Source organism: Rana temporaria, chromosome 2 (genome assembly GCF_905171775.1).
Source record: "Rana temporaria chromosome 2, aRanTem1.1, whole genome shotgun sequence".
NCBI lineage: Eukaryota > Metazoa > Chordata > Amphibia > Anura > Ranidae > Rana > Rana temporaria.
The window spans coordinates 93970150-94213942 of record NC_053490.1 but is presented as its reverse complement, the minus strand read 5'-3'; the positions used below and the strand labels follow the sequence as shown (position 1 = coordinate 94213942).

The 243793-nt window shown below is 44.8% G+C and overlaps 1 protein-coding gene across 1 annotated transcript; it reads left to right on the top strand.

Annotated features, from left to right (window-relative positions):
- Nucleotides 1-210: 210 nt before the first annotated feature.
- Nucleotides 211-144856, top strand: ZMYM2 (zinc finger MYM-type containing 2). The gene is made up of 23 exons (XM_040339328.1): nt 211-315; nt 36103-36942; nt 38503-38788; nt 46705-46867; nt 56440-56652; nt 67445-67655; nt 70624-70739; nt 72794-72907; nt 76179-76329; nt 79316-79488; nt 88445-88610; nt 92857-92891; nt 99208-99331; nt 104228-104344; nt 114291-115784; nt 115867-115974; nt 122095-122189; nt 123402-123540; nt 123628-123773; nt 138525-138639; nt 141439-141684; nt 141770-141890; nt 143890-144856. Exons 2-23 carry the CDS (start codon nt 36180-36182, stop codon nt 144080-144082), a joined length of 5289 nt encoding a protein of 1762 aa, XP_040195262.1. The 5' UTR covers nt 211-315; nt 36103-36179; the 3' UTR covers nt 144083-144856.
- Nucleotides 144857-243793: the final 98937 nt, after the last annotated feature.

The following is a 243793-nucleotide window of genomic DNA, read 5'->3' as shown; positions in this document are numbered from 1 at the left end:
GCCTCCGTCAGCTTTGCCAACAAGCACCGCCCCTTCACCCTCACAATCCAAGGGAGGAGGGGCGGCACGCTCGATGATGGACGCGCTCCTTAGCCAATCGCCTTCCTCTCCTCGTCTCCAGTCCAACAGCCAATCGCTGCCGCCGGGTGGGAGGGACCTGTGCTAGCCGAGGCCACGCCTTCTCCCCAGCTTGCGGCTTTGGCTCCGCCCCTTATGCTCCGGGACTGGACGGGGAGAGTTCGGCTACGGGGGAAGGATTGCTGTACGGGGGTTCGCGGACGGGGCACTGTCCTTCACTACCTCCTCGAGCTGCCGGTAAGTGACCGGCTTATGAACAGAAGGGGGCGAAGTACGGGACCCCGCGAGTCTCGTGGCGATGCCCTCACGTGAGAGGGCGCTCTGGTACGCCCCCTGGCGGCCGTGTCTGTTATTTGCCCCCCCCTTTTGTGTCAGCCGGTGGTGTTCCCGCCGCCTCCTCGGCCGCTGCCTGTGTGAGCAGCGGAGGAGCGTTGTGGGCGTACAGGAGCGGCATTGTGCTCCCTCTGTGCCGGTCTGCCCCGGGGGAGAAGGAGGAGGAGCGGGGGGGGGTCACCTCAGGGTGTACGAGGCCCGGCTCCCCCCTCTCCGCCGCTGTATTGTTCAGTCAGCGCGCTAATGGCGGACGGGGGAGGCAGCGCCACCGAGTGTGCGATGTGAAAATAGCAGCGCCGGGGTAGATAAATACCCAGAGGGCAGTACAGGCCCCCCTCCTCAGCCTACCAGCAGGCCTGACCGCCCTCCATACACAAAGGAGGGGGAGAGGACGGGCTCCCTCTAGCGGGGGCCACTGGTGTGTGTCAGGGTAGCTGCCTCCAACTAAGGGGGGACATTCCCTGCTCCACTCCCCCCTCCTCCCTTCACTGAAATCAAATCCTGTTTATATAAGAGCTGCTGGGGAACCACAAGTCCCAGAATGGTGGGAGGACCCAGGATCACTTGTACATGGAAAGTCCCCACACACCTATTGTTGTGTGCTGGGCCCTGTGTGTGAGAGGGAGAGTTTCCAGGGGAGCCAAGAAAAAGGAGCGCAGCCTCCGTTACCAGGAGCAACCAATCTCCTCGCTCTCTCTCCCGGGGGGAAGGAAAACAGCAGGGAACACATCCACTTTCTACGCTCTGAGATCAGACACTAAAAATATCAATAAAAGGGTTCTTGTGATGTACAGAGCCTTGTAGCAGGCCTGTCCTACCCTACACTCCCATACATGTGTGCCAGGAGAGGGAAATCCTTGTATTTTATGTAGGTGAGTGTGTGTGGGGGGATTGAACACTCTCTGGTAATGTGGGAGGGGGCAGTCAGAGGAATACTTCATGCAGTAATCACTCCAGCCACTGGGATACCCTCCTTTTTTTTTTTGCATGCACTTACAATGCAGTGCAAGTGGTAGAATACAAACCTCAATGCAGCATTGTGGCTCTGAGAACAATCTTTTCACTGCTGTATTGATTGCTATACTGCATTTTGTGTATGTGTTATATATGCAACAGTTTGCACAGCACTTTGCAAAATAAAGGTTCTCTGTACAATTTGATTCAGAAAGGTTTGGATTGCCCTGTTTATGAAAGCTTAACCACTTCAGCCCCGGACCATTTTGCTAGTCAAAGACCAGGCCACTTTTTGCGATTCGGAGCTGCGTCGCTTTAACTGACAGTTGCGCGGTCGTGCAACGTGGCTCACAAACAAAATTGACGTCTTTTTTTTTTCCCCCACATATAGACCTTTCTTTTGGTGGTGTTTTTTTTTTTTTTTTTTTTTGGCGCTATAAACAAAAAGAGTGACTATTTTGAAATAAATGCAATATCTTTAATTTTTAACTTTTTGCTATATAAAACCCCAAAATATATATAAAAACATTTTTTTTCCCTCAGTTTAGGCTGATATGTATTCTACACATTTTTGGTAAAAAAAATCGCAATGAGCGTATATTAATTGGTTTGCGTAAAAGTTATAGGGTCTACAAAATAGGGGATAGAATTATGGCATTTTTATTATCTTTTTACTAGTAATGGCGGTGTGCTTTTTTCTATTTCTTTATCGTGACTGCGACTTTATGGCGGACACATCAGACACTATTGGCACATTTTTGGGACCATTGTCATTTTTACAGCGATCAGTGCTATAAAAATGCACTGATTACTGTGAAAATTACGCTGGCAGTGAAAGGGTTAAACACTAGGTGGTGCTGAAGGGGTTAAGTGTGCCCTAGGGATGTGTTCTAACTGGTGGGGGGGATGGGCTATGTGTGCACGACAGTGATCACCGCTTCCGATTACAGGAAGCTGTGTACACTGTCCTGTCACTAGGAAGACTGGGAAAATGCTTGTTTACATCAGCATTTCCCCCTTCTTCCTCACCGTGACACAATCGCGGGTATGCCTGTGGACATAAAGTTTGCCGGACCCGCGGTCGGAGTCACGGAGCTCGCGGGGGGCACGCACTAGTCCACAATGCTGGCTTCTTAAAGGGGACGTATATATGTCTTTCTGTCTGTCCGTGCCATGCTGCAGACGTATTTCGTTGTGCGCTGGTCGGCAAGCAGTTAGAAGTATAGCCAAAGCTTGGCTCACAGGAGTGCAGTTTGTTTTGCACTCCCTGTGACCTGTTTTCAGCAGAGAGTGGGCTGAAGTCTGCTCTAGACTGATGTCACCAATATCACTCCGACCACGGAGTCTGGATCCGCCAGAACTGAACTGACACCCGGCTCAGCCTCTCAGCGAGCAATGTGCAAAAAATAAAATAAAAATTCCTTTACTTCTTTTAAAGTGATTTTAAAGTCCTTCTTTTTTAGAAACATGTTCTATTTCCTTACCCTGTTGTAGTTTATTTGCACAGGGCAGGCAGATCCTCTTATTTTCTGGTCCCTCCTCGCTGCTCCTGGCACCTCCCTCCTGTCCAGTGCCCCCACAGCAAGCGGCTTACTATGGGGGCACCATTTAGACACCGAGCTGCAGTTCTGCCCTGCCCCTCTTCTCTTCTGATTCGCTAACTGACTTTGACAGCTGCAGGAGCCAATGGCGCCCCTGCTGTGTCTCAGCCAATCAGGAAAGAGAGTCCTGGACGGCTGAGGGACTTGTAGTCATCGCAGGATAGAGATTGGGCTCAGGTAAGTATTAGGGGGGATGCTGCGCACAGGTTTTTTTTATTCTTAAAGGAGTTATAAATTCTCTAGGTTTTTCACCTTAATGCATTCTATGCTTTAAGGTGAAAAACCTCACGTGCTGCAGCAGCCCCTCTTTTTCTTACCTGAACCCAATCATTCCAGCGTCAGACGAGCCCAGCAGTTCCAGCGGCTGTCTCGAGTTCTCATTGGATAGATTGATAGCAGCAGCTGTCAATCAAATCCAGTGACACAGGGCCGAGTCCTGCTGTCTGTGTCAATGGACGCAGCAGCAGGACACGGGAGTGCAGCCACACGAGTGGAGTGCCCCTATGGAAAGCGGCTTTCCGTGGGGGCACCCAATGACGAGGAGGAGCCAGGAGCGCTGCTGAGGGACCGCAGAATAGGAGGATCAGGCCGCTCTGTGCAAAACCCTTGCACAGAGCAGGCAAGTATGACAAGTTTGTTATTTAAAAATAAAAAAAATGGCGTGCGTGTGTGTGTACACTTATTAGCCAAGTTGTTTTTTTGACAGTTCATTTCATTATTGAACAACTACTACACTGTCAATCTAAAATGTCAAACCATGATATTTAAGAAAGGAAAAAGTGAGGTTTTTAGCTTTCCTAAAAATATATGTACACTATATTGCCCAAAGTATTGGGACTAGAGGTGCGCATCTTCACTGGTCTCACGATTCGATTAAGATTATCTGGTCAACGATTTTATTCTGCGATGCATCACGATTACTGACAAGCTTTCACTTCCGCTTGGGCCGCCTAGGGGGCTCTTCTTCCCTGCAATCTTCTGGTACGCATCACAGGTCCCAGAAGATTGTTCGGCTATACAGGACAGCTCAGTGCGACATGCAAACCCGGCTGTGAAGCTGCAAGCTGTTACAGCTGGATGCCCACAATAGTATTGCCAGCACCGTGGACAGGCGGGGGGAGAGAATAGAGGGTTCGGGTGGCCACGTCGCTGGATTGTGGGACAGGTGAGCATCTTTTTGCGCACACTCGTGGAATGGCGTCAAACTACGGTACCTAAAAATCTCCATAGGCAACGCATTAAAAAAAATTAACGGTTACAAGGTTAGTCACAGAGGAGGTCTAGTTATTTCTCTCCCGCTGACGATCACACGATACCTCACATGTGTGATATGAACAACATTTACATATGTGGGCGCGACTTGTGTATGCGTTTTCTTTGCTGCGCGAGCTTGCGGGCACAAGGCGCTTAAAAAAAAATGTTTTTCTTTTTTTTTTTCATTGTGTTTAAAAAAAAAATGTGATTACGTTCGTTGTGACAGCAATAAAAGAACACCTCCCTTGTGACAGTAATAGGTGGTGACAGGTACTCTTTATGGAGGGATGGGAGGTCTAAATGACCCCTCTTCCCCCCTTCAAAGTATCCAGAATGCCAAAAACGATTCTGAACACTATTTTTTTTTTTTTTTTTTAAACTGGCACAATTGGCAGCTGAGTAAACCGGAAGCGGCGTTGTGACGTCTCTTCCGTGTTTACATACAGGAGACTGGAACAAAGCAGTTTCCGGCTTCGTGCCAGTCTGTCTCTAACCGCCATAAGTAGCGGATCGGGTCTCTCGGTGGGACAGGAGGCCCGGTAAGAATGGTGGAAGGGGAATGTATAACAGCCGAGCGCGGTCCACCCGCTCTAAAAACCGGTACCAGGAAGATGTCTGCAGCTGCGGGCATCGTCCCAGTCGTGATGACGTCACCCGAATCGCCTGCCTTTACACGCACACACAAACTTTGATGGCATCCCAGTCTTAGCCTGTAGGGTTTATTATTGAGTCGCCCCCCCCCCTTTGCAGCTATAACAACTTTAACTCTTCTAGGAAGGCTGTCCACAAGGTTTAGGAGTATGTCTATGGGAATGTTTGACCATTCTTCAAGCCCAACTCCTGAAAAACAACCCCACACCATAATCCCCCCTCCATCAAATAAGGACCAGTGCACAAAGCAAGGTCCATAAAGACATGGATGTGAGCGTTTTGGGGTGGAGGAACTTGACTGGCCTGCACAGAGTCCTTACCGCAACCCAATAAAACTCCTTTGGGATGAATTTGAGCGGAGATGGCGAGCCGGGCCTTCTCGCCCAACATCGGTATCTGACTTCTCAAATGTGCTTCTAGAAGAATGGTCAAATATTCCCATAGACACTCCTAAACCTTGTGCACAGCCTTCCCAGAAGAGTTGAAGCTGTTACAGCTGCTAAGGGTGGGCCAGCTCAATATTAAATCTACAGACTAAATCTACAGACTAAAGCCTCGTACACATGATCAGATTTTACAGACAAAACGTCAGACTTGTCCGAAGGGCGTTGCCCAGAAACTTGTCTTGCATACAAACGGCACACAATTGTCAGCCAACAAACACGAACGTAGTGACATACTACGTGAAATTTCAGCTCTTGGGAGCCACCCTTTGGTGTTTGTGTGCGTAAAGGCAGGCGTCCCAGTACTATTGACAATATGGTGTATGTACAGAATTATCATATAACTAAATGGAAAAACAAACTTTTCCCATCCCACTTGTTTATTTTCATCAGTTAAAGTGAGAATAATAAATAAACAACTCAAAATGTACAAATAATTTCTGACATTTAAAAAAATAAATACAAATTATGACCAATGTAGCCACCCTTCTTTTCAATAGGTGCGCCATTCCTGGAGGCTGTCGGTGTCTAGATCTGTTGACGGTCAAGTTTTTGTGCAGCAGCAACCACAGCCTCCCAGACATTGTTCAGAGAGGTGTTCTGTTTTCCTTCACCATAAATCTCCCATTTAATAAGGACCCACAAGTTCTCCATGAGGTTTGGGTCTAGTGAGGAAGGAGGCCATGTCATTATTCTTTCTAAGGCCTTTACTGGCTAGCCACACAATGGAGTACTTGGATGCATGCGATGGAGCATTGTCCTGCATAAATTTCATGCTCTTCTTGAAAGATGCTGACTTTTTCCTGTACCACTGCTTTAACCACTTCCATACCAGGTACTTACGCAGCTTCCCGCCCAAGCCAGCTTTCAGCACTGTCACACTTTGAATGGCAATTGCGCGGTCATGCTACACTGTACCCAAACAAAATTGGCGTCCTTTTTTCCCCACAAATAGAGCTTTCTTTTGGTGGTATTCGATCACCTCTGCGATTTTTTTTTTTTGCGCAACAACTAAAAAAAGGCTGAAAATTTGGAAAAAAAAATACGTTTTTATTTTTTTCTGTTAATTTTTTTGTAAATAAGTTTTCTCTTTCAATTACGGGCACTGATATGGCGGCACTAATGGTCACCGATGAAATGGCACTGATGGACATCGATGAGGTAGTACTGACGGGCACAGATGAGGTGGCACTGATTGGCGGCGCTGGTATGCGGCACTGATGGGCACACATAGGCGCACTGATGGGCACACATAGGCGGCACTGATGGGCACACATAGGCGGCACAGATGGGCACACATAGGCGGCACAGATGGGCACTCATGGGCGGCACTGATGGATACTCATGGGCGGCACTGATGGATACTTATGGGTGGCACAGATGGGCACTGATAGGTGGGCACTGTGGGGTGGCGCTGATGGACACTGGGGTGGCGCTGATGGACACTGGGGTGGCGCTGATGGACACTGGGGTGGCGCTGATGGACACTGGGGTGGCAGCACTGATTTTTGCCAGGTTGCCAGTCAGTGCCCATTTGTGGGCACTGACTGGCATCTTTTTTCTTTATGCTTTTTTTTTTATTTATTTTTTAGACTTTTTTTTTTTTTTTTTATTTCTGGCATTTTTTTTTTTTTTGCCCACCCTGGTGCTCCAGGGTGGGCATCCCTGGTGGTCCAGTGTGGCGATCCGAGGGGGGGGCTAACCCCCCCTGTCAGGAGAGCCGCTGATCGGCTATCCTCTACTAGCGTCTGTCAGACGCGAGTGAGGAAGAGCCAATGACGGCTCTTCCTGTTTACATCGTGATCAGCCGTGGTTGGACACGGCTGATCACGTGGTAAAGAGTCTCCGCCGGAGGCTCTTTACCGAGATCGGAGATGCAGGGTGTCAGACTGACACCCCGCATCACCGATCGCCGCGATGCGCGCCCCCACGGGCGCGCGCGGCATGAAATCCTGCAGGACGTTCTAGAACGTCCTGTCAGGATTTCATAACCACTTCCCGGACGTAAATCGTCCATAGGCCGGGCGGGAAGTGGTTAAAGAAAGTGTCTTCTAAAAACTGGCAGTAGCTTTGGGAGTTGATTTTGAGTCCATCTTCAACCCGAAAAGGTCCAACTAGCTCATCTTTAATAATACCAGCCCATACCAGCACCCCACGTCCACCTTGCTGACATCTGAGTCAAAGTAGAGCTCTGTAGCTGATCCAGCCACAGGCCCATCCATCTGGGCCAGGGATATGCAATTAGCGGACCTCCAGCTGTTGCAAAACTACAAGTCCCATCATGCCTCTGCCTCTGGGTGCCATGCTTGTGGCTGTCAGAGTCTTGCTATGCCTCATGGGAATTGTAGTTCTGCAACAGCTGGAGGTCCGCTAATTGCATATCCCTGATCTGGGCCATCAAGAGTCACTCATCAATCCATAAAACCTTTGAAAAATCTCTCTTCAGATATGTCTTGATGTTCCAACTTACAGTAAAACCTTGGATTGCGAGCATAATTTGTTCCAGAAGCATGCTTGTAATCCAAAGCACTTGTATATCAAATCACATTTTCCCATAAGAAAATACAAACATTTATTCATAAGTTATTCAGTTTATAGTCCATATAAAAAGATTATAGCGGTGTGATAAATTGTGTAACTTAAAATGTCCATCCACAAATGGAAGCCTCCCCAAGGGAATTAGAAGCAAAATCCATCAGGAGCTACAGAGAATACAAGAGGAGAGGAGCCTCTAAGTGTAGCAATATGGTTACATTTAACCACTTAAGCCCCGGACCATATTGCTGCCTAAAGACCCAAGGGGTTTTTACAGTTCGGGACTGTGTCGCTTTAACAGACAATTGCGCGGTCGTGCGACGTGGCTCCCAAACAAAATTGGCGTCCTTTTTTCCCCACAAATAGAGCTTTCTTTTGGTGGTATTTGATCACCTCTGCGGTTTTTATTTTTTGCGCTATAAACAAAAATAGAGCGACAATTTTGAAAAAAATGCAATATTTTTTACTTTTTGCTGTAATAAATATCCCCCAAAAACATATATAAAAACATTTTTTTTCCTCAGTTTAGGCCGATACGTATTCTTCTACCTATTTTTAGTAAAAAAAATCGCAATAAGCGTTTATCGATTGGTTTGCGCAAAATTTATAGCGTTTACAAAATAGGGGATAGTTTTATTGCATTTTTATTAATTTTTTTTTTTTTTTACTACTAATGGCGGCGATCAGCGATTTTTTTCGTGACTGCGACATTATGGCGGACACTTCGGACAATTTTGACACATTTTTGGGACCATTGTCATTTTCACAGCAAAAAATGCATTTAAATTGCATTCTTTATTGTGAAAATGACAGTTGCAGTTTGGGAGTTAACCACAGGGGGCGCTGTAGGAGTTAGGGTGCACCTAGTGTGTGTTTACAACTGTTGGGGGGTGTGGCTGTAGGAATGACGTCATCGATCGTGTCTTCCCTATAAAGGGAATGACGCGATCGATGCGCAGACACAGTGAAGCACGGGGAAGCCGTGTTTACACACGGTTCTCCCCGTTCTTCAGCTCCGGGGAGCGATCGCGACGGAGCGGCTATAAACAAATAGCCGCGCCGTGGTCCCGGATCGCTCCCCGAGCGGACCCGACCTCCGCATGTAGCGGGGGGGGTCCCGATCGGACCCCCCACCCGCTAATAGGCGAGGACGTACCTGTACGCCCATGTGCCTGTACGTGCCATATTGTGGACGTATATGTACATGCGGGGGTCGGGAACTGGTTAATGAAGGTACAACATTTAGCAACTCACATGGTTGATGATTAAGAGGCGCATCTAGTATGCAGGCATCCGGGGGTAAAGAGATCCACATAGACCGTCGTCCTCAACGCTGTCGGTCTGCAATCGTGACTGGGAAGACTACCCTGCAGTAGAGCGATCTGAAAACGAGGCTTGAACCGCTCGTGGAGTGCAGTGTGGAAGGGACTACATTAATGGTGGTGTATGGTCTATGTGGACAGCTTTGCCCTTGATGCCTGCATACTTATATGTGCCTATTTTAATCATCAACTTTACAACTTTTGATTTTTCAGAGTCGGTTATTGCCCCATTTTGCCCCTAGAAAAGAAGCTGCCTAATAATTATGAACACCTTGATTTAGGGTATTGATCTCCATGCTCATGCATGTAGGATAGTATGCTTAGCTGAGAAAACCTCTGCTCCTGAAAACTCCTGGGATATGACGCCATTTGCCTAGACAAGAAACCAGGAAGTATCTGAAGAAATGTGTGAAAAAAAAAAAAAAAGTTTAAAAGCAAATATGACATACTTTCCTATGTATTTTACTAATGCTAGCAGCATGAGAATTTAAAATAATGCTGATTGAGAGAGTGAAGTTCCAATTTAAACTGATAACAAACCAACAATTCTACTTTCTCATGTCTATTGAACACACCTATTAACCACTTAAAGACCGTCTACTGCGGCAGGGCAGCTCTATTGCGTCAAACATACCTGTACTTAATTTTGTACAATAAATCCTGTGGGGACGCACACGCAGCCGCCTCAGAGGGGCAGACAATCGGCGGACCCGATGTGACATGGCAGATACCCGTTCTGACAGGAAAGTACTGATCCTGTTCTTCCTATCAGTCCATCCCCCACACAGACCCCTTTTACACTGGGGTGGTGGGGCGTCGGCGGTAAAGCGCTGCTACATATTGGCCTAAATTGATGATATATATATATATTTTTTTTACTTTTTATTATTATAGCATGAAGCTAAATATTTTATTTTTTATATTTTTTTCAAAATTGTCGGCTTTTTTTGTTTATAGCGTAAAAAATAAAAGCTGCAGAGGTGATCAAATACCACCAAAAGAAAGCTCTATTTGTGGGGGGGAAAAAAAAGGATATCCATTTTATTTGGGTTGCACGACCACGCAATTGTCAGTTAAAATAACGCAGCGCTGTATTTCAAAAAATGGCCTGGTCATTAAGGGGCTAAAACCTTCCGGGGCTGAAAAGGTTAAAGGGGTAGGTAACACTTTTTTAATATAAATATATATTATGTGTGTGTTTACATGTTATGCCTATATATAATAAGGCTTACCTGAAGGAATATCTCCTAAATATGCACTGTTTAGGAGATATTCTTCAGCTGGTGATGTCCCTGGAGAATGCACGCTGCGTCGTTTTAACTGACAATTGCGTGGTCATGTAACGCTTTACCCAAACAAAATTGATGTCCTCCACCCCCCCCCCCCCCCACAAATAGAGCTTTCTTTTGGTGGTGTTTTGATCACCTCTGTGGTTTTAATTTTTTTATTTCCCCCAAAAATATATAAAAAAAACTTTTTCTCTTATAGTCCATGGACGGACACAGCTCCTTAAATCTTGACAAGTGGGTTATGTTCCCTGTTTACAGGAGAGGACTAGGCAGAAACATGTTAAATAGTTAAATACATGTTACATTAACAGAGTTGAACAGCCCCGCCCAGGGGGCTGTCCCTCCAGACATAACCCTCCTCACTGCAGCTTGCAGCCTCAGTTTCGTTCTGCCTAGCAAAGGAGAAGGACGTATGGCTCCCTTTGGGCCCAGCGCCCTGAGGAGAAATTTTATTTTATTTTATTTTATTTTATTTTATTTTATTTTACTTTTTCTTGAAGAATCTTCTTTCAACTGTTGGCTGAGAGACAGGCTGGATAATATAGATCCTTGTAGTCTACTCAGTCCGACCAGCAAGCGTGGGCACACCTTTGCAAAGAGGCTTGGTCTGCCACGCCATACCCCATGACTCCTGAGGTGGCCGGTGAGCTTTGCTCCGAGGTCCACATATGACTGGGCTGTGGTGTTGTCTCACTCACAGTGGACCGGGCCGACAGCTACCTCCATTGCGGTTGTAGTTCTGTCAGGAATGCGTCAGCGAGTCCTCGCTTGGACGGGTAAGTACAGTCCCTCCTGCTTCGGTGGGTTGGTACGGCTGGGCATTCCTGGGGTTCGGGGGTCCCTTCCCCTTACTTCCCTGCTCCTTTCCCTTGCTGCATTGCTAACATTGCCACTGTCAGGGGGGAGGGGGCCTTCCTGAGGGGACTGTGTTATCTGGCCTGTGTTTTTTCTTTTTTTGTATTGGGCTTTCCTGTGGTAAAAAGCCCTGTGATGAGCACAGATGTTTATGATTATACTTCAGCAGACGCTGACTGATTGGTGACACCTGTAACGGTTTTGCTTTTTATGCTGTATCTGTGTCTTATCCTTACATAAAACAGCCCTAGGAGGCTTTTCCTGTTTAAACACGGGTCCCTGCAAAAGTTACCTCACGGTTCTTTTCCTCACAGTCAGCGCTGGGCAGTCTCCTCCTGAGGGAGTCCCCTGGTTACCCCTGGTCAGCGCAGCAAGTGGGTGAGAGGCCCTGAATAGGGCTCTAGGAGCTTTTGTCTATTTGTATGGACAGGTGTGCATATTATAATACACACTATATGTAAATATTGGAGTCAGTATCTGGGTCCTTCCCCACATGCTGGTGGTGGCAGCAGGTGTTAGCACCTGGGATTACCATAGAGTTTTTATTGTTAGTCCTGGACACAGTTTGTGCCAGGGTGGGGGTGGACTGCGGGCGGGCGGTAAAAGAGTGCCCCCTTCCCCCGTTATCCCCTGGGGAATGCTCTGTTATGGAGCCATGGACCAGGTACCTAGTTAAAAAAAAAAAAAAAGGCAGAATAAGGCATTTATGGGTGCGCTTTTTACTGCTGCAAGGGACTCTCCTAAGCTACATAGTGCTGCTGGGTTTCCGCTAAGGGCTCGGTCTTTTTTGGATCACACAAATCAGACCGCTGTGTAGGTTTTTTCCTTCTGTGCCCTTCTTTGATAATTTCTGAGATGCGGAATGAGAAAAGCCGCTGAGGGCTTTTGTAGTCCCTCACCGCCGGGCGGGAACCCCCGCTTGTATGGATCTGACTGATAGAAGATCCGAAGTACTGACCCGTTCCATGTTTACCATGCTGGGGTCTGGCTTGCGGGCCTATTGTGGCCACTACACTGGGGTCTCGGTCGACGCTTGCGCCATTTTTTGGGAGGTTTTTCAATTACATTGAAAACGCCCATTGGCGCCCATTTTGTCGTAGCCGCGCTATGGCACAGCTTACATTGTGCCGGCCATTTTCCTGTGGCCTAGTTCTGAACGCTCGGCGGCCATCCTGGAGTAGTCCTGACCCCTAGTGCTGTATACAACTCACAGAGTGAGCATTTTGCACCAGACAGTGGAGGAGCACCTACTCTCTCCTGAGGTTATTAGCCTAGCGGACCAGCTGGTCCAGGGCCTCATATAGGTCTGTGATGCTTCATTGAATGCTGCGCCCTTGTTATCCAGGGCGTCTGTTTCAGAATGGTTTTATGCACACGGTGGTGTAGTGCTTAACTCCATTACTTGGCAGCAAAAGAGTCATTGGTTCGAATCCGCACACTGACGCCAATCTGCCTGGAGCTTGCATTGTCGCTCCCTGTGTCTGCGTGGGTTTCCTCCGGGTACTCCGGTTTCCTCCAAAGACATGTGTGCATACACCTACATAATATACATACACACTATGTGTGTGTATTATTCAGGGGCAACCCTCCCAGGCCGTCAAAGGCCCAGCTGGGGGACTAATCTGTCCCTGGGTGCATAAGCCGATCACACCGGCACCCAAATCTTGCCAATGTATATAGCCTTCCCTCCCTGTCTCTAGGTGGGAGGGGCGGCTTGCAGGTTCACAATTCAGTGAAACCTCCCTGCTCTCCCACTAGTGGGACTGCGAGGTGGTCTCTTCGGAGTACTAGATAGGGTTTCCTCCTATCCACAGAACAAAGTTCTGTCCTTGTGTCTTCCTCTCCCGGCCCATCGGTCTGCCTTGGGCAGTGTGGGATTTGCTAAGCTGCAAGGTAATTTTACCTTTCCTGCAGGATGAGAGTTTTGGGGTTTTCTATGGGCCTCAGGCCCTAAATACCTTTTGTGAATGTCGGGTAGTTCCGCATGGAATCCATTTGTTCGGTGGTAGCTGCGCTTCATCCGGGGGATGTCCTGACGTCCTCGGACATCAGGGACGCATACATGCATGTCCCGTTTTGCACATGTCACAGTGTTTTTTTCTGTGCTTCGTGATGAGAGAAGGGTCTCTGTCAGCCTGTGGCCCTCCCTTTTGATCTGGCGTCAGCACCATGGGTTTTCAGCTAGGAGCTCACACTTATTTGAATTTTGTTGCGACAGCGAGGCTTTGCCTCATTGGCTACTTTGACGACTTTCTTCTGAGAGCAGCTTCTGTCTCCGACCTAGTGGATGGGTTATTCCCATTCAGACCCTCCGAAGATTCGGGTGGACGTTAAACGTTTAGGCCAGAAAGTGTAGCTCAGTGGCAGCAAGCCTGCCCTCCATGTGTGCGACCCAGGGTTCAAATCATGGGCATGCTAGGTTCCGACTCAGCATTGGAGTATCTAGTGTTGACCCAGACCCCTCAGTGGCAAAGGTCCTTCTTCCCCTGGAGAAATTGCAGACTCTTCAGTCTGCGGTGAAGGTATTGGCATCACGCAATCGGTCTTCTCTCCGGGGTTCGGGGTCTGTGGGTAGCCTCCTTCAAGGCGGTACTGTACGCCCAGTTCCACACCCTGGTTTTCCAGGGGAACTACTGTCCAGGTGGTAAAAATCTCTTGTCTCTGAAATCATTAGATTCCTGTGCGCCACCTAGTCAGAGTCTCTCTGAGTTGGTGACAGAGATTCCCGACTCTTCGGTCCGGGAAGTTGTTTCTTCCTTCCAGTGGTCGGTGTTTACGACGGATGCCAGCTCACGGGTTGTGAACCTGGGGGTTCACAAAACTGGGGGGTCCAGTCGACCCTGAGTCGCTGGACTTGCGTGGACCTATGACCACACCTCCTTGAATGTGTCTGGTCTCGGTAGCTACCCAGGGTCGGGCCTGGCTAGTGCCTGGTGGGAGACCGCCTGGGATTACCAGGTGCTGTCTACTGTTCATTGTCCTACTATTTTAGGCGATCAGGCTATGCTTCTCCTTGTGGTCGACCGATCTGGTTTCAGCCAGACAACGCCACGGCCGTGGCTTCAGTCTACCATCAGGTATGCCGGCAGGCGGACTACTGGAGTCGCCAGATGCTGGACCAGGGCGACTGATCTTTGTGCTTGGGGTGTTTCGGCTCCCTTGCAGGAAGTGAGCCTCACATGGCATTGATCTCCTGGCAGCTTGTCTCCGCCGCAAGGGTGTCAAAGTTAGTGGCCAGGTCTAGTGATCTTGTACAGATGCGTCAGTCGCGCTGGTGGCCCTGTGTTGTCTGTATCGGTGATTTTTTGCCATTCCTCCATGGTAGTTGCTTCCTCGGCCGCTCCACAGAGTGGATGCTGAGGAGATCCCGATGATTCTAATCGCTACAGATTGACCTCGGCGTCCTTGGTACGCTGATATCGGGCCCCTGATAGCGGAGGCACCCTGGCGGTTGCCAGGGCAGGAGGTTCCTGTCTCAAGGTCCCATACTTCCTCCTGTTGTACAGTCACTGACTTGCTCAACATGGTTATTGGAAGCCAGACTTTAGGTGACCAGGGTCTGTCTGACTCGGTCATCTCAACAGGGCACCGTAGTCTTCTTCCGGAGGATCTACCGTCTACCTCTCTTGGTGCGAAGGGATGGAGTGACGTCCACGGGCGTACTCTCGGTGTCCAGGGTCCTGCTGTTTTTAAAGCTTGGATTGGATCTAAAAATTGCTTAAAGCACCGTTTGGGGGCAGATTTCAGCCTTGGCTGTGTTCTTTTAGTGGTCTTTTTGCGGCCCGTTCCCTGGTGGGTCCCCTTTTTTTTGTGTGCAAGGGGTTTGTCATATACTTTCCCCCTTTGGCCCATCTCTTCCCCCATGAGTTTTGACTCTGGTGCTCTCGGTTCTTCAGGAACCTTCCTTTTGGAAACATCAGAGAGATTTTCTCTTGACACTATCTCAGAAGGTGGCCCCTTTAGTGGCCTTTACCTCTGTTAGAGGGGTTTCTGAGTTGGCGGTCTTGTCTTGCAAGCCGCCATGCTTGATCCCCCATAAGGATTAGGTGATGGTGCACCCGCGACCTTCCCTTCTTCCGAAGGAGGTTTCGGCCTTTCATACTTTAGGCGTGGTAAGCGCTTTGCGGGTATACCAGCCTACTACGGCTCCATTTCGGAGCTTTTGACTCTCTTTTGTGTCGGTTTCTGGTCCACAAAAGGGCCTGGCGGTCTCGTCGACCACCATTTCTCGGTGGATCAGGCAGGCCGTCATACAGGCCTATGCTCCTAAGGGGCGGGCCCCCCTTTCCGGTCACGGCACTTTCGACCAGGGCAATTGGTGCTTCCTGGTTTTTTTTTTTTTTTTCGACATCATGCGTCGGTCTCACAGGTGTGCGAGGCGGCGATTTGCTCGTCCGTTCACGCTTTTTCCAGAATTTACATGGTTGCTGTGAGTGCATCTTATGATGTTTTTTTCAGCCGCTAGTTTTTGCCGACGGCTGTTTAAAGTTGCACCTCCTCCGTTGAGGAGCTCTGCTTGTTTTGGGGTGAAGTTAAAATTGTTTTTACTGATATATTTCCCACCCCTCGTTTTTTGACACTGCTTGGGGACGTCCCACTTGTCAAGATTTAAGGAGCTGTGTCCGTCCATGGACTATAAGAGAAAATAGGATTTTTTGTACTCACCGTAAAATCCTTTTCTCTGAAGTCCATGGACGGACACAGCTCCCACCCCTCCTTTTTAGGTTTGTACTGCTTGTTACGAACTGAGGCTGCAAGCTGCAGTGAGGAGGGTTATGTCTGGAGGGACAGCCCCCTGGGCGGGGCTGTTCAACTCTGTTAATGTAACATGTATTTAACTATTTAACATGTTTCTGCCTAGTCCTCTCCTGTAAACAGGGAACATAACCCACTTGTCAAGATTTAAGGAGCTGTGTCCGTCCATGGACTTCAGAGAAAAGGATTTTACGGTGAGTACAAAAAATCCTATTTTTCCCTCAGTTTAGGCCGATACGTATTCTTCTACCTATTTTTGGTTAAAAAAAAAATCGCAATAAACGTTTATTGATTGGTTTGCGCAAAATGTATAGCGTTTACAAAATAGGGGATCGTTTTATTGCATTTTTATTAATATTTTATTTTTTACTACTAATGGCGGCGATCAGCATTTTCTTTCCGTGACTGCCACATTATGGCGGACACTTCGGACAATTTTGACACATTTTTGGCACCATTGTAATTTTCACAGCAAAAAATGCATTTAAATTGCATTGTTTATTGTGAAAATGACAGTTGCAGTTTGGGAGTTAACCACAGGGGGCGCTGTAGGAGTTAGGGTTCACCTAGTGTGTGTTTACAACTGTAGGCGGGTGTGGCTGTAGGTCTGACGTCATCGATCGAGTCTCCCTATAAAAGGGATCACTCGATTGATGCAGCCACCACAGTGAAGCACGGGGAAGCTGTGTTTACATACGTCTCTCCCCATTCTTGAGCTCCGGGGAGCGATCACGAGGGGGCGGGTAGAAACGAATAGCCGTGCCATTGTCCCACATCGCTCCCCGCGGGTTACCGATCGGACCCACGGAAAAGCGGGGACGTACATGTACGCCCATATGCCTGTACGTGCCATTCTGTGGACGTACATATACATGCGGCGGGCGTTAACCGGTTAAAGGGCCATTTTTATTTATTACAAATGACAAAAAGTTGCATTTTAGTGTAAATATGAGATCTGAGGTAGGGCTGGGGGAAAAATCGATTTAACCACTTACATCCCCTTCATGCCCAGGCCATTTTTCAGCTTTCAACGATGTCACATTTTGAATGACAATTGCAGTGTCAAGCAACACTGTGCCCAAATGAAATTTTTATAATTTTCCCCCCACAAATAGAGCTTTCTATTGGTGGTATTTGATCACCTCTGCGGTTTTTATTTATTGCGCTATAAACAAAGGAAAGGGACAAGTTTGAAAAAAAAACGCAATATTTTTTACTTTTTGCTATAATAAATATCAATTTTTTTTTCAATTATTTTTTTTTCTCAGTTTAGGCTGATACGTATTCTTTTACATATTTTTGGTAAAAAAAATCACAATCGTTTATTGATTGATTTGCGCAAAAGTTATAGGGTCTACAAAATAGGGGATAGATTTTTTTTTTTTACTAGTAATGGCAATCAGCAATTTTCTTATTGTGGCGGACATATCGGACACTTAACACATTTTTGGGACCATTCACATTTATACAGCGATCCCTGCTATAAAAATTGATTACTGTATAAATGTCACTGGCAGGGAAGGGTTAACACTAGGGGGCGAGGAAGGGTTAATGTATTACCTAATAAGTGATTCTTACTGTGGGGGAGGGGAGTGACTGGGGGAGGTGACCGATGGTTGTCCCTATGTACAAGGGACACACCATCGGTCCCCTCTCTCTGACAGTACGTGGATCGGTTTGTTTACACACACTGATCCACAGTCCTGTTCGGTTACTGGGCAATCGCAGGTTCCCGGCAGCCATCGCGGCCGCTGGGCACGCGCATCGGATCCCCAGTGACGCGGCGGGGGCGTGCGCCCCCTAGTGGCTTAAAAGGGCGCAACGTCATATGACGTCCACCCAGAACAATGAAGTCTGCCTCCTGCCGTCATTTGACGACGGGCGGTAGATAGGTGGTTAAAATCTGAATTGAGTTGCAAGGGCAAATTGATTCAGATTTTGACTGAATCGATTTTTATTTTTTTTATTTTAATTTTTTTTCATAGGACCGGTGCTCCGCGGAATAGGCCGAGGCCTCGCCTAAAAAAAATCCTGCCCACAGTTCGCCGCGATCCTGGGAAAAGGGCACGAGGCCGGACGCCGCTGACTAGGCCGAAGCCGCTGCCTTTTCCCAGGTTTGCTGCGGGCAAGATTTTTTAGGCGAGTCCGCGGCTTCGGCCTAGTCCGCGGCCTTTTCCCAGGATCGCGGCTTACTAGGCCGAAGCTGCGGCCTCGCCTAAAAACTCCTGCTGGTGCGTTGTGTCCATCAGGATTTTTTTTTTTATTTAAATCAAGTTTTTTTTTTTTTTCTAATCTGAGGTATTTTTGACCCCAGATCTCATCTTTAAGAGGACCTGTCATGCTTTTTTCTATTAGAAGGGATGTTTTGAAGAAAGGTGACAGATTTTTTTCCCTTTTTTTAAAAGTAAAAAATAAAAGGTAAAATAAATAAGAAAAAAAAGAGAGATTTGTTTTTTTAAATGTGCACCGTCCCGCCGAGTTCCCGCACAGAAGCGACCGCATACGAGAGCAGCACCCGCATATGAAAACCACACATGAGGTATCACCACGATAAGTAGAGCGAGAGCAATAATTCTAGCCCTAAACCTCTCTGTAACTCAAAACATGTAACCAATAAAAAAAATTCAAGCGTTGCCTATGGGGATTTTTAAGTAACTAAGTTTGGCGCCATTCCACGAGCGTGTGCAATTTTGTAGTGTAACATGTTGGGTATCTATTTACTTAAGGGGTCGATAATATCCGGGCGCCAGGTCGCATTTGCGACAAAGAAATTGTGACCTGGCGCCCACCAGTAATTGAGGCCGCGGCCTCAATTACCAGACGCCGCGATTGCGCGGAGGGGGAGGTGGGGGCGCACTGAGGCACAGGATTCTGTGTCTCCGTGCGCTCCTGCCGCGGGTCCGCTCCTGCCGGTAATTGAGGCCGCGGCCTTGTATAGTCCCAAGCTCTTCGGAAGCTTCTGTGAGCTGGCGCCATCTGGTGGTGGCCGTTGGCATTGCAGCAATTATAATGTGTGTAATTTTTCACTATTTTCACTACCATCTCATTCCCTCTAATTAGAACCCCCAAACATTATATATATTTTTTATTCTAACACCCTAGAGAATAAAATGGCGATTGTTGCAATACTTTCTGTCACACCGTATTTGCGCAGCGGTCTTACAAGCGCACTTTTTTGGGAAAAAAATACACTTTTTTAAATTAAAAAATAAGACAACAGTAAAGTTACCCCAATTTTTTTTTATATTGTGAAAGATAATGTTACGCTGAGTAAATTGATACCCAACATGTCACTCTTCAAAATTGCGTCCGCTCGTGGAATGCCGACAAACTTTTACCCTTTAAAACAGGGCTGTGGAGTCGGTAGATAAATGTTCCGACTCCTCAGTTTTATGTACTTCCGACTCCCCGACTCCTCTGTATTAATATGCAAATGTATTTTATACATTCCTTGAGGGAAAGAAACGCAACCTACCACAGGACTACTGGCTGGGAAGCCAACAGTCTACTGCAGGGATAAGCAATTAGCGGACCTCCAGATGTTGCCAAACTACAAGTCCCATGAGGCATAGCGAGACTCTGAAAGCATCAAGCATGACACCCAGAGGCAGAGGCATGATGGGACTTGTAGTTTGGCAACAGCTGGAGGTCCGCTAATTGCTTATCCCTGGTCTACTGTATTGCACAGTTTAAGCAAAAGACAAACACAATGAAAACAATCAAGTGACTGGATAGTAGCAGCAGGCATAAACATCAGGAACAGGATCTTTACCAGTTCAAAAATACAAACCACATTATTTGGTTGTTTTAGAACAAAAACAAAGCTTATCTATAATGAACCAAAAACAAAATCTGTAAAACCTAGAAATGGTTTATATTAATCTTGAAATGTAGTTATAGGCTTAGCAAATGCAAATCAATTCAATGTATTGTTCTAAGGAAGAGAATTGCCTCTGCCAGATCCTCTTTCATAGAGGCTCTTAAGTCAGACTTTATTATTTTTAGGGCTGAAAATAATCTTTCGACACTGACTTGGGTGGGTGGCATTGCAGTAACTATTCTGGCCACATTACTAACGATCTCTGGATAAACAAGGATGGCTTCTTCAACAGTAAGTTTTGATGAGCGATCATACTTTTCAACTTCTTTTAGTGCTTTATAAAACTCCTGTTGGAATTTTTTTATTTGGACACTTACTGGTTCTTTAACATGCGTTCCCTGTAAAAGCAGAACACAACACTATGGAAAGTATAAGTATTGCAGCTCCTAATTGTGCGTTGCGTGCCATATAGTGAAGCACATGAAAAGCATGCTTCTTCACGGTCACTTAACGTGTTCGTTTTGCGGTTACGTGAGGCACTGCATGCATTGGTCTTTATTCTTACAGTAGAGAAGTCATTAATTATAACTTTTTGTGAATTGGGACATTTAAACTTGCTTTTTTTTTTATTCCAATTCCAATCTAAATTTAGTAGGAGTCGGTGCATTGTTTGCCGACTCCAGGTACCCAAAATTTCCCCCGACTCCTCGACTCTGACTCCGACTCCACAGCCCTGCTTTAAAATCTTCATAGGCGACGTTTAAAAAAAATCTACAGGTTGCATGTTTTGAGTTACAGAGGAGGACTAGGGCTAGAATTATTGCTCTCGCTCTACTAATCACGGCGATACCTCACGTGTGGTTTGAACACCGTTTACATATGCCGGCGCTGCTCACGTATGTGTTCGCTTCTGTGCGCGAGCTCGTCGGGACGGTGCGCATTTTCTGGCTCCTAACTTTTTTAGCTGGCTCCTAGATTCCAAGCAAATTTGTCAAACCCTGATTTACTTGGTGTAACTTCATCTAAAAAAAATTAGGCTAACTTGACTGTTTTTTTTTTTTTTAAGCATGAAAAACGTGTTGGAAAATTGCTGCGCAAATACCGTGCGAGATAAAAAGTTGCAATGACCGCCATTGTATTCTCTAGGGTCTCTGCTAAAAAAACATATATAGTGTTTGGGGGTTCTATGTAATTTTCTAGCAAAGAAAAAAAAAATGTTTTACATGTAGGAGAGAAGGGCAGAATTGGCCTGGGCTTTGAAGTGGCTAGGGTGTTAGAATTTTTTTTTATAATGTTTGGGGGTTCTAAGTAATTTTCTAGCAAAAAAAATTGTTTTTAACTTGTAAACAACAAATCTCAAAAAGAGGCTCGGTCCTTAAGTGGTTAAAGATGATCTTCAGGCTGCAAATACTATAGCTGATGACTTTATAAAAGGGTACTTGCCTGTCCAGGGATCCAGTGATGTTTTTGCCATGGGCTGGTTGTTCGCCAGTCCCTGGCATGTTTACTAAAAGAAGGCAATTGTGACTCCATGTGGCCTCCCACTGTGAATGCGCAAGCCGCGCTGCGTTTTGTGAATGTTCCCGTATCCTTTAAAACATCTGTGGTACTATCAAGGCTAGGTTCACGCTTAAATGTGGTTCAGGAAACTTGTGCTCTATGTTCATTTACCACACCACATTCAAAACACACTGCAGTTGCGATCTGCATTGGGTGAAAATGCTAAGTTAATGACGCCCCAAGCGCAGGTCTCAAATGCAGTGTTTGCCTGCACCAGATCGCATTGTATAAAAGCGCCATGTTATCTGGTTGCAGTGCATTTCCAAACAAAGTACATGCAGTATTTTGGTGCAGTGCAATTTGAGCCTGTCCAAAATGAATGGGCTCAAATTGCACCACACTGGATTGCATGTGAATCGCACAGGAATGCGGAATGTGTGTACTGGGGCTAATTGTAAAACACTGCTCTGACATCACACAGCTGAAGAACCTTTCATTTAAATGACATGCAAGAACCTTTTTGTAGTTAGAAGAAGCCATTTTAATTGTACCATTGTCATTAAAGTACTGTGAAGACTTAGATGTTGGGTTTATGTAGCTATCGTTGCAGTTGAATTGCAGTTATAATTTTGGTTTTATGAGTTTTAGGGCTTCTATGTATTCTTTATGCTAGCTGCCATAATGGAACTTCACATAAAATAGTGGAAAACTCCAAGTTTTGGTGAACCAGGCTGGCCCATACAAACTACTTGCTTCATGAACTCTGCTACATACAAGTATACAGGGCTGTGTTCTTCTGGCAGTGACATGGGGACTTCTGTATTGCTCCTGGAACAAAAGTGCATTCTTAGCCATTCAAAGGAAGCTTTGTAGTCTATGAATGAATACAAGATTTCACTGATTGGCTGAGGTGAAGAGACGAGTGATTAATGTATTGATTATCAACTCAGCCAATCAGAGAAAGCCTTGCATTCATTCAGAAAGTACAAAGTTTTCTGCGAATGGCTGAGCAGTGCGCAGCCTGTATAAATTTTGTTTTGTGAGCGAGGCAGGAAGTCCCCATCCTCTGACAGAACACAGTGCTGTGTACTATATGTAGCCAGTGTTGCATACAGTTTGTACAGCGCATGCAGCAGCTGCATGTGTTACTGAAGGAAATGGTTCATTAGAACCAGCTGCAGCTTGACTTGAAGCACAAGCAAGGCTTGCACGTTTGAAGATTTAAAGGCAAGGTTTGCCTTAAAGTGTAAGTTCACCTTTTCACAGAAAAATCTGTAAGGTGAACTTGCACTGTCAACCAACATTCAGCTCAGGGGATTTCTAACCCCCGGACTGCTGGCGTGGACATATCTGGGCTTAGAACCTGAGATTGCCGCGGTTCAGGTTAGCGGGACTGGGGGTGGCGAGGAGAGGGACCTGTGTAAGTTCACCATACTGATTTTTCTGTAAAGGTGAAATTTCCCTTTAACAATAAAACCGCCTGTGAAGGTTGGGGCTCCTATAGATTAATACAAATTGTGTAGTTTTGACCCAAAAATATGTCAGTAGCTACAAATACTGTAGCTGCTGACTTTTAATATTGGGACGCTTGTCTGTCCACTAATCCAGTGGTGTCTTCACCCGAGCCATTTTTTTCAATCGGCTCTCGGGTGCTGCCCCTGCCATCTCGGCTAAGAGGAACTGGCAGTGAAGACTTGTAGCTTCAAAGCCAGCTCCCTACTGTGCATGCGTGAAGCGCGCTGCACTTTGCGAATGGTCCAGTGGCGGGGAAAAGAGGGGGGCCGAAGTTTGCCGCGGCAAAGTCAGCTGGAAGTGGGAGCGGGTACCTGTCAAAACCAGGGGGAGGAGGCAAATAAGCAGAGCTTCCCTTTTGGATGGATTGCCGCTTTAAATAATACCTTTGCTATAGGTGTAGGCCATATATGTACTTCTTGAAGCCTGGCTGAAAAACGTTCAGAGATCTACTCATGCCCTGCTGCCTTGTTGCTAGGAGACTCCTTGGCTATTACTGGTCACCTCTGCATTTGCACGTGCTATTCTGATTCCAACCCCCTCACATACACTTTGTCTCCCTTGATGGAGTAGCTCCAAGCTCAGTATTTGAGAGCTTACACAGTTGGCTTTCATCTACAGGAGCCCCTTACCTGCATTGGCTTTTTTTTTTTTATTTGAAAGGTGAACTATGCATTCAAAGTGGAACTAAACTGCATCTGAGATCCACAAACCTAAAACACCATCATTGATTGAGCCTAGGTTCACACTGCTGCGAATTCAAAATCGCGGTCAAATGCGCGATTTCGCGGCCGTGATTTTGCCACGATTTCGGCCGCAATTTAATGTAAATCGCGGCCCGAAATCTCAAAAAGTAGTACAGGAACTACTTTTTGAAATCGCAGATGCGGCGTCGCACTGATTAGGACAGTGCCATTGCCGACAATTGGCGCCGATTTGAGATGCGATTTGACATGTCAAATCGCATCTCAAATCGTTCCAAATCGTACCCAGTGTGAACCAGGGCTCAACCATGAATTCTGAGCTCTATCAGAAAATCCTTAAGGAGAATGTCCAGCCATCAGTTTGTGACCTCTAGTGCACTTGGGTTATGCAGCAGGGCAATGATCCGAAACACAACAGCAAGTCCATCTCCAAATGTTTCAAACAAAGCAAAATTTAGGTTTTGGAGTGGCCTAGTGAAAGTCGGGACTTAAATCCAATTGAGATGTATCATGACCTTACACAGGCTGTTCATGCTGGAAAACCCTCCAATGTGGCTGAATTAAAACAATTCTGCAAAGAATAGTGGGCCAAAATTGCTCCACAGCAATGTGAAAGACTCATTTCCAGTTATCACAAACGTTTAATTGCAGTTGTTGCCGGGTGGCACAACCAGTTATTAGGTTTAGGGGGCAATTACTTTTTCACACAAAGCCAGGCAGGTTTGGACAGCTTTTTTGCCTTAATAAATTAAACCATCATTTAATGCTGCATTTTGTATTTATTTGCGTTATCTTTGTATAATGATAACATTTGTTTGATCTGAGTTCAAGTGTGACAAATTGGCAAAAAAAATCAGAAAGGGGGCAAATACTTTTTCACAGCATTGTATGTCAACCGACTCCTTTTAGAGCCGGTCACACTTGCATGTCATGCAAATTGGATGCGGAGAAATACGCATCCAATTCACACATCTGAACCCAGCATCCATGTTTTTCCTTTAAACTGGTTGTAAACCCTTACATATACAGTGCCTTGCAAAAGTATATACCCCCTGGCATTTTTCATGTTTTGTTGCCTAGAAACCTTAAAGTGGAGGTTCCACCTATCTAACAACTTAAAGCGGTAGTTCACCCCCCCGACACATTTTACCATCGAGACAGGCATTGTAGCGCGAGCTACAGTATGCCTGTCCCGATTTTTTTAACCCCGGACTCACCTTGTAATCCGACATCGTAGATTTCGGCTCCCGCGGGGAATGGGCGTGCCTATGGAGAGGGAGGATGATTGACGGCCGGCCCTGGCACGTCACTCTCCCCGAAGACAGCCGGAGTAGGTCTCGGCTCTTCACGGCGCCTGCGCACAGGCTATGCGCACGCGTCGTGAAGACCAAGCCTATTTCGGCTATTTCCGGAGAAGCGTGACGCGCCAGAGCCGGCCGTCAATCATCCTCCGTCTCCATAGGCACGCCCATTCCCCGGTATCTTTGATGGACGACTACAAGGTGAGTACGGGGGTAAAAAATTCGGGACAGGCATACTGTAGCTCGCGCTACAATGCCTGATTTTAAGGTAAAAGAAAAAAAATTTTTTTTTTTGGTTGATAGGGTGAACCCCCGCTTTAACCTTAAACACAAGGGCATAGTTAGCCTAAAAACCGTTCGCCAAACAAACATTTTTAAAACGTTTGTTTACCTTTCTTTATGGTCTGTGAAGCAGGCACTTCCTGGTCTGTCTGAGTGGGGCTGGGTGTGTTTATTTCTTTCCAGCATAGGGCTTCAGAATGCCAGGAGCTAAGATGGAAACGTCCATTGCTGTATTTTATAAAGTTTACTTTCTGATGAATTAAGAATGCTGGCGCCTAGATTCCTGGGACGGGTGAGTACATTATTGTACATGTACTAAGCGGGAGAAAGGATTTAAAAAAAAAAAAAATGAATTTCGGGGGAACCACCCCTTTAAATTAACATGGATTGTTTGAGGATTTGCTTCATTTAATTTACAGAACATGCCCACAACTTTTAAGATAGTTTGTTGTTTTCTTCACAATAAAAAAAGAAAAATTCAATGTGCATAACTATTCACCCTCTAAAGCCAATACTTTGTAGAGCCACCTTTTTCAGCTATCACAGTAGAGCTGCATGATTAATCGTCAATCGTTATCGCGATCTTTTTCCCGTTGCGATTCTTGACACAGGGTTTCATGATCTTTGACATGAAAATAATTTTCTCTCTGCACTTTGCTATGCAAAGAATTTCCTGTCTGCTCTCAGCCAAAAGTCAAAGTCTGGGAAATCTGCCAAGTCTGGGCAGCCTGCCAAGTTTTGAAAACATTCTTTATCAGTGGAAAGTGAAGTCTAAACATTGTATCACATCAAAGGAATAAACTTCTGTATGTAAATTAGGGAACGTTTAACCACCTAAACACCAAACCTTTTTCTGACAGCTCTTTTCAAGTTAAAATCATTATTTTTTTTGCTAGAAAATTACTTGGAACCCCCAAACATTATATATTTTTTTAGTAGAGATCCTAGATCAGGGGTGCCCAACCAGTGGCCCGCGGAGCCCTCTGATGTGGCCCACGACCTCCTGCTCTGGGATGGAATAAAATACTGTTATTAAAGGTCAGTTTATTACTAAAATCACAGTGTATATATGGGCATATGTGTTCTGCAGTGGTTACTGGGCTGCTTTGAAACTGACCCAAAGATGCAGAGCAGCGCACCTGCGGGTTACCTGCCATACACATTCTGAAAATGCACCCAACATGCAGAATATAATAGAAGTCTATTGCAAAGTATAGGAAAGCCAAAGGTACACTGCGTCGGTAAATCACAGCACATCAGTGTAAAAGCAGCCTTGGGCCCCTTTTACACAGTCAATCCGACCCAATTGTACCCTCCATTCACCTCTAAGGAGTGGTAAATGTAAACCGACTTGTGTCCTACCTCCAATCCGATCCGCTAAAAAAGAGAATAGTGGGCTGTGTCTGTGTCCGCTCTGCATATGCAGAGCAAACATGGACCTGCCATCTGCCTGCTCTGTTTATTGTGGCCCGTGACCAGTTACCAAGTCGCTTAACTGGCCCTCGGGCTACAAAAGATTGGGCACCCCTGCCCTAGAGAATAAAATGGTGGTTGTTGCAATATTTTATGTTGCACTGTATTTGCGCAGCAGTCTTTTTAAATGCAATTTTTTTGGGAAAAATTACTTTAATGAATTAAAAAAAAAAATAGCCAGTAAAGTTAGCCCATTTTTTTTTTGTATAAATGTAAAAGATTTTACGCCGTGAGAATCGTGATCTTCATTCTAAGCAAAAAAATTGTGATTCTCATTTTGGCCAGAATCGTGCAGCTCTATCTCGCAGCTACAAGTAACTTTGGATAAGTCTCTATGAGCTTGCCACATCTTACCACTGGGATTTTTGCCCATTCCTCCTTGCAAAACTGCTCCAGCTTCTTCAAGTTGGATGGTTTGCGCTTGTGAATAGCAATCTTTAAGTCTAACTAAAATTTTTTATTTTATTTTACAAAGGTTTATTTAGAGAAAAGTAAATACAACAAATAAGTACAACAATATGATGGTTACATCAGACATAAAATGGAGAAAAGGATACCAACAAAGAGATGCTGTATCCACAGTGTAAAATTTGTTAGAATAATAAGAAAATAAGAAGGGGAAACAACAGTAGCGGTGCGCCACAATAAAAGGCAATCAATGTCCCAAATTATGTTGATTGATGGGCACAAATGTAAAGAAAATAATAACAAGAGAAAAGGCAACATAAAGGGGTGCATACATTCTAGTATCAACTGTATATTGAATGTGGAATAAAAATCAAAAGATAAACAAAATAATGTAAAGTTCTTTGTTACGATTTTTCCCCCATCGTTCAGACTTTTATTTGGTTTATTCCATATCACTGCAACCATCGTTATTCATTATTAGGCCGACTCCTTGATATCAGGAGTCACGAGAAGAATACTCAGGAAAATATAATGAGTAAACTGCAGAGGAAAGGGGGGGGGGGAGCATGAGAGAGAAAGGAAAAAGAGGGAGGAAGAGGAGGGGGAAGAAAGGGAAGAGTACACGGGGGGGGGGGGGGGTGCATTTAGAGGCCTTTAGGCTTATAGAAGTTGGTTGTTGAACCTGGAGGGATGATCGTAGGATATCCAGGGTTGCCAAACCCTGAGAAATTTATTGTGCTTGTCAGAAGCAAGGGACATCAGTTTTTCATTAATCATAATATCGTTCATACGATTTTTTCACTGTATCAAAGCTAAGTGCAGGGGTTTTCCAAGCCCTCACAATGGTCAGCTTGGTTGCATTGAAAAGGTGTTGGGCTAATTGGCGTTCTGGGCGGAGGAGTTCAAGGATAGGTTTGCATAGAAGTGCTTTCCTAGGGGTCTCTTTTAAGGTTCAAATGGAGCATATTACGCAGAATGGTGTAGACCCTGACCCACAATCGACATACTTTTGGACACGTCCACCAAATGTGGGCCATCGTACCTTCCAGTGAACAGCCCCGGAAACCATGAGAGTAGGAGGGGATAAAACGAGCTAGCCTAGCAGGCGTGTAGTACCATCTATAGAACACCTTGTATGCATTCCCTAGAATAAGAACATTTCTTGAGCTCTTTGTAAGGGCTATTGTCATGATCTGCCAGTCCTCCGGATCCAACTGTTTACCCAGGTCCTTTTCCCATTGGAGATGATATGAGCTCACTGGGGGTTTCCTAATGGAAATGATTGAGGAGTAAAGTAAGGATATTACTCCCGGGGAGTGAGGTGTATGGGGTAGATTGGGTCCTCATGAGCTGTTGAAGGAAAAGTTGGAGGTAGCTATAATCTTCCACGAAGGGGTACATCATAGGAAGATCTAAGCATTTCAAATGTGACTATTCTCGTGGGGGCGAACAGAGAATGGACATCAGTGAATCCATTCTCCGTCCACCACAAGAATTGTTTAGGGTTCTCCCAGCTGGGGGGAAATAATGGGCAATAAGTAAGGCGCAGTAGAGGTAGGTTGGGGGCACAATAGTCCAGCCGAATATTTGACAGAGTGCCATTGGCGCAGAGTGTGAGCCATACATGGCCCAAACCTGTGTGGGCGTTTTCTGGGGGGGGGGGGGGGGGTTGGTCAGGGTACAGAGGAAATTGGTATAGGGTGTGAGTCGACCAGGTCCAGAGTGACCCTCATTGATCCGCCAAGCGCATAAGGTCAATTTATTTGGGGTCCCACTCGACCCTGAATTAAAGTGGAGTTCCACCCATAAATATAACATTACATCAGTAGTTTTAAAAAAATGTCAGTCCCTTAAGATTTTTTTTTTTTTTAGATGCCTTTAAAGTGTTGTTGCTAGGCAGAATAGTTAATCTTCCCTCTTCCTGCACCTAGGTGCTTAACCTACACCGCACAGACTCCTGGGAATGTAGTGGGTGTAACTTTCCAGGAGTCTGTGCACTCCCCAGTCTCAAAGAATCATGTGACTTGGACAGTACAGGTGCTGAAACCTGATCTGAAACCTATTACATTGCTTGTGCAGCACTGAGCATGTGCGAGATCTGCAAGGCTGAAATCCAGGAAGTCATACAGTCTGGCTTCATGATGCCCACACTTAAGATGGCCCCAGTCAATTTCTATTTTATAAAGTGTCTAAATGCTGTAACAACCTAACAAAACGGACCTTAGTTTACAGACTAACTTTACTAGAATACATTAAGCTTGTGTATTACAGGGGTATTTATATTTAAAAAGTGAAATTGTGTCCGGAACTCCGCTTTAAAAAAAAGCAAAAGTTTGCGTTGATGTTGATGCAGTACTCAGGGGGGCGGGGGGGGGAATACAACAATTTTGGAAGGTAGGTCATGCGCACCGCAGAAATCCTGCCAAACCAGGAGAGCAGAAGGTGGGACCAGGAGGATAGCATGTCAGTAAGCTTCCTAAAGAGAGGAGAAAAATTGGCCTGATATAACCCCTTATATTTAGGAGTAAGGCGTATGCCTAAGTAGGGCAGCGAGGGGAGCCATTGAAACGGGAAGTTTTCTTTTAAAGAGGTCAATTCTAAGGGGAGAGGTTTACAGACATTGCCTTAGATTTAGTAGGGTTAACATGTAGACCCAAGAGAGACGCAAAGGTCTTCAAAAGGGAGAGCAGGTTAGGTAATGAGATTCTGGGTGATGTCATTGACAATAGAATGCCATCTGAGTGAGTGAGTGAAAAACTTATATAGCGCAACACATGCGAACTGAATCGCCTCTGGGCGCTGTATCCATTCTGTGAGTGAAACCCCTTGGCCTCAGAAGAGATGGGTTTTAATCTTTCTCCTGAAGGCCAAGTGGTCCGACTCCAATCGAGTGGTGGTAGGCAGAGCGTTCCACAGTCGTGGTCCCTGGACTGCAAACTTTCAATCTCCCTTGGACTTGTATCTGGCTTTGGGTATCTGGACAAGGTTTTGATTGGTGGATTGTAGAATACGATTGGGGTTGTGAGCTTTTATTTTTTTGCATAGGTATTGGGGGGCGTTTCCATGAATGCACTTATGCATTAGACAGAGTGCCTTGAAAGTGATTCTATCTTTTACTGGCAGCCAATGAAGGGATCTCAGTGAAGGTGAGATTGATTCCCATGTTTTTTTGCCAGTCACTAGTCGAGCGGCCGTATTTTCAACGACTTGCAGACGAGCGATTTGGTATTTGGGGAGTCCGAGATAGAGGGCGTTTGCATAGTCCAGTCTGGAAACAGAGATCTTGTGAGCAGAGCCCGCCACTTCAATACCCTTTATATCTGGATGCGAATGGATCGCCTCTGCTAGCGGTTCCATAGCCAGGACAAACAAGAGGTGAAAGCGGACTGCCCTGCCGAATGCCCCTCTGGATAGGGAAGATGGGGGATTCAAACCCGTAATATTTTTAGCCTGAGGGGCATCGTACAGCGCTGCCAGCCAACGCAGAAACCAAGTACCAAACCCATAGTAGCGGAATACCGTCATGAGATATGGCCAAGATAAAGTGTCGAAGGCCTTGTTCACATCCAGTGACAAAAGCATAGTTTCCAAGGAACGGTTGTGGGCGAGATGCTGCAGTTGAATAATTCTCCGAATGGCATCCCCTGCCTGTCTCTGGGGCACGAAATCTACTTGGTCCTTTTTAATTAAGCGGGGGAGAGAAACAAATTCAATCGGTTAGCCCAAATTTTTGTGAGTATCTTCATGTCAACGTTAATGATATAGGTCGGAAATTGGCCCAAGAGGAATGGTCACGGTCTGGTTACGGCAACATCACTATATAAGCTGTCAAAAGATCATGCGAAAAATTCCGATCGTTAACAGAATTAAACATGGCTATCAAGGGAGAGGCTAACACATTCACTAGCTTTCTATAGTAAAGTGCCGTAAAGCCATCCGGACCTGGCCTCTTCCCTATTTTCAAGTCTTTGATACATTGCCGAACTTCCGATTCCTGAATGTCGCAATCCATAAGGTCTTTCTGCGTCTCGGACATGATGGGCAGCGACATATGCTGTAGAAAATCTACCCTATCCTGTTCGATTGAACGGTCTTGGGCTGAATACAGGGTGGTGCAAATCGGGTTACTAGTTTAGTATATTATGTCTGGTACGTAAAGTAATAAAAATAAAGTAATACCAATGTTGGCGAGACCAGCGCAGTGCACGTTCTGCTTGATCAGTGAGGCATAAGTCCAATTGAAGTGGGTTCCAGCTGGGATTCCAATGTTTCCTGCAGTTTTTGGCGCTCTTTTTTTGCTTTTTGAGGCTATTTGTATAATATGACCCCTGAGCACAGCCTTGTAGGCCTCCCACCGGGTCACCGGGGAGGTGACAGAAGCGGCGTTGAAGCGAAAGTATTCTACAGAGGTTTTTAACAAATCCTCCTGAATGTTGTGAGGGGATAATGGTGAATCATTTGTGATCCATGGGGAATGTTGGGGGGTATACACTAGGGATCGGCAAACCACAAAAAGGGGATCATGGTCCGTCCATGGGGCTGCAAGAATAGACACTGAATCTACTAAAGGGAGATGTTTTCTGAGCATTATCACGTGATCAATTCTAGAGTGCGAATGATGTGGGTGGGAGTAGTAGGTGTAATCTTTACCCTGTGGGTGCATGTTCCTTTTTGGTGAGCCATCAATAGGGAGTAGATATGAGATAAAAAGGGTCCCGGGTTATAATTGGGGACATAATGGGTCATTACAGTAACGTCTGTATCTTGAATAGTACCCATGAGCAGGGTCTGCTATCTGAGTTATACAATTAAAGGGCACCGACTTGCGGAAAGCTATCAGAACTCCTCTCTGCTTGGTCGGGCCACTAGCCATGAACACCTGGGGGTATTGGGCGTCAAAATACTTAGGGCTGGAGGCAGAGGAAAAGTGAGTTTCCTGTAGACATGCTATGTTAATACGCTGTTTTTTTAGGTATTTAAATACTTTCACCCTTTTTTGGGGTGAGTTTATACCTTGAACATTTAAAAAAAAAAAAAAAAATGAAAATAAGTATATAAAAAGGTTGATACCAACAATACAGCTCCAGGGAGCCTCTTAGAGACTGTGGGGAGATGAAATCGTCTTTAGTGAGCGTAGCAGAAGCAGGCTACAATGTAGAAGAGGCCTGAGAAGGAACCCAGGCACATAGTGGGGTGAAAACACAGAGTTCAGGGAAGATCAGTTCCTCAGCCATTGGGGATATCCTGAAAGCATTGAGCCTGGAGAGAACGGAGGGCCTGGGAGCCTTGATGGGATGTCTGCGATGGTTTGCGGGGAGGCTGCACCGACCGTGCGTGGGAAGAGTATGATGATGCCTCTTGGGATGGAGGGAGATCCAGTTGTAAATCCTGAAAATGGCGTCTCAGGTCAGGCAGGGAGGAAGCTTGACTGACCACAAATTTTTCTGTTGGATTGAGGTCTGATCTTTGACTAGGCCATTCCAACACATTTACATGTTTCCCCTTAAACCACTCAAGTGTTGCTTTAGCAGTGTGTTTGGGGTCATTGTCCTGCTGGAAGGTGAACCTCCGTCCTAGCCTCAAATCACACACAGAGTGGTACAGGTTTTGCGCAAGAATATCCCTGTATTTAGCACCATCCATCTTTCCTGACTAGTTTCCCAGTCCCAACAGCTGAAAAACATCCCCACAGCATGATTCTGCCACCACCGTGTTTCACTGGGGATGGTGTTCTTTGGGTGATGTGTTTGGTTTGCCCCAGACATAGCGTTTTCTTTGATAACCAAAAAGTCACATTTTAGTCTCATCAGACCAGAGCACTTTCCTCCATACATTTTGGGAGTCTCCCACATGCCTTTTCACAAACTCAAAACATGCCATTATGTTTTTTTGCTGAAAGTAATGGCTTCCTTTTGGCCACTCTGCCATAAAGCCCAACTCTATGGGAGCGTACGGCTTATTGTTGTCCTATGTACAGATACTCCAGTCTCTGCTGTGGAACTCTGCAGCTCCTCCGTTCGTTCGGCCCTTCATTTGCATTGGGTCAAGCTTCATTTTAATGGTTTACGCCCACTTCCTTCCTACTTTGAATTAGGCTGGCTTACGCCGGCGCAACGTTGGGAGCGAGTGCTTTGTGAATACTGGTCTTGCCTCACTGATTTACATCGGCGTAGCGCATATAAGATGCGCTACACCGGTCTAAAGATGTGCCGCTCTACGTGAATCCGGGCCTTAGTCTTTAAAGCATTTTGTTATCCACCCCCCCCCCCCCCCCCAAAAAACAGATCCTGTTCCCTTCCCTTAAAGTATGCTGTAGCACAGTGCTTGTGCTGTGTCACTTGGCCCCCTGTAACACCTAAAACACCTGGCCGATACTGCCTGGCTATACCCCCCCCCCCTGTAAACTGACCACGGTATGTCATGGCTGCTGAGCCCTGACACCGTGGTCAGTTTATGTGCTTCCGTCATTCGCAGCCAGCTATCTGTCTCCTCTGCTCCTGTGTCCTCTCACCCCCCCCCCCTGCCTGTCACAATTTGAATGACAATTGCACGGTCATGCAACACTATATCCAAATAAATATTTTTTTCTCGTTTTCTATAGTTTTCTTTTCGTGGTATTTGATCACCTCTGCATTTTTTTTTTGTTATAAACACAAAAAAGACAAATTTGGGGAAAAAAACTAAATTTTTTACTTTTGCTATAATATCCCAAATTTAAAAAATAAAATAACCATTTCCTTAGTTTAGGCTGATATGTAATCTACATGTTTTTGGTAAAAAAAACACAATGAAGCGTATATTTATTGGTTTGCACAAAAGTTATAGCGCCTACAAAATAGGTCATTGATTTGTCATTTAAAAAAAAATCATACTAGTAATGGCGGCGATCTGCGATTTTTATCAGGACAGATCAGACACTTTTTTTTTTCCAAGCCATTGACATTTATACAGCGATCAGAGCTATAAATAGCCACTGATTACTGCATAAATGTCACTGGCAGGGAAGGGGTTAACACTAGGGGGCAATCATGAGGTTGCATGTGTTCCCTCACTGTGTGTGTGTGTGGGGGGGGGGGGAGGGGATGGGACTAACTGGGGTAGGAGACAAATCATGGGTTCCTAGTATACTAGGAACACACAATCTGTCTCCTCTCCCCTGACAGGTTGTGGATTTGTGTTTACATACACAGGAAAAAAAAAATTAAACATCTCCTTTAAGGCTGTACCCCAATGAAATTGGCTCAGTGATCTAGAAACTCTAATCTTCCCTTTTACATCAAGTCTTTAGTCAGCTTCCACTGCCTTTTTTGTGTTGCGCATGGCACAGACTATATGCCACTGCACAGCGCACTCTCTTCCTGACAGGTTGTTATAGCAATGGTGGCATCGCCGGAAGTTCAAGCCACGTTGCTATAGCAACCAGTCAGAGGACGTGAGAAGAGGCTGGTCCCAAGCAGAGATGGCTCTACTTCCTCCCGGCAGATGCAGGTCTTTAACCACTTCAATACAGGGCATTTACACCCCCTTCCTGTCCAGGCCAATTTTTTGTTTTCAGCGCTGTCGCACTTTGAATGACAATAGCGTGGTCATGCAACACTGTACACAAATGAAATTTTGATGACCCCCCCAGTTTAGGGCGATATATATTCTTCTACATATTTTTGGTAAAAAAAATATATATGCAATAAGCGTATATTGATTGGTTTTGTGCAAAAGTTATAGCGTCTACGAAATAGGGGGTAGATTTATGACATTTTTATCATTTTTTATTTTATTTACTAGTAACGGCAGCGATCTGCGATTTTCAATTTTTTTTTTTTTTATTGCGAATCTGACATTGCTGCGGGGCAGATCAGACACTTTTGACGCTTTTTTGGGACCCTTGGCGTTTTTACAGCGATCGGTGCTATAAAAATGCACGGATTACTGTATAAATGTGACTGGCAGGGAAGGGGTTAACGCTAGGGGTCGATCAAGGGGTTAAATGTGTATCCTAGGCAGTGATTCTTACTGTAGGGGGCTGGGACTCACAAGGGGAGGAGACCGATCTATGTTCCTCTTTACTGGGAACACACATCGGTCTCCTCTCCTCTGATAGGACGTGGATCTGTGTGTTTACATACACAGATCCATGGTCCTGCTGTGTTACCGGCAAACGCGGGTGCCTGGTGGACATAGCGGCCGCCGGGCACGCAAACTGGTTCCCAAGCAATGCAGTGGGTGTGTGTGAGCGCGTGCCGCCTAGATGGCAGAGAAAGCCCAGGATGTCATATGACACCTGCCCAGGATGGGAGATCCCTCCTGTGGACGTCGTATGACAATATGCAGGGGTGTGAAGTGGTTAAAAATGGCGCCTAACTCTACCCGTTATCATTTCCGTTCTGGAAATTACGCAAGATTTGGTCACTAGGTGATTCGCATGGATTCCTGGCATAGATGTGGATTCCTGGCATAGATGATGCAGGTATCCCAGGAGTCCTTGCAAATCGCCTAGTGACGACATCGCCTAGGGGGCCGCAGCCGGGGGTGCTGCAGGAAAACCAAATAAAGGTATTTACTTGTAATAATAAAAAAATAGTAATGCCAATACTAAAAGTATTCTGGATGGCCATGAGATTGATTACACATGCACAAATTGTGTGGAACTCCGCTTTAAACAAAGCACTGGCCATCTTTTTTTAAGGTATAAAACGTCAAATGTTGTAATAAGGAAAGAAAACTGCACAGTATGTACAATAGACCACATCCCACTTTAATTGCGCTTTATTGTGGGAACATGGCACACAAAAAACAATCTTTTTCTATGTGCCCTTTTGTAGGACCTGCGTTGATCTTTTCAGATTAGCACAGCTCAAAGGACTTCGTGTGAATGAGCCCTTAGTCTTGTCACTGTTCAGCAATCAATGTTGAAGTCTGTTTCTTGTTTTCCTTTTAAATGTCATTTTATATTTGAACTCTGTTTTTGCTTTTAACATATGTTTGATATACATTTTTATTTTATTCCCCCCCCCCCCCCCCCTTCTGTCTGACAGGTTCGTTTATCTGGGATGTACCTTTTGCCCTTTTTAAATAGGGTTGATTGACAAACGGTTTCTGGATTTCTAATGCCATGGCTACAGGACTGAAAAATGTGGGCAATGCGTTTGGTGGTCCATCGCCGGCAAAGGCCTTCCAGAGTGCACCTGCGGTTATAGTTGACGATGATGATGATGTTGTTTTCATTGAACCTGTTCGGGTTCCTCACTCTGCCCCACCTCCTGCATCAAGAAGTACAGGATTTCCTCCATCACTAAATGAAAATCACAGGGCAGATCTAAAATCACACTCTTCACACTCTTCCGGTAAAGATGTGGATTCTGGCAAGATAATTATAAGTGAGACGATCATCATTGATGATGAGGAAGAACCGGAGCCCAGCCGTGCACCAGCCAAAAATGCTTCCAGTTTCAACCCACCCAGGCTTATGGACTCTAACAGACCTATTGCGGATTTTCCATCGGCATCTAGTTTCCCAAGAAACAAACCGAGTACTGGGATGATGAGTTCTGGTATTACTACTGAGCCTGACTCTGAAATACAGATTGCAAATGTCACCACGTTAGACTCCGGATTAGGTTCTGTAGGTGAGGTTCAGAGCAGTGAGGGGAGAGATATGAATCTGATGATTACTCATGTGACCTCACTGCAAAACCCTGGCATGGGAGAGGTACCTAATGGATTACAAGGAGCTAGTTTTGGTGCTCATGTCCAAACCTATCCATCTCCTCTTGCCTCACAAAACAAGCCCACAACAGGACCTTATAATCCAGGACGAATTAATGTTAGTGGTGATGTTTTTCAAAATGGTGAATCTACAACTCATCATACTTCTGGTAAGTTAAAGCTGGTATTTGGGCTGCCTATATAGGTGTGTGTGTGTGTGTAATAAATAAATATATATAAATATATATATATATATATATATATATATATATATATATATATATATATATATATATATATATATATATATATATATATATATATATATATATATATATATATATATATATATATATATATATATATATATATAAAAATAAATATAATATACTATGTGTGTGTGTGTGTGTGTGTGTGTGTATATATATATATATATATATATATATATATATATATATATATATATATATATATATATATATATATTTTACTATGAATGAATTTGAATTTTTACAGTGACATCTTTTCAGTTGGCATGTGTGAAGATCTGTTCTGGGTAATATCATTGATTGCCAAGACATATTAAAACCGTCGTAATTCTGCTGATCAGAATTGCCTGAAAAACCTTTCCTTAGAGAAGCATGGAGGCTTCCATTGCTTTTCATTCTGCATATACTACTTGGTTGTCCTGACCCTTCAAGTGTTATTAAACCCAGTAATATGAAAATAATTAATCCGTCCCACATCGTATACATATTCTTTCTACATTAAAATATTGCCGCTATATAACTTTTTGGCAGTGGACTGCAGAATACCTTCTACTCTTCTCATTTCGATAACCTAAAGGATGGTGTTTTGTATTCTAAGGGATGAACTGGACAGGGCTGACTCAGTATTTCATTGCAGGAAGACCGTGTATGGTCAGGTTTATTTCTTAAAGCGGAGGATCACACAAAAAGTGAACCTCCGCTTTTCGGAAATCCTCCCCCCCTCCGGTGTCACATTTGGCACCCGCTGTCTTCTGTGAAACACACTGGTACCAGGAGACGGCGGGGACCAGTGAGGACGTGCTGCGTGCATGCGCAGTAGGGAACCGGGCAGTGAAGCCGCAACCCTTCACTTCGACCCATTTCACACTAGGGAGGTTTGGACGCTATTAGCAGACGCTATTGCGCTAAAAATAGCGCCTGCAAGTTGACCTGAAACAGCGGCTGCTGTTTCTCCAGTGTGAAAGCCCAAAGTCTTTCACACTGGAGCGGTGCGCTGGCAGGACGAAAAAAAGTCCTGCTAGCCGCATCTTTGGAGCGGTGTGTATACCGCTCCTCCACAGCTTCTGCCCATTGAAAGCAATGGGACACCGCGGCTATACCGCCGGCAAAGCACATCTGCAGAGGCGCTTTGCGGTGGTTTCTAACCCTTTTTCGTCCGCTAGCGAAATTAGCAGTAAAGCCGCTTTACCGCCACCACACCTCCCGCCTCAGTGTGAAAGGAGCCTTACTGATTCCCTCACCGAGAATGTCGGCGGGGGCAGCTGAGAGACGAGTGATTGCTCGGCTTCGGCTGCCAACATCGTGGGCACCCTGGACAAGTAAGTGTCCATTTATTAAAAGTCAGCAGCTGCAGTATTTGTAGCTGATGGCTTTTAATATATATTTTTTTTTTCTTGGGACCTCCCGCTTTTAAAGTGTAATTTGTGCTTTTCTAAACTTTAAACTTTTTCCTTTTTATAGATGCCTGGCTATCCCAGTCTGCTTCGTTTCCACGAAATCAGCAGTCAGGTGTGGAAATCATATCGCCGGTAGCCACCCTTCCAAAACAGGTTTTACAGCAGCCTCCACCAACACAACAGCCTTCGAAAGCTGTAAAGGTGACATGTGCAAACTGCAAGAAGCCACTTCAAAAAGGGCAGACCGCATATCAGCGCAAAGGATCCACTCACTTGTTCTGTTCCACTTCTTGTTTATCATCTTTTTCACAGAAGCCAGCTCCAAAGAAGCTCTGCACCATGTGTAAAAAGTAAGCTGTATTTTTTTACTGGTAACCAGGGCATGTGTTAAACTTGTGTAGCATAGTTAAAGAATGAGTATGCATTAGGATATGCCTAGCCATAAATTGTTCCTAGCAGGATTTGGTTACTTGTTATTATAGAAGACTTGTTTGTATTGTGTGTTCATAGACCGTATGCAACCAATGTAGATGCATTCTAGCTGAGTAATCTGTAGATTTGAAAATGATCTGTTTATGTAATTTTGTTTTTTCAAATGGTCAGCTGAGATGAGGATGCATATTTTTTGCAGTTGAACAATGGTCCTTCCTATATAGATCTTTAATACTTCCAGTAGCCACCTGTAAAGTTCTTTAGTGTTAGGCTCTACTGGTGTACACTGTCAGTCTAACTGGCCAGAGTGTTGAGCCTACCTCTTCCAGTGCCGATGTGCAGGTATTACAGGAAGTCGGTATAAAAATGTTTTTATCTTTACTGGTATTTAGGTAACACATTAATGTTCAAAGGCTACACAATTATTGGTTGAATTCAGAAAGATTTACCCTTAGCTGACCCCTTGTTCTTGCAGCACTGGACCTCTCTTCTGAAGGGACACCCTGTGCAGTCAGACATTGCCACCAATGTGGCATAGATAAACCATCAAGGGGCTATGAAAAGTCAGGCTGAAAGAAGCAAACCAGATTCTATACCAAACATGGGCGATTTATGGGTGTGAACATCCTAGCCTCCAGATTCAACAAGCTACCGCTGTATGTGGTTATGCTTCTGCCCTTTAGGGAAAAAAATGTTTGTGCTGCAGTATCGCCTTTAGTCCCGCCAATCTTCCCTCCTTCCCCCATACTTACCTGAGCCCGATCTGAATCCAGCGTTGTGCACAAGAGCAGCGGTTCCCTTCCTTCTTTCCCTCCTCACTGGGCAGATTGATCGCATCCAGAACCATTCGCTCATATGTGTAATGGGTAGCTCTGCTTTTTTTTTTTCTCTCTCTCCCGTTCATGGACGGACACAGCAGCATCTTGACCTTGGGGTATTATACTCCTGTTAGGAGATTGACTAGGCAGAAAACAGCATGTTAAGTGTTAACACATCACATAGTACAGTACCTCCCAGGGGGCGTTACCCCTGGGTACTGCCCCTTCTCCCTGCATCTTGCAGCCCAGTTTTGTTCTGCCTAGCACAGGAGAATGACATGGCTCCCTGTGGGCCCATGTGGCCTGGGGTTTTTTTTTTTTTCTTTTGCTTTTTTCTGCATTTTTTGATCCTGAGATCTACAATCAACTGCCGACTGGGTGACAGGCTGGATCCTCGATCAGGGCAATTGGTGCCTTTTGGGCTTTCCCCCATCAAGCGTCTGTTTCACAGGTGTGTCGTCTGTTTCACCTGGTCGTCAGTCCACACTTTCTCAAAGTTTTACAAGGTTGATGTGAATGCATCTTCAGATGCCTCCTTCGGCCGCAAGGTTTTGCAGGCAGCTGTTTAAGGTTGCACCTCCTCCGTTGAGGAGCTCTGTTTTGTTTGGGGTGAAGTTTATTTGCTGTGTTTTTCCCACCCCTCGTTTTTTTTGACACTGCTTGGGGACGTCCCTAATGTCAAGATGCTGCTGTCTGTCCATGAACGGAAGAGAAAATAGGATTTTTGTACTCCCTGTAAAATCCATTTCTCTGAGTTCATGGACGAACACAGCACCCACCCCTCCTTCTTTGTTTGTACTGCTCTTCTACGAACTGAGCTGCAAGATGCAGGGAAAACGGGAAGTACCCAGGGGGGCCGCCCCCTGGGAGGTACTGTACTGTGTGATGTGTTTAGTCAATCTCCTAACAGGAGGATAATACCCTTAAGTCAAGATGCTGCTGTGTCCATCCATGAAAATGGATTTTACGGTGAGTACAAAAATCCTATTTCTCTTCCGTTCATGGACGGACACAGCAGCCTCTTAACAACACTTTCCTCAGTGCAGCTCCTCCCAGGGGCCGTGGTTCCCCGGGTATAACCCACACCCTGCCTCAGAAGCCCCAGTTTCTTTCTGCCTAATGTCAGGAGAGGACAGGCACTCTGGAGTCCCTGTACTCTGGAATTTTTTTGTGATTTTTTTTTTTCGCTTGTTTTATTCCTGCATTTTTGAATCCTGGGATTCTTCTATCAACTGCCGACTGGGTGACAGGCTGGGTCTTGACTCTTGTAGTCCCCCCATGTTCGGCCATCGAGCGTGTGCCGGCCCTCGGCTCGGCTCTGGGTCGTCCACGACAGGCTCCAGGGCCGGGGAACTACTTGTTCCAGGACACACATATGACCGGTCTCTATGGCCTTGTCACAGTGTGTCTGGCCAACAGCCATGCCGTTAGTGGACGTTGGTTCTGTCTGGGATACCTCCAGCCGTTGGTCGCAGGATGGGTAAGTAGTGGCCCCTTGCCCTGGCAAGGTGGTATGGCTGGTGTTTTCCCTGCGGAGGTCGACTGAGGGTCCGCCCTGCTTTCCTCTCTCCCCTTTTCCTCTCCCTCCTTCCCCATACTAGGTAGCGGCTGTGAGGGGGGCCTCCTGGGGTCTCTTTATTGCCACCGGGGTCCGTGTGTATGCGTGGGGCTGTGTTTTTCTCTTGGCCTCGTGTGGCTGTTTTAGCGCTGCAAAAGACTGCAAATCTCCCTGAGGTGACAGACGCAGAGCAGCCAGCTTCAGAGCACACCTCAGGTTTTTTTCAGCTCACGCTGCACCGGGTGGGGTGGTGAGTTCCCTGGGGGCCTCTACTTCTGTTTTTAGCAGCCAGGAGGTGACCGGTGGGTGGTTCTGCCTTGCAGTACCGGGTGACACAGCGGTGGGGCATTATGGAGCCTGAACCTGGTACTTCTGCCCCAAACATGCCTGAGGTAACCCTTGATGCCCTTACCCCTGCCACATCTGTTGAGGCAATGTCGGCTGTTCTGGAGGCGTTTCTCGCCAGGTTTGAAGCGGCTAGTGGCCAGAAGGGGGGTAAAAAGCACCCCCTCCCTGAGTCTGCTTCTGGGGATGTCTATGACACGGAATCAGGCCCTGCTATTTCGTCTGGCTCTGGTTCTGTCATGTCAGAGGATGCGTGCTTAACTTACGCGGACAGTGAGGATGACTCTGCTTCAGGGTCAATTGCTGATAAAGAATTTGTTGGGGCTCTTATTTCTGCGGTGCGTGATACTCAGAAACTTGAGGATCTGGCGGAGAGGCACCAGATGTGCCAGTCCCTTTTGGGTTCCGCAAACCGCCGCGCACCACAACAGTGTTTCCTTGTGTTCCTTATTTGGACAAATTATTGTACAAGGAATGGGATACGCTGCAAAAAGTTTTTGCTGTTCCAAAATACTTTGCGACCCGTTATCCCTTTGAGGAGGATTTTTTTTTAAAAAGTCAGTGGACCCTCCCGTTTCCAGATTGAGCGAAGCCACCACATTGCCTGTGGAAGGGGCTCCTGCCTTTAAGGACCCCACAGATAGGAGAGTGGAGGCTGTGGCCCGCTCTATGTTCACAGTGGTGGGTTCGGCTGTGAGACCGGTTTTGGCAGGGACTCTGGTGTCGCAGACGCTGATTGAACGGGCAAAGCTTTTGCTGCAGGTGCTGGAGGCACAGGATGCTTCCGAGACCTGTAAGGACCTGGCTGAACAATTGGTTCAGGGTCTGAAGTTCGTCTGTAAGACGGTCCTGGATACGCTTCCCTTGCTTTCCAGGGCCTCCGCCTATGCGGTGGTACTGCGCCGCCTTGTGTGGCTGAAATGCTGGTCTGCGGACCAGTCCTCAAAGAAGGCCTTGGTGGATTTGCCCTTTAAGGGTGAACGGCTTTTCGGGGCATCCCTGAATGACATCATTAAGGATGCCATGGGTGGTAAGAGCACGCTGCTCTCACAGTCTGGGAAGGGCAAGGAGCCTCGCCGTTAGCATGGGCCCTCCTTTACTACTCCCATGCGGTTTTTTCCTGCGCCCAGTGCGGCGGGAAAAAGTTTGCAAGGTGCCAAGACCCCCGCTGCGGGGCAGAAGCGCACCTGGTTCCGCAAGCCCAACAAGCCTGCAGACAAGCCTGCTTCCGTATGAAGGTCTGCCCCCGCCTGTGTCTCGGGTGGGGGGGCCAGCTTCACGAATTCGCGGCTCGGTGGAGGGCTCTTCTATCCGACCGTTGGGTTTGCAAAGTAGTTTCCTCGGGGTACAAGATAGTTTCTCTCTTGTCCGCCAAACAGATTTTTTCCCTCCAGCTTCCTCCGGAAGGTTCTGGCAGGGGCTATCCAGGACCTACTGGACAGGGGAGTGATTGTGCCAGTTCCCTCGATGGAACAGTTTCAGGGGTTTTACTCCAATCTGTTTGTAGTCCCCAAGAAGGAAGGGGTCCGTCCAATCCTGGACCTCAAGGCCCTTAATTGTTTTGTCAAGGTGCAAAAATTCAGGATGGAGTCGATTCGCTTGGTAATAGCAGCGCTCCATCAGGGGGACTTTCTGGCGTCCTTGGACATCATGGACACGTACCTACATGTTCCCATATGCACAAAGCACCAGAGGTTTCTGCACTTTGCGGTCGGGGAGGACCATTTTCAATTTGTGGCCCTCCCGTTCGGCTTGGCATCGGCACCACTGGTTTTCACCAAGGTGCTTGCCCCGATACTGGCCCTGCTGAGACAGCAGGGGATCGATATCGTGGGATATCTGGACGACCTTCTCCTGCGAGCTTCTTCAGGCTCAGAATTCGAAGAGGACGTGTCTATCACGTGTCAGACTCTCCGAGAGTTCGGCTGGCTTCTGAATGACAGAAGTCAGTGTTGGTTCCGTCTCAGAGACTGGAATACCTGGGACTAGTTCTGGATTCCGCTGGTGCGAGAGTTTTTCTCCCAACGGAGAAACTTCAGACGCTGCAATCTGCAGTGCGGCAGTTGTCGACCCAGAAGTGGTCATCTCTTTGATTCTGCATGAGCGTTCTGGGTCTGATGGTGGTTCCGTATGCCCAATTCCACACCAGGGAGCTACAGAAGCTCCCGTCATCTCTGGATTACCAGATTCAGTTGAGTTAACTGGCCAAGTCCTCCCTGGTGTGGTGGCTGACGTCTCCGGTGCTTCGGACCGGGAAGTCGTTTCTGCCGTGCCACTGGACAGTGGTCACGACGGATGCCAGCCTCTCCGGTTGGGGGGGCGTTTAGGGGCACCCAGTCAGCCCAGGGACGCTGGACTCAGGAGGAGTCCCGCCTTCCAATCAATATACTGGAGCTCCGAGCAATCAAGCTGTGCCTTGCCAGGTGGTCCTGGGATCTGCAGGGCCGACCGGTCGAGATCCAGTCCGACAACGCCACGGCTGTGGCATACATTAATCAGGGAGGCACACTGAGTTCAGCTGCAGCGACGGAGGTCGTGCACATCCTTCGGTGGGCCGAAAGGTCTGTTCCGGCTCTGTCGGCCGTGTACATTCTGGGAGTACAGAATTGGCAAGCCGACTTCCGAAGTCGCCAAACACTAGACCAAGGAGAGTGGTCACTTCACCCGGAGGTGTTTCAGAGTCTGCCGAAAGTGTGGCACTCCAGACGTGGACCTTCTAGCGTCCCGTCTCAATCGGAAGGTGCCACGGTTCGTGGCCAGGTCAAAGGACCTGTGGGCGGATGCGTCAGACGCCTTGGGGATTCCAACAATCCTGATCGCACCAGATTGGCCGTGCCGCTCCTGGTACGTGGACCTGGTGCGTCTGGTGGCAGACGCCCCTTGGCGTCTACCCCTGAGAGAAGATCTTCTGTCGCAGGGTCCGATCTTCCACCCTGCTTTACAGTCGCTGGCTTTAACGGCATGGCTGTTGAGAGCCAGGTGTTGAAGGACCGGGGACTATCGGGCTTGGTGGTTTCTACCATGCTGCGTGCACGGAAGTCTACTTCACGGAGGATTTACCATCGTACGTGGAGGGCCTACATCTCTGTGTGAGGAGATGAGATGGCATCCCCGTACATACGTGGTGTCCCGGATTCTGCTGTTTTTACAGCGGGGAGTAGACCAGGCTCTCGCCTTAAGTACGGTTAAGAGTCAGATTTCAGCTCTGGCTGTTTACTTTCAGAGACCCTTGCCTGCGCACTCCTTGGTGCGCACGTTTGTGCAGGGGGTCCGGCATGTGGCCCCTCCTGTGCGCCCTCCACTGCCCCCATGGGACTTGAATTTGGTCCTCTCGGTGCTTCAAGACGCTCCCTTTGAGGACATTCGGAAGATCCCCTTGTTGACTCTGTCACAGAAGGTGTTTTTTCTGGTAGCGATTACATCGATCAGACGGGTGTCTGAACTGGCGGCCTTGTCCTGCAAGGCTCCCTACTTGGTCATCCATGAGGATAAGGTGATGCTGCGGCTGCAGACGTCTTTTCTCCCAAAGTTTGTTTCGGCTTTTCACATTAATGAGGACATTGTTCTTCCATCCTTATGTCTTCGGCCGAAGAACCCGAAGGAGGCCACTTTACATTGCCTGGATGTGGTTCGGGCCCTACAAGTGTACATATCGGCTATGGCTCCGTTCCGGAAATCGGACTCACTGTTCATGTCTGTGAATGGTCCTAAAAAAGGTCTGGCGGTCTCGTCGGCCACCATTTCTAGGTGGATCAGACAGGTTGTGCTTCAGGCCTATGCCCTAAAGGGGCGGGCGCCTCCCTTTCAGGTTACGGCACATTCGACCAGGGTGATCAGTGTCTCTTGGGCTTTCCGACATCAAGCCTCTGCGTTACAGGTGTGTAAGGCAGCGACCTGGTCGTCGGTCCACACTTTTTCAAAGTTTTGCAAGGTGGATGTGAGTGCATCTTCTGATGCCTCCTTTGGCCGCAAGGTGTTACAGGCGGCAGTTTAAGGTTGGAGTTCCTCCGTTGAGTAACTCCGGTTTTGTTTAGGGTGTAAGCTTGGTTTGCTGTGTTGTTTTCCCACCCCTCAAATTTTTGGCACTGCTTGGGGACGTCCCTAAGGTCAAAGGCTGCTGTGTCCGTCCATGACCGGAAGAGAAAATAGGATTTTTGTACTTGCCGTAAAATCCATTTCTCTGAGTTCATGGACGGACACAGCACCCACCCCTCCTTTGTTTGTACTGCTTGTTACGAACTGGGGATGCTGAGGCAGGGTGTGGGTTATACCCAGGGAACCACGCCCCCTGGGAGGAGCTGCACTGAGGAAAGTGTTAACACTTAAAGTGCTTTTTTTTTCTGCCTAACTCTCCTGGAAGGAAGCGGATATAACCCTAAGGTCAAAGGCTGCTGTGTCCGTCCATGAACTCAGAGAAATGGATTTTACAGTGAGTACAAAAATCCTATTTTTTCGTATCAAGTAAATTGGATACCACACACGTAAGACATATTAAAATAATCAGTTTTTCCAATTTTCTTTTTTCCCCCAGATTTTTTTATTTAACTTTATTGCTATTCCAAGGTGTGATCGCTTTGGGCAGGTAATAGCTACTCTTTGTGGAGACATTATGGGTCTATTAGACCCCCCAGTATCTCCCTGTGTTACAATGCAAGTACTCAAGTATCATGTTGTTGAAATAGGGCTCATAGGAGGCTACTGGTGCTCTACCTTTGTTTTGTCCAAGTTCCCTAAATCCTTGTGGTGCTGGTCTTTTGGCAGTTTCAAGTTGCTATGTTGCCCACCATTCAACCTTATGGAGCGGGCAGGGTTAAATGGGTACGCTCTAGCGGCAGCCCTAGAAATTTTATCTAACCCATGGTCTATGCATAGATTTTAGATACTCTGTAAATCTGTAGGTGGTGTTGGGGTCAGCTCATTGGTCAGACTTAAACGAAACAAGATGAGACTTCCGAGAGAGAAAATCATTTTTGGTCCTAAAAAATGGAGAGCTTGGGCAAGGGTGCTATAGGTAGGCACTTGTGATTCTTTGTTTATTTTCTTTACAGTTATGCTTACTCATTCATGTGTTGTACATAGTATGCTTACTAACATCATTTTGTGTTTCTTTCAGAGATATTACAACAATGAAAGGTACAATTGTTGCTCAAGTCGATTCAAGTGAATCCTTCCAGGAATTTTGTAGTACCTATTGTTTATCGGTTTATGAGGACAAACAGAATTCTGCCAAAAATCAGAACAAGTCAAGATGCACTATTTGTGGCAAATTAACAGAGGTATACCTTAGGTTCAGTTATACGTACTGTGTTGTGTCTGTCTGAGGATGTAGGTTGCCTCAAATCCTTCTGTCTCTTCATGCAATCTCGGACAGTCTTGATGTCGAAATCGGGGCACTGTAGGGGGGCCAATGCATCACTTTCTGGACTCCCTTCTTTACGTTAAAGATAGTTCTTGATGACATTGGTTGTATGATTGGGGTCATTACCCTGCTGCAGAATAAATTTGGAGCCAATCACACACCTCCCCTATGGTATGGCTTGATGAAAAAGTATCTGTATGTATTTCTCAGCACTGAGGACACCACTGACTCTGACCAAATCTCCAACGGCAGTTGGAGAAATGCAGCTCCAAACTTGCAAGGAACCTCCACCATGCATTACTGTTGCTTGCGGACGCTCCTTTTTCTACCTTTCTCCAGCAAACACACTGCCTCTCGTTGCAGTCAAATATTTCAGATTTCGAAGCATCGGCCCAGAGCACCTGCTGCCATTTTTCTGCACCCCAGTTTCTATGTTTTCATGGATAGTTGAGTTGCTTAGCCTTGTTTCCATGTTGGAGGTATGGCTTTTAGGCCCCAATTGTTCCATGAGGTAGACTTCTGGCCAGTACCGGTGTACCCGGGTCCCACTGGTTTCTGCCAGTTCTGTGCTAATGGCACTGCTGGACATCTTCTGATGTTGAAGGGAAGTAAGCATGATGCGTCTTTCTATATGTGGGGTGGGGGTACACATGAGATAATTATTACTCCATGAAGGCACCACCCCTGCAACGCATAAAAATATAAAAGGTAGAGTATGGAGTGGGGCCTCTTCTATGATATACCGCCAGGATCTACACACACCCTGGACCAAGGAAATAGTAACAAATTGTAACTTGCAATTAATTGTGATCTATTCATTGTTTTAAACAGCTCCATCTAAGGATGGTGAATTAAACTTTCTCTTACCACCTTCCAGGACGGCACCCGAGAGATGATGGCTCCTCCTGCAGGAAACACAATCACATGACAGTTTAAAAGGCCCCGCCCTTCCCCTTGCTCCTCAGTATTGATTGTGTTTCTCCAACACAGCGACACATTTGTTTTGTTAGTGGAAACCTAGAGACCGGGGAGGGTCGAAGGTACCCCTGTGAGACAGGTCTAAGGGAGGCCGGGGAGGGCTGAACTTACCTGTAGACTTCGGTCCAAACTCACAGGTCGCCCTATTGTAAGCACCAGTGCTCTGAGCTGCGGGGAGGTGAGCCATCACTGTGTGCTATCGAATCCACCACCATTCGAATCGCCGTTTCCCGGGTCTCCAAAACTCAAAAACGCCGCGCTCCAGGCCTCGTTCTGAGACAGGAACTGCATCACAGGAAGTGGGCGGTTCCAGACGGCGTAACCCGGAAGTTCCCAGCGGAACGTGGAGACGGCGTGGGCGGTGGACGGGTCGGCTTGCGGTGACCAGTACAGGAGTACCGACAGCCAGGACCGAGTCACCCTCCTCATGGAAGAGGACGGAAAGACCGACACGACCGCTGGCAGATCCAGGTCGGGGGGGCGGTAAGTACCAATCCCCCTGGAAAGGGAGGAGGGAAGCGGTGAGAGTTCCCAAACTTTTAGGGAACGACCGGAGCAGGATCTGGTCCCTTCTCGTCCACTTCCTCCCCTCCCCAGTACAGCCAGCAGTCTTGGGGAAAGACAATTTAAATGTACATTTCATGTCTTTCAGAAACCCCCAGCGGACCCCAGGAGGCCTCAGTTCAGTCTCCTTCCGCTACAGGGCATAGTTCCTCTAAAAAGTGTGGGAATTGTAGAGAGAAGCTCCCCAAATCCCACACAAAACCTTTCTGCTATAAATGTATTAATATGCTGGCAGGAAAGGAGGCTGCTGCCATGATGACGAGTTTTCTCTCATCCATGCAAACAGAAATGTTAGCAACAGTTAAGGCCTTCCGGGAGGCAGCCGGGCAGTCGGCACAGACCGAAACGGAGGAACTTACCCCTAAGGAAGGCACTTCCTCTCAGGAGACCCCCTTTTCTAGGGGCCCAAGTGTTTTCTTTACACCTTCACAAATTCCCCCTCTGGGGGAAGCAGATGGTGAAGAAAGTGAGGTAGTCAGTCTACCTAGGTCTAGGCACAGCTCAGGAGAGGTAGATGGAGACTCCATTAGTCAGTCTCAGGAAGACACACGTCCAAGAAAACACCTCTTTGCTGTAGAAGATCTAGAGAGTCTCCTCCAGGCAATCTACGCCACAGAGGAAATTCCTGAGACCCCTAAACCTACCTCAGCACAGGATAAAGTTTATAGGGGCCTGAGCGACTCTCAATCTAAAGTATTCCCCCTGCACAAATCCCTCAAGGAGTTAGTCCTTCAGGAGTGGAGAGACCCTGAAAGGAGAATAATCAAACAAAAAACCTGGAAAAGAAGATTCCCCTTCTCCCGGGAAGATGAGGAAGTCTTCTTTAAGCTTCCTAGACTTGATGCGGCTTTGTCGCAAGTCACTAAATTATCTGATCTCTCCTTTGAGGATGCGGGTAACATCAAGGATGTGATGGACCGTAGAGCAGAATCTCTCCTTAGAAAAGCCTGGGAGGCCAATGCTGCAGCACGAAGTCCAGCTTTAGCAGCAGCATGTGTGGCTAGGAATACAGATGTTTGGTTAGAGACACTCACCGACCACCTCGCTCAGAATTCGGAGGCTGAGGGGGTAGTTGAGTCACTTACAGTGGTAAGGAAGGCTATTGCTTATGTGGCAGATGCAGCTACGGAATCTGCAAGGGCAGCAGCCAAGACAGCAGCCCTCATTAACTCTACTAGGAGGGCAGTTTGGATCAAGGCTTGGGAGGGAGATGCTACATCCAAGGGAAAACTCTGTGGCATCCCCTTCCAAGGTTCCCTGTTGTTTGGTAAAGACCTGGATGATGTCCTTGCTAGGTCATCAGAAAAAGGTAAAAAATTCCCAGTTAAACCCAAAAAAGAAGGTTTCAAGAAAACTTTTCGAGGCCCCCAGGGGCAGGGTAGACAGAAAGCCAAAAAGGAACCTTTTAGGCGTTGGAACTTTGGCAAAGGGAACAGGAAGAACAACCTCCTTTTCCCTCCTCCAAAACCCAGCGACAAACCGTCCAAGTGACGCCGAAGTCAGAGTGGGGGGTCGACTGTCTCAATTCCTCCCTCTATGGGAGAGAATTTCGAACAGTCATTACATCCGCCAAATAATTCAAAAAGGCGATCGCCTAGAATTTCTGGCTACACCCCCCACCATGATCACCATTACTCACCTTCCCAGGGATACCCTGAAAAGGTCTGCCCTCTTGGAGGGCATACAGGAGTTAGCCAAACAACTAGTGGTAGTACCAGTACCAAAAGCTCAGCAGTACCAGGGATTTTATTCCCATATTTTCGTAGTGCGAAAACCCTCCGGGAAATACCGTCTAATAGTAAACTTGAGAAACCTGAACAAGTTTCTGGAATACAAAAAGTTTACCATGGAAAGTATTTGGTAAGAAAGAACCTCATGAAGGAAGCCTTCTTGGTGACCCTAGATCTCAAAGATGCCTATCTTCACGTGCCAATCCTCGTGGATCACCAGGGATATCTGAGGTTTGCGGTCGTAGTGGAAGGAGAAACCTTCCACTGGCAGTTCAGAGCACTACCATTCGGGCTAACCTCCAGCCCAAGGATTTTTACAAAAATCCTAGCAGAAGTGGTGGCATACCTGCACCTTCAGGGCATATCCCTTATACCCTATTTAGACGACTTGCTGATTTCAGGAAAATCAGCCGCCCAAGTCACGCTGGATGCCAACAAAGCAATGGCACTCCTGGAGAGCCTAGGGTGGATAATCAACAAAGAAAAATCCTCCCTCAAACCAGAACAGGTCAAGACCTTCCTGGGATACGTAGTGGACACCAGGCAGCAGAGACTTTTCTTACCAGAAGAAAAAGTTTTAAAACTAGCCTCAGCAGTTGGGAACCTTATCAAAAACCCCAGACTCTCCAGAAGGAATGTTCTGAGAGTCCTAGGCCTGATGTCAGCAAGCATCCCAGCGGTAGTTTGGGCTCAGCTTCATGCCAGGACATTACACTTCTTCCTGTCCTCATGGGACAAAAAGAAAGAGTCCTTAGATCAGGAAATACTACTCACCCCCCAGGTTCTGACCTCCTTGGAGTGGTGGACATCTCCCCAAAACCTGAGGGAAGGGCGACCATGGGCTCAGTGGAACCCAGTGAAGGTTACCACGGATGCCAGTTCCTGGGGGTGGGGCGCCCACCTGGAGGGGAAAAAAGCTCAGGGGCAATGGGACAGCTCACTAGCTCGCAGGTCATCCAACTACAGAGAACTCAGAGCAGTGGGGGAAGCCCTAATAGCCTTCCAGGAAGACATCAGAGGCAGAGAAGTCCAAGTAAGCTCAGACAACTCTACAGTAGTAGCGTACCTAGGTCACCAGGGAGGGACCAGGTCCAGTCCCCTACTAGAACTTTCCAAGGAAATCCTGATATGGGCAGAAGAAAGAGTACTCTCTATCTCAGCCATATACATAAAGGGGACGAGCAATACAGAAGCAGACTTCCTCAGCCGTCACAGGTTGAGGGAGGAGGAATGGGAACTGAACCCAGAGGTTTTTCAACACCTGGTCCAGTATTTCGGGAAACCGGAAATAGACTTGTTTGCCAACAGACAAAACAGGAAGGTAGAAAGGTATTTCTCGATTTCTTGGGAACTACAGTCGGAAGGTCTGGATGCGCTATCCCAGACCTGGCGCTTCGGACTGGCCTATGCCTTCCCGCCGGTGGCGCTCATTCCGCGAGTTCTTCAGAAACTCAGCAGGTCTCCAGGCCAGATTCTTCTGATAGCACCATGGTGGCCAAAAAGAACTTGGTTCGCAAACCTAAGAGCCATGGCGATGGCGGAGCCTCTGAAGCTCCCGTACAGGGCAGATCTCCTCAGGCAGGGCCCAGTACTCCACCCAAAGCCGGAATTCTTTCAGCTAACGGCCTGGTTAGTGAGCGCCAAATTCTAGAACGCAAAGGCTGCTCAGAGAAGGTCATAGATACTCTCCTCATGAGCAGAAAACCAGTAACTCAAAAGATTTACCAAAAAGTATGGAAGACCTTCTGTTCCTGGCGTAAGGAAAGACAGGTAGCTTCAACTTCTATCCCGGTTATCCTGGACTTCCTCCAGGATGGGGTAGATTTAGGATTAAAAGTTAGTACCCTTCGGGTACAAATAACGGCTCTCTCAGTCTATCTTGATAAAAGATTGGCGAAAGAGGACCTTCTAAAACGTTTTTTGTTAGCTAGAGAAAGAGTTTCTCCAGTCCAAAAATATAGTTGTCCGCCTTGGGACTTAACCAGGGTGTTAGAGGCGTTATCTATACACCCATTCGAGGTTCCCCTTAAGTTTCTAACCTTAAAGTTGACCTTTTTGTTAGCCATTACTTCGGCCAGGAGGGTAGGGGATTTGCAGGCGCTATCCATGAAAGAACCCTTCCTGAGGGTGCAGCCAGATAGGACCACCCTTAGAGCAGACCCCCTGTACCTGCCTAAGGTGGCATCCCTATTTCATAGGACGCAAGACATAATATTGCCGTCCTTCTGTTCTGAACCAAAGAACGAAAAAGAAAAGAAATTTCATTTGTTAGACGTAAGAAGGTGTCTTCTCATTTATCTAGACAGAACTAAGAGTTTTAGAAGATCTAACCACCTACTAGTTCTACACGCTGGGCCCAGGAAGGGACTGCAGGCATCAAAAGCCTCAGTCTCAAGATGGATTAGAGAAGCAATATCCAAATCCTATATATGCACTGGAGCAACAGCTCCCGTAAAGATCAAGGCTCACTCTACCAGAGCCATAGCAACTTCCTGGGCTGAGAAAGCAGGGGCCTCCTGGGAACAAATCCGCAGTGCAGCCACCTGGTCCAGCCGTCATACATTCCTGAAGCACTATCGTGTGGAAATGTTGTCACAGCAAGACTTAGCCTTTGGTCGAAAGGTTCTACAAGCTGTGGTCCCACCCTGAAGGTAGGCCTGTGTTTATTACTCAATTATCCTCTCGGGTGCCGTCCTGGAAGGTGGTAAGAGAAAACCGACGTTAGACCTACCGGTAACGGTATTTCTATGAACCTTCCAGGACGGCAGGCCTACTTCCCACCCTATGTGGAAAGGGGAAAAAAGGTAAGTACCGATAAGGACTACGTCCCTTGTGAACCAGTTCAGGATTACTCTATTGCATACTGAGGAGCAAGGGGAAGGGCGGGGCCTTTTAAACTGTCATGTGATTGTGTTTCCTGCAGGAGGAGCCATCATCTCTCGGGTGCCGTCCTGGAAGGTTCATAGAAATACCGTTACCGGTAGGTCTAACGTCGTTTTTTTCTATATATTTTATTAAAATTCTTGTGAAATGTATTCATTTTTGTTTGACTCCATCTTGGCATACTCAAAGCCCTACTCCATACTCTACCTTTTATAGTCTTTCATATGCTGCATTAGGTTTCCTTGGCCGAATAACTGTTTCTACGGGCCTTCGCTTTGCAAAATCAATTGTGTCCTCAATGCTAAGAAGTACATACATACTGCCAATGTCACTAAGAAATATATTCAGTGTAAAGAACAAGGAGCACTGGAAGTAATGGTTTGGCTCCCTCAGAGCCCAAATCTCAACATTGAGTCTGTCTGGGTTTACATGAGGAGGCAGAAGGATTTGAGGCAGCATACATCCTCAAATCATCTGTGGGGTTAGTTTTTCGAGATGCTTTTAACAACCTACCTGCTGATTTCCTTCACAAACTGTGTGCACCTAGAAGAATGTATGCTGTTTTGGAGCCAAAAGGGGATCACACCAAGTATTGATTTGGTTTCGTTTTTTTTTTCTTCTGTTCGTTCGCTTTGCATTTTGTAAATGATAAAAATAAGTATTTTTGAAATCATTCCTACTTTACATCATTTCATCACACCTGCAAAAAAAGTAAAGGGCACACCAAAAAGTGTAATAACAAACAGGCTCTAAGTAAAAATTGATGTGAGTGAAGTGAATTAATTGTTAATAAAGTTCATATTTTTGTCAAACATTGCTGCAAAAACAAAAAATATTGAAATATATTTCTTCTGTGTAGACTCCAACCACTATGTAATAATAAAGTGCAAATGCTTCAAATAAAGTGCTTCACCCGAAGTGGTATGTCAAAAAGCTCACCAGATTCTCTCGGCCACCAGGTGACCCTCAGGCATGTAGTAAACCAGAAAAAGGGGGGGGCGCGTCATCAGGAAATGTTTGTTAATTTCCTGATGATGTGCGCACAAGCGTGAAGTATATTGAAACGAAACCGAGGCTCGCAATGCAATTTAAGTCCCCTGTCTCCATTCACAGCTGAAGCATCTGCTGAGACGCACGCCGAGCAGTACACATACCTGCATGGTGTCGGACCGGTATCGTTCTCTCCACTGCAGCCGCATTCAGTTACTCTGCTCTACCTTGCACTATATACATTGGAAGTGTTGTTTTTAAGTCATTAAAGGGGAGTTCCAGGCTTTTTTACTGTTTTTATTAAAAGTCAGCAGCTACAAAAAGTGTAGCTGCTTGCTTTTAATAAACAGATACTCACCTGCTCCATGGTCCAGCGACGTGCTGGCCGGAGCTCCGCTGAGTTGGCGCCACTCCCGTTTTATTATTTTTCATTTCATCACGCCTGCCTAAAACATTTGTACAGTACTGTGTGTGTGTGTGTGTGTCTGTGTGTGTGTTTTGTGTGTAGTGTAGTATATATATATATATATATATATATATATATATATATATATATATATATATATATATATATATATATATATATATATATACACACACTGCCTTGAAATGTTTCACATTTTGTCATGTTACAACCAAAAACATGTATTTTATTGGGATTTTCTGTGATAGACCAACACAAAGTAGCACATAATTGTACGAAATTGGGGCTCTGTGGGGGGTGGGGGCAAAGCATCACTTCCAGGACTCTTTTGCTCTTGTTTACGTTGAAGATGGTTCTTAATGAAGGAAGGAAAATAGATGGTTTTCAATTTTTTTTTTTTCAATAAATATCTGAAAAGTGTGGCATGCATTTGTATTCAGCCCCCTTTGCTCGGATACCCTTAACTAAAATCTAGTGGAACTAATTGCCTTCAGAAGTCACTTAAGTAGTAAATAGAGTCCACCTGTGTGTAATTTTATTCTCGGTATAAATACAGCTGTCCTGTGAAACCCTCAGAGGTTTGTTAGAGAACCTTAGTGAGCGAACAGCATTATGAAGGCCAAGGAACACACCAAGACAGGTCAGGGATAAAGTTGTGGAGAAGTTTAAAGCCGGCTTAAGGTATAAAAAAAATCCCAAGCTTTGAACATCTCACAAAACACGGTTCAATGCTGCAAACTTATCAAGACATGGCTGTCCACCTAAACTGAAAGGTCGGACCAGGAGAACATTATTCAGAGAGGCATCCAAGAGGCGCATGGTAACTCTAGAGGAGCTGCAGAGATCCACTGCTCAGACTGGAGAACATTAGGAATAAGGTTCTGTGGTCAGATAAGACCAAAATTGAACTTTTTGGCCTAAAATCAAAACGCTATGTGTGGTGGGAAACTAACGCTGCACATCACCCTGAACACCTCATCCCCACCGTGAAACATGGTAGCGGCATTATTGTTGTGAGGATGCTTTTCTTCAACAGGGACACTGGTCAGAGTTGATGGGAAGATGGATGGAGCCAAATACAGGGCAATATTAGAAGAAAACCTGTTTGCAAAAAACTTGAGACTGGGGTGGAGGTTCACCTTCCAGCAGGACAACAACCCTAAACATACAGCCAGAGCTACAATGGAATGGTTTAGATCAAAACATATTCATGTGTTAGAATGGCCCAGTTACAGTCCAGACCTAAATCCAATTGAGAATCTGTGTTTTTAGACTTGAAAATTGCTGTTCACAGATGCTCTCCATCCAATCTACCAGAGCTTGAGCCATTTTGCAAAGAAGAATGGGCAAAAATGTCACTCTCCTAGATGTGCAAAGCTGGTAGAGACATCCCCAAAAAGACTTGCTGCTGTAATTGCAGTGAAAGGGGGTTCTACAAAGTATTGACTCAGGGGGGCTGATTACAAATGCACGCCACACTTTTGACATATTTATAAAAAAAAATTGAAAACCATTTATAATTTTCCTTCCACTTCACATTTATGTGCCACTTTGTGTTGATCTATCACATAAGATCCCAATAAAATACATTTACGTTTTTGGTTGTAACATGGGAAAATGTGGAACATTTTAAGGGGTATGAATATTTTTAAGTAGTGTGGTAGCTGGCTAGGATTGAACTCATCTGTTTAGTTCTGTAAGGCAGCGGGTCCAATGAATAAGGCATAAACGGCTATATATTGAATTAAAATTCACAGATGTCTAATCAGTCCATCAGAATAACCCCCCCCCCTCCCCCCCTTACCCCCAACATACCAATCCTACATTTGCAGTGCTTTCCCCTGTAATAAATTTTTTTTTTTTTGACATCATCCTAATAGTCCTGAGTTTTATGTAACTTTCTAATGCTTTCTCTTTCAGATTCGCCATGAAGTTAGCTTTAAAAACATGACTCATAAGTTGTGCAGTGATCACTGCTTCAATCGATATAGGATGGCCAATGGCCTGATCATGAATTGCTGTGAACACTGTGGAGAATACCTACCAAGCAAAGGCGCCGGAAGCAATGTTCTCATGATAGATGGCCAGTGGAAGAGGTTCTGCAGCCCAGCCTGCCTCAATGATTTTAAGCTGGTAAACTTTTCAAGTTGTCCAAAAATGTTCTAGAATCTAGATGAAAGGAAGGAAAGTTCCATATTGTCATAATCTGCACACACATCTATGCAATTTTACTAGGCACTGTGGTGGAGGGGTGACATTGGCATTCTATTTAACACTTGCCAAATATTGTATCCAGACAAGTTTCTTTAACATGGTTACTTGTTTTAGAAACGCTTCCTTGTTCTTTTTCTTGTATGTCTGATGTTGTGACTACATAACGCAGAGCTAAATGAGTACCTAGCTTTTGCTTTTTGACAAGTGGTTTTATTAACTTATATCACATGTCATAGTTTAGACTTGGTAATGTATACTGTGTTTGTAATAGTTTTACAAATATTTAAAACCTGCCCATTCATGTGAAAAAAAAAGATGTGTCTATAGCTTTGGGCCAAATTACCTGTAATGAAGGATGTATAGGATTGAGCAGGTAGTTGGGTACTAGAGAAATCTGTGCAGGGTGTCCTGTCGTCTTCCTGTCTCTGAACTTCCATCTCTGTTGGTTATAGGCTTCAGGTCTTCTGTGAAGCAATTGTGAAAAAGTTCCTTCTGGGGACCAGGGTGTTGTTTTTTTTTTTTGTTTATTTTATGGAATATTTTTGGAGCTTTTTAAAGTAGTTGTTAACCCACTTTGATAACTTCATATAATCCTGTCTTTACTGGCTCCGCCCGTGTCTCCCGCACGGGCGGACGGTGCAAACGGTGTTTAAATCACACATGTGAGGTATCGCCATGATCGAGTGTCGCGCATGTGCAGCAGGGATCCTGCGTGAAACCATAATGCTTCACTACCGGGTTTCCTTCACTGGCAGCTGATGGGGTCTTCTTTTGGGGGGGGCCCTTGTGGCAGTCTGTGGTGTCGTCTTCTACTCTCCTGATGTGCGAGCAGTGGCCATGGTGGCTCCGGTGTCGCTTCTTCCGACAAAGCGCTAGGCATCCAATATGATCGCCTGACGCTTTGGTCAATCGAGCCCTTGTTGGTCTGGTTCTGTTCCATCTATTTATAAATCCTATAAATAACATCTTGCACATCACCAATTGTTGGTCTAATTTTAAAACCGATATCCATTACGAAGTGCTGCACCAGCCTTTAAGCACTGTATGTACCGTATGTAGCTTCAGGGTTCTGGCTGTGAGACTTCTTCGCTCACACATGGAACAGTATACAGTCGGTCTGAGTGGCGCTCAGCCATTCATAGGCAGCTTTGTCGGAGATTGTGACGTGAAAAGGTTCCTGTACTACTTCAATCCGACTTGTAGGCAACTTGTACCCATTGATTTCAATGGAAGTTGCCTCAGAAGTCGGATCACTGTCTTAACTGAAGCAACAATACAGGAAGATAACATACATTTCTCAGGCAAACCCCTCCCTCCCTCCCCCTCCCACAGAGCTGATTGTTATTTGATTGGCCACTGGAAAGTCTCCTGACGGCGACTTGAAGTTGCCTTGTACTGTCCTGGAGGCAACTTGAAGTTGCTTTGTAAGTTGCCTGGTGATTCATACTCAAGTCGTGTCCAAGTTGCCTCCCAAAGTCGTGCTAGAAGTCGTGTTGCCCCAGTGTGAACCGACTCTTAAGGCAAATCTTTTTTATTTTATTTTTATTTTTTTTAGTTCGGGTGGAGAGGAATTTGAACCCCTGTCAGTTTTTATGGCTATCTGTGACCCACCCATTAGAGAGCCTCACACTTTCTGCTTGTCATTGTTATAATAATCATTGAAAGCATAAAAAAAATCTCAACTTTTGGGTTGATTCCTGGACAGTAATAGACAGGGAATCTTCCAATGGAGACGCTGGTTCTAGTGTCACCCTGGGATCCCCTCACTTTTGGAGAGATTCTCTCGCTTTGGCCTATTTAGTTTACAGGACAGGAAGTGAAGGGAAATCTCCCCAGTCGGGCACAGATGGCGAAAAAAAACAGGGGATGTAACTAGGCTAGGTTCACATTTGTACAGGTGGTTACAGTTGTGAAAATTGTAAATGTTTCTGCAACTAGCCGCTTGTTTACAAATGTGCAGAGCTGCCATTTATTCTTAATGGCACCCCCAAGCATATAAACATACAGAGCTTTCTTGGCTGTGGGAAATCTCATGGTGTCAAAGCGCGTCATTTACGTGGGGTCACGATTCATTAACATACAACACGCCCACTACCAGCCTAGTTTGAATTAGGCGGGCTTACGCCGGCCCATTTACACTACGCCGCCGTAACTTAGAGCGCAAGTTCTTTCTGAATACGGGACATGCCGCTCTAAGTTACGGCGGCGTAGTGTATCTGAGCTTAAAGATTGGCGATTCTTTCTGAATCTGGCCCACTGGCTTTTACCAGAGTTTAGGAGCTGCTGCGGTTAGGAGAGCTTCAACGTCCCTCTCCTGAACGAGGAAGAATTGTGTACAGGATGGCAACGTTTTGACCGCCGGAAAACACAAACCACCCTAGGACAGGAGATATGCATTATTTCCAGGATTACCAGATGAAAAAAGAGAAAATAAAAGACTCAAAAAGAAAATTGGTGTAGCCTCTTCATCTGAGGACTGGCAACATATATAACAATTTAAAGCAGTGTTCCACCCAAAAGTGGAACTTCCAATCATTTGGCACCTTTCGGGGGAAAGAGGGGAGCGGATACCTGTCTTTGACGGGTATCCTGTCCCCACTTCCGGAGGACCGGGCTGAGGTGAATTACATCAGCAGCTTGACTCCCTTCTCCTTCCCTGTTGCCGGGCCAGTAGGAGAGCGCAGCGGTGCCTCGCGCATGTGCAGTAGAGACCCTGCGTGAAGCCATCATGTTTCACTACCGAGTTCCCTTACCAGCAATGGTAGCGGCAGCACCCAACAGCTGACGAAAACCTCAGCTGCAGTGCCGACATCGCTGCACTCAAGGACAGGTAGTTGCTGTATGTGTAGCCACTGGCTTTTAATTTTTGGAGCGGTGGGCGGACCTCTGCTTAAAGTAACAGAGGAGTCTGGAGAACCAGTGCATTACAAAGATTGTGGTTGCAATGCTTTGCCTGCTCATATGCAAATATATGGGTGAATTTGTTATTTTTCTTGCAAATAGGTGGACCTAGTCTTAAACATTTGTAAAGGTGGGAGGATAACATCATGTTTGCAGCTTATTAACCCTATGAATGTTGCAGAAATTCTCTGTATTCAGGTATGCACCTCATGACGTTTCATATGTATAAATTCAATGCTGTCTTAGCAGCTACCAAAGATAAATGTTAAACATACTAAATTAAGATTGTTTTGTTGTTTTTGTTTCTGTAATATTTTTCTTTTAGGCCTCTTTCACACGGGCGAACTGTTCGAGTCCGCCTGTCAGTTTTTTAGGCGGACCTGAACGTACGCTCCGTGCAGGTCTATGGAGCCACGGATGTCAGCAGTGACATGCCCGCTGACATCCGACCCGCTTTGATCCGCTAAAGTGTGACGGATGGAAACCCTTTTTTCCATCCGTCTGGTGGATCAGATGAAAACAGACTCTACGGTCCGTCTTCATCCGATCCCCCATAGGGGAGAGCGGCGCTCTGACAGGTCGGTCCAATGCAGATCAACCTGTCATCTGCCTCCTCAGCGGGCATTGATGGAGCAATCCCCGCTGAGCAAAGCGGAGCCCGTACACAGACACATTCGTGTAAAAGGGCCCTTATGGTACTATTAGGGTAATATTCTTTTGTAGACTAGGTATAGTTTCAGATTTGTGTCTTGTAATGGTGAATCTGTAATTTGCTTACATTTTAGTCCATACAAAACTGATGGGGGGGCACGAGCTCTGGAAAACGGAATTATATTGGCTGCTTATATACCTCAGGGGTTTTGGTGATGACACCTGTTTTGGACTTTTTAGTTTTGCCACGCACTACCCCATTCTTGCTCTTGCAGCTGTAGCTAGTTTATTAAAACATACATTGATTTCTGGTTCCTGCAGGTAAAGTAGAAAAATACCTTCTGATGTGCCAGAAATTCACTCCTCATAAACCCCTCTAGTGAAATCGCACTATAGAAATAATGGTACTCCTAACAGCTATGATTTCAATAACCTTTCAGATTCAGCTCTCACTGAACCATCCGGTGCAAATTCTATTAACGCATCTGATCATCAGTTCTCCAGGTAATTGCCTGTAGTGACAGCAACCATTCTGTGCTGCTGTTCTGCTATCTCTTTGGTCACTCTTAAACTCCACAATAGTGCAGCTAAACATTTTTCATCTTTTAACTACATCAGATACCTCTGATTGTGTACCTAAAGTTCTGCCCAATATACTGGAGGAGGAGCTTGAGAGTGACCAAAAAGATAGCATGGGACGTTTTCTGTTGCTACAGGCACTTACCTGGAGAAAATGATGTTCAGGAGGCTGTAACACAAGCATTTTATAGACCTTCAAAAATGCGGTTTGAAGACTCCGTCAGTACTGAATCTGATGGGTTTTGTGTGTAATTAAAAAGCGCAGATTTAGGGCCCTTTCACACGCGGTGGATCAGTAATCCGTAAGCTCAGCGGGGATCGCTCCGTATATCCCTGCTGAGCCGGCGGCTGACAGGGCGGTCCCCGCACACTGTGCAGGGACCGCCCTGTCTTTTCTCCGCTCTCCCCTATGGGAGACACGGTCCGTGTTCATCCGATCCGCAGACGGAAGAAAAAATAGCGTCCGCAAAATCGGATCTTTGCGTCGGCGGGCGATTACGGGTGTCAGCGGATGTTTATCCGCTGACACCCGCAATCGCATAGGGACCAATGTATGTCCCTTTTTCATCCGCAAACGGATGGATGAAAAAGCGGACATACAGTCCGCACGTCTGAAAGGGGCCTTAGAGAACTGTGAGAGCTGAAGCGGAAGTTCTGCTATAAGGCCTCAACCCTGGCTCCTGTTTTTCAAATGGAGCTTTTGGGGGGGGGTAAACTATTTTGACAGGTACTCACTCCTTAAACCCCCTGAAGTCTTCTGGGACACATGATGGGACCCAGAAGATTTTGAGACCGGTCATGGAGCACAGCACCACTCGAGCATTCACAGCGGGCACCCAGCTGTGAAACGACAACCTGTCACAGCCCTGCGCCCAAAGATGTTAGCACTGGGGGGAGAGGACACAGGGAGAACTCCACTGGGGTGAGAACCCCACTCGATAGTGGGACAGGGGAGTGGCTGTTTATTAAAAGTTAGCAGCTAAAGCTTTTGTAGCGGTTGACTGAATTTTCACTTAATATATACGGTATATAAAATATATTTTGTGTGTGCGTGCGTGCGTGCGTGTGTGTGTGTGTGTATATGTGTATGTGTGTGTGTGTAATAAATAAAGCAGTTGCAAACCCGAAAAAACCTGCATGACAGCCATAATGAGCTAGTATGACTAGCATACAAGCTCATTATGCATTACTTACCTTAGACCGAAGCCGTCCTCGTGTCCCCCTCCGGCTGCAGACATCTCTCCACAGATACCCGGAAGGTTACTTCTGGGTATTGCTGCTGCGGCGCTGTGATTGGCCGGAGCGGCGAAGACGTCACTCCGCCAGTGCGCGCGGGAGCCGGCAAATATGGCATTGCCTTTTTTTTTTATGAATAGGATCATCACTGCACTGTTGTCTATGGCGCACATGCGCCGAGGACAACGGTGTATACCTTTTGGCAAATATCTCCTAAACCGTGTAGGTTTATGAGATATTGCAAACACCTACAGGTAATCCTTAATCTAGGCTTACCTATAGGGTTAATTTCAGGGGGAGGATTTACAACCACTTTAAAGCAGCTGGCGTTCACCTACGGTGATTCGCGCTGCCGTGCCAACCGGCTGCAGTATGACAGCAGCTGCTATCTCTGTCTTTTCTATAGCATCTCGTACTTGACATTAAATATCAAACCTTAAGGCACCATTCACACGAGGCAGACTCCGTCAATGCGGAGTCCGCCAGCTCTGCGGGAGATTTGTCCGCAGATGAGCCGACGGATGACAAGCTCCTCTCTGCTCACTGAGCGGGGAGGGGCTTGTCGGGCACCGCGGTCTCCTATGGAGCGATCTGATAACGGACAGCATGTCCGTTTTCATCAGATCTTACCCAATCCGATCCGTCATGGACGGATGGGGACGTGTCCCCATACGTCTGTTTTTAGCGGATTGGATGGGGTCGGATGTCAGCGGACATGTCTCCGCTGACATCCGACGCTCCATATGGATTCATGGAGCGGCCGGCCGTTCAGGTCTGCCGTCAAAACTGACAGGTGGACCTGAACGGTCGATCCGTGTGAATGAGGCCTTAATGCACCAATTTGCAAAAATAACAAGTTAAAAAAAAAAAAAACTCAAACTATTTATGAAAAACACTGTTAATTCCCAGTAAAAAGAATAGAAATGTAATAGTTAATGAAAATCCATTTTATTTTAGAAATATTTCCACAATGCAGTCGGCTTGAGTTTAAAGTTAACATGAACGTTTTCCACATCTTATGTGCTGCTTGTTCACGTTTTTGCTTATTTATATTTTAGATACAGACTAATTGCTTGTATACCGATAGTTTTATTGATTCAACCAAAGCAGGTTGATTTCTCTAGGATCAGAGATGCGGTAAAGCACAGTTATTGTGCAACACTGCTTAGAAGATATTACAACCTTTACACATAATCAGCAGTTATAGTGGCACCAATTTATTATACATAAAAGCTAGTATTTTAACTTGTTGATTCCTTGATGTAATTGACGTTGTACTAATCACATTTACACATTTAAAACAATTTAGATTAATTCCCTTTAACTTGGCAAATGTAGCTTCCTCAAAATAAACATTTCAAGTCAAAATACTGAAATGAACTGACATTAGGTAAGCTTTAAAGCGGGGGTTCACCCTTAGAGGGCACATTTTCCCCTTAGATCAGGGGTCCTCAAACTACGGCCCGCGGGCCGCATCCGGCCCACCAGTGTGATTTACCTGGCCCGCAGACTGCCCCTTTAACATTGCAGCAATCCCCCTCCCCTCTGCTACCTTTATCACACATGACGAGAAACATAACCGGTCCGGACAAAGGGCGGGACCTTTTGAGGTAAGAAGCGAGTGATTGGTAACTAGGCAGCGGGACGGTCCCAGCAATCAATCACTTGCCTTTCACTTGCAAAGTCCTGGCTTTTGTCCGGACCTGCCCTGCTTCACATCTTGTGTGATTAAGGTAGCAGCGGGGAGGGGGGGGGGGTGCTGTGATATTATAGAAGGGGGCAGTGTAATATTGATGGGGGGATCTGTTATGTAGGGAGTCTGTTAAGGGGATATATTATGGGTGGAGTCTGTGATTGGGGGATTTATAATGGGGGAGTCTGTTATGGGGGGAGTCTGTTATGGGGGGAGTCTGTTATGGGGGGAGTCTGTTATGGGGGGAGTCTGTTATGGGGGGAGTCTGTTATGGGGGGAGTCTGTTATGGGGGGAGTCTGTTATGGGGGGAGTCTGTTATGGGGGGAGTCTGTTATGGGGGGAGTCTGTTATGGGGGGAGTCTGTTATGGGGATCTGTGATGGGAGTTGTCTGTGATGGGAGTTGTCTGTGATGGGAGTTGTCTGTGATGGGAGTTGTCTGTGATGGGAGTTGTCTGTGATTGGGGGGAGACTGTGATGGAGGAGTCTGTGATGGAGGAGTCTGTGATGGAGGAGTCTGTGATGGAGGAGTCTGTGATGGAGGAGTCTGTGATGGAGGAGTCTGTGATGGAGGAGTCTGTGATGGAGGAGTCTGTGATGGAGGAGTCTGTGATGGAGGAGTCTGTGATGGAGGAGTCTGTGATGGAGGAGTCTGTGATGGAGGAGTCTGTGATGGAGGAGTCTGTGATGGAGGAGTCTGTGATGGAGGAGTCTGTGATGGAGGAGTCTGTGATGGAGGAGTCTGTGATGGAGGAGTCTGTGATGGAGGAGTCTGTGATGGAGGAGTCTGTGATGGAGGAGTCTGTGATGGAGGAGTCTGTGATGGAGGAGTCTGTGATGGAGGAGTCTGTGATGGGGGAATCTTATAGGGGGATCTGTGATGGGGGGGCTCTGTGATGGGGGTGTCTGTTACAGGGGGCTTTGTGATGGAGAGGAGTTTGTGTTGGGGGATCTTTTATGAGGGGCTTCGTGATGGATGACCTGATATGGGGAATCTGTCATGGAGAGGAGTCTGTGATGGGGGGGTTCTGTGATGGGGGAGGGGTATCTGTGATGGGGAGGGGATCTGTGATGTGGGGAGTCTGTAAAATACTAATAAGTTTATGTTGATTAAAATTGTTTTTTATTTTGAATATTAAATAGGTTTTTCCTGTTTTTTTGCACTACAAATAAGATGTGTGCATAGGAATTTGTTCATATTTTTTTAAACTATAATCTGGCCCCCCAACAGTCTGAGGGACCGTAAACTGGCCCCCTGTTTAAAAAGTTTTAGGACCCCTGCCTTAGATGGATGCTCGTTTTGTCTAGGGGAATCGGCTAGTTGTTTTAAAATATGAGCTGTACTTACCGTTTACGAGATGCATCTTCTCCGCCGCTTCCGGGTATGGGCTGCGGGACTGGGCGTTACTATTTTGATTGACAGTCTTCAGAGAGGCTTCCGACGGTCGCATCCATCGCGTCGCGATTTTCCGAAAGAAGCCGAACGTCGGTGCGCAGGCGCAGTATAGAGCCGCACCGACGTTCGGCTTCTTTCGGCTACTAGTGACGCGATGGATGCGACCGTCGGAAGCCTCTCGGAAGACTGTCAATCAAGAAGGAACGCCCGCTCCCGAAGACCCATACCCGGAAGCGACGGAGAAGATGCATCTCGAAAACAGGTAAGTACTGATCTTATTTTAAAACTACTAGCCGATTCCCCTACACAAAACGAGCATCCATCTAAGGGGTAAAGAGAAAATAAAACCATCATTGGGTGAACTCCCGCTTTAATCACTTATAGAGGTAGTGTGTAGAGCTGCACAGGGAAACCCACTGTATGCGTTGCAGTATTGTTGTCCCTGTTCTTTGGCATCTGCAAAGAAAAGATGTTGGGGAGGGGCTTCTATTACTTTGCTGATCTATGCCCTCTGTAGCGTGTCTTGCCAGCCCTGATTGGTGCTGTACCAGTCACATGACTTAAAAACAAAAACAAAAAAAAACACATGTTTTAGAAGAGCAATTCAATTTAGATCATATATATCAAGTACGGTAACTGTTTTACAACTCCCTATACATTTTTAATGAGCATCAAATGTGTATTTTTGTGTGCATTAATATGGTGTAGGCAGAGTCAAAGATTGACCACTACTTTTTTTGTTCAGTTGGCATCTGCATCCAGGGTTCTTTTTTTTTTGTGAGAGTATTCGGCATACTACTTTCCACCCCATAGTGTTTAGCTATAAGAATATGTGGGAGGGAGCGAAGTGTCATTTACCGCTGTCTATGTCTGACACTATAGTCACGTGGGCCGCACAGATAAGAAAAAGGACATTTTAAGTGGTCTTAATGCACTAAGATAAAAACTCTTCTGTGTGCAGCAGCCCCTCTAATATTAATACTCTGTCTGAATGGATACAGGGAGCTGTGGCTTGGCTCGGGTGCCTCCATAGCAAGCTGCTTGCTGTGGGGGCACTCGACAGTAGGGGGGGGGGGCCAGGAGCACCAAAATGGAACCCAAGAAGTGTAGGATCTGGGCTGCTCTGTGCAAAACCATTACACAGGGCACGTAGGTAAAACATGTTTTTTGTTTTTAACAAAAAAAACAAGACTTTAGTACTTTAGTACGAGCTTGGAAGGGAACTGAATTATGAGCATGCTCAGTAGAGGACACCAGCTGGTCTACACAATCAAACTGCAAAGGTATCAGTTTTAGGTTTCGGAGCATTTGCACCGTATTGATGCAAGTTTTTTGTCAGGTTCTTGCAGAGCTCAGATTGAGAGGGAGAAATAGCACAAGGAGCCAATCGGTTGTGCTGCCATGCCAGGAGAGTGCTGATAGGAGGACTGAGCATTTTTTTTTTTCCCTAACCAAAAATGCAGCAAGCAGGATTTTTTAACACCCCAATGGAAGCGTAAGAGACCATTGTGAAAACGTACATAGAATTTAAAGGGATGCATTTTTCTTGAGATTTTATTGCGCTAAAGGTGTTGATAATGGCTGACAATAAACTCATTAATTTAAATTTATTATATTTATTAACAAGTTGAATATAATACAATTTATATATAAAAACATATATTTTTTTAGAACTGTCCTTTTCGGTTTCGGCCTAGTGCAATCCTGCATTTTCAGATTCTGCACCAAAATTTCCATTCAGTGCACCTCCTAGCAACAAAAGAAATAAAACCTTATCCAGTTATCAGTTTAATTTGTCAGGCCATCCTAAACCTCAGAAGTATCTCATATGTACAAACCTGTGGTAAGGTGGACAGCAGTCAGGTAGTTTTTTTTTTTTTTGTGCAAGTTCCATAGTAATTGTTTATAAGGGGAAGAAAGAAAGGATTAGTTATCCATAGAAGTCTATTTCCTATTTTTCTGTGCATTAAATTTCAACTTTTGACAGCCTTTATTTTTTTTTCATGGAATACAGAAGGCGATTAGTTTTATTTCATAGTTTCATAATAATTTAATTTGCATTAAATACCAAGACCTCTAATTGACAGCAGTTAGGACCAGATTCATTTTGTTGAGTACTCCATTGAGTACTACATAATCTGTCTGAAATCATTGCTGTAGTTTTAGTTTCAGTACCACTTTATATGCTTACATTACATGTTTCTGATTTACAGTAGAGTATTCTTTTAATCATTTTACCTGCTCTGTTTTATTTAGAAACATGGAAAGCTAACCAGCTGCACAGGATGCAAAGCTCAATGTAGAATCTTTGACATGACTCAGTGCATTGGAATAAATGGACATATGGAGCCATATTGTTCAACAACATGCATGAACAATCACAAATCAAAATTTGCAAAGCCGCCGCCGCCACCACCACCACCTCCCCCTCCTGCACCTCCAGTTCAGACTTTCCTTCCCATTCCAAGTAAGTGTATGACTTTGCGCTGTAAAATATATATGGGCACTGTTTTTCCTACCAGTTGTAATTTCTTACTATGGGTGGGTAGCTGTGGGTGGTTTACAGTTTTATATTTGTAGTAAAAAGCCCACTTTTACTTCAGTCCACCAAGTATCTCACTGTAGTCTACACGTATTCTGATACAGTTTCACCAGTAGGTAAAAGAATAACTAAAGGCAAAACTTTGTCCAAAAAAAAAAAAAGGAGACGATGGATTAGAACCCCTGTCAGTTTTAATTGCGGTCTGTGCCCTGTTAAAGCAATTACTCTATTTGTCCTGTTTTCCAATATACTAGGGATATCGCAATATCTCCAAAACACACCCCTTTCTAACCAATCGCACCACAAAACTCTTAATTCACTCCCTGGTCATCTCTTGCCACGATTCCTCCAACTCTCTCCTCATTGGCTTACCTCTGCATACTCTAACCCCCCTTCAGTCTATCATGAATGCTGCTGCCAGACTCATCCACCTTACCAACCGCTCTGTCTCTGCTACTTGCTACTCCTCTCTGTCAATCCCTCCACTGGCTTCCGCTCACCCAATGAATTAAATTCAAACTACTAACAATTACCTACAAAGCCATCCACAACTCTGCCCCCAGCTACATCAATGACCTAGTCTCTAAATACCAACCTAATCGTTTTCTTCGTTCTTCTCAAGACCTCCTACTCTCTAGCTCTCTCATCACCTGCTCCCATGCTCGTCTCCAGGACTTTTCTAGAGCCTCTCCAAGCCTATGGAACTCCTTACCCCAATCTATCCGTCTATCTCCTTCTCTATTAGCTTTTAGAGGATCCCTGAAAACCCTCCTCTTCAGAGAAGCCTACCCTACCCATACCTAACAACAACTGTACTTTCATTTGCGTCCATCTGATCATCTCCCACAGCCAACTACCCTTTGTTCCACTTGACCCTCCCTTCTAGATTGTAAGCTCTAACGAGCAGCGCCCTCTGATCCCTCCTGTATTGATTTGTATTGTGACTGTACGGTCTTCCCTGATGTAAAGCGCTGCGCAAACTGTTGGCGCTATATAAATCCTGTATAATAATACTAGTTCAGGTGACCTGGGGTGCCCTTGACAGGGATTTCCTCTCACGTCCTGTTTGGCTAGGGGCAGGAAGTGAAGGGAACTCTTCCCCAATGGGACCCAGATGTCAAAAAATAAACTGACAGGGGTCATAATTCTCCTTTACGCAATCCAAAAATGCCTATAGTTCTACTTTAAAGCGGTAGTAAAAACCACAGAATTTTTTTTTTTTTTGGGCCTGGGCAGTTTGTCATAATGTGCTAGTATATACCACAAAGTAGCGCATTATGACACTTTCCTGAAAACAAAGCCTTCCAGCAGTGCGCTGTCACCACTATAGGTGCTTCCAGCTTCACTTGGTCTTCCTTCCAGTTTTGTGCGCTTCAACAGTATGAATGGCCGAGCCGCAAGTCACTGTTTACTGCACAAGGTTTTAAAGCAGTGGTTCTCAACCTGCAACAAGAAGAAATGAGAGGGAGACAAAACATTTTTTGAGCATTCAATTTAATGAAAATAACGAATATACTGAAAAAGGCTGTTTTTCAGCTGATCAAAAGTTTTGGACCACACCTCCAAAAAAAACATAAACCCCCCCAAAACAGAAATACAACCGTTATTGTTGATCACTTAAAAAATTTGTTTCGGCATGCTTGATGCAAGTGTTTCCATGAGGTGAGTGGGAACATTTCTCCAAGTGGTGAAGACAGCCGCATGAAGGCCATCTACTGTCTGGAACTGTTGTCCATTTTTGTAAACTTCCCTTGCCATCCATCCCCAAAGGTTCTCAATTGGATTTAGATCAGGGGAACACGCAGGATGGGCCAAAAGAGTGATGTTATTCTGCAGGAAGAAGTCCCTTGTCCTGCAGGCATTGTGTACTGTAGCGTTGTCCTGTTGAAAAGTCGGACATAGCCAGCGGCCGTTTGACGCCCCTGCACTTCCTGAAGCTCCATTGTTTCACTGAAGGAAAGAGCACCCCAGACCATTATGGCGCACCCTCCACTGTGGCGCGTAGAAAACATCTCAGGTGGCATCTGCTTGTCATTCCAGTAACGTTGGAAACCATCAGGACCATCAAGGTTAAATTTTTTCTTATCAGAGAATAAAACTTTCTTCTACCTTTTGAATGTCCCATGTTTGCTGCTCTCTTGCAAAGTCCAAACGAGCAGTTCTGTGGCGTTCAAGGAGACAAGGTTTTTGAAGACGTTTTTTGTTTTTGAAGCCCTTCAGTCTCAGATGCCGTCTGATGGTTATGGGGCTGCAGTCAGCACCAGTAAGGGCCTTAATTTGGGTCGAGGATCGTCCAGTGTCTTGATGAGAGACCCTGCTTATGCAGTTCAGCAACCCGACCACGTTCAAAAAGAAAGAGTTTTGCCTTTGCCATCACAACGTGTGACTACCTGACAGAGAACGACAATGAATCCACATCTTTGCACAGATTTGGCCTTTTAAAGGCATGTGGTCCTAAACTTTTGATCAGCTGAAAAACAGCCTGTTTCAGTTTATTCGTTATTTTCAATTAATTGAATGCTCAAAACATGTTTGGTCTCACTCTTTTTTCTTGTTGCCTGTTGAAGCTCTACTTGGAACCTTGTTAAGATCCAACAATGTAAAATATGATTTCTTGCCATTTTTCAAGTGGTCTTAAACTTTTAATCAGGACTGTATAATATAACATATTTTTTTTTTCTCTGTTTTTCCATTATTTTCATGTTTACATGCAGACTTGTAAATGTCCTTCTAGTGGCCTGTATGTTCTGAGATCTAGTTACCGTATAGTATTTAATCTTTGCAAAACTAAATTGGCTGCCTGCTGACGTAAATACAGAAGAATAAAAATCTTCTACATTTGAACCTTAATGTGTGAAATGTTAATGGCCTTTAATTTGCTTTCGCTCTCCAGATCCAGGAATAATTTGTCATTTTTGTAAAAGGAACTCCTTACCTCAGTATCAAGCCACAATGCCTGATGGAAAACTCTACAATTTTTGTAGCTCTGAATGTGTAGCCAAGTTTCAGGTTTGTCTTTTTAAATATTGTTATACACATTACCAGCTATTAAGGAGGGCATCCATTTTGTGTACAAGTATGCTTTGTAGCCATTCTAGAAGATATGTCTGTCCTCAGATAACTAGGGAAACAAGTATCGGAGCCAGTTTGTGCACACAATTTTCGCATCTGCTATCTAGGGATTGCTAGAAAGCATGAGTGATCCGAGTGAGGAAGCAACAAAGAGCTAATGGCTTCCATGCATAGGTACCACTTTGGAACTTAAATAGAATGACATGGATCACTTTAATGATTGATGCATTCAGTTACATCAGTCCCCACATGCCTTTTCCTTGTGACTGTTCTCCAATTCATTCATGTCTGCTCACTCATATTCATCCACTTCCAGAACTTGCTCTTTCATGAATGGGCACAGATTTGCTAATCTAATTTGTTTTTGGCAACAACCAGTTTAGGTTTGTCTGACCCTTATTTAATTTCTTCAAGTGACATTGTCACAAGGGAAGTGTGGATTCCTCATGATACCAGGCTTCTATTGCTGGTATCGTTAGGAAAATACTAGCTGCGAGTTCATGTGGATCTGAACTCAAAAAGTGAAGATTTGTTATATTATATGGAATATCTAGAAGTGTTAATTGTGTATAAGTCATACCCCCTATATATCTATCTATATCGCTCCCCTCTAAAAAAAAAAAAAATGACAAGCCAAATGTGGCTTGTCAGGAGTCCTTAAAAGTTCTTTGAGTCACAAACTTAGAACGGGCATGCTATAAATCGGCAACAGAAAGTGTCAGAATTCCTAATTTCTATGCAGATTCCAGGCTAGAATTAAACCCAAAACTTCAGGATGACAGCAAGGGAAATACCATTTTCAAATAAACTTGTTCCACGCGTATTTAAATTCTTCAGCTGCAATACACAGGCACACCTGTGGGGTGTGCTGGTGTGGGTGAAATGTAAGAATTTCAGAAAACATTCCGACAGTATGACAGAATTTTATTTAAGGATTTTGATCCTTGTATATCTTGAGCAGTATTTCTTCACTCTAATGATCAAATGTGTATGATTTTGGGAAGGCCTTCTATAGAAAACAGTTGGTAATTACTGGAATTAGACATTAGTTCAACATTCACTAAAATACTTCTAGGTAGATTTACAAAGAGTTAGGCCGGCTTATCAGTAGGTAAGCCGACCTAACTCAGAATCTACGCCGACTTATGTTTAAGTGTATTCTCAATCAGAGATACGCTTAAACATATCTAAGATACGACGGCTTGCGCCGTCCTATCTTAGGTTGCAATATTTCGGATGGCCGCTAGGTGGCGCTTCCATTGCGGCCGGCGTAGAATATGCAAATTAGTAGATAAGCCGATTCACGAACGTACGCCCGGCCGCCGCAGTACTTTTACGCCGTTTACGTATGAGATAGGCTGCGTAAAGTTAGAGCTAGGCCCTAGTTGGAATAGTAATGTCAAGTATGGCCGCCGTTCCCGCGTCGAAATTCGAATTCTTTACGTCGTTTGCGGAAGTCGTCCGTGAATCGGGATTTACGCAGTTTACGTCCACGTCGAAATCAATAGGCCCGTGCGGCGTACTTAGCCGCAATGCACACTGGGAAATGTAGGCGCCCGGCGCATGCGCAGTTAAAATAAAAACGTCAAAAACGTCAGGTCAAGCCCCATTAACATAAAACACGCCCCCTTACACACATTTGAATTACGCGCCCTTACGCCCGCCCGCTTTAGGCTACGCTGTCGTAAGTTAGCAGGCAAGTACATTGTGAATCATGTACTTGCCTCGCGAACTTACGGCGGCGTAGCTTAAATGCCTTAAGCTACGCCGCCGCAAAGTTGCGGCCAGGTATGTGAATCTACCTGTTAGAATTTTCCCCTGAAACATTCCTGAGCCACAGCAATCCTTGGCTGTAACCTAAATCATAGCTGGCCTTTATCTGTCTTCGTCTCTGTTTCAGTTGCTAGTTCTGTTTAACGTGAACCAACTTTAGTGTGATCAAAGTTTTGTAAATGTTTTTTTCAGCGAATTTACTTTAATTTGTCTTTCAGACTCTCAGCATCCAGTCATCTACAAATGGCCAGCATGTCAGCAGTGATCTTCAGTTGAAATGCAATTACTGTAAAAACATGTTTTCTACAAAGCCTGCAACCCTGGATTGGGAGGTAACAATCAGTATTGCCACCATATCATATTTGCTTGCTTTTATCTTAAATGTATTTTGTTTTGTATGAGTGTAACACTGGTGGTGCTTTTCTATCAAGCTGCATTAAAGCGTTGCTGAAATTCATGCAACACTTTATTGTATCTCCAGTGGTTAAAAACCCTATTAGTGTGTGTTTTTTTTGTTTTGTTTGTTTTTTAAGAAAAGATTTCCAGTTAGGGATATTCCCCCATTAGAGGATTTCCACTGGGCTCCAGTTCTGGGGAAAGTACATTTTTGAATTTCCTGTCGCTTTCTGTCCTAACAACAATTACCAAGACAAATAAAGAGCGATTCTTCCTAGCAGGGACACTTACACAATTAAAAACCTGAAGGAGTGTCTAACCCTTCTCCACTTAAGCCACATCTAGCTAAGAACATTTTGGCTACTGATGCACTTTTTAAAAAGTATTAAATACATTTTTACCAAAACTAGTGCTAGTACCTGAACTTGATTAATTGGGTGTCAAGACAATCCATAATTTAGCAAATATGGAGCTGGGGCATAAAGGGACAGCACTAGAGACTTATCAGCTGTACTGCATTTTCATGTGCAGACAAGGAATGGGTGGACAGGAGGAAAGCCAACTCCTTCACTGTCCAGTCACAAGCTGTGGGCAGGAAGGTGAAGAGGATGTATTGCTTAACGGCTCCAGAAGTCCAGTTTCCAACTTGGCTTCATTGTCTGCCAGAGATTTGTTACCAAATTCTTCAGATAGAAATGCAAGTCCTTCGGGTTCAAGCACATCCATATATATATATTTCAGCTGTGTTTTTAGATGTTTTCCTGGAGGATGTGCACATTCTCTGCATCTTGTGATGCTGAAAAACTTATAATAAAGAGAACTTTGAGGATTTAGAGTAGAGGTCGACCGATATGTGTTTTTCTCTGGCCGATGCCGATATTTGGAAATCGGGGTGGCCGATATGTGTGGCCGATATTTTAGGCCGATATTTTAGGCCGTTTTTCTTTCTTTTTTCTTTTTTTTTCCTTCATCTCAAAAAACCTAGGGTGGGGAGGAGATAATTGTTTAGGGTGGAGAGGTGGGGTGCAGCCTGTCAGTGACCACTGGTGCAGTCCATCAGTGCAGCCTATCAGTATCCATTAGTGCCCACCAGTGCAACCTCATCAGTACCCACCAGTGGAGCCTATCAGTGTCCAGAAGTTCCACGATAGTGCCCACCAGTACAGCCCATCAGTGCCACCTCATCAATGCCCACCAATGCACCAGTGCATCCCATCATTGCCCACCAGCGCATATCACCAGTGCCCACCACATCAGTGACCACCAGTGCATTACCACATCAGTGCCCACCACATCAGTGCCCACCAGTGCATCACCACAGCATCACCACATCAGTGCCCACCAGTACAGCCCAATGTCATTCACTGCCACCTCATCAATGCCCACCAGCGGAGCGCTCCAGGCTCCGTTGCATCTTCTAGCCTAGCACAAGAAAGCTCCTTTCGTCAAAACAGACAGTAAAACAAAGTAGCAACTATTGAAAGTCCCAAAGTCCAATATAATACTGCAGCAGCGCCATTTCCAAACAAACGTTTGAAAAACAAAACAAACTTCTATATTGATTATATAGAAGTTTGTTTTGTTTTTCAAACGTTTGTTTGGAAATGGCGCTGCTGCAGTATTATATTGGACTTTGGGACTTTCAATAGTTGCTACTTTGTTTTGATGTTTACATTTTTTTTTTTTTGCAGCTGCTGATCATTGTCTCATTTCTTGTGGCCAAATTTCTGTATTGCCTACTCCTGAGCGCTGAGCAGTGCTAAAACAGAAGGAAGGGCGATATTAGCACTCTATCCACAAAGCTCCATTTGTCCCTGTTGTGCTGCCTACAATCACCAGAATGCAGAGCGGGCCGGTAACAACCAATCGGCGGCCGCCGCTGCCGTCATTCTCCACTCTGGAAAAAATGTCCCCTGACGTGCTGCACGCTCTGCCTACAAGCCCCAGAATGCAGCGCGGGCTGACAGTTACCGGCCCGTGCTGCATTCTGGAAATTGTAGGCAGAGGCAGGGCGCGCAGCACGTCAGGGGACGTTTTTTTCCAGAGTGGAGAATGACGGCAGCGGCGGCCGCCGATTGGTTGTTACCGGCCCGTGCTGCATTCTGGAATTTGTAGGCAGAGGCAGGGCGCGCAGCACGTCAGGGGACATTTTTTTTACAGTGGAGGAAGTCTGCAGCGGCGGCCGCCGATTGGCTGTTACCGGCCCGCTGGTTGGCTGCAGACTTCCTAAACGGAAAAAAATATAAAGTCAGCAGATAGCAGCGAGCGGGCGACGAGCGGGCGGGCAGGCAGGCGGAAGAATTCCACCCAGCACAGATCCTAGACAATCGGCCTAAATTTACCCAATAATCGGCCAATGCCGATATCTTTAAAAACGCGATATATCGGCCGACCGATATATCGGTCGACCTCTAATTTAGAGCCCATATACAACATTGTGTTTTATGTTTGTTACAACGCAGGATCACAGTGCACTAAAAGTACATGAATGCTAGTTACATCATAATTCATAAAGCTTTTCACATCAGCACATTGTGTTAAAGGGCAGCGTTTTGCATCTTTGAAAAATCCTGCTTGCTGCATCCTTTGTGCATTCTTGTAAAAAACACAAGCTATATATTGAATTACAACGCTTGGAAAACGCACTAGTTTTTCAAGTCGCATATGCATATTACCAGCAAACGGATACAGCCCACAAAAAGGAGACCAGAATAGATGAAATAGAAAATGCATGCAAGTCGCATGTAAAACATGTCTTGCGTTACATTTTTGTTCAATGCATTAAAAGCACCAAAAACACATATGCATTTTCTAACATAGTGGTTCTGTAGAAATAGCATTGATGTAATTCTGGCACTGGAATAGCATATGTAGGGTTTGGGTTACTTGAGCACCTGTATACAAGAGTCTATAAATCGCAGCTCAAGCCAAAATCACAGCTATACTTTCACATTACTTTTAATGGTAGCTTTATTTGGAGATATTCAGCCCACTATCTGTCCTGGTGAAGCCATAGGCTATAAAGGGAAATCATCCCAAAAGCGTTGCAAACCTCATTGAAAACCCATGCTGTGATTTTCATAAATGTTGTTGTTGTTTTTTTTATTTATTTATTTTTATGGATGCCTGTTCCTGCACTTTTCTTGTTGCACATGATTATTTGAAAACCCCACCACACTGTGTATTAAAAGTATTTTTTACTTGCAGAAAAAGATGTACCAATTCTGCAGTACTATATGTTGTGATGATTTTAAGAAGCTGCACTGCATTGTTATGTACTGTGAATACTGTCAGGAAGAAAAGACTCTGCACGAAACTATGAAATTCTCTGGCGTTAAGAGGCCTTTCTGCAGTGAAGGTAGGTTGTGTCATTTAGTGGCATATGTATTTTAAAGAGGCTTATGCTAAGCAGTAGGAGACGAGGCCTCAGTTGCTCTTAAGCCTCTTGCATATTGACACCTAAAAATGCCACATTTTTAACCTGTCCGTTTTTTTTTTTTTTGTTTTTTTTTAAGTGATCTAAATGCAGCCGATTTGCTTTTAATTGGCATATACACACACAGGTGCATAAACTTGTGCTGCATATAGATCATAAAAAAAAAAATACAAAATTCTGCATTGCTTGTCAGTATTTTTAGGTAAATACACCCATATGCCACACTCTGTTGATTTAAAAAAAATCTTGAATTTTTTTCGCATGTGTACATGCAAATATGTCCGTGTGCTATACAAGCCTATCCTTACATTTTTTTTGTTTTTATTTTTTCTGGGAATATCTTACATCAGTACTGTATGCAAGTACTTTTAGGCCTCATTCACATGACTGTAACAGTCATAAAAATACAAATTACTGATCATTAGAGAAGGAACAAATGTTCCTGCGTAACTTATTGGTAAATAGAACCGTTTTTTAAATGTCTAAAACTGTCCTGTTTTTTATTTTTTTTCAATGGTGTTTGTGTAAATGCATGCCCTGGATGCAGATTTATGGATTTTGTCCCAGTGCATGTTTACGCCAAAGTTTGAATCTCTTCGTTGAAAGCAGTGCAGCTGCCTTCATATCCGAAAATTAAAAAAATGGTTGTAAATGCATTTTTTTTTATGGCCGTGTGAATGAGGCTTTACTCTTCTTATTATGGACATGACAGAAATTATGTCTCCTCTGATGTTTGATCTGGCAGAACACCGAATCCATCCATAATCCACCATTGACGTTTTTTACCATTTTTTTTATTTTAGTAGGACTATTTGGGCAGTTGTGATTGGATTGAAAGATTGTAGCGTAAACCTTTGGTTAATGTCAAGTTCCTAAACTAAGGGGCTATGTTTTTTAAATCAGTTGCTAGAAAAGAGGCTTTATTTTTTTATATACAAAATCAAACCTACAAAAAACTCACACTTTCTCTCTCCCTCCCTCCCTTCCGGTAGTGTCACTCAAAAAAACACAATGGTCAGCGTGCACAGAAATAAAATTACAGTAGTTCTACATACATAACTGTATGTACAGAGTTGCACTTTATGAATGACCGCATAGCAAATAATGTAATGGAATCATTGATTCCCAACAGTTCGCTTTCAGGTCACATCTGTGCACAAACAAGGGTGAGGCAATCACCCTCTCAATGCAATTCAACTACATCAAGTGAATCAAGGATTGTGCTGCTTAACCAGTGTGGGTTTGTTACAGTACCTCAGCTACATTTTATTTGTACACGTGTCAGCAAGCTTATTTTAAAGGGGTTGTAAACCCTGCTGTTTTTTCACATTAATGCATCCTATGCATTAAGGTGAAAAAACTTCTGTCAGTAACACCCCCCCCCCCCCCCCCCCCGCTTTACTTAAATGAGCCATGGAATGTCCCACGACGAGGACACGCCATCTCTCTGCCTGGGGTTCTCCGCTCTTGATTGGATAGACTGATCACAGCACGGCCACTGTCTCCTGCTGTCAATCAAATCGGCAGCTATCAACACCAAATGCTGGACACGGGAGAGCGCTTCTCCTAGGGGGTTATCTGATGCGGGGAGGACACAGCGTTCGGGGTCACTCTGTGCAAAACAAACTGCACAGTGGAGGTAAGCATGATTTTCTTCTTCTTTTTTTTTTTTTTTTCTCGAACCTTTAGTATCACTTTAACTGAGATGTCTGCATAAAATCAGTTGACAGGGCACTAGACCCAGGGTCTCCAACCATATTTTCCAGATTTCTTCATAAACTTCCTGGGACAGCCTCTGTGCTGGTATGTATTTTTTTCTTTGGATGACATTAATAATTTGTCACTGTTGGGTTAAAACCTAAGCTGGTAGTTTAGATACATTTTTTCTCAGATAAGTAGGCAAGCTTGATAGATGGGAGGGCAGGGACAAACACCAGTTGACTATACAAAGTTGCTATTTGCATAACCCTGCTCTCCCTGGGGCCTGTAAACCCAATCCAGAAATGACCTTTGGAAATTGGAGAGTTATTTGATACAGTGGTGGCATTCCTTTTTTCTTGGTCCTTGTCAGTAACAGGCAGAGGGAGACAGGTTTTTGGGAAAATAGGTGAAGAAGTGCTTTGTCAATTATAATGGCAAGTAATTACCATCTTTGAATCCGTTTTGGCTTCTAATGTGTTTACTGTGACCATGTATGCTATTAACAGCCTGACCACAGTAAGTTTGCAGTGCAAATGAACATGCTCCATTCTGTATGTTCATGTGTACGCTTCAGTACATGCTCATGCAGGTCATATGTATGTGCTTAAAAAGGAGTTGGAATTACGGTAACTGTTAGATCTACATCCTTGTGTGACACTGTATTGCAACTTGGAGCATAAGATAGATGGTCATTGGGTGATTGAACCTTCTAATTTTCTACTCGCTGCATTTGTTAGTGGTTGTAAAGGTTGAAGCTTTTTTACATTGCATGTGCTTGAGAGCAGCAGCTCTATCCTTTTTCTCTCTTCTCTTACAGGGAAGATTTATAGCAGTGGAAGCCGTTGGCTCCTGCTGCTGTAAATCATATCCTGTGATGAGCAAATAGGGGCGGGGCAGAATCGCATTGTCTTTTGTCAAGACAGCGTGGCTTGGTGTCGAGCCTGCAGGTGTGCCACAATAGGAATCGGCTTCATATGGTGACAAACTGAGAAGAGGAGCTAGGAGTACTGGCAGAGAAACAAAGAAAATGAGAATCAGGTCTGCTCTGTGTAAAGCCAGAGCAGGTAAGTATAACATGTTTGTTATTTAAAAAAAAAATAAAAACGTTTAAAACCACTTTAAGGCAGCCTAATTTATTCTGTTTAGTGTTGTCTGTATTTGTCATTGTAGTCTTGTGCTTTGCTGTAATTCATTATATTATTTCCAGGTTGTAAGCTACTTTATAAACACGACTTTGCAAAACGTTTGGGATTGAAATGCGTTACCTGCAACTACTGCTTCCAGATGTGCAAGAGAGGCGCAACTAAGGAGTTTGATGGCAAGCTGCGAGACTTCTGCAGTGAGGAATGCAGTAGAAAGTTCCACGACTGGTATTATAAGGTAATTTAGAGCAGCAGTCTCCAAACTGTGGCCCAGGGCCAGACACAGCCCTTTGCTTGCCTTTTTTAGTCCTTGAGACAGTATTTCTTCTACTGGCACCGGCCATGGGACACTACCCCCCCCACCCAATAACAATGATGGGGATTTGTTTATTCCCTTTGACACCAGGACATTTTCTACTCCCATTGGCCACAGTCCAGCTCCCATAAAGTTTAAAGGACAATAAACTGGCCCTTTGTTTGGCGACCCCCCTAATTTAGAGGAATGGTATTGGCCCAAAGTTTACAGTGTGAACATATTTTTTTTTCTGTGTAAAGACAAAAATAATGCAGCCCTGTATTCATGATTTATTTATTTTCCTTTTTTTTTTAATGCAAACCGTGTGAGAAATTGACTAGCCAATTTCAATGCACTGTACAGCAGAGCTCTACTGTGTTCTAGTTCTCCTGTACTAATACGGGATATTCTGATAGGACAGTGCAGAGTGACAGCAATGGACTCATTAATGTGCTCTGCTGCTTCTTTCACTGTCCAGTCATATGCTGGGTGAGGGACAAAATCATGGTAACGTGCAGCAAAGAAAAAAAGGTCTCATGCCTTGCAAGACAGGGCTGTGCTGTGTGACAAAGGCTTTATGAATATGTGGTCCAGATAAATAGAAATACTAATAAATAATTTGGCAGGTAAAGTCTCCCATATATGTATTTCATCTGTATCAATTTTAATGGAGTTTACCTTTTAGCGTAAAAATGTGAAATCATTGTTTGTTACTCATGTCCTATGTAGCATCAGCATTATATATATATATATATATATATATATATATATATATATATATATATATATATATATATATATATATATATCTCTCTTGGGAGCAAAATCCTTCTTCAAAAACACATTAGTGTTGCCTTGATTAAATTGTTTAATTTATTTAATGATTGAATGGATGTGGGTGTATAGCGGACATTATGCTTATAAAATATCAGCTGACTGCTGGTTACAGGAGAAAAAAAGTAAGTTTACTCCTGTGACCCACAAGAAAAGTATGGCCAAGAAAGCTTTGGTCATGCTTCTTTTAAGCCAGCCCCTGTATCACTCCCACCTCCAACTGGCATACCTCATGGAGACTGGATGTCTTCTCTAAAGCTCAACTCTATTTTTTGCTGTCTGTCAGAATACAATGTCCTGGCGGGGGAGAATCCTGCATGAACCTTGCTTGTCATAATTATAATCAGACAAGCATCAGTATGGTACAGTTAACACAACTGTTGTTGTGAGTTTACCCTTCTGGTCTTGATGATGATATGACCGTTTGCTGTACAACCCATTTTTAAAGAGAAAAAAGGAGGGAGAGGGGTTTTGGAACTTTGAATGAGGCAATGAGTGGATAGATTCATCTGCCTCCATCCCTGTTATATGCAAACATAAAAAAAATGTGGGACTTGATATGAAGCACAGCTAAAAGCATAACATTATATAAATCACATGATAATGGATTCCAAGAGCATATACATAGAAAAACAAAGATGGCATGCTAGAAAACAGTATGTTTATGCATGAAAATGACACAATTCATAACCAGTCTATGGGTAATAGATGGATTGGTACATGATAATGCGATTATGCAAATTCATGAAGAATGTAATTGTGTTGTTACTAATAAAACTGTAAAATTGATGATAAAATATTTGGACACTTATTTTGCAGAATCACATGATTGTATGGTGTAGCATAAGGCTAAGGCTCTACACGTTTCATGGAGGTTCCACTCATCAGGAGCAGTTGCATGTGCAACAGTCTATAATAAAAAAGAAAGGATTACAAATTAAACCGGTGCTAGACACAAAGGATAAACATAGCGAGGGTACAGGGGTATTGCCAAACGCTCTTACCTGTAAATAAATAAGTTAATTAATTAAAGCGGAGTTCCACCCAAAAGTGGAACTTTTGCTTAATCCACTCCTCACCCCCTTACATGCCACATTTGGCATGTGATTTTTTTTGGGGGGGGGGGGGGAATGGGGGCTTCAGTATGAGTGGGACTTCCTGTCCCACTTGCTCCTTCTGCTCAGGGGCCGCTGAGGCGATACGTCATATCGCCTATGGCGGCCACTCCCTGTAGGCGATCACCTGGGACACATGACAGGTCCCAGGCGATCGCTTGTCCACTCAAGGAGCCGTTCGCAGTGAGTGCCCGGCCGCGAAGCCGAAAGCTGTCACGGCCGGGCGCCCCCAGTTACAATGGAGGCGGAGAAGGGGGGGGCGAAGAGGAGCGAAGCTCCGGGCGGCGCAGTGCTGGACCGTGAAACAGGTAAGTGTATGTTTATTAAAAGCCAGCAGCTACACTTTTTGTAGCTGCTGACTTTTAATAAACATAAAAAACGTCTGGAACTCCCCTTTAATTGGGTAATATGGTTTAAGGTTGCAGGCCCCATGGGAAATTGAGACATCTTACGGGAGCTGAGGCTGCAAACCCGCGGCCACACCAGGGCCCAGGACGGGAGCGTGGGGAACACCAATGATGATGTGGTGCCCTATTAGTGATTGGATATTGTTGCAGTGTGTATGCCAGTTATAATAGAATGCTGTAAAATACAAGTGTGTGAATGTGTTAGTGTGTTGAACTGTCTTTGGGCAGAAACTGGCCAAGCCAGGTGAAAGGACCATCTAAGTCAGAGGTGTCCAAACTTTTTTCAAAGAGGGCCAGATTTGATGAAGTGAACATGCGTAAGGGCCGGCCATTTTGCCTGACATTCTTTGAACCATTAAAATTTGGTCTAAGTGTGTTCGTTCGAGCACCAATGCACTGCCCAACACAAATTCTCTTGCCTTTGTGGCTGTGTGTGGTGAAGAGATGAGCGTGGGCGTGTTATTTGGATATACCGTATTTATCGGCGTATAACACACACACTTTAACTTTAGGAGGGAAGTTTCAGGGGAAAAAAAAAATTTAACAAAAAAACTAAAGCAAAATAAGGGTCATTGCCCATCAAAGCAGCCTAATCAGTGCCCATCTGCAGCCTCGCCATTGCCATGAATGCAACCTCTCCATTGCCATGAATGCAGCCTCAGAGCAAAGGGGGGGCGGGATGAGCACCAACAGATTACATACAGGAGAATCTCCTGTTTACACAGCAGCCTCTTTAATACAATTTCTCCTGCCTTCTATGATAGACAGAGGAGTCGTCCAATGGCAGCCCAGGAGACGGGACTTCCTATTACAGATGTCACTGAGTAAACAGGAGATTCTCCTGTATGTAATTTGACAGCACTCGATCCCCCTCTCCCTGTCCCCTCCGAGGCAGCGCCGAAAAATACAGTATATATCCAAATTACCAGGGGGGCCACATTAAACTGGAACAGGGGCCGCAATTGGCCCGCGGGCCGGACTTTGGACATGCCTGATCTAAGTAATGTACCACATCAACCCAAATCAGGTTGCTGTGGACCTGAAGCAACAAAAAAACAAAATCAATTTTATGCTCTTAGCTGTGCTTCATATAAAGTCCCAAACTATTTCATTTTTGATGTTTGCTATTTGTAAAGAGAAGTCTGTGATTCCTGATTTTTTAGCCCACTGTCGACTTAAATGGGTCACAGGAGTGCAGAAGGAACTACACTCCTGTGATCCATAGATGTACAGCCAAAAAAAGAACCTTTTGACCTCCTGACCTTTAAGATTTTCTTCTAAAGTGAGCCTTCACATTCATGCATGTCTCTTAAGAATGGTATGATTTGATATACACAATATTTTATTACCAACCACCCTCTCCCTGAAGTTAAAGGGGTTGTGAACCCTTGTGTTTTTTCACCTTAATGCATTCTGTGCATTAAGGTGAAAAAACTTCTGGCACCTACCCCGTTTTACTTACCTGAGCCCTGAAATTCATTTGGCGGTGTCCCGGCTCTTGATTGGATAGATTGATGGCAACACAGCCATTGGCTCCCGCTGCTGTCAATCAAATCCAATGACGCAGAGGGCGTAACCGAGTCATAAATTCTGCGGCTATGGACGCCGAATGAATGACTAGGGAGTGCACCTGCAAGGTAACCCCCCAGGAGAGCACTTCTCCCAGGTGGTTTTCTGACGTGGGGAGGAGCCGCCGATGGACCCCGGGACTCGAGGATCGGGGCCACACTGTGCAAAACAATTAATATAGACGGGGGGGTTGTGGCGCTCGCTACTAAAGAATAATATGTAATAACAATTAAAATCTAATCGAGCCGCAGTCCAAGAACTATGACTGACGAACCATGTGAACCATACAAAGGATGTTTCACTCCTACTATCACCCACCAGCCATCCACGGGATGATGAAAGGGGGGGGGGGGTATACTGAGTGATGTTTGTTGTGCAAACGTGAACCACTTCGTAGTTTTAAAATGTGGGGTAATTGAGGCGCCTGCTAATATAAAGTGATAACAATAATAAACCAGCTCCATGCAAGCAAAATGTGCATAAGTAAGTGACAAAAGAAAACACAGCAGTGTTAAACTCTGCTGTGTACAATATGTGCAAATAGAAAAACAAAGTGCGTACAATCCAATAATAAGTGTATCCAAATATGACCAAACACACAGTGTAAATATGCAGCAGTAATAAATCTGCTGTGAGAAATAATGTGCAAATAACAAATCCAGGTGCATATACTCCAAAGGACAATTGTGATATAGTGTGATAATGCCTAACAAAAACTAAAACAGACATGTTGCTTCATGCAATATGTGCCATATATAGTCTCTTTAACTACTTACCCCCCGGACCATATTGCTGGTCAAAGACCAGAGCACTTTTTGCGATTCGGGACTGCGACGCTTTAACTGACAATTGCGCGGTCGTGCGACGTGGCTCCCAAACAAAATTGGCGTCCTTTTTTTCCCACAAATAGAGCTTTCTTTTGGTGGTATTTGATCACCTCTGCGGTTTTTATTTTTTGCGCCATAAACAAAAATAGAACGACAATTTTGAAAAAAAATAATATTTTTTACATTTTGCTGTAATAAATATCCCCCAAAAATATATAAAAAAAAAATTTTTTTCCTTAGTTTAGGCCGATACGTATTCTACATATTTTTCGTAAAAAAAATCGCAATAAGCGTTTATTGATTGGTTTGCGCAAAAGTTATAGCGTTTACAAAATAGGGGGTATTTTTATGGCATTTTTATTAATATATTTTTTTTACTAGTAATGGCGGCGATCAGCGATTTTTTTTCGTTACTGCGACATTATGGCGGACACTTCGGACACTTTTGACAAATTTTTGGGACCATTGGCATTTTTATAGCGATCAGTGCTATAAAAATGCATTAGATTACTATAAAAATGCCACTGGCAGTGAAGGGGTTAACACTAGGGGCGGGGAAGGGGTTAAGTATGCCTGGGTGTGTTCTTACTGTGGGGGGGGGGGGGGGTGTGGCCTCACTAGGGGAAACACTGATCTTCTGTTCATACATTGTATGAACAGAAAATCAGCATTTCCCCCGCTGACAGGACCGAGAGCTGTGTGTTTACACATACAGCTCCCGGTCCCCGCTCTGTAACGAGCGATCGCGTGTGCCCGGCGGCGATCGCGCCCGCCGGGCACACGCACGGGAGTCGGGGGGGGGCGCGCGCCTCCGGCGGCGCACACGCGCCCCCTAGTGGCGGCTATACGATAGGACGTATAGCTACGGGCTCTCGCCCAGGAGTGCCGACCTGCCGCCGTATAATGACGGTGGCTGGTCGGCTAGTGGTTAAAAAAATAAAAATAATAGAGTCCAATTGTGCAGATGAATCCAAAAAAGTTTCCCAATAATTCATATGGTGTGAGGTGCTCCAATCCCCAGATTATCACCAGGTGCTCCACTTCAGGGTGACCCTGCCTCCCCAGCCTCTCACCTTAGCTGGCTTATAGCAAAACCTTAATGAATCCTCAATGGCAGACAGCTCACAGGTATTATAACTTGAAACCAGGCAGGTCCCTCAAATCCGTACTGGCATTAACCATGCAGCCTTCAGCATCAAACAGATGGCTCCCAGCGATATAGTAAAAGAAAGTAGACTCCAATAGTGCAGTACCGTTTGTAACCAACTCTGTGGCTAGAGAAGGGCAGACCCATAGACTTGCCATCAGGTGGACATCTGCCTGAACCCTGAAGAGACTGCCAGCTACCGATGTCAGTACAGAAGATAGCAGCATGAGATCTGACAAAGGGGTCCTGCGTGACTCCAAAACGTTGCACTCTCCTTGTGTTGTCATCATGCAGTAAATAATCCGTTTGGATGCTACATAGACAATGTAGCGTCCAAACAGATTATTTACTGGATACACTTATTATTGGATTGTACGCACTTTATTTCCCTATTTGCACATATTGTACACAGCAGAGTATAACACTGCTGTGTTTTCTTTTGTCACTTACTTATGCACATTTTGCTTGCATGGAGCTGGTTTATTTTTGTTATCACTTGATATTAGCAGGCGCCTCAATTACCCCACATTTTTAAACTACAAAGTGGTTCACGTTTGCACAACAAACATCACTCAGTTTACCCCCCCTTCATCATCCCGTGGATGGCTGGTGGGTGATAGTAGGAGTGAAACATCCTTTGTATGGTTCATCAGTCATAGTTCTTGGACTGCGGCTAGATTAGATTTTAATTGTTATTACATATTATTCTTTAGTAGCGAGCGCCACAACCCCCCCCGTCTATATTAATACTTATCAGTGTGTGAGCACTTTATTGTTGTGGCTGCTGCTTCGCTTATTTTGTGTTATTTAATTTATAAGTAGGATTTACTGCTCTAATCAGAGTGGTTGCGCATTAGTTCCCCCCCATTGTCAAAAAAAGCTGCACAGTGGAGGTAAGTATGACATGTTTGTTATTTACAATCTCTTTAAGTGTTCTGTACTGTATAAGACTACTTTGGCTGATGACGAATTCCAGGTTCTTGCATGGCATTCCTTGTCTATTCAAGATTCTATGAAAGGCTTTGGCCTCTACCTTTTTAGTAGACTTTTCCCCTTGTTATCCACCATAGCTGTTGGGTTGAAGTTTTCTTTTTCCTGTTCAGGTGGTTTGTTCCCCTTTATGGTGGATGATTACTTGTCCTCCACATTGCTATTTTAAGGACCGATCATTTTTCCAGGCAGCCGTTTTCACTTGTTCTGGTCTGGAGCGCTAGCTTGATTCTCTGTTTCCATCCCCTGGGTTGTGGCAATTTTCCATATTTGATTTGTCTACTTCAGATTCCCTTTGTAGTATGGTTTCCACATCTGTTTGGGACCCCTCAGTGGCTTTTGACCACCCCTCGTTTTGGACTGCTTTTGGAATTCCTGAATGTTTAAGAATTACTACATTCCGGCACTGCCCAAAGCTGTTTCGGTATTGGGAGGGAGTGCTTAAGATTTTGAGTGACACATTCAGAACGCCTTTGGAGATGGAGGCCACACTATGTGTACTGGGATACAGGAAGGAATAGGAGGATAAGAGGAGTACTACAGTTGCAATATTGAGATGTTTGTTTCAAGCCAGAAAATTAATAGCCACGAGATGGCAGGCGACAACGCCACCGGCAGTAAGAGAATGGATCAGGGTAATAAATAAGTCAATCTGTAAAGAAAGAGCAGTCTATATAAAAATAGGTAATCTTAAAAAACTTTGAGGAAATGTGGAAGCCATGGTTGGAGAATACCCGGAAGACACGCCGAGGCAAGATAAAATCTCGCTCGGCGTGAACCAGGTAAGTGATACGGACCTCGTTCCGAGGTAAGTATTTCATAATGAGCTAATATGCGGTGCATATTAGCTCATTATGACTTTTCCCTTACAGGAGGAAACATTTTTTTTTTTTTATGCGGGTTCACAACCGCTTTAAAGTAGAACTAAAGGCATAACTTTTTTATTTTTATTTTTTTGTCATCTGTGTCCCATTGCAGATTTCCTTCACTTCCCGTCCCATAGTCAAAACAGGAAGTGAGATGAAATTTCTCCAAAGTGAGAAAATCCCTGGGTCTCACCAGGGTCACTAGAACTAGTGTGCCCATTGGAAGATTTCCCCTCTATTCCAGTTCTGGTGTAAACCAAAACATTTTCTTTTTACGTTTACTTTCAGTGATGGGGGGAAAAAACAAGATATTTAACAACTTCAGCCCTTGAAGAATTTACCCCCTTCCTGACCAGGCCATTTTTTGAGATACGGCACTGCGTTACTTTAACCACTTGCCGCCCGTTATTTAGCAAGATGACGGCGGCAACATGGTTTGGTATCCTGATCAGATGTCGAGTGACATTCTTTCCAAAAATGTAATTTGGGTAATTTTGTTTAGACACCTGTTATTTCACCAAAGCCCCCCAACAGGGCTGATTTAAAAAAAGTTTAGTAATAAACATATAAAAGGTTAAACTATAAGTATCAGTACTTGTACTCTGTCTTAAAAAAAAGTGGTGCAACCCTATTAAATACAATCAAAAGAAAGTTCTGTCTGTGTGAAAAGAATGATAGAAATTTCATATGGGTACAGTGTTGCATGATCGCGCAATTGTCTTTCAAAGTACGACTGTGCTGAAACCTGAAAATTGACATGACGAAGGGTGTAAAAGTGCCCAGTATTGAACTGGTTAAGGGATGGATGTTCTGCCTCTGGCTGGGTTGTTAGCCTTATGTACTGCTTATTCACAAACATCAGGCATAATGGTTGGAGGAGGGGTTATACAGGGGGCTGGTTTAACATTTTTCATTTGCCGATGTACAAACATCCTGTAGGCCACAGTATAACCTTCAATGACGTAGATTTACTGTATTCCTGTGTCCCTCAATGACTTCAAGAAAAAGATTTTAAGTGCAATTTTTGTTTTCTTGTACCAAAAAGTAATAAATAAATATCATAAATGTTTACTCATAATACATGTATTTCTAAATTCTGCTTAGAATGCAAAGTAACCGTTTTTTTTTCTTCTGGATTTTCTAGGCAGCCAGGTGTGACTGCTGTAGAACTCAAGGAACACTTAAAGAGAAAGTACAGTGGCGTGGAATAGTAAAGAACTTCTGTGACCAGCAGTGCTTACTCCGTTTCTACCTCCAGCAAAACGAGCCTAACATGACGACACAGAAAGGCCCAGAAAATATGTATCTAGGTACATTACCATTTTTTTTTTTGATGATAAGTTTGTGTTGGTTCTGAATCTGCATCTACCAGTTGATGTACCTATCCGCATGGGGAATTGAACTCTCCTGACTGTCACACTGATGTATTCACGATAAGTAGTTGATACTCTGTCTAGATGTTTGTAATCGACTTTCATTTTAGCCTTAATGATGGGTCCCAACAGTGGCGGCTGTTGGATTTTTATTTTTAGGGTGGAGTGGGCCTGGGTGGGCTTTGGTCGCAGCCTATTGGAGCCTCTGGCTCTAATCGGGTGCTTAAAAATAAAAACCTGCCCGCTGTAATTTATATAGGGGGTGGCCTGGAGAGAGGGGGTGGCGCCCCTAATGGACGGGCTGCCACTGGATTTTAATATGTTAGATTTAAGCGGAGTTCCGGCCACAATTTCACTTTTTAAATATAAATACCCCTGTAATACACAAGCTTAATGTATTCTAGTAAGGTTAGTTTGTAAACTAAGGTCCGTTTTGTTAGGTTGTTACAGCATTTAGACACTTTATAAAATAGAAATTGACTGGGGCCATCTCAAGTGTGGGCATCATGAAGCCAGACTGTATGACTTCCTGGATTTCAGCCTTGCAAATCTCGCACATGCTCAGTGCTGCACAAGCAGTGTCAGATCAGGTTTCAGCACCTGTGCTGTCCAAGTCACATTCTTTGAGACTGGGGAATGCACAGACTCCTGGAAAGTTACACCCACTACATTCCCAGGAGTCTGTGCGGTGTAGGTTAGGAAGCATTAAGCACCTAGGTGCAGGAAGTGGGAAGATTAACTATTCTGCCTAGCAACAACACTTTGAAGGCATCTAAAAAAAAAAAAAAAAAATTTCGGAAAGGACTAATGACATTTTTTTTAAAACTACTGATGTAATGTTATATTTATGGGTGGAACTCCACTTTAAAAAGTAAAATGTATCCACAAGAATCAATTCAAGTAAATTCTACAAACTAAGCATTAACCCACAACAGAAATTAACACCAAGAATCAGCTGTTTAAGATGGAACAGTAAAGTGGATCTTGACCTATAGCAACTTTTCTGACACTATTTGGTTACATGTATTTTGTATTTATTTTTGCTAGGAAATTACTTAGAATCCCCAAACATTATATATATATATATATATATATATATATATATATATATATATATATATATATATATATATATATATATATATATATATATATATATATATATATATATATATATATATATACACACATACACACACACATTTTACACTTTTTTTTGGAAAAAGTACACCTTTTTGAATTAAATTATAAGACCGCAGTAAAGTTAGCCTAATCTTTTTTTATATTGTAAGAGATAATGTTATGGCGACTGAATTGATACCCAACATGTCACGCTTCAAAATTGCGCCTGCTCGTGGAATGGCGACAAATTTTGCCCCTTAAAAATCTTCATAGGTGACGTTTAAAAATGTCTACCAATTACCAGTTTTGAGTTGGAGGAGGTCTAGTGCTAGAATTATTGCTCTCGCTCGAACGATTGTGGCGATGCCTCACGTGTGGTTTGACCAGCATTTTCATATGCACGAGCTCAGTGGGACAGGGCGCTTTATTTTTTTATTTTTTCTTTATTTTTCTTTTCCTTTTTTTTTTCTTTTTTACACTTTAAACAAAAGAAGAAGAAAAAAAAAGAAAATTTGGATCGCTTTTATTCCTATTACAAGGAATGTAAACATCCCTTGTAATAGAAAAAAAAGCATGACAGGACCTCTTAAATGTGAGATCTGGGGTTAAAAAATACCTCAGATCTAAAATTGGGCGGAAGTGATGTTTGAGGTCACTTACACCATCCAATGGTGTGGAGCCGAGCGGGGCAATGTTTCCCTCACTCGGCATCCAGCCTGTGAGGGGAGAGGATCCGATCGTCTCCACCGCTACCAAGGCCAGAGGGGGGATAAAAGTGATCTTGCGGTGAATCCGCCGCAGAGACCACTTATATCTGAAAGCAGACCGCCCGCTGTTGAAGAGGATACCGGGGTTATGGCAGCTGTCTGCTGCCATAACGGTGTTCCATTTCAAACAGGCGACGTAAAACTGCGGCGAATGGTCCTTAATCACTTAAGCCCTGGACCATTTGGATGGCCAAAGACCAGGCCGCTTTTTGCGATTCGGCACTGCGCCATTTTAACTGACAATTGCACAGTTGTGCGATGTGGCTCCCAAACAAAATTGACGTCCTTTTTTTTTTTTTTTTTCACAAACAGAGCTTTCTTTTGGTGGTATTTGATCACATCTGTGGTTTTTATTTTTGCGCTATAAACAAAAATAGAGCGACAATTAAAAAAAAAAAAAATACAATATTTTTTGCTATAATTAAAAAAAAAATCGCAATAAGCGTTTGATTGGTTTTCACGTTTTATCAGCGTTTTATCAGCGTTTTTTATCGTGACTGCGACATTATGGCGGACACATCGGACGCTTTTGCCACATTTTTGGGACCATTGTCATTTTTACAGCAATCAGTGCTATAAAAATGCACTGATTACTGTAAAACTGACACTGGCAGTGAAGGGGTTAACCTGTAGGGGGCGCTGAAGGGGTTAAGTGTGTCCTAGGGAGTGATTCTAACTGTTAGGGGGAGTGGCTACGAGTGACATGTCACTGATCGCTGCTCCCAGTGAAAGGGAGCATTCGATCAGTAACTTGTCACTAGGAAGAACGGGGAGATGTGCTTACACTGACATCGCCCCGTTCTTTAGCTTTGTAACAAGATCGTGGGACACCGAGTTTGCGGGCACACAGCGGCAAATTAAAGGGGACACTTATTGCAAATTTTTTACCAAAAATATGTAGAAGAATACATATCAGCCTAAACTGAGAGAGAAATTTATTTTTAATATATTTTTGGGGGATATTTATTATAGCAAAAAGTCAAAAATATAGTTTTTTTCCCTTTTTTCAAAATTGTCGCTCTTTTTGTTTATAGCGCAAAAAAAGGATATCATTTTTTTTTTTGGTGCAACGGCGCACGACCGCGCAATTGTCAGTTAAAGTGACGCAGTGCCCTATCGCAAAAAGTGCTCTGGTCAGGAGGGGGGGGTAAATCCTTCCGGGGGTGAAGAGGTTAACGTATAAATTGGCTGCTTTTTAGGTGCTTGCATCAGGGGTTGTGTAAAGCATTTGTGTTTGGAGCATTCGCCTGAGTGGGTGCTTTATGTAACCCCTGGTGCGTAACTTCTTACAGCTGCGTCTTCTAATTTATCTCAATGGAAGGCTGTATCCAGCAGCTGTGGTTCCCAAAAGGATGATTACACAGGTTTTGTATGTTGTATGGCTGTGTGCATGAAACTCAAAACCGTTATTCTCTCAAGTTAGTACAGAAGACCTGTTAACCACTTGCTTACTGGGCACTTGAACCCCCCCCCCCCTCCTGCCCAGACCAATTTTCAGCTTTCAGTGCTGTCGCACTTTGAATGACAATTGCGTGGTCATACAACACTGTACCCAACTAAAAAAAAATGTAAAAGACCGATTTAAAAAAAATTATATATATATATATATATATATATATATATATATATATATATATATATATATATATATATATATATATATATATATATATATATATATATATATATATATATATATATAATTTTTTATATTTTTGTCATAAAATTTACAAACAGGTAATTTTTCTCCTTCATTGATGTGCGCTGGTGGGCACTGAAAAGTGACACGAATAGGTGCCATTGATAGGTGGCAATAATGGGCACTGGTAGGTTACACTGATGGGAAGCATTACTAGGAGGCACTGATTGGCACCACTGGTGGTGGTGGGCACAGATGAGGCAGAATTTCCTCTTCCTCTTCGGCTGACAGATGATCACATGGTAAGGGGCCGGGACTGGCCCCTTACACGGATCTGTGATCACCCGAGTCTCGGTGACTCTGTGATCACGGCGCTTGCAAAGGGGAGAACGTCTATTGATGGCCTCCCAGATTTTCAGGTCCTCGCTGTGGCCGTCATTCGGCTATAGCGCGGACCTCTGGTGGTTAAAGGACAGGGGCTTATTTTGCTAGGGTTTTTGATTTATTGGGCCTTCATTACATTTAAATACTGAAATACTGTAGAGCTTGGTAATTTTTTTTTTTTTTTTTTTGTTATAATCTGCTACTTGTCACCATGTGAGGGTTTTTTTGTTTGTTTGTCGTCATCCCCCTAAACTTGTGTTTTTATTTTCAGACCAAGGAATTCAAACTTCGCGGCCACGACCAATGGTCAGTATTGTTTAAATATATATATCTATCACCCCAAATGGGACAGGGGTTAAAGCCGTTTAGGATATTCCATTCCCGAACACAAGGCAGCTATCGACACTCCACAGTCAGGCAAACGCGACACAGCTCTGTATGAAGTTCAAGCAGGTCTGACCCTTTGAGAAATACAGACTCTTTTATATACAATTTAGGATACTACAGTAACCAAATGAACAGAGACCCAACTCCACCCACAACATCACACAACATTTACCTAATGAGCCCCCTTAATGCATCTCTTTAGCAGACACGCTGGCTCCGGGACCTGACATAATTTACATGAGCTAATTAACTACAGCTGATGACTCAGACACCTGACCTTTAGGCTGTCTGTTAACTTACAATACGCATTCTCATCAATAGACCTTCACACTATACAGGGTCAATTAGCACAAGCTGCAATGAAAGATCCTTAGAAGTTAGTCTGGATTCAATTTACATTACACAGGCAGCCAAGTAGCTGGAGGTGATGACATCTTTCAATCTTTCAATTAACATCTTTCAATTAACCTGTTGAGTTCAGAATTGACAAACGGTAATAGTTCTTTACAGATATCCTGGAATATATTGGGAATTACAGACCCATGTTAAAGCAATCCAAGATATATTCTGAATGTCCATTATTTTCTGGCTCATACTTTCTAAGAGCTTCTGGGTTCCACGGGCCCTCCCGTTACACACACACACACACACACACACAAATTATATATATATATATATATATATATATATATATATATATATATATATATATATATATATATATATATACATACATATATACAGGGCTCAAAATTTCAAGCCATGAGCTACTAGCCAGGCCTCAAGAGTTACTCGCCACCAGTTGCCCCACCTAATTCATACACTGCTCCACGCCAAATTGCGCCCCTAAACACGCCCTCGTAGATTATCTCATGGAATGACACTGTTAAATGTTTTATGCATAATCAAGTTACACAATTAAATATTACCAAAACAACTTTAACAAAATGGGACAGGGCACTGGGGACAGACCAGAGGGACAGGGCACTAGAACTGGATCTCTTCCCCATTCTCTTGCTGTCTCCTCTGCAACTCCCATCCATCCATCCTCTCTCTCCCTCTCCTATTCATCTCATCATCAGGAGCCTGTGTGTACGGCTCAACACTGGCATTTCCACACTTCCCACCTTTTATTCTGGCTGGCAGTGAGGGGAGGAGCTGCAGCACAGCGGGAGGGAGTACAATCCAGCACCGAGATCCACACAACTGCACAGCTGTTGACACCACACAGCACACATTGAGACCAGTCTGCTCACAGTGCTCAGGCTGAACTGCTGGACACCTACATAGAGCACAAGGAGAAGAAAACGGCACAAACTGGAAGGCTGCCACTCTCAGGTCAGGGCAACTTTCAGTGAGCGCTGCACTGCCTACCTGGGACACCCGGAGTGGTAATTTTCGCAATCCTCCACCTGACTCATTACTCCCTGCTCTCCAGCTACATTGGTCGGGGGGAGGGGGGCAGGCTCAGAGAGGTCATACTGTTGGGTCCCATGGCTTAATGAGAATTGTAAGGAGAGCACCTGTGTACTGCTCTGCCTGTGCGCGGCTCACCAGACTACTTTTCCCGAGCATGCACCTTTCCTCTTCGGCCGCCAATCGCATCGGGACTCTAAGTGTAGGCACAGATTGAAGGGACATTGGTCATGCAGCCCTGTCATCACTCGCCCCCAGCTTAAATCCACTCGCCAAATGCTAGCAGGCGAGTGGAAATTTTGAGGGCTGTGTATATAATATAATATAATATATATATATATAATTACAGTGGGTACGGAAAGTATTCATGTACACACAGCGCCCCATATTGACAGAAAAACACAGAATTGTTGACATCTTTGCAGATTTATTAAAAAAGAAAAACTGAAATATCACATGGTCCTAAGTATTCAGACCCTTTGCTGTGAAACTTTGATTATACTGATTGGACTTGATTAGGAAAGCCACACACCTGTCTATATAAGACCTTACCGCTCACAGTGCATGTCAGCAAATGTGACTCATGAGGTCAAAGGAACTGCCTGAAGAGCTCAGAGACAGAATTGTGGCACAGATCTGGCCAAGGTTACAATTTTTTTTTTACTGCACCTAAGGTTCCTAAGAGCACAGTGGCCTCCATAATCCTTAAATGGCCAAACTGAACTCTCTGGGGAGAAGAGCCTTGGTGAGAGAGGTAAAGAAGAACCCAAAGATCGCTGTGGCTGAGCTCCAGAGATGCAGTCGGGAGATGGGAGAAAGTTGTAGAAAGTCAACCATCACTGCAGCCCTCCACCAGTCGGGGCTTTATGGCAGAGTGGCCCGACGGAAGCCTCTCCTCAGTGCAAGACACATGAAAACCTGCATAGAGTTTGTTAAAAAAAAAAAAAAACACCTGAAGGACTCCAAGATGGTGAGAAATAAGATTCTCTGGTCTGATGAGACCAAGATAGAACTTTTTGGCCTTAATGCTAAGCGGTATGTGTGGAGAAAACCAGGCACTTCTCATCACCTGTCCAATACAGTCCCAACAGTGAAGCATGGTGGTGGCAGCATCATGCTGTGGGGGTGTTTTTCAGCTGCAGGGACAGGATGACTGGTTGCAATCGAGGGAAAGATGAATGCGGCCAAGTACAGGGATATCCTGGACGAAAACTTTCTCCAGAGTGCTCAGGACCTCAGACTGGGCCAAACAAGACAATGACATTAAGCACACAGCTAAAATAATGGAGTGGCTTCACAACAACTCTGTGACTTTTCTTGAATTGCCCAGCCAGAGCCCTGACTTAAACCCAATTGAGCTTCTCTGGAGAGACCTAAAAATGGCTGGTCACCAACGTTTGCCATCCAACCGGCAGAACTGGAGAGGATCTGCAAGGAGGAATGGCAGAGGGTCCACAAATCCAGGTGTGAAAAACTTGTTGCATTTTTCCCAAAAAGTCTCATGGCTCTATCAGATCAAAAGGGTGCTTTTATTAAATACTGAGCAAAGGATCTGAATACTTAGGACCATGTGATATTTCAGTTTTTCTTTTTTAATAAATCTGCAAAAATGTCAACAATGCTGTGTTTTTCTGTCAATATGGGGTGCTGTGTGTACATTAATGAGGAAAAAAATGAACTTTGATGATTTTAGCAAATGGCTGCAATATAAGAAAGAGTGAAAAATTTAAGGGGGTCTGAATACTTTTTGTAGCCACTGTATATATAATATCTCCCTTAAATTTCCCATTAGCCTACTGGAAAATGAGGGCTGGCGAGCGTGGGCTGCCTCGGAGCGGGGGAAGCCCCGTTGGCAGGCTGGGCTGAATGGAAGCCGATCTCCGCTGGGAAGAGAGAGGGAAGCAGGCAGCCAGATTATAAGAGCGCGGAGGAACATTGCTGCAAGAGCTTTCATTAGAATTGCAGAGTGTTCCCGCCACTCGCCGTCACATACAACCCCGCATCCTGACCCAGGTAATTTGATAGACAGACTACCCATCCAATGCCAGGATGTGGGATGTGACGGTGAGTGGCGGGAACACACGGCAATTTAAGTGAAAACTGATACAGCAAAGTTCCTTGGTGCTCTGATGATCCGACTGGCAATCCTCTTCCTATCCTTTCTTCCCCATCACAGGTGAAGCTGCACTGATAAAGTTGTTAATATTTATTTTTGTAACTTAATTCCGCATAAAACATTTAAGTGTCATTTCAGGAGATAATTTATGAGAGCGTGTTTATGATCGGAATTAGGGGTGGGGCAACAGGTGGTGAATAACCCTTGAGGCCTGGCTAGTAGCTCAGGACTTGAAATGTTGAGCCCTGTGTGTGTGTGTGTGTGTGTGTGTAATTTTATATATATATATATATATATATATATATAATTTATATATTAACAATTATGTGTGTATATATTATACAGGCGCACACACACAGTGGATATAAAACGTCTACAGCCATGGCCAAAAGTCTTGAGAATGACACAAATACTAATTTTCACAAAGTCTGCTGCCTCAGTTTTTGAGATGGGAAATTGCATATACTCCAGAATGTTATGAAGAATGATCAGACGAATTGCAATTAATTGCAAAATTCCTCTTTGCCATGAAAATTAACTTAATCCCATTAAAAAAATATGCGCTACCATCAGTCCTGTGTCATGCCAACAGTAAAGCATCCTGAGACCATTCATGTGTGGGGTTGCTTCTCATCCAAGGGAGTGGGCTCACTCACAATTTTGCCCAAAAACACAGCCATGTATAAAGAATGGTACTAAAACACCCTCCAGCAGCAATTTCTTCCAACAATCCAACAACAGTTTGGTGAAGAACAATGCATTTTCCAGCACAATGGAGCACCGTGCCATAAGGCAAAAGTGATAACTAGGTGGCTCGGGGACCGTTGACATTTTGGGTCCATGGCCTGGAAACTCCCCAGATCTTAATCCCATTGAGAACTAATTCTGACAAACTCCAAGAAGTGATTATGAAAGAATGGGTTGCTATCATTCAGGAATTGGCCCAGAAGTTGATTGAGAGCATGCCCAGTCGAATTGCAGAGGTCCTGAAAAAGAAGGGCCAACACTGCAAATACTGACTCTTTGCATAAATGTCATGTAATTGTCGATAAAAGCCTTTGAAACGTATGAAGTGCATGTAATTATATTTCGCTACGTCACAGAAACAACTGAAACAAAGATCTAAAAGTTGTTAGCAGCAAACTTTGTGAAAACTAATATTTGTGTCATTCTCAAAACTTTTGCCACAACTGTATACACCCCTGTTAAAATGTCAGGTTTCTGTGATGTAAAAAAAATGAGACAAAGATATATATCAGTCAACTCAGTTAAACAAAAAACTGAAATTTTTTAGGTGGAGGGAAGTGGAAATAAAATTTGGTTGCATAAGTGTGCACACTTTTAAACTAATACTTTGATGAAGCACCTTTTAAATCTATTATAGCACTCAGTCTTTTTGGGTATGAGTCTATCAGCATGGCACATCTGGACTTGGCAATATTTGCCCACTCTTCTTTGCAAAAACATTCTAAATCTGTCAGATTGCGAGGACATCTCCTGTGCACAGCCCTCTTCAGATCACCCCACAGATTTTCAATTGGATTCTGGGCTCTGGCTGGGCCATTCCAAAACTTTAATATTCTGGTGAAGCCATTCCTTTGTTAATTTGGATGTATTCTTTGGGTCGATGTCATGCTGAAAGATGAAGTTCCTCTTCATGTTCATCTTTCTAGCAGGTTTTGTGCCAATATTGACTGGTATTTTGAACTGTTTATAATTCCCTCTACCTTGACTAAGGCCTCTGTTACAGCTGAAGAAAAACTGCCCCAAAGAATTATGCTGCCACTACAATGCTTCACTGTGTGTGTGTGTGTGTGTGTGTGTGTGTGTATAGGGTTCTTAAGGTGATGTGCCGTGTTGTTTTTGTGCCAAACATATCTTTTGAAATTATGGCCAAAAAGTTCAACCTTGGTTTCATCAAACCAGAACACATTTTCCCACATGCTTTTGGGAAACTTCAGATGTGTTTTTGCAAAATTTAGCCGTCTTGGATGTTTTTCTTCTCGCCACTTTACCCCATAGCCCAGACATATGAAGAATACGGGAGATTGTGGTCACATGTACCGCACAGCCAGTACTTGTCAGATATTCCTGCAGCTCCTTCAATGTTGCTTTAGGCCTTTTGGCAGCCTCCCTGGCCAGTTTTCTTCTCGTCTCTTAATCAATTTTGGAGGGATGTCCAGTTCTTGGTAATGTCACTGTTGTGCCATATTTTCTCCACTTGATGATGACTGTCTTCACTGTGTTTCATGATATATGGAATGCCTTGGAAATTCTTTTGTACCCTTCTCCTGACTGATACCTTTTAACAGTGAGATCCCTCTGGATACCTTTTAACAATGAGATCCCTCTGATGCTCTGGAAGCTCTCTGAGGACCGTGGCTTTTGCTATAGGATGCGACTAAGAAAATATCAGGAAAGACCTACTAGAACAGCGAAATTATTTATCTTTGTCTCATTTTTTTACTTTGCAGAAACCTGACATTTTAACAGGGGTAGACTTTTTATATGTGTGTGTGTGTATATCTGTGTGTGTGTGTGTGTGTATATATATGTGTGTGTGTGTGTGTGTGTGTGTGTGTGTGTATATATATATATATATATATGTATATATATATATATATATATATATATATATATATATATATATATATATATATATATAAATCTTTTTCATAGTCCTATTTTCTCTCCTTGTCTTAGGGTATAAACTGCACTCCTGTACCACCTAAAGACATGAAGAATAAAGCTGTCTTGTGCAAGCCACTGTCCATGACAAAAGCCACCTACTGCAAACCGCACATGCAGACTAAGACATCCCAGACAGGTAGTTAGTGTTTTAAATACTTAGTCTGAGTTACTGTAAAGGTGAGAGTATAAATGAAATATACCAACATTGTTTTCATTTCCGCTAACTGCCATTCGTTATAGCTTCAATATTGTTTGCACACTATGCAGGGTGCCTAGCTCCTCTGTCCTAAAAGCAAACTTCCATTTCAGAACTGTGGCTTGCTGCAGTCTTTACATCTTACAGATGAGTATCGCCTTCACACTGGCCAGATCTGCATAGTTCATTGCTATAGACTTCTGTGCATGCATCTCTCAAGCGTGTACTTTAGCTGAAACATTATAAAAGTCATTGCTTGCACAATTGCAGCCTGGTATGTTACTTTAGTAAGGGCTTCTTTAACCACTTGCCCACCGCAGTACGAGAATATACGTCCTCGACTTTGTGCGGTGATATCTGAATGATGCCTGCAGCTACAGGCATCAATCAGATATCACCGTCTTCAGCCGGCGATTCTGTGCACAATAAGAATGATCAAAGCGGCAGTTCCGCCGCTTGATCGTTCTTATAGGCAGCGGGAGGGGACGTCTCCCGCCGCCATCCGGTGCTTCTCCGGGCTCTCCCGTGCCATTGGGGGCCCGGAGAGCGAATCGGCCGGCGCTCGCTGAAAAACCATAGAGATGACTGGTGACCAGACGGTCAGTCATCCCTATGACCGTCGGAGGCCCGGGCGCGACGTTATGACGTCACGCCCGGTACCCGGAAGTAAACAAAGCCGCAATCGCGGCGGTCGATGTGAGATCAGTGAATGTGAATTTTTCACCGATTTCATGCTTGTAAGCCTGGAGCAGAGATGTGGGGTCTTATTGACCCCACATCTCTCCATAAAGAGGACCTGTCACTGTGATTCCTATTACAAGGGATGTTTACATTCCTTGTAATAGGAATAAAAGTGATAAAAAATAAATAAAAGTGTAAAAATAAGAAATTAAGTAAAATAAAATGAAAAAAAAAATATTTTTTTCTAAACGCCCCTATCCCCGGTAGCTTGCGCGCAGAATGAACACGCATGCAAGTCCCGCCCACATATGTAAACGCCGTTCAAACCCCACATATGAGGTATCGTCGCGTGCGTTAGAGCGTGTGCAACAATTCTAGCCCTCTATCTCCTCTGTAACTCGAAAATATTAACCTGTAAAAAAAATTAAAGCGTCGCCTATGGAGATTTTGAAGTACCGAAGTTTGGCGCCATTCCATGAGTGTGCGCAATTTTAAAGCGTGACATGTTAGGTATCAATTTACTCGGCGTAACATCATCTTTCACATTATACAAAAAAATTGGGCTAACTTTACTGTTTTGTTATTTTTTAATTCATGAAACCGTTTTTCCCCCCCCAAAAAAGGAGCTTGAAAAATTATTGCGCAAATACCGTGCGAGAAAAGTTGCAATGGCTGCCATTTTATTCCCTAGGATGTCTGCTAAAAAAAATATATATAATGTTTGGGGGTTCTGATTAATTTTCTAGCAAGTGCCAAAATAGGCCTGGTGGTCAAGTGGTTAAAGAGATCGTGAGGGCTTAAGTTGAACAACATGCGTTATTTTTTAGGCATTTTTGGCCTCATAGATTTCAATGGGAAAATGCTTTAATCAAGCATTTATATTAGGCATTTTTGAGCCTGTAAGAATTGGTTTCCTCCCTCATGTGCTTTCGATTGGCTAAAGCAAAAAGACATCAAGCTTGAGTACACTTTTAAAATGCTCTGATACACACAAAATGCTTAAATAAATGCACCTGAAAACCGCTGTGCTCAGGTGTGAATGTAGCCTAATGGCATCCCAAACGCGGTGCGATTTTGCTGTGATTGTTGCACGACAGAATTGCGTGTCAAACCATGCATTTAAAAATCATGCTAAGCTTGGCACCCAAAAAAGAAACAAACAGGAGCTTCTTTTGGACACAAAATGCACATAGGGCAGCCAATGGAATTTTATGGGCTGCCCTATGCATGAAATGTGGAAACGCTTTTAAATCTCACTTTTAAAATTGCAAATGGGATTGCTCGTTCCTGCAACACACTTCCTGAATGGGTCCTTACTTTTTAAGAGTTCATCGTACTGCTGAGCAAATTCTCATGCAGATTTTGTGTTATGGGAACGAATGGTTCCTCACAGAATTGGATATGATTTATCAGGAAGAAACATATTGCGGTTTTCACCAATCACAGACAGCAATGGCGCCCCTGTGTGTTACCAGGCCAGTGTAAATCGTCAGCAGTGTCCCTGAATGCTGCCACACTAGTCCCCACTGTCACCAGACCAGTGTAAGCCAGCAACAGTATTCCTGATCACTGCCGCACTAGTGCAGTGTAACTGCTACCTGCTCGAACCCTGGCCTCTTTATGGACCACATTTCTTGGATTCGTCTGTCTATTGACCAAGTCTCTGGGCCCTGAACTGACCCATCTGGACATCCGGCCGACTGCATTCCTGTGAGACAATAGTCCCAGCCATTCTCTGGTGACAACTGTACTCCTGCAACCACAGGAAAGGTTCCTTTAGCCTCCTGCACTTTCTGGCCAGTGAACATGACATTCCTGGGAGCAGCCATTTATCGGTAGGCTAGGTTTGCTTGGCTTATAGGAACTGTGACTGCTATAGGTGGCGCTACAGTAAGTTATATTCCCTGACCACTTGTATAAAGGCTACCATTACAAATACAGTACATTGGTTTGATAACATTCGTTGCTTTTTGTTATACAATGTCTGGTGTATAATCCACTAACAATAGTGTTTCAAACAAAACTGTTAGAAAACACCTTGTGGTTGCTTATTGACCAGGTTTCTGCCTGGACTGATCCTTTGCCTGTGTGCTTACCATGATTTCCTGCGGCCTCCTAAACTGATCAGTAACTCCTGACTATGTTCCTGCGAGACACCAGGCCAGTGAACATGCCACTCTGGGGCAGTCATGTACCAGTAGGCTTGCTTGGCCTTTTGGAACTGGTGCTGCTTTAGGTGATGCTACACTACATTATATTCTCTGACCACTTGTATAGAGGTGGCCATTACAGTACATTGGTTTTGACACAGTGGTTGATTTGTGGAGTAGCAGAACGTGTTGTGTAAAGAAAGTTATTTTTATTTCTCTTCCGTTCTTGGACGGACACAGCAGCAATTGACCTTAGGGTATTATCCTCCCTTTTAGGAGATTGACTAGGCAGAAAAAACAGCATGTTAAGTGTTAAAACACTCCACACAGTACAGTACCTCCCAGGGGGTGGATCCCCCGTGTACATACCTCTCTCTGCATCATGCAGCCTTAGTTTTTTTTTTCTGCCTAGCAAAAGGAGATGACATGGCTCTTCTGGGCCATGTGCTCTGGAGATTTTTTTGCGATTTTTCTCGCTTTTCTTTTCTTTTTTCCTGCATTTTTGGATCCTGGAATCTACAATCAACTGCCGACTGGATGACGGCTGGATCCTCGATCCTTGTAGTCCCCCCCATGTTCGGCCATCGAGCGTGTGCCGGCCTTTAGCTACGCGCTGGGCCGTCCACGACATGCCCCCGTTGCTCCAGGAGTGGCCGCGTGAGCTATACGCTCCAGGGCACACATATGACCGGGCTCTATGTCCGTGTCACAGTGTGCCGGGCCGACAGCCATGCCGTAACTGCGGCGGGCGTTGGTTCTGTCCGGGATGTCTCCAGCCGGTGGTCGCAGGACGGGTAAGTAGCAGTCCCCTTGCCTTGGCATGGTGGTGCGGTGGTGCATTCCTGGGAGGTCGATCGGGTGTCCGTCCTGCTTTCCGCTCTCCCTTCCTCTCCCTCCTTCTCCGCATTCTGGGTGGTCGGCCCGTGAGGGTGGGGGGTCCACCTGGGGGGCTTCGTCCTGTGGCTGGGGGCTGCGGCTTTGTCAGGGGTGGTGTGTGGCTTTATTGTTGCCGTGTGTGCGTGGGGGGCCTGCCCGGGGGTCCTGGGTGTTTTTACTGTGTTTTTTACTGTGTGTTTTGCACTGTCCACGGCCGCATTTTGCCGGCGCCGGGCGCCTTATTGACGATCGGCGGCCATTTTCTTGTAGTCCGCATGCTGTTTTTTTGCATGTCGGCGGCCATTTGAAAGGGGTTTTTTGCCTCTAGTGGCCAAAATAACGGCCAACGAACGGCTCCAGCACACTTCCTAAGGGACGGCACAGCACGGACAGTGCTCTGGGCAGTAAGCAGCAGCAGTACAGCCTGGTCCGGGTGGTGAGTCCTCTGGGGGGTCCCCTGTCCTCTGCTGCGGCCGGGGAGGGTGACCTGTGGGTATTGCTTGCAGTCCAAGGGCAGCAATTGGGTGGGTCAGCATGGCGTCCGAACCGGAGGCTTCCTCCCTAGACAGTGCCCCTGTTCCTGCGGCCTCTGTGGATGCTATGACGGGCAGTCCTTGAGGCATTTGTTGCCAGGATCGAAGTTACTGACCGCAGTAAAGCCTCCCGTCACGGTGGTCAGTAAAATCAGACAAGCAGGAAGTGAACAGAACAGAGAAGAAATAGAGCAACTCTGAGCAAAAAAACGAACAATGAGGAAGTGAAAAGAGGAATGTCTGCAGGTAAAGGATGCTTATTATGAAAAAAAAAAAATGTTCCTTTACAACCCTTTAATGGTTAGAAATTCACCTTTGATAGACTTTAGTGGGGTCCACTATGTTTGGGGTTCTCAGACTTCCTGCTATGTTCAGCAAACTTCCTCAAATCAAAGTTTACTTGGTTCACTTATTCCTTTGTGCCACGTAATTTTTTTTTTAAATTGAATTCATGCAGTGATGAGTTTTACATAATAGTAAATTAAGCCAGTATTTCATAAAAATTTCCCTATTTTTTTTTTTTTTTTTTTTCTTTATTGTAAAACATGGTAAACATCAGTTCATTGTACTATTTTTTTTTTCTTCCCTTTATTTAGAGGAAGACCCTAACACAAAGTACGTTCCAGTGCCTATCCCAGTTCCAGTGTATGTGCCGGTGCCCTATGAATCTTTACAGTCAGAAAGTACCAGCTCCCACAGCAATACCTGTCCCCGTAAGTTAAAAAAAAAAATGCATTAAGTGCTTTATTTGTCCTGCATAACAGATTACATGCCCAATTCACAACGGACTTGTATTGAGAGAAGAGTGTGAATGGGTAAGGGGGTGGGCTAGTATGCGTATTTGTAACGGCACTAAATGGCCAAAGTGACGGGGGCTCGTAACCCAAAAAATACTATAAGTACATGTTTTAGTGTTTTAGGCTCGTTCACACTGCAGCGACGCGGGAACCCTGCAAATCCACTGTGTGTTCCCGCATCGCATGTATCCCAGCGGCAGTTCACACTGCCCTATGCAACCCGCTGAGTGTCAATTAAAAGTTAAAGACCTCCCCAAATTAATTTGCATATCTCAGTGTAAACTACAAATTCGAGCAGGAATCGGATCACACGCTTGTCAACACCCATGCAATCCGATTCTGCTGCTGACCAAAAAAGGGTCCTGTGCGAGCTTGGTCTGATTGCGATGCAAATTCAGCCATACTATCTTCTGCATGGCTGAAATAGCAATGCAAAGAGATGTGCGGTGCGAATTACATCCAATGTCGAATATCGCACCAGTGGGAACCGACCCTAAGACAGTTTTCTAAAATGTACATTACAGTGCAAACGTTTTAGCCAGGGTGTGAAAAAAATGCTGTAAATAAAGGATTCTTCACGTTAATAGTTCATTTTTATCAATTAACAAATTGGAAAGTAAATGCACCAAAGAGAAATCCAAATCAAGTATCATATCAATATTTGGTGTGATCAATATTTTGCCTTTAAAATAGCATCAATTCTTCTAGGTACACTTGCGCACAGTTTTGAACGAACTTAGCAGGTAGGTTGTTCCAAACATCTTAAAGAGAAAGCCACAAATCTGTGGATGTAGGCTGCCTCTTGTAATCCCAGGCATATTCGATTATGTTGAAATCAGGGATCTATGGGAGCCAAACCATCACTTTCAGGACTCCTTGTTCTTTACCCCCAAAGATCGTTCTTAATGACATTGGCTGTATTTTTTGGGTCGTCCTTGTGCAAAATAAATTTAGGGCCAGTCACAAGCATCCCTAATGGTATGTCATGATGCATAATAGAGCTGCACGATTCTGGATAAAATAATCACTTTTTTTTTTTTTTTTCTTTTTGCTTGGAATACAGATCACGATTCTGAAGAACTTTTTTATTTTAAAGATTTACAACCCCTGGACATTAGGTTCTTAAACAAGATGGCAATACAATAAGACATGCTCTTTGCTTCAATCAAATTTAACCACTTGCCCACCGGGTTAATTCTGGCACTTCTCTCCTTCATGTGAAAATCACAATTTTTTTTGCTAGAAAATTAATCAAAACCCCCAAACATTATATATTTTTTTTTTAGCAGACATCCTAGGAATAAAATGGCAGTCATTGCAATCTTTTTGTCACACCGTATTTGCGCAGCGGTCTTACAAGCGCACTTTTTTTGGATAAAAATCACTTTTTTGAATTAAAAAATAAGACAACAATACATTTTGCCCAATTTTTTTATATATTGTGAAAGATAATGTTACGCCGAGGTAAAATGATACCCAACATGTCACGCTTAAAAATTGCGCCCGCTCGTGGCATGGCGTCAAACTTTTACCCTTAAAAATCTCGATAGGCGACGTTTAAAAAATTCTACAGGTTGCATTTTTTGAGTTGCAGAGTAGGTCTAGGGCTAGAATTATTGCTCTCACTCTAACGATCGCGGCGATACCTCACTTGTGTGGTTTGAATACCGTTTTCATATGCGGGCGCTACTCGCGTATGCGTTTGCTTCTGCGCGCGAGCTCGTCGGGGCGGGGCGCTTTAAAAAATTTTTTGGGGTTTTGTTATTTATTTTTATTTAGTTTTATAATTTTTTACACTGGAGAAAAAAAAAAAAAAAATTGATCACTTTTATTCCTATTACAAGGAATGTAAACATCCCTTGTAATATAAAAAAGCATGACAGGTCCTCTTAAATATGAGATCTGGGGTCAAAAAGACCTCAGATCTCATAATTAGACTTAAATGCAAAAAAAAAAGTCATTTTTTCAAATGACAAAAAAAAATGTTTCTTTAAGAGGCTGGGCGGGACTGACGTTTTGACGTCACTTCCGCCCAGCAGAGCTATGAGGACGGGGTGAAGGAGATTTCTCCTTCAGTCCCGTCCCCGCTCAGCTGCCGGACACATCCGATCCCCTCCGCCGCTACCGACGGCTCCGGTAAGCGGCGGAGGGCGCGGGAGAGGCGGCGGGAGGGGGGGGGGCCCCTCTCCCGCCACCGATAACGGCGATCTCGCGACGAATCCGCCGCGGAGACCGCCGTTATCGTGTACACCACCGCCCCCTGAAAAAGATGAATATCTCGGTTTGTGGCAGCAGCTGCTGCCGTTATCGAGATATTCAACTTTAAAAAGATGACGTCTTTTTGACATGGGGCGGGTGGTTCAAGAGGTTAAAGAAATGTAATTAAAAATAATGTGTAACGTGGTAAAGAAATAAGTTAAGCCACTTTCACATTTTATACCATCCCCTCTGTGTTCTAATCCTGTGTGATATATAATCTGCTATACTTCATTTCAGAGCTCTTCTCAGTGATCACATGCTCGGCTGTCTTTTTTCTTCTCCCCATCTGATGGATGCGGTGGGCGGGGGCCGAGGTTCCACCTCTAAGGTCACTCAGGAGAGAAGACAGAGTGCAAGCCAATCATGTGATCGCTGAGAATATCTGTGAAATGAGGTATAGGCAGACTTTTTTCCATAAATCACTCACACAGGGGTATGAAGATGTTAAAGTTTTTTTAAGCAGCAGGAGTTGAGTGGGGCAGAAACTGTCATAAGCTGACAGGCAGAGAGGGCAGGGGAAGAGAGCAAAGAGGCGACAGATAGCAGGCTGCGGATGATGGAGGCACATACGGATGACTCCAGTGCTCACAGCACCCTAATATATCTGAGTCAGCGTACTGGGGAGAGGGTATAGCCAGGCAGGATCAACCAGGTGTTACATGGGGCCAAATGACACGGCACAAGCACTGTGCTGTATAAAATGCTTTAAAGAAACAATCCTTTTTCTTATTTTATTTTTTGGTTATACGCTTTGTTAGGCCCCATGTACACGGGACACTGGTGCAAACTCTGATTAACCACTTCCGGACCGCCGCATGTACATATACGTCGGCAGAATGGCACGTACAGGCACATTGGCGTACCTGTACGTCCCTGCCTAGACGGGGGTCCGATCGCCCCCCCCCCGGTACTTGCGGCGGTCCCCGTGGCTCTAGGAGCGATCCTGGATGAGGGGGCGGCGGTTCGATTTTGTCCGCCCCCTCGCGATCGCTCCCCAGCCAATCCGCTTCCTCCTCTGCCTGCACTGTAAACACAGGCAGAGGAGGAAGTGATGTCACCGCTCCTCCCGCCGGTATTTTCGTCCGGCGGAGGAGCGGAGACATCACAACAGTGAGTACACAAGCACTACACTGACACCAGTACACAAATCACCCCCCCGTCACACTGTCACTAAATAGCAGTGATCATTTACTGATCACTGCATTTAGTGTCAGTGTGACAGGCAGTTAGTGTTAGGTCCAGGGTAGCCCCCTTCCCCCCCCCCCCCCAATAAAGGTTTTAACCCCTTAATCACCCCTAGTTAACCCCTTCGCCCCCCTTTTGCCAGCGTCACTAAGCGATCGTTTTTCTGATCGCTGTATTAGTGTCGCTCGTGCCGCTAGGTAGCTAGTTATTTTTTGAGGTTCGCCGCCATGTTTTTATAGCGTTGGGTACCCCCATACATTTTCTAACGCTATAAAAAACATGGCGGCGAACCTCAAAAAAGAACTAGCTACCTAGCGGCACGAGCGACACTAATACAGCGATCAGAAAAACGATCGCTTAGTGACGCTGGCAAAAGGGGGGTGAAAGGGTTAACTAGGGGGTGATCAAGGGGTTAAAACCTTTATTTGGGGGGGGGGGGTAGGGGGCTACCCTGGACCCAACACTTTTAACCCCTTGATCACCCCCTAGTTAACCCTTTCACCCCCCCTAGTTAACCCTTTCACCCCCCTTTTGCCAGCGTCACTAAGCGATCGTTTTTCTGATCGCTGTATTAGTGTCGCTCGTGCCGCTAGGTAGCTAGTTCTTTTTTGAGGTTCGCCGCCATGTTTTTATAGCGTTAGAAAATGTATGGGGGTACCTAACGCTATAAAAACATGGCGGCGAACCTCAAAAAATAACTGGCTACCTAGCGGCACTAGCGACACTAATACAGCGATCAGAAAAACGATCGCTTAGTGACACTGGCAATAGGGGGTGAAAGGGTTAATTCTAGGAGCAATCAGGGGTTAAAACCTTAGGTACCCCCATACATTTTCTAATAAAGGTTTTAACCCCTGATTGCCCCTAGAGTTAACCCTTTCACCCCCTATTGCCAGCGTCACTAAGCGATAGTTTTTCTGATCGCTGTATTAGTGTCGCTGGTGCCGCTGGGTAGCTAGTTAGTGCAGTAACGCTTACACCCCCCCCCATATGTGGAATTTCACCCCAAAATACATTCTGCTGCTTCTCCTGAGTACGGGGATACACATGTGTGAGACTTTTTGGGAGCCTAGCCGTGTACGGGACCCCAAAAACCAATCACCGCCTTCAGGCTTTCTGCGGGAATATGATAAACTGATTTTTTTTTGCACAAAGTTGTCACTAAATGATATATTGCTCACACATGCCATGGTTATATGTGGAATTGCACCCCAAAAAACATTCTGCTGCTTTTTCTGAGTACGGGGATACCACATGTGTGGGACTTTTTGGGAGCCTAGCCGCGTACGGGGCCCCGAAATCCAAGCACCGCCTTCAAGATTTCTAAGGGCATACATTTTTGATTTCACTCCTCACTACCTATCATAGTTTTGAAGGCCATAAAATGCCAAGATGGCACACAAACCCCCCCAAATGACCCCATTTTGGAAAGAAGACACCCCAAGCTATTTGCTGAAAGGCATGTTGAGTCCATGGAATATTTTTTTTTTTTTGCCCCAAGTGATTGAATATTGACCAAAAAAAATAATTACAAAACGTTGTCACTAAATGATATATTTCTCACACATGCCATGGTTATATGTGGAATTGCACCCCAAAATACATTCTGCTGCTTCTCCTGAGTACGGAGATACCACATGTGTGGGACTTTTTGGGAGCCTAGCCGCGTACGGGACCCCAAAACCCAATCACCGCCTTCAAGATTTGTGTGAGTGAAATCAAAAATGTATGTCCTTAGAAATCTTGAAGGTGGTTGATTGGTTTTCGGGGTCCCGTACGCGGCTAAGCTCCCAAAAAGTCCCACACATGTGGTATCCCCGTACTCAGGAGAAGCTGCAGAATGTATTTTGGGGTGCAATTCCACATATAACCATGGCATGTGTGAGAAATATATATGTAATTTATTTTTTATAACCATGGCATTTGTGCAAAAAAAATCAGTTTGTCATATTCCCGCAACTTGTGTCAAAATTATAAAATATTCAATGGACTCGACATGCCTCTCAGCAAATAGCTTGGGGTGTCTACTTTCCAAAATGGGGTAATTTAGGGGGGTTTTGTGCTATTTTGGCATTTTATGGCCTTCGAAACTGTGATAGGTAGTGAGGAGTGAAATCAAAAATTTGCGCCCTTAGAAATGCTGAAGGCGGTGCTTGGTTTTCGGGGTCCCGTACGTGGCTAGGCTCCCAAAAAGTCCCAAACATGTGGTATCCCCGTACTCAGAAGAAGCAGCAGAATGTGGGGTGCAATTCCACATATAACCATGGCATGTGTGAGCAATATATCATTTAGTGACAACTTTTTGTAATTTTTTTATTTTTTTTTCAATCACTTGGGACAAAAAAAAAAAATATTCAATGGACTCAACATGCCTCTCAGCAGTTTCCTTGGGGTGTCTAATTTTCAAATGGGGTCATTTGGGGGGGGGGGGGGGTTGTACTGCCCTGCCATTTTAGCACCTCAAGAAATGAGATAGGCAGTCATAAAATAAAGCTGTGTAAATTCCAGAAAATGTACCCTAGTTTGTAGACGCTATAATTTTGCGAAAACCAATAAATATACGCTTATTGCGATTTGTTTTACTAAAGACATGTGGCTGAATACATTTTGGCCTAAATGTTTGACTAAAATTTAGTTTATTCGATATTTTTTACTTTTAATATTTTTTTCTCAAAATTTTCTGTCTTTTTCTGTTTATATCATAAAAATCGCAGAGGCAATCAAATACCATCAAAAGAAAGCTCTATTTGTGGGAAGAAAAGGACGCAAATTTCGTTTCGGTACAACCTTGCATGACCGCGCAATTACCAGTTAAAGCAGCGCAGTGCCAAATTGTAAAAACACTTTGGGTCTTTAGGCAGCATATTTTATATATTTTAAGTGGTTAAAACGTTTCCCACATTTGCATGCCGCATTTAGCAGCGTTTAACCGCGTTTGTGTCTAGAAGCTTTTAGTTAAGAAACATAAGGACTCTCTCCAAGCTCAAAAAACAGGTTTAATAACCATTTCAATGAGACCAGAGTGAGTAGCAGCAGCTGAGAGAGCAGCAGTGTACTTGTATTTAGCGTGTCACCTGCCACAAGTTGTGGATTGTCCACTTTCCACATCACCTGCCACAAGTTGTGCATTGTCTATTTGCCACGTCACCTGGCCACGCCACTTGCCACAAGTTGTGGATTGTCCATTCGCCATGTCACCTGACCACGTCGCCTGCCACAAGTTGTGGATTGTCCACTTGCCACAAGTTGTGGATTGTCCATTCGCCATGTCACCTGACCACGTCGCCTGCCACAAGTTGTGGATTGTCCACCTGGCACATCACCTCGCCACTTCACCTGCCACAAGTTGTGGATTGTCCACTTGTTATGTCACTTGCCACAAGTTGTGAATTGTCTGCTTGCCACGTCACTTGCCACAAGTTGTGGATTGTCTGCTTGCCACGTCACTTGCCACAAGTTGTGTATTGTCCGCTTGCCACAAGTTGTGGATTGTCCGCTTGCCACGTCACCTGCCACAAGTTGTGGATTGTCCGCAATGCAAGCAATTGCAGTTTTTTTTATATATTTTTTTTTAAATATAGTTTTTCATAATTTGCCATAATTTTTTGAGATTTCTAATGTAAAAAAAATAGGTCGCCTTTAAAAACACTTTTAAACGCAAACTTTTTGCGTCTCAAACGTGGAAATCTTTTGCGTCTGAACTAATTTTTTTTGCTTTCAGACAAACCAGGTTAAACGCAACAGCAACGGCATATAAATGGAAATAAATGAGACAGTGTACATGGTCACATAGGATAACATTGAATAAGTTCAGAGGCAGTTGAAAAAAGTGTCCAACTGCCTCTGAACACGAGTTTAACAGCGCTCCTTAGGGTCTCTTTTTTTTTTTTATATATATTACTCATGAAACTTACCGCAACCTTTTTGTTTACACTTCAGCTATCCGCTTCAGCTATCCGCATTGGTACAGTAATTTTTATTAATCAACAAAGCAAACAAAAAAAGTTTTAATTCTTAAAAGTTTATAAAAATAGAAGTAAATGGAAAAAAAAAAAAATAACCAGCAGGAAAATAATTAAGTGGAGAAGGAGAATAAGGAGTTTATTAAGGCTGATTTGATTACATTTAAGGGTTAATAAGGGGTTAAACAGGGGAACAATATAATAATAAATAAAAATGATAAAGTTGCTTTAACCAGTTAAGCTTCGGAAGATTTCACCCCCTTAACGACCAGAGCATTTTTTTGCGATATGGCACTGCATCGCTTTGACAATTGCGCGGTCGTGCGACGATGTACCCAAACAAAATGTATTTTGGTAATATTTTTACTGTTTGCTATAATAAATATCCCCAACAAATATATATAAAAATTCTTCCTCAGTTTAGGCCGATATGTATTCTACATATTTTTGGTTAAAAAAGTGAATATTGATTGGTTTGCGCAAAAGTTATAGCGTCTACAAAAAAGGGGATAGATTTATGGCATTCTTTAAAAAAAAACAAAAAACGTTTTATCGGGATTACAGCGTACAGACCGGATCCTTTTGACACTATTTTGGGACCATTGACATTTATACAGCGACCGGAGCTAAAAAAAAAAAAAAAAGCCACTGATTACTGTATAAATGTCACTGACTGGAAAGGGGTTAAACACTGGGGGGGGGGGGGTGATCAAGGGGTTAAGTGTGTGCCCTCAGCGTGTACTAACTGTAGTGGGGATGGGCTATCACTGACATGAGAGATCACTGTTCCAGATGACAGGGAACAGAAGATCCCTGTGATGTCACTAGGCAGAACAGGGAAATGCCTTGTTTACATAGGTATTGCCTTGTTCTACCTCTCCTCGCCGAGATCGTGGGCCACTGGTGCCACAGCGGGCGCGCATTCGCTATCCTGCTTTTCCGGACTGACGTACAGGTGTTCCATTATGCCGATGTATATCAGAGTGAGGCAGCCAGCAAGCAGTTAAACGAACTTCATTTGCAGACCAAAGTTCATCCATTTGATCTGTAAGCCTGGTTTACAGAGAAGTTTCACACGGACGTCACACAAAAAAAAGGGATTAAAAACGGATGTAGATGTAAATTTTTACATCCGTTTTCATATTCACTGACAACCGTAAAAAAAAAAAAGTGACTGAACTTCAAACACTATATATAGCTGGTTGCTAAGAAGGGGGCTAGTAAGCCAGCTGCCGCGTCTTTAACAACCCATGAGCTGTCGGCAGATTCCCCGCTGACAGCTGAATATAAAAAAATTAATTGCCGGCCAAAAAGAAAAACGCGCTTACCGCTGCCGTGTCTGCAATGTGAAAGGGCTCTTAAGCAAGCCGCAGCCCCGCTCCTTAACAGGTGATTGCGTTTTTGTTTCGTTTTTTTATTTCAGCTGTTGGTGGGGGAATCCCGCTGACAGATTATATAACCTAGTCTGAAAGTATTATAAGAATGCTGGATTAGGATAATGGGGGGGGGGGTGGATATGTCGAATCAAGATTGCGATCTTTTATAAGCCACTTCAGCCCCGGAAGATTGGCTGCTCAATGACGGGCCATTTTTTGCAATACGGCACTGCGATGCTTTAACTGACAATTGCGCGGTCGTGCGATGTTGTACCCAAACAAAATCGACGTTTTTTTTTTTTCACAAAGTTTTCTTTTGGTGGTATTTGATCACCTCTGTGCTATAAACAAAAAAGAGTGACAATTTAGAAAAAAAACACCATCTTACTTTGTGCTATGGTAAATATCCCAATTAAAAAAAAAAAAAAAATTCCTCCAGTTTAGGCCGATATGTATTCTACATATTTTTGGTAAATTATGTTGTTTAAAAGCACTTGAACAACACATCACAAAACCCCAGTCTGCTTTAAACTCTTTGCCTGGAAGGGACCTTGCTGTGATGCAATATAACTACCTTGTGTCTTGTTGCTGTGCGCAGTCTTGCAATGGTGTATGGCCTGTGACAATAAACCGTCTTCCACAATGTCGCCTTAGTAGCAGAGTTTGGGTGTTCCTCACCCAATTTTAGGCCTCCTACACAGCTGTTTCTGTTAATGATTGTCTTATAACCTACATATGAAATTGATCATTTAGCACCCTCTTGGTATAATTGGTTAATCGTACATCTAATCCTACAAAATCCTTGACTTTGTTCAAGTGTGCAAGTGTAAGAATTGATGCTGGGTTGAAGCCAAAGGGTAGTCGCACCAAATATTGATTTTAGATGTTTCCTCTGTTCACTTACTTTGCATTTTGTAAATTGATAAAAATGTAAAAGTATATATTTTTAAAAGAACTTGCTTTACTGCATTTCTTCACATATGTTTAAAACTTTTGCACTGTACTGTATATTTTGTTCTTTAACTGAGGGTAGTAATGCTTAACCTTTCTTACAGGTTCCTATTCCTATTTTTGTGCCAGCTGATTGGGACAAAATCAAAGAATTAAATGAAGAATTTAAGCTGAAAGACTTAAAACTAGATATGGACCTAAAGGTAAAAGATTATCTAAAGGTTGAGCTGGAAAAGCAGGAAGAGATGGAGGATTCCTTGTCATTAAAGGATGAAGACTTGGAAGAAGAAAACGTAAAGGTAGAAGATCAGGACAGCAGAGAAGTGTGGGATATGCTGGTGGACGATGAAGAGGATATAAGGGAAGATGATGGATCTTTGCCAGAGGAAGTAAAGGAAGAAGATCTGAAAGAAGATCTGACTGATGATCTGAAAGAAGATCTGACTGATGATCTGAAAGAAGATCTGACTGATGATCTGAAAGAAGATCTGACTGATGATCTGAAAGAAGATCTGACTGATGATCTGAAAGAAGATCTGACTGATGATCTGAAAGAAGATCTGACTGATGATCTGAAAGAAGATCTGACTGATGATCTGAAAGAAGATCTGACGGATGATCTGAAAGAAGATCTGACGGATGATCTGAAAGAAGATCTGACGGATGATCTGAAAGAAGATCTGACGGATGATCTGAAAGAAGATCTGACGGATGATCTGAAAGAAGATCTGACGGATGATCTGAAAGAAGATCTGACGGACGGTCTGAAAGAAGATCTGACGGACGGTCTGAAAGAAGATCTGACGGACGGTCTAAAAGAGGATCTCGATGACGGTCTGAAAGAGGATCTCGGTGACGGTCTGAAAGAGGATCTCGGTGAAGGTCTGAAAGAGGATCTCGGTGACGGTCTGAAAGAGGATCTCGGTGACGGTCTGAAAGAGGATCTCGGTGACGGTCTGAAAGAGGATCTCGGTGACGATCTGAAAGAGGATCTCGGTGACGATCTGAAAGAGGATCTCGGTGACGATCTGAAAGAGGATCTCGGTGACGATCTGAAAGAGGATCTCGGTGACGATCTGAAAGAGGATCTCGGTGACGATCTGAAAGAGGATCTCGGTGACGATCTGAAAGAGGATCTCGGTGACGATCTGAAAGAGGATCTCGGTGACGATCTGAAAGAGGATCTCGGTGACGATCTGAAAGAGGATCTCGGTGACGATCTGAAAGAGGATCTCGGTGACGATCTGAAAGAGGATCTCGGTGACGATCTGAAAGAGGATCTCGGTGACGATCTGAAAGAGGATCTCGGTGACGATCTGAAAGAAGAGCTCAATGACGATCTGAAAGAAGAGCTCAATGACGATCTGAAAGAAGAGCTCAATGACGATCTGAATGAAGAGCTCAATGACGATCTGAATGAAGAGCTCAATGACGATCTGAATGAAGAGCTCAATGACGATCTGAATGAAGAGCTCAATGACGATCTGAATGAAGACGTAAAGGAAGAAAATTATCTAAGGGAAGAAGAGCTAACAGAAGATGAGCTATCCGATGGAAGCCCATTTCAAATTGTGGAAATAGAAGATCCTATAACTGAAGAACAGACTTTGTGTGATGATATTGGTAAGTAGACTTAAACCCTGTCAATCTCCAAGGAATTAATCAGATAGTTAAAATTAAACTAATATGCTGTTTTCACCTGTAGATGAAATACAAGTCGATGAAGCTAAAAGCTGCAGTGCTGATAGCCCATCAAGCTTACCAGATGTGCCATATGAGCCAGAACTGGACATTGAGGATGATTTTCCAAGGGGTAAGTTTTTAAATGTTGAAACTTAGAATCAGTTCACATTGATTACAGGCATACTTCTCTGATGCATTTAGGTGTTTTACCCATATGGGTATTATTTGATATAGGCTACATTGTGCATTAGCTAGATCTGTGATTGATTCGAAATTTTGTGTCCCCACTGGGAAATTCACTTTCACTGGTGACCATTGTCTACAGTACAGGAACTAATGGGGAATCCAAAATGTTAGTTGTCACCAGCATAGGAGCGAAGAGGGAAATCTTAGGGGCATACCGGTTCCAGTGAACGCTGTCTAGTAGGGTTAACTTTTATAGTAAAGTGTACAGGACTTGTAGCTATAGACGATAACATGTATGCTGCTACCATCAGGTTATTGGACATAAAACCCCATGCACTCTGTGGGACTCCACTTTTTTGCTAGGTAATGAACCTCTACTGTGCCTGTAAAAGGTTCTACACCATTTTTTTCCTTTTTATTTTTTTACCACTTCAACTGACATTTTTGGTGTTCACATGGTGCAAGGAGTGTAATTAGCTGCAGAATGATATACAGGTCCATGATATGATATACGGGTCCAGGGGGGCCTTGGACCAATCCTGTGTCACCCAGGCCCCGAAGAACCTTTCAGAGGGTATGCTGAGTTGAAGCTTGGTCCTTTCCAAGAGCCTGCAAGGCAGATAAGGTAGGACAGGGTTTCCCCAGGAATTGTGCATATTTCCTGTTTTTACATATGGGGCATTATTTAACTTGGGCCCTTTTCACACGACTTGGGACTGCAGAGTCGCAAGACAAGTCATACTCCATAAAATCGCGACAAAATCGCGCAACTTTAAAGTCCTAGTAGTGTGAAAGGGGCATTAGAGTGTTTTCCTCCTCTAACTATTGTGCCTTCAGGAATATTCAGGGGTGCCATGGCAAGATGCTTAAAATTGTCCAAAAATTCTCAACAAACTGGTGGGTGGAACAAGCCTGCCTATTTGAGTCAAAGTGACCGGTTTTTATTGTGCAACATTGCAACCCTCCGCACTGTGTAAGCAGCCTGCCTGCACAGCATCCTTGTTTGCCCCTCTCTGTCAGCACCGGGGTCACGTTCGCTGAGAGAAACTGAGGGAGAAGAGAATCCCTGGAATACTAGTCAGTACCGGTGTGCAAAGATATATTGGCTTGGTAAACACAAATTGCCTCTATTGTTAGGTCTCCTGCATGTGTGGATGCTGCTGTGTTATGTAAAACTGATTCTGCATCTGTTTTGTGAGTAGCCTGCAGAGGATCCCCTCTTTTGGCAATGGTGGAAACAAGGCGCAGAAGAGCTGAGACAAAAGGGCCTGATGATCACTTGTGCCACAAACAACACTAAGGGTCCTTTCACACGTGCGGACCATTTTTTAGATCAGTTTTTTATGATCAGTTGTCATCCGTTTTTCATCGGTTGTCATCCGTTTTTCATCGGTTGTCATCCGTTTTTCATCGGTTGTCATCCGTTTTTCATCGGTTGTCATCCGTTTTTCATCGGTTGTCATCCGGTTGTCATCCAGTTTTTTTTTTGTTGGAACCTTTTTTTTATTTCATATTTCTTGATGAAAAACGGATGTTAGCGAATCGGATGTTAAACGGATTGTCCGCTAACATCCGTTTTTCGTCCGTTCCGTTTTTTTGACGGAAGAAAAATAGGGTTTTCTTCCGTGTCAAAAAACGGAGCTTAACGGAGACGGATGTTAACGGATGCTCATCCGCTAACGTATGTCATCCCATTGGAAAGCATTGCAGTCCGTAAACGGACGTATTAAAAAACGGACGAACGGTCCGCACGTGTGAAAGGACCCTAAGAAAAACCATCAAAACGCTCTCAAGTGTTCCCCTGTTCTGGAGCAAGGTTCAATAATGACAGCCCCCTTCCTCTAATTCTTCTGGCTGCCTCTCACATGTGCAACAGGTTTCTGATTGAGGCAAATTACACTTGACTACATCTGATTTCTTTTGGAAAACTGCCCTTTTGAAGCCTTAGGTCTCCTGGGCCCAAAGCTTTTCTACTGCCTCTCCGCCTAATACTTTTCAGGAGAATGACCCTAAACCTGTTAACCACTTAAAGGAATATATGAAGGGAGGTGAGGTGGATGCAGAAGAGGACTCTGCAGAGGAATTTTCTCCTCCATATTTTGCGAGAGAACTAAAGAGTCATGCCATGTGCTTCATATGCTTTCTGTTGTGAGCTAACGTATGATGCTGTGTTTGTAGCTTCAGTTTAACAGAACTGAAATCCTCTCAGCCAAAGCCAAAACAAGCTTCCTTGGGAACTAAACAGTGAGGTCTGAAAAGACCTTACTCTGCGCACATATGATCGGCCAAATCCTGAAAAGATATAACATTTTTCCCAAACCTTTTATTGAGTTCTATCCTATGCAGAAAGAATTTATGAAAAAAGATCCCTGGAGTGGATCTTGCCATTTCTGTTCTCAACAAGCATCTTGCTGTACTTGTTGAGGATGTTTTCTCCTTTTAACGTAGAACTTTACCCATAACAACTTTTATAAAAATAATATTCTTTAGCACATGCATTCCACATTATACTACCAAAATGTGTGCATACTGTAAATTGCCTTGAGCATTGCTCCTGTTTCTTCTTGCTTGAGGCTGCCGTTTTGCTGAAGCCCAGAGCCCCTGAACAGCAGTAAATCATAAAGCGCAACTAAACCCATCGATTTAACGGTTAAAATGCCGGGTTTTCTAACTGTCACATTTGCCTCTGTCTTCAGCCAAACAGTCAACCCATCATATGGCTGTTGTCATAACTGATCATATGTACAGCACAATGGCAGTTTAAGATCAAGCAGAAGCAGCTTCCCTAGTTGTAAAGGATAGGAGGGTTTAATTCCACTTTAAGACCCCTTTCACACTATTTTTACCGCCGACGCTATGGGCAGATTTGCGGCGCATTTCGGCCGTTAGCAGGGCATATTTAACACCCGCTAGCGGCCGAGAAAGGGTTAAAACATTGATTTCAATGGGCAGCAGCAGTGGAGGAGCGGTATACACACCGCTACAAAGATGCGGCTAGCAGGACTTTTTTTACCGTCCTGCTATCGCAATACTCCAGGCTTTCACACTGGAGACAAAGGAAGCAACTTTTTAAGGGAGGATTGCAGGCGCTATTTTTAACGCTATAGCGCCTGCAATATGCCCTCAGTGTGAAAGGGGTCTTGGTCTGTCAGCAAATCGGCCTCTACAAATTCGGCAGTGCCTAAAAATGGAGAGCAACTAAGCATGTGCAGAGCAGGGTGAGACTATTACTGAATTTTAAAAAGTACTTCTTTTTAATCTTTTACATAGCTATACCTGCAAAAGGGGCCAGCATGAAATGATCCAGCAGGACTACATTTTCTGACTAAATTAGAAGACTTTAAGGCCCAGATTCTCAAAGGGCTTACGACATGTACGCCGTCATAAGTCCTAATCTGGGCCGTCGTATCTATGCGACTGATTCTTAGAATCAGTTACGCATAGATATCCATTAGATCCGACAGGCGTAAGGCTCTTATGCAGTCGGATCTTAACTGCAATTTTTTTTTGCCCGCTAGGTGGCGCTTGCGTCGTTTTCCCCATCGAGTATGCAAATTAGCTAGATACGCGAATTCCCGAACGTATGCGCGGCCGACGCAGTAAAGTTACGACGTTTACGTTAGGTTTTTCCGGCGTAAAGTTGCCCCTGCTATATGAGGGGCAACCGATGTTAAGTATGGCCGTTGTTCCCGCGTCAAAATTTATAAATTTACGTTGTTTGCGTAAGTCGTTTGTGAATGGGGCTGGACGCCATTTACGCTCACCTCGAAACCAATGACGTCCTTGCGACGTCATATGGAGCAATGCACCCTGGGATATTTTACGGACGGCGCATGTGCAGTACGTTCGGCGCGGGAACGCGCTTAATTTAAATGCTACACGCCCCCTACCCGCCTAATTTGAATTAGGCGTGCTTGCGCCGGGTTATTTACGCTACGCCGCCGCAGCTTTACAGCCAAGTTCTTTGTGAATAAAGCACTTGCCTAAAAAACTTACGGTGGCGTAACGTAAATGAGATACGTTACGCCCGCCCTAAGTTACGCCATTCTACGAGAATTTGGGCCTAAGTCTTCTGTCTGTAGATTCAACCCTATTGAAGGCATATTTTACTCTTGCTGGTCCCGTCCATTTGTCAAACTGTTGCTAATTGGACTGAAAAAATGAATAGAGAATATAATTGTGTTTTGAGGACCCGCTTCTAGAACAATCACATCTCATTCCTTCAGCGCTCCTATTTTATGTTGATGCCCTGTAAAATGTACTTTGCCAGGTCCCTAGGATGACCCAAGCATCTGTGCAGATGCACAGAATTTTGTGGTTTAGGGCTTGGTCTTTTGAGCCTTCTTACAAAAGGCTTCTTTTAGATGTGCGTTTCGATGGGGAACACTAGTTATGTAAATCAAATCTAGGAACTTATCAAGGAATTACTGAGGGGGAAGGTATTTTTACACCACAAAATGACTAAGCCTGCTATTACTATGGCTCCTTCCCCTTCTCAAAAAAAGGGATCCCTTCCCTCCACCCAGATGTCCTTCTCTAAGTCCAGGGTGAAAACAACTTTTCATTGCACACCTTGGACCCCAAAACCCTCCAAGCCTTCCTAGAAGTCCTCCTCACAATGAAGAAGTGCCCTCACTCTCTGGAGTAGAGAGGAGTCTGTTGCTATTCGCACCTTTCTGGACCAGGGATGTAATTTTAACATTCTCTCGAGGTGGATCAAGGTATATCTTCTCTGCATTACCGCCCTGACCTGCTGCATTTCAAACTTAGCCCTAGAATACATAAAAAATGTTCCTCCATCTCCCTAAGGTGGGAACAACAGATGCCAGCCTGTTAGCCCAGTGCAGGATCTACAATTCACTGATTGTCCAGAGCACTTGGTCTCCACAGGACTTGATACGCCACATTAATCTTCTAGAACATATATCCATAAGACTGACTGCTACATGGTCACCAATTAAGGGTGCAGTCAGACAACTCCATGATTGTGCCTTGCATAAACCATCAAGGGGGGTACCAGAAGTCAGACAGCTCTGAATAAAAAGCAAGCTAGATTCTCTCCAGAGTGGATCTCCACATTCCAACTCGGTCATCTACATACCAGGAGTGGAAAATTCCTGATGCTCTGTCAGAGTTGTGGAACACCCATATCTATGGATCCCCTGGACTTTGGAGTGCATGTCCTGGTGATTCTTTGGTGGCTTGCAATTCCTCTAGTTCTGCTTTTCCCTCGACTGCTTTATTATTGTAATTATTATAGGGGGAGAACGGATTCTGGCAATCCTTATTGCTGCAAATTGGCCCAGGGAAACCTGATACATAGATATACTCAGATTCCTGGTGGACAAGCCTTGGCCTCTTCTGAACAGACCAGACCTCCTGTCAAAAGGCCCTCTGTTCCGCCTTACTTCTCAGTCACTGACTTTAAAAAAGTATGTTTGGCCTGCTCAGAAGCCCTAATATGCAAAGAATGATGGTTCCCTAATTTGGTTGGGAACGCTTAGTGGGATACCACCTGTTGGCTAAAGTAGGCCCTATACTATTCAAAATTTGGGCAGTTCAGCTGAAACTGGACAAATTTTGGTCAGTGTGCGACAGGTCCCTTTGGACAGAATGGACCAGTTGGAAAACGTGTCACAATAACTGGCTGCAGCTGCTGATCAGTGCATTCTGAAAGCAGCAGGAGTAGTTTTAGAATAAAGTCACAGCTAAGAGATTCCTCCACTCACCTAGCTTGTGTGACTGGAGGAATCTGTTAGGGTTTTTTTTTTTTTTCAGCCCACTGGCCCAAAAAACAAAAAAGTGTGGCCAACTTTTCTCAGCAAAGTGAAACTTTGCAAAACAAAAGGAGGTCGGATCATTCAATAATTGTGTAACACTTTTTGGTATTATTGTTGTATTAGAAACTCCAGGTAGAATAAAAAGTTATAAATAAAAATAATAAAAAAGCCTTGGGTAAATATTGTGGACAACAGGAAGTGTCATCTTGTTAACTTGGTGTGTGTTTTTGTTCTGTCTGCATGGCTTATCTTCAAAACGTAATCCTGCAATAATTTCTTCACAGCAGCTGAAGACCTTGATACAGAAAGTGAGTTTCTATTGCCTCCTGTTTTTGGGGAGGAGTATGACGTGCAACCAAGACCCAAGCCACTTAAAAAGGTATACATCTAGTATTGTATCTGCTTTGTCTTGAGATGACGAAAGGGCTTGTGTGTTTTGTATTCTATTTTGCTGCATTGTCACGAGAAACCTGTTGTTCCAGAGACATAAAAAGTCTCTGCTTAATCTACTGCCAGCACAACTTAAAGTGCAAAGCAACTTTATTCACATACTGATAATCTACACCAGAAAGAAGCATGCAGAGCTCCACGTCACAAATCGAATCACATTCTTAATGCCGTTATTAAAGTAGCAATTGGGGATTTTATTGTGATCTTTGATCCTTTTATTAAAGCATTTTTTATGAGGTCTTAATCATTTGTAACTGCTAAAAGCAGTCTTGATGTGTTCACAACACAGTGGTCCTTAGTCTTCATGACAAAGGAATATTGTGGTTAGAATTGTGCGAAGCCTGCTTTTTACCTCCTGCCATTAGTTGGATAAGAATAGAGCCCTGATTACTCTTCCTGGTATGGCATGTTGCTGACTACATACATTGATGCCACTAAATGTTCTTGTGAAGTGGAAACCTCTGCTGTAGTTTCTGCAGAAATCGTCGTTTTGGAGATGTCTATCTCCTGTGTTCCTCCTACCTTCCTAGGTAGTTTTTCCTGCCAAGCTCTACATCACTACTGTGTCTTATAGGGCTCCACAGGAAATTACACTCCTGAAAAATTTCTAGCAGATGTTTCCTCTTAATCTATTTTTGTTGAGGTACAGTTGTTTTAGTTTACTGTGTATTTCTGGTGGTCCGGCAAATCTTATTACTATATTACAATATTTTATATGTAAAGATGATTTTAATACAGATTTGTGTAAACATTACCTGAGTGTAATTTACAAAACTTCATATAGTATTTATTTACATTTGCTGTGCAGCAAACGTCCAGCCTACTGTGTGGATTGTTGGCTAAAGGTATTTTGCAGTGTCAGTAGCCGGTTGTGAATAAAGGTGCGCAAGGCATGCTCTAAATTTAACCAAAGTACCTTGCTACTTGGACAGGCTGCATCGTCTGCGCACAGCAGATTGGTTGTTTCAGTGGACAGTGCTGTAATGAACAGGTACACTGTTCTTTTTTTTTTTTTTTTATGAAGAATCCTAGGCTGACCTGTCTTTTACATTTTACATTACATTTTATAATCTTATATTTTGTTTTTACACAAATATTTTGTTATATCTGTACTGTAACCCATCATTGCTCTGAATTTCAGGGATTGAAGAGGAAGGCAGTTTTGGGTGACAGCCCTCTTCCTGAAAGCTCAGTGTGTGCGTTTCCTCTCAAATGTTCCTATGGTGTCAATGCCTGGAAGCATTGGGTTAAAACATCTCCTCAAGAAGAGTTTGTTGAAAGTAGGTTTAGCGTCTATTCTGTTGTATAATTTTTCTTCTAGTTTTGGGGACGCGTTCTTTTATTAAATATAACGCTTTTGTTTTCAGCAGTGAGATTAAAAGAAAATCTTCTGGAGCATACAGCGAGTGAGCTCAGCCATGGACTTTCACGGTTTGTGAAGGAGGTGCGAAGGTCGAATGGGGACAGCTATTCACCTGATAGCATCTATTATTTGTGTTTGGGTATTCAAGAGGTCAGTGCCATCATTTAGAATTTTTTTAAGCTCGTTTTGTAAAACAAATTGAATTTTAATGTAAAATTTTACCTGTGCGGTTTGATTTGTATTGACCCCGTGACCACAACTAGGGTGTTTTTAACCTCCTCACCTCCTAATATGTATCTAGTATATCCTTGTCAGAACAGGTTAAAACAAGCTCACTGCTGTTCCCTCTACCCACCAATCTCTTCTTGATGATCTAGAGCAGAGGGCAGGGAGACATTGGGTGTCTAGCCCTATGCTATCAGGTTTGTTAGCCCCTTGTGATGGCAGTAAAGTTAAATAAATAAGATTTTTTTTCTCTTATCGTCCATGGACGGACACAGCTCCTTAAATCTTGACAAGTGGGTTATGTTCCCTGTTTACAGGAGAGGACTAGGCAGAAACATGTTAAATAGTTAAATACATGTTACATTAACAGAGTTGAACAGCCCCGCCCAGGGGGCGGTCCCTCCAGACATAACCCTCCTCACTGCAGCTTGCAGCCTCAGTTTCGTTCTGCCTAGCAAAGGAGAAGGACGTATGGCTCCCTTTGGGCCCAGCGCCCTGAGGAGAAATTTTATTTTATTTTACTTTACTTTTTCTTGAAGAATCTTCTTTCAACTGTTGGCTGAGAGACAGGCTGGATATTATAGATCCTTGTAGTCTACTCAGTCCGACCAGCAAGCGTGGGCACACCTTTGCAAAGAGGCTTGGTCTGCCACGCCATACCTCATGACTCCTGAGGTGGCCGGTGAGCTTTGCTCCGAGGTCCACATATGACTGAGCTGTGGTGTTGCCTCAATCACAGTGGACCGGGCCGACAGCTACCTCCATTGCGGTTGTAGGTCTGTCAGGAATGCGTCAGCGAGTCCTCGCTCGGACGGGTAAGTACAGTCCCTCCTGCTTCGGTGGGTTGGTACAGCTGGGCATTCCTGGGGTTCGGGGGTCCCTTCCCCTTACTTCCCTGCTCCTTTCCCTTGCTGCATTGCTAACATTGCCGCTGTCAGGGGGGAGGGGGCCTTCCTGAGGGGACTGTGTTATCTGGCCTGTGTGTGTTTGTATTGGGCCTGTGATGAGCACAGATGTTTATGATTATACTTCAGCAGACGCTGACTGATTGGTGACACCTGTAATGGTTTTGCTTTTTATGCTGTATCTGTGACTTGTCCTTAAATAAAACAGCCCTATGAGGCTTTTCCTGTTTAAACACAGGTCCCTGCAAAAGTTACCTCACGGTTCTTTTCCTCACAGGCAGCGCTGTGCAGTCTCCTCCTGAGGGAGTCCCCTGGTTACCCCTGGTCAGCGCAGCAAGTGGGTGAGAGGCCCTGAATAGGGCTCTAGGAGCTTTTGTCTATTTGTATGGACAGGTGTGCATATTATAATACACACTATATGTAAATATTGGAGTCAGTATCTGGGTCCTTCCCCACATGCTGGTGGTGGCAGCAGGTGTTGGCACCTGTGATTCCCACAGAGTTTTTATTGTTAGTCCTGGACACAGTTTGTGCCAGGGTGGGGGTGGACTGCGGGCGGGCGGTAAAAGAGTGCCCCCTTCCCCCGTTATCCCCTGGGGAATGCTCTGTTATGGAGCCATGGACTAGGTACCTAGTTAAAAAAAAAAAAAAAAAAAAAAAAAGGCAGAATAAGGCATTTATGGGTGCGCTTTTTACTGCTGCAAGGGACTCTCCTAAGCTGCATAGTGCAGCTGGGTTTCCGCTGAGGGCTCGGTCTTTTTTGGATCACACAAATCAGACCGCTGTGTAGGTTTTTCCTTCTGTGCCCTTCTTTGATAATTTCTGAGATGCGGAATGAGAAAAGCCACTGAGGGCTTTTGTAGTCCCTCACCGCCGGGCGGGAACCCCTACTTGTATGGATCTGACTGATAGAAGATCCGAAGTACTGACCCGTTCCATGTTTACCATGCTGGGGTCTGGCTTGCGGCCTATTGTGGCCACTACACTGGGGTCTCAGTGGTCGCTGGCGCTATTTTTTGGGAGATTTTTCAATTACATTGAAAACTCCCATTGGCGCCCATTTTGTCGTAGCCACGCTATGGCGCAGCTTACATTGTGCTGGCCTTTTTCCTGTGGCCGCGTTCTGAACGCTCGGCGGCCATCTTGGAGTAGTCCTGACCCCTAGTGCTGTATACAACTCACAGAGTGAGCATTTTGCACCAGACAGTGGAGGAGCACCGACTCTCTCCTGAGGTTATTAGCCTAGCGGACCAGCTGGTCCAGGGCCTCATCTCATATAGGTCTGTGATGCTTCATTGAATGCTGCGCCCTTGTTATCCAGGGCGTCTGTTCAGAATGGTTTTATGCACACGGTGGTGTAGTGCTTAACTCCATTACTTGGCAGCAAAAGAGTCATTGGTTCGAATCTGCACACTGACGCCAATCTGCCTGGAGCTTGCATTGTCGCTCCCTGTGTCTGTGTGGGTTTCCTCCGGGTACTCCGGTTTCCTCCAAAGACATGTGTGCATACACCTACATAATATACATACACACTATGTGTGTGTATTATTTAGGGGCAACCCTCCCAGGCCGTCAAAGGCCCAGCTGGGGGACTAATCTGTCCCTGGGTGCATAAGCCGATCACGCCGGCACCCAAATCCTGCCAATGTATATAGCCTTCCCTCCCTGTCTCTAGGTGGGAGGGGCGGCTTGCAGGTTCACAATTCAGTGAAACCTCCCTGCTCTCCGACTAGTGGGTCTGCGAGGTGGTCTCTTCGGAGTACTAGATAGGGTTTCCTCCTATCCACAGAACAAAGTTCTGTCCTTGTGTCTTCCCCTCCCGGCACGTCGGTCTGCCTTGGGCAGTGTGGGATTTGCTAAGCTGCAAGGTAATTTTACCTTTCCTGCAGGACGAGAGTTTTGGGGTTTTCTATGGGCCTCAGGCCCTAAATACCTTTGTGAACGTCGGGTAGTTCCGCATGGAATCCATTTGTTCGGTGGTAGCTGCGCTTCATCCGGGGGATGTCCTGACGTCCTCGGACATCAGGGACGCATACATGCATGTCCCGTTTTGCACATGTCACAGTGTTTTTTTCTGTGCTTCGTGATGAGAGAAGGGTCTCTGTCAGCCTGTGGCCCTCCCTTTTGATCTGGCGTCAGCACCATGGGTTTTCAGCTAGGAGCTCGCACTTATTTGAATTTTGTTGGGACAGCGAGGCTTTGCCTCATTGGCTACTTTGACGACTTTCTTCTGAGAGCAGCTTCTGTCTCCGACCTAGTGGATGGGTTATTCCCATTCAGACCCTCCGAAGATTCGGGTGGATGTTAAACGTTTAGGCCAGAAAGTGTAGCTCAGTGGCAGCAAGCCTGCCCTACATGTGTGCGACCCAGGGTTCAAATTATGGGCATGCTAGGTTCCGACTCAGCGTAGGAGTATCTAGTGTTGATCCAGACTCCTCAGTGGCAAAGGTCCTTCTTCCCCTGGAGAAATTGCAGACTCTTCAGTCTGCGGAGAAGGTATTGGCATCACGCAATCGGTCTTCTCTCCGGGCGCCTGCTGGTTCAGGGTCTGTGGGTAGCCTCCTTCAAGGTGGTACTGTATGCCCAGTTCCACACCCTGGTTTTCCAGTGGAACTACTGTCCAGGTGGTAAAAATCTCTTGTCTCTGAAATCATTAGATTCCTGTGCGCCACCTAGTCAGAGTCTCTCTGAGTTGGTGACAGAGATTCCCGACTCTTCGGTCCGGGAAGTTGTTCCTTCCTTCCAGTGGTCGGTGTTTACGACGAATGCCAGCTCACGGGTTGTGAGCTGGGGGGTCCAGTCGGCCCTGAGTCGCTGGACTTGCGTGGACCTATGACCACACCTCCTTGAATGTGTCTGGTCTCGGTAGCTACCCAGGGTCGGGCCTGGCTAGTGCCTGGTGGAAGACCGCCTGGGAATACCAGGTGCTGTCTACTGTTCATTGTCCTACTATTTTAGGCGATCAGGCTATGCTTCTCCTTGTGGTCGACCAATCTGGTTTCAGCCGGACAACGCCACGGCCGTGGCTTCAGTCTACCATCAGGTATGCCGGCAGGCAGACTACTGGAGTCGCCAGATGCTGGACCAGGGCGACTGGTCTTTGTGCTTGGGGTGTTTCGGCTCCCTTGCAGGAGGTGAGCCTCACATGGCATGGATCTCCTGGCAGCTTGTCTCCGCCGCAAGGGTGTCAGTTAGTGGCCAGGTCTAGTGATCTTGTACAGACGCGTCAGTCGCGCTGGTGGCCCTGTGTTGTCTGTATCGGTGATTTTTTGCCATTCCTCCATGGTAGTTGCTTCCTCGGCCGCTCCACAGAGTGGATGCTGAGGAGATCCCGATGATTCTAATCGCTCCAGATTAATCTCGGCGTCCTTGGTACGCTGATATCGGGCGCCTGGTAGCGGAGGCACCCTGGCGATTGCCAGGGCAGGAGGTTCCTGTCTCAAGGTCCCATACTTCCTCCTGTTGTACAGTCACTGACTTGCTTAACATGGTTATTGGAAGCCAGACTTTAGGTGACCAGGGTCTGTCTGACTCGGTCATCTCAACAGGGCACCGTAGTCTTCTTCCGGAGGATCTACCGTCGCACCTCTCTTGGTGCGAAGGGATGGAGTGACGTCCACGGGCGTACTTTCAATGTCCAGGGTCCTGCTGTTTTTAAAGCTTGGATTGGATCTAAAAATTGCTTAAAGCACCGTTTGGGGGCAGATTTCAGCCTTGGCTGTGTTCTTTTAGTGGCCTTTTTGCGGCCCGTTCCCTGGTGGGTCCCCTTTTTTTTTTTGTGTGCAAGGGGTTTGTCATATACTTTCCCCTCTTGGCCCATCTCTTCCCCCATGAGTTTTGACTCTGGTGCTCTCGGTTCTTCAGGAACCTTCCTTTTGGAAACATCAGAGATTTTCTCTTGACACTATCTCAGAAGGTGGCCCCTTTAGTGGCCTTTACCTCTGTTAGAGGGGTTTCTGAGTTGGCGGTCTTGTCTTGCAAGCCGCCATGCTTGATCCCCCATAAGGATTAGGTGATGGTGCGCCCGCGACCTTCCCTTCTTCCGAAGGAGGTTTCGGCCTTTCATACTTTAGGCGTGGTACGCGCTTTGCGGGTATACCAGCCTACTACGGCTCCATTTCGGAGCTTCTGACTCTCTTTTGTGTCGGTGTCTGGTCCACAAAAGGGCCTGGCGGTCTCGTCGACCACCATTTCTCGGTGGATCGGGCAGGCCGTCATACAGGCCTATGCTCCTAAGGGCGGGCCCCCCTTTCCGGTCACGGCACTTTCGACCAGGGCAATTGGTGCTTCCTGGGTTTTTTTTTTTCCCGACATCATGCGTCGGTCTCACAGGTGTGCGAGGCGGCGATTTGCTCGTCCGTTCACGCTTTTTCCAGAATTTACATGGTTGCTGTGAGTGCATCTTATGATGTTTTTTTCAGCCGCTAGTTTTTGCCGGCGGCTGTTTAAAGTTGCACCTCCTCCGTTGAGGAGCTCTGCTTGTTTTGGGGTGAAGTTAAAATTGTTTTTACTGATATATTTCCCACCCCTCGTTTTTTGACACTGCTTGGGGACGTCCCACTTGTCAAGATTTAAGGAGCTGTGTCCGTCCATGGACGATAAGAGAAAATAGGATTTTTTGTACTCACCGTAAAATCCTTTTCTCTGAAGTCCATGGACGGACACAGCTCCCACCCCTCCTTTTTAGGTTTGTACTGCTTGTTACGAACTGAGGCTGCAAGCTGCAGTGAGGAGGGTTATGTCTGGAGGGACCGCCCCCTGGGCGGGGCTGTTCAACTCTGTTAATGTAACATGTATTTAACTATTTAACATGTTTCTGCCTAGTCCTCTCCTGTAAACAGGGAACATAACCCACTTGTCAAGATTTAAGGAGCTGTGTCCGTCCATGGACTTCAGAGAAAAGGATTTTACGGTGAGTACAAAAAATCCTATTTTTTTCAATTCCTACTTATAACATAATGAGGGGGAAAAAAATTAGTAGCACCCCTTTCCCCCCATGCACACATACAAAAGCAGATGCACACAAGCATATAAACGCTTGTTCCACACATTCTATTTTGCTGTGCACACTGTTGTGAGCGCAATAATTCCAGGTCCTTTTTATGGTGAACTCTAAACGAATCTATTGATGGTTTTGAGTACCGTCATTTTTAACCATTTCACGGGTGCATGCAGTTTTGAGGTCTGACATTGTCTCTCTCTGTGCGGCCCTACTTCATCTTTTATTTTGTACAAAATATTTGTGGATTAAATTGTGTTTGTACCAAAATCCATTTATGTGTATTTTTTCCCCCTGAAACTTTAGATTTACTAAACGGTTGCACAAATATAACATGGAGTACTGCAACTGCCACCATTTTATCCCATAGGGCTTACTATTTCAGAAAATGACCTAATACTCCTTCATTTTTTACTTCACCTCTGCCTCTGCACACTATACAATCTTTTCTTGATCTTCCATTAACTATGTAAAGCAAGCCCCTGTCTGGATACAAATGTAATGGGTTGTTTAGGTTGTATAATACACAGCTTTAGTAAATTTAAAGGGGATTATACAATTGTGTGTATGGCCATCCTAAGAAATGTAGTGTTTGTACCAGTGAGGAGGTGTCTTCTAGGATGGAATAGAGAAGTTTGAATGCACTGTAACAGGCAGACCGCTGATGGATCTTATTTTTTAAATGAAATTTTTAGGTCTACAAGTAGCCAATCAAGACAAATTACCATTCTTAGAAAGTGTTCTAACTTGTCGTCTTGCTATTTTCCATCTTTATGCTTTTCTTTTGCATTGGAGAAACTTTGACACATCTATACGTTCCCGAAAGGCACATTTTTACTTGGCCATGTTTTTATTTCTCAGGGAATATTCAGAAATCCCTCAAATGCTTAGCTATTTGTGTTGTTGGATGTCTAGGTCCCACAATGTCTTCACAGTGCACAAGTGATGTCATTACTTTGTGATAGTTGTAGCAACAATTTGTCTCCCTTACCTACAGAGATTGGCTATATTATTAGCTGCACTATATGCTTCTGTCAAAAGACTGACATAGCACTACAAATGTGATAGACATTTAATGTTCTCTCTTTTTAAAAAGCATTCTGTCAAGACATTGGGCTTAAAGGGGTTGTAAACACTGAAGGTTTTTCACCTTAACGCATTCTATGCATTAAGGTGAAAAACCTTCTGTAGTGCAGCTCCCCCAGAGTCCCCCTTTTACTTGCATGAACCCGATCGCTCCATCCATGGGGACGAGCACAGCAGCTCCAGCCACTGTCTTGGGTCCTCATTGGATCGATTGATAGCAGCGCAACCATTGGCTTCCACTGCTGTCAATCAAATCCAGAGGTGGGGCAGATTCTTGCGGTCTGTGTCAATGGACCCAGCAGCAGCACTCGGGAGTGCGCGCACATGTGTCCCCGTGGAATGCAGGTCTCTGAGGGGGCAATCGATGCGGGAAGGAGCCAGGAGCGCCACTGGGGGACCCCAGAAAAGAGGGATCAGGGCCACTCTGTGCAAAACCCTTGCACAAAAGAGGGGAAAAAAAAAAACCTTTACAACCCCTTTGAAGCGGGGGTTCACCCTAAAAACGATTTTCTAACATTACACTGAGCTCGACATTGACAGAATGCCGTTTGTTTTTGTTTTTTTGCTGTATATACCTCGTATAGCTATTTTCTTACCCGGCTTCCGGGTAGTGAATCCCGCGGGAGTGGGCATTCCTATGCAGCAGTTAGTGATTGACTTGATGACAAAAACTACCCCCCCCGTCGCATAAGGAGTGTTAAGAGTTGCCGAACGTCAAGTCGGCGCTATACGGCGCCTGCGCACCGACGTTCGGCTTCTTTCGGCAACTCGTGACGCTCCTTATGCGACGGGGGGGGGAGGGGGTTGTTTTTGTCATCACGTCAATCACTAACTGCTGCATAGGAACGCCCACTCTCGCGGGATTCACTACCCGGAAGCCGGGTAAGAAAATAGCTGTACAAGGTATGTACAGCAAAAAAAAAAAAAAATCGTCATACTGTCAATGTGGAGAGTGAGCTCAATGTAATGTTAGAAAATTGTTTTTAGGTTGAACCCCCGCTTTAATGTCTGATGATTTGTGCGTATTGTGTTGGCAGATCTGAGGAAGTGCATGATGCAGCTCTCAACAGTATTTTGCAACTTTGTTGCTTTTTTTTACATAACTTTTCACAATTTGTGTGTGAAAAACTAGGGATCGACCAATATAATTTTTTCGGTGCCGATACGATACCGTTATTTCGGCAACCTCTCAGGCCGATAGCCAATATTGTCTGCCCAAATTCTGTACATTAAAAAAACATTATTTTTTTTTTGTTTTTTTTTATCCCTGTCATTACTGTCACAAGGATTGTAAACATCCCTTGTGACGTTAAAAGGCATTGACAGGTACTCTTTATGGGAGAGATCTGGGAATCTATAATACCCCCAAAACCAGTTTAAAAATCCACCCCTAAGTGGTCCCCTTTGCAAGTCAGAGTATGTTCCCAATATGGGGTGCTTGCGGAGGGAGACGACACCCTTCACCCTTCTTACAATCAGTAATTGAATGCGATTACAGTGAATTAACATACATCCTTGACATCCGAATTCAGTTGCTGTATACCGCTACTGTACTTTATTGAACTAAAAAAAAAATTCACCCCTAACATGTACAAATCTGCCCCTCACCGACATGAACACGCCTCGGCAGCACACGGCACAATCTGCCAGAAAAATTTCTTCCATCGGCGATTGTGTGCAGGCGCCGTCAAAACAGCTGATCGTAAAATCAGCTGTTGTGCTGTTCCGTGCGGTGCATGCGCAGTACATCCCGGGCACTTTTTGATAGCGGGCACTATCTGGCAGAACACCTGAAAGGTGCACTGCATTAAAACGTGCTGCCCTTGCAGTCTGCATTTGAGTGCCAATGTATTGTTAATTGCACCCCAATCACAGATTGCAAGTGAAGTGCGTTTGCGGGCACCAAATTGCATGGTACTGTAGTACCATGTGGTTTTGGTGCAGTGCGTTCTTGCACAGTCTGTTGCACTACTGTGCAGTTTGGTTTATTTTGCAGCCCATTCACACTGGAACCCATGCATTCCTGTGAAATCCTGTGAGAACCAGTCCTAAATGAATATAGAAATCCTAACTACCTGTCCAGTGGGAACATATGGCTTCTTTTTCACACACAAAGGCCCGGATTCACGTAGAAGCGTACATTTGTGCAGGCGTAGCGCATCTCATATGCACTACGCCGACGTAATGGAGAGGCAAGAACAGTATTCACAAAGCACTTGCTCCCTACGTTGCGCCGGCGTAGAGTAAATTGGTCGGCGTAAGCCCGCCTAATTCAAAGTAGGAAGGAAGTGGGCGTGATCCATTTAAATGAAGCGTGACCCCATGCAAATGAAGGGCGCGCATGCTCAGAATCACGTCGAATATACTCCCTAAGATACGACGGCTCAATGCCTACGACGTGAACGTAACCTACGCCTAGCCCCATTCACGTACGACTTGCGTAACCAACGTAAAATACGACGGCTGTTCCGTCGTCCATACCTTTGCATGGGATGCGCCTCCTATAGGTGGAATAACTTAACGCCGGACGTACGCCTTACGTAAACGGCGTATACAACTGCGACGGGCGCAAGTACGTTCGTGAATCGGCGTATCTCAGTCATTTGCATATTCGACACGTAAATCAATGGAAGCGCCCCTTGCGGCCAGCGTAAATATGCGCCCAGGCTCCGACGGCGTAGGGAACTTACGTCGGTCGGATGAAGCCACATTTCAGGCGTATCTAGCATTAAGAATCGGGCGCATAGATACGACGGCGCATCTGTGCACTTACGCGGTGTATATAAAGATACGTCTGCGTAAGTGCTTTAAGAATCCAGGCCATTGAATTTAAAAACAAAAATAAATACATAAGTAACTTAGCCCTATTAGGTGCAAGAAGTGGGTATGGCATATTAGTGCAAAATGTATACCCAACTACAAGCTGGCTGCTACAGAGAGCACAGTATTTCCAGGTGCTGTGGGGATAAAAGCAGCAGCTGCAACAGTGGTATCCACACCCACTCCCATCTCCTTGCCCAAGGTGAATACAAGGTGTTCTGTGAATGGAGAACGGAAGCGATGGGCTTGCAACATGATCTCCCTTTATTCACAGAACACATTGTATCCTTTCAATAAAGAAAAAGACCAGTTGTGAAGGGACATGGATGCCACTGTCGCAGCTGCTGCATTTATCCCACAGCACCTGAAAATGCAGCCCTCTTTGTAGTAGCCAGCTTTTAGTTGGGTATGAATTTTGCATTAAGCAGCAGCCATACACACCTCTTGTACTTATAGGGCTAAGTTGTACTTGTGCATAACACATTTTCACAGGAAACTACTGATTACATTTCCAGTAAGAACATTATGGCTTTGGCTTCCTTCCTTTTTTTTTTTTTTTTTATGAAATATTGTTATATTTTTGCAGAAATTGGGGCTCATATGTGGTGCAGAATTTGGATCTGATCTGAGGGGTGAAGGTGCAGAAATTGGACCTGATCTTAGGTGCAAAGGTGTATTCATTGGGGCTTATTTGAATTCTGATTGTGCAGAAATTGGGCCGAATTTAAAGTATGGAGGTGCAGAAATTGGGCCTGATCTGAGGTATGAGGATGCATGCACTTGGGCTAATTTTACATCTGAATGTGCAGAAATTGTGTCTAATCTGGGCTGGCGAAGGTGCAGAAATTTGGCCTTATCTGAGGTGTGAAGGAGCATGCACTGGGGCTCAAAGGAAATCTGAATGTTCAGAAATTTGGTGTGATCTGAGATGTGAATGTGCCTTCATTGGGGCTCACATTTGAGATCTGAGGGTGTGGAAACTTGTCCAGATCTGAGGTGTGGAGGTGAACTAATTGGGGCTGACCTGAAGTGTGGAGGTGCAGGAATTGGGACTTGCAAAAGATCTCAAGGTGCATCATGTGGGCTTATCTGAGGTGTGAAGATGAAGGATCTGGGCCTGATCTGAAGTGTGACGGTGCATAAACTAGGGCTCATAGCAGTGTTGAAGGTGCAAAAATTTGGACTGATGTGAAAGTGCAGAAATTGTACCTGATCTGAGATCATGAGATCTGAAGGTGCAGAATTTAGGGCTCATATGAGATCTGAACATACAGATATTGGAAATGATCTTAAAGGGGTTGTAAACCCTCATGTTTTTTTCACCTTAATGCATCCTATGCATTAAGGTGAAAAAACACATGGCAGTGACCACCCCCCACGCTGTTCCTCTGCCCAGGATTCTCGTCTCTTGATTGGATAGATTGATGGCAGCCATTGGCTCCCGCTGCCGTCAATCAAATCCAATGTCGGGGTCGAGTCCTACATTCGGTGTCTTCTCCTAGGGGGTTATACAATGCGGGGAGGAGCCGCTGAGGGACCCCAGAAGACTGTGTTTGGGGCCACTCGTGAAAAATTAACTGCACGATGGAGGTAAGTTTTACATGTTAAAGAAAAAAAATTGAAGCTTTCTAATCACTTTAAGATGTGAAGCCCATTTAAGATCTGAAGGTGTAGAAATTGAGCCTGATCTGTGGAGTGCAGGTACAGAAATTGGGGCTCATATGAAATCTGAAGGTGCAGAAATTAGACCTTGTCTTTGGTGTGAAGGTGTGTTCATAGGGGCTCATTTGAGATCTAAATGTATAGAAATTGGGTCTGATCTGATTTGAGATCTAAAGGTGCAGAAATTGGGCCTTATCGGAGGTGTGAAGGAACATGCATTGGGGCTCAAATGAGATCTGAAGGTGCAGGAAATGGGCGTGAGCTGGGGTGTGAATGTACATACATTGGGGCTCATTTGATATCTGAAGATGCAGACACTTGGCCTGATCTGAGATGTGAAGGTAAAGGGATTGAGGCTAATTTGGGATGTGAAGGTGCAGAAAACTGTGGCGCACATTAGATCTGAATGAAGGTGCAGAATTTGGGCTGATCCAAGGTGTGAAGGTGAAACAAAATGGTGAAGGCAGCTTTGGCAGTGTTGTATGCATTTGGATCTACTTGTATGTGTGAGCAAATAGTCTCACATATGAGAGGAATATTGAACCAATATTGCACTCTGATTACCATTTCCTTTACCATTTATCATTGAGCTAAATATTAATTTCTTATTACTATTTAAGTAGTTTACATCATTTACTTTGTAACAATTCCTTTCATGATTGAGAGTGTAAGAGCCGGTTCACACTACCATGACCTGGGGGGCGACTTGTGTCGCCCAACATGACAAATTGCATTGAAGTGGATGAGAGCCGTCTTAAATCGGAGCTCCACCCTAAAGTGGAACTCACGCTGATCGGAACCCTCTCCCCCTCCGGTGTCACATTTGACACCTTTCAGGGGGAGGGGGGTGCAGATACCTGTCTGAAGACAGGTATTTGCACCCAGTTTCGGGTAAACTGCGGTTAGAACGTCACCCCTTGTCCTCCCCCGTTGTGCTCTGGGAACACTCGGCTCCCAGAGCACAGCGGGAGCCAATCGGCGGCATGCGACGTAGGGAACCGGGTAGTGAAGCAGGAGCGCTTCACTTCCTGGTTCCCTCACTGAGGATGGCAGGGGGAGCAGCAGAGTGACGAGCGACCGCTCGTCCTCTGCTGCGGACGGTGCTGGACTCCAGGACAGGTAAGTGTCCTAATATTAAAAGTCAGCAGCTGCAGTATTTGTAGCTGCTGGCTTTTAATATTTTTTTTTTCGTGGCACATCCGCTTCAATGCACGCTACTGAAGTCGCTCCGACTTCAGAAAAGGTTCTTGTACTACTTCAAGCGACTTTTACCCATTGATTTCAATGGAAGTCGGATCCCCTGTTTTATATGAAGAAACTTTACAGGAAGAGAAACTAGTTTTCTCAGGCAAACCCCTCCCTCCCACAGAGCTGATTACTGTTTGATTGGCCACTGGCAAAGTCACCTGTCCTGGAAGTCGCCTCGCAAAGTCGTGCCCAGAGTCGTGTTGCCCCTGTGTGAACCGGCTCTGAAGTTGACATTTTTTTTTATATAACCGTCACTCTCCATTGAATTGAAAACATTTTTCAGCACACTATGCTCAAAAGTTTGCCTTCCCCTGTGATATAGCATAGCTTTGCCATGAGGGTGATTGTATGTGCATTTGGCTTCTGATTGGACCTTTTCTTTCTGTGGTGTTCCAGTGCAAATAGGGCCTTTACTTTTACCAAGCTGTGATTTAAACATTCCCTCTCCCCTCTTTAACTATGAAATGCCAGAGCCATATCTTTTTACTAAAATTAGCATTTTAGCAATTGTGGATTACATTTTAAAATCTTTCTAGCCAGGTCCAGAGAAAAGAACATTGTGGCAAAGCTGTAAGCAGTGTTTAGACATGCAGAGTATAAACTGTTACTGCTGATTAGTGCATATCACTTTGTACAATTTTCTATTCTGTACCAGCCTTAACCACTTCCCGACCGCCGCATGTACATGCACGTACAGGCACATTGGCGTACCTGTACGTCCCTGCCTAGTCGGGGGTCCGATCGGGGACCCCCCCCCCCCCCCCTACAGGCGGCGGTCGGGTTCCCTCAGGGAGCGATCCGGGACGACGGCGCGGCTATTTGTTTATAGCCGCTTCGTCGCGATCGCTCCCCGGAGCTGAAGAACGGGGAGAGCCGTATGTAAACAAGGCTTTCCCGTGCTTCACTATGGCGCTGCATCGATCAAGTGATCCCCTTTATAGGGGAGACTCGATCGATGACGTCATTCCTACAGCCACACCCCCCTACAGTTGTAAACACACACTAAGTGTACACTAAATCCTACAGCGCCACCTGTGGTTAACTCCCAAACTGCAACTGTCATTTTCACAGTAAAGAATGCAATTTAAATGCATTTTTTGCTGTGACAATGACAATGGTCCCAAAAATGTGTCAAAATTGTCCGAAGTGTCCGCCATAATGTCGCAGTCACGAAAAAAATCGCTGATCGCCGCCATTGGTAGTAAAAAAAAATAATTAATAAAAATGCAATAAAACTATCCCCTATTTTGTAAACGCTATAAATTTTGCGCAAACCAATCGATAAACGCTTATTGCGTTCTTTTTTAACCAAAAATAGGTAGAAGAATACGTATCGGCCTAAACTGAGGGAAAAAAAAATGTTATATATGTTTTTGGGGGATATTTATTATTGCAAAAAGTAAAAAATATTGCATTTTTTTCAAAATTGTCGCTCTATTTTTGTTTATAGCGCAAAAAAATAAAAACCGCCGAGGTGATCAAATACCACCAAAAGAAAGCTCTATTTGTGGGGGGAAAAAAGGACGCCAATTTTGATTGGGAGCCACGTCGCACGACCGCGCAATTGTCTGTTAAAGCGACGCAGTCCCAAACTGTAAAAACACCTTGGGTCTTTAGACAGCATATTGGTCCGGGGCTTAAGTGGTTAAACCTTGTGTGCTGGGATTAGGTGGAAGGCAGAGATGTTCTCTTCTGCACAAGTTATGCTACTTTCTAAGTGACTAGCCAACAAGTATGCAATCGGAGGTGATTTTATCTGCTGCATGATTGTTCTGGGGTAATGACTCAAACTACCCAAAGATAGTCAAGTAACTATGATTTCCAGAATGAGGTCCGTTGTGGCTAGAATATTCTCTCAATACAGATTTTCTGAGTCGTCACAATCACAGCACCTGATTTTGCTTTAAAATGTTTTGTGGTTTTATTGAATGCTTAATTATTTTTCATTTTTTATAGTTCATGTCTAGGAGCAGAAGAACAGATAATATATTTATTGATCAAGAGTATCGGGAGTTTGAAGAAGAATTTAATATTATCCTTAGGAGCTGGCAGCCTAGTATTCTTCCTGATGGTATGTGATTTTGGCATGTAACAGTGCTGTCATGCTTTTATTATTTATTTTTTATTTGTTTTTTTTGTTACAGCCATATCATCATTCTTTATAATAATTACACATACAGTGCCTTGACAAAGTGTTCATACCCCTTGATATTCAACTTTTTGTCATGTTACAACCAAAAATGTAATTCTATTTTATTGGGATTTCATGTAATAGACCAACACAAAGTGGCACATAATTGTGAAGTGGAAGGAAAATGATAAATAGGTTTCAATTTTTTTTTTTACAAATTAATATCTGAAAAGTGTGGCGGGCATTTGTATTCAGCCCCCTTTACTCACCTAATTGGTAAATGGAGTCCATCTGTGTGTAATTTAATCTCAGTATAAATACAGCTGTTCTGTGAAGCCCTCAGAGGTTTGTTAGTGAACAAACAGCATCATAAAGACCAAGGAATACACCAGACAGGTCACGGATAAAATTGTGGAGAAGTTTAAATCAGGGTTAGGTTATAAAAAAAATATCTCAAGCTTTGAGCATCACCACTTTGTGTTGGTCTATCACATAAAATCCCAATAAAATACATTTACGTTTTTTGGTTGTTGCATGACAAAATGTGGAAAATGTCAAGTGTTATGAATACTTTTTCAAGGCACTATACATGCATGCTTGTATGGGCCTAGTGTGCATTTTTATGCACTGAGCCAGCCTTATCCAAGGGGAACAGTTGTGATGAGCCTTTGAAAAGAAGGTGAGAGCTGGAAATATACTGTATTTATTGGCGTATAACACTCACTTTTTTTACCCTGAAAATAGAGGGTAAACTGTACCTGCGTGTTATACGCAGGGGGCTGTGGAAAGTTTTTTTCCTGAGACTTCCCTCTTAAAGTCAGGGTGCGTGTTATACGCCGATAAATACGGTAAATCTTCCACTAGGATCAGTTGACTATTCCATTTTTGCAGATTGAGAGTGGTCACTCATTTGTTTTCCCCACAGATCATCCTGCTGGCGTTTTAGATATTGTGACCCATAAAAGCACTGACTTTAGTGCCAGATTAACCAGAGATTTATAAAGTACTAACAATTCTACTCCATTTAAGCAGTTAAAATATTTAATGGAAAGTGTTTTATATACGTTCCATATTTTAATAAAAAAAGGAACCTGTGGATCTCGCCAGAAATCACGTGAGTTCATAACTTCATGTAGTGAGCGGACAACATAATGCCTCTTACTGCACTTGCAGGAGCCCTGCCCAGGTCACAGCGATTAACTAGAAGGCACCTCCATACTTTATGAAAATTGGGAGTTGTTCTCTAATTCCAACATATTTTCTGTCCTGGAGTGACCGCCTATCTGTAGATACGAGACAGTATGGGAGTATGGTCGCCCAGACTAGGAAGTGTTTTACCGGTAGGATCAAAATAGCCTGAAAAAAAACCAATGCAGCCATCACTTCAAAGAGAGTGGTAAGGTGCAATATATTACTTTTGTATTCTTTGGGTTAGACACTTTTTAAACTAAATTCATAAATTTGTTCTGTTCATTTAATCAATAATTGCAGTATGTTTGCTGTAATTGAACCACACTTTACTACATTGTTTTTCCAGTATGTTTGCTGTAATTGAACCACACTTTACTACATTGTTTTTCAAAGCTTAATCCGTAAGGCCATAAAGCTGTACTGTAAAAAATGTTTTCTAAAGGCCTTAGAAGCAGGCACTTTAGTCAACAGGGTTACATTTACCATACTCCCTTTGATGCCTGTCACAAATTTGTGACCAGGGATAACAGATTTGTTCCGAAAGCAAACATTTTAGTCTCTACCAGAAACATAACGACATGGTAATGCATAGCCATACATCCCTGTCATAGTTAGTCAGGTTGAAAAAAGACACAAGTCCATCCAGTTCAACCACAATAAAAATAAACAAACAAAATAAAAAACATAGTACAATCTCATACATCCAACTCCATATCCACAGTTGATCCAGAGGAAGTCAAAAAACCCCAGCAGAGCATGATCCAATTTGCTACAGCAGGGGAAAAAAATTCCTTCCTGATACCCCAAGAGGCAATCGGATTTTCCCTGGATCAACTTTACCTACAAATATTAGTACTCAGTTATGTTATGTACATTTAGGAAAGTATCCCGGTCTTATTTAAAGCACTTTACTGAGCTGGCCAGAACCAGAGTCTGTTCCACATTTTCACAGCTCTTACTGTGAAGAAACCTTTCCGTATTTGGAGGTGAAATCTCTTTTCCTCTAGATGTAAAGAGTGCCCCCTTGTCCTCAGTGTTGACTGTAAAGTGAATAACTCAACACCAAGTTCACTATATGGACCTCAAGCTTGATAAAAAAGAATGTTTTCAAACTATATACCATAAGAATGTATAAACATGGGCGAGGATAACCTTATGCAGACTGGTGATGCTCATTCAGTTACTGGTTCATCTTCCAAATGGGTAGATGCCAGGTCTAGCCAGTGATCCCATATTTTATGGTAGTTAGCCGGGCAATTTCTTTGCATATAAATGACCTTTTTGTAGGGTTAAGATGAACAGCTCTCATCCATTCCCCAAGTGTTGGTGTGGGGGTCTGGAGTCAGTTTCTCGCTATTAGTAGTCTTGCAGTAAATAACATTTACTATAAAAAAAATAAAAAATATGTCATGTCTAGTCTCTTCCTGGTCTGGGAGACTTGCACTATTTTAAAGAAAGTCTTTTTATACTATAAAGCTTACTGCTTGTATGTCAGATGAAACCATCTCTTATGTAGAGTGTTCATGTGTGTTTTTTTGCCTTTTTAAGGTTCGATGTTCTCCAGAGTTGAAGAAGACTATTTGTGGCAAACAAACCAGCTTGGAACCCATTCCGCAGTGACTCTCCTATTCACCCTTTGCTACTTCAATACTAAGTATTTTAATCTGAGGACCATAGATCAGCACTTAAGACTTTCTTTTGGTACAATCTTAAAACAGTGGAAAGGAAGTCCCTTAACACAAGAAAGAAAAGCTTGCCTCCAGTACCAAGTGTCTTCATTATGTGACAGTGAAGGTGAGTGGCATTTGAAAATGACTGTATATGTGAGTACAGTACTTTATTACACACATTGCATTAAAAATCAATTTTTCTTTTAAAGATAAAGTTAGCTCTGGAAAAAGGAAACATGAGGATGACGAACCAGTATTTGAACAGATTGAAAACACAGCTGACCCATCTCGTTGTCCTGTGAAAATGTTTGAATACTATCTTTCTAAAAGGTAATGTAAAGGGGTAAACCTTTTTTAAATCATTAGAGTAGGGAAGGGGTAAGTGGTCGATTTGACAGACACATCTTGATTTAAAATTCACCCTTAGGGCAAAACTTATTTTTTCCTTTGTTTTTTAATAGAGGTGGAGAGGGATTAGAACACTTGTCAGGCTTTTATTGCTATCTCTTTCCCTATTGGGCTGTTGGGGAGATTCACCTTCTTTGTCCTGGTGACTATGACTATTAAGGATCAAAATGAAAGACCATCCCAAATTTTGAGCTGTCACCAGAATGGGAACAGAGGGGGAAGTTTCTATTGGCGACATTAGATCTGGTGATGGAAGATTTCCCCCACCTTTGAGGTATTTTCTCTTTCTTTTGTGTCTGTGAGACAGGACATGAGAGGAAATCTACTTAATGGTGCATAGATGGCAAAAAAAAAAAAAAAGAATGACAGGATAGTGGAAATTCTAGACTCTCTCCTGTTAGCCAACGTGTGATGGTTTTCCTAGTTCATTAGATGTAGCAGTTTTAACCCGGATTGCTTTCCGAAACGGAAAAAGAAAAAAAAAGTTGGTTTTGTACCCATTAGGCTTCAAGTCCAGCACCTACAAATCTGCTGAATATGATGAATGGATGAGGGTGCTGACCATACAGCATTCCATTTGACAAGAATTTTGGTTGCTTGTAAGAGGTTAAACATGGACATCTTGGGCAACCTGCACAGAAATATCAAGTTTCCTATCAGAAACTGAGATGTGTTTCCACTCTACCATATAAGATGATGCAATGCACTGGCTTTTTCAACCAATAAAGTGTTGTAGATTGCTTAGAGTGGGCCTGGCCGATTTGCATATGAATAAAGAGTAGATCATGATTATGATCTCAAGGGTGCACTAGAAGATAATAGAAGGTATTTGCAGCCATTTATCGGTTTCTTATGCCAACATTTGGCATTTTTTTTTTTGTTTTTTTTTTTATGTTTATTTTGGGGTCCAAAAAGTTCCTAAAGCCATTAGGAAATCTATACTAATGTCTGGAGCAGCACAGTGTCAAATGGTTAGTACTTCCGCTTAGCAGCACTAGGGTTGTCTGTTCAAATCCTAACCATGTCACTACCTGCCTGAAGTTTTGCATGTTCTCGCTGTACCTGCATTTCCTCCCACACTCCAAAGACACGCTGGTAGGTTAATTGGCTCCTGTCTAAATTGGCCCTAGTATGTACAAATGTGAGTTTAGGGACCTTTAGATTGTAAGCTTCTTGAGGGCAGGGACTGATGTGAATGTTCAATATGTATGTAAAGCACTGCTTAAATTGACAGCGCTATGCAAGTACCTGAAATAAATAACACACCCATATGTACACTAGTGGCAGTTTTGGGATTAAGCTGGGTGGGATATGCACCCAAAACTGTTCAAATAATACAGAATTTTGTCAAGTGGAGCTGGGGGGGTCCATTGGAGGTTGTGCCCTATTTTGCTTTTCCAGGAAAATTAGGACTCTGCTTATGTTGCCATTGGTTCAGGGGTTATGGCTTATGTTCTGGTAATACAATGGATAGCTGGTCCTATCTTTTAGTGGTACCTGATCTCCAACTATTACAGGTTTTCTTTAAACTTATTTGGGCAGTGGGTGTGTTCTGGGTACTGCTATCGCAATGCAAATTGTAATCGGCTCCGTCATTGGAGTTACTGTAAAGCAGTTTGAAGAGCAGTTGTGATTAAGAAAAAACGGGGTGAAAACCACAGCAATATTATATGTGAAAGAACAGCTGCATTTTCTTTCTGAAGTTTCTCATGCGATGTGTCCAGTATACAGGCTTTTGCATCTGAGGTGCTTTGCTTTACCATACAGGTCCTGTGAATGCAAAAGCAGCTTGAAGCAACTCATTGAGCAGTTAAAAAGCAAATCAAAGCATCTGATGGCACACAGCATTTTGATTTTCTGAAGTGCATATATGCAAGCGCCAAATTTTCTAACCAATTCATTTGATGTCTTTCTATTGTAGCCCCTCAAATCTTGACCAGAGAATGGATTTATTTTACTTGCATCCAGAAAGCTCCTCTACTTCCGAATCCCTTCTGTGGTTCACATCCTCTTCCCTGAATCGAAACACTTTGGAAAACATGCTTATACGGGTTTTACTAGTCAAGGACATTTATGATAAAAGCAGTTATGAACTGGAAGACGACACAGACTAAAAATTGCAAGTCACTAAAGCAGTCCTGAAAAAGGAAATAAACAGCATTAGATAGCCAAGCTGCTAGAGTGAATAACTGAGAACTAAGAGTAAAAACATTTCATGTTTACTCCCCATGTATTTTATGAGTTTTGTAGCAGTGTACCCAATTTGGGTATTATAATGTAAATATCTGTGTGACATTTGCATTTTCCTTGTAGTGAGTTTTAGGAGACATAATAAACACACACAACTCGTTTTTTTTTTATTATTTATTTGAACTTAGGGATGTTTGTACCTTTTTACATGACCAGATCTGAATGAGAATGTGCCATGTATACTTGCTTCATCTCCATATTGCACAATTCTGCTATTGCAAAAGCTTTCTGTAAAAAATAAAAGAAGGTTTTACCCAGGTTCCTCAATTCAATAACTGTATTCGTAGCAGTACTGAGTTTTCCATAACACTGTTTTCATTTTTAAATTCTGATGTAAACTAATAGGGAATTGTTTTTATTTTTAGTTTGGTGGAAACCCCCCCTATTGGATTATGTAGACAACAAAATCCACACCTGTACCAAAAATTAGACTCTTGAAAAATGCTGTCAATATTTGTGTACTGTAACGTGAATGAATTGTGATTATTTTTATTTTCTTCCTCTTCTTTTTTTTTTTTTTTGTTTCACCCTCAAGCCCCACCCTTTCCATTCTGATTAAAACATTACCATGTATTTTTCTTTATTTGTGATTCTTATGCTTCCACCCAACAAATAAAACTTCTTAACTTGTCTGCTTAGCCTAAAAATTTAAGAAATCCAACTTTTTCTGGAAAGCACGTATAAGCTATTGGTTTATTTTGGTATTTTCTTCGAACGTTTTTTTTTTTTTTTTGTTTTTGTTTTTTGTTGAAGAAATATGTTTTTATTAATTAAAATGTCATTTTGCAAATCTTTTTCCAGTCATGGTTGATATGAGCATCTTATGTAAAATACGCACATCTATGTATATTTTATTTTACCTGTTTTAAGAACTGCTCCCAAAGCTGGGAATTATATTTTGGCAGATGGTCAAGACGTGATCTGTCAAGGTGTCATTATACTGTCACCTTAGAGCAAATTAGGAGTATGGGAGTTGCAATTTATGACTTGTATTTGAATGTATAGGCTCTCTGGCATCCTTAGGGCCTCTGTGGGTTTTTCTTTGTGTCGGAACTGCTTCACTGCATTAAAATCGATGTGAATGGAAAAGCGGTTTGACATGCTGATGTCAAAAGTAAACTTGACAAAGGCCCAAAGCCCTTTAAAAACAGGCCCTAAAGTGTAACTAAAGGTAAAAAATGTATTTTATTTATTTTTTGATAATGGAGATGGATTAGGACCCCTGTCAGGTTGCTATCTCCTTTTCCATTTATCCTCTTTATCTTAATCACTGAGAGTCATAGTATAATAACGTTTAAAATGTTGGGTTGTCATCAGTACAGGAGTAGAGGGGAAAGATTCCAATGGGGATACCAGTTCTAGGGGGACAATGAAGGATTTCCTCACTTTTGGAAGGGATTTCCTCTTACTTTCTGTTTTGACTATGAAACAGGAAGTGAAGAGAATCCCCCTAATGGGGTACAGATGTCTAAAGAAAAAAAGGGGTTACAACCATCAGTTATTATATCCAAAATAAAATTGAAGTTCTGCCTTTTAGTTCTAATTTAACCTTGTTTTGCTACTTACTGCGAGTCATTGACCTGAACAGGTATGTTCATATTTGGTATCTTGGTACATGACATATACATACTTGTTCCAGGATAGTGGCTCACCAAATGTTGAAGAAAGAGTAAGGAGCAGAGGCAGCATTCAAATATCTTTACTAATTCCTTTTACACTGCTGAATCTACACATCCATTTGGAACAGTAATTTTGGGTCCCATGCACACGAGATGCTGGTAAACTCGAGTTCAGAGGCATTTGGACATTTTTTTCAACTGCCCCTGAACACATTCAATGTTATCCTGTGTCCATGCACACAATCTCGTTTATTGCCGTTTTTAGGCAGTTGAGTTAACCCTCGTTTTTCCAGAAGCAAAAAAAATGGGTTCAGACGCAAAAGTTTTCGCGTTTCAGATGCTAAACGGCGGTACCGGCGTTTTGCCGCGATTTCGTTTATATGCGTTTTTAAAGGTGACCTATTTTTTTACATTAGAAATCTCAAAAATGATGGCAAATGATGAAAAACCATTAAAAAAACATAAACAACTGTAATTGCTTGCATTGCATTGTGGACAATCCACAACGTGTGGCAGGTGACGTGGCCAGTGGACAATCCACAAATTGTGGCAGGTGACATGGCCAGGTGATGTGGCAAGTGGACAATCCACAACTTGTGGCAGGTGATGTGGCCAGGTAACGTGGCCAGTGGACAATCCACAACTTGTGGCAGGTGACGTGGCAAGTAATGTGGCCAGGTGATGTGGCAAGTGAACAATCCACAACTTGTGGCAGGTGACGTGGCCAGTGGACAATCCACAACTTGTGGCAGGTGAAGTGGCCAGTTGAAGTGACAGGTGACGTGGCCAGTGGACAATCCACAACTTGTGGCCAGGTGATGTGGCAAGGTGACATGGCAAGTAGACAATCCACAACTTGTGGCAGGTGACATGGCCAGTGGACAATCCACAACTTGTGGCAGGTGACATGGCAAGTGGACAATCCACAACTTGTGGCAGGTGACGTGGCCAGTGGACAATCCACAACTTGTGGCCAGGTGATGTGGCAGGTGACATGGCAAGTGGACAATCCACAACTTGTGGCAGGTGACATGGTCAGTTGACATGGCAGGTGACGTGGCCAGTGGACAATCCACAACTTGTGGCAGGTGACGTGGCCAGGTGACATGGCAAGTGGAAAATCCACAACTTGTGTCCAGGTGACGTGGCCAGTGGACAATCCACAACTTAGGGCAGGTGACATGGCAAGTGGACAATCCACAACTTGTGGCAGGTGATGTGGCCAGGTGACATGGCAAGTGGACAATCCACAACTTGTGACAGATGACGTGGCCAGGTGATGTGGCAAGTGAACAATCCACAACTTGTGGCAGGTGACATGGTCAGGTGACGTGGCAAGTGGACAATCCACAACTTGTGGCAGGTGAAGTGGCCAGTTGAAGTGACAGGTGATGTGGCCAGTGGACATTCCACGAATTGTGGCAAGGTGACATGGCAAGTGGACAATCCACAACTTGTGGCAGGTGACATGGCAAGTGGACAATCCACAACTTGTGACAGGTGACATGGCAAGTGGACAATCCACAACTTGTGGCAGGTGACATGGCCAGTGGACAATCCACAACTTGTGGCAGGTGACATGGCCAGTGGACAATCCACAACTTGTGGCAGGTGAGGTGGCCAGGTGACATGGCAAGTGGAAAATCCACAACTTGTGGCAGGTGACGTGGCCAGCTGACATGGCAAGTGGACAATCCACAACTTGTGGCAGGTGACGTGGCCAGGTCATGTGGCAAGTGGACAATCCACAACTTGTGGCAGGTGATGTGGCCAGGTGACATGGCAAGTGGACAATCCACAACTTGTGACAGGTGACGTGGCAAGTAACGTGGCCAGGTGATGTGGCAAGTGAACAATCCACAACTTGTGGCAGGTGACATGGCAAGTGGACAATCCACAACTTGTGGCAAGTGAAGTGGCCAGTTGAAGTGACAGGTGATGTGGCCAGTGGACATTCCACGAATTGTGGCAAGGTGACATGGCAAGTGGACATTCCACAACTTGTGGCAGGTGACATGGCCAGTGGACAATCCACAACTTGTGACAGGTGACATGGCAAGTGGACAATCCACAACTTGTGGCAGGTGACATGGCAAGTGGACAATCCACAACTTGTGACAGGTGACGTGGCCAGGTGATGTGGCAAGTGAACAATCCACAACTTGTGGCAGGTGACGTGGCAAGTGGACAATCCACAACTTGTGGCAGGTGAAGTGGCCATTTGAAGTGACAGGTGACGTGGACATTCCACAACTTGTGGCAGGTGACATGGCCAGTGGACAATCCACAACTTGTGGCAGGTGAGGTGGCCAGGTGACATGGCAAGTGGAAAATCCACAACTTGTGGCAGGTGACGTGGCCAGTGGACAATCCACAACTTGTGGCAGCTGACGTGGCCAGGTGACATGGCAAGTGGAAAATCCACAACTTGTGGCAGGTGACGTGGCCAGTGGACAATCCACAACTTGTGGCAGGTGACGTGGCCAGGTGACATGGCAGCTGACGTGGCCAGTGGACAATACACAACTTGTGGCAGGTGACATGGCAAGTGGACAATCCACAGCTTGTGGCAAGTGACACGCTAAATACAAGTATAGTGCTGCTCTTTCAGCTGCTACTCACTTTGGTCTCACAAAATGGCTGAAATGGTTAAATAATATTGTTTTTTGGGTCTTATGATGTCTCTTAACTAAACGCTTATAAACGCAAACGCGGTAAAACGCAGCAAAATTCGCGGCAAAAATGGGCGTTTTAAACACCGTTTTTTGCCTTTGAAAACGTGTGTTTAGATGTGTTTGCATTTGTGTCTCGTGATTTACATTCCACCTGCTCCTCCATCTAAAACAAAATCAAGTTTTGTACTGAGAACTGTTCTGTAAGATACTGACTTTTTATCTGCATGGTATTTAAGCAAGTGTGTTACCAGCTAGGGTGAGGGAGAAAACTCCATCTTGTCACCGTGGGGTTGATTTACTAAAATTTGAAGATTGCAAAAATCTAGTGCAGCTGTGCATAAAAACCCAATTGGCTTCCACTTTTTTTTTTCAAAGTTTAATTGAACATGCTGAAGTTAGATGCTGATTGGCTACCATGCACAGAGCTACATCAGATTTTGCACACTCCAGTTTTGGTAAACCAACCCCCTTATGTTGCTTTTATGCCCTTCAAAAAAGATTTCTCAAGCCCTCCATTTTTTTTCTCTTTGTTTATATGAAAAAAAAAAGAAAAAAAAAAAAGTAGGGAATGTTTACAACCCTTTTTTGGGTTTGTATTGCTTATGTCTCCCTTGGTAAGAAACACTCCATTTGTCCAAAATGTGGGATTGTCTCCAGAACAGGAGCAGATGAGAAATCTCCCACTGGAGACACTTCTCCTGGTAACGGCTGTCTGGTAAGATTTTCTTACAATTTTCTACTATATTCAGAATAAAATATGGCTTTTGCTATGTTTTAAAGTAGCCATTTTTGGATGCTTTCGTATAAATTCACAAAAGCATAACGCATGCAGAATTTTCATTAATGTGCTTTATATGGTGGTCTTTTTTTTTTTTTTTTTTAAACCAACCATATTTTACTGCACATATCTGCTGCATTTCCCCTATGTATGCTTGTATTATGTTTTTTTGCTGTGTTTTGCATGCAAGCCATTTCACAAAGGCAATCTCATGGGGTTTTGACCCTAAAAAAAAACTGCTACCTTCAGGCTGGGGTAAACCTGAGGTGTTTGAGCAGAACAGAAAATTGACCCACTTCTGGTGGAATTGAAAATGATTTGTGGGAAGTAGAGGCTTTCAATAGTTCAATGTTCATTTATTGTGGAAAAATAACAACTTGATAATTTTTAAAGGAGACGTCCAGCCTGAGCTTTTTAGGGTGGGCTTCTGCTCTGGGTCACAGGAGTGCAATTTGTTTTGCACGCCTGTGACCCGTTTTCAGCAGAAAACGTTCTGAAGTCCGCTCTCCGCTGACGTCACTGACATCAGTCGGGGCAGCACATCATCACGACTTCCAAGTCAGAATCCACCAGCTGCCCTGATTGATGGCAGTCTCAGCGAGCTGCTAACACAGCCTTTCCCTGCCCCTCCACGGCTCCGCGCTCCAATGAGCTTGGAGAAACAGAGAGGAAAGACTCTGACAGTCGTCCGCTTTCCTCTCGGGGATCTGTGAGAATCGAGCCATCGGCGGTGTTCGGTGGCTCGGTTCTCAGTGCAGAGACGTTGGGGGACAGATGGAGCATCGGTCTGATCCTCCATCTCCTAAACCTGCACTGTTTAGGAGATATTTACTTTAGATGCAGCTGGTGATGTCACCAGCGCATGCATTCTGAAGGAATGGCAGAGCCTTGCTGTAAGCAGTGACTCTCGCGTGCATGCGCAGGAGTGATGTTATTGCCGGCTCAGCCAATCAGATAGTCGAAGCCTGTGAACCCGAAAAGTAGACGGGGTGAAGATGGAAGTGCCTTAAGCGGAGATAGCATGCCGCTGGAGGGCTTCATTGTCAGCCACGTCTGTTATAATGTTCTAGTATGCAATGCTTTTTTTTTTGTGGTTTACTACCACTTTAAATACACAAAAGAATTAAAGCCAAACTCCATCAAATACTTTACAATCAGTTATAGCAAACAGTTTTTTTCTTTTGGAATAAAGGTTTTTTTATAAAGAAGGAAAAGATGATAATTTGAAGCACACCTGCTAGTGGTAAATGGTTTGTCTCATGAATATTACCGATGCATTCTGTTGGAGAGCTTGTGCTTTTGAAAAACTTACTTATTTTTTTAATAAAATGTCTGAAAAAAAGTGAATGGATCCATTACATTTAATGGGGTTGTAAAGGTACATGTTTTTTCACCTTAATGCATTCTATGCATTAAGGTGAAAAAACATCCAAGGACTATCGCCCCCCCCCCCCCCCGTTTACTTAACTGACCCCTCAAAAGTCCTGCGCTGTGAACCCGCTGGCTTCCCGGCTCATTCATTGGTTGATTGACGGCAGCCGCAGCTATTGGCTCCCGCTGCTGTCAATCAAAGCAATGCCGTGCTGGAGGGTGCGGGGCCGAGTGATGAAGTCGGTCACTATATCACGGGAGCGTGCCCGCAAGCTAACCCCCATGGGAGAGAGGTTCCCATGAAGGGGGTTAGCTGATTCGGGGAGGAGCCAAAACAGCCGCAGAGGGACCACAGAAGACCAGGATCGGGGCCATTCTGTGCAAAACAAGCTGCACAGTAGAGGTAAGTATGACATGTTTGTTGTTTAAAAAAAACGGTAACCTTTAGTGTCCCTTTTAAGAAATTGTAAGCTGCAATATAGTAAATGTTTGCTTTTTGTTTTAATGCTGCTTTAACCACTTGAGTTCCAGCGCCATTTTGATCCCTTCATGATGAGGATAAAACAAATCCTAATGCCGGAACGCAGTTTAATTGCGTCATCACAACTACTTGATCTATCCATGTAGATTATACTTTTTTTTTTTTTTTCAGGACAGAGTGGCCTTTCATTTGTTTTGGTAGGAAATGGTAATGAGTAGCTGCTGATTTTTGAAAGGATGATTATGAAAGGAAGACTAGCACAAAATAGTTAGAGCTTATTTCTTGCTGCTACCATAACCTACCACCAAAGAACAACCCAAAATTAAGAGCATAGTCCCTGCACTGGGAGCGTGCAGCAAGTATGTGTCCCCACGGAAGAAGACCTACTTCTGTGAGACCACAAATATGTGTAGACGCAGCAGGAAAGGGTTAAACGCACTCCTGGCTGCTATAGTGGCAGAGTATGTTTTATACAACTGTCGGCTCTTAGGTGGAGGTGATATAGGCAGCTATGAAGCCGGCTTGATCACTTCAACAACCACTGCAGGACAGGTGATATATCAGGGGTCTTTTAGTCCGCTATGTAATGAAAAATAAAGTTTAGTACAAATTGTAAGAAATTGGTTACGCCAAAGTACTCAAAATCTCCCCACATAAACATGCATATGAATGCCAGTGCACCCTTGGGGCACGTATGCATGTTCCATATTGCCACGTTTACTCTTGGTCAGTTATTTGTGGTTAATTTTTAAAGCGTCCACCTGTGGAAAATATAGCGTTCGGAAATTTGATGTGCATGCAATTTTAAGGCTTGAAATTGGGTATCTATTTACTCAGAACACCCTAATCTTTTATGTTTTACCAAAAGTTTAGGTAATCTATTGCGTATGTGTTCTGAAATTGGCTTTAGTGACAATTTGCGTTTTCATAAACTGTTGCGCTAATATGTAACATCAAAATTTGTAATTGCCACTATCTTCTTTAGTGTGTATGCTCTCAGAATTTTTTTGATTGGGGGGGGGGGGGGGGTTTAAGTAATCTTAAGGCCTAATATGATATTTATACATGTAAATAAAAGCTGGAAAATAGCTCTGAGACTAAAGTATTTAGGAAAATAAATGCTGTAATACATTGCCCCCGCTGCCCTTCATCAGGTGATAATCTGGGTTAAATTATAACGAAAGGCAAAACCTTTTCTTTTGGATAGGGATTACAATGCATGAATTTTTTTTTTCTTGCTGTCTGCGCCCCCATTAAAGAGATTTACCCTCTCTATTTGTCCTGTTTACCATTATCAGTAAAGGTAAAAGAAAATCACAAATTTTGGGTTGTCCCCAGAAAAGTAGTAGGGAGGAAATCTTCCAATGTGGACACTAGTTTTGATGACCTGGGGGTCCCCAAGGAATTCTCTTAATTTGCATGAGTTTTCTCACACTTCCTGTTTGGCTATGGGATAGGAAGTGGAGGGAAATTTCCACAATGGGACACAAAAAAAACAACCACAACAATCTGACAGGTTATAATGCTCCCCTTCTCTTTTCAAAATGAATTTTTTTTTTTTTTACCTATAGTTCTAGTTTAAAGCGGGGGTTCACCCCCAAAAAATTTTTTTTTAATTGCATCTAGCAGAGCCAGCATACTAAGGACATTACATTTCGGCATTTTTTTTTTTCTCGGTACATACCTTTATATCCTGATGTTGTCCAGGGCTTCCGGGTTCCGATGACTGGGAGTTCCTATCCTACTGTTCGATGATTGACTTCTTGTGAAACAGGTGACTTGTCGCACAACGCGTGTCACCAGACGTCGGGAAAGAGCCGAGCTGTGAGTCGGCACTATACGGCGCCTGCGCAGTCAGCTCTACACGGCGGGCACAGGCGCCGTATAGTGCCGACTCTTAGCTCGGGTATTTCCGGAAATCTGGTGACGCGCGTTGTGCGACAGGTCACCTGTTTCACAAGATGTCAATCATCAATTGGAAGGATAGGAACGCCCAGTCCCGCAGTCATCGGAAGCCTGAGGCTGGGATAGGAACGCCCAGTCCCGGAGTCGTCAGAACGCGGAAGCCCTGCACCAAATCAGGATATAAAGGTAAGTACAGAGCAAAAAAAAAAAAAAAACTGCCGAAATGAAATGAAAAAGTTTTTCTCATGTCCACTTTGGCGATCTTCCAATCTGCCTTGAAAATTATTACTTGTGTTTAAAAATTCAAATTATGTAATAGTAAGTGCTTGTGTGTTGTCCATCCTTCTACTTACCAGCCTTCAAGAAAAGAAGATGGTTAGCTGATAATTGTGTCATAAGATTCTAGCATTTTATTCCTTTTTCCCTTCCTGTTGACCTGATTAATCAAACGTAGACTTTTTTCTCATACCAGATTGCTTTACTAGTAATTAGTAGAAGAAGAGATCACACTCGTCTGCCTGCAGAGTATGTCACTATCAGACACTGTACAGTTGGAACTAAATATACGTGGACTTGCATAGTGCTGATTCATTTCCATTGGACACTAGCAAGTGAGCAGAGAGTTAACTTGCATTTTTAGAAATTATGTTTTAGTTAACACCACATGACCCGCAGTTATCAGAATAAGCACCAATATTGTTTAGAAGAATAATGGGAATCATTGGTATGTGTATTGTTTGGAAAAAAAATTGTTAATGGATACCTGTCCACTTTTCATTACGTAGCACTTTTGTGGTTCAAAACCGTTTTCCGGTTTTGGAGACTAGGTGAATATTTTGGTGGTTATGTAATACAGATTACGTATCTGATCTCCATTGTGACATTCGTGCTTTTTCTTCAATCGTTTTAAAACTTGATGATTAAGACTATGCAAAAGCAATAAAGTTATGCTTAAATGTTGGGAGCTATAGTTTTGTTGAGTTTTTAACTGTTCAATGTTCTAAGTACCTTGATATGATAATGCTTTAATTGGAACACAGGCCAAGTGTTAAAATAGAATCTCTGTGAAGTTGTTATTACTACTTTTGCCCCTTTGTAAAGATCTGCCCTCACTACCTGTCCTGTGACCATTTTCTTCAGGGAAAAAAGTGGTGCCTGGTCAAAAACTTTATTATTGCTGCTGCCATAGAAGTGGGATTCCTTCCAATGAAAACGCTTATTTACCATGAGCTTTTTCCAAATCTCTGTCCCAATAGCTACACTGTAAAGGAAGTCTCCAAAAAAAGGGGACACAACAATGATAATGTGTCATGATCTTAACTTGTCACCGCTTCATTGCTGTCTGAAGTGTTCAGTATACAAAATAGTGTATGCAGAACCCGCAACAAGGTGGCCAGTTGGAAGATGCCCTGGTGGTGAAAGTACTACACATCAGGACTGTTATCAGGTGCAGTCCAAAAATAGCCTGTAATGTTAATTTTAATGAGACCTGGACCAAGTAAATCGTTTTCTGAATGGCAATGTATACACTGACCCTTTTGCCTACTCTGCCTTGCAGATATTGAATTGCGAACAGCCTAAGGGCCCTTTCACACGTACAGACCGTATGTCCGCATTTTCATCCGTCCGTTTGCGGATGAAAACGGGACATACATGGGTCCCTATGTGATTAAAACATCCGCTGACATATGAACATCCGCTGACACCCGTAATTTGTCCGCCTCCGCAAAGATCCACATTTGCGGACAGAAGAAATCCTATTTCTCTTTCGTTCATAGACGGACACAGCCTTCATTGACATTAGGGTTATATCCGCTTTCTTTAGGAGAGTTTAGGCAGAAACAAAGCACTTAAAGTGTAACAAACACAAAACTCAGTGCAGCTCCTCCCAGGGGGCGTGCCCCCCCCCCCCCGGGTATAACCCACACCCTGCTCTAGCAGCCTCAGTTTTTTTTCTGCCTAACCGTCAGGAGAGTCAGGCTCTCTCTGGAGTCCTGGAGTTTTTTCTTGCGATTTTTCTCGCTTTTTATTATTTTGTTCCTGCTTTTTTTTTTTTATCCTGCGATTCTTCTATCAACAGCCGACTGGGTGACAGGCTGGGTCCTCGACCCTTGTAGTCCCCCCAGGTTCGGCCTTCGAGCGTGTGCCGGCCCTTAGCTCAGCTTTGGGACGTCCACGACAGTCCCCGTTGCTCCAGGGGCGGCCGGGGAACTTCTGTTCTAGGGCACACATATGACCGGTCTTTTATGGCTTTGTCACCGTGTGTCTGGCCGACAGCCATGCGGACGTTGGTTCTGTCTGGGATACCTCCAGCCGGTAGTCGCAGGACGGGTAAGTAGTGACCCCTTACTCAGGTAAGTGGTCTGGCTGGAATTTTCCCAGGGGAGGTCGACTGAGGGTTCGCCCTGCTTTCCTCTCTCCCTTATTCCTCTCCTTCCTTCCCTTTTGGGTAGCGGCTGTGAGTTTTTTTTTCTGGGGTCTCTATTATCACCAGGGCCTGTGTGTTAGCTGGGGCTGTGTGTGTTCACTGCAGGGGGCTGTAGTGTTCACTGCGGGACTTGTGTGCTGTTTTACTGTGCTGCTGGCTGCGTCTGTTCTTTAAAAAAAAAAATTAAAATGCGCAACGGCTGCCATTTTGCCATAGTCGCGCCTTGTGTATCTCGGCGGCCATTTTCTTGTGGTCCTTGGCGGGTTTTTTTTGCATTACGGCGGCCATCTTTAATTTTTGTTTGGCCTCGTGTGGCCGTTTTAGCGCTCGGAGAGACTGCGAATCTCTCCGTGGAGACAGTCAGCAGCGCGGCCGACTTCTCAGCACATCATTAGGCTCCTCTCAGCGCGATGCACCAGGCGGGGTGGTGAGTTCCCTGTGGGCCCCCATGCTCAGTGTAACAGCCGGGAGGTGACCGTGGGTGGTTCTCTGCTTAGCAGTTTGGGTTACCTGGTGGTGGGATGCCCTGGAGCTTATACTAGGTACTGTCCTCCCCACTAAGGCCTGAGTTAACCCTTGATGCCCCTCCCCCTGCCACGTCTGTTGAGGGAGTTTTTATTTCTGAAGCAGCTAGTGCCTGGTTGGGGGGTAAAAAAAGCGCCCCCTGAGCCTGCTTCGGGGGATGCCGCTGACATTGGACCATGCCTGGCTATTGCGTCTGGCTCTGGTTCTGTGGTGTCAGTGGATGCGGGCTAAAACCCACGCGAACAAGGAATTTATTGGAGCTCTTATTTTCTGCGCTTATAGCTTATATCTCAGCAAGAACCAACTGAGATTTGAACCATTAATGAGCAGGCTGAATGTACCAAGTTGATCTATTGGTCAATTTGGGTAAAACCAGAATTCCGGCTTCTCTTGTGATTATCGCCAGCGGCTGCTATAGTCGCTAGCGATAATTGCTGTTTTCTCCTGGTGGGGACAGCTTCCCGTGTCGGGAGCAGACAATTGCTCGGCAGGAGGGATTCCTTTTTTCAGCATTGTCTGTGCTGATTGGGGAGGGATCGTGCAAATTTCTTTCCTGCAATTTTGTAATTTGCACTGTGTATGGTCTACCTAAATTTACTGTAACAGGTGTGCTGCCTTTCATCATAAATACTTTACCTCTGGTGCTCAGCACGCAGCCTGCTGTATTCCATAGCTTAAATCAGGTCTGGAACGCAGAGTGCTGCATTTGATGGAACTGCTGGCAATGGCTGCTGTGGTTGAGCAGTAAGTGTAGACACTGAAGCAATCAACTTTTGGGTATTATATCCTGACGCACAGTAAACCTAATTCTCCAGCATTGTGTTAAAGGAGAAGTGCTGTCGCTTAGATGGGAGCAGAGCAGAGCTACCTACCCATACAGTAGCAGATCATTGCAATAGTGATCTATTACTTCTAGTAATCAATATATTGCTACTATCTGTTATTTGTTACAGAGCCGCTGTATCCTGATCCTGAACCCCCCCCCCCTCACTCAAGAAAAAAATTTGAATTCATGTTAACTAAATAAAATAAAACAAGGATGGGAAGTCATAGACCATGGGTGATATGCTGCTACCTTCAGGTGATTGGATATTGGCAAAGGTTTTGCTGGGAATTCCCTCAGTGCATGCTCATGTAAGCCCACCCAAGGAACATAACTCTATTTTTTTGCTGGTACCCTTAGGTGATGGGTTTCTCCTATGGAAGTTGAAGTTTTCTAAACCATTCTGTTTTTATGTTTCTTCACTTTTAAAATTGACATTTCTATCAAGATCTAATTGCCTCAGGGCTCGCTAGCAGTTTCCAGATTGGTTACCCTCGATGTACAGCCTTAGAATAGTACCCAGACCTCACAGCAACAGAGGCGGCCTGTAATGTTTTTGGTACTGAATCCTGTGTTTGGTGCTCACCTCGGCATGTGGTGTAACAAGTGTAGTGAGTCGCAGGGTGCTATATAGGTACAGAGCAGTGGTCCATTCTTGTGTCTCCTGAACCCTGAAGACCTCTTTAGTGGTATGCTCTCTGTGATGGGTGAAGTTTGGTTCCCTCCAGGAACCGTCAGTGTGGATAAGACCAGGTTTTCTTGTATTCATGACTTGGTCTATTTATTTTTATACAGGTGGGGTTGTTATTCACTTTGTGTTAATTATCTCCATCTATGTCTCCACTACATTGGTGGTAGGTAACATTATTTTGATGATTGCATTTTTTTTATTTAGCAAGTGTTTTCTCGCAGACTTTTGCTGCTCGGGGGGTGACTTGGATGCATTATGCTTTCCAGCTAATGCACACTTCCGCTCAGAATGCAACAAGCGCATTTGCTGATTTCACATCTGCTTGCTGTTGCAAAGACTGACACAGCCACATCCTTCAGCATCTGGGTTATCATGACTCCTTTTACATGCTATTACCCTCTTATCCCTTTGCATCCATTTCATGAGCATCACACAGGGGATCCCACCACTTGGCTATGGTGGAGACAAAGCACAGAGAAACTGAGAAAAAAAGGCACTAAAAATCCTCAAAATGCTGAGTGATAGCTGTTCCAATGCGTTAGAGAAAATCTTTTAGGCTGCATTCACACCTGAGCGTAGCGTTTTTAAGCAGAAAGTTGTGTTATTTTACTTTTTTCTCGATTTGAGCTACAAAAAAAAGCTCCAGAACTTTTCTGTACTTCAGGCGTTTGACTTCTAGTGTTTTTTGGAGTGGAGATGTGAACCATCTCCATAGAGCAGTGTTTCTCAACTCCAGTCCTCAAGGCGCCCCAACAGGTCATGTTTTCAGGCTTTCCATTATTTTGCACAGGTGATTTGATCAGTTTCACTGCCTTAGTGATTACCACAGCCGTTTCATCTGAGGGAAATCCTAAAAACATGACCTGTTGGGGCGCCTTGAGGACTGGAGTTGAGAAACACTGCCATAGAGAATAATAGATTGCTTTCCCCTCCAGCGTTTTGTAGCTTGAGGCCCTGTACACACGATCATTCCAAACTGATGAAAACGGACTGATGGTCTGATGTGCCTATACTCCATCAGTTCAAAATCCGGTGACGTAAAACACAACGACGTGCTGAAAAAAAACGAAGTTCAATGCTTCCAAGCATGCGTCAACTTGATTCTGAGCATGCGTGGGTTTTGAACCGATGCTTTTGCGTACTAACCATCGGTTTTGACCGATCGGTCATCAGTCCGATTTTAAAGCAAGTTCTAAAAATTTGGACTGAAGGACAAAAGTCTGATGGGCCATACACACGGTAGGTTTGGACTGCTGAAACTGAACCTCAGTCTGTTTTCATCAGTTTGGACTGATTTTGTGTACAGGGTCTTGGGGCTTCAAGTTACAAATGGTGTGAATGGGGCCTTATTCATAACCAGGGCTGTGGAGTCGGGGGAAATTTTGGGTACCTGGAGTCTGAGTCGGCAAACAATGCACCGACTCCGACTCCTACTAAATTTAGATTGGAATTAAAAAAAAAAAAGCAAGTTTAAATGTCCCAATTCACAAAAAGTTATAATTAATGACTTCTCTACTGTAAGAATAAAGACCAATGCATGCAGTGCCTCACGTAACCGCAAAACGACGACGTTAAGTGACCGTGAAGAAGCATGCTTTTCATGTGCTTCACTATATGGCACGCAACGCACAATTAGGAGCTGCAATACTTATACTTTCCATAGTGTTGTGTTCTGCATTTAAAGGGAACGCAGCGTCCATGTGTAACCTAGCCTCTCACTGATAAGGGATTAAATAAATATGTTTTTTTGCAGGACTAGAGAGTGAGACACTTGTATAAGTGAAGGGAATGGAGGGCCAATAGTTCAAGACTGAAGCTGTAAACCATTGGAAAAACGGCTGTCATTTAGCTAAGGCTATAAAAACTTGTAAACTCCGATTGTTAGCTTAAACTTTAAACATGACTATGGGATTCTCCTAGGAAAATGTTTTAGAATAAAAAACGTTGTTTTCATTGTGTTTGTCTTTTGCTTAAACTGTGCAATACAGTAGACTGTTGGCTTCCCAGCCAGTAGTCCTGTGGTAGGTTGCGTTTCTTTCCCTCAAGGAATGTATAAAATACATTCGCATATTAATACAGAGGAGTCGGAGTCGGGAGTACATAAAACTGAGGAGTCGGAACATTTATCTACCGACTCCACAGCCCTGTTCATAACACTCCGTTTCTCCTAATCCTAGCTCAATTTTAAGTGTACAACAGATGGCCTATTTGACTAAGGCAGGATTCACTGCAACTATGTCTGATTTCCTTGAGAAACTCTCTTCCTTTTTAGAACCTTTGGTCTCAGGGCCCAAAAGAACTCTTCTGTTGCGGTGATATGGAAGTATTCACAGAAACTGCAGAAACATGTTTTCTAAGGCTTCATGCTTTTTACTGTTAGCCCACTTTTTGATATGCATTGTATTCTAGGTTTTGCTTAGCACGGGAATCTCCTCACCTTAAACAAGCTCCTATAGTGACTAAACTGGCTAACTCTAGAAAGACTTTTTTCCTTTCTGCACCCAATTAATTGTGTGTTGCATAAGGGTTGGCCAAATCGTAAAAAGGTATTCATTCCTCCAAAACTCTTTGCTGAGTTATATCCTATAAAAAAGGAATTTAGTAAAAATGGTTTGTCCTGCTATCAGATCCTGCCATTTGTGTTCTTGACAAGCATCTCCCTGTTCCTGCTAAGGATGTTACCTCCTTTAAGGATTCTGTTGATAGATGCTTAGAAACCCTATTGAAGGCAACCCTTGCTCTCACTGGTTCTGCCTTACAACGGACGATTGCGGCTATATCCGTTTTCAGACTTTTACTAATTGCACTGGGAAAATGAATAGCGAACATGAGCCTAGATTTCTCTAGGTTCCAAATTGACCCAGGAGATTTTACTACACAGACTCCTTGTAGACGAGCCTTGGCTTCCTCCAAACAGGCCAGACTTCCTATCACATAGCACTCTGTTGCAACCCTGCTTCACAGTTGCTGACTTTAGGTCCTAAAGGATAAGGGCTTTTTTGACTTGGTCATACTTTCCAATGATTTTTTATAAAAAAATGTAAGCACAATGCAAAAATCGTATACTTGAACATTATCAGGTAATTGTCAAAACGAGGGTGCATTAACCAAAGTGATCAGAGGCCCTGACCGGCTGTTCAGAATAGCTGCTACAAGAAGTTTCAGGCCTAGCAATCAAGGTCTGCTTGTTAGCATGACCATTGCCCTAAGGCTGTAAGCCCATAGGTATCAACCACTAGGCAACCAGAAATGTCGACAAATAAGAATAGTTATCAGGTGACATTACAGCAAGTTGTCGGTCATGCATATTCCCCGAACATAGCAAAATATAACTAAAATGGGTCCTGATACCTCTAACCAAGGGGTCCCGATCCTGAGAATATAGTACAATTAGGGAAGCTGTACCATCCCCCCTCAGAATCCTACCAAAACAATTGTCAATGTGGTATAACCGATCCAAAAACAAGAAATCGAGAAATAAAACAAAATGAGAAAAGGTCTCATTAGACCGTGCCTCTCCTCGCAAGGTGGCACAGTGTCTAGGGAAATTGGAGATATGCAATCCAGGGGTTCCACACTCTCAAATCTAGCTTGTTTATCTTTGCAATTGCAGGTCAATTTTTCATTAATCATAATCCAGGATATTTTATGCTTCACCGATGTGACATCAATAACAGACGATTTCCATGCTTGCACTATGGTTATTTTAGCTGCTAGAAAGAAGAAAAATATAAGTGTTCAAAGATGTCTGGGGATCTCTCCCGATAGGTCAGCAAATAGCGCTGTTTTGGCACCTCTGGGGATGTTCTGTCCCATCACTGAGTAGACCAAATTAAATATCCTGATCCAGAAGCGTCAGACCTTTGGACAGGAACACCGGACATGAAACATATCACCTTCTTGTCCACTTCCCTGAAAAAATAGGGACGAGGTCCCAGGATATATTTTTGCCAGCCTAGTCGGAACCAGGTACCAGCATGACACTTTGTAATTGGCCTCCACCAGGGAAGTGTTAACCATGGTCGACCATTTCGCCCACACCTCCTCCCCAATCATCTCCCCTAGATCTGATTCCCATGGAGTTTGGTTTACTGGTTATTTAACAGTGCATATAACTCTGTGATTCCTCCCCTCTGCTCAGGCCAACATATGTATCTGTTCTCAAAAAGGGTCCTGGTGGTTATGTCAACCTGATTTTTTTGCATAAAATGGATGATTTGGCACAGACGATAAGACTCCGTGGGTGGCATCTGTAAGGTTTCCTTGAAGTAGCTAGGTTTTCTTATCCCCTTATGGGTCTATAAAGTGTGCTATTCTGTATAACCCCTTGTTGACCCATCAGGTAAATTGATGTATCTATTGGCCTGGGAGGAAGTGAGGATCATTGAAAAAAAGGGGCCACTGGTGAACGGGTAGGTTTTAAAGGGTATAACTTACACGCCATGTCCCACAAACGCAAGGAGTGGGATAAGAAGGTGCTCAACACTGCTCGACGTTTCCTCGCAGGAAGCCACATGAGGAGGTCCAGAGGCAGTCTGGCTAGCCTGTGCCTCCAAGCAGACCCATTCAGGTTTGTATGTCTCGGCAAAGATTTGATATACTTGGAGCAATTGTGCCGCTCTATAATATAGCAAAAAAATGGGGAGCTCCCAGCCTTCCTCGCCATTTAGACATATACAATGTGGAGCGAGACACCCGACAGCCCCCTATGTTCCAAATAAATTTAAAGATCATAGATTGCAATTTCTTGAGAAATACAAGTGAAACTAGAATATGAAGGAACCTAAAATAGTATAATATTCTGGTAACTACCGTCATCTTGACAGCCGCTATTCTGCCCATTCAAGAAAAAACATGGGTTTGCCAAGTCTTCGTGTCTCATTCTGTAGTCATAGAGAGGGGTGTAATTTGTTCTGTACAGGGTAGCAATGTCAGTTTGACCCCAAGATATGGGCGCACCTGTGTACTCCATTTAAAAGAAAAGGATGTCCGTAATGATCCCAGGACTAAGTCTGGCAGATTTATATACAGTGCTTCTGATTTTAATTGATTCACCTGCAGCCCCGACAGCAAGGCAAATAAATTGGGCAGGGTCGTAACCGGATCTGTTCTGAATAGCAACATGTCATCAGCAAATAGGCCACATTTGTGTATTGTGCCTCCCCTTTCAATACCATGGATATTGCCAAAGTCTCAATTGCTATCACAAAGAGGAGTGGCGAGAGAGGACATCCCTGCCTAGTTCCCCTCCAGATTTGCAGAAGGTCTGATTTACGACCATGCCTAACAATGTTAGCCGATGGTTTTGACTATAGAGCACCTAGGAGATTGAGGAATTTTGGTCCACAGTTCCATGCCCTCAAGATGTAAAACAAAAAGGGCCAGTATAATGAGTCAAAGGCCTTATGTGGTTCCAGTCGAGCTCCCACACCATCCCAGTTGGAACGCAGTACAGAGACCAAATCTATGGCTCGTCGGATCTGGTCTGTAGCCTGTTGCCCCGAAAAAAAATCAACATGGATATATTTAGTTAAGAATTTCAAATTATTGATTAGGAATATTGGGCGATAATTTGCCACATCGGTATGGTCCTTGTGACGGTATCGGTATGATATCCCCATCAACGTTCCCTTCTTCCCATAACGACAATCACCCCAATATTCCACGAGGAGGGATATCCCTGGAATCGCCCAGAAAGCCACACATGAGACAAGCTTACTGCTAGAACAAGACACTTTATTGACACAAAAACTCAGCTTATATGTGGTTACAGCCTGTTAGGAACGCCCCCCTCACACAGTGGGGTTTCCCATACAGATTATAGGAGACAAGTCGGAGCCGACCATGCAGACACGTTTCTTTAGATAAGGACATCAGTGGAGTTAATTACTAGGTGTAACAGCCTGACCACAATGAAGCAATCAGAATAATTAACATGAGCCACTTCTAATCATTGTAAACAGTAAGGCCGGTCTCCTTCCCACACACAATAAATCAATTACCATTTGAACTAGGGAGCTGGCTGAGGAAGGGTCATTAACATGTCAATAGCTTGTGACACATGAATCCATCTAACCCACAATTTAACCAAGCAGGGAGATTTACACTGACATCCTTCACAATGGCCCCCCTTTTTCTCCCTGCTCCGGCAAACCCGGTTGGACCTTCCCTGGTCCAGTAGGGTTGACGGGTTCAGAGCTTTTAGTCCGAGGTTAACTCCGTTTGGCGTGACTGACCTCCATTGGTAACTGCTTCCGACTCAGGTATGCCACGGGTCGTCAGATCACACGCCGGTCAGTCCCCAAGTCTTTGTGCGATCTGCAAAGTCACCAGAAGTCAGTGTGAAGACGGTGAATGGGTCTGTGCGCCGCCATCTAGGTGTCCCGCTATGGGAGGGGGCAGGTTATGGCTCTGAAGTGACAATCACAGGAGATTCATAAAAAGAAAAAGTTATATTTGTTGAAATGCTGTAGCACTGGTGCTCAGAGTCCGGGGGGGGGGAAAGAGGGGACTCAGAGCCCCATAAGGTCAGCCACCCCCTGCTCCCTCCACAGCCGCCGGTTCTCCTCTTTGAGCTTCTCCAGCTCCATCTCCAGTTCATGGAGCCTGGGGGGGTCAGCCCGCTGTGACCTCAGGTGGTTGTTCTCCTCCTCCATGCGGCTTATGCACTCCTCCAGCTCTATGTACTCACGGATCAGATCCTGCTTGCTCATGTCCTGCAGGCTCTCCACGTGGTCCTTCATCATCAGGAACTGGGTGGTGGTGTAAGGGGCCACCGGTGGGCCCTTGGCGAACATCTCGGCCCGCATCTGGGGTGCCCGCTGCGATTCCATCTCCTCCAGTCGCTTCTTCTCCTCCCAGGTCCGCTGGTTATATGACTTCCAGGACCTCTTCTTCTTGGAGGGTAGCTGGCGGTGCCTCTTTCTGCCCAGCTCCCTCCAAGGCCCCTCCGGCTCATGGCGGTCGCCCATGACCAGCTGACAATGGTGTTCCCTGTTGTCCGTAATAACAGATTGTACCATGAGGGCTTCGTAAGGGGTGCCCAATGGTTCTTCCTGACCCAGCTCCTGGGGATCCCAAGCCAAGTCTACACAATGGGCTGCTGCTGGTGGGCGGTACCCAGGTTGAGACCAATTTGACCTGGTGTTGTCGTTCATGGGGCAATTCTGCTTGAAGTGACCCAACTGTTTGCACCGGAAGCAGCGTTGTTCGTTGTCCTCCTGGCGTGGGTAGCGAGGGCTAGATGTCATCGGTCTGTTAGGCGGTTGGTATCTAGCGGCTGGTGGGTGTGAGGGCGCCGTTGGTTGTGGAGGTTGTACCCGTGGTGTGACCTGGTTTGTCTTGCGAGTATCCGCATATTCATCCGCCAACTTCGCGGCCTCTGGTAGAGTCATGGGCCTGCGATCTCTCACCCAATCTTTGACATCCGTCTGGATGTGATTGTAAAATTGCTCCAGGAGCATTAGTTGCAAAATGTCCTCTGCGGTGGTGGCCTGGCTGCTGTTAACCCAGTTAGAGGCCGACAGGGACAGCTGGCATGCCCATTCTGCGTAAGAGTCTTTCGTGGTTTTGCGTGAGTCCCTGAACTTCTGTCGGTGGGACTCTGGGGTTACTGCATAACGAGCCAGGAGCGCTTCTTTAACCCTGGCGTAGCTATGGATATCCTGATCTGGCACGGTCCGGAAAGCATCAGAAGCTTTGCCTGACAGTTTGCCTGACAATATTGCAACCCACTCTCTTCTAGCTATTCGGTGCAGGTTACATTGTCGCTCAAAATCCGCCAGGTAGTTATCAATCTCACAGTCCTTTTCATCAAAAGCTTTAAAAGCGCTAAACGGAATCTTCCTTGCGTCTGCTGTGCTGTACTCACTGTTCGGAGAAGGTGCGGCTGCTTGTTGGACTGCTGCCAGTTTTAACTGTAGCTCTGCGTCCCTTATTTGTTTGGCCTCCTCCGCTAACAGGTCCATCACTTTCAGAACCACATCCGGCGTTGGGTTCGGGCCGAACCACGCTAGCTTCTCTCTCATTAGCTTGTTGGTTGGTGACTCCTCCTGAATCACTGGTGTCTCCATCTCTTGTACTGCTGGCGTTGCTGCAATCCCGTTCTCCTGGTCTAGCTCCATTAATTCTGCTATGATGACCCGCTTGGTTTTGTTGCTAGCGATCCTTCCACGAACTTCCAGTAGTTCTTCCAGTGTCTGCTTGGAATCCGGGTGTGAAGGGGAATAGAAGGGAAGATCCCGCTGCTACCAACCAATTGTGACGGTATCGGTATGATATCCCCATCAACGTTCCCTTCTTCCCATAACGACAATCACCCCAATATTCCACGAGGAGGGATATCCCTGGAATCGCCCAGAAAGCCACACATGAGACAAGCTTACTGCTAGAACAAGACACTTTATTGACACAAAAACTCAGCTTATATGTGGTTACAGCCTGTTAGGAACGCCCCCCTCACACAGTGGGGTTTCCCATACAGATTATAGGAGACAAGTCGGAGCCGACCATGCAGACACGTTTCTTTAGATAAGGACATCAGTGGAGTTAATTACTAGGTGTAACAGCCTGACCACAATGAAGCAATCAGAATAATTAACATGAGCCACTTCTAATCATTGTAAACAGTAAGGCCGGTCTCCTTCCCACACACAATAAATCAATTACCATTTGAACTAGGGAGCTGGCTGAGGAAGGGTCATTAACATGTCAATAGCTTGTGACACATGAATCCATCTAACCCACAATTTAACCAAGCAGGGAGATTTACACTGACATCCTTCACAGTCCTTATCTGGTTTGGGTATCAAACATATGTTAGCCCTGTTAGAGTCTGCATCAAGGGCAGTGCCGTCTCCTACCACTCTAAAAATTGGAGAAGGTGGGGTGCCAACTGTACAGCAAATTTCTTATAATAGGCTGCGGAGAAGCCATCAGGGCCTGGAGTCTTAGAAGCCCTGGCTTGTTTGATTATGGTCAGTACCTCATCTATCGTGATCTCCCTCTCCAAAATCACCCGGTGGGAGGCAGAGAGAGAAGAGGGAGTGAGATCTTTAAGAAATATATCCATGGCTTCAGTTGATGGGGTTTCCTGCTCACCATACAATGAGGGAAAATAAGTATGAAAAAGTTCCATTCCCATCTGTGGATTTTGAGTTGGGGCTTCATTCATTTGCCTAAGCTTTAGGGAGCATAGTTCGGCAAAATTGAGGTGTCAACTTACGGGCTATCATGGTGCCTTGTTTGTCCTTTAATGTATAGGAGGCCTGAGCCCATCTGAGACTCTTTTCCGCCTTAGTTGTCAAAGATTAAGTTCCAGCCGGACCGAATCAATTTTTTCATTAAGGTCCAAATTTGGGTTTTGTTTTTGTCGGGTCAGTAGGTCAGACAACTCTTTTTCCTTGACACGTATAAGGGAGTCTGCAGTCTTCTAGAGGCGGGACACTATTTGAATAAGGTGACCCCTGATTGTGGCTTTGTGGGCCACCCAGTTAATCACTGGAGAAGTGTCCTCTGGGTTATTCAAGGCAAAAAAATCTTTAAGATGTTGTTCTATATCGAAAGAGACTGAGTGGTTACTTAATAGTGATTCATTTAGTCCCCACGGTGCAGGGCCCTTAGTCACAGTCTACAATTTGGCAAGCCCCTAAAAAGGGGTACCACATCAGGGTTTGCAAAAAAAAGTGGTAAATTCTAGAGTAAGTGTGATGCATGTGGGAAAAGAATGTATAGTCCTTCCTGGATAGGTTGAGTTCCCACCATACATCAATCACATTATGGTAGTGTAGCATTTTAGCTAGTTTTGACCCAATCTTGGGGAAGTGTCAAGAAGAAGATGTGGGTCTTTTGGTTTTGTCAAAGATCAAGTCTAGGGCTATATGTTGGAGTTCCCCCCCCCCCCTAAAAAACACCCCCCTCAAGTCCGGGACACGGCCTGAAGCAAGTGCATAATAAGAAATTATCGAAATAAATTAGGGATGAGCCGAACACCCCCCCCCCCCCCGTTCGGGTTCGCACCAGAACCTTCGAACGGACCGAACATTCCCGCAAATTTTAGAACCCTGTTGAAGTCTATGGGACTATGCTCATTTTAAAGGCTGGTATGCAAGTTATTGTCCTAAAACGTGTTTGGGGACCCGGGTCTTGCCCCAGGGGACATGTATCAATGCAAAAAATGTTTTTAAAACTGCAGTTTTTTGGGAGCAGTGATTTTAATGATGCTTAAAGTGAAAACAAAATGAGAAAAAATCCTTTAAATATCGTACCTGCTGGGTGTCTATAGTATGCCTGGGAAGTGGCACATGTTTAGAACTGTTCCTGCACAAAATGACATTACTATAAAAAAAAAGTCATTTGAAACTGCTTGCGGCTTTAATGTAATGTCTGGTCCCTGCAATATGGATGAAAATCATTGAGAAAAATAGCATGGGTTCCCCCCCCCCCCCTCCCCCAGGTCATTACCAGCCCCTTTGGCCCTATATACTTTGAACAGCAGTATACAGGCGGTGCAAACAAGACAGGGACTGTAGGTTTGTTGTTAAGTAGAATCTGTTTGTAATTTTGAACTGGTACTTTTTTAAAGTGTAGCTCCAGCCAACAAAAATCTATTTTTAAGCTTTTTGGAAAACATAGAGAAGGGTTATCACCCCTGTAACATTTGTTTTGCTGTCTGTGCGCATCTGTTCAGAAGATTGCACCTCACTTTCTGTCCCAATGACAAATGTTTTTTGGAAAATTTTAAACAAGGATTGGTGATAAAGCATCAGTGGACAGGAGACACCTCTTACAGAAGAGAATTTCCCTTCCTAGGGGTAGATTTCATCTCACTTCCTGTTGTCTCCTTCCGTTTGCAAGTAGGAGTCGTTTGTAAGTTGGATGTTTGAAAATAGGGGCCTGCTGTATATACTCTGCAGAAATTTGGGCCCTAGGTGTTGGTGTTGCCACAACACTGTAAGCCCCCACAGTTAGTCTTGGTGGGCACTGGGATGCCCTGCTGTGAACTATTATATCAAGAATTATAATTACATGCCATTGTTGAACAGTGTTAGAAAAATTGGGCTGTCTGGGAAATGGCCGTAGAAGAAGTACTGGCAATCTTGCCAGTAGAAGAAATGGGAGCCATAGGCACATCATGTGACAGGTGGATCCTCCTGCTGGCTTATAAAAGGCTGTCACTGCCTGATCCAAATTGCTGGATTGTCGTCAGCCTTCCTGAGTCTCTGTACTACTGCTGTTTGGATTTCCTGTTGTGACCCAGCTTGTTCCTGACCTGTCTGATCCGCTCTTCTGGTTTGACCCCCTGGCTTGCTTTACTGACTTGTTACCTTCTCCAGCACCTGATCCCGGCTTGTTTCAAGGACTTTACTTCAGTTATCTGTTCCTGCCTGTTTTCCAACACCAGACCTTTGGCTTGTCTCCGTTCCTGCAACCTGCATCTCCTGCCTGGATCCACAGTGTTTGATCCCCAGCCGGCTTCCACTGTTGCTCCTTGTGCACACCTTGCACATGAACTTATCTCTGGCCAAGAAACTTGGTGTGCCCCTTTGTGAGAAAAAACAAAGACTGGAAGTTCTATTGGCAGATGGTTGCTTGCCCAGTTCTGGACTTGTCTCCCTTGAAACCATACCCATCTTCACTACTACTAATACCGGCCACCAAGAATTTATCAGTTTTGACATGTTATGTTCTCCCATGTTTCCCATCATCTTGGGAATTCCGTGGCTACAGGCACATAACCCACGAATCAACTGGGCCAAGAAGGAAATCTCTTTTTCTTCAGACTATTGCTTGCAACATTGTTTTACTCCCAGTTCCAGTAAGCCTGCTAGCTGTCTGGCCGTGCAACCTGCTCCTGATAACCTCCTGCTTGTCCCTTCTGCTTATCATGAGTTCATAGACGCTTTTGACAAGAAAAAGGCCGATGTCCTCCCACCTCGCCGCCTTATGATTGTCCGATTGAACTGCTTCCAGGGGCTGAGATCCCATTCGGACAAATCTTTCCTCTATCTGAGAACGAGCTGGAAGCCTTACGTTTATATATTGATGAGAGTATTGAAAAGGGGTTTATCTTATTCTCCTGCTGGAGCAGGTATTTTCTTTGTGGAGAAGGACGGCACATTACGGCCATGTGTAGACTACAGAGACATCAATAAAATTACCATAAAAAATCAATACCCTCTCCCTCTTGTTCCTGAACTCTTTCAAAAGTTCCGAACCGCCCGGATCTTCACTAAATTAGATCTAAGGGGCGCCTACAATCTTGATCGCATCCGCCAGGGAGACGAGTGTATGACAGCATTCCGGACGAGGTTCGGACACTTCGAATACCTTGTGATGCCGTTCGGATTATGCAATGCTCCAGCCACGTTCCAGCATCTAGTGAACGATATCTTCCGGGAATTCCTTGACTACTTTGTAATTGTATATCTCGATGATATTCTCATCTTTTCTGCCTCTTTGGAACTTCACCGAACCCACGTAAAGAAAGTGCTCCTGACCCTGAGAAAACATGGTCTATATGTCAAAGCAGACAAATGTGATTTCGAAAAGACATCTATTCACATTCTGGGTCTTATCATCTCCACAGAAGGAATTGCAATGGACCCAAAGAAGGTGGAAGCAATACTCGACTGGCCAGCTCCCTCGGACAAGAATGGTGTCCAGCACTTAATAGGGTTCTCCAATTTTTACAGGAAATTTGTGAAGGGTTTCTCCACCACCATATCACCCATCACTCAATTGACCCATCAGACGATTCCAGTGGTCCCTAGAAGCTCAGGTAGCCTTTGACAAATTAAAAAATCTGTTCACGTCTGCACCAATTCTACAGCACCCGGATCCAACTCTGCCCTACGTTTTGGAAGTAGACGCCTCTGAAGTAGCTACAGGGGCAATTCTGTCCCAACGGCAAGGACCCAAGGCTCTTCTTCACCCCATTGCTTTCTTTTACCGAAAGATGAGCCCACCAGAGAGAAATTATGACGTTGGAGATCGAGAACTATTGGCCATTAAATCTGCCTTAGAAGAATGGAGATAGTTATTGGAGGGTGCCGCTCATCCCATTATGATTTTTACAGACCATAAGAACCTGGAGTACCTCAGGACAGCCAAACGTTTAAGACCCCGGCATGCCGATGGACATTGTTTTTCTCCAGGTTCAATTTTCATCTTACATATCGCCCAGGTTCCAAGAATGGGAAAGTGGATGCACTCTGTTTCAATGTTTCCAAACACCCCTGAAACAACAGAGCCAAGTACGTTCCTTTCCGCTCAAAGTTTTTTACTCATCCAACCTGACTTGAAGACTTTGATTAAACAAGCCTCAACCCAGTGCCCTGGGCCAGAAATGTCCTTATTAAGAAGCCAAGATCGATTTTCATGGCACCAGGACAAGATTTTTGTTCCCCAATCAGTTAGACTCCAAGTTATAAAGATGTCACATGATCACAAACTTGCCGTACATTTTGGAATACGAAGAACCACTGAACTTGTTCAGCGCTCTTTTTGGTGGGCCAGCCTAAGATAGGACTGTAGAAAATATGTTAAATCCTGAACCACGTGCCAGCGCAATAAGGGTTCCAATGCCAAACCATGGGGACTTTTGAGGCCACTACCCATCCCTGAACAACCCTGGAAAGAAATATCCATGGATTTTATAGTAGACTTGCCTCCCTCTGGGGGGATGCACCACCATCATGGTGGTGGTAGAACGCCTTTCCAAAATGGCACATTTTCTCCCAATGTTTGGCACACCTTCTGCTTCGGAGACAGCAGACATGTTCATTAAAGAGATCATCAGATTACATGGACTACCAGATAGTTTTGTCCCTGACAGAGGGGTACAATTTACCTCCAAGTTCTGTAGAGATCTCTGCAAATCTCTATCAATTGAAGTATGTCTTTCCTCAGCGTGAAACCCCCAGAGCAATGGTCAAACAAAGGACTAACCAGACCTTAGAACAGTATCTTCAATGCTTCTGTACTTGCTCACAGGATGACTGGATCTCCCTTCTTCCCTGCACTGAGTTTGCATATAACAATTCTTTGCATGCAGCCATCAGTCTCCCTTCTGGGAAAATTATTTAATTTCGCCCTTCCTTCCTTCCTTCCGAATACTATACCTGAAACATCTGCCCCCACTGTCTAGGATCAGTTAAGGTTCATTCAAACCGACTACAAGATACTTCAGGACGCCATGCGAAAAGCCCAAGAGGACTATAAGAGGTTTCATGATAAAAGAAGAAGAGGGAATCCTGTCTTTAAGATCGGGGACAAGGTATGGCTTTCTTCAGTAAACCTCAAGCTCTCATGTCCAGCCCGGAAGCTTGGACCCAAGTTCATCGGTCCCTTTGAAATTAAAAGAGAATAAATCCAGTGGCTTTTGAGCTGGCACTACCCAATACTTAAAAGATCCATACAGTGTTCCAAATCTCCCTGCTTAAGCCCACGGTATCCAGTCCATTTCCTGGAAGAGAAGAGCCACCTCCACCTCCAGTCCTGGTAGAAGGGGAAACAGAATTTGAGGTTGAAGCCATTATGGAGTGCCGAGAGGAGAGGTAGGCAGATCCAGTATCTCATCAAATGGAGGGGATATCCTCCCGAAGACAATTCCTGGGAGCCTGCAAACAATGTGCATGCTCCTAGACTGGTACAGGACTTTCACAGCAGACATCCCGAAGCATCGGCCAGTTGTGGCATCTGGAGGCTGCCCCTTGGGGGGGGGGGGGGCACTGTCAGGTAAATGGCCATAGAAGAAGTACTGGCAATCTTGCCAGTAGAAAAAATGGGCGCCATAGGCACATCATGTGACAGGTGGATCCTCCTGCTGGCCTATAAAAGGCTTCCACTGATCCAAATTGCTGGATTGTCGTCAGCCTTCCTGAGTTCCTGAGTCTCTGTACTACTGCTGTTTGGATTTCCTGTTGTGACCCGGCTTGTTCCTGACCTGTCTGATCTGCTTTCCTGGTTTGACCCCCTGGCTTGCTTTACTGACTCGTTAGGAACAGAAAAAATGTTGCGCTATTAATAAAAACTAAGCTAAACAAACAGTTGATAACAAAAAATAATGGAAATAATATAAATATGCAAAAACCCCTAATTTAAAGAGGAATAAAACAAATAACTGGCAAAAGAGTCTTTGTGTCAATCAAAAATCATTGCAAGCAAGTTCTTCAGTATTGAATAAATTGTTGAAAACATATGCGATGACCGACACCACTAGATAGAAAGGTGGAGGCTTACCGGATGGCAAGCAATGACAAGCTTGCGGCTGCAAACCCCAGCCAGGGCCTTTTGATGATCCTCGCAGGGGGATGACAAGGGGGTGGATGTTGAAGCTTCCCGCACCAAGAGCCACAAGATCACGGCGTGTCACACACAAAAAGAAGGAACTCAATGGTGAAGTACAGCAGGACCAGCATATACAAGGTATTCGTGACTCAAGGGACCACCACCACCAAAACACCCTAAATTTGAGAGGCTTACCAGAACGTAAGGCAGTATAAACATGTGGCTAAACCCCTAGCCAGGGCCTTTAAAATCCCACGCGGTGATATATCCTACGGGTCCTCCGGTATGTTAAGGTCAGTGGGTGCATAGAAAAAACGATAATGCCCACATGGTGAAGTATGTAAGTTCAGAGGTTTAATATAAAAGGTAATACACTTACAGATTAAAAGCAGAAAATAGATAGAAGCCGGCCGGCTCTAACAAACGCCCGTCCACACGGAACGAAGAAACGTCTTGCGTCAGCACGCTACCTTCCCGACGCACGTTTCGTCAAAAGTTGACGTCATCTGGGGTACTGACTCGTTACCTTCTCCAGCACCTGATCCCGGCTTGTTTCACGGACTTTGCTTCAGTTATCTGTTCCTGCCTGTTTTCCAACACCAGACCTTTGGCTTGTCTCCGTTCCTGCAACCTGCATCTCCTGCCTGGATCCACAGTGTTTGATCCCCAGCAGGCTTGCACTGTTGCTCCTTATGCACACCTTGCCAAGTGTTACCGAGGACTCCTAGAGACTGCAGCCCATCAGTGTTTCCTGTATTCCCCAGGCACTAACCAGCTCTTCTCTCCTGGATCCATCTGGCAACCTGTGCTTCTCTGGGCAATACACCCTCTGTACCCAACCTCAGAGGTGTACTGCCCTCAGCTGCAAGGGGACCCCTTTCAGCATTTCGGCCTCCAACCAGGTACGTGACATGGGCCTTTGGTGCTGGCCCAGGGACAACAATTGTAATTACATGCCCCTGTCGAACAGGGGCAGAAAAATTGGGTTTGTTGGTGGTGGTGCTGGTGCCACAACACTGTAAGCCCTCACAGTTACTCTTGGGCGCAAGAATGGGCCCTGCTGTGAAATATTAGATCAAGAATTATAATTACATGCCCCTGTTTAACAGGGGGCAGAAAAATTGGGCCTTAGGCACTGGTGCCACAACACTTAAACCCCTCACAGATACTCTAGTTGGAGCGCACTAATGAGCCCTGCTGCAAAATATTGCATCAAAAATTGTAATTACACGCCCCTGTTAAACAGGGGCAGAAAAATTGTGCCTTAGCCACGGGTGGCGGTGCCCAGAACCAAAAATGTTCTTACAAGCTATCAGCATGATCATTGAGGAGGAAAAGGATAGTTACTCAGCATAACAGGATAGTCACTCAGCATAGGCAGTCTTCAAGGGATCTGACATTTAAAAAAAAAATATTCAGTTACATCAGCATCAGGTGCTTGGTAGCTGGTGGTGATCCAAGCCTGATTCATTTTTATGAAGGTCAGTCGATCGACCGAGTCGGTGGAGAGGCGCACCCTGTGATCGGTTACAAAGCCTCCAGGAGCGCTAAATGTGCGCTCCGAAAGAACGCCGGATGCAGGACAGGCCAGTAGCTCAATTGCATACTGTGCAAGCTCTGGCCAGTGATCCATCCTCAAGACCCAGTAAGCCAGAGGATTTTCGGTGGGAAAGGTGTCCAAGTCTGATCTTGCCCCTAGGTATTCCCGCACCATTTAAAACAGACGCTGGCGATGGGTGCTAGAACCGGTCATTGGGGCTGCGGACTAAAAAATTGTCTGAACGCATCTCCACCGCTCCTTCTTTGACTGACCGAAGCCTCAGCAACACGTTGTCCAGGACCAGGAGTTTGTGACCTCCCAGTCTCTGGGAACGCGTTGCACAGACCTTTTCTGCAAGGCCTCCCGAAGATGTTTCATCTTCTGCTCCCTCTGCGCCAGCAAGATAAGGTCCGCAACCTTACCCTTGTAACGTGGATCAAGGAGGGTTGCCAGCCAGGAGAAAGGGAGTAGCCGCTCCAGGGGGGAACCCAAATGAAGATCCACGGTAGCAGATAACTCAGGTGCAGGCAAGGCAGGAACAAAAAATGTCTCTGGACAGCGGCACTTTGAACAAAAAGTGGCATTTAATAAAAGGACAGCACTACAAGTCGCCGCAAAAATGAAATGAAAATAAAACCTGGCTGCTGACCGCGTTTCGCACTGGAACTTAGCTTTGACTAAGCACTAGTTCCAGTGCGAAACGCGTCAGCAGCCAGGTTTTATTTTCATTTAATTTTTGCTGTGACTTTTAGTGCTGTCCTTTTAATAAAGGCTACTTTTTGTTCAGAGTGTGGCTGTCCAGAGACATTTTTGTTCCAGGGTTGCCAGCCAGTAATGATCCCTCTCCTTGATAGCATGAATATCAGGATCCTTCCGCAGTCTTTGCAGGATCAAGGAAGCCATGCAGCGTAGGTTTGCTGAAGCATTTGGTCCGGAGTCCTCTGGGTCACTGAGGACGACATGATCCGCAGCCACCTCCTCCCAGCCACGTACAAGTCCTTGGGTTTCTTGGGACTGTAATTGATCCCTTGAAGACTGATGCTGAGTGCTAGGCTCCACCTCCATGCTGAGACAATCCTCCTCCTCTTCCTGTGTGATAGGCCGGCAAGCAGGAACACTGTCTGGATAAAGGGGGCCTTGAGAGGTAAGGAAGTCCTCCTCTTCCTCCCTCTGTTATGCCTCAAGTGCCCTGTCCATTATTCCACGCAGCGTGTGCTCCAACAGGTGAATAAGAGGGACAGTGTCACTGATGCATGCTTGCACTGTCACTGCTCACCATCCTTGTGGCCTCCTCAAATGGTGATAGGACAGTGCATGCATCCCTGATCATGGCCCACTGGCGTGGGGAAAAAAAACCAAGCTCCCCTGACCCTGTCCTGCTGCCATATTGGCACAAATACTTATTGATGGCCCTCTGCTGTGTGTGCAGCCTCTGCAGCATGGCCAACGTAGAGTTCCACCTGGTGGGCATGTCACAGATTAGACGGTTCTTGGGCAGGTTGTATTCCTTTTGGAGGTCAGCCAGCCAAGCACTGGCATTATATGACCGTCGGAAATGCACACAGAGTTTCCTGGCCTGCTTCAGGACATCCTATAAGCCCGGGTACCTGCCCAAAAACCGCTGCACCACCAAGTTAAGGACATGAGCAAAACAGGGCACATGGGTCAGTTGTCCTTGTCGGAGGGCGGAGAGGAGGTTGGTGCCATTGTCGCAAACCACCATTCCTGGCTTAAGCTGGCGTGGCGTCAACCACCTCTGAGCCTGCCCCTGCAGAGCTGACAAAACCTCTGCCGCAGTGTGGCTCCTGTCCCCCAAGCACACCAGATCAAGCACCGCATTGCATCTTTTTGCCTGCGTACCTGCATAGCCCCTTGAACGTTTACGGAGCACCGTAAGAGACCACAGAGGAAGAAGAGGAGGGGGTGGAGGAGAGAGGTGTGTCACAATCACAGTAGTAGCATTTTGGAGGCGTGGTGGCGGAACAACCTCCAACACTACTGTACCTTGTCCTGCATCCTTCCCAGCTTCCCTGAGTCACCCAATGCGCCGTGAAAGGTAGGTAACGTCCCTGTCCATGCCTGCTGGACCATGAGTCAGTGGTAATATGCACCTTACCACTGACTGCCCTGTCCAGCGAGGCATGGACATTGCCTTCCACATGCAGGTAGAGAGCCGGAATCGCATTCAGTGAGAAAAAGTGGCTTTTGGGAACCTGCCACTGAGGTACCGCACATTCCACAAACTCACGGAAGGGGGCAGAGTCTAACATCTGAAAAGGCAGCAGTTGAAGTGCTAAGCTAGCATTCAACCGCTTGGCATGTGGATGGCTGGGAGAGAACTTCTTTTGGCGCTATAGCAGCTGGGGCAGGGAAATTTGCCTGGTACAATCTGAAGTCGGTGTACTGATAGTAGATTGCCCGCAAGTACTTGGCCGTGACACACCTAATTCTACACCTTCAGCCCTATCAGTGCAGGCTTCAGAGAGGACTGAGGGTATAGTGGAGTTTGGAGATCCCAGCTGATGAGGAGCAAGGAGAGGTTCGCTTTGTTCTTTGGTGTGGGTCTTTGAGGTACGCTTGCCAACGAACTGCATCGCAGGTCGACATATGTCTGTTCAGGCATGTGGTGCCCAAGCGGGTGATGTTTTGGCCACGCAAGATACACTTGTGACATATGTTGCAAATAGCAGCAGTGCGATCTGATGCACTTGTCTCAAAAAAGGCCCACACCAAAGAACTATTGGAACAATGCGGAGAGACAGAAGCGCCCTGCACATGCGGAGCGCTGCAGTGTGATGCAGTCAGTGTGCTGCCCTTAAGCTGGCCCCTGGAGGGCATTCTGCCTCGTTGGAAATGTGCTTCCTCCTCCTCCTCTCTCCTATCAGGCACCCACGTGGAGTCAGTGACCTCATCATCCCCTCCCTCCTAATCCCTTTTTGTATGCTGCAGCTGGGGGAACATGACTGCCATATCCTTCTTGGGCACCCCCTCTCTCTGGGCTCACGTTACCGCCTTCCTCTAGCTGGGTACCATCATCAGAGCCTTCAAAATGCTGCGCATCCTCCTGCGGCATGTACCCAACACTGTGGTCAAACAGTTCGGGGGACTCCTCAAGAGGACATGGTGGGGCTAGGGAAGGAGTGACTGATGCCACTGAGCAGAGGGAAGAGGCCGCGTTGGCAGCTGCTTTGCCAGACAAAGTACCCTGAGAGAGGATGAGGAGGATGAGGACAGCTTGGTCATCAACTCTACCAAGTGTTCAGGCATGTTGCGGCTCAACGTGGCCAGCTGCCGAAAAAAAGGACGAGCGTGTCCCACGGCCACGTGCTGATGGGTATGCACCGTGTACACGACCAGCACTGTTGCCTTTAGATGCAGAGCCTGCTTGCCCTCTTTTATTGGCTTGTGACTCTCTGCCTCTCCGTGTTGTCCTTCCAGACATACTAATGGCCTACAGGGAGATGTAGCTGCACAAATACTGACAATAATTGCTGATCACTGCCTGTGGTATTAATATGAGAACACCAGCAATTGTATTCACGTAGCTTTAGGTGCACACTGTGCAGATGAGACACTACACCAAGTGAAAATACTAGCTGATCCCTGCCTGTGGTATTAATATGAGAACACCAGCAATTGTATTCACGTAGCTTTAGGTGCACACTCTGCAGAGGACACAGTACACCAAGTGAAAATACTTGCTGATCACTGCCTGTGGTATTAATATGAGAACACCAGCAATTGTATTCACATAGCTTTAGGTGCACACTGTACAGAGGACACAGTACACCAAGTGACAATACCTGCTGATCACTGCCTGTGGTATTAATATGAGAACACCAGCAATTGTATTCCCATAGCTTTAGGTGCACACTGTGCAGATGAGACACTATACCAAGTGAAAATACTTGCTGATCTCTGCCTGTGGTATTAATATGAGAACACCAGCAATTGTATTCACATAGCTTTAGGTGCACACTGTACAGAGGACACAGTACACCAAGTGACAATACCTGCTGATCACTGCCTGTGGTATTAATATGAGAACACCAGCAATTGTATTCCCATAGCTTTAGGTGCACACTGTGCAGAGGACACAGTACACCACGTGAAAATACTTGCTGATCACTGCCTGTGGTATTCATATGAGAATACCAGCAATTGTATTCACGTAGCTTTAGGTGCACACTGTGCAGAGGACACCGTACACCAAGTGAAAATACTTGCTGATCACTGCCTGTGGTATTCATATGAGAACACCAGCAATTGTATTCACGTAGCTATAGGTGCACACTGTGCAGAGAACACAGTACACCAATTGAAAATACTTGCAGATCCCTGCCTGTGGTATTAATATGAGAACACCAGCAATTGTATTCACGTAGCTTTAGGTGCACACTGTGCAGAAGACACAGTACACCAAGTGAAAATACTTGCTGATCTCTACCTGTGGTATTAATATGAGAACACCAGCAATTGTATTCACGTATAGTGTTGAGCGGACACCTGGATGTTCGGGTTCGACGGGTTCGGAAAAAAGTCCGGGTTCGGGACCCGAACTTGACCCCGAACCCGAACCCCATTGAAGTCAATGGGGACCCAAACTTTTGAGTACTAAAAAAGTAATGGAAAGGGCTAGAGGGCTGCAAATGGCAGCAACATGTTGGTAAGAGCATGGCAAGTACTCTGCAAACAAATGTGGATAGGGAAATTACTTAAAATAACATAAAATACCTAAAAATAATAATAATTTTGACCTAGGAGGATGAGGTCCATATGGAGTAGGAGGTTGAGGTGGCGGTGGATGTGGTGGTGTAGGTGGAAGTGGCGGTGGAGGAGGACGAAGTAGCCAACACAGGATTTTGTTTTTAATTTTTTTTTTTTTAAATTAGGGTACACCCCAAAAGAGTGAGAAAGATCAGAAATAAAACAATGGCTGGGTAAGGCCGGTATACGTGTCTATTCTGCACAAGGTACGAACAAGTCCTGTGGGATCCATGCCTGGTTCATTTTAAAACGTGAGCTTGTCCACATTGGCTCTGGACAGGCGGCTGCGCTTGTCTGTGATAACGCCCCCTGCCGTGCTAAATACACGTTCAGTTAATACACTGGCTGCAGGGCAGGCCAGCACCTCCAAGGCGTAAAGGGCAAGCTCAGGCCATGTGCCCAATTTGGAGACCCAGAAGTTTAAGGGGGCAGACCCGTCATTCAGTATGTGTAGGCGTGTGTACACATACTGCTCCACCATGTTGGTGAAATGCTGCCTCCTGCTAAGACGTTCCATATCAACTGGTGGTGCTGGTTGTTGTGGCGTGCTGACAAAGCTTTTCCACATTTCGGCCATGCTAACCCTGCCTTCTGAGGTGCTGGCGGTGCCCCAGCTGCGTTGGCAACCTCTTCCTCCTCCTCTGCCTTCGCCTTGTGCTTCCACTGTGCCCCCGCTGTCAGGTGGGAATTCCACCAGCAGTGCGTCTACCAGCGTGCGCTTGTACTCGCGCATCTTACGGTCACGCTCCAGTGAGGGAATTAAGGACGGTACATTGTCCATGTAACGGGGATCCAGCAGCGTGGCCACCAAGTAATCAGCACCTGTTAACATGTGGGAAACACGGCGGTCGTTGCGGAGACACTGCAGCATGTAATCGCTCATGTGTGCCAGGCTGCCCAGAGGCAACGAAAAGCTGTCCTCTGTGGGAAGTGTATCATCTGTGTCCTCTGTATCCCCCCAGCCACGCACCAGTGATGGCCATGAGCTGGTCTGTGTGCCACCCTGCTGTGAACATGGTTCCTCCTCCTCTTCATCCTCCACCTCGTCATCCTCCAGAACTGTGCCCTTGCTGGACAATTGTGTACCTGGCGTTTGTTGGTGCAGGAACCCACCCTCAGAGCCACTTGTGAATGACTGCCCTGAAAGCCTTGGAAATGATCCCGATTCCTCCTCCTCCTGTGCCACATCCTCTTCCATCATCGCCCAAAGTGTTTTTTCAAGGAGGCATAGAACTGGGATAGTAACGCTGAGAACGGCGTCATCGGCACTGGCCATGTTGGTGGAGTACTCGAAACAGCGCAACAAGGCACACAGGTCTCGCATGGAGGCCCACTTATTGGTGGTGAAGTGGTTCTGTTCCGCAGAGCAACTCACGCGTGCGTGCTGCAGCTGAAACTCCACTATCGCCTGCTGCTGCTCGCACAGTCTGGCCAACATGTGCAAGGTGGAGTTCCACCTTGTGGGCACGTCACATATGAGGCTGTGAGCGGGAAGGCCGAAGTTACGCTGCAGCACTGACAGGCGAGCAGCAGCAGGGTGAGAACGCCGAAAGTGCGCACAGACGGCCCGCAGTTTCTGCAGCAGCTGTGGCATAGCGGGGTAAGTTTTAAGGAACCTCTGCACCACCAAATTCAGCACATGCGCCAGGCAAGGGATGTGCGTCAAACCGGCTAGGCCCAGAGCTGCTATGAGATTTCGCCCATTATGGCACACCACCAGGTCCGGCTTGAGGCTCACTGCCGCCAACCACTCATCGGTCTGTTGTTCCATGTCCCTCCACAACTCCTGCGCGGTGTGGGTTTTTTCCCCCAAACAGGAAAGTTTTAAAACTGCCTGCTGTCGTTTACCTATGGCTGTGCTGAAGTTGGTGGTGAATGTGTTACGCTGACCGGATGAGGAGGCGGTAGAGGATGAGGAAGCGGAGTAGGAGTAGTTAGCAACAGGAGGCAAACTAAAGCGCCCTGCAATCCTCGGTGGTGGAAGGACATGCGCCAAACTGCTACCTGCCTCAGGCCCAGCCGCCACTGCATTTACCCAGTGTGCTGTTAGGGAGATATAACGTCCCTGACCGTGCTTACTGGTCCACGTATCCGTAGTTAGGTGGACCTTGCCACAGATGGCGTTGCGCAGTGCACACCTGATTTTGTCCCCCACTTGGTTGTGCAGGGAAGGGATGGCTTGCCTGGAAAAGTAGTGGCGGCTGGGCACGATGTACTGTGGGACAGCCATCTGGCTTTTAAAACTCTGCGTCTCCACCTGACGGAATGACAGCATTTCAAAGGCCAGGAATTTTAAAATGCTGACATTCAGGGCCAGGGATCGCGGGTGGGTAGGGGGGTACTTCCTCTTCCGCTCCAGAGTTTGGGAGATAGAGAGCTGAACGCTTCCATGGGACATTGTGGAGATGTTTGGTGACCCAGGTGGTAGTGTTGCTTGCAGATCCTCTGTTTGCGGGGTGGCAGGTGCCACTGTCACTACAGAGGTGGATGAAGAGGCCGAGACTGAAGCAGAAGAGGAAGTAGGAGGAGCCAGAGACCTTTCTTGGTTTTTGAGGTGTCTACTCCACTGCAGCTCGTGCTTTGCACTCAGATGCCTGGTCATGCAGGTTGTGTTCAGGTTGAGAACGTTTATGCCTCGCTTCAGGCTCTGATTGCACAGCGTGCAAACCACTCGTGTCTTGTCATCAGCACATTGTGTGAAGAACTGCCACGCTAGGGAGCTCCTTGGATCTGGCTTTGGTGTGCTCGGTCCCTTGCTGCGTTGGGCAGTAGCAGGCGTACTGTCTAGGGGACGGACGCTCCGCTTTTGCACCCTGCTCCCTCTTCTGCTGTGCTGGTGGCTCTTTGCAACCACCGCCTCTTCCTCCGAATTACACAGGTCACCTGCATGACACTGATTCCATGTGGGGTCGAGGACCTCATCGTCCTCCACATCATCTTCCACCCAGTCTTCACCACTGCTCTCCTTGTCGGTCTGCACAATTGCGAAAGCAGCAGCAGTTGGCAACTGTGTTTCTTCATCATCCGAGACGTGCTGTGATGGTCCCCCCATGTACTCATCTTGAAACATAAGTGGTTGGGCATTGGTGCACTCAATCTCTTTCATTTCCACAGGAAATCAGCACACCTCTCACTGGGGCAGAGTGAAGACCTCAGAGGAATGATGGCAGCCTGAATCGTCTTCAAATAGCGGATCGCTCCGAGGAGACAGCCATCCGTACGGATTGGGTGAAGACCAGCTGGAAGTTGAGGAGCCTACAGCCCCTACAATCTCCGATCTCCTATGATCGGATCGGGTGGATATACATGCCTTCTTGACCCCATCTAACAGGGGGTCCAACTTGTCTGGTAAGAGCATTCACTTACCTTTCCCCTGGTGTGACCCTGAGGAATTCCTCCTTTGAATCAACACTTATCTGAATCGGTGGTGGACTGTATTCTTTCATCTTTTTACTTTTTCACTGTTTGGATATATTTGAAATTGGACAATTTTCTTCATTTTACATTTTAATTTCATGTATTCATTTTCTTTCTTATATTTGTTGTTTGAACACTTGGTATCAGTCTGATCAATCAGAGGGACTATTTTGTCATTTTGTATTCACTTATTATTTACATATATATTTTTTATTTCATTCAGTATATTTCGTTTTTTATTCATGCACTTTATGCACAATGGTCAGGTTGTGTTGAGTTTTCTAGCGCAACCTATTCCCCTCTCGTTTTTTTTATCTTGAGATATGGAGGAAACACTGGAGGAAACACTGCAAACACCGGAGGAAACACTGCAAAATATATTTTTTGCCCTAAATGGGTGTTTTTTTGAATAGCAAAATAGAAGAACAGTAGCTAAAGTGTTTATCTCACATGTACAGATATGGAGGAAACACTGCAAACACTGGAGGAAACACTGCAAAAATATTTTTTTTCCCTAAATGGATGTTTTTTGAATAGCACAATAGAAGAAAAGTATCTAAAGGGTGTATCTCACACGTACAGATATGGTGGAAACACTGCAATTTTTTTTTTTACCTAAATGGATGTTTTTTGAATAGCGCAATAGAAGAAAAGTATCTAAAGGGTGTATCTCACAGTAACATATGCAGTGCTGGTGTAATTTGATTTCTGAAGCAGGACTGACTCCTATCTATTTCTCTCCCTAAAAGCAAAACCAGGCAGGAACCTTTCCCTAAAGTATCTAAAGGGTGTATCTCACAGTAACATATGCAGTGCTGGTGTAATTTGATTTCTGAAGCAGGACTGACTCCTATTTCTCTCCCTAAAAGCAAAACCAGGCAGGAACCTTTCCCTAAAGTATCTAAAGGGTGTATCTCACAGTAACATATGCAGTGCTGGTGTAATATGATTTCTGAAGCAGGACTGACTCCTATCTATTTCTCTCCCTAAAAGCAAAACCAGGCAGGAACCTTTCCTTAAAGTATCTAAAGGGTGTATCTCACAGTAACATATGCAGTGCTGGTGTAATTTGATTTCTGAAGCAGCACTGACTCCTATCTATTTCTCTCCCTAAAAGCAAAACCAGGCAGGAACCTTTCCCTAAAGTATCTAAAGGGTGTATCTCACAGTAACATATGCAGTGCTGGTGTAATTTGATTTCTCAAGCAGGATTGACTCCTATCTATTTCTCTCCCTAAAAGCAAAACCAGGCAGGAACCTTTCCCTAAATTATCTAAAGGGTGTATCTCACAGTAACATATGCAGTGCTGGTGTAATTTGATTTCTCAAGCAGGATTGACTCCTATCTATTTCTCTCCCTAAAAGCAAAACCAGGCAGGAACCTTTCCCTAAATTATCTAAAGCAAAGTGACTTGCTTTGCTATGTAGATCGCTGAGTAATTTGATTCCTGAAGCAGGACAGTCTGACTCCTATCTAATTCTCTCCCTCAGAGCAGCAGCAGCAGCGCCAGCCTTTCCCTACCCTATCTAAAGCAGAGTGACGTGCTGTGCTGTGTGCCTCTAGCTTATATAGAGGCGGGTCACATGCTGCACTGGCCAATCACAGCCATGCCATTAGTAGGCATGGCTGTGATGGCTTCTAGGTCACATGACGAGTTAAACGAATGTTGATTGGCTGCCCTGCAGCGCGCCATTACATTACCGAACCCGAACTTACAGCAAATTGTTCGGGTCCGGGTACCAAAAATCCAAAAGTCTGGTACGAACTAGAACTTTACAGTTCGGGTTCGCTCAACCCTATTCACGTAGCTTTAGGTGCACACTGTGCAGAGGACACCGTACACTAGGGATGAGCCGAACACCCCCCCCCCCCGTTCGGTTCGCACCAGAACCTTCGAACGGACCAAACGTTTGCGCGAACATTTAGAACCCCATTAATGTCAATGAGACTCGAATGTTCGAATTCAAAAGTGCTCATTTTAAAGCCTAATATGCAAGTTATTGTCGGAAAACGGGTTTGGGGACCCGGGTCTTGCCCCAGGGAACATGTATCAATGGAAAAAAAAGTTTTAAAAACGGTCGTTTTTTCTGGAGCAGCGATTTTAATGATGCTTAAAGTGAAAAATTAAAAATTCCTTTAAATATCGTACCTGCTGGGTGTCTATAGTAGTGGCACGTGTTTAGAACTGTCCCTGCACAAAATGAGATTACTATAAGAAAAAAGTAATTTAAGACTGCTTGCGGCTTTAATGTAATGTTTGGTCCCTGCATTATGGATGAAAATCACTGAGAAGAATAGCATATGTTTCCCCGCCCCCCTCCCACCAGGTCATTACAAGCCCCTTTAGCCCTATATACTTTGAACAGCAGTATACAGGCGGTGCAAACAAGACAGGGACTGTAGGTTTGTTGTTAAAGCGGTAGTTCACCCCCCCCCGACACATTTTACCATCGAGACAGGCATTGTAGCGCGAGCTACAGTATGCCTGTCCCGATTTTTTTAACCCCGTACTCACCTTGTAGTCGTCCATCGTAGATTTCGGCTCCCGCGGGGAATGGGCGTGCCTATGGAGAGGGAGGATGATTGACGGCCGGCTCTGGCACGTCACTCTCCCCGAAGACAGCCGGAGTAGGTCTCGGCTCTTCACGGCGCCTGCGCACAGGCTATGCGCACGCGTCGTGAAGACCAAGCCTATTTCGGCTATTTCCGGAGAAGCGTGACGCGCCAGAGCCGGCCGTCAATCATCCTCCGTCTCCATAGGCACGCCCATTCCCCGGTATCTTCGATGGACGACTACAAGGTGAGTACGGGGGTAAAAAATTCGGGACAGGCATACTGTAGCTCGCGCTACAATGCCTGATTTTAAGGTAAAATAAATGTTTTTTTTTTTCCCGTCGATAGGGTGAACCCCCGCTTTAAGTACAATCTGTTTGTAATTTTCAACTGGTACTTCTTTAAAGTGTAGCTTCAGCCATAAAATAATTTTTTAAGCTTTTCTGAAAACATAGAGAAGGGTTATCACCCCTGTAACATTTGTTTTGCTGTCTGTGTGCATCTGTTCAGAAGATTGCACCTTACTTTCTTTCCCAATGACAAATGATTTTTAGAATTTTTTTTTTTGTGAAACAAGGATTGTGATAAAGCATCAGTGGACAGGAGACACCTTTTACAGAAGAGAATTTCCCTTCCTAGGGGTAGATTTCCTCTCACTTCCTGTTGTCTCCTTCAGTTTGCAAGTAGGAGTCGTTTGTAAGTTGGATGTTTGAAAGTAGGGGCCGCCGTATATACTCTGCAAAAATTTGGGCCCTAGGTGTTGGTGTTGCCACCACACTGTAAGCCCTCACAGTTAGTCTTGGTGGGCGCTGGAACGCCCTGCTGTGAAATATTAGATCAAGAATTGTAATTACATGCCCCTGTTGAACAGGGGCAGAAAAATTGGGTCTTAGGCACTGGTGCCACAACACTGCAACCCCTCACAGATACTCTAGTTGGAGCACAGCAATGAGCCCGCTGAAAAGAATTGCATCAAAAATTGTAATTACACGCCCCTGTTAACAGGGGCAGAAAAATTGGGCCTTAGGCACTGGTGCTGGTGCCACAACACTTCCACCTACTCACAGATACTCTAGTTGGAGCGCAGCAATGAGCCCGCTGCAAAGTATTGCATCAAAGATTGTAATTACACGCCCCTGTTGAACAGGGGCAGAAAAATTGGGCCTTAGGCACTGGTGCTGGTGGCACAACACTGCAACCCCTCACAGATACTCTAGTTGGAGCGCAGCAATGAGCCCGCTGCAAAGTATTGCATCAAAAATTTTAATTACATGCCCCTGTTAAACAGGGGCAGAAAAATTGGGCCTTAGCCACTGGTGGCGGTGCCCAGAACCAACAATGTTCTTACAAGCTATCAGCAAGATCATAGAGGAGGAAAAGGATATTCACTCAGCATAACAGGATAGTCACTCAGCATCAGCATAGGCAGTCTTGAAGGGATCTGACATTTCAAAAAAAAATTACTCAGTTACATCAGCATCAGGTGCTTGGTAGCTGGTGGTGATCCAAGCCTGATTCATTTTTATGAAGGTCAGTCGATCGACCGAGTCGGTGGAAAGGCGCACCCTGTGATCGGTTACAAAGCCTCCAGCAGCACTGAATGTGCGTTCTGAAAGAACGCTGGATGCAGGACAAGCCAGTAGCTCAATTGCGTACTGTGCAAGCTCTGGCCAGTGATCCATCCTCAAGACCCAGTAAGCCAGAGGATTTTTGGTGGGAAAGGTGTCCAAGTCTGATCTTGCCCCTAGGTATCCCTGCACCATGTAAAACAGATGCTGGCGATGGTTGGTGGAACCGGTCATACCTTGGGGCTGCGGACTAAAAAATTGTCTGAACGATTTTCTCCACCACTACTTCTGTGACTGACCGAAGCCTCAGTAACATGTTGTCCAAGACCAGAATTTTGTAACCCCCCCCAGTCTCTGGGAACGCGTTGCACAGACCTTTCTGTAAGGCCTCCCGAAGATGTTTCAGGTCCGCAACCTTATTCTTGTAACGTGGATCAAGGAGAGTTTCCAGCCAGTAATGATCCCTCTCCTTGATAGCACGAATACGAGGATCCTTCTGCAGGCTTTGCAGGATCAGGGAGGCCATGCAGCGTAGGTTTGCTGAGGCATTCGTTGTGGAGTCACTGAGGACGACATGATCCGCAGCCACCTCATCCCAGCCACGTACAAGTCCATGGGTTCCTTGGGACTGTAATTGATCCCTTGAAGACTGATGCTGAGTGCTAGGCTCCACCTCCATGCTGACACAATCCTCCTCCTCCTCGTCCTCTTCCTGTGTGATAGGCGGGCAAGCAGGAACACTGTCTGGATAAAGGGGGCCTTGAGAGGTAAGGTAGTCCTCCTCTTCCTCCCTCTGTTCTGCCTCAAGGGCCCTGTCCATTATTCCACGCAGCGTGTGCTCCAACATGTGAATAAGAGGGACAGTCTCACTGATGCATGCACTGTCACTGCTCATTATCCTCGTGGCCTCCTCAAATGGTGACAGGACAGTACATGCATCCCTGATCAAGGCCCACTGGCTGCCATATTGGCACAGATACTCATTGATAGCCCTCTGCTGCGTGTGCAGCCGCTGCAGCATGGCCAACGTAGAGTTCCACCTGGTGGGCATGTCACAGATTAGGCGGGGCAGGTTGTATTCCCTTTGGAGGTCTGCCAGCCGAGCACTGGCATTATATGACCGTCGAAAATGCACACAGACTTTCCTGGCCTGCTTCAGGATATCCTGTAAGCCCGGGTGTGGAAATGGGGGGAACTAATGCACAAACCAACCTAACAAGGGCAACTAGGCTAATAATGAATATAAAATTAAAACTAATAAGCAGCAGCCACGACTAATAGTGCTCACACACTGATAACAGATATAAAATAAGGGGAGTGTAATGGTGCTTGCAAATAATAAAGTGAATAAAATTTAAATAATACTGATAACAATTCATGTTAGTAAATAAATAATGATCTTCCAAGAAATAAAATCCAATTTCAAGTGAGTATATCCACCATTTGCTGTGTGTCTAAATATGTTCCACTCCAAATAAAATCAAGAATACCGCCCAACATCAATGAGTTAATGTGGAGGGTAATGATTAAGTGACGTTGGTTGTCACGATACGCGTGAGGAAGAAGCAGGGTGCTGGTGACGTCATCCGCTCGCGGCCGCAGAGCGGAGACACATGCTGCAGTTACATGCTGTTCGTTACAGATCAATTTTGTGAGTGATACTTGTTTTTATTTATTAAAATACCATTGATTTTACACTATTGAGGCTTCCTTATTCTCCTTTTGAGTGCCTGTGCTGGGACCTTGTGAGCCTTCTATTTTGGGATCGGATCTGCTGGCTGACGCTGGGACATGTATTGAGCAGCATTCCTATAGGCTTTTTATAAGCCTTTTTAAGGTAAGGGGCTAGTGATTACACTCATCTGACACTGTGGAAAGCCTGGCGTTTGTTGTTTCAATCACGTGTGCATGCTTATTATCTTGCACTGAAGTATTTTCTATGGATTTTTTGGAGCACATATGCACTTAGAATATTTTGATGATCAAATTAATTCTTTCTTGTGTTCAAGATATTGGACTTATTTTATTCTGCACTGGACACGCTGTTTATTTATTTATTTTTCCATGACACCTTTTTGTGTTTGATCCCTTGGTGGATTATATTGGGACATTTTTTCACTGCATTAATTATTATTGATTGGGTTTTTATTCACCCATGCATGTTATTGAACATTTCAGTTTTAAGGAATTTTGCCTACACATTTTTATTGGACTTGATTCATTATTTATTTTATTTATTTTTTCACTATGCACTTTTATTGGATTTAGCACTTTATGGATTTTTGGATATTTATGTATTATTATTTATTGATTTGAGGTCTATGAATTTTTATTCTGACCACATCTACACTGTGCTTACGTTGGCACGTTTGGTTACCTATTAGGTAATTTTATTATTAATTCACTCTCATTACCCTCCACATTAACTCATTGATGTTGGGCGGTATTCTTGATTTTATTTGGAGTGGAACATATTTAGACACACAGCAAATGGTGGATATACTCACTTGAAATTGGATTTTATTTCTTGGAAGATCATTATTTATTTACTAACATGAATTGTTATTAGTATTATTTAAATGTTATTCACTTTATTATTTGCAAGCGCCATTACACCCCCCTTATTTTATATCTGTAAGCCCGGGTACCTGCCCAAGAACCGCTGCACCACCAAATTAAGGACATGAGCAAAACAGGGCACATGGGTCAGTTGTCCCTGTCGCAGGGCGGAGAGGAAGTTGGTGCCATTGTCGCAAACCACCATTCCTGGCTTAAGCTGGCATGGTGTCGACCACCTCTGAGCCTGCCCCTGCAGAGCTGACAGAACCTCTGCCCCAGTGTGGCTCCTGTCTCCCAAGCACACCAGCTCAAGCACCGCATGGCATCTCTTTGCCTGCGTACCTGCGTAGCCCCTTGAATGCCTACGGAGCACCGCTGGTTCTGAGGACACATCAGCACAGGAAGAGGCCACAGAGGAAGAAGAAGAGTAGGGGGTGGAGGAGAGAGGTGTGTCACAACCAGTAGTAGCAATTTGGAGGCGTGGTGGCGGAACAACCTCCAACACTACTGTACCTTGTCCTGCGTCCTTCCCAGCTGCCAGCAGAGTCACCCAATGCGCCATGAAAGATAGGTAACGTCCCTGTCCATGCCTGCTGGACCATGAGTCAGCGGTAATATGCAACTTACCAGCGAGGCATGGACATTGCCTTCCACATGGCGGTAGAGAGCCGGAATCGCCTTCCGTGAGAAAAAGTGGCATTTGGGAACTTGCCACTGAGGTACCGCACATTCCACAAACTCACGGAAGAGGACAGAATCTACCAACTGAAAAGGCAGCAGTTGAAGTGCTAACAATTTAGCTAAGCTAGCATTCAACTGCTGGGCATGTGGATGGCTGGGAGAGAACTTATTTCGACGCTGCAGCAGCTGGGGCAGGGAAATTTGCCTGGTACAATCTGCCATTGGTGTACCGATAGTAGATTGCCCTCATGTACTAGGTTGTGACACACCTAATTCTACACCTTCAGTCCTATCAGTGCAGGCTTCAGAGAGGACTGAGGGTATAGTGGGGTTGGAGATTCCAGCTGATGAGGGGCAAGGGTAGGTCCGCTTTGTTCTTTGGTGTGGGCCTTTGAGGTACGCTTGCCAACGAACTGCATGGCAGGTCGACATATGTCTGGTCAAGCATGTGGTGCCCAAGCGGGTGATGTTTTGGCCACGCGAGGTACGCTTGAGACATATGTTGCAAATAGCAGCGGTGCAATCTGATGCACTCATTTAAAAAAAGGCCCACACCAAAGAACTTTTGGAATAACGCTGAGACACAGCAGCGCCATGCACATGCGTAGCTCTGCGTTGTGATGCAGTCGGTGCGCTGCCCTTAAGCTGGCCCATGGAGGGCATCCTGCCTCGTTGGAGATGTACCTGTGCCTCCTCCTCCTCTCTCCTAACAGGCACCTTATCATCCCCTCCCTCCTCATCACTATAGAAAACCTGGCAGTGTGCTGCAGCTGGGGGAACATGACTGCCAGATTGCTGTCCTTCTTGGGCACCCCCTCTCTCTGGGCTCACGTTACTGCCTTCCTCTATCTGTGTACCATCATCAGAGCCTTCAAAACGCTGCGCATCCTCATGCAGCATGTACCCAACACTGTGGTCAAACAGTTCGGGGGACTCCTCAGGAGGACATGGTGGGGCTAGGGAAGGAGTGAGTGATGCCATTGAGCAGAGGGAAGAGGACGCCTTGGCAGCTACTTTGCCAGACAAAGTATCCTGAGTCTGGGTGAGAGAGGATGAGGAGGATGAGGACCGCTTGGTCATCCACTCTACCAAGTCGTTGGAATGTTGCGGTTCAACACGGCCAGCTGCCAAAAACAAAGACGAGCGTGTCCAACGGCCACGTGCTGATGAGGATGCACCGTGTCCACGACCAGCACTGTTGCCTCTAGACGCGGAGCCTGCTTGCCCTCGTGACTCTCTGCCTCTCCTTGTTGTCCTTCCAGACATACTAATGGCCTGCAGAGGAAAAAGGCAGTACACACACCTTGTAGCTTTAGGTGCAAACTGCAGAGGACATGGGCAGTACACACCAAGTAGCTTTAGGTGCAAACTACAGAGGACACGTGCAGTACACACCAAGTAGCTTTAGGTGCAAACTACAGAGGACACGTGCGGTACACACCAAGTAGCTTTAGGTGCAAACTACAGAGGACACGTGCAGTACACACCAAGTAGCTTTAGGTGCAAACTACAGAGGACACATGCAGTACACACCAAGTAGCTTTAGGTGCAAACTACAGAGGACCCGGCCAGTACACACCAAGTAGCTTTAGGTGCAAACTACAGAGGACACGTGCAGTACACACCAAGTAGCTTTAGGTGCAAACTACAGAGGACACGTGCAGTACACACCAAGTAGCTTCAGGTGCAAACTACAGAGGACACGTGCAGTAACCACCAAGTAGCTTTAGGTGCAAACTACAGAGGACACGTGCAGTACACACCAAGTAGCTTTAGGTGCAAACTACAGAGGACACGTACAGTACACACCAAGTAGCTTTAGGTGCAAACTACAGAGGACACGGCCAGTACACACCAAGTAGCTTTAGGTGCAAACTACAGAGGACACGGCCGGTACACACCAAGTAGCTTTAGGTGCAAACTACAGAGGACACGTGCAGTACACACCAAGTAGCTTTAGGTGCAAACTACAGAGGACACGTGCAGTACACACCAAGTAGCTTTAGGTGCAAACTACAGAGGACACGGCCAGTACACACCAAGTAGCTTTAGGTGCAAACTACAGAGGACACGGCCAGTACACATCAAGTAGCTTTAGGTGCAAACTACAGAGGACACGGCCAGTACACACCAAGTAGCTTTAGGTGCAACCTACAGAGGACATGGCCAGTACACACCAAGTAGCTTTAGGTGCAAACTACAGAGGACACGTGCAGTACACACAAAGTAGCTTTAGGTGCAAACTACAAAGGACACGTGCAGTACCCACCAAGTAGCTTTAGGTGCAAACTACAAAGGACACGTGCAGTACCCACCAAGTAGCTTTAGGTGCAAACTACAGAGGACACGTGCAGTACACACCAAGTAGCTTTAGGTGCAAACTACAGAGGACACGTACAGTACACACCAAGTAGCACTAGGTGCAAACTACAGAGGACACGGCCAGTACACACCAAGTAGCTTTAGGTGCAAACTACAGAGGACACGGCCGGTACCCACCAAGTAGCTTTAGGTGCAAACTACAGAGGACACGTGCAGTACACACCAAGTAGCTTTAGGTGCAAACTACAGAGGACACGGCCAGTACACATCAAGTAGCTTTAGGTGCAAACTACAGAGGACACCGCCAGTACACACCAAGTAGCTTTAGGTGCAAACTACAGAGGACACGGCCAGTACACAACAAGTAGCTTTAGGTGCAAACTACAGAGGACACGTGCAGTACACACAAAGTAGCTTTAGGTGCAAACTACAAAGGACACAGACAATACACCATGTGAGAATACTGTAGCTAGCACAATCAACTGCCTACCAGTAAATTAGGAAGAACTGATCTAGCTAAACTATCTCTATCTTAGACAGATCTCTAACCACCGCCGCAACACACTACACAAGGCCGACCTGCAGGCGGCCTTTTATAGTGTGGGGCGTGTACTAAACCCCCTGAGCCATAATTGGCCAAAGCCACTCTTGCTTTGGCCAATTATGGCTCTCCGTTTTTTGTGCGCTGTGATTGGCCAAGCATGCGGGTCATAGTGCATGCTTGACCAATCATCAGCCAGCAATGCAGCAGTGAATTATGGGCCGTGACGCGCCACTCTAATTTGGTGCAAACGGCCCGTAACTTTTGTATTTCGACGAACGGTCGAACATACGATGTTCGAGTCGAACGTGAGTTTGACTCGAATACGAAGGTCATCCCTACCGTACACCAAGTGAAAATACTTGCTGATCACTGCCTGTGGTATTAATATGAGAACACCAGCAATTGTATTCACGTAGCTTTAGGTGCACACTGTGCAGAGGACACAGTACACCAAGTGAAAATTCTTGCAGATCCCTGCCTGTGGTATTAATATGAGAACACCAGCAATTGTATTCACGTAGCTTTAGGTGAACACTGTGCAGAGGACACAGTACACCAAGTGAAAATACTTGCTGATCACTGCCTGTTGTATTAATATGAGAACACCAGCAATTGTATTCACGGAGCTTTAGGTGCACACTATGCAAAGGACACAGTACACCAAGTGAAAATACTGCAGCTAGCACAATCACCTGCCTGCCTATCAGTATATTAGGAAGAGCATACAGGAACGGATCTAGCTAAACTTAATACAGTGTATAAATATATATACAACACCTGGGGTGCATATATATATCCTCTACACACTGTAACTGTAACTGACTCGCCTGCCTGCCTGCTCTATCTAAGGCCGGGTACACACGGACAAACATGTACGGTGAAAGCGGTCCGTCGGACCGTTTTCACCGTACATGTCTGCCAGAGGGCTTCTGTACGATGGTTGTACACACCATCGTACAGAAGTCCGCGCGTAAACAATACGCGGGGCGTGTCCGCGGTGTCGCCGCGCCGATGATGCGGTGTCGCCGCGACAATGACGCGGCGACGTGGGCGGCCCGCCTTTAAAATGCTTCCACGCATGCGTCGAAGTCATTCGACGCATGCGAGGGACGGCGGGCGCCTGGACATGTACGGTAGGTCTGTACTGACGACCGTACATGTCCGAGCGGGCAGGATTCCAGCGGACTGTTTTAAAACAAGTCCAGGAATATTTGTCCGCTGGGAAAAGGCCCGGCGGGCAAATGTTTGCTGGAATTCGGCCCGCTCGCGCCCACACACGACCAAACATGTCTGCTGAAACTGGCCCGCGGACCAGTTTCAGCAGACATGTTTGGTCGTGAGTATGGGGCCTAACTCAAAATAAATGACACTGTCTCTTTCTCTCTGTCTGTCTTTAAAGCGGAGGTCCACCCTAATAACATTTCTATCAGACCAACTTCCTTATACTTGTAACAAGCACAGTCCGCAATTATTTTTTTTTTGTAGGCTGTACGTACCTTGTAATCTCTCTTATCAATCGGGCTTCCGGGACTTCTCAATCGGAAGTTGGTCTGATAGAAATGTTATTAGGGTGAACCTCCGCTTTAACCACCGCAACACGCTACACAAGGCCGCCATGGAGGCAGCCTTATTTAGTGTGGGGCGTGTACTAAACCCCCTGAGACATAATTGGCCAAAGCCACCCTAGCTTTGGCCAATTATGGCTCTCCATTTTTTGGGCGCTGTGATTGGCCAAAGCATGCGGGTCATAGTGCATGCTTGACCAATCATCAGCCAGCAATGAACTGCAATGCCGCAGTGAATTATGGGCCGTGACGCGCCACTCGAATTTGGCACGAACGGCCCATAATGTTTGTAATTCGGCGAACGAGCGAACATTTGATGTTTTGAAGCTCATCCCTACTCACTGTTCACCTTGTTGGAGAGGTAGCAGTACTGAGGACCTGTAGTACAAAGATCTCCCTGCTTTTGCTTCATTCATTCTTCGGGAGCTGTGCTTATTCCACCTTTCCTGATGTTGTTTTTGTTCTTTCTCCATCAATCATTACGTCAACAGTCACATGACTGGTGACCAGATGGTCACCAGTCATCTCTATGACCGTCGGAGGACCCGGGCGCGATGTGATGACGTCACGCCCGGGTCCCCGTAAGTAAACAAAGCCGCGATTGCGGCTGCTAAGCAACAGTAAACATGAGATCGGTGAATTTTTTTTCACCGATTTCATGCTTTCCAGCCTGGAGGAGAGATGTGGGGTCTTATTGACCCCGCATCTCTCCATAAAGAGTACCTTTCACACACATTCCTATTACAAGGGATGTTTACATTCCTTGTAATAGGAATAAAAGTGATAATAAAAAAAAAAATTAACAAAAAAAGTGTAAAAAAAGAAATAAATATATATATATAAAAAAAAAAAAAAAGAAATAAAATTTATTTTTTTAACGCCCCTGTCCCCGGTAGCTTGCGTGCAGAAGCGAACGCACATGCAAGTCCCGCCGACATATGTAAACGCTGTTTAAACCACATATGTGAGGTATCGCCGCGTGCGTTAGAATGCCAGCAACAATTCTAGCACTAGATCTCCTCTGTAAATCTAAACTGGTAACCTGTAAAAAATTTCAAAGCGTTGCCTATGGAGATTTTTAAGTACCGAAGTTTGGCGCCATTCCATGTGTGCGCAATTTTAAAGCGTGACATGTTAGGTATCTATTTACTCGGTGTAACATCATCTTTCATATTTTACAAAAAAATTGGGCTAACTTTACTGTTTTGTAATTTTTTTAATTCATGAAACAATTTTTTTTAAAAAAAAAGGCGTTTGAAAAATTATTGCGCAAATACCGTGCAAGATAAAAGGTTTCAATGACCATCGTTTTATTCCCTAGGGTGTCTGCTAAAAAAACATATATAATGTTTGGGGGTTCTGCGTAATTTTCTAGCAAAAAAATTATGATTTGTACATGTAGGAGAGAAGTGCCAGAATAGGCCTGGTATTATTTTCAAACAAAAACAACAGGACTTTAGTATCACTTTAAGGTTTTAGGCACGGCTTTCTCATTTCAGGTTTTCTTTAATACACATTCAGGTGCTAATTTATGCAAGAATTAATTTAATTATTTTTAAAGGAATACACATCTTCTTTAAAGCTTAACTCTGGTCAGCCATTAACTACTTCATTAACCACTTTTGTTCAGGTTTTGCACACATGATAAATGCACATTTTAGGCATGAAAATTTGTTTAAATATATTTTCTGAAAGCAGAGACCCTGGAGAATAAAATAGTGGTAGTTTAAATGTTTTTATGTCACATGATATTAGCGCACATGTTTATCAAATGCATATTTTCAGGAAAAAAGTTACTGAAGGTAATTTTAGGGCACACAACACACAATATATTACCTGTTTTTTTGGTAAAATAAAAAAGGTTGTGATAAGTACTGTATTTATCGGGGTATTGCGCGCTCCGGCGTATAGCGCGCACCCCTAAAGTGGACCCGCATTCCTGTGAAAAAAAGATTTTAGTACTTACAGTTTTGGTGTCTTGAATTTCAGGGCAAAAAAGTGCGCGGTATACGCCGATAAATACGGTAAATAAATAGCCAACTTTGGTACCAAAAATTGCCCGTAGGCAAAGCTTTGAAAGCCTTAGCAAGTCATTAGTTTGGAGTTAACCATGATGGCCCTAGAATTATTGCTCACACTCCAACAGTCACAGCGTTATGCAACATGTGTAGCACATTTTTTTTCATGTGTACTAAGGTTTGGTAAATGTGTGCCATGGGCGATTTTTCCTTTTCTTTTCTGCTATGTGTAGCAAACCTATTGTTTTCATATGCAGGTGTATCGGAATGTTTCTATGTTGTAATGTGTGTGTATATAGGGCAGAGGACTTTAGAAAATAATTGTGCTGTTTATTCATTATATGTAACTTTATATGTTGCCATTTTTTTTTTTACACTTAAAATGGTTCTAAATCCTAAATATTTTTTACCTTAATGCATTCCTTGCATTGAGGTAAAAAAATGTTAAGGCGCCACTCCCTGCAGAAAGCATTGCCTATTTATGATGAACTTTTTGTTTTATGTGATGGCTATTGTGATACTAGTTTTAATAAAATATTTGAATACAATTTGGCAAAAGTTTTGCCTCTCCCCCCCCTCCTTTACTTACCTGAGCCCTTATTCAATCCAGTGCTGTTCACATCCGCAGGTTTTCTCTCCCCTCACTTTCGAGTCTCACTGGCTTTGCTGGGGCACTGGGAGCTGCTGTCAATCAAAGCCATTGACAAGGGAGAGGGGGGCAGGGCCGAGTTCTGCTGTCTGTGTCTAAAGGCGCAGCAGCGGGGCTCAGTGAAGGACCATGGAGCCAGTGGTATCATGAGTGGTGGCCCCCCAATTGGATGATTTATGCACTGTTGATCTCATATAATTTGTAGATCATTACTGTTTGGTAAGGGAACTTGTCTGTGTTTGGGATTCCTACACGTGGATTTTCATAATTTTTAAGATTTCACATTTGCACTTTTATATATTTGTTTTTGAAGTTTACTTCTTTGTTCTGCACAAGTGAATTATATGTTATGGGACTGCTTTTTCACTATGTATTTGGTGCACATGGTTCATTATGATTTTATATTAACTTTCTTTTTTCACACACAGATTTTTGTATTTATCACGACAGAGAAATTGGTTTTGCGCACCTTTTTGATTAATTATTTTTGTAATTCCTTTTTGGAAAATATGTTGCTGCATTACCTCTTTTTGCACTAAGTGCACAATTTTTTTCTGTTTATACAAGTGGTTAAATATGTTTTTTTGTGGCTGCGCACAGATAGTAAGGATTGAATGTTAATATAGTCTAGAGGGAGTGTAACGCAGAATAATTACTTACCTTATTCCCCATTCCCACAGGGTCCCATGAAGTCACCCCTCTTTGTCGGTTATGCAGCTGCCCCCACGCTGATGTCATTTTGTACAATGCATCACCAGCAGTCCTGTATGTTGGTTAAGCTTTGCCATGTGCACTTAAAGTCTTAGACACCTGGGGCCCTTTTTTATGCAAATCTCAACAAACTCATGCATGCACACAGGGCAGCCATCACTAATTTTGGGGCCCCTTACACAGCTTTAGGCAGGGCCCCCCTGGAGCAGAGAATAGGGGGCACTGATGAAAAAAAACAAGTGTAATCTCTTCTCTCCTGATGCTGGACCATTGATATTATCAAGGGCAATAAACATACTCCAGTATGAAATCACTTCTTTTCATACTGTTGCTCTGGAGTATGTATTTAAATTATTCAGTTTTAGGTGAATTTTTTCACTGAACTTTTTTCTAAATTTGAATACAAATTATAGTAACATTGTTGTATCTATCGGTCAATAGGTACTATGTTGACTATATTTACTTCAAACACATAAGTAATAATGCCTGCCTTAACCGCTTGCCAACCAGCCACCGTCATTATACTGCGACAGGTTGGCACGGCTGCGCGAATCGCCGTGGGTGTACGTCGGCCGCATTAAGAACAATAGGGGAAGCGCACACGCCGCCGGTGGCCAACAGAAACCAACAGATCCCCATTCTGACAGGGGAGTAGAGAGAGATGTGCTGTTCCTAGTTATCAGGAACAGCGATCTCTCTCCTTCTCCAGTCACTACACTCCCCCCACAGTTAGAAACACCTCCATAGGGAACACTTAACCCCTTGATTGCCCCCTAGTGTTAACCCCTTCCCTGCCAGTGACCTTTATACAGTAATAAGTGGCTATATTTAGCTCTGATCGCTGTATAAGTGTCATTGGTCCCAAAAAAGTGTCAAAGGGGTCAGATCTGTCTGCCTCAATGCCGCAATCCCGCTAAATATCGCAGATCACCGCCATTACCAGTAAAGAATAAATAAATAATACAAATGCCATAAATCTATTCCCTATTTTGTAGATGCTAGAACTTTTGTGCAAATCAATCAATATACGCTTATTGTGATTTTTTTACCAAAAATATGTAGAAGAATACATAGTGGCATAAACTGATGGAGAAATTATTTTATTTTTTTACATTTTGGGAACATTTATTATAGCAAAAAGTAAAAAATATTGGCTTTTCTTTTAATATTTGTCGCTCTTTTTTTGTCTATAGCGCAAAAAATAAAAACCGCAGAGGTGATCAAATACCACCAAAAAAAGCTCTATTTGTGGGAAAAAAAAGGACATACATTTTGTTTGGGTACAATGTTGCACCACGCAGCTGTCAGTTAAAGCAACGCAGTGCATCGCAAGAAATGGCCTGGTCATTAAGGGGGCAAATCCTTAAGTGGTTAACAAGTGTCATCTTGGTGCCATTAATTATGTTTGAGCCTTAAAAAAATCTTACATAAAGAGCAACACAGATTTCATGTTTGACTTCCCTTGTAAAACTTAATTTCATTAAAGAATTGATGACACAGCAATCTTTACCAAGACACGTGGAATCCTGCACGTGCACCCGGCTTGTCTTTTCTCTGGGACAGCTGCTACATAAATAAAAACCAAAAACGTAATCCTTCACACATTCCATGTCCCAGACCCTGTGAGTTCTACATTGTCACAAATTTCTTCAGTATCCTTGGTGTTCTTCAGATCCATTTTTGTGGAGACCAGTCCTACTTTTATGCTAAGTAAATAAATATTCCCAGCTATTGAAAATTCACCTATACCAGACAAGTTGAAAAGCAAATTAGGTGATTCAATGCTTTAGAATACCTGTAGATTAGCAAAAACAATTGAGTACTGTCTGTGAAACTTTTTTTAATTGCGCTAACATCCAAATTTTCAGGACAAGCTTTCAGGGTGTACCCCTTCTTCAGAGTCCAAGCAGTAGTTTTGATGCTTAAAGAAGGGGGTACACCCCAAAAGCTTGCCCTGAACATTTTTATGTTAATGCAAATAACAAAAGTATCACTGGCAATACTCTTGCTTTTGTAACAAGTGCACTAATACAGCTACAATAACCTCTACAGATCTTTGGTATTAGAGGGAGGAAAAGTGCCCCATCGTTGGGGTCAGTGGGATGAATTATGACCCATTGTTGGTGTCACTGGCAGAATAGCATCTCATATCAGTGGGAAGAATATTGCCCCAAAGGCCAGATAAAGACAGGAAAAGGGCCATACCTGGCCCCATGGCCACAGTTTGGAGACCCTTGCTCTACAGATTAGTAGATTTCTAAACAAGAGCCAAAGGCACTAAAACCCTGTACTCATGAGCCGTTTGTCCAGCTTCTGTCAGACGAGCATGCTGGAAAACCAGCGGCCGGCCGGCTCCTGATCAGCGCTCTCAGCCAATGGCTAAGAACACTGACCAGAGTGTTCTGGCAGCTGAGGCCCTTCCCCTGTCAGAACACAACAGCTCAGCGTGGGTGATCGCTGTACTAACATCAGATCGTTAATACAGTGGCTCTGACCAGAGCTGACAGTTTGACAGTTTGACAGCTGACAAACCGCTGTAAGTCGCTTACACATGATCGGAAATTCCGATCGTGTGTAGGCGCCATCGGACATTTTCTGTCTGAATTTCCGACAGCAAAAATTTGAGAGCTAGTTCTCAAATTTTCCGACGGCAAAAGTTCTTGTCTGAAATTCTGATCATCTGTATGCAATTCCGACGCACAAAAATCCTACGCATGCTCGAAATCAATTTTACGCATGTTTGGAATCATTAAACTTAATTTTTCTCGGCTCGTCATAGTGTTGTACGTGATCGCGTTCTTAATGGTTGGAATTTCCGACAACATTTATGTGACAGTGTTTATGCAAGACAAGTTTGAGCCAACATTCCGTCGGAAAAAAAATTCCACGGTTTTGTTGTCGGAATTTCCGATCGTGTGTGCGCGGAATTAGTGTGTACCAGGCCTTAGGAACCCGCCTACTGTTGTACCTGCTTGCTAATGCTTGGGTGTTACCTCTGCTGGAAAAAGCATTGCTTGATCCAACTGCATCATTTAAAAATGGCAGGCCAAATCATACAAAATTATTGTTCAATTATTTTGTAGTTGGTGTAAAGATTCCTATAGAGAATGGCAATTTATGTGTGCTGACAATCACAATTTTTCAGCTACTTTGTTAGCAAAAAATAATAATAATAATCAAATCTATAGTAATGAATTATCTACAAACATACTGTATTATGCAAGCCACTAAATAGCAGAAAATAACCCAGAGTATGGGTTAAAATATTCAATTTTCCAATCATCAGTAGATCCGCTGCAGTAGAATTTAAGTGGAACCATGGGCAAAATAGAAATTACATTCTGTCAGTAACATTAAAGCGATTGTAAAGGAAATGTTTTGTAAAGGAAATGATTGCTGATGCCTAAACATTTTTTACCTTAATGCAAGAAATACATTAAAGTTGTTGTTAAGCCACTTTAATGTTCTTTGTACAATCGCCTCTGTTATAGTAAATAATGTCCCCATTGTATGTGGTTTTAAAAAAATAAGTCGCTCTATGCTTACATGACCAGCTGCCTCTCTCCTCTCTTGATTTGACAGCTACAGCAAGGGGTAATCACCCGCTGAAGTCAGCCAGGAGGAGGAGAGAGGTGACGTGAGTGTGATCGTCGACCTTATCAAAAAGGTTTAAATCTGATTTTTTTTTTTTAAAACACATACAGAGGACATTTTTTACTATAACAGAGGGGATTGTAGAAAGAATACTCGGTTATGATAGCAGGAGGAGGGGAGAGCTGGGGAGCAGACGGAGCTGGCAGGAAGAGGAGGTGGGAGAGGATGGTTGAGAGGACAGAGGAGAGCTGTGAATGACAGAGGCACATAAACTGACCACAGTGTCAAGGCTCAGCAGTCATGATAAACTGTGGTCAGTTTACAAGGGGTGGGGAGGCAGAACCAGGTAGGATCAGCTAGGTTTTTTAGGTTAAACAAGGGGCCAAATTACACAGCACAAGCACTGTGCTGTATAACATTTTTTAGTTGAAGGGGACAGGATAAAAAATGTATTTAGGGTAGCAAACACTTTAAAGTAATTGTAAAGTCCCCTTGTAAAAATAAATAAATAACAAACATGTCATACATGTCATAAATAACAAACATGTCACTTCCTGACTTCAACAGAGGGCGTCGTTGACGCCCTCTGTTGAAGTCAGGAAGTGACGAAACGCGTCAGGGCGTTGCTACAACGACGCTACATACGGACATAGCCTGCGTTCCACCGCGCTCCACCATCCACCAACCTCGATCCAGCGCCTGTCCTTACAGCTTCTGCTCAGCACGCGCGCGGCCCCTGGAGGATTTTAAAACTAATAAGACACCTAGCCTGAAGATTAAATAATGTTTTTTTTTTAAATCAAAAAACAAGTTTATTGTAGAAAAATAGAGATACAATCACATGGTTGCACACAGACAGGTAAGTATCATTTGCAGTATACAGGGAAAAAGCAAAAAGGGTCAGGATACAATCTTATATCAGCGTATATTAAGTTTCGGTCTAATACCAATGTACTCTAATGGCATACCTGCCAACATAAACGTAAACAAGGCAGTTATGAGAAAGTGTTACACTTTACAATACTACAATCAGTATGCATTGTTACCCTGGTGAATGTAGTCTGACTGTGCACAGAAGCATCCGACTGCAATCTCAGGGGGTGAGAAGAAGTTTCACAAACTAAGGTTGAGAGCAAAGGGAGGAGGGGAGACAGGTAGTGAAAAAGAGTGAGAAAGAGAGAAAAAAGGAAGAAAAAGATAAGGAAGAAGAGGGGAAAAGAAAGAGAAAAAAGAACTGTGGACCACCATTATGTTCTCAGCACCTCTTTGGGTTCTCCAATGAGTGGTGTAGCATGCCCTACTCTCTCTCTCTCTATTCACAGCGCAGTTGCATTCCCACACCCTGAAACAAAGGCATTTTATCCCTGCAATAATCTGTCCCTCACCAACTGCAAGGGGCCTAGTCCCGGCACATCTAGCCATGGCTGCCACATAGAATAAAATTTCTTTAATGCACCCCGATGTTGGTATGTTAACTTTTCGCGTATTAAAATACTGTTGACCTGTGTCACCCATTGTGTGCCTGTTGGTACCCTAGGGGTTATCCATAGTTTAGCTATCTCTTTGCGGGCAAGATAGAGCAATCTTAGCACTGCGGTATGGCCATTTGGGGGAAGGTCAGGTAGTTCCAAGGCACCAAGGAGGCAAACCACTGGATCAGTAATAACTGGTATCTGAAACACCTGAGCTATAGTATCCAGAACGAATTTCCAATACCGGAATAACTTGGGGCACTTCCACATCATGTGTAGCAGATCACCAGTTTGTGCAGTGCATTTTGGGCACAAGGGGGTGTCCCTAAAGCCCCATTTGTGTAGCCTGGCTGGGGTCCTGTACACCCTATGTAGTAAATATAAATGTGATAGTCTTTGAGATGCAGAGACTGAGACTAAGGGGGCGGATGTCAGACACAACTCCCAGGTTTCCCCATCTATAGGTCCCAAGTCACGCTCCCACCCACGTCTGCAGGGAAGTTTACTGGCATCATGAGTGTGTTGGAGCAGTCTTGCATATACCCGTGAAATCATACCTGCCCTGTCCTCCGTGGAGAGCACATCTCTCATCAGAGGGTGCGCTACCACAATCAGTGGGGAGAGTCTACCCTCACACTGTACTGCGTGTCTCAACTGTAGGTATTGATAGAATTGGGTGTTATGTAACCCAAAGTCCTCTTTCATGGCCGCAAAAGTTTTAAAGACAGTGCCAGAGAACAACTGGGTAACATAATGTATCCCGAGCCTCTCCCATGGGCCGAAGCCCTTCAGTGTAAAGAGCTCTCCTAAGTATTTATTTCTCCAAATTGGAGTGAACTGGCAGATCGCTTTAAGTTTAAAAGTGTTTCTCACATATTTCCATAGAGTGTTCAATAGAGTTATCGTGGGAAGAGTATCAGGGAACTGGGTAAGACCAGCCTCCAGATACACCAGTGCCGGGAGTGCCGAATCTATTGGGACTATCAATGACCTGATCGGATCCGAGTCATCAACCACAGCCCAATTACCAAGATGCTGGAGCTGTGAGGCTATAAAATAGAACCTCGAGTGTGGGACCGCGAGGCCCCCTTGATCTTTTGTAAGCTGCAGTGAGTGTAGACTAATACGAGCCACTTTTCCCCCCCAGATTAGTTCCCTAAACTGAGAGTCTATCCGAGTAAACCATTTGTGTGTAATCCAAATTGGAGAGTTGTGAAAGATGTACAGGAGCTGAGGCGCCCAAACCATCTTAATTAAATTGACTCTACCAGTCACAGACAGTGGCAATTTCCTCCAGGCTGAGCATTTTAGGCGGAGTTTTTGTAGTAGTGGAGATAGATTCCTGTCTAGGTATTGAAGCGGGAGTGGTGTGACCTGTATGCCCAAATAACGAAATTCATCTACCACAGCAATGTCCCTTGCGCAGTCAGGCAATGGACCCGGCAGGGGATCTAAGGGCATAAGGACCGATTTATTCCAGTTAATAGAGAAACCCGAGAGCCGACCGAAGCCAGCAATTAGGTTCATAACATTTTTTAAAGAGCCGTCTGTATCTCCCAAGTATATTAGAGTGTCATCCGCATAAAGGGAGACAACATCTTTCCTAGGTCCTCTCTGAAACCCCACTATTTCCTGCATATGCCTGATGTGAATGGCCAGTGGTTCGAGAGCCAGGGCAAACAACAGGGGCGACAAAGGGCACCCCTGCCGGGTGCCCCTAGCAAGATGGAAGGGTTCCGATACTTCCCCGTTGACGCGCATTCTCGCCGACGGGGAACTATACAACAGCTGAACCCACTTCAAAAACGTGGATCCCACCCCAAATCGACTCAGGACTTCCCAAAGATAGGGCCATTCTACGCTGTCGAACGCCTTGGCGGCGTCCAACGATAGAACCGCCCTATTTCCTACATTGTCCGGGGGAATTTGCAAGTTTAAGAAAAGTCTGCGCAAGTTCTGCGAAGTTGACCTCGTCGGGATAAACCCCGACTGATCTCTGTGAATCACTTTTTGTATGCATTTAGCCAACCTGCTAGCCAGAGCCCTGGCCAACAGCTTGACATCACATGTCAGAAGTGAGATCGGCCTATAGGAATCCGGTGACAAGGGATCCTTACCAGGTTTCAACAGGACCACCACAAGGGCCTCATTCATGGATGGGGGAAGGAAACCCGTTTCAAGTGCATGATTATAGACTTTAAGAAGAGTAGGGAGGAGTTGGGTAGCATATCTTTTGTACACTTCGGATGGTAACCCGTCAGCCCCCGGGGCTCGACCATTTTTCGAGTGTGCTAGTGCTTCTAGTAATTCCTCCTCTGTTAGAGGAGCATTGAGCAGGGCAACATCCGAAGCAGACAAAGATGGAATGGGGTATTTGTCTAGAAACGTGTAAATCTCGGCCTGAGTGGGGTTAACTTTGGAAGAGTATACTTCCTGAAAAAAGAGTTTGAAGGTCTCTATGACTTCCTTAGTTGAGTGACACGGAGTCCCCGCGTGATTCGTGATCGACGTAATGTGAGAGGATGATTGTTGTGATCTAGCTAGTAGTGCTAACATGTGACCTGTGTTTTCACCCTCTTCAAAGTGGCTCTGCTGTAGGAAGAAACGTTTATTTTCAGCTAACTGCATGGATAGGTCTTTAAGTAAGGTTTGTGCCGCTAGCCACGAACGTCTATTATCGTCCGTGGGGTCAGCTATATATCTGCCTTCAGAGGATCCTACCTCCTCCAGCACCGACATCTCCCATTTCTTTGTGGACGTTTTGACCTTGGAAATTTCCCTAATGAATTGGCCTCTGAGGAAGGCTTTAATCGTATCCCATACCACGTTCAATGTTGCCGTGTTCAAATTTCGTTCAAGGAAATTTGTGAGTAGTTCCGGGATAGGATCTGGATCTGGAATAAGCGATAGCCAGAAGGGGTTGAGCTTCCAAAGGGTATTACCCCTGCGGGCTCCACACCTGATGTCTATTGACAATGGGGAGTGGTCCGAGACCTGCCTGGGGTGGTACTGGGAGGACTCTAACATTGGTAGGAGCAAATCATTCCCTAAACCAAGGTCAATTCTGGACAAGCAACCAATAGAGGCCGATTGACAGGAGTAAACCCTGGCCTCCGGGTTATGAGCTCTCCAGACATCTGTGAGGCCCATTTCCGCTATTAAGCGGGCAAACGAAGTAGGCCCGCTCCCTCCCCGTACTCCCACTTCTCCTTGTGCAGACATTCTATCCCTAGTATTATCCAGACAGTTATTAAAATCACCGATCACTAATACAGGTATTCCCGTAAAGCGGGCCATGAAATCTGTCAATACCTTCAATATACTAGATGAAAACGGAGGAGGAATATATATTCCAGCCAAAATACATTTAGTACCGTGTATACAGCATAAGATAAAGATATACCTCCCATCGGGGTCAATTTGTGTTTTCAGGACCGTAAACTGCGCGCCCTGCTTGACCAGGATACTCACCCCCCTCGAGTACACTGAGAAGGTAGAATGAAATTGGTGGCTAAATTGCCTTACCGCAAATTGGGGTGTGGAGGTCGGGGGGAGGTGAGTCTCCTGCAGACAAATAATATCAGCAGCTATTCGCTTGACCGTACGGAGCACGGCCAGGCGCTTAACCGGGTTGTTTAAACCCCTCACATTCCAAGACACAAATCTAGTCAATGCAGCCATTGTAGTTTAGAAACAGGTAAAACATGCATGGTAATAACAGTACTATCATACTGAGTATGAGGGTGGTAGATCAGACCGGCAAGGAGAAAATGGGCATCCGACCTCCGGCAGACGCAAGAGATATGTATCGGGGTAGGAAGGTGCAGCATCAGTAGTAGGGACGATACAGAGAGCAATGAGCAATACGCAGTTGAGGTAGTCACAAGAGGGGTGGCAAGTTCAGGATGGGAGTGGTACACGACGAATCGAGGTGGTCCTCCAGCGAGGTTGCACAGAAGATGAAGGGATAGTAGAAGAAAAAACAAAGTCATATAACCATAGGCCAACATGGCCAAACTTATGTGCTCGTAGGCAAGGTGGGGCCGCAGCCAAATCCACATGGGGGCAACAGTGGAAGTGCACCAAAGTGTTCAAACTTCTCAGCAGCTAAAACAAAGTAGCCCAATTAGTAAAATGTGGATTAAACATCAGCAGCTTCTCCGCCTTGGAATAGGAACAAACAGGTAGTTGTCAGCGATAATTAAATCAGAGTATTACCCGTCCTGTTGAGCGCGGCGTTGGATGCGACCATCACGGATTGAGCGTTCCTCTCTGTCCAGCCACTGTGCGGCCGAAGACGGAAGGTCAAAAAAGTGAACGGAGCCTAGAGCTTCCACCCTTAGCTTGGAGGGGTATAGCATAGCATATTTTACATCTAGAGCTCTGAGGCGGCGTTTAATGTCTATAAACTTTGCACGTTGCTTTTGTAGCTCAGCAGAGAAGTCAGGGAAGCAGGAGATTTTAGCATTATCAATCTTCATGGCTTCAGGTTTAAGCCTAGCATTGCGCAGTATAGCATCCCTATCTTTATAATGGAGCAATTTAAACAGAAAGGGTCTTGGAGGGGCCCCCGGTGGCAGAGGCCGAGAAGGCACTCTGTGTGCTCTCTCAACTGAGAATAATGGAGTGAAAGCTTCTTTGCCAAAAGCAGTCACCAGCCAGTTTTCAATAAACTCAACAGGGTCCTTTCCTTCAGCTCTTTCAGGCAAACCAACCAGTCTCACGTTATTCCTTCTCATTCTGTTCTCTAATTCCTCTAATCGGGATGAGTGTTGAGTGAGGAGATGGTTATTATATGAGAGATCTCTTTGCATGGGGGCCATGTCATCCTCAATGGAGCTTATCCTGCCCTCTGCAGCAGAGGTTCTTTCCCTCAATTTTTGTGCATCTTGCCTCAAAAATGTTATTTCCGCTTTAACCCCTTTGATGTCAGCAGTCAGGGCAGCTAGGGAGGTATTGCACGTGGTAATGGCCGCAAATATGTCTCTAAGTGAGGGCTCACTATCAGAGGCAGGGCTGGGGAGAGACTGCGGCCTAGTGGGGTTGCTATTAGGAGTACTCACGGCGCTCCATAGGAATTCCGGGCCTCCGCCATCCTCCAGAGGGACAGTATCGTCCGTATCAGATGTTCCCCCGGTCAGCTCGCTCTGTCTCTCCGGGAGAGCGCCGGGACCCGCATCCAGTACTCTGGAGAAAAGTCTCTCCGCTCCATCCCTGTGCTTCTCCTTGGCTGTGCGGGAGGCCTGCGCGCCATCTTGGCTTGCCATGCTGTCTGCAGCTCGGTTTGCGTTTTGCTTCCTAGCCGCCGACATTCTCCTCGGATCTAGGAACGGAGGGCACCGGGATGATCAGGGCACTGTTCCGCAGCACTTGGGCACCAAGACCAGGCAGGACGGGCAGCGTGCAGGATGGATGTCAGGAGATTCGGCGGAGAGAGCTGAGAGTGCGTCCGGTTACATCGGCTGCCTGGCCACGCCCCCCCATTAAATAATGTTTAATAATTACGGTACATGTCCCTACTCTCCCAAACTCCATCATCTTGAACAGATAATTTTGCTGAAAAATCTTCTTCCATGAGTGTCAGATGCTTGCATTCTGTGGCACAGATTTTCGTAGGAGATACGACGGCGTATCTCCAGATACGCCGTCGTATCTCTGAGTCTGAGGCGTCGTATCTTTGTGCCTGATTCAAAGAATCAGATACGCCAAAATTTCTCTAAGATATGACCAGCGTAAGTCTCCTACACCGTCGTATCTAAACTGCATATTTACCATGGGGGCTAGGGGCGTGTACGCTGATTTACGCCTAGAAATATGTAAATCAGCTAGATACGCCTTTTCACGAACGTACGCCCGGCCGACGCAGTAGAGATACGCCATTTACGTTAGGCTTTTTCCGGCTTAAAGTTACCCCTGCTCTATGAGGCGTAGATGAGGCGTACCAATGTTAGGTATGGACGTCGGAACAGCGTCGAATTTTTTACGTTTTACGTAGTTTGCGTAAGTCGTTTGTGAATAGGGCTGGGCGTCATTTACGTTCACGTCGAAAGCATTGGCTTTTTGCGGGTTAATTTGGAGCATGCGCACTGGGATACTTTCACGGACGACGCATGCGCCGTTCGTAAAAAAAGCGTCATTTACGCGGGGTCACAATAAATTTACATAACACACGCCCACATCTTCCACATTTGAATTAGGCGGGCTTACGCCGGCCTATTTACGCTACGCCGCTATAACTTTGCTTTGAGACTGCACTTGCCTGTCAAAGTTGCGGAATAGGATACGTTACACCCGCTCATAAATACGCGATCCCTGCGAGAATCTGGGCCTGTGCTTTTATGCGCCTGCCCCTATCACTGCAAATATAAAAATACATTTCAAGCAATAAAAAGGAAAGCTAAGGGAATGGAATGAAGGAGCTAATTAAAATAGTAATAAGGGTTTTTTTTTTTTGTTTTTTTTTTTTTTGTTAAAACATTTTTATTGAGGATTCAGCAAGATATACAACTATTGCTCTTACTGGATGCAACCAGTAGTCCAGCATGTGATGTACAGGAAAAGGTACAGATAAGTAAGGTCAGACTGTGTCAATCATGAATACATACAATGAACAAAAGAACAGTATAGAAACGATACCATAATATCCTGAAAACAAGCGGGCCCCCGAAGCAGGACACCAGCAGTGAATGATGTGGGCAGGGGGTAAGGGAAGCGGGGGGGGGGGGGAGCGAGATAGGGGAGGAGAGGGAAGAGAGAAAAAAAAAAAAAAGGGAGAGAGGCGAGGTAGTGGCCGGAACCTCAAACCGGGCTAATAAGGGTTAACTAAAATGTGAATAAAAAATCTTAGGGTTAAAAAAACGAAGCACTATTATCACTTTTGTGATAGACAGCCTTTAGAATAGCAAAAAAAAAAAATGAGGAAAAAGGGAATAAAGGAGTTACAATAGAATACAAGCTGATTAGCGTTCATTAAAGCAGATTTCCACAATTTTTTTTGGGGGGGGGGGGTTTACAGGCACCCAGCTCCCATTTCCTCCCCTGGCGCCGCGGCACCGGAAGGAAGATTACCTCTACCCCCTCCCTCCCTGCAATCTTCTGGGACATGTCACAGGTCCCAGAAGAGTGCCTGGCCATTCACAGAGTGCAGTGCGGCTCGCGCATGTGCAGTGCGTGCCTGGCCCACAGTTAGAATTCCGGCACCACGGAGAGGAGTGAGGCTTTGTGCGCCCACATTGCTGGACCGTGGGACACTTTTTGTAGCTGCGGACTTTTAAATGGTTGAAACTCCGCTTTAAGGGTTAATATGGGGCTAAAAAGTTGTTGTTTTTTTTAACTGTTTTTATTATTAGTATTATTATTTACATATACCAAAAATCCATGAATAAAAGCTACACTAGTAGCTTTCATTAAAAAATTAATACAGAGCAGGACCCCTGACAGCTCAGAATGTAGCTCTCCTTGCGTAATAATCAAAGCTCAATGAGTGCAGAGTGTTTCATTCTGTTTGTCAGGGGCACACAGAGCTCCTGATACAGAGCAGAAGGTGCTGCTAATGGTTACACGGGGAGAGCCGTGATCCCCCAGTGTAAACTTTAGGACTGAACTTTCAGTTTGACAGCTCAGTCCTGCACAGTATAGGCCACTGCTAGGTGATGCAGAGGCATTAGAAGTTCCCACCTCAGCTGTGCCCCTCACAATCACAGCACTCAAGGCACAGTAGTGATGTGGGGTTCAGCAGATATAATCACGTAATGAAGTGGGAGACCAGGCATGCAGGCATCTGAGACTCCTGGAAATGCTGAAGCCTGAAAAGTCTGAGGCCCCGTACACACGACAGAGGAACTCGACGTGCTTGGCACGTCGAGTTCCTCGTCGAGTTTTGGGATGAAGCCGCCGAGGAGCTCAGCGGGCCGCCTTCTCCCATAGAACAACGCGGACAACGAGAAAATAGAGAACATGTTCTCTATTTTCTCGTCGAGTTCCTCGGCGGCTCCATCGAGCCAAAACTGTACAGACGACAGAGTTTCTCGGCAGAATTCACCGAGAAACTCGGTCAAAACCCGGATTCTGCCGAGAAACTCTGTCGTCTGTACAGTTTTGGCTCGATGGAGCCGCCGAGGAACTCGACGAGAAAATAGAGAACATGTTCTCTATTTTCTCGTTGTCCTCGTTCTTCTATGGGAGAAGCCGGCCCGCCGAGCTCCTCGGCGGCTTCATCCCAAAACTCGACGAGGAACTCGACGTGCCAAGCACGTCGAGTTCCTCTGTCGTGTGTACGGGGCCTCACTAGTCAATGCTGAAAATAGAAGCTGAACATCCAGCCACATCTAACCCCAGAGCCTTGATGGAATCAGAAACACCCAATTTGCTGACCAGGTGGCACAGGCACAGTTGAAAATGCAAAAAAAATAAAAAAACATGATGCAAGTAACGGAGGCCCATGCAAGCATGCAAAAGTCTCTGACAGAAATGAAGCAGACTGTGTTCACTCTATTTTCAGAGAAAGGAACCAAACTTGTCATCACCCCCAGGAATGAGATCTTATTGTTGTGGGAAAGCGTGACACTTTAGGGCACAATGCCTTAACAGCAGTGCTTTAAGTGGGCCAAAAGAGGTGCCGGTACTCTATTAGGCGCCGGGGAGGAGGAGCCGGAGGAGGGTGGGTGACGGGGCCGGGGGCCGGGAGGAGGGAGCAGGAAGTTTTAGCGCCACGGCCGCTGCTGCTCTGCATACAAGGGCCTGATACTAGTATCAGGCCCTTGTATGCTGCAGCTAGAGTATAGCCAGCCCAGTCCAGCACTGAATATGATGATCATCATATTCCTGGCCTGGGGCCATGGGTGTAGGAACCCTTACAAATCTGGGGGGGACAGAATTTTTACTCGCCAGGTATATTCGTATCTCAAGCCAATAAATCAAACTATTAAAGCAATCCAGAGAGGGTAATGCGAAGAGCAATATCCAGCAATAAAAAAATAAACCATCATAGCATTAGTAAAAATAAACCGACATATAGCATTAGTAAAAACCAATGAATCAAGCAATGCTATGCTGAAATGTTAGTTGATTTTTACTGATGTCCTCCTGATAGTATCAGTAAAACTCAACTTACACATGGCATCAGTAAAAATCAACCGGTATAGCAAAAACCAACCCACATGGCATCAGTAAAAATTAACCCAAATGGCATCAGTAAAAATTAACCCACATGGCATCAGTAAAAATTAACCCACATGGCATCAGTAAAAATTAACCCACATGGCATCAGTAAAAATCAACCCACATGGCATTAGTAAAAATCAACCCACATGGCATAAATAAAAATTAACCCACATGGCATCAGTAAAAATTGTGGCACAGTGGCTGCGTATGATGGGCACAGTGGCAACAATTGATGGGCACAGTGGCTGTGTGTGATTGGCACAGTGGATGCGTTTGGGCACAGTGGCGACAATTGATGGGCACAGTGGCTGCGTTTGATGGGCACAGTGGCTGCGTGTGATGGCACAGTGGCTGCGTGTGAGGAGCACAGTGGTGACAATTGATGGGCACAGTGGCTGCGTTTGATGGGCACAGTGACTGCGTGTGATGGCACAGTGGCGACAATTGATGGGCACAGTGGCTACTACGTTTGATGGGCACAGTGGCTGCATATGATGGCACAGTGACTGCGTTTGGTGGCACAGTGAGGCTGCAATTAATGTTTTTTTTTTTTCTTTAGTCAGAGAAGGCAAGCTCAAAATAACAAACATTTTTTTAAACTGCTATTTTTTATTAAAAAAATTATGGTCACCTCAGGCTGAGGTGACCATAATTTTTTAAATAAAAAATAGCAGTTTAAAAAAATGTTTGTTATTTTGAGCTTGCCTTCTCTGACTAAAGAAAAAAAAAAAAAACATTGAGGTCCTCAGCTCAGTTCAACACCCCCCCCCTCCCCTCCCCAATACACAATACTTTCTTACTTTATGCAGAGTTTTTACTGTATACAGTAAGACAGGCCAGGCCCAGGCGCAGCAGCAGGCTCCTTGTGAGTCACGACTTGTTCTCTGACTGGCGCCGACAGTCACTCTCGCTCCCTCCTCCCCTCTCACCTCCGGCCGCCGGCGTGACGTCACGCGGCACACGCCGGTGGATTGAACCAAATCAATCCTCCATGGGGGGGCGAGGAGACGCACAGGAGGAACGGGAGCCAGCCAGGAGCGCACGCGGCAGCCAGTGAGTCGGCGCCAGCGGGCATACAGTTTAGTGACTGCGCTGTCACATCTGGGGGGGATTTTACCATACCCGTCCCCCCCGCATTATTTCCTGGGGGGGATGCGTCCCCCCCGGTTCCTACACCCGTGCCTGGGGCTGCGTTCCGGTACGGGAAACCCACGTATTGGGCGCACGGAGAGGTGCTGGTACTCTCCAGGGCCATTTTTGGAAGTGGCGGTACTGAGTACCGCCGCGTTCCGGCCCAGTTAAAGCACTGCTTAACAGAGAGACTGTGTCTGACCGAACTGCTGAAGTTCCCAAAGCATTACAGAAACTATTCACCAATAAGTTAAATTTTTACGTCGTTTGCGTAAGTCGTCCGTGAATGCGGCTGGACGTAATTTACGTTCACGTCGAAACCAATACGTCCTTGCGGCGTACTTTGGAGCAATGCACACTGGGATATGTACACGGACGGCGCACGCGCCGTTCGTAAAAAACGCCAATCACGTCGGGTCACCAATCATTTACATAAAACACGCCCCCTCATCCTCATTTGAATTAGGCGCGCTTACGCCGGCCCCATTTACGCTGGCCCCATTTACGCTACGCCGCCGTAACTTAGGAGGCAAGTGCTTTGTGAATACAGCACTTGCCTCTCTGACTTACGGCGGCGTAGCGTAAATACGATACGCTACGCCGCCTCAAAGATGCGCCCGGCTACCTGAATCCAGCTATTTGTTTCCAGGTAGATAGGCACAGAAAGCCAATGCAAACCACTCCCTCAAGTTTGCCACGGAACAGCGAGCAAAACAGAAACAGGTCCAGACTACTGAGCCCACTCCGAACATGTTGCCTGATCAGTTGGTGGGTTCCTCAAGTATAGTTCCAATTTAAGTAGAAGGGGTCTACATCAAGCCACTGCTGGACAGGGGGCATACTGTATTGAACATTTTATGACAAGTATCTGAAACACGGATAGTTTCACAGAAGTTTAAAGACTTGGAGATTTGGAGTATCTGAATGTAGAAGTTCCAATATTGTGGGTCCCTCCCAATCAAACTGATGTTTGGCACTTCCACAGTCAGAAAAGGGCAAAACAGAACTCTTTGCTGATAGGGACAAACACTGATCTAGTGAGAAGACTACTAACCCCCATAGCCATAAATACCTTAGCTGTCAGCTACGTCAGGTCTATCAACATGTTCTGCAGGAACAGAAGGCACCATCGGAGGTGGTAGAAAAGCTCTGGAGATTCGGCTCTGAAGTAAGAGTTTTGAAACCCAGGGAAATAGCTTGTTTGGGTGCCACTGTCAAGTTAACCTGGGACCAGCCCATACCCTTTGCTGTTCTTGAAGCTGATTCTCAGGGAGAGGACACTGGGGTGGAGCTGATTTCCAAGGTAATGTTAACTAAGGCCTTGCCGAAAAATCACAGAAATATCCCTGTAAATACCTGAAACAATGCCATTCTCCCAGTCAAGCTAAAACCTCAGATGTTGCTTAGGCAGGTTAACACAGCTACTCCAGTGGCACCATCTGGTCTGATGGAGGGAGCCACAAGCAAAATATCAGAAGACAGATTGTACTTTCAAAACTCCCCGGTATGACAGTTCCTGAAATGGCAGATGTTCCTGAATAATACACCACTCCACAGATAAAGGGTGCTGTGCAGTGCCTATCAGGGGTGAATTGGCTTAGCAAGTTAGATCAAGTATTACAAAATCCCCATGCACCCAGAAGACAGGGAGAAGACTGCCTTCATCTGCCCACTGGGGTTTGTCAAATTCAACAACATGCCCCAATTATTGTCAGGAACCCCTGCAACCTTTTAACAGCTAATGGAACGTACTGTAGGAGACATGAACCTGACTGAGGTTTTTTTCAGGAAGACTCCTGAGGAACACGGGGAGCAACTGGAAAAGATCCTACAGAAACTCCATAAAGAAGGGTTAAAATTGTTATCTCAATTCCATTAAAGGGGTTGTAAAGGCAGAAGGTTTTTTTTATCTTAATGCATATGCATTACGATAAAAAGCTGCTTGTTTTGGGGCACTGAACAGGGGTGAGGGGCCAGGATGACAGTAGAGGGACCCGGGAAGAGGAAGATCCGGACTGCTCTGTGCAAATCCACTGCAACAGAGCAGGTAAGTATAACATGTTTGATATTTATATAGGAATAAAACAAGACTTTACAATCACCTTAACCTTCAGTCACCTATCTGGGGCATGTTGTCTCCACAAAGGAAGTCGGCACAAACCCAAAAAAGGTAGAAGCTGTCACTTCCTGGCCCTCACTAAATAGCGTCACTGAACTAAGCAAATTTTTAGAATTCTGCTGAAAGATTTGTTGAAAGGTTAAATAGAAAAATAGCCTGACCCCTCAATGTGTTCATAAAGAATGAGAAAACATGGATAAGCCAAGTAAAGGACCCAGAAAGCCTTAAAGGGGCTGTAATGTAAAAATGTTTTTTATGTTTCAATGTTTTTTATTAGAAAGGATAAAATGGTATAGACATTCAAAAAACATATCTGGTCATTGTACAGTCATAACAGCATATGGAATTCCAATACCGAGGGATCCGATGCCCCAAGTTCCCAGTTGGAATACCAGGAAAACATCAAAGGATAAGCAAAGAAAAAACAAGAAAACAAAAAACAAAATACAAAATCCAATAGAGAATGCATAGATTATCTATGAACAAATATTTCCCTCAGCTTCGAATCATTGACCGACAACGATCGTACAATGTGGATAAGCCAGGAAAGAGGATTAAAAATGTTTTTTAAACAACAAACATGTTATATTTACCTCCACTGTGCAGCTCGTTTTGCACAGAGTGTCCTCGAACCCGGTCTTCTGGGGTTCCTTGGCAGCTGGCGGCTCCTCCACGCAAGAACTCAACACCTTCATGCTCGCTAGGTGTTACGTTCTTGCGGGCGTGCTCCCGTGATACAGCCGGCGGCTATTGCCGATCACTGTATCACTCAGCCCCGCCCCTGGTGCAACGCGTCATTGGATGTGATTGACAGCAGCGCAAGCCTATGGCTATGCTGCTTTCAATCCATCCAGTGTAGCCAATCAACGGCCAGGCTCAGAAATTAGGAGGATGACGGGGGCGAGCGCAGGACTTTCAGGGGAACAGGTAAGTAAAATGGGGGCTCGGGGGGCGGTATTGTCAGATTTTTATTCCACCTTAATGCATAGGGTGCATTAAGGTGAAAAAACATTTACCTTTACAACCCCTTTAAGAATTTATTTGAGACCAGTGGACAGATCAATGCGAGCAGGTGTTCTGCCAGATAAATAGGAGTCTAACCAATACTCTGGTGCTAGCCTATGCTGACGCCTCTAAACCATACAGTACGAACCACACCTTTGGCATCCGATCTTACTTTAGCCAGCCGGACATGCCACCGAGTGGCGAAGAGAAGATGGCGCCGAAGGGGGGAGACAGCTTCCAGGAGCTGCGGTGAGTGACCAGGATGCAGCAACCCACCCCGTTCCTCAGTCTCAGGACAGGAGCTCCCAGCCACCATGTCTGCACGCTCACAGACCCACCCTCCCCCTTGCAGTGAGCAACCTCTGAGCCATGTCCCAGCTCCAGGCTTGTGGATGATAGAGGTAGCCTGCTACCCTCTGCATTCTCTATTCACAACTCCTCTGCCCTGCAAGAAGGGGATGGGCGGCTGAGAGCCTCCCTGAGCCTCCTTCAAGCTTTGTCGGCCTCTACATCTCCCAAGCCTCAACGGTAGCCCACATCTTATGACCACAGCTCATCACGGGACACCCCTCGCCCTTCTGTAAACTTTGGGTCCCTCCTACACCCTTGGTGCAACCGGGCCAAAGCTACTCTGAAGAAGTTTTCTCTTACTCACACCACCAGGCCTGGTTCGAGCCCTGGGACTCGTTGCAGCCCCCCACATCCCAATGCTCCGACTGCAACTCAGTCACCTCTTGCATACCACCAAGCAGATGATGGCGGCTCCCCAGCACCAAATACCCCCCTCTGGCATTCATATCTCCAGGGTATTCCAACAAAAGAAGACTTCCGGCAACTAATAGAGGATGTTAAATCAACTTGCCGTACTGAAATCCAGGCCCTATAGTTTGACTTTAAACACCTGGCAGAGAGAGTGGAAATGTCAGAGAAGAAAATCCAAGAAACAAAAACTTGCTGTCCACCGCACTCAAATACAAAATGCTTACCATAGTCTCCTCCTTCACAACATGCAACGCCATATTGAGGACCTAGACAATAGAGGGCGCAGAAACAATATTCACGTCCGCAGTTTATCTAAATCTGATGGCCCTGAGGACTTGAATTCTACCCTGCAAATTCTGTTCAACGATCTGCTGGGAGAACCCTCTACCCACCCTGTTGAGATGGACAGGGCCCACCAAGCTCTTCACCCCAAGGGTTCCCCTCCCAAACCAAGAGACGTCATATGCAGCATTCATTCTTACATCCTGAAGGCAGAGGCGCATCTAGGGGGGGCCAGAGGGGGCCCTGACCCCCCCAACATTATGCATGTGCCCCCCCATTTGCCTTTTTTTTTTCTCGGGCCGCCGCTGGATTAACAGTCTCTCCTGAGAGGGAGAGCATCCCCAGTCAGCTCTGAGGGGCATTCCTCCCCCTTCCTCTGCTCGCTGACACTGCATAATGCGAGCGTTCACACAACCACAGCCGCCCGATCTGCTCCTTCCCCTGCATCCTCATTGGCACGGAGAAGAGCGAGTTGCAGAAAGGACTCCATGAGCACTGTGGGGGAGGGGGGCCCAAGCCTTCATCTCAGTTACTGAAAAAACAGACTGATTTCTCCCATCCTTAGGACAGGAGAACCAGCCTGTAAATTCCGAGAGTGGTGACTGCAATCTGAGCCGAGTGTCAGTCTATGACACTCTTTTACAGCCCAGCGAGTCCAGCCACCCCCCCCCCCCCCCTCCTCACATACGAGCAGGGAGGAATACAGCTCCTCCTCCTCCTTTCAGTCCCGCCCACACTATCTCGGTGTGCTATATCTGAAGAGAGGGATTGTGTGTTCAGGAAATATGAAAATCAGCAGCATGTGTGTGAATGATGCCTGAGATTCTAGCCTGAACCGTGGGTAGTGTGTGCACTGCAGACTGCAGTACACTGTAATCACTGAACTGCATTATCTCCATCCCTTCTCTCCCCCATCTGTCTCCCTCCCCCTCTCCTGTTCTTTCAAGACATTCACAATTTACTTTCTGTAACGGTCACCACCGTTTACGATATTCCAATCCATCGCCCCACGACAGCTTATCCGACAGTCAGACAGACATCAGACACGACCCATTTCATTTCCCAGAATAACTAAGACAACACAAGCTCTGGTACTGGTTCCAAAATAAATGAATGAATCCTTTAATGGTAACTTAGCTTTCTTATATACAGTACAAGCATGTTACAGTTAATCACAGGGACAAAGACACACTCCACCCACACATCACACAATGGGGGGCTTCATACACATTATTTTAGATAATGACATTCCGATGAGTTAATTACAAATTACCCAGATGGTCTGGCTCCGCATTTAGAGGGGTTAATTACTACAACTTGACAAGTCACATTCCACATCTTAACAGTGTCATTAGCATACACAATGAACAGGTCTTAGGAGCAGACCTAATTAGCACAATGGACACAAAATGGTATTAGCATCACACAATGGAATGTCTAGGAGCAGACTCAATTAATACCTCAAAAGCATGTGTCCCCACATTGAATGAAAACACTCTATTGACCTGTCGGAGTCAGACTTTAACAACTTGTAATATTTCAAGATATCCTGCAAAACATGAATTATCAGTAATGTCCCATCGCATGTAATTTATCATTATCATTTCTCAGTCACCCTATGCCCAAAAGGGGCACAGGAGGACCCTAGACCCAAGAGTCATTAGTGACGCTGGCACAGGAGTACCCCCCATCCTTCAAAAGTCTCTGGGTGTCACGGGTCATTCTGTTACACTTTCACTTTCAGTTAGGCAGGTAATATACAGTGCAAATTTCTTTCCTACATCCACAGATTGCAGGAAAGAAACTTGCATGATTCCCCCATCAACACAGACAGTGCTGACAGGGGAATATCCCTCCTGCCCAGCAATTGTATTCTCCCGACAAACAGTGATTATCACTAGTGGCTATACAGCAACCACTAGTGATAATCATAAGAGAATCTGCTCATTAATGGTTCAAATCTCAGCCAGTTCCTGCTGAACCAGCTGAGATTTAAACTGTCTATGGCTGGTCTTAGCTCTTAGGCAGCCCATACATTGATCACTTTTTTTCATTCAACTATTAGGTTGAATGGAAAAAAAAGAAGAAATGATCCAATTCCCCCATCCACCCATTATAGGTGGATGGGGGAATCCTCCCAGTGTGGACCAGTGCTGGAATAACCAGAGTTGCTGTCCTGTCCTGGCTATTCACAGCGCTGGTCTCTGTCTCCATGGCAGCGGCGGCAGCACATTGGAACCCAGAGCTGGTTACTTTATGGGGCTGATGTACAGGACGGCCAGCACAATTTGTTGTTAGAGATGGGCTGGGCATGTTCAAAATTCCAGATGCCAGAGCCTGCCAGGAAGCCCACACTGCACAGCGCTAATCACAGGCAGTGAGACATTTCCTGGCCCGCAGCTGCACAGATCAGGAAATGTCTCACTGCCTGTGATTAGCACTGTGGAGTGTCCGCTTCCTGGCGGGATCGGGCATCTGGGATTTTAAACACACCCAAGCCCATCTCTATTGGTTGTAGACAGTTGAGCTCCCTGCAGGTTGCTTAGCAGCAGTGGAGCTTCTCTGACATGCTGATCGTCATGCAATCCAGGTGATGCTCCTAGTCAAATCCTAGTGTTAAATATCAGAGATTTTATTGATCAAAGCCCACACTTTACAGGCATAGAGCCCACACAGCTACGGAACATACGTTTGATTATATATATATATATATATATATATATATATATATATATATATATATATATGTGGTTATACTCTTAATGCTAATAAATACTGTATTTATTAGATCTGACTGGGAGCATTTCCTGGATCACATCCCGATCAGCATGTCAACAGAGAAGGTTATACAGCATTACTGCTGCTAGGTGACCAGCTGGGGGCTCAGCTCTCTATAACCAATAGTGCCAGCCTTCCCCTACATGTACCCATAATGTCACCAGCACTAGGTCCTAATGGACTGCTGCCGCTGCCAAGGAGACAGATGCCAGACCAGCGCTGTCAATAGCAGGGACAGGACAGCTGGGGAACCCCACAGTGGCAGAACACCAGGCCCCGCTGGCAAGACAACCTTTGCAACCCTGAAATTTCTCCCACTGCTTTGGACCCTTATATTTTCTTGGTGTGCTGGTGACATATATCTCTTGTTTTCTGCCACCCTGGGGGGCCACAGTATAGTAGGAAGGGAGCTCACTGCATAACATGTAAAAGGGCCCATTGTGGGATCGTATTAAAGGGCCCCCGGAGATATATATATATATATATATATATAATTGCATTTTATAGCTGGCCCCCCTACTTTTGTCCCTGTCCCCCCATGTGCCCCCCCTAAATATGAAAGCTGGAGATGCCACTGGTGCTGGGAAACACTTTTTGATAGATAAAAAGTGCATTTTATATACATCTATATAGATCAGACCAAAATGAGGGACAAATGAGGAGAATGAGGGACATTGCTCCAAATCAGGGACAGTCCCTCGAAATCAGGGACAGTTGAGAGGTATGCCCGAGTGCCCAAACCGCGACGCAAAACCAACGTATTTCTTTCAAAGTACCAACACAGACTTAAACCCACCAGCGGCTCTGTACAGAGGATGGGACTGATCATCCTTCTCTGAATGAGCCCTAAGAGGTCAAAAACGTAAGATTCTGCCAGATTCGCTCAGAATGCAGGGTTCAGGAATGCATTGTGCTTAGAATGCACTGTGCAACATACACTGACCTACCTTACACATGCACTGACCTACCTAATGAGGCACAATGTTTCTCAATGACACCAATAATGAGGCACAATGACACCAATGAGGGGGGTAAAATGTTTCCCAATGACACTAAGAATGAGGCCAAATAACAGCAATGATGGGGCACAAGGTTTCCAAATGAGGCACAATGACACCAATGAGGGGGGTAAAATGTTTCCCAATGACACTAAGAATGAGGCCAAATAACAGCAATGATGGGGCATAAAGTTTCCAAATGAGGCACAATGACACCAATGAGGGGGGTAAAATGTTTCCCAATTACACTAATAATGAGGCCAAATAACAGCAATGATGGGGCACAAGGTTTCCAAATGACACCTATAATAAGGCACAATGTCCCAATGACACTAAGAATGAGGCCAAATAACAGCAATGATGGGGCACAAGGTTTCCAAATGAGGCACAATGACACCAATGAGGGGGGGTAAAATGTTTCCCAATTACACTAATAATGAGGCCCAATGACACCAATGATGGGGTACAAGGTTTCCCAATAATACCAATAATGAGGCCCAATGACACCAATGATGGGGTACAAGGTTTCACAATGATACCAATAATAACGGGGCACAATTCCCAGGGCTGCTGTTTAAAAATGTATATATATATTTTTTTCCAATGAAGAAAACCGATAATTTCACCCAAAAAAGTGTATGACAAGCAAGTGTATTGGCAAAGAGAAAATCTGCAAAGTCATTTTCTGGAGAGATTTCCAGGAAATCTTTTATTTTGGGGGTTAATCTGGATCCTAGACACAGGGCCAGGATGAAGGAGGTGAAACCAGACATGAAGGAGTTGAAGTTGAAGGGGAAGGTACCTCCAGCAGTTGGTACAGGTATGGCATGGCTCCGGTCAGCAGGATGTACAGTAGGAGCTTAAACCTCGGCCTCTAAGGCCTCGTACACACGGACGGACTGTCCGATGAAAACGGTCCGCCGGACCGTTTTCATCGGACATGTCCGCTGCCGGATTTTGGTCTGATGGTTGTACACACCATCAAATCAAAATCCCTGCGTACAGGATACGCGGTGACATGGCCGCGCCGTCGCCACGACAATGACGCGGTGACGTGCGCGACCCTGGAAGGTCAATGCTTCCACGCATGCGTCGAATCACTTCGACACATGCGAGGGCTTTCGGCCGAGCGGACATGTCCGGTAAGTCGTACAGACGACCGAACATGTCCGACGGACAGGCTTCCAGCGGATATGTTTCTTAGCATGCTAAGAAACATTTGTCCGCTGGAAACCTGTCCGATCTGCCGGAAAATTGTCCGGTCGGACGTACAGACGACCGAACATGTCCGCTAAAACTGGTCTGCGGACCAGTTTCAGCAGACATGTTCAGTCGTGTGTATGAGGCCTAAGAAGCAGGACTCCACAAACAGAACTGATCTACACATGTAGGCAGATTCAGAAAGACTTAGGCCGGCGTATCAGTAGATACGCCAGCCTAAGTCTGAATCTGCGCCGACGCAAATTTAAGCGTATTCTGGTAACCAGATACGCTTAAATTAGGCTAAGATACGAGCGGCGTAAGTGTCTTACACCGTTGTATCTTAAAGTGTAATTTTTAGGCTGGCCGCTAGGTGGCGCTTCCATTGCGTTCGGCGTAAAATATGTAAATCACTAGATACGCCTATTCACGAACGTACACCCGGCCGACGCAATACAGATACACCGTTTACTTAAGGCATTTTCAGGCGTAAAGTTATTCCATCAAATAGCTGGACTAGTAATGTTAAAGGGGTTGTAAAGACAAAAATATTTTCCTCTTAAATTAAAGTCTGACAGTAGCTGATAAAGTAAAAAGTAATGTTTTGCATTATAACTAGTTTGATACCTGTTGAAATCGAGCCGTTTTATTCACCTCCGTCACTCCTGAATCGTTATTCTCACTGACTTCCTGGTTTGCGGTGCGCATTCATTCTTGCTACATCACGGCCTAATGGGAACTACAGTTCCCATTAGGCTTAGCCTCCATGCCTGTGAGGGATAAGAGAGCATCTTCACGCAGGGCTGTAGTCCTAGGGAGGGGGTGAGCACATTCTGCTTTCCACCATGCAAAACAGCTCAGATGCTGGTGGAAAGCAAGAAGAGGAGAGACAGGAAATTGCATTTTCAGACCTGGATTACTGTATTTTGGAGGTCAAAAGGAAAAACGAGGTAAGTGATATTTAAATGCTCTAGCTTACAGCAATCAATTGATCTAATAAAAAACTAACCTTTAGTGTTCCTTTAAGTATGGCCGTCATTCCCGTCGTTTGCGAAAGTCGTCCGTGAATAGGGCTGGACGTAATTTACGTCCACGTTGAAACCAATACATCCGTGCGGCGTACTTTGCCGCAATGCACACTGGAATATGTACACGGACGGCGCATGCGCCGTTCTTAAAATACGTCAATCACGTCAGGTCACAGTTAATTTACATACAACACGCCCCCCACATCTTCATTTGAATTAGGCGCGCTTACGCTGGCCCCATTTACGCTACGCCGCCGTAACTTAGCAGGCAAGTACTTTGTGAATACAGTACTTGCCTTGCTAACTTACGGCTGCGTAGTGTAAATACGATACGCTACGCCGCCGCAAGGATGCGCCCGCATACCTGAATCCAGCTAATGATGTCCACATCTCACCTGTCTCCAGTGTCTGTGTCTCCCAATCCGACATAGTGCGTTCCGGCCCGCACGTCACCCCTGATTCCAGCCGCATGGGAGCCATGTTCTCTGTCACACCCACCCCAGACACATCACCGCTGGCCCCAGAGACTTGTGGGAGCCGCGTCTTATCATTCACGCCCACCTCAGACACGTCACCGCTTGCCCTAAAGACCTGTGGGATGTGTAGACCCTTCATTAGTTTGTGAGTGGGCAAAGTTACAAAATCTTCGGGGGATTAATTATTTTTCCCACTGTATGTGTGTGTATATATATATATATATATATATATATATATATATATATATATATATATATATATAACATTACCCTCATTGGAGCTGCTGGATTTTTGGGCGGCATTTTACCTCATATGTCCTCCGAATTTTCTAGGGGTGAATGATGCGTATGTGCATAAACAGAAGTAAAGGAATGTCCACGACAGGTGCTCTTTTGCTGTGCTGTTTATTACCCAGCCGGGTAAAAAACAATAAACTTGCAGTGAGGAAAGTAAAGTTGAAAGGAGGAAGAACAGCAGATTCAGGCGTAATGATAGGAAACAGTCCTGCTCCCAAACGTAACACTTTTTTTCACCACTCCCGCCAGAGTGGGTTTAGTGCCAGGCCCGGATTGGCCAATCGGGAGAACCGGGACACCTCCCGGTGGGCTGGTCGGGTTGCGGGCCGCTACCATTTTGTTCAGGAGGGGGGCGCAATCAGCCGCGGCCGCTAAACCATTTTAATCAGTGTGTCAGACAGCGCACTGAGCGCAGTGACACTTTAAAAACTGTCTGCCCGCCGATTCCGACTCACTGGCTGCCGAGTGCGCTCCTTTCCTCCTGTGCGTTTCCTCGCCCCCCCCCCCCATGGAGGATTGACTTGGGTTATTCCACTGGCGTGCGCGCGTGACGTCACGCCGGCGGCCGGAGGCGAGGTGAGAGAGGGAGGACTCGCGCAGGGAGCTGTGCCTGTGAGCAGGGCCGGACTTACCATTGGCCTTGACTGGGCTCAAGCCCAGGGGCCCCACCCAATAGGGGGCCCCCTTTAAAAAAAAAAAAAAAAAAAATTTTTTTTTTTTTTTTTTTTTTTTTTTAGGGGTCCGGAGGTCCCCAGGGCCCCGGACGGCAACCCCCCCTTTTTTTATTTATTTTTTGTAAAAAAAGTTTTTTTTATATATTTTTTATTTTTATATATATAATATATATATATATATATATGTATATATATATATATATATATATATATATATATATATATATTTTATTATTATTATTAAAGGGCCCAGGGGTCTCCAGGGCCCCGGACGGCAACCCCCCTTTTTTTTATTTATTTTTTGTAAAAAAAAAATTTTTTTATATATTTTTTATTTTTATATATATAATATATATATATATGTATGTATATATGTATATATATATATATATATATATATATATATATATATATATATATATTATTATTAAAGGGCCCAGGGGTCTCCAGGGCCCCCGGATGGCAACCCACATTTTTTATTTTTTTATAAAAAAAATTACATTTTTTTTATATATATATATATATATATATATATATATATATATATATTTTTTTTTTTTTTTTATTAAAGGGCTCAGAGGTCCCCAGGGCCCCATGTGGCAACCCCCCCTTTTTTATTTTTTTTATAAATGTTTATTTTTTTATTTTTGTTTATTTTTTTATTTTTTTATTAAAAGGCCCAGAGGTCCCCAGGGCCCCCGGGTTTGGCAACCTCCCTTTTTTTATGTATTTTTTATAAATGTTTTTTTTTTTATTATTAAAGGGCCCAGAGGTTTATTTTTTCTTTTTATTAAAAGGCCCAGAGGTCCCCAGGGCCCCGGATGGCTACATATATTTATATATATATTTGTTTTCTTCTTTATTTCTTCTTTTTTTTGTAAAGGCCCCCCCGCTTCTCAATTTGCGGCAGCCCCCACGCTTCTCAATTTCAGGCGGCAGCACCCCCACCCCCCCTAGGTTCTCTGCTTCAGGGGGCCCATGCCTTAAGCTGTGCAAGGGGCCCCAAAATTCCTGATGGCGGCCCTGCGCATACCTCCCAACACGCACGGATTCTGTGGGACTTTCCCGCACAGACAGCTTCTTCCCGCAGTCCCGCAAAAGGGTTAATTTTCCCGCACTGCAAGAGGAGGCAGCACGGAAGCAGGAGGAACCGGAGTGGTGTGTGGAGGACTGTGGCTGCTGAAGGGAAGAAAGCCGACAGCCGGGCTAATGACAGTCTGTGGCCCCGGCTGTTGGCACAGGTGAGAGGCACTCCCCCCCTCAACAACTGCAAAATCCTCCCCCGCTCAACAACTTTAATGCGCTCCTCCCCGCTCATCAACTTCAATTCGCCCCCCCGCTCAACAACTTCGATCCCCCCCAATTCTCGGCTCCAGGGGGCCCCTTCAACACTCAAGCCCAGGGGCCCCCACCACCCTAAGTCCTGCCCTGCCTGTGAGTGTCGGCGCTTGCAGACTAGCGCTTGCAGCTGAGGCAGAGGGAGGGGTGCAATCAGGGGGGACAGCCCAGGCTGCTTTGGCTTCTGTACGAGGCAATTTTCTAGGTCTGGAGTCTGGAGTGGTGGGCAGAGGCAGAGAGAAGACTGGGTGCCTCGATCTCCAGCAATTAAAAAAAAAAACTGTCCTAAGATTAGAGGACTATTTGTTCATTTTCGGGCGGCGCAGTGATCTAGACAGTCACGCACGGCTATATGAATCCGCCAGCCCTGTGCTTTCTAGCGGCTCACAGCTGACACTTGTTTAACACAGGAGCTCGGTCCTGTGTTTTCAAGCAGAGTGACAGCAAGGCGCTCCCAGCAGCTCACAGTCCAATAGAGGAGGGGGCGAGCAGTGGGGGAGGTACCTCACATCGCTTCCTCGTGTTTGAAAGTGCAGTCTGCAAATGACCGACTTCGGCAGGCAGGACAGGTGGGGGTGATCTGACATGGAGGAACAGAGTGAGCATACTGCAGGCACTCTGCTCTCTTCTCCTCTCTAGTTTGCACAGCTGCATTCTGACTTATGTGCAGTGTTTCAACTAGTAGTGTACGCACCAATGTGTGTCACGCTAGGCTCTGTCCTCCTATTTTCTATTTTATGTGTCCCTGCGCTCTGGTCACTCAGCCTGAGACAGAACAGGGACACAGGAAATAGAAATTAGGAGGACAAAGCTGACCTGAGAGTGACACACACTGACGACTGGGCGAATGGGGTCATGTTCGGTCATGTGCGGCGGCAGGGCTGCTCCTGGAGTCCCGTCTCCACTTCATCGTGAGCTGCCGCTGTTTTCTCCTCCGGATCCGTTTCTCTATTGTGTCAGCCAGTCTGGCAGTGTGACAGAGGTCGCAGAGCAGAGGGAAAAAAGGCAGGTGGTCAGTATAGGAATACTGTAGGTAGGTCAGTGTAGTGGTCAGTATAGGAGTCAGGTAGGTTAGTGTAGTGGTCAGTGTAGTAGTCAGGTAGGTCAGAGTAGTGGTAGGTCAGTGACTCAGTGTAGTGGCCAGTATAGGAATCAGGTAGGTCAGTGTAGTGGACAGGTAGGTCAGTGTAGGAGTCAGATAGGTCAGTGCTACTAACACAGACATGGGGCACTAGTCCATGTTCTGACATTATGATACCAATGATGGGGCACTGTTCCTCCCACTGATACCAATGATGGGGCGGTATTCCTTCCACTGATACCAATGAGGGGGCACTATTCCTCTCACTAACCAATGATGAGACATTATTCCTCTGACTGACATTAATTATGGGACATTATTCCTCCCACCGATAAAAATAATGGGGTATTATTCCTTCCACCGATACCAATAATGGGGCAGTATTCTTCTCTCTGATACCAAGAATGGGGCAGTATTCCTCTCTCTGACACCAATGATGGGACAGTGTTCCTCCTACTGATAACAATAATGGGGCATTATTCCTCCCACTGACACCAATGTTGGGGCACTGTTCCTCCCATTGATGCCAAGATGGGGCACTATTACTGTACACCACCACAGTGACACTGTCAGACTGATATTTTTCTGGATAACCATACAAGTGATGGGCTCTGTGCATCAGAGAAAGTCCTTTGGCTCTTATTTAGGTAAGTTGTCAGGCAGTCTGAATTTGTACTGTGTCCAATGGCCCTCTACTGGCTCAGAACGCCTTTCCAGCCGCAGACACTTACTTCTGTGGTGAGAACTGCATAATTGTGAGGTAGGAATAACCTGCCCAGGGTTAACACTGGAGATTGCAGCCACCACAACAGGGGTGAGACAAAGTTCCCTGTCCAGGAAAACAGTAAGCTATCTTATCTAGACAAGATCTTTAGTTGAAGGGCTCTGAAGTATAACTGGGCAAAGAACTGCCTTGAGAAGTGACAGTGTGCTGTGTGAAAAGTAAGAAAGAAATGAAATTATTGTATTAGGGGTTGGGGGGGGGGGGGGGGGGGTTGGACTGAGGTGACCATAATTTCTTTAATAAAAGAATGTTTGTTATTTTGAGCTTGCCTTCTCTGACTAAAAAAACCCCATTAATTGAAGCCTCACTGTGCCACCAAACGCAGTCTCTGTGCCATCACACGCAACCTCTGTGCCATCACACGCAGCCACTGTGCCCATCAAACGCAACACTGTGCCATCAATTGTCGCCACTGTGCCATCACATGCAGCCACTGTGCCAACACACGCAGCACTGTGCCATCAATTGTCGCCACTGTGCCCATCACATGCAGCCACTGTGCCCATCACACGCAGCCACTGTGCCCATCACACGCAGCCACTGTGCCAACACACGCAGCACTGTGCCAACACACGCAGCACTGTGCCATCAATTGTTGCCTATACTTTGAAGTGTAAAGGAGGGCTCGGGGGAATTACAGGCTGTAGAGAACAGTGCGCCATTGCAACCTTATATTTTGAGGTTTTAATTACATTATATTAATAGTCGTGAACTAAAGTGGGCTGGTCTAAGGCATGAAACTCCAGGGCTGAAAATGAGTCCCACTCCGGCGCTGTTTAGTGCACTCGGACAGGCCTCTCTCACTGACCTGGCATTTTAGGAATAAGTCTCCTCTGCCACAGACCCTCGTTAGTGAACTTGAACTTGGGAGAAAGTCTCTGCCACAGACTCCTCTCAAAGAGCCCCAGAAGATACCTCTGCCACAGGTCCACTCTGGGTAGAATTCTTGGAGATATGCCTCCTTGGATGAGTTACGTCTGGATCTCCTTCAACTTGTCGCCCAGGTACCGACTGACAGGTGATTAGTCCCGCAGTGTCCGGTTACCTGTGATCCCCGGTGGTCTCATCCAAGCTGTATTGGACCGCCAGCCTCTCAATGGCAGTCCTCAGACCGACTCCCCACCGAACAGCTTGGGATCTTCAAAAGGGGGGAACCCAGCCGCTCACTGGATCCACATTGCTGGTTCAGATGCTCCAGGCCAACATGGTCCTGGAACCAGGAACACTGCGTAGCGCGCACGCCCCGGCCAGGTAGGCCATAGCGCTGGGGGCGCCGTGATGTGGCCACCCTAAAGGTGGGTGCCACACTGGACGAAGAAGACCCAGAACCAATGGCGTCTGTCCCATAAATACCCCTCACCAGCATGCACAGCGAGGACAAACCCCCTGTGATTGGCTGCTGGGAAAGAGCACCCAAATCTCGACTCCACTGCTGCCACCTGCAGCACCGGGGCTGGAAGAACACCCCAATACGGCAGAATGGACTCACAGCACAGCCAAGCTGAGACAGAGACTGCATAATTGCTCTAACAATCAGGATCATAGTTTAACTACACTCTGATCTACACATAAATTTAGATAGCACCAGTACTATATAGTACATAGGCGCTATATATATATATATATATATATATGTATTTTATATATGTATTTTTAAGCTGCATGAATATATTTTAAAAGGTGTAGACTTCCATGGGAGTAGGAGTGCTGGCCAGACTCCAGACTTTTTGTATTCTGGAGCTATAACAGCACCCAACACATAGCTGTGAGTGTGAAAGCAAATTTTCACCCCTGCATTTTTTTGTTTCTGTTCAATCCCTTGTCCTTTTAGGCAGGATAATGAAAGTGCTGCAGTAAGCAGGGTCAAGTAGGATATGCCAGTGAGAAACGTGAAAGTGAGACTATAGGCTGTGATTATGGGCTCTAATGTGAGATGAATCCTTTCTAATCACATGATATGAACTAATGTCACCGTTTATTATAAAACAACAAAGTGTACAGCTACCGGAGGAGCAGAATGGATGACAGCTGCATTTTTAAATGTTTTGTTTAAGAGGCTACGCAGTGACCAATGTAAAAAGAAAAAAAAAAGGCAAGTTTAAACTTTAGAATTATTAAGTGTATTTAGCTGATTTTAATACAAGGTTTCCTATATTTAAATATCCTTTATCATTAAAATTAGTTCTAATTCCTACTTGGTATTTAGCATAAAGCCTAATAGAGAGCCTAACAAACAAACCTTGAAGTTTCCACTCATGCAATTTACTGCTCTCTCAAAAGCTCATACTTCTCCTTTGTTACCCTGACATCAATTTGGTATCATGAACTATCACTACTGCCAGGGCCGCCATCAGGGGGGTACAGGTAGTACACCTGTAAGGGGCCCGGAGGCCCCCAGGGCCCCAGATGGCAACCCCCCTTTTTTATTTATTTTTAATAAAAAATATATATTATTTTAATATATTTTTATTTTATTTTGTATTAAAGGGCCAATTATTATTATCCGGAGGTCCCCAGGGGCCCGGAGATCCCCAGGGCCCGGATGACAACCCCCCCTTTTTTTTATATATTTTTTTATTTCTTTTATTTTTTATTTTCATATATATATATATATATATATATATATATATATTTTTTTTATTATTATTATTATTATTATTATTATTATTAAAAAAGGGCCCAGAGGTCCCCAGAGCCCTGGATGGAAACCCCCCCTTTTTTTTATTAAAAAAAAAAAATTATATTATTTTATTTCTTTTTTTTCTTTTTATTTCTTTTTATATATATATATATATATATATATATATATATATATATATATATATATATATATATATATATATATTTTTATTAAAGGGCTCAGATGTCCCCAGGCCCCCCCCCACTTTTTTTTATTTTTAATAAATGTTTTTTTTTATATATATATATATATATATATATTTTTTTTTTTTTTTTGAAGGGCCCAGAGGTCCGCAGGGCCCTGGATGGCAACCCCCCCTTTTTTATTTATAAATGTTTTTTTTTTTTTATATATACAGGGAGTGCAGAATTATTAGGCAAGTTGTATTTTTGAGGATTAATTTTATTATTGAACAACAACCATGTTCTCAATGAACCCAAAAAACTCATTAATATCAAAGCTGAATATTTTTGGAAGTAGTTTTTAGTTTGTTTTTAGTTTTAGCTATTTTAGGGGGATATCTGTGTGTGCAGGTGACTATTACTGTGCAGAATTATTAGGCAACTTAACAAAAAAAATATATATACCCATTTCAATTATTTATTTTTACCAGTGAAAGCAGTATAACATCTCAACATTCACAAATATACATTTCTGACATTCAAAAACAAAACAAAAACAAATCAGTGACCAATATAGCCACCTTTCTTTGCAAGGACACTCAAAAGCCTGCCATCCATGGATTCTGTCAGTGTTTTGATCTGTTCACCATCAACATTGCGTGCAGCAGCAACCACAGCCTCCCAGACACTGTTCAGAGAGGTGTACTGTTTTCCCTCCTTGTAAATCTCACATTTGATGATGGACCACAGGTTCTCAATGGGGTTCAGATCAGGTGAACAAGGAGGCCATGTCATTAGTTTTTCTTCTTTTATACCCTTTCTTGCCAGCCACGCTGTGGAGTACTTGGACGCGTGCGCTGGAGCATTGTCCTGCATGAAAATCATGTTTTTCTTGAAGGATGCAGACTTCTTCCTGTACCACTGCTTGAAGAAGGTGTCTTCCAGAAACTGGCAGTAGGACTGGGAGTTGAGCTTGACTCCATCCTCAACCCGAAAAGGCCCCACAAGCTCATCTTTGATGATACCAGCCCAAACCAGTACTCCACCTCCACCTTGCTGGCGTCTGAGTCGGACTGGAGCTCTCTGCCCTTTACCAATCCAGCCACAGGCCCATCCATCTGGTCGATCAAGACTCACTCTCATTTCATCAGTCCATAAAACCTTAGAAATATCAGCCTTGAGATATTTCTTGGCCCAGTCTTGACGTTACAGCTTGTGTGTCTTGTTCAGTGGTGGTCGTCTTTCAGCCTTTCTTACCTTGGCCATGTCTCTGAGTATTGCACACCTTGTGCTTTTGGGCACTCCAGTGATGTTGCAGCTCTGAAATATGGCCAAACTGGTGGCAAGTGGCATCTTGGCAGCTGCACGCTTGACTTTTCTCAGTTCATGGGCAGTTATTTTGCGCCTTGGTTTTTCCACACGCTTCTTGCGACCCTGTTGACTATTTTGAATGAAACGCTTGATTGTTCGATGATCACGCTTCAGAAGCTTTGCAATTTTAAGAGTGCTGCATCCCTCTGCAAGATATCTCACTATTTTTGACTTTTCTGAGCCTGTCAAGTCCTTCTTTTGACCCATTTTGCCAAAGGAAAGGAAGTTGCCTAATAATTCTGCACACCTGATATAGGGTGTTGATGTCATTAGACCACACCCCTTCTCATTACAGAGATGTACATCACCTAATATGCTTAATTGGTAGTAGGCTTTCGAGCCTATACAGCTTGGAGTAAGACAACATGCATAAAGAGGATGATGTGGTCAAAATACTAATTTGCCTAATAATTCTGCACTCCCTGTATATATTTTTTTTTTATTAACCACTTAAGAACCGGACCAATATGCTGCTACATGACCCAAGGGGTTTTTACAATTCGGCACTGCGTCGCTTTAACAGACAATTGCGCGGTTGTGCGACGTGGCTCCCAAACAAAATTGGCGTCCTTTTTTCCCCACAAATAGAGCTTTCTTTTGGTGGTATTTGATCACCTCTGCGGTTTTTATTTTTTGCGCTATAAACAAAAATAGAGCGACAATTTTGAAAAAAATGCAATATTTTTTACTTTTTGCTATAATAAATATCCCCCAAAAACATATATAAAAATATTTTTTTTCTCAGTTTAGGCCGATACGTATTCTTCTATCTAATTTTGGTAAAAAAAATCGCAATAAGCGTTTATCGATTGCTTTGCGCAAAATTTATAGCGTTTACAAAATAGGGGATAGTTTTATTGCATTTTTATAAATTTTTTTTTTTTTTACTACTTTTTTTTTTTTCCACCTCAGACTTAACCATTTACAAAGGAAGGTCGCGAGGCTTGCCCGCCTTTCATTAACCCGCCCTATCTCCTTCCTGGTTTCGTATCATATGTGGAAATTTTTATATAGGGTTTTTTTTTTTTGTTTTTTTTTTTCCCTCTCGTGTCCAAGAAGAGCGAATATATATTTTACATATTTTTAAACATTTCTACTTTAATTCTTATAATCCTTCTACCCCAGCATTCCCCCCCCCCCCCCGCCCCTCCCCCAGGACCTCCAGTTGCCTTTCTGTGTCTTCTAGTCATTCTTCTTCGTCTTTTTTTTTTTTTTCTCCACCCTTTCTTTTATCTTGATTTTGATACTTTCTTATATTGGATCCCTCCTTAAAAATCTGAAAAAGTCTTACCAAGTACTATGCCCTATGCACCCATTAGCTCCGCAAATGTCATGGAATTTTTGAACTCTGTCCACTTAGACCAGATCTTTTCAAATTCCTCTAAACCGTCTGAATCACTTAACCTTAGGAATTCTAAATTTTGAATGGAATTCATTTCATTACACCATTCTTTCATGGAGGGACTTTCCCTTTCTTGCCAGTGAGTGGCTATCAGACTTTTAGCAGCAATTAGCAGGTGGGGTAAGAGACTTTTCTGATATTCTTTCATAGGTAATCTTATCCTCTGATGTAGACATCCCCAGGGGTCATCTGGAATCTCTATGTTCGTTATTTCAGTAATTAATTGTCTAATTCTTCTCCAATACAATTTAATTTTTGGGCACTGCCACCATATATGAGCCATATCTCCGATCTGCCCACATCCGCGCCAGCACAACTCTGAAGCTTCTTTCTTATATTTGTGAGCCTTGTCTGGGGTGATATACCATCGCAATAAGCATTTATAATTTAACTCTACTATTTTACTATTTGCTGATATTTTTTACTACTAATGGCGGCGATCAGCGATGTTTTTCGTGACCTCGACATTATGGCGGACACTTCGGACAATTTTGACAAATTTTTGGGACCATTGTCATTTTCACAGCAAAAAAATCATTTAAATTGCATTGTTTATTGTGAAAATGACAGTTGCAGTTTGGGAGTTAACCACAGGGGGCGCTGTAGGATTTAGTGTTCACTTAGTGTGTGTTTACAACTGTAGGGGGGTGTGGCTGTAGGACTGACGTCATCGATCGAGTCTCCCTATATAAGGGATCACTCGATCGATGCAGCGCCATAGTGAAGCCATGTTTACATACGGCTCTCCCCATTCTTCAGCTCCGGGGAGCGGTCGCGACGGAGCGGCTATAAACAAATAGCCGCGCCGTCGTCCCGGATCGCTCCCCGAGGGAATGCGACCACCGCATGTAGCGGGGGGGGGTCCCGATCGGACCCACGTCTAGGCAGGGACGTACAGGTACGCCAATGTGCCTGTACGTGCCATTCTGCCGACGTATATCTACATGCGGCGGTCGGGAAGCAGTTAAAGGGTCCAGAGGTTTCTTTTTTTTTTTTTATTAAAGGGCCCAGAAGTCCCGGATGGCAACCCCCCTTTTTTTGTCATTTATTTTTATAAAAAAAAATATTATTAAAGGGCCCAGTGGTCCCCTGGGCCCCAGATGGCAACCCCCCCCCCCGTTTTAAAAAAAAATAAATATATATTTTTTTATATATATATGTTTGTTTTTTTTTGTTAAAGGGCCCATAGGTCCCCAGGGCCCCGGATGGCTACACCCCCTTTTCATATATATTTTTCTTTATTTCTTCTTTTTTTTTGTAAAGGGGCCCCCCCGCTTCTCAATTCGCGCCCCCCCCCCCCCGCTTCTCAATTTCAGGCGGCAGCACCCCCACGTCTCTGCTCCAGGGGGCCCATGCCTTAAGCTGTGTAAGGGGCCCCATAATTCCTGATGGCGGCCCTAACTACTGCTGATCATGTGCACTCCACCATTCATCTTTGGACTGTATGCTTTTAAAGTTTTCCTACCCATGTATACTCAGATATAACAAATGTTTTTCCTGCTGCAACAAACTAATTTCATATAGTGCGGCGCTCAGCAACCAGTAGATCACGCACAGGTGATTGGTAGATAGGGTTGCCACCTGTTCGGGATTCACCCGGACAGTTCGGGTTTGAAATCATGTGTCCGGGTTTCAGACTGTCTGAGACCCGGACACATTATTCAGATCAGACTAAGTTTACCACCTTCTCTCTCCTGTCTCTAAGTATGCTAAGGTAAATCAGGGTTCTCAGCGCACTCATTACATCAAAGCTCCCCTTTACACCAGAGGCCACAGTACTCCCCCTTACATCAGAGTCCTCGCCGTACACCAGAGCATACCTTATGTTAGAGTTCCCAGAGTTCTCCCTTACATCAGAGTCTGCAAAGTCACCCCTTACAGTAAAAGGGAACTCTATGGATTCAAAAGTAAAATAGAAACGCTGTGGACTCTGATGTAAAGGGGGAACTCTGTGGACTCTGATCTAAAGGGGGAACTCTGTGGACTCTGATCTAAAGGGGGAACTCTGTGAACTCTGATCTAAAGGGGGAACTCTGTGGACTCTGATCTAAAGGGGGAACTCTGTAGACTTTGATCTAAAGGGGGAACTCTGTTGACTCTGATCTAAAGGGGGAACTCTGTGGACTCTGATCTAAAGGGGGAACTCTGTAGACTCTGATCTAAAGGGTAAACTCTGTAGACTCTGATCTAAAGGGGGAACTCTGTAGACTCTGATCTAAAGGGGGAACTCTGTAGACTCTGATCTAAAGGGGGAACTCTGATCTAAAGGGGGAACTCTGTGGACTCTGATCTAAAAGGGGAACTCTGTGGACTCTGATCTAAAGGGGGAACTCTGTGGACTCTGATCTAAAGGGGGAACTCTGTGGGCTCTGATCTAAAGGGGGAACTCTGTGGACTCTGATCTAAAGGGGAAACTCCGTGGACTCCGTGGATATAAAGAGGTGACTCTTGTGATTAACTTCACATGATTCGAAATGTTATTTAATAGCAACACCTATGCATAATATGAAAATAAATTGCTGTGTGACGCTGAAGTGTTTGGGTTTGACTTGAAGAAAAGGTGGCAACCCTATTGGTAGATCGCAGTCTGGGCTTGTTGACCCGCCATCCCAGAGCATCAAACCGAGTGCAATGCAGAGGGACTTCTTGTAAAGTTGGAGCTGTAGTAGGGAACAAACGCTGCATAAGTGGATGCCTCCTCTGTAGTGCTGACTCCCGTCCCATGCGGAGTGATACCAACTGTACTCTTCCTCTTATCCCGGCTAGCGGTCTCCAGAATGGTGCCAGCAGCAGGAAAGAAAAGACCTTCAGGTCAGTGTGAAGCAATACACTGGACATAATAGTATAGGGCTGCTTTCACACTGATGTGCTGCAGTTTACCCAGAGTGTACATTCAGCTTTCCTGTGGGTTTTCTGTGCTTAGCCATAGACTTCTATTATATCCTGCGGGTTTGGTGCACTTTCTGAATGCAGGAGTTTTGTTGTGCTTTCAGAAAGTGCACTACACCTGCAGGATATAACAGAGGTCTATGGCAAAGCGCAGCTAACCCAGGAAGGGCCCAGGTGCACTGCACTGCACCCGCGGTGCAGATAAATCGCAGCACATTAGTGTAAGAGCAGCCTTATAGGTGGCTCAGAACAGTAAGGGTTCATTTAAATTAGTACTTTGGGGGTGGTAAATCCCCATAGTTAAGACATGTTTTTACCACCCCTGCCCCAACCACAATCCCTTTATCTGCACTGGCCAGGGGTGTACACATGTCGCAGCCACAGCAGGTGCGATGGGTGTAGCACCTGACAAGCATGACCCATTCAAGTGAATGAGTCCACTCTGCAAATGCCTTGCAACCTTGTGCAGCACAGCAAACAAGGGGTTAAAGCAGGCAGTGTTGTGTTGCTTTCTCACCACCTGCTTTAACCCCTTGGACCCCGCTAGAGCACGCAGTTGCAGGGAGCTTGCACAGTGGCCCCATTTACTTGAATGCATTGCATTTGACAGCACCCACCAAAAGCAACAGTTGGTTTACAGTGGGGATCAAAAGTTTGGGCACCCCAGGTAAAAATTTGTATTAATGTGCATTATGAAGCCAAGGAAAGATGGAAAAATCTCCAAAAGGCATCAAATTACAGATTAGACATTCTTATAATATGTCAAAAAAAGTTAGATTTTATTTCCATCATTTACACTTTCAAAATGACAGAAAACAAAAAAATGGCGTCTGCAAAAATTTGGGCACCCTGCAGAGTTAATATCTTGTACAAGTATCTTTGGCAAGTATCACAGCTTGCAAACGCTTTTTGTAGCCAGCCAAGAGTCTTTCAAATTCTTGTTTGAGGTATCTTTGCCCATTCTTCCTTACAAAGGTCTTCCAGTTCTTTGAGATTTCTGGGCTGTCTGTCACGCACTGCTCTTTTAAGGTCTATCCATAGATTTTTAATTATGTTGAGGTCAGGAGATTGTGAAGGCCATGGCAAAACCTTCAGTTTACACCTCGTGATGTAATCCCCCGTGGATTTTGAGGTGTGTTTAGGATCATTATCCATTTGTAGAAGCCATCCTCTCTTTAACTTCAGCTTTTTCACAGATGGCATCAAGTTACCATCCAAAATTTGCAGAAATTTTATTGAATCCATTTTTCCTTCTACTCGTGAAATGTTCCCTGTGCCACTGGCTGCAATACAACCCCAAAGCATGATTGATCCACCCCCATGCTTAACAGTTGGACAGAGGTTCTTTTCATTAAATTCTGTGCCCTTTCTTCTCCAAACGTACCTTTGCTCATTCCGGCCAAAAAGTTCTATTTTAACCTCATCGGTCCACAGAACTTGTTTCCAAAATGCATCAGGCTTGTCTATATGTTCATTTGCAAAGTTCAAACACTGATTTTTGTGGTGAGGACATAGAAGAGGTTTTCTTCTGATGACTCTTCCATGAAGACCATATTTGTACAAGTATCTCTTTATAGTGGAATAGTGTACCACAACTCCAGTGTCTGCCAGATCTTTCTGGAGGGATTGTGCAGTCAAACGTGGGTTTTGAATTGCTTTTCTCACAATCCTGCGAGCTGTTCTGTCTGATATTTTTCTTGATCTTCCAGATCTTCCTTTAACTTCCACTGTTCCTGATGACTGCCATTTCTTAATTACATTCAGAACAGAGGATATTGACATCTTAAAATGCTTTGCTATCTTCTTATAGCCTTCTCCAGCTTTGTGAGCGTCAACTATTTTCAGTTTCATGGTGATGATTGTTGGGGCAAGGTCAGATGAGTCTGGGCATTTAAAACCTTTGAGATTGACATCACCTGGTCTTCCCAGACAATGATTGAGAACAATTCATGACACTGGCAGGTCTCAGCTTTGCAAAGGGGGCAGTGCATGCTATAAATTCTGCAGGGTGCCCAAACTTTTGCAGACGCCATTTTTTTGTTTTCTGTAATTTTGAAAGTGTAAATGATGGAAATAAAATCTAACTTTTTTTTTACATATTATAAGAATGTCTAATCTGTAATTTGATGCCTTTTGGAGATTTTTCCATCTTTCCTTGGCTTCGTTATGCACATTAACCCCTTAACGCCCGCCGCACGTGACTTCCGCAGCATTCTACGATAGGCAGCAGAATGTGACACTACACCGGCATCCCATTTATTTCTACTGACACACACACACAGCTATTGTGTCCCAATATGTCGTGTGTGGGTTTGAGTCCCAGAATGCACGCAGGGTGCCTTCAGGGACCCGCACCAGTATGTCATATTGGGACATAGCGGCTGTGTCCGTGCAGCCATGTCTCAGAATACAAATAAATGGGATGCCTGCATGGGGATGCATCTAACACTTTAAAACAGTGTCACTGTTTTTAAAAAGGTATCATATGTTAAAAACATTTAGTTAATACAAATGTGTTCTGTAAGCAGCACCTTATTTTCTGGCAGTGCCCCTCCCGAAACTAGACTCTGGATCCGCCCCTGCACTGTGCCCGGTGATCTTTTACTTCTCCCATGTTGTTCAGGTAGATCTCTGCCTCTTTAAGGTTGCCTACCCATGATATAGTGCATACCGATGTAGGGCTGCAACTAACGATTATTTTCATAATCGATTAGTTGGCCGATTATTGTTTCGATTAATTGGTTAATAACCTTCGAAAAAAAAAGAATTTTGCGGCGATTTGCATTTTTTTATTTTTTTTGGGCCAATTTGTTGTTGGGCAGATTAAAAACACAAATTGCCACAAAAATGCATTACATGCTTTTCTGTAGCTTCTCCGTTGAAGTATATTTAACCAAAAAAACTAAATAGTACCATTTTGCTTTAAAAAAAAAGTCCTTGCCCTTTCCAAATACACAGCAGCTGAAAAAATCATGCATGTGAACTTGTCCCATAGGAAACCATGTAAATTAACTGTAGTGTGTTTCTGCAAAAAACACCAGAAAACACAGAGGTAACATTAGTACAAAAAGAGCAAATAATCGCTACTATAAGCAGTTCATTTTTTTTACTGTGTGACAGTATTTAATATTTACAGTAGCGATTTGCTCTTTTTGTACTAAAAAGAGCTATTTTTTTTTTAACCCCATTATGTTACTGGCCGATTAATCGATTATGAAAATGGTAATCGATTAATTTCATAATCGATTAGTTGTCGATTAATTGATTTGTTGTTTCGGCCCTATACTGATGGTACTAGTGCTTGCCTTTTAGGTTTGCAAGTGTTTGTAGTATGCTACATGTTCTGATGATGTTTAACTTGTATGTGAAGCATTATAAAATAAAATAAAAAAATCCAAAAAAAAAATGATGCTTCAGTTACAGGTAAAGTCTGGTGGTCTGTGTCTTAATTCATTAGGGGTTTTTACCCGCAGTATCTTTCCATATTATTCCATGATCGAACAACACACTTGCTCGGTGGCATCTCCAGCTTTCATATTTAGGGGGGGCACATGGGAGGACAGGGACAAAAGTAGAGGGGCCAATTATAAAATGCAATTATATATATATATATATATATATATATATATATATATATATATATCACCGGGGGCCCTTTACTACGATCCCACAATGGGCCCTTTTACATGTTCTGCAGTGAGCTCCCTTCCTACTATACTGGGGCCCCCCCAGGGTGGCAGAAAACAAGAGATATATGTCACCAGCACACCAAGAAAATATAAGGGTCCAAAGCAGTGGGAGAACTTTCAGGGTTGCAAAGGTTGTCTTGCCAGCGGGGCCTGGTGTTCTGCCACTGTGGGGTTCCCCAGCAGTCCTGTCCCTGCTATTGACAGCGCTGGTCTGGCATCTGTCTCCTTGGCAGCGGCAGCAGTCCATTAGGACCTAGTGCTGGTGACATTATGGGTGCATGTAGGGGAAGGCTGGCACTATTGGTTATAGAGAGCTGAGCACCCAGCTGGTCACCTAGCAGCAGTAATGCTGTATAACCTTCCCTGTTGACATGCTGATCGGGATGTGATCCAGGTAATGCTCCCAGTCAGATCTAATAAATACAGTATTTATTAGCATTAAGAGTATAACCAAATATATATATATATATATATATATATATATATATATATATATATAATCAAACGTATGTTCCGTAGCCGTGTGGGCTCTATGCCTGTAAAGTGTGGGCTTTGATCAATAAAATCTCTGATATTTAACACTAGGATTTGATTAGGAGCATCACCTGGATTGCATGACGATCAGCATGTCAGAGAAGCTCCACTGCTGCTAAGCAACCTGCAGGGAGCTCAACTGTCTACAACCAAAAGAGATGGGCTCGGGTGTGTTTAAAATCCCAGATGCCCGATCCCGCCAGGAAGCCGACACTCCACAGTGCTAATCACAGGCAGTGAGACATTTTCTGATCTGTGCAGCTGCGGGCCAGGAAATGTCTCACTGCCTGTGATTAGCGCTGTGCAGTGTGGGCTTCCTGGCAGGATCTGGCATGTGGAATTTTGAACATGCCCAGCCCATCTCTAACAACAAATTGTGCTGGCCCTCCTGTACATCTGCCCCATAAAGTAACCAGCTCTGGGTTCCAATGTGCTGCCTCCGCTGCCATGGAGACAGAGACCAGCGCTGTGAATAGCCGAGACAGGACAGCAACTCTGGTTATTCCAGCACTGGTCCACACTGGGAGGATTCCCCCATCCACCTATAATGTGTGGATGGGGGAATTGGATCATTTCTTTTTTTTTTTCATTCAACCTAATAGTTGAATGAAAAAAAGTGATCAATGTATGGGCTGCCTAAGAGCTAAGACCAGCCATAGACAGTTTAAATCTCAGCTGGTTCAGCAGGAACTGGCTGAGATTTGAACCATTATGAGCAGATTCTCTTATGATTATCACTAGTGGTTGCTGTATAGCCACTAGTGATAATCACTGTTTGTCGGGAGAATACAATTGCTGGGCAGGAGGGATATTCCCCTGTCAGCACTGTCTGTGTTGATGGGGAATCATGCAAGTTTCTTTCCTGCAATCTGTGGATGTAGGAAAGAAATGTGCACTGTATATTCCCTGCCTAACTGAAAGTGAAAGTGTAACAGAATGGCCCGTGACACCCAGAGACTTTTGAAGGATGGGGGGTACTCCTGTGCCAGCGTCACTAATGACTCTTGGGTCTAGGGGCATCCTGTGCCCCTTTTGGGCATAGGGTGACTGAGAAATGATAATGATAAATTACATAGGATGGGACATTACTGATAATTCATGTTTTGCAGGATATCTTGAAATATTACTGTCTGACTCCGACAGGTCAATAGACAGGTCAATAGAGTGTTTTCATTCAATGTGGGGACACATGCTTTTGAGGTGTTAATTGAGTCTGCTCCTAGACATTCCATTGTGTGATGCTAATACTGTTTTGTGTCCATTGTGCTAATTAGGTCTGCTCCTAAGACCTGTTCATTGTGTATGCTAATGACACTGTTAAGATGTGGAATGTGACTTGTCAAGCTGTAGTAATTAACCCCTCTAAATGCAGAGCCAGGCCATCTGGGTAATTAGTAATTAACTCATCGAAATGTCATTATCTAAAAGAATGTGTATGAAGCCCCCCATTGTGTGATGTGTGGGTGGAGTGTGTCTTTGTCCCTGTGATTAACTGTAACATGCTTGTACTGTATATAAGAAAGCTAAGTTACCATTAAAGGATTCATTCATTTATTTTGGAACCAGTACCAGAGCTTGTGTTGTCTCGGTTATTCTGGGAAATGAAATGGGTCGTGTCTGATGTCTGTCGGACTGTCGCATAAGCTGTCGTGGGGCGATGGATTGGAATATCGTAAACGGTGGTGACCGTTACAGAAAGTAAATTGTGAATGTCTTGAAAGAACAGGAGTGGGGGAGGGAGACAGATGGGGGAGAGAAGGGATGGAGATAATGCAGTTCAGTGATTACAGTGTACTGCAGTCTGCAGTGCACACACTTACCCACGGTCCAGTCTAGAATCTCAGGCATCATTCACACACATGCTGCTGATTTTCATATTTCCTGAACACACAATCCCTCTCTTCAGATACAGCACACCGAGATAGTGTGGGCGGGACTGAAAGGAGGAGGAGGAGTGGTATTCCTCCCTGCTCGTATGTGAGGAGAGTGGGGGGGGAGGTGGCTTGACTCGCTGGGCTGTAAAAGAGTGTCATAGACTGACACTCGGCTCAGCTTGCAGTCACCACTCTCAGAATTTACAGGCTGGTTCTCCTGTCCTAAGGATGGGAGAAATCAGTCTGTTTTTTCAGTAACTGAGATGAAGGCTTGGGCCCCCCCCTCCCCCACAGTGCTCATGGAGTCCTTTCTGCAACTCGCTCTTCTCCGTGCCAATGAAGATGCAGGGGAAGGAGCAGATCGGGCGGCTGTGGTTGTGTGAACGCTCGCATTATGCAGTGTCAGCGAGCAGAGGAAGGGGGGAGGAATGCCCCGCAGAGCTGACTGGGGACGCTCTCCCTCTCAGGGGGGCACATGGTGGGGCACAGCATAATGTTGGGGGGGTCAGGGCCCCCTCTGGCCCCCCCCCTAGAGTCGCCTCTGCATACGCTTAAATCTGATTGTATAATCCAAACAGGAGGTAAAGGTGCTACTAACTCAAAGTCCTATAGGAATAGGATGAGATCAAGACACCTGTGCCTGGACTCCCGTGGTACTTTCCGTTTTCCAATTCAGTAAAGAAGTGGGAGTCTGGCACCAAAGTATCTTTTTTTTCTTTCACAAAATAGGCACCAAAGTATCTTGATTTTTAAAGAATCATTTTATTTCTCCATCAAGACATAAAAAGGGATTAATTCCTGATAAAATATTGACGCGTTTCAGCCTGAAATGGAGCCTTGATGCCGGACTCTCACTTCTTCACTGATTGTATAATCTTCCTTAGATTTTTTTTAAAATTACATTGTACAAGAACCTACCTAACTGTATATAAACAGAACATGCAAACACTATACAGTATATATAAACAGAAATTTTCTGCTTTGTCAGAATTTGAAATCATTTCATATTAAAGCTGAACCCCCGGTGTCATCTGTATTGCATATGTAGCAAGGGGTTACTGCCAAACGTATCCTAAAAGACTACAGTGTATTCTTAAATGGGAATCTGGCTCCCTCTGATGTCCGATTTGGGTTATACCGTTGAAGTTGGTGCGTTCATTTACGTTTTAGAGCAAAGCATGGTGGCCATTGTAGTGTGAGAGGAAATTACCCTGTTGCTGTGGGTTGGACTGAGACTACAATACCCACAATGCCACTGTGCTACCAAATTGCAGTGCGCCTCGCACAGCCTGCTGGGGAATCAGATATAAGGACAGGAAAGCCTCAGCTCGCTCTCTCGGGACACCATCTTTCC

Excerpts from the sequence above, each read along its gene's own strand:
- ZMYM2 (XM_040339328.1), top strand. The coding sequence starts at position 36,180 with ATGGCTACAGGACTGAAAAATGTGGGCAATGCGTTTGGTGGTCCATCG. Across the intron at positions 79,489-88,444 it reads TCCACGACTGGTATTATAAG|GCAGCCAGGTGTGACTGCTG; the intron begins GTAATTTAGAGC and ends TGGATTTTCTAG. Across the intron at positions 99,332-104,227 it reads GACTAAGACATCCCAGACAG|AGGAAGACCCTAACACAAAG; the intron begins GTAGTTAGTGTT and ends CCCTTTATTTAG.